The sequence below is a fragment of the Ovis canadensis genome, chromosome 15 (assembly GCF_042477335.2).
Source record: "Ovis canadensis isolate MfBH-ARS-UI-01 breed Bighorn chromosome 15, ARS-UI_OviCan_v2, whole genome shotgun sequence".
Taxonomy (NCBI): domain Eukaryota; kingdom Metazoa; phylum Chordata; class Mammalia; order Artiodactyla; family Bovidae; genus Ovis; species Ovis canadensis.
In genome coordinates, this window is record NC_091259.1 from 51,566,864 (window position 1) to 51,819,182 (window position 252,319).

The 252,319-nt window shown below is 46.3% G+C and overlaps 3 protein-coding genes, 1 long non-coding RNA gene, 2 other non-coding genes and 1 pseudogene across 26 annotated transcripts; 4 read left to right on the forward strand and 3 right to left on the reverse strand.

Annotated features, from left to right (window-relative positions):
- The first annotated feature begins 7,338 nt into the window (after positions 1 to 7,338).
- On the forward strand, positions 7,339 to 174,834 carry DENND2B (DENN domain containing 2B). 17 transcript variants are annotated; one of them, XM_069554462.1, is made up of 23 exons: positions 7,339 to 7,371; positions 7,618 to 7,751; positions 52,298 to 52,386; positions 114,732 to 114,836; positions 135,698 to 136,957; positions 140,714 to 140,850; positions 151,805 to 151,956; positions 153,271 to 153,486; positions 154,404 to 154,500; positions 155,138 to 155,182; positions 156,172 to 156,356; positions 157,561 to 157,670; positions 157,861 to 157,930; positions 160,829 to 160,906; positions 161,083 to 161,199; positions 161,424 to 161,564; positions 165,084 to 165,232; positions 168,865 to 169,042; positions 169,307 to 169,348; positions 170,895 to 171,006; positions 172,346 to 172,585; positions 173,404 to 173,490; positions 174,038 to 174,834. In XM_069554462.1, exons 4-23 carry the CDS (start codon positions 114,757 to 114,759, stop codon positions 174,070 to 174,072), a joined length of 3,531 nt encoding a protein of 1,176 aa, XP_069410563.1. In that variant the 5' UTR covers positions 7,339 to 7,371; positions 7,618 to 7,751; positions 52,298 to 52,386; positions 114,732 to 114,756; the 3' UTR covers positions 174,073 to 174,834. The 17 variants fall into 17 exon arrangements, with proteins under 17 accessions (XP_069410563.1, XP_069410574.1, XP_069410567.1 ...); XM_069554473.1 differs by lacking the exon at positions 161,083 to 161,199; XM_069554466.1 differs by lacking the exon at positions 52,298 to 52,386.
- On the forward strand, positions 41,827 to 43,524 carry LOC138420866 (elongation factor 1-alpha 1 pseudogene; annotated as a pseudogene).
- Positions 174,835 to 183,801: 8,967 nt separating the features above from the next.
- On the reverse strand, positions 183,802 to 187,200 carry RPL27A (ribosomal protein L27a). Of its 3 annotated transcripts, XM_069554482.1 has the most exons (6): positions 186,979 to 187,137; positions 186,571 to 186,839; positions 186,110 to 186,173; positions 185,617 to 185,692; positions 184,859 to 185,033; positions 183,802 to 183,977 (listed from the first exon to the last, which is right to left on the reverse strand). In XM_069554482.1, exons 2-6 carry the CDS (start codon positions 186,571 to 186,573, stop codon positions 183,849 to 183,851), a joined length of 447 nt encoding a protein of 148 aa, XP_069410583.1. In that variant the 5' UTR covers positions 186,574 to 186,839; positions 186,979 to 187,137; the 3' UTR covers positions 183,802 to 183,848. The 3 variants fall into 3 exon arrangements, with proteins under 3 accessions (XP_069410583.1, XP_069410582.1, XP_069410581.1); XM_069554481.1 differs by having other exon boundaries at positions 186,571 to 187,200; XM_069554480.1 differs by lacking the exon at positions 186,979 to 187,137 and having other exon boundaries at positions 186,455 to 186,589.
- LOC138421443 (small nucleolar RNA SNORA3/SNORA45 family) lies at positions 184,077 to 184,205 on the reverse strand. The gene has a single exon (XR_011249519.1). It is a non-coding gene; the product is annotated as a small nucleolar RNA SNORA3/SNORA45 family (small nucleolar RNA).
- Positions 185,319 to 185,448, reverse strand: LOC138421442 (small nucleolar RNA SNORA3/SNORA45 family). The gene has a single exon (XR_011249518.1). It is a non-coding gene; the product is annotated as a small nucleolar RNA SNORA3/SNORA45 family (small nucleolar RNA).
- A 9,592-nt stretch (positions 187,201 to 196,792) lies between the features above and the next one.
- LOC138420869 (uncharacterized) lies at positions 196,793 to 205,170 on the forward strand. Of its 2 annotated transcripts, XR_011249346.1 has the most exons (3): positions 196,793 to 196,913; positions 200,184 to 200,259; positions 200,661 to 205,170. It is a non-coding gene; the product is annotated as an uncharacterized lncRNA (long non-coding RNA). The 2 variants fall into 2 exon arrangements; XR_011249345.1 differs by lacking the exon at positions 196,793 to 196,913 and having other exon boundaries at positions 199,651 to 200,259.
- Positions 205,171 to 207,293: 2,123 nt separating this feature from the next.
- Positions 207,294 to 249,427, forward strand: TRIM66 (tripartite motif containing 66). 2 transcript variants are annotated; one of them, XM_069554483.1, is made up of 20 exons: positions 207,294 to 207,719; positions 213,970 to 214,073; positions 215,487 to 215,634; positions 216,581 to 216,713; positions 217,043 to 217,159; positions 218,824 to 218,938; positions 219,481 to 219,627; positions 222,314 to 222,431; positions 223,863 to 224,767; positions 226,407 to 226,565; positions 237,747 to 238,280; positions 238,440 to 238,632; positions 240,040 to 240,100; positions 240,538 to 240,712; positions 241,025 to 241,314; positions 241,793 to 241,919; positions 242,238 to 242,312; positions 242,669 to 242,821; positions 243,234 to 243,452; positions 244,151 to 249,427. In XM_069554483.1, exons 2-20 carry the CDS (start codon positions 214,065 to 214,067, stop codon positions 244,208 to 244,210), a joined length of 3,738 nt encoding a protein of 1,245 aa, XP_069410584.1. In that variant the 5' UTR covers positions 207,294 to 207,719; positions 213,970 to 214,064; the 3' UTR covers positions 244,211 to 249,427. The 2 variants fall into 2 exon arrangements, with proteins under 2 accessions (XP_069410584.1, XP_069410586.1); XM_069554485.1 differs by lacking the exon at positions 207,294 to 207,719 and adding an exon at positions 212,950 to 213,337.
- The last annotated feature ends 2,892 nt before the right edge of the window (positions 249,428 to 252,319 follow it).

Sequence of the window (252,319 nt, forward strand, 5' to 3'; positions counted from 1 at the left end):
CTGACCCAGGGATCGAACCCCATCTCCTGCACTGCAGGTGGATTCTTTACCGATTGAGCTACCAGGAAAGCCCCCTTAGATTTTAATATCTCCCAATCAAAAATTATCTTCAAGAACCCGAGAAAAGGAAAAAGGACCATTCAGCAAAGCAGACGAGTGTGGAGACCTTCTGGCTTAGTGAGCCTTTCTGAGCCTGCTCGTGTCTTTCATCCATCTAACGAGCACATGGCATCTCATCTTATTCTCTCTTAGCTCCAGCCCACCCAGCATCATCAGTCAAGCTATCCTAATACTTTCTTTAAATAAATACTAAATAGCCTGGTATTTGGAATAAAACCCCAAACAACATTACAGAACAAGTAAAGAAATGAACCGAGGTCTGAGTGCACCTATTTGTAAGCTGATTATAGAGAAAGAACCTTGCTTTTATGTACTTTATCTTTCATGTACTATGAAAGGTGAGAGTGAAAAGCATTATTCAGGCCAGGGAAATAGATTCTAGTATGAAAAAGGGGTAAGTGAAGTGATAAGTGAAGTAGGTCAGTTCCATTATCCTTTAAATATTTTAACAAACTAGTAACTTGTAATTTTATGTTAAAATCCTAGTTAAAACAAGAAAGTCATAATCACTGAAATCCAAATAAGCTTTATTATCTTGACAAAATTAATTTATATCTTAAAGGATAAGTTCTTAAGATCTTTATTAATAACTCAAAATGTAAAGTATGTTAATTATGAAAACTAAGTTAATTTTCCCCCTTAAATTCTATGTAGATTTAAATAAAACCTTTATTTTATCCCAGTTGAAAACTTTCAGGTTGTTAGAGAAAAATATCTATTGTCTTTGTGTATGTATGCCAGAAATTTTCTACAGATTTTCATTGTCATTCAACAGAAGGAACTATTTATTGGAGGGATTGTTTGAGAAAAACATAAAAATCAGGAGGTTATTTACAAACAGATGTGGTATTTTTTTCTTATTTTTTCATATTATTTCTTTCTTTTTTTTTTTAACTTTACAATATTGTATTGGTTTTGCCATACTTCAACATGAATCTGCCACGGATGTACATGTGTTCCCAATCCTGAACCCCCCTCCCACCTCCTTCCCCATACCATCCCTCTGGGTCATCCCACCTTCTCCCTCTCCCACAGAGTCCAAAAGACTGTTCTATACATCTGTGTCTCTTTTGCTGTCTCACATACAGTGTTATCGTTACCATCTTTCTAAATTCCATATATATGCATTAGTATACTGTATTGGTGTTTTTCTTTCTGGCTTACTTCACTCTGTATAATCGGCTCCAGTTTCATCCACCTCATTAGAACTGATTCAAATGTATTCTTTTTAATGGCTGAGTAATACTCCATTGTGTATATGTACCACAGCTTTCTTATCCATTCATCTGCTGATGGACATCTAGGTTGCTTCCATGTCCTGGCTATTATAAACAGTACTGCGATGAACATTGGGGTACATGTGTCTCTTTCAGTTCTGGTTTCCTCAGTGTGTATGCCCAGCAGTGGGATTGCTGGGTCATAAGGCAGTTCTATTTCCAGTTTTTTAAGGAATCTCCACACTGTTCTCCATAGTGGCTGTACTAGTTTGCATTCCCACCAACAGTGTAAGAGGGTTCCCTTTTCTCCACACCCTCTCCAGCATTTATTGCTTGTAGACTTTCGGATCGCAGCCATTCTGACTGGTGTGAAGTGGTACCTCATTGTGGTTTTGATTTGCATTTCTCTAATAATGAGTGATGTTGAACATCTTTTCATGTGTTTGTTAGCCTTCTGTCTGTCATCTTTGGAGAAGTGTCTATTTAGTTCTTTGGCCCATTTTTGATTGGGTGGTTTATTTTTCTGGAATTGAGCTGCAGGAGTTGCTTGTATATTTTTGAGATTAGTTGTTTGTCAGTTGCTTCATTTGCTATTATTTTCTCCCATTCCAAAGGCTGTCTTTTCACCTTGCTTATAGTTTCCTTTGTTGTGCAGAAGCTTTTAATTTTAATTAGGTCCCATTTGTTTATTTTTGCTTTTATTTCCAGTATTCTGGGAGCTGGGTCATAGAGGATCCTGCTGTGATTTATGTCGGAGAGTGTTTTGCCTATGTTCTCCTCTAGGAGTTTTATAGTTTCTGGTTTTACATTTAGATCTTTAATCCATTTTGAGTTTATTTTTGTGTATGGTGTTAGAAAGTGATCTAGTTTCATTCTTTTACAAGTGGCTGACCAGTTTTCCCAGCATCACTTGTTAAAGAGATTGTCTTTAATCTATTGTATATTCTTGCCTCCTTTGTCGAAGATAAGGTGTCTATAGGTGTGTGGATTTATATTTTTAAACCACATCTGTATGTTAACCAACATTGCTTGCTGAAGCTGTTTGGTACTCTGGAATTGTGCATAGTAATAGTCACAAACAGCCTGAAAGTTGAATTCTGCTAATCTTACCAACAGATGAGGATAGAGCTTAAACCCTTAGCCTTGTTGTAGAATGGTGATTTTTACCTTTTTTGAGATAATGAACCTCTTTGAAAATCTTAATACAGGATATCAAAATATTTTTGATACCTCTCCTATCAAAAATGTATTATGCACACGTAAATAATTTTGCATTCCTTTTGAACATTTCTGAAAAAATATATAAGAAATTACAGTGATTGCCTGAAGAGAGAGTAACTGGGAGACAAGAGTGGGAAGGAAGACTTTTTTATATATTACTTTATACTGCTTTGAAGTTTTTAACTCTGGTATATATCGTACCTATATATATATATAAGTGTGCTTTTTAGTTAAAAATTTTTGTACACAATTTTGGGATCTGTGATTCTTCTCCCCTACAATTTAAAAAATTAAGTAGCTTTTAATAGAATATGTAGTCAGTTATTATTGTGGAATATTTTACTCGATTACAAAAAATTAGAAATGTAAATAGTTTCAGTGGCCTATTGGTGCTATCAGTTCAGTTCAGTTCAGTCAGTCAGCAATTGGAATTGGTGCTATAATGTTTCTATAATAAAACACTGTGTTTCTCTATTTTAAATCTTCTTAAACTTTTAAAAACACTATATAGTAATAATAATTTTTTAAAGCATTCAGTTTAAGGATTTTTTTTTCTTTCAAAGGTAGGCAGTGAAGGTAGTTGTGCCCAAGTAAGTTGTTTACTGTGAAGAAAAGAATTATATTCTGTTTCTGTTCATACAATATCTTGCTTTATTCCTTTCTAAAAGTCTGTATGCATGTGTGGTGACAGAGGGGCTTTTCCTAAGGAAAAATTGCCCTTAGAAGTGATGAAGATAACTAGTGTAGCCTAGGGTCTCTTAACTTTGGAGGTTCTAATTCAGTGGATCTGGGACTGGAGCCAAAATCTCTTTTGGACAAGCTTCTTCTATGATTCTGAGTGTTAGGAGATGTAGGAATTAGTGATCCTGGGACACACTATTATGCTTTACTGATTGCCAAGACTAGTCATGAGGATCTCAGAATCATAGAATAAGCTTGTCCAAAATAGAGATTCTGTAAAAATTAAAAAAAAAAAAAAATAGAGATTCTGGCTCCAGTCCCAGATCCACTGAATTAGAATCTCCAAAGTTAAGAGACACTAGGCTAAACTAGTTATCTTCATCATTTCTTCCAAGGGCAGTTTTTCCTTAGGAAAAGCCCCTCTGTCACCACACATGCATACAGACTTTTAGAAAGGAATAAAGCAAGATATTGTATGAACTGAAATAGAATATAATTCTTTCCTTCACAGTAAACAACTTACTTGGGCACAACTACCTTCACTTGCCTACCTTTGAAAGAAAAAGGTACTGCTGACTTAGTTACCTAGTATGTTTGCCTTTTGAGGGCTTGGAAAAGAGGAAAGTAAGCTGAATATGGGTTGCTTTAGAAATGAGGCTCTACTTAAATTTAGGGAGAATGGAAAGCAGGATGGGATTAAGTAGTATGTATTGAGGTTATGGATTAGTGATTACTAATTATTTTCTTTAAAAGTGTTTTAGGATGATTCCATTTTTACCTTTTAAGTTTAGCTGTTTCAACAAAACGTACTATTTTTATTAAAAATAAAAAAAAATGTAAAGGAAGTGATATGTGGAAAAGCATGACCTAGAAAACTTAACGGTCATCTGGGCCAACCATCTTTCCGAGTTGCCTGCCTTAGAGAAACCTGGTTATTTGGATCATGTGGCATGAATAAGCCCCCCTTGCCTTTTTAATGACCACATACAATATTATAGGCAGAATACCTAGGAGGAAATAACTGCTTCCTGAGCAGTAGACTTGTCTGTACACCTGAAAGACTTCCTTGAAAATCTTATCCATTTTGTTCCTCAAAAGAAAAAAAAAAACAAAAAACACCACGCCGAGGCAAAATCCATGAACCAGAAAACCCAAATTATTCACCAGGCTCAAGTGGAGGATTTAAAATAGCAAAAGGAAGTAAAGCCCATCTCTGTGATGTCAAGCTCTATTTCGGTAGATAGCAAAATAGTTGAATTATAAGTCCCTCAAAGTTAAAATATTAACCAGACCCTTAGCTATAAGATGTGTTGCCAGGCATCTGTATGGAATATAACTATGTAATCAGACTGTATTGTACTTCTCCACACAAAGAGAACCAAAGCTACTGCTTCTAAAGATTAGCAAACTTTCAGTAGACTGACGGAAGACAGTGCAGAGGAAATGGCTGGGGGTGGAGGAGATGTATGAGAGAGGATGAAAGGAACAGCACTCATACTATCCAAATTAGAGCCAGGATGTTTATGCTCAAATCTTGTCTTGGCTCTGTGTCGAGGGGACTGAATAATGGGGACATGGGAAAGTGTATCTCTGAGATCCCTAAATTAGGCACAAAATATACCAAATTCCTCTTATAAATGCCTCTTATTTGCAGCAGTCTCTGCACATTTTTGAATATTGTGATTAGAATCCAAAGCCAGCTAATGCTAATTATCCCTACCTTTTTGTTGTTGCTGGTATCCCTTCTGAAGCTGTTCTTTCATTCTGTTGTTTAGAAGTCACATGCCTCCACAAGACTGTAAACTTATGAGGAGTGTTTTTATTTATCTTTCATTTGTTCAAACAGCATATATTTATTGTGCAGCTCTTTCATGCTGGGCGCTGTGCCAGGGACATAAGGGTATAGTTTTTCACAAGATAGACAGTCCCTGTCCTCATAGAGCTTTCACCTCCCTTAGCTTCTTATACATAGTTGGCTTTGCTTGTCAAGTGATGTGGACATTAGGTTAACAGAAATCACTAAATTAACACCATTTAAGATAGCATTTGGCGCCCCACTCCAGTACTCTTGCCTGGAAAATCCCATGGATGGAGGAGCCCAGTAGGCTGCAGTCCATGGGGTCGCAAAGAGTCGGACATGACTGAGCGACTTCCCTTTCACTTTTCACTTTCATGCATTGGAGAAGGAAATGGCAACCCACTCCAGTGTTCTTGCCTGGAGAGTCCCAGGGACGGGGGAGCCTGGTGGGCTGCCGTCTATGGGGTCACACAGTGTCGGACACAACTGAAGTGACTTAGCAGCAAGATAGCATTAAAACATTTCAGGTTCCAATGTCTGTAATAAATATCTGGCTATTATTAGGACAGACTGAGTAATATTGACATCAGTGGAGTTTAGACTCAAGACTATAATTAGAAAAGTTAAAAAAGGTTACTTTTCTTTCTGAAAGAGAATATCTAATTACGGTTTTTCTTTAGTAATTAAAAAAGTTTGATGCATAATTTGCAAAGTACTGGCAAAGGAAAAGAACAACTATTTGTATCTCATTATTGCTCTCAGAACATGAAAGAGGCAGCAGCAGCAACTGCCACAGGTGAAAACAATTACTGTTCTGGGCTTGAATAAAGAAAATCTTGTTGCTTTCCATTGAGTTGGCTTTCTTTACAGGTGTCATACACAAGAAGAATAAGACTTTAATACAAGTTTTTATAGTTTGGGAATTAGGAAACTTAAGAACCTCTGTATAGAGCTTGGGAGCTATGGGTGGAATTTGCCTAGCGCATTGTTAAATTTTGTGACTTGTGTTCTCTGAGGATTCTTCTGCCCGGCTTCTCTTGTTTGTAGAGGGGAGAACCACCCTAATTTGAAACTGGAGAAGCTTGGAGAAGGCTCTGTCTGCCCAGATAGCCTCAGTCTCCTGAAGAGTTCACACATGGCAGTGAACTACAGTGGAAACTCACTATAAGATTTTGAGTTTGGAGTTTTGATTTGCCTGATTTCCTGTTGTATCCTGTGTTTTCCAGTAGAAAAATGAAAATCTTGGGTTTTCCTAACGTAGAACCAATTCACTTTACCAAACACTGACATATTTTTCACACATGGACAACTGAGTCACACTGTATATAAGGCTTTCTGCTGGAAAGACCAGTTATACTCTGGCATCAATTTTATTGAGATAAAGCATAAATACTACTAGCTCATGTTAATATGTTTTTTTAAGCAAAGGAACAACAGACTATCAGTTTAGTGCTTCTATTTTTTCTATTCCATCAAGAACAAGTTATTTCCAATTTGCATCTTAAACTCCCCATTATTTTTTATGCTTGCTCTACAGCTGAGTAAAGACTTTTTTTGAGATTTGTGACAATTCTCTTGGCTTGGACTTTGAAGCATGTCTTGGCCTTAGAGACTGTTTATGGTCATTCATACATGTTTGTTCCTTCAAAATGTAACTAGGCTTGTGAGAGTCAATTTTGTGCATTTCAACATTAAGTTCTATTTATTATGATTTATGGGATGAGAAATTGGGTTACATGGCTTCCTAACATCCCACTAAGTAGTATGGCTTTTGATTTTAAGTGATTTACATTATTCTTTTCCAATTTGAACTGTCATACTGCATTAACAATTTCTTTCAGAATTCCATTAATAAATCACAGATTTTCACTGCTAGTATTCCATTGCTTATTCCTAATGACACCCCTTTCTAGTTGGTTTTGCAAGCTCATGGAGTATTTAAAAACAAATTCTCACAATGCTCTTAGAACATTCGGTTCCGACCAGATGCTTTGGAACTATAGCGCTTTCAGAGTTCTTCCGCCACTCCCGCAATGCCAAACGTAGCTTCCTTTAGTGTCTTTTAGGGCTTTCCAGGGCTCCCCTGGCCTCGGGCTGGGAGAGCGGGAAGAGCTCATCGGTTAGTTTGAAGGCAGGCAGGCTGTACAGACAGCTTTTCCCAGACTTTCCCAGCTCCGGTTTTTCATGCATACCAGCAGAGCCGCTTTTTTCCTCCAGTGATTGAAACCATCTGGACTGCAGGGGCGTCACGTGTGTATGAGAAAATGACATAAAGTTTCAGACCCTCTTGTGTTTTGCTCCAGACCCAGACAGTTCTTGGTTTGATGGTCCGAGGTGAGGGCCGGTCCAGTTTAAGGACCAACTCCTCATCCTGTTCTCCACCCCCATCTTCCCATCCCCAGCGCCCTCCCTCCCCAGCTTTGCGCACTCTCAGCGCGGTTTTCTTGTTCCCTCCAGAGCCTCCGAGCATACCCCTCCGCCGGGCTCCAGCAGCCCACCCTCCCTGTCTCGGGTGGAGGCACACCTCCTCCACGCCCCCTCCACTCAAATCTGTGCTCCCTCCCTTCTCTCTCGCTTCAGCCCGGCCGCAGCCCCGGGCGCGGATGCCCGCCCGACGACCGCCCTCTCTCCCCGAGCGGCTCCTCCTCCGGGCTGCGCGGCTGCAGGCAAGCCCCCATTCTTGCGAGCACCCAGCCCGGCTGGGGGGCTCAGAGGTAAGTGCGTCCCGGCCGCCGCCCAGGCTTTCCCTGCCCGCCTTCCCTCCAGGAGGTTGCTTGCTGGCCTGAGTGCCCTTGCTCCAGGCCGGGTGGCGGGCAGGAGGGGCGCCGGTTCCGGCTCTGCCGCGCCCTGCTCTGCGGCTGCAGTCTGAGCCCTTTCCCCGCTATTCACCACTCTGCCCCGGAGGTGTTCCAGTTCGGTGAGTATTAGCGATCCCCGGCCTCTGAAGGCGCAGAGGAGCAGGGTTGGTGGGGGCTGCCCTCCGGGCGGTCCTGGCAAACCTTGCTTCCCGGCTCCGCTGGGGCGCGCAGTTGGGGGTGGGGAACAAGGAGCCGAGGGTCTGGGGAAGCGCAGAGCTGGTGTGCGAGGAGGAGACCGAGGTCTGGGCGGTCCTGGTAGTGGGCTCTGTGCGAGCCCCTTGATGCGCCCTAGCTGCTCGGCCGCTCTTACCTGCAGCTGTGGTAGTTTGTGTGCAGGCTTCTTCCAGAACACACACACACACACGCACACACACACACACGCACGCACACACACGGAACTCAAACAAAGGAAAATTAATTTTGCTCTATCACTTTATGATTACCTTTACTTTTTTTTTTTTGCTGTTCTTTTGAAGTGCACTAAGTATTGAAACTGCATTTTTAAGTGACCCAAGACCAAAGGAACACACTTTAGCCAACGTTTATGCTCCCTGATTAAAGAATTTCGTAGTTTGTAAAATTCAAGAGACTGAACGTTTTCAAGTTTTATAAAGAGAGATTATTGCATTTTCCTGTGGTCTTTATGAGAATGTGGTTTACCTGTGTGAAACAGCTTCACTAAGTAAGAGAATTTTGCTTAATGCTGCCTCAGTCCACCTCTTGCTTTATCCTGATGAGGCTGTTTCTTCTGTTTGGACGGCAGGGTCTTGGGAATGGTGAAGGGGTCATTATTCCTTCTACAGGGCTGTTTTGAGCTAGTGCTTATGTTCAAGTTCCTCAGTTGGCCACTTAGGATAGGGCCACCAAGTTAAAACCCCAGTAACTGTATTACTGTTTTTTTTTTTTTCTTCCCAGGTAATATTTTCAGAAGGTGAATCCCTTTGTTGATGAGGTTTTTCAGAAATAGGAGTTTCTAAGGGATCAGATAGTCTAATTTCAGAAAGCTAATCAAAGATAGAGACCAGATTGCTCAGTCTGTCTCCCATGGTGAATTAGGGACAGCACAAAGCAAGAGCTAAATAGAACCTGTTGAACGCGTGGAGTGAATTAAAGCTTCTTGGACTCTGCCGGCTTGTCTGAGGGTTCCCTTGTGACTACATAGATTAAGGCTTCATTGTCATTTACCCAGTAAATATTACCCTTGGAAAAACTCCCCAAGATATGTGGGAGGTTTTCTGAAGCGTATATGGAAAGTGATATTATCCCCTAATTGGGCCAGAAGGGCTCCCATCATTGGTAGAGAACCCCAAGGCAACTGTTTCTTCGAAGTATTTTTTCTTGACCACTTAAATTGTTATTGGCTTGATGATTGACTAAAAACTTTGCTTTTGGGTTTGTTGACTTGTCGGGAAAAGAGGAGCAACATAGAAGAATGAAGAGTTTAAATCCATTGGCCTAAAATATAAGAAGCTCAGAGGAGAAAATGATCATGAGCCAGGGTAACTTTATAGAAAAGATTTCAGTTAGGCATTGAAGCAAAGCATGGTTCTGAAATCAGTGGAAAGTTGCTGGGGAGAATTTTCAAGAGGGAAGAGAGTAGACCTTTTGGACTGGAGCTAGGGAGAGAAGTGGTGCTTACTGAGCATCATCTCCTCTGTGCCATATGCCATGTTCTGTCTTCCACCCTCTAGGGCTATGGCATAGGTACTGCTCTTGTTTTAAAGAGACGTGGCTACACAGATAGGTCGCCTGTTCAGGATCGCATAAGTGGTAAGCGGTGGAGCTGGAATTCCTGCTCCCTGTGGTCTGACTCTAAAGGTTGTCCTTCCCCAGGGACAGTGGCAGGTTCAGCTAAAGCAGACCGGTCAGCTTGAATTCTGGCTTAGGAGCTGGGACTTCATCCTATTACTCTGTCTGGCTTTTAAAGATTTTTGAGAAAGGAAATGATGGGTAAAGCAGTGTTTTTAGAAGATTATTATGACATATGTGTATAGGAATGTAACGTGCTTATCTTAGGTAACCTCAAGATGTAGTTCTTAATTGGCAGCCTAAAGAGAGTGAGTGTGGTCAGGATATCTCGGTGTGTAAATTTCCACCTCGTTCCCCCTACCCTTTGATGGCTTCGTTCACTGGGTGAGAACCGATTGCACAGACTACAGGGCTGCCAGGGATCAGAGAAGCGCTGGGTCCGAGCAGGTGAGCGTTGGCATGGAATGTGTACGTGGAGCTCCACGACTGCTGGTTTGTCCTTTATGTTTCCACGTGGTTCACAGTGCTCTGGTGGAAAGGTTTTCCTTTCCTGGCTACCCTGGGGAATAGATCAATGTTGTAATTTGTTTGAGAGCCTAAGTGGCAAAGTTGAACCCCCAAACTAGGGCCTCTGCCCTAAAATGTTAAGTTGAGATGCCCTTTCCTTTCAACATTCCCTTGCTTCTTAAAAATGCCAAAATGTGAAACTTGGCACTAGCAAGGTGAAAATGAATTGAAATTACCTTTTTATTAATAAGACCAGTTAAGAAAAAAATGTAGATTTATTTCACTTTTTTGTTATGGAGGAGCAATAGGTTGCATTTGGGTAGTTACTGTGTAGGAATTTAGAAGGGATTGGAAAGCCAGGATTTTGAGATGTGCAAAGCTCTTTCTACTCTGCCACATTTCCTACCAGTTAATTGTGTTGTTCACTTGTCCAGCTCGGGAGCTTGCAGGGCCATCCACTACCCAAGTTTATAGCCAGGCCCTTTGATTCTCTGCAGATAATGGGCACAGGAAGGGCAGCAGTGGGTGGAGCCATTTTGCTAGAATTGTCTCCCACTTTGAATGCAATCTCGATTTCTTACTCTTCCTTGTCAACCTCTGGGCCTTTCCTCTGAATATGTCAGTGCTCTGAAGACTTGGTTCTTAGGCCGAGGGAGATCAGGTAACAGGCGATGAGACAGAAAAGGGCAGCTGACAGAAAAATCGCTTGTCAACTGGAGAAGTTTTGTTTTATTACTAAACTCATGTTAGAGTCAACCATGTTTTTTTGTAAAATAAAAAGATGCAAAATGGGCTTCCCTGGTGGCTCAGGGGTGAAGAATCTACCTGCAGATGTAGGAGACATGGGTTCGATCCTTGATCTGGGAAGATCCCACGTGCCACAGAGCAACTAAGCCTATGCATCACAACTGCTGAGCCTGTGCTCGAGAGTCCGGGAGTCACAGCTGCTGAAGGCCACACTCACTGAAGCCTGTGCTCCACAAGAGAGGCCGCCACAATGAGAGGCCCGTGTATTACAAGTAGAGACTAGTCCCTGCTCACTGCAACTAGAGAAAAGCCCTCGCAGCAATGAAGACCCAGTACAGCAAAAATTAAAAAAAAATGTTGCAAAACTAAAATTTCATCTCAGTTCTTCAAATTACCTTGATGAGCCTCTAACTGGAGAGCTTGCCCTATTGAATGAGGCTTTGGTTTGTGAAATTCTTACCAGCGGCTCTAAATGTGTCAGGATGTGACTCAGTTTGGGTTTGGACCTCCGAGGAATTTGTCCCCTTGAAGTAGGGAATTTAGAGTCCAAAGATATGGGGTAAGGTTCCAGCTTTGCCGTTTGTTCAGAAGTGTCTGGAATTCGATGTTTCTTAGCTCAGTTTATCTAGTTCTTCTAGATCAGAGTAATCTCCCAGGATGAACCCATAGTTCATGCCCTGAACTATGGGTCCTTGGCTCCTTCTCCCATTTCGTATCTTGTTATCACTTGAAACCCATTTTGTTTTATCTGTGGCCTGTGGTTATAGACGAGAAAGGAAAACTATCTAGGATTTTTCTCCAGAGAATGGCAGATCTTTTGGTATGAATTTCTGTGAGAATGCTCTTGAGGTTAGTTTTGAGAGTTGAGGGTCCCAAGAAGAGACTTTGGCAGTGCTCTTGTTTAAATGTCAGAGATGTTTTGGTTGCATTTTTGGCTCATTGCTTACACAATTGTTAGTGTTTTTATATTTGGTAAGCATCTATCATTTTTTTAATTTATTAAAGGAATGATTTACATTTTCCAAGATAGCTAAAAGCTTAGAAAAAGAAGACTAGAATATCCTTTTGATACTCAGATGTAATCTCCTAGAATAGTAGAACCATTAGACTATTTTAACCCACTCCAGCTCCACCTCTAATTATCCTTAAATCTCCACCTCCAAATATTCTTAAATCTTTCTCAAGAGATTTGCCCTTTCTCAAGAGACTTCACAATCTCTCCAGGAAATGTTTCCTGAGCTTTCCAGACTGATGATCATAGATTATCTCTTTGTAGTTAGCCTGAGCTTTTTTTTTTTTTCCTCTTAGTGTTTCTTGCTTTTACTCTTTTCTCATGCCTCTTATTGCACAATTGTTCACAGTGTGGGCGTATTGTCTTTCTTGGACCCTAATGTCAGCTACCAGAAATGTAGATTGCCCCTTCTGTACCCATCTTTTCATTCCCTTTCTCTGGCTAAACAAGCTGAGTTGCTTTCTAGACCTGTGCTTATACGTGTTGTTTTGTGTGTTGTTTTATGCAGTAAGTCAGTGTCAGATGTGTTGGCAATTAGAGCTTCCAGATTGAAGGATGCTTTTTGGAAGTAAAATGTGCTTTTTTCCTCCCTTATCAGCCTGAGTGGTTGTGGAACATATGTAAACACTGGAAAGGATCTTTAAAAAAAAAAAAAAAATTATCACCAAAAGAATTTTACCCAAGTCTTTTAAGGACTTAAAAAGAATCCAGCCTTTGTAAGATTGTAGTAAAAGTAACAGACTAACCCAATTAAGGCCTTTCTAGAAGTGTGGGAATCATTTGTTCAAACCAGAATCTAGGACCTCTGAGTAAATATGATAGAAATAATCTGCATAACCCTTTATAACAGCATAAGAAAGAAAACCTCTTTGAATGGGCCTCTTGTGATAAAGCGCCGTAGTGATGAGAGCATGCTGAGAGTCCTGGTGGTCAGTGTTCTGAAAACTGCTGTGAGTGGGCCAGTGACACTGTTGGTGACTTCCTTTGATATGAATTTGGGATTTTGGGTGTTAATTTGAATACAGTTTGAAGTTTGAATCTAGAATACTTGTGAATTTTTTATCCCTTCTCCCTGTTCTTTCCTTTCTTGAAGGCTAGATTGGAGTATTTCCTTTTAATGGAAATTAAAAGGAGTATTAAATGGAGTATTTCCTTCCTTTTAATGAAGGAGTCAATGTCTTAGGATATTTGGTCAGACACTAGTCTTCAGGAAGCAATGTTCATCCGCTCTGGTGTTCAGCATTACTGAATATCTGCCGTGGACATAGCACATTGGCGAGTGCTTGCAAGCATCTCTTTGTGCTCTTGTTGCTTTTCTTCAGTAAACATGCTTGATACAAGGAGTCTGATGAATTGAGGAGTGGGTAAAGAAGTTACATGGGAAGTAATTTTTGGATAACCCTGGTTGGAGTATTGCTGTGGGGATCTGATCTAGATGCTGAGATTACTCCTGATAAAGAGTTTCAACATGTGAGCATATATTTTCTAGTAAGTGAACAGGGTTCAGTCAGTTATTTTTGCTGCTAGTCATGTTAGGTTATGTTTACAGTTGCCGGGAGCGCCACTTAAATGTGGTAGCTCCTGTATTAGAAGGTACCCAATGGGTTAGTAGCAAGGATTGCCTGGAGAAGTTTTTCCTAAAACTCTGGTCTTGGCACTTGAACCAAGGATGGATGCTAGGTGCTTAGACCCAAGGGGCTTCTACACAACCAGCATGATCCTAACACTGGGATCCAAAGGGAATAGAAGCTCCCCTGAAACTTTGTACCACTATAGGAGGGGATCAAAGCTTTTTGCTTCTCAGTAGATGTTAGAATCTATACACACAGATCTTGGGATGAAGAAAACCAGCTTACAAATGACTATATAGTGCTATATAGGCTTAGGAAGAGGATGGAAAAACAGGATTTAAGGTCAAAGTGGAAAAACAGGATTTAAGGTCAAAGTGTTCATTTGAGTCTTTAATGTCCAATTTATCAGAGATAAACCACTGTGTGGGTTTTGTTTTGCTGTTTTTGTTTTTCTCTACATCTGTAGAGATGTTTTGGCGGATCATTGCCTTAAATTAGACCAGGATTTAGGACCAAAGTGTTTATACAGAAAGTGATAGCAGTCATGGGAGATGGACAGAGGCCACTTTGTATCTTAATTCAGGTGGACCATTTTTAAAACCCCCCATAAGCAGCTCAGCAGTCCAAATTAGTTAGCAGTAGCTTTGCTGAAAGGTATTGGTAAAATAACATCTAGCAGCCTTTTGTCTGTTCCAGGTTTAGATAAGAGTGAGAAAGCCAATTTGGGAGCAATTTCATATGCTCCACTCTGCCCACGTTCAAGTCGCCTACGTGGTTCCCATATCCTTGTCACTGGTACTGGTCCCTGGGGGGCCAGGGGCAGATCTCAGGATCTGAGGCTCAGACGTGGTTGAAACCACATCAACAGCTGGTCCTGATGGGTCAGCCTTATTTTCTGTGGTTATCATCAGGGCTGAGGGTGTGGGGAGGAAGGTGGGTGGGACAGGGAAGACAAACAGAAGGGCCATGTAGTTCCTTGGAAACTAAGCAAAGCAATAACCTCTTAGGACTTCTTTCCCCCTCATTGACTTGTACTTTTGTTCTGTTGGAAACTCTTGTCACTTGAGGTCATTCTGTAAATACTCATAGTCACTAGCTGAAAGCACTGTGACGCCTACACAGTGGTGGGAGGATCCCTCCTAGATGGTTCTCTGGATGTGTGTTTGGTCCATTTTCTTTCCCTCTTTTTCACCTCAGTTTTGATGCTTTTTTTGTTTGTTTGTTTGTTTTGTTTTTAAGGAATAAAATTTGGCTTCAATGTCCAGGTTTTTTTTTTTTTTTTTGTCTTTTTTTTGGCTTATGGAGACTAGGGGTAGGGGGCCAGAGTGTGACATGTTGCTGGATAGGAGAGGCTTTTACAACTAGACAAATCTCCAGGAAAGAAGAGACAGAAAAGTTTCCACATAGAGCACAAGGATTGGAAGTCAGAAGGGAAAATGGCCTGGCAGGTGCTTTGGCCGTTGTGACTATCGCAGCTAAGGTGGGCCTGATGGTTGGATGATGGGATAGTGCTAAAGATATCATGTAATCCACATCCTTCCTTGAAGATTTTTTTTTTTCCTTAAGAGAAAGTATAGTTCGTTGACTTTAAAATTTTTAGTTTATGTGATGTGTCCACAAGTAAGTTTCCAACACCCTGGTATGTGTCTGACCCTATGCCAGGCATGGTAGTGGGTATACGAGTATGTGAAAAAAAAAAAAGAAACCAAACCAGTCCTGAACTTAGAACATATAACGGTTGCCTCCAGGCAAGAGTACTGGAGTGGGTTACCCTTTCTTTCTCCAGGGGATCTTCCTGATGCAGAGATCGAACCCGGGTCTCCTGCATTCCAGGCAGACACATTAGCCTCTGAGCCACCAGGGAAGCCCCTGAAGATCTCTATAAAGTATTAAATTATCAAGCTTTAACTCATGAGTCACAAACAGGGGGTTTGTGGCCCTGGATGAGGCTTAGGACATGCAGGTTTATGGAAAACCCTTGGGTTGAATGGAGGACTTTGGAGATGTTGGAGAGCCCCAAGGGTCACTCCGGCCCCCTTTTCTTCTTTATCTGCCCTTTCCCCAGGTGATCCCATGGCTTTAAAGCACTGGCGTTCATAGAATGTTTACTTTGTACCAGATTCTGTTCCAAGGGCTTTACATGAATTAGTGTAATCTCCAGGTAGCTTTGTGATATAGGTACTGTCATCCTCACTTAAAGGTGTGGAAGCTGAGGTCAGAGATGAACTTCCTCGGGATCACACCGTTTATAGACTGAAGAGTCAAGATGTGAGCTTAGTTGGAGGCTGGATGCCAAGCCCTTGACCGGTTCTGTTTAACCTTCTAATAGGTCCTGAACTCCTCACCCCATCCCTTCTCCACATAGCAACCAAGCTATTACGTTTGTCCCCTACTTTAGCCTTCATAAGGATTCCTGCCCATTACACTTAGAATTCACGCTTATAACCAAGTCCTTATGTGCTCTAGCCTCTAGCCCTCCCACCTACTCTGTGTCTTCTGTCTCAGAGCCTTTGCCCTGCAGCTGAGGTGCTCTTCTTGAATACTGCCAGTTTGTACTCTCAGTTCATTCAGGTGATGGCTCAAACGTGCCACCTCTGGGAGACGTTCCCTGACCATATGAAGTAAGCTAATCTTAGTCAGTCTTTAATCTGTGCTTTGTTTTTATCCCTAAAATTGCATTACGTATTTGTGTGTTTTTCCTGTCTGCTTTTACAAAAATAAACAAATGCCATGAGGTTAGGGAGTTGGTCCATCTGTTTACTGGTATCTTTACTTTTCAAAACAGGACATGGAAAGTTTTCTATAAATATTTATTAAATGAATAAATGGTGTCATATGCATTTGATGTGCATGTTTAACATAACTTTACTTGGATAAAAAGTGAAGTAGAAAGGGGTATACAGGTGATATACACAGGTCTGGGTCTTACTTGGGAAACCTGGCGTGCTGCAGTCCATAGGGTCACAAAGGGTTGGACACGACTGAGTGACTGAACTGACTGGGTCTTACTTGACTTTATATTTATTGCCAAAGATTTGCCGTAATATCTGGCCCAAAAAATGCTCAGAAAATCTTAGCTGAATGAATGCACTGTTTGATTTGTTTTGAATTCCAGACATAGGAGTTCAGTGAAGGGAGAGAATAGTGTGGTCTGGAGTGCTTTAGGACTTACAGACTTTTGAAGAAGAGATGGATTTGGTTGGTCATATAGGAATCATAGAGTAATTTTTCTTAAACTAGAAGGATTGTTAAGATGATCTGGTTCAATCTTTCTGTTTATAGATAGAGAAACTGAGCCTACAGAGGCAAAGGACATGTCCAAAGGTACACAGCTAGTGTATGCCAAAAATGTCTGGAATCCAGATATTTTGATTGTTAGGTCAATTCTCTTTCCTCTACACAGTGATTTTGGCTTGTGTGGGATAGAAATTAGGATGGAAATTAGGCCTAATTGAATCAACAGGTTTGTACAAGAGATCCATGGGAGATATGATGAGCTGAATAAGGTGAAGACCAGATCCTGGAGGATCTTGAACGTTATCTTGAAGACTTTAAATTCAGAATGACAGGGAAGCATACGGAGTGCTTTAGGTCTTGTTCTGTCTTTTCTCTCCAATGAAGGTGATGTAGGTATGGAGAATAGATTGGAGTTGAGGAAGGAAGTGGAAGGAACCTTGAGGAGTTTGGAGGCCCTTGTAACAGTTCAGGTGTTAGTGCAGTTAGGGGCCTAGTTGCATTTCGGTTTGCTTTTAGAAATTTGTAGGAGGTTTTGAAGATGACACTCAATTCTTTGGTAAGATGCGTGTACGCAGAATTCTTAAGAGAGAGCATGGGAGTAAAAAGCCTAGAGAACTGGCTTTTTACCTTAATTCTGTATATGGTTGTAAATGACATTTTAGGATCTAAGTGATGATTCCTCTTCAGGCAGCTGAGCCTGGAAAGTAGAGGTAGAAGTTAACACTATACTAGTGTGAAAATAGTGATGGAGGGAGGGGGAAGGGCAGGAGGAGCAGATGGACAGTGAATGGGATCAGCTTCCAAGGAGGGCCTGGACATCTCTGTCGGAGGAGCTATGTTGTGGCTAGGGAGTCAGGCCTCCAGGGACCACAGCCTCACACTGTCGTTTTAGGACTCAAGAGGCCAGTGGAAGTAAGATCTGCCTGCTGGACCCACAAATGCTTTGGGTGAATGGGTTGTGCTAAAGCCTGGGCCCATACATGTATCCATGTAGATTTTCAGCCAGGGCTGATGAGAATAGATTGATACAGTCCTTACCAGGCCAGTGAATTGGCACAGGGTATGATACTTTAAAAGTTTATTCCATCCTCAGGAATCTTTTTCCATCTTTAAGGAAAAACTTTAAAAGTCAGCAAGAAAGTAAGAACACAGACCTTCAGATAATATCTCATACTGGATCTGAGAGTTTGGGTGGCAGGAAAAAATCTGGTCCTAGAGTATTCAACAATTACTTACTGAGCAAGACCTGTTAAATACCAGATGCTATGCTAAGTGTTGGAGCTTTACTCTTTTGATCATATTGCATCAAATGTTGTTGATACAGAATATTAACATTTGGTTCTATTTTGCATTAAGTTCTTTAAGCCCCTTGGGACTCTCCAGGCAAGAATACTGGAGTGGGTTGCATGCCCACCTCCAGGGGATCTTCCCAGCCCAGGGATCAAACCCAGTTCTCCTGCATTGCGGGTGGATTCTTTGCGGTCTGAGCCACCAGGGAAGCCCCAAAAGTTGTATAGCTCGGTCCATAAGCCCTCAGTTAGTTCAGACTACTCACTTAAGCTTGCATTCACTTGTTAAATGTGTACTGTGTAATAGGCAATATACTGAATGCTGAGGCAGTTTTGAAGAAAACAAAGAATTGGTAAGGGTCCTCAGCTGGTTGACTGGAATTTGTTGGGTAGATCTGGCAGCTTCCAGTTTGCTGGGATTGCTGGCCAGGAGGAGAGTGCTCTCAGCACCAGTGTACCCCTCCACTTGATCGGCCCGCACTGGGCCCTCCCCTCTCTCCCTGACCTCTGTGCCTGGCCTGACTTTAAATTTAAGAGAAATGAAAATTAGCTTCTTTGCATGAAGTGTGGGAAGTTCCACTGGGGCAGCACTTCCTGATGAAACCCTCTAAGTTTGAAGTCTTTCCAGAAGAATTTCTCCTGCTTGTGTTAAGCCCAGAGAAGAGCGTTCTCCACAGGGGCTTTTTCCCTTCCTCTGAAAACTCCTTTGCCTGCAGTGTGGGCACAGGGCACATGGCGTGTGTTGTTTCTCAGGCTCTTTACGTCTGCCTGCTTCCATGGCTCTTTGGGGGTGTTGTTTTCTGAGAACGAATGACAAAAATGAGAGGGAGGCAATCATGCTAATTTTTCCCATCGTTTGGAAAAAGCAGCTGCTCAGAACAAAAGAAGACAGATGTAGAAGAGGAGTGTTTTTTTGTTTTTCAAGAGGAGTGTTTTATTGAGCCCTTGGATTGCTATCCAGAGTGAGGTTGTTTTCCCCTCTGTTTCTTGGCATCTGGAGCCAGCTTGTATACTGTATGAGGTTTGCTCTTCTTTCTTCATGTCTGTGGACTTCTTTAATAGAAAACTACAAAATACGACATTGCCTTCAACTTTAAATTGGTTCTTTAAAAAATGTAATGTGTGCATTGTAGTACACTGTAAAAAATTAAGTTTCACTTTGCCGACACCCAGAGATCACCACTATTAATATCTTTGTGCACCCTCTTCTAGATCTTTCTCTATGCATATCTATGTACATGTTTGTATTCTTTGCTTTTTACCAAAGCAAGATCATACTAGACATACTATAATTCATTGTTTTATTTTTTTTTATTATCTCCACTTTTCATGTTCTGTGGATTTGTATTTTAACTAACACCCAGTCCATGGTTCAGATCCCCTTGTTGACCCCCAAGTATCCTATCATTTTTTTCCATACTGACATTGAACCAGTAACCTCACACTGTATCTGGTTGTTATATCCTTTAAGCTTCTCTGAATCTAACTGAGTCAGTCCTTTTGTATATTATCTTGTTGAAGAATTATCCTTAATAGGTTCCTGACTCTGACTTGCGTATCGCCAAGAGGCTGGCAAATATCGTTTAATTCTTGTGACAACACTAAGAAGCCTGTTTTATTATTGCTTGTTTTTGTATACTCTCTTCCTGTGAGATGCTATTCCCCAGGGATTCAACTATTTCCTTTATGTCAGAGACTATATCACCTATATCTCAGTAGTCACCTTAAGAGCCTGAACTCTTGAGCCAAATGGTCTGGGTTCAAATCCTGTTTCTACTGCTTATTGTATCTGGTCCTGGACAAGTCATTTAACTTCTTCATGCCTCAGTTTCCTCATCTGTAAAATGGGGTACTAACAGTGCCTACCTCATAAGGTTTTTGTGAAGTTAGATGAGTTAATATTGTAAAGTATTCAGAACTACCTGACATATAGTTAGTGTATGTAATTATTGCTTTTGGACAGCTGGGTGACCCACAAGTGCCTCAGACTTTGTTTTGAGAAATGGAGTATTTCCTGCCATATCAGTAAACAAGGATGTCACAGTCATCAGCAATTGCAGCCCTCCAAAGTGAGCTGTTAAGCCCTAAGGGCACTCAGGAAGGAGAAGAATGCCTGAGATTTAGCAGCCATCCCCTATGGTGAGCCCTAGGTGAAAAACACAGGATTCTGGCCCAGGAGAGTTGAAATGCATATGAAAGGAATGATTTCCGTGAGCCCAGACTCTTGCATCCTCCCATACAAAGAAGAGTGCTGAATTCCTTAATTTGGGATTTCTGGTTTTCTCTAATTAACAATAATCTTTTGCTGTTCAGACTGTCTTCACTGTGTTGCAAAACTTCTGTCTACCCTAGCTGCCCCCTCACCTCCTCAGAAGAGTTCTGTCAGGGTTACTTGAAATGCTGTCTTCCCTTCTCGAAAGTCCTAAAAATGCCCACCGAATAAAACTATTACTCTCAACTTTAAGGATGTGACTGTTTTTTAAGCTGACATTTCAATACTCATCTCCAGAAAGCTGCGCTTTGTTCTGTTTTCACTGGCTCCTTCACAGAGTTGTCTCTGATTTCTCCTCTCTCAATAATCACACTCATAAAGTCTTGTCAGTCCATTTCCCAAAAGTCCTCCTTGCTCTCTTGCTGCCTCCAATGCATTTAAAGTCTTGACCATCTTTTTCCTGGAATGCAGTTTTAATGTTTCAGAATGCCTGCCCCTGGATGTTCTTCAGTCAATCTCCCAAGCTGCTCCCAGAGTGAGCTTTCTGAAATACAGGTCAATTACCGTACTTCCTTGCTAAAAACTCTTCCTTTTTCATGAGAAATAACATACAGTAAAGTGCACAATGAATTTTAAGCCAGCTTTTTCACTCTCCTCTCTTATCCTCATCAAGAGGCTCTTTAGTTCCCCTTCACTTTCTGCCATTAGGGTGGTATCCTCTGCATATCTGAGGTTGTTGATATTTCTCCTGGCAATCTTGATTCCAGCTTGTGATTCATCCAGCCCAGCATTTCACATGATATACTCTGCATAAATGTTAAATTAACAGGGTGACATGGCTTGCTTCTTGGAAGTAAAGCTATGACAAACCTAGATAGTGTATTAAAAAGTGGGGACGTCACTTTGCCGACAGAGGTCTTTGTAGTCAAGTTATGGTTTTTCCAGTCTTGTACAGATTGGACCATAAAGAAGGCTGAGAGCTGAAGAATTGATGCTTTCAAATTGTGGTGCTGGAGAAGACTCTTGAGAATCGTTGGACAGCAAGGAGATCAAACCAGTCAGTCCTAAAGGAAATCATTTGGAAGGAATATGTGCTCAAGCTGAAGCTGCATTAATTTGGCCACCTGATGTGAAGAGCAGACTCACTGGAAAGGCCTTGATGCTGGGAAAGATTGAAGGCAAAAGAAGAAGAGGGTGGCAGAGATGACACGGTTAGGTAGCATTACTGACTCAATGGACATGAATTTGAGCAAACTCGAGGAGGTAGTCCAGGACAGGCGTTCTGTAGTTCATGGGATCGCAAAGAGTCAGACACAACTTAGCCAACAACAACAACAAAAAGTGCACAAATATTAAGTGTGCAGCTTAATGATCTTTAACATTTGTGTTTGCCCAAATAACTATTACTCAGAAAAGAACATTTTCAGGGAAGTTTGCTTTTTGTGTCTTCCCAGGGAGTATCTGCATCCTTAGCCCTAACCATTCTTCTGTGACCATTACAAAAAAATCTTTTCTTAATCTTCATGTAAGTGCATCACAAATGTTCTTTATTGAATCTTCTTTGACAGGATAATTCCAAACTCATTTAATGTGACATTAAAAAATCTTTGTCATCTGGCTTTTACTTCAGGTCCTCCGTGCCTGGCTTCCCCTTCCTGCCATGCTGAAATGGCCTGTGGTTTGCCAACACAGGCTCTTGCTGCCTTTCATTTCTGCACTTGATATTCTCCTGCTCTTCTGACTTAATTCCCTGGCAAATTCAGTTCTTACAAATGTAGATATCCTTATTTACATTTTTCCTAGGGTAGTAAAATGAGGCCCACCCAGGGTCTATTCCTCATACAAGTTTTGTACCTTAGTAGCAATGAGCAGGCAATGGCACCCCACTCCAGTACTCTTGCCTGGAAACTCCCATGGACGGAGGAGCCTGGTGGGCTGCAGTCCATGGGGTTGCTAAGAGTTGGACACGACTGAGCGACTTCACTTTCACTTTTCACTTTCATGCATTGGAGAAGGAAATGGCAACCCACTCCAGTGTTCTTGCCTGGAGAATCCCAGGGACGGTGAAGCCTGGTGGGCTGCCGTCTATGGGGTCGCACAGAGTCGGACACGACTGAAGTGACTTAGCAGTAGCAGCAGCAGCAATGGGCAGACTGAGATTAGTGCTGGGGTCTGAGGGTTCTTTTCCCCTCTTGAGAGGAAGTTCATTCAACTCCTAGGTTGAAGCCTTCAGCTTGTCACTTGAAAGGGTGACTCCAATTTTGGAATTAAATGTTGAGATCCTTGGGCCAATAAACAGTTTTTTTCCTTCTGGTTTGTGATTTGTTTATATGAAAAGCTTTTACAGATTTTTGCAAATTAAGTAAAACAACACATTTACACAATAACCCTTGTTATACAGAATTCAACTGTGTAAAATTCTATGGTCCTGGAAAAAGTAGCGTGTAAGGTCACTCTTCTGGCACATCTGGTACTGGGAATTCTTTTGCTTTCATGATGACAGGGCTTCTATTAATAGGGATCAAAATAGTACTATGAAATGAAATTGTATGTGGTCTTAAAAAAATTGATTACAGTTTTTTGTTGCTTGTTTGGAGCATTTGTTCAGCAAAGTGCTGTACTAGAGACCTGATTCAGTTTTGCTTAGAGCAGATTGAATAAACTCCAAAAGGGTTGATTCGACCCTCTACAGAAACACGAGGCCTTGAGATGAGTGGTTTTTCCACATTTTAATATTTTCCAGGATGACACTGAATGCCTTGCCCTTAGAGAACCCTGAGCCAGCTAATAATTCTTCTAGGCTCTCGAGAAGGAGAAGTGGGAGATTTATACTATTAAATAGGTGCCCAGACCTTTCCAAAAGAGCCTGGAAAGGAATTGTGGAAGAGATGGAATGTAACTAGCAAGGCAAGATAGGGAAAGCCTCATGACTTTTGAGTTCTTGTGGGAAAAGATTGGACTTGTCTTCATTTTTTCCAATTCTCTGTTTTCAAAATACTCTCTGAAAAGCCTTGCTCTCGGGGGATATTAAGAGGGAATGCTTCAAGGAAGAACTGAGTCAGTGCAAAGACCTACTCTGTGCCAGTCACTACTTGATATGTTCATAAATTCTGCTAATTGTCACAAAGACAAGGAAATGATGATGCAGAGAAATTAAGGAACTTTCCCAGGGTCCCGAATTTGAACCCAGGTTCATTAGATGCCAGAGCCCTTTCCGCTATACTGTGATGCTTCTTTGTGCTGAAATCATGGAAAATGAGCGATCTTCTGGACTGAATTAGGGAACTCATGGTATCCAGCTAACTGTTCTGAAAAACTCTGAGTATGTTTTATTTGGAGGTGTCTGGGGAGAGGAGTAATGCTGGTAAGGAGAGATGTGTTGAAGGGGAAGATGCTAGGAGTTCTTCAGACTGTCTGTGTTTCATGTGATGGGATCTTGGGCCATGCTGTGTGGCATCTCGTCCTTGGTGGTTGGAAAGAAATGGCTGCTGAATTCATTTGCAACCAGTTATCTTTGTGGAGGAAAATGGGAAAAGACTAGCATACTATAGCTTATAGAACTTCATAAAACACGTTTTCGTTTTGTCTTCATGAGGCCAACATAGAATTCCTAGATTTTAAGATTTTTTCCCAGGAAAGGAGGCCAAAAATAAAGCCCCCAAGTGTATCATCATCACGTCATATAAGAAGGGACATGTGAAATCCGGAATAATGAATAAATTAAAAAACCCATAAAATAGGATAATAGAACAGCTCTTTGTAAGAAAGTACCTTATAATAGTTTGTTAGATTTAAACTATTTTGAGGGCTTTCCAGGTGGCGCTGGTGGTAAAGAACCCGTGTGCCATTGCCGGAGACTTAAGAGACTTGATTCGATCCCTGGGTTAGGAGGAAGATCCTCTGGAGAAGAGCATGGCAACCCACTCCAGTATTCTTGCCTGGAGAATTCCATGCACAGAAAAGCCTGGTAGGCTGCAGTCCATAGGGTCGCACAGAGTCAGACACAACTGAAGCAACTTAGCACCTACACAAACTATTTTGAATCAAGAAAAAATGACAGCATAAACTTTATTGATATGTTTGTCAGCTTGGAAAGTTTTGTTTGATAGCAACCTCAAGAGAAGCTTGACGGTCCAGCTTGCTTCACACTTTATCACAGGTACAGTTGATAGTGCATTTCAACAGGCTTGTTGATGAGAGCAGCATCAACTGTCAATGGAATATTGAATATGGACTATTCTGAGGAATGGAGAGAAGGGGTAAGTCGTCAGGCTTTTAATCCTGTGGCCAGGCCAAGGAGAAGCAGAAGTCACAGCTCTGGTGTCTGACTGGCGAGGGCTCCCGGAAGATTGCTGCCAGCACCTGTCTGCCATGGCTCACATACCAGGTAAGGGACAGGGTTGCAAGGAGGAGCCTTGCTGCCCACTGTGGATCAGGTATGAATTTCAGATGGTTGCTGAACATGATAAAGACTTGCATCATGGCCTGGGCCAGTATTTAAGAGAACCACTCCTCTAAAGGAATAATCCTGTCTGGTTCTCCAAAATAATCTGAAGGCAGAGACACAGACAAAGGCCCATTGTTTTCTCCCAGGCAGCTGTTTATTGCATTGGTGCTAAGGAAGAGATGGGAGCCCGCCGGCCTGCAGCCTAGGTGCTCAGACTTGGAAGTGGTTCTGCTGTTCCCTCTGGTTATTTTCTCCTTACTGTCTCCTGTGGGAACTTTGGGCAGACTGCATTTTTCCTTCAAGCAGTTAAGTCTTGGCTTTACCTTCTCCTTGGTCCCTGTGCCCTGGGGGTTGGGTGGGGGTGGGGTGGCTTGTTAGTGAACTCTGAGTGCCTGGGAACTCAGAGGAAAAAAGCCTGAGCGCAGCCTGGGAATTCCCCAGTGCCCCTATGGAACACCTACCTTCTGCATTTCCAGGGCCATGCTGGGGAAGTGTGTGTTTTGGCCTCTCTGGAGAAGGGCACGTTAGCTTCCCTTGGCCTGTTTACATTAGTTTGGTCCTTTCTGCCTTTGATTTCACATGAAGCCTTGGGTGGGGGATTTCCCTGCTTCCGTGGAGCTCACTCCTTCCTTTTGTCTGCCTTCTCAATTTTTCCACCTGGGGAAGAGCTGCCCTTGACCTAACTCCTTGTTTCATAGACTTTGCCTAATGAGTGAATCAGTTCATAATCAGGAAGCAATTCCTCTGACTCCTAAAATTCTCTTTTGCTGTATTCTGTGACAATCAGACCTTTTCTCATTTGCCCATCACTGCCTTAGTTGTCAGTACTGTCCTCTAAGAAAGGGAGTAATGGTCTTTCATACCCAGAGGCTCAGCTGCTTATTGGAGCTTGCTGAGCTAAAATGTTGATGCAGTATTTTAGTTCTTTGGAATGTGTGTCTTGGCTGCTCAAATAGAGTGTAAACCTGTTAAGGTTAGGAGCTCCAGGATCTTTCTCTTTCTTCCAGCGGGGAGGGTAACCACCAGTGACTAAATTTGCTGGTGAGATTACTTCATCCTTGCTCCAGTGTCATCCTGCCTACTGAGCATGCCGGCACAGCGTCTCTGAGGTGGACCTCACTCTCTGCTAACATAATGGCTCACAGGACTTCCCTGGTGGTCCAGTGGTTAAGACTCATGTAGCCACTGCAGGGGGCATAGGTTCAATCCCTGGTCCCCTGGCTGGAGAAGTTCCACATGCCTCACAGTGTGACCAAAATAGTAATAATAATAATAAATAGGATAATGGCTCACAGAAAGAGTCCAACACTGTTAGTCAGTCGTGTTTGACTCTTTGCGACCCCATGGACTGTAGCCCGCCAGGCTCCTGTCCATGGAATTCTCCAGGCAAGAATACTGGAGTGGGTTGCCATTCCCTTCTCCAGGGGATCTTCCCAACCTAGAGATTGAAAGCAGCCCTCCTGTATTGCAGGTTGGTTCTTTACTGACTGAGCCACCTGGGAAACCCATGGCTCACAGAAGTGCTAGAGAAAACCTTTTTGCCCCAGGGGCAGTGGTAGAAAGCCTGAGTCAGGCCTCTTTATTCTTTTATGGAAGGTTCCCTTTTCTTTTTGTTCATTTGACACAGTTGAGTGATCCTATCTGCCCTTTAAAGCCTTTTCTTTGTTAGAGGTTCCTGGAAAGCTCACGGACGTTTCCTTGGGTAAAAATGTTCCCATTCCACAGCTTTCACACTCTTTGGAGAATTTCTCTTTTGGATGATCAGGTGGATTTCTTTTCTTTTTTTCTTTTTTTAAACCAGTGGCCCTAGTTCTGTATAGCGACTTCTTCAGTTTCTCCAGCCTTCCTTCAGCTGCTTGATCTTGGAAGAACCTTGCCTAGGTCCCCTGACCTCCCTTCCATGGTAGGAGCATCACCTACCTGTCTGTCCTCCCCTTGAGTTCTGAGGTGCCTCCAGGTTACTCCCCCAGATTCCTGTCTTTTTGACTCGATATTGTGATACATTTTCTTTTGACTTCCTTGTGGTCAGTTCTTCGATGACAGTCTATTTATATGCACATTTAGAACCCTACTGTTAAATCTCAACATTAAAGAAAAATAATCCCATTCCTTTGCTCCTAGCTTGTCCTCCACTCAAGACTGCATTTTCCCTCCTTTGTCACCCATCTGCTGGCCGTTGCAGTGGTTTTCTCTTCAGCTTCCCTGTATTCTGTGCCTACCTCACTCCCACAGTCTTCCCCTCCGGCACAGATCACAGAGGAAATATTTAGTTAGTCTCTGCCAAACATTCTGGCTGTGTTGTTTTGCTTAAGAAGACATGCAGATAAACTGTTTTGATTCTTGGTCCTGGTGCTCGGGGGCAGATGTTCCTCCTATAACGGAGGTATTGTGGTCAGTTGGAAAGAGCGCTGGACTAGAGTTTGGAGAATTGGATTCTAATCTCTGCTGTGCTACTAATTTGCGGTACAGACTTTTGCAAGCCACATTTCTATGTCTCAATTTTCTTTTGTCCAAAGGGACTTTATGATGAAGAAGACACAGAAATCTATGGCGATCGGGACCCAGAGAGTCATCCCAGGGAGCTAGTGGAGTGGACAGGCTAGAGGCAGAGAACCATGACCGTGACTGTCGTTAGTGGAACCAAGAGGAAACTCACGTCCAAACACAGATAAAATTAATATGTCTGGTTACTTTGAAAAAGTATAAACTGTGCTAAAGAAGTGGTGGAAATTCCGTGACAAGGCTGACTTCGGGAGGCGACTGTCTTGGCCACTGCTGGGCCTGTTCTAGGTGCACACCTGTTTGCTGTCAACCTTGGGACGTGGGAGGCTTGGCCTTTGGCGAGTTCATTCCAGAATTCTGCCTCCCACCTTCCACCTCCTTCATAAACCCAGACATATTTGAAACTCAGCCCAGATCTTCACCTGGCTTTGATTTCCCCATCATGGGGAGAATGGGCCTTGGAAGTTGTAGTTTCCAGAAACCTGAAATGTTTGCTAACATGTCCAACTTCTGCATTTGTTGATTACTCCTTCTGTGCATGGCTGCGTTCCAGGCCTTGTGCCCTGAAGGTTTCGTTCCAGCAAGGAAAGCGGGGGATATTTGGGGAATCCTATCACCAGAAACTGGGAAATAAAAGTAGACTAAAGAGCTGAGAGATACCCCCTTGGTGTCGGGAGACACAAGTCTTTGAAGAAGAACAAAGTGGTTTAACATCTGCCTGTGTAAAGCCTAGCCCTCGCACACATACTTGAATAGGCAGGACTGCGTTTCTTCCTGATCGCTCCCTTCTGAAATGACTCTGGGGGCTTACTCAGGTCTTGCCTCGTTTATGCTTTTTCTTTCTAGTTAAAGATGTGCATTGATTTCCTCCAATGCGGATTTGGAAGGCAGTCTCCAAAGTCTTTTCCTGCCCTGTGATCCTTTGTCAGGCATAGTCAGCAGAAAAGAAACTTTGGTGAAAGAGTGCAGAGGGATACCTGTCCCTGCGGGGTTAGTGATGAGGACCTGTGCTCACTGTCACCACACCCAACTTCTGGAGGCTCTCCCGCTGCTGAAAATTGCCAGAGAAAGTAATGGAACCGAGGCTAGTTCTGGGCAGAAGAGTTTCATAATTGACGCTGTGTACTTTCAACTGGGCCTTCTTTGTTATTCTGCAGTCCTTTAATTTATCTTAAGTCTCTGTGACATACACCACAGTGCTTTTCTTCCTTCCTCCCTCCTTTCCTTCTTTCTCTCTCTCTTTTATTTTGTACTCTGTAAGCTCTGACTCCATTCTCACCCTACATCAGCAATGAGCATGCCTTCTACTTTACTGGGACTCTTAGAGCTAGGTGACATGATACTCTGAGATAGTTCCTTTTCTTTCAAGAGCTGTTGCTGCTGCTAAGTTGCTTTAGTCATGTCAGACTCTGTGCGACCCCAGAGACAGCAGCCCACCAGGCTTCCCCGTCCCTGGGATTCTCCAGGCAAGAACACTGGAGTGGGTTGCCATTGCCTTCTTCAATGCATGAAAGTGAAAAGTGAAAGTGAAGTCGCTCAGTCATGTCCGACTTTTAGCGACCCCATGGACTGCAGCCTACCAGGCTCCTCCGTCCATGGGATTTTCCAGGCAAAAGTACTGGAGTGGGGTACCATTGCCTTCTCCATTCAAGAGCTAGGTACCGAAGTTCATCCTGCTCTAAGAGAACAGGCATAAGCATTTCCTGTCGGTGCTATGGATGTGTTTCTTGTGGATGCCAGTGGGTGAAAGGATGGTTTGATTAGGGACTCAGTAAGAGTTATGAGCCCATGTCTGGCTATTTGGTACTTTCCCCCATCCCACTTGTTCTATTTATTTTTTTTTAAAGTAAGTAAATGTTTATTTAAAAAAAGGTAAATGTCAAATGTTTATTGATTTCTTTTTTTAAATTATGAAAGTATAACACATTTACAGGAGACTTGGAAAATACAGGACGAAGTTACATGTAGTTCCACTATGTATTACAATTATTTTTTTAAGTAGATCAATTAAGATTTTTAGCACTATGAACCAATTCAACATAATTAAGATTTATACGATTTTCACACAACAGTAGGATACAAATTCTACTCAAGTTCCCATAAACTATAAATCCCTAGACACTGGAACATATCTAAGGACATAAAACAAGGTGCAAAAATTTCATGGTTTAGGGCTTCCCCGGTGGCTCAGTGGTAAAAGAATCTACCTGCCAGCACAAGAGACTCAGGTTTGATCCCTGGGTTGGGAAGATCCCTGGAGTAGTAAATGGCAACCCAGTCCAGTAATCTTGCCTGGAAAATTCCATGGACAGAGGAGCCTGGTGGGCTCCAGTCCATGGGGTCACAAAGAGTTGGACACGCCTGAGCATGCACACAAAGGCATTGAAATCATACAGAGTTTGTTCTCCTATCACTGCCATCCCACTTGTTCTTAAACCCAGTTGTTGAGGAAGATGACCCAACTGGGAGCGGTCACATAATGCCTGACGTGTTCTCCCTCACACTCCAGCCCTGGATAGTAACGAATGCTCTCCTGTCTGTGTCTCTCGTGAGTTCTCCCCCAGGCAGGTGTCTGTCAAATCCTGCTCACATCCCCTTTAACCTTCTTCCTCCGTTCTCATTCTTTTCTACCCACTTTTCTTAGATGTCTCAAGAAATATGCACCTTGTCTCCATCCCTCTTTTGATTGTGATGTGAAAGCTAGCCCCAGGCATAGCTGATGAGCATGACACCATGAATACTTCACTCATTTGGGAGTGAAATGAGGTGATGTGAAGAATCAGTGCTGTCTTTTCCTTGCTGAGTACCTTTTGAAATCCTTAAAAACACCTATCTTTGAACCAAGGACCACATTTTGGAATACATAAAAATTCTTTAATTTTACTTGTCTTATATTTTGTTTTATTGCAAGTAATTGTTTACCCTGGTAATTTTTTTTGGTGTCTTTATAGAAACAGTATTTTAGCCATGTTGTTCAGTAATGAACCTATTTGAACATAGCCACCATATCTAGTATTGTTTCTTCAGGAAAACGTCTTGAACTTATAAAGGTGACTGCCTGACAGAGGAGTGCTGCGTGCAAAAACAGCCTCACCTTGTGGCCCCCAGTGGTGATGTCGCTGTAGAAGGGACGACTCCTCTCCTGTCATATGGAGAGGAAGAGGAGTGCTTCCCAGGGATGACTGGAGCTCAATCGGGAAAGCTGGGTCCTTCCTTTGGTCTGAGTCTCTGAGTGGAGATGCTGGAGTGTGCCATGCCTGATTAAGCTCCTCTCTCCCTCCCTCTCCCCTCCCCTTACCCCCCCCCCCCCCGCCCCCGCCCCCCTCTGTGTTACTTCAGGAAATACTTTAGCTTAAAGCCTGGAGACATCCCCCACTTTGAAAGTCATGATCCAATTATGACAGGACCTCATTCTTTAAGCATGTTGTGTAGTGGAGTTAATTGAATTACCTCCTCCTATTTTTGAGTAGGAAATAATACATTCTTGTTGTGATGCTGTGTCAGGTCTTAAATGGAAAGCTGCTAGTTTGAAGCCATGTCTATTTCCAGTGGGAGCAATCTGCTGCCAATTTATGAAAACTGATGAGGTCTCTGTGCTCCATGTGTAAACTATAGCATCTTTTTGTGGAATGAACGATTCAGGAAAAATGGAACAATTTTTTTGAATAAAATTCCAAGCTGTACTAGGTTCCAAGTGCCTGAGAATTTCCTGTTAGAGTAGGAAAGTTTATCCGTATGTTTTTGCCTGGGGATAGTATGTGGCATGTAGTTCTGAAGAAGTACGTCCATAGTGGATTATCTCTTTGTCTTTCTTCCCATGGTGCCCAGAGACGGTCTGAGCTCATCTTTGGTCTCTTCTCTTTACAAAAAAGTAGCGTGTATTTTGATCAAGGTATGAGAGTAAATCCTATGGCCACAGGGCAGGGTGAAACTAATGGTTTGTGTAAGGGGCATATCTTTCACCTTTGTCTCTCTGGTACCAAGCTGTAAGTCACTGAACTAGCTAGCTCCAGACGCTTATTGTGCAGTTTTGAGGTGAGGATGGGCAAGAGCCCAGAGGCTGGGAGGCAGACATGTGGTGTCACCACTACCAGAGTGGTGACGTCAGCTGGTGTACTGGTGCTGAGGAGGAACGGCGGATTGCAGGTACTCAGCCTGCTTCCTACCTGTGGGGGTATCTGCAGCCCCCCCCAGGCCTACTGGCTGCCAGGATCTTCCCTGGGGAACAGCCTTTGTATAACTCTCGCCTCCTGCTGTCCCAGGGGGACCTGCAATTGGAAAGGGTCTCGTAACCTTGGCTCTGGGAACAAAGCTTTGAAGAATGGGCAGACATGTGTCTCTGTGTATCTGTGTGTATTCTGTGTTAATGCTGAAAACTGATGAGGGTTTCCAAACTGGGGGTTTTATATGAGAGGAGAAGGGGGAGTGTTGTCTGGGTTTTGGGGAGTCTGCATTACGAATTGCCCTTTTCTTGGAAGGGAAAGCAGTTTGATTTAACCCATTTTTAAAATTAAAATCATTTGATTCTTTTCTTTTGATATATTTCATGTGGATGCTTAGTGTACAAAAGGAAATTATGAATAATTTCCTGTGTTCTGCTCCTTCCTCTATGCTTGTCCTAGAGCAGAGGCTCACAAAGCCGTAACATGTGACACATTGGAGACAGAGCCGTAATGTGTGATAGTTGGAGAAAGCACTTGTGTATGGAACAGCTTCATTTTTGCTCAGCCGTGCCTTTGTATGGGCTTCTGCGAACTGTGGTAGGGCTCCTTGGGAAGCCCACACCTCACAGTAGGAATGAAAAAACTTTGTATCCTCTAGAGCATGACAGAGAGAACCAGAGCTGGGAGGCATTGGAGCCCACAGAGCCCATCTGCTTACAAGCTTTGTCTTCAGATGTTGGGGGACCTGCTCTGGTTCACCCTCCTTCCCCAAGATATGGGAAAAAATGAAGCCTCTGCATGGAAGGCAGGTGGTAAAGCCACCAGCAAAAGCTTATACTAAGTGGTTCAGACATTCCCCATCCTAGGCCTGCCTTGGGTTTCTTTGAGGCTGTCAGTAGCTTTGGGTCTCTCTAAGACTCTTGCTCACATTCAGCAGAGCCACAGCTTACTGGAAGCCATCTGGGGCCTGCCCAGGCTTGTTCTGTCCAGGTGTCTTCCCACCATGGTGCTTTTCTCTCCTTTTGGGCTCTCTGAGCTGCTGAAGTCCTTCTTCCGAGAGCCTCGTTCCTCCCCTCTGGACCCAGGAAACTGTGGGAAGCTCTGGGTTTCCTCTTCTGCTGGGCACTTCTGGGAAGCTGTCTGCATTCCTTTCTAGCCAGCTTTCTGCCTCTGGGGCTCCGTGGGGTGCGGTTGCGTCGTGCCTCTGTAATGCAGAATGTTAGGGCAGTTCCATGGATACCAGCCCTTGGAGATAACCAGGAGCTTGAATGTGGAGTTGCCCTTTCTTGCAATCCTGGGACCAGGAGTTAGCTTTCCGTGGGATGTGTTGTGGGATTGATTCTTCTTAAAACCTTCTCTGACTCGCTTCCCTATCTCCTTGCCACTCTGGAAGGAAGCGGGTGAGGAGGGAGATCAGGGCTCAGTTTCTTGTGATCTCTCTTTGGCTCTGGGGATGGATGCAGCCACTTGTGAAGAAGGAGCTTAGAGACAGAGGCTATCACCTGTCCTCTGGGTGTCTTTCTAGTCTGGCTGTGTTGACACTCTGGGTAGTGACAACACATGTTAGCATCCCCTGGCAGGGATGGCCAGTCAGAGTGCCCACCTCCAGTTTGCTGGCTCCCTGAGGATGTTTGCAGGCCTCAGTGGCATGGCCTGTAGAGGTGTCTATGCCCGGCCAGGTTTCAGAGCCTTCCCATGACTGTCCTGCCTCTCTGGGGCTTGAGAACAGATGGGGCTTAATTAGAAGCAGACCTCCCTCAAGGGCCCAAATCTGAAACGTATATTACAAAAATCACTGCTAGTTTTGGCTCTTCTTCCTTCTGCCTTTCTCTCTTGCCTTTGCATTCCCACTGTCAGGGATTGTAAGCAGCTGCTGCTATGATACGGGCTAATCAAGATGGATCAGGGTTAAGAATGGAGCTAAAGATAACTAAGTATTACAGAGCATACTGCTCTGATGTGCTCAGACTTGTCCTCAGGGAGGGAGGTTGATTTGAACCTGTGATAGAGAGAGCCTTTCCACGCCAAGCAGAACAGGTGAAAGTTGGGAGGAAAAGGTAAGAAGGTACTTTTGAAGTTGGGGGAGTATTGGTTCCACCTCTTCCCTTCTCCCCTTCCCCCACCATTTCCTGTGAATGGTCAAGAGCAAAAGATCTTGCTTTTCGGCCATCAGTCAGTCAATAGTACTAGCTAAAATTTTCAGCTAGTAACCAACATTGCAATTCAAATATTATGTAAAGCTTTTTTCCCCCTTAATGAGGGAATTTAATAATGGGAGACACAAATTTTGTTAAGCAAATAGAAAATGTGGATCTTAACTGTGTTTGGTTACTAACTGTGAATGTGTTTAGAGTTCAGAAATAGAAGGTTGTGTCTTAAAACTAGAGGAAAACGTTCTTGGAAGAGGCAGGATCTTTTCTGATCTCTGAAAGTTGGATGGACTTCATATAAGCACAGGAGAGGTGGGGAGTGTTCTGGTCGTGAGAACAGTAAGAACATAGGCAGAGTGTGAGTTTCCAGGGTCCCTGTGGTGATGGGCCTCAGGAGTGGTGGGTCTAGATTCTGCAGGTTCTGCCTTGGTGCTCAGGAGATGAGAAATGAAGCAGTGAAAGTGGCATTTTGTGAAAAGAACTCTTAGAGAAGAGAGTAGGCTAAGTTTGGAAAGGACAGAGATTGGCAGTAAGGAAACCCACCAAAGAGATACGAGTCGTCTGTGACTGAAATAGCGAGGAAGGGGGTGAATCCTAGAGAAGGTGCAAAAGTAGAATAAGCAGGACCTGGACGTAGAATACGAAGAGTGAAGTTGAGGGCTAAGATGGAGGATGCCAACATTTCTGCCCTGTGACAGCTGACCATTACGATGCTTTGCGTTTATGAGGTGCTTTTCAAAGCACTTCCCACCCGCCCCCGCCATTCAGTATCTCAGAGTTGTCTGGGCTCTTAGAGTTCATCTAAAAACTGGTTTAATGTTCCAGATGGGGAGAGTAGGATCAAGAAAGGAGTGGGTACTATCCCCAGCTCACACAACTATTTAATGTCAAGTAGGACCTCCCATCTTGGCCTTCTATCTCCTAGGGTAATTTTGAGGCCAGAGGAACACGGGAGAAGGAGTGTGGGGTCAGAGAAAAGTCCTGTCTTGTTGGGTGACTTTAGGTGATTACCAGTCTCTCTGAGCAAAATGAGGCTTCGTTCAAGAAGATTCAGACTAGCTGAGTGGCTCTACGACTAGAATTCTTCTAGGGGATCACTAGGTAAGGAAGATGGGTTCCTTTGGTCCTCCTAGGCTGAGGTACTTTAGAGTATACAAAAGTAATATATTTGAAAAATATTGAATTGGGTTTCCTCAGAGGCAATGGCTGGTTTCCAGTGTGGTGCCTCTCTAAGGGAATTTCTAGAGTAATTTGATTCCACCTGATTTTCACCTGATGTGCTGACCCCAGAACCTAACCACTGAGGAGGACACGCTCGGCTGTTAGTAGGCTGTGGCCAATATTTGAACTCAGTATTTGCAGTCAGTACACTCAAGGCTGTTTGTGTCTTCCATGTCGTCTCCTCACCTCGTCTTAAAATACACACACACACACACACACACACACAGTATTTGCAGAGTCATTACACTCAAGGCTGTCTGTGTCTTCCATGTTGTCCCTTCACCTCGTCTTAAAATACACACACACACGCACGCACACATGCACGACACACACACACACATTGAACTCAGTATTTGCAGTCAGTACACTCAAGGCTGTCTGTGTCTTCCATGTTGTCTCCTCACCTCGTCTTAAAATACACACAGACACACACGCACGCACGCACACACGCACGGACTTCACACACACACACGCACACGCACACACGCACGCACGCACCCACTTCTTCCGTCCCCTTTTTTCTTTCTCCTGCCTTTCATTTTTTATTGCCTCCTTCACTGTTTCTCTTGTCTCACTCACCTTCCTGTATCTCTGTTCTCTCCACTCTTGTCTGCCTTGTTGTCCTAATAGCTCCCTGTGTTGGAGCAGCTTCCTCAGTTAAGCACCTTGGGATATTCATTTTGTCTGTATTCCCTGATGTGGCGGCTAGTGCTCAGGGATCGAGCCAGAATCTGGGAGTCACTGGCCTGTCCTTCACTTCCACAGTCAGTCACCCCATTCAAAGAGCTCTTGCTCCCCCTTCCTCTGTTCATTCTCACTGCCCCACACAGCAGGAGACAGAGCACAGAGAGAGAGAGGTCATGGTTGAAAAAAGAAAACCAGAATGGAGGGTCACCTTCCTTGTCCTCGGGCTTCGCTGGTGGCTCAGAGGTTAAAGCGTCTGCCTCCAATGCGGGAGACCCAGGTTCGATCCCTGGGTCGGGAAGATCCCCTGGAGAAGGAAATGGTAACCCACTCCAGTACTCTTGCCTGGAGAATCCCATGGACGGAGAAGCCTGGTGGGCTACAGTCCATGGGGTCGCAAAGAGTCGGACACGACTGAGTGACTTCACTCACTCACTCACTTCATTATCCTCAAAAAGATTTTGTAAACCCTTAAAGCCCAATGTAGAGTCTCCGTCTCACAGCCCTCACAGCTGTCTCTGGGTCTCTGACCCTTGGTGATTGGCTGGTGGCTCTGTTTCTGCTGGCTTGTTTGGAGAAATCCCAAGTCTGAAGCAGAACACTGACTTAATAAGCAGTGGTTACTCTCTTGGAAGGGGCTTCCCTGATAGCTCAGTTGGTAAAGAATCTGCCTGCAACGCAGGAGACCCCGGTTCGATTCCTGGGTCGGGAAGATCCACTAGAGAAGGGATAGGCTACCCACTCCAGCATTCTTGGGCTTCCCTTGTGGCTCAGCTGGTAAAGAATACACCTGCCATGCGGGAGACCTGGGTTTGATCCTTTCACTCTCTTGGAAGCACATGGATGCAGCCATGCCTCATTTTCTTGGCGGATCTCCCCTAAGTAGACGTCCCCTCCTCACTCCTGCGGGCCTCTTCCTTGGAGGAGGTGTGTCCATGCGTTACTGACTGCAGGTGTTATCTGCATGGATGAGAAGTGGTGCAGTCTGTCATTACCTCGAGGACGCTCACGTGGTTGACTTCCTTTGCTTGCTCGGGTTTGAGGAGAGCCAGCATCTCCCAGTTACAGCTTCGGGAGTCCCACAGTGTGAGAAAATCTGCTGGCATCTGCTATGCTGGGAACAGTCATCCCTGCCCTTTTGTGTGTTTTTGTTTTGTTTATGTGTTTTACTCTGCCCTCCTCTCCCTAACAATGCCATCATTAGCAGTGTTATCTAACCCTTTATGCAAGGGGTATAGGCAATCAGATTCACCCATGTAAGGAAAATAGGCTTTCTGAATTTTTTTCTTTTCACAGGCTAAGTGATACTCAGATGTGTTCTTTGACATTCCGGCGAGTAATACTCAGGAATTCCCCAAAGATTTGCTATTCTCATACTTCCAAACAAGCTTTCTCCTGTTTCTGTCCTTCAGAATCTTAAACTGCACTCTCCTCTCCCTCCACATTGCTCTGTTTTTCCTCTCATCATCTCACCCGTCTTCCCTTTCTTGAAACCTGGGTCTGATTTTTTTCCCTATTGCATAGGTTTCTCTATGTTGATCTCTAAGTCAATGAACATTTATAAGCATCTCTTTTTATACAAAAGGCAAGCTAGCTCTATCTGTTTTACATAAAAAATGGGATATACCTAGTGCATGTATCATTAAGGAAAGAGCTAATCATTGCATAAGTTAGAAACTTCTAGGTTCCTATGTTTGGGGCAGAAGAGAAGGAAGGGTCCTTCTACTATAGGACATTGAAGTTTATTTAGTATGATAGTTATCCATGTACCAGGGCCACCATCCTTGTTTCTAGGATAAGAACTGAATTTTGTGGGGCCTCTGCTCTTCTCATTCTTCTTCGGTCCTTAGAAGCATCGTAGTTTCTCATTATGGGAGGTAACGCTGGTATGTATATATCCCAGCAGTGCCTGATGGAGCTGAGTTGCTGCGGTCCTGCTGTCTAATGTTTCAGTTACAACAGTTAGAGCCGAGTCCCTGCTCACAACAGCTTACTATGGCAGGTTAAAGATTCACAAAAATTCACACTGATAGTTAAAAATATCACTTTGTAATTTTGATCATGGTGAACCTTGGTTTGGGGAAACGACAGGTAAAATTGGATTCCTGAGTTTCTCTGTGTCCTCACTAGAGCCTGGATGGTCAGAGACCCAGATGAGAGGCTCTGATGCAAGTCGCGGAAGGGCCATAGGGCAGATGAGATAGGCCTCAGCTATCTTTTCTTTCTGTGAGTTTTTTAAATCTCATCTCGGACCGCTAGTTCCCAGAGATGACTGCATGAGGATAAGTCATGGCATAGTTTTGTATCTTCCTGTAGGAGGACTTAACAGCTTCATGAACCAGACATGTTATCTTATTTTTCAATTAAAGAGGCTCCACGGACTTGATTTTCTTTGTTCCCTTCAGCACAATTGCCTGTGATATTGTTGCTGCTACTGCTGCTAAGTCGCTTTGGTCGTGTCCGACTCTGTGCGACTCCATAGACGGCAGCCCACCACGCTCTGCCATCCCTGGGACTCTCCAGGCAAGAACACTGGAGTGGGTTGCCATTTCCTTCTCGTATGCATGAAAGGGAAAAGTGAAAGTGAAGTTGCTTAGTCAGGTCCGACTCTTAGTGACCCCATGGACTGCAGGCTACCAGGCTCCTCCACCCATGGGATTTTCCAGGCAAGAGGGCTGACTCTGTTTACCCATGTGTCTGCAAGTATAGGGCTTCCCAGGTGACTCAGAGGTAAAGAATCTGCCTGCTAATATAGGAGCTGCAGGATCCCCGAGTCGGGAAGATCCCTTGAAGAAGGGAATGGCAACCCACTCCAGTATTCTTGCCTATAACATCCCATGGACAGAGGAGCCTGGCAGGCTATAGTCCGTGAGGTTGCAAAGAGTCAGACACGACTGAGCAAGTGAGCAAGAAAGCGCGCACTACAAGTACAGTGTGTGTGTCCCCTGGATACACTACTTTTCTAACCAGAGTGAAGCAAACTAAGACATGGACTTCGTTTGACCTGGGGCTCTGTATTCCCGTCAGTAAACTCAAAATCATGTTGACTCATTGGTTGACTCATACTGAACCATTCCTTAAGAGTCTTTCATTTATACCATTTTCATCCTGTTGTCATGCAGGTTTTTTTTAATATAAACTTGTGTAAACATATCTTTTGTCCTTTTAAGATTTCATCTTGTCATACTTAACCTATAGTTCTAAGTTTGTGGAGGCCTTTAAAAAAATTACCTCTAAATATTAATTTTCTCTCCCAATTAGTTTGTCATATGCATTTTTTATTCTTGTGCCTCGTCTGAGTCCTTTGTAAAAAAGAATGACCAAGAGAGCATCTAGAACAGATGGGAATGTCCAGACTTCTCGGAGTTCCAGAACACGCCTTCTTCGTTGATACTGATCCATCTTGCACATCCATTTGGACCCAGCTCTCCTGAGTTATCAGATTGAGCTGCTGCTAGTGCCCATCTGTTTTATCTATCACATTAAGAGGCATTTTTCTGAAGTCCAAATAAATTGTGTCCCAGCATTCTTCCATATGTGCGTGTATTTGTATGTGTTTATTTATGTGATACATAATATATATACCATATACAAATAGTTATCATGTAAGTGTGTGTGCATATTATTTTTTAAACTCCCAGGCTATTTTTATAGAGCACTTGCTTTCTTTTGCTGAGGGTTTTCCATACATTATCTCCGTTACTCTCTATTATAAAGTGAAGTGAAAGTCGTTCAGTCCTGTCTGATTCTTTGCGACCCCATGAACCTGGCATGAATTCTTTGCCAGGCTTCTCTGTCCATGGAATTCTGCAGGCCGGAATACCGGAGTGGGTAGCCATTCTTTTCTCCAACCCATGGATTGAACCCAGGTCTCCCGCATTGCAGGCATATTCTTTACTCTTTGAGCCACCAGGGAAGCCCAAGAATACTGGAGTGGGTATCCTATCCCTTCTCTAGTGATCTTCCTGACCCATGGATGAAACCCGGGTCTCCTGCATTGCGGTGGATTCTTTGCCGTCTGAGCCTCCAGGCTCATAAGTCTGTGTTAACTCCACTTAGATAAAAGTAATACTCTTTTTTTAGCATGACCGTACTTAATCTCCAATGATCAGTGCTTCCATCTCTATGTCCTTGCTACTTTTCATGTTCCATATACTCTGTTCTGGAGTTTTACATATGATATTGCTTATTTATTAAATACTTATTAAGCATTTGCTGTGTGCAAAGAAAACACTGTATTACAGCCTGTTGGAAATTCGAAGATGAATAAGAAATGGCCCCTGGGCTCAGAAGAGCTTATATGTGATTAAAAATATGAAAGAACATACCAAAAAAGAGTCCTGAGTGTGAATGGAACACTGAAACCAGCCCACCTACAAAGTTCTAAATGCAAATCTTTCGAAGCCAGGTTCTAACATGTCACAACTTGTTTACAAAAATGGAAGGTATCCATTTGACTGATGGTTTTAAATCCTAGCCCAACACTTTGGGGAATGTCTTCTTGAATTTGAGGGTGAGGAGAGGCAGAGCTGAAGAGAGGGTCCACTTTTATTTAAAAAATGCGATTAAAAATATAGAGTATATGATTTTTATGTGTACACTTTAAATGTGAATATTCATGTATCTGCCCCTCAGCTTAATAAAGAAAACATTACTGTTAGCTTTGAAATCTCCTATGTGCCCTTTCCAGTAGTTGCATTAATTTAGAAAATAAATTTTTGTATTAAATTGTAGAATAGTAACAGTGTGGAGTATTTAGAACTTTGCTGTTGTTGTTTAGTTCCTAAGTCATGTCTGACTCTTTTGCAACCCCACAGACTGTAGCCCATCAGGCTCCTCTGTCCATGGGATTTCCCAGGCAAAAATACTGGAGTGGGTTGCCATTTCCTTCTGCAGGGGATCTTCCTGACCCAGGGATCAAACCTGCATCTCCTGCATTGGCAGGCTGTTCTTTACTAGTGAGCCACAAGGGAAGCCCATATTTAGAACTTTGTAAGAAGGAAAAAATTGCTAACATGTGATTATTGTTTTGGCATAATTTCCTCTTTTACTTGTAGGTGTTTTTGCATTTTAATGTGGTTATAGTTTTCTCATGCGTAATTAGCATTATCTGATACTGTTAAAGTCCTCACAGTCACTTTTTAAATAAGTAATACATGTATGTATTGCAAATTCAAAAGGTATACAGTGAAAAGCAAATCTTCTTCCTACCTTCTCTTCTCTTTTCTTTCTCTTGAGCTGCTTGCTTTTTATAGGTTTGTGGATTTTAGTCGTTCTTTTAATGGCTGCACAACTGTCCATCTAGTGCAATATTTTTCTGACTTCAGGTCATAACTGGTGAAATGCAAAATTAATTTAGTGGGGCTCCAGAAGCCTTGCTTGTTTTTTTTAATGAAGTAGATTAGGATAGAAAACAACAGAGAGCCTCACTCATAGTAAAGATAAATATTGTTTGAAGAAACTTTTTTGGTTCAGTTTTGTACAGGTACATATGTGCGCACACACTCTCATACATGCACATACTTTTTTACTATGTAAAATGTATTTTTTTTTTTATTATGGGTCATGGTAAAAAATGAAGCATGGCTTCCTGATGTGGAGGGCCAACTCACTGGAAAAGTCTGTGATTCTGGGAAAAATTGAGGGCAGGAGAAGACGCCGGCAGCAGAGAATGAGATGGTTAGGTGGCTTCACTGAATCAACAGACATGAGTTTGAGCAAACTCCAGGAGATAGTGAAGAACAGGGAAGCCTGGTGTGCTGTGGTCCGCGGGGTCACAGAGTTGGATACAACTTAGCCACTGAACAACAACAACAAATGGTCAAAAAACACTTGAAATTTACCAGTATGGTAATGGCTGATGTGGAATTTGTTTCTCATTTTAATTATTATATATAATTTGGGAACATGCATTTTTTTTTCTCATACTTAAAAATTTTTTTAAGACAGCTGGGCAGAAGTGAGGCCACTGAGTCAAAGGATATGAAGATTTTAATTGATCTAGCCAAGATGCTTTCCAAAAACCATATCCCATTTACTGTTTAATAAATGCCTTCTGTACTTGGTTCAGGATAAGATATTTTTATTTCAGTACAGACATTTTTTCCTGTGCAGCACATTTGTGATATATGTATGTATTTTTTTTAACAAAAATGGGATAATTACTTTTAATTTAAGTAATATAAACTGAATGCTTCCCAATTTTACTAAATATTCTTTTGCAGCCCTGATTTTTATTCTGGGGCAGCCTTCCTTGGATGAAGGTGTAAAGAGTGACTACTCTTGCTTTTCAGACTTGAGTCATTCTGAACCATCTTTATGATTTGTACCATATATACTTTTATTTCTTTATCTTTAAATTGACTTTTAAAAAACTTTTTATTTTAAAATAATTTTAGCTTTTTTCGCAACGGGTTTGCTGCCAGGACACAGGTGTCATGAAAACCACCGTTAAACCTAAGCCAAAATGGGAAAGAAGACCCACATCAACATCGTTGTCATTGGGCACGTAGATTCAGGGAAGTCTACCACGACTGGCCATCTGATCTACAAATGTGGTGTGATCGACAAGAGAACAATTGAAAAGTTCGAGAAGGAGGCTGCGGAGATGGGAAAGGGGTCCTTCAAATATGCCTGGGTCTTGGACAAACTCGAAAGCTGAATGTGAGCTTGGTATCACCATTGATATCTCCCTGTGGAAATTTGAGACCAGCAAGTACTATGTTACCATCACTGATGCCCCAGGACACAGAGACTTCATCAAAAACATGACTACAGGCACATCCCAGGCTGACTGTGCTGTCCTCATTGTTGCTGTTGGTGAATTTGAAGCCAGTATCTCCAAGAACGGGCAGACCCGTGAGCATGCCCTTCTGGCTTACACCCTGGGTGTGAAACAACTAATTGTTGGCGTTAACAAAGTGGATTCCACGGAGCCACCCCATAGCCAGAAGAGATACGAGGAAATTGTTAAGGAGTCAGACCTCCATTAAGAAAATTGGCCGCAACCCCAACACAGTAGCATTTGTGCCAATTTCTGGCTGGAATGGTGACAACATGCTGGAGCCAAGTGCTAATGTGCCATGGTTCAAGGGATGGAAAGTCACCCTTTAGGATGGCAATGCCAGTGGAACCACCCTGCTTGAAGCTCTGGATTGCATCCTGCCACCAACTCGCCCAACTGACAAACCCTTGCGTTTGTCTCTCCAGGATGTCTATAAAATTGGTGGTATTGGTGCTGTCCCTGTGGGTCGTGTGGAGACTGATGTTCTCAAACCTGGCATGGTGGTCACCTTTGCTCCAGTCAGTGTAACAACTGAAGTGAAGTCTGTAGAAATGCACCATGAAGCATTGAGTGAAGCCCTTCCTGGGGACAGTGTGGGCTTCAATGTCAAGAATGTGTCTGTCAAAGCTGTCCATTGTGGCAGTGTGGCTGGTGACGGCAAAAATGATCCACCCATGGAAGTTGCTGGCTTCACAGCTCAGGTGATTGTTTTGAACCATCCAGGCCAAATCAGTGCTGGATATGCACCTGTGCTGGACTGTCACACAGCTCACATTGCTTGCAAGTTTGCTGAGCTGAAGGAGAAGATTGATCGTCGTTCTGGGAAAAAGCTGGAAGATGGCCCTAAATTCTTGAAATCTGGTGACGCTGCCATTGTTGATATGGTTCCTGGCAAGCCCATGTGTGTTGAGAGCTTCTCTGACTATCCTCCCCAGGGCCGTTTTGCTGTGCGTGACGTGAGACAGCCAGTCGCTGTGGGTGTCTTCAAAGCAGTAGACAAGAAGGCAGCTGGAGCTGGCAAGGTCACCAAGTCTGCCCAGAAAGCTCAAAAGGCTAAATGAATATTATCCCCAATACCTGCCACCCCAGTCTTAATCAGTGGTGGAAGAATGGTCTCAGAACTGTTTTTCTCAATTGGCCATTTAAGTTTAATAGTAAAAGACTGGTTAATGATCACAATGCATCGTAAAACCTTCAGAAGGAAAGGAGAATGTTTTTGTGGACCATATGTTTTGTGTGTGGCAGTTTAAGTTATTAGTTTTTAAAATCAGTACTTTTTAATGAAAACAACTTGACCAAAAATCTGTCACAAAATTTGAGACCCATTAAAAAAAGTTAAATGAGAAAAAAAAAATTTAGATTTGCAGAAAAGCTGCAAAGATAATACAAGTTCTATAACTTAACATAGTTCTGGTACAATTATCACCTAAGAAATTAAAGTTGGTATAATGTACACTATAGACTTAATTTGGATTTCATTAGTCTTTCCCATTAAGGTCCTTTTTCTGTTCCATGGTGGAACGTAGGATACCACATTACATTTAGATGTTGTGTCTTAGTCTCCTCCAGTCTACGGCAGTCCTTCAGTTTGTCCTTGTCTTTTATGACCTTGAGATTTTTGAGGAGTACTGGGCACGTATTTTGTAGAATGTCCCTCCAGATGGTTTGTTTAGTGTTTTCTCAAAATCAGATTAAGCTTATGGATTTGTGGGAAGAACACTACAGAGGTGCAATGCCCTTCTTAATGCTTCATGTCAAGGATACATGATGCTGATGTGTTTAATTACTATAATGTTAACTTTGATCACTTGGTTAGATATGTCTCCCAGGTTTCTCCATTGACAAGTTCTTTGTAATCAGTACATATTTCTGAGAGAGATACTTTGAAATTGTGCAAGTATCCCATTTCTCTTTAAACTCTTACTAATTTCAGCAAAACAAAACTAAAAGCAAACAAAAAAACATATATACTTTCTTAAGCACTGGCCTAGTAATGAGATCAGTGAAAAGGGCGTTAATAGATGGCTAACTTTTTTTTTAAAATACACGTTATGATAAATATAAAAGCATTAAAAATTTAAAATATATATATATTCTTATACCACTTATAATCATCTTATAGTCACAAAAACCTTGTCTTATAATCACAAAAAGTTTGGACTGCTCTAAGGTGCTAATGACCAAGGGGTTTAGGTTGTATGGTGATATTGTTGATCCCTTAGTAGGATCATGTAGTTATAGCCATGTAGTTGCAGCATTGTCATTGGTTAGTTTAGCTGGTTGGTTTCTTTAGTTCATATGTTAACAATTTATTAATTGTACAATGTACGGAACCCTAAAGTAGGCTCAGGTTAAGACATAGGCTAGTAGGAGAAACGAGCTGAACAAGCCTTGGTGCACTAAAATACAAGGCAGTGAACACAGCAGGCACTGGAGGTGTAGGCTGTTCTGAGGAGTACAGTGGGTGGGAGTAGGGCATCCAGTTGGATCTGGGAAAATCAGGGGAGACAGCCTGGAGGAGGTGATATGGTCTGGACCCACATTTCCCACTGCTTTGCCCAGATCTTATTCTGAGGGCTACTCCTTTCTGAGGCTCAAAGTTTTTCCTTGGTTACATCGTGGAAAAGCTATTTGAGTCCACATTCCCCTTATTCCTCTATCTCCTTTTTCCTCACTTTGTACCCTGTCTCCCCCATCCTGATGGTTCAGTCATGACAGATAAGATCTGGTTGAGCTTGGAGTTCTGAGCCGAGTAAACACGAGAAGCCCGTTCTGGAAGGCAAATGTTTCTTCCAGAGGGAGTGAAGGGTACTGTCTCCTTGGTCCAGTCGCTTTTGGCCCCAAGACTGGGTTTATGTGGCCCAGTGTTAAAGTGCTTGGATTTAACAAGGCACAGTGTTCAGGGGCCTGTGAATTTGAGATTCCAGAAATTAGCCCATGTATAGTCTCTCCAAGAGACAAATAGATATTCCAAGAGACTGGATCAACGCACTTGAGTCTTTTGTGTCCTGGGGATCTGAACCTTGAGCTTCATGTTGAGGATTGTGAGCTGAGTGGAGATGGACGAGGGCTGGAAAGCTGGCGCGTGGAAGGAAAGCGTGCTCAATCCAGCATTAAGAGGTCCAGTAACCACTTCACCACAGGGTGGTGGGATCTAGGGTCACTATAGACTGCACCCACACTTTCCTAGTTCAGAGCCTTGGGGTTAGAGGGATGGGTAGGAAATGGGTCAGAGGCAGGTGGGATTAGAGCAGGAGTAAGGACCTTTATGGCAGAAAGTGAAGAGGAACTAAAAAGTCTCTTGATGAAAGTGAAAGAGGAGAGTGAAAAAGTTGGCTTAAAGCTCAACATTCAGAAAACGAAGATCATGGCATCTGGTCCTATCACTTCATGGGAAACAGATGGAGAAACAGTGGAAACAGTATCAGACTTTATTTTGGGGGGCTCCAAAATCACTGCAGATGGTGATTGCATCCATGAAATTAAAAGATGCTTACTCCTTGGAAGGAAAGTTATGACCAACCTAGATAGCATATTCAAAAGCAGAGACATTACTTTGCCAACAAAGGTCCATCTAGTCAAGGCTATGGTTTTTCCTGTGGTCATGTATGGATGTTGGACTGTGAAGAAAGCTGAGTGCCAAAGAATTGATGCTTTTGAACTGTGATGTTGGAGAAGACTCTTGAGAGTCCCTTGGACTGCAAGGAGATCCAACCAGTCCATCCTAAAGGAGATCAGTCCTGGGTGTTCATTGGAAGGACTGATGTTGAAGCTGAAACTCCAGTACTTTGGCCACCTCATGTGAAGAGTTGACTCATTGGAAAAGACTCTGATGCTGGGAGGGATTGGGGGCAGGAGGAGAAGGGGACGACAGAGGATGAGATGGCTGGATGGCATCACCGACTCAATGGACATGAGTTTGAGTGAACTCTGGGAGTTGATGATGGACAGGGAGGCCTGGCATACTGTGATTCATGGGGTCGCAAAGAGTCGGACATAACTGAGTGACTGAACTGAACTGAACTGAAGGACCTAGAAGAATTTCTTTACATAAAATTCAGGACTTGAGCAAAGAATGGATATTTCTGTTTCTCCAGGAAGGCTGTGAAGCAAAGTATGTGCAGCAGTGGCTAGCACACGAGACGTCCTGCCAGCTATGGTTCTTGAGCAGAGGAGGGCTGGGGTTGCCATCTGGAGGGAGACATTTGTTTTGTCAATTCAAAGCCCTGGTAGACCTCATGAACAGGCTGCTTGATTGGCAGTAAGCAGATTGCCTTCCAAGAGAACTTAGATATTGCCAGTTCTTCTGCTTTGTAAAGGCTGCTTTGTCTCAGACTGATGGCTAGGAGTGAGTCCCTGGCAGAGCTGCAGTTTTCCTCAAAGCACTTCCCGGGCCCTTTCCTAATTTCCCCATCTGATGTTTGGTGTCTTTCTTCTCTCTCCAGCTCTTTTTAGGGAGGAAGCCTGAATATCCCATCTTTCCCTCCAGGAAAGGTCGCCTTTTGTTGGTGGTGGTCTTCTGTCTGATCCCAGACAGATGACTCTGCTAAAAGGATTAGATGAAGACTTTGTAACCCCTGAAACAAGAAATCTTTCTGCTGCTTTGGACTCATTCAGGATCAAGGGGACTGGGTGACTAGGATAGAACCACAGGTCTGGGTGACTGCGAGAGAACAATACAATAGGACATTGACACTAGAAGGGCCCACTGGAGAACCGCTAGTTCAACAGCCCAACAGCCATCTCGCTATCTGCAGGAAAAGGCAGCGGTCCTACGGGGCACAAGGACTTGCTCACCATCTCGCCGCCCTGTAACCGGGACCTGATGACTCTCTCTCTGCTCCTGGATTTTTAGTTTTTCCCTTCTTAATCACATTGCCACTCAGAGTTAGAAAGGATAATTGTAAAGTCCTAAAGAGCTCTTGTGGAAACCTGCCTACTCACATGGCAGCCAGAGCCCAGTGTTGGAGAATGGGTAGGACGCATGGGTGGAACGGGGTGTCCTCGGCGGACATGCTGCTGGAGCTGTCTGGTGGGCATTGGGAGCTAGGCTCCCTAGAGGCATCTGAAGTTATACTGCATCTCTTAGGCATTCTAGGATCCAACTAGTAATGTTGAGATAGTTTAGTTGCCAAGTCGTGTCCGGCTCTTTTGTGACCCTGTGGATTATAGCCCGCCAGGTTCCTCTGTCCATGGGACTTCCTAGGCAAGAATAGTGGAGTAGGTTGCCATTCTCTTCTCCAGGGGATCTTCCCAACACAGTGATCGAACCCATGTCTCCTGCATTGGCAGGCAGATTCTTTACTACTGAGCCTCCAAGGAAAACCAATATTGAGATAACAGCAGCTTTCTTTTCTTGAATTCCGATGCTCCCAAAGTAAAGAGTGACTTTAAAAGATTTATTCTGCTCCTGTATTTTCACATTTGGCATTTCAGTTTATAAAGGGACAAGAATAGAATCTCATCTCTTATATATATATATATATATATATATATATATATATATATATATATTTTTTTTTTTTTTTTTTCCCTCCTCTCAAATTCTTCTCTCAAATTCTTTCATCTTATCGAGGGGATAGCTGTTTCTTCTTTTTTTTTTTTTTCTAAGCATCTTTTTAAATGATTTATTTGACACTTTAATTCATTGCCTACTCTGAATGAAATATGAAAGTGGGTAGATTTCAAGGGGCTCACAACTGGGGGAGACAGGAGTGCAAGTAACAGTGATAAAATTATATAAATACCATGATAAAGGCATCTTCAGACTGCTGTGGGCTTGCAGAGTAGACATAGACAAACAGATCCTGCCAGGAGATCAAGAACTGTTTCACAGAGGAGGTAGTAACTGAGTTGGGCCTTGAAAGTAGTTGGGCAATGAGAGGCACTCAGAAAAAAGGTAACAGTGTGAGTAGTCGGGGGAGGAAGAGAAAAAAAGTGCAGTTTCAGAGCAGCAGGCAGTGTGCTGCGCTTGTGCCTATCCTGGAGTGGTAGTGGTAGGGGAATATGGCAGATGAAGCCAAAGGGAGCTCAAATTTTGGTGGTGACGTCTGTCATGGGAGGGGTTTGGACTTAGTCACACCGCTGTTGCTGTTAGTTGGGTCTTAATTATTTTTCCCCCAGAGAGTAGTTTTCAGTTTCTTTTTAGTAATGGAAAAACATTTTTTTTTTTTTCAAAACAGTATTTATACCCATCTCCAAATTATATAAAACATAGGATGGCATTTTTAAGTAAATGTGTATTTTCAGTAAGCATAGTGACCTGCACAGTGGAGGTGAGAGAAAGCATTTTTGTGCTTGAATGGAGCTGACCCGAGAGAACCTTCTCATCTGTGGGCACTGGGCAGTTCCTGAATCCTGCACGGTTTGGCAGTGACTGTGCTGGTGGAGTGCCTGTGAGTGGGCTCTCTGGGAATGGGAAAGACTGTAAAACCCTGGAGTGCGTCCCCAGAAGAGTGACCTTACGAGAGAAGTTCTGGGAAACAAACCGCAGGGAGACTTTACAGGAATTTTTGGTTGAGCCCACAGGCAAGGCACATGAGGAAAAGAGATGTAATTATAGTTTGTAAGTCTATGAAAAGATGCAATGAGTGACATGAAATAGCCGTTCTAAGTTTCTTCTTCCTGTTGGACAGGAAGGAATGGGGGTTTATGCATTCATGCAGCAGATTTTTACTGCGTGCCAGCTGTAAGCTGGGCCCTATACTACATGCAGAGAATAAGGTGGCTAGCAAAGCATTCAAGGTTCCTGCTCCTAAGGAACCTGGGGGGAAGCACATTATGGCACAAGGGAGAAATTACAGATTATGGTGAGTGCCATGGAGGGTAAGTCCTCATTCAGACTGGAGGGTCGCAGACTTCTCTTAGGAAGTGAGAGGCAAGTTGAGCTGAGTAAGATTCAGCCAGGCAAAGACTATGGCGTAGGGGAGCATCTAAGGCAAAGGGGAACAGCCTGGAGAAACTCTGACACTTTAGGGAACTAAAAGGCCCACAGAGCTGGCACCCAGAGGTGGAGGGCAGGAGAGGAGGCTGGAGAAGAGTCATACAAGGCCTTAGAGGGACATGGGAAGATTTTAGATTTTACCCTGAATGTTGGGGAGCGACTGGAGTGTGTTAAGCAGGAAATGACATGATCTAGTGTAAAAGGGTGATTGAGACACCTCCGTGGAGAATGGAGCTATGAGGGTAAGAGTGAAAGCTGGGGCGGGCAGGAGGTTTTCGTCCCAGTTAAGGGGAGAGATTGGGGTGGCAATGAGGTGCAGAAAAATGGACAGATGAAAGATACATCTAGGAAGTAGCATTGTTTGGAGTCGGTAAGTGGATTGGCTGCAGACCAGAAAGAAGTAGGGATGCACAAAGGTACCTCCTTGTCAGTACAAGTCTGCATGGGGACTCCCAGCAGACCACACAGGTTACAGGTTCCTGTCTTTCCGGAAAGGTCAGGTAGGATTGGTCTGAATCCAGCCTTGCAGAGGCAGCAGGATTCAGCTGACCTCTTGCTCTGCCCAGTTCAAGGAACTTACACACAATAGCAGCACCCAGCAGAGATTGCGGTTCTCCCAGTAGTGGGCACTTACTGTGTCCCTGTCTGGGCCCCTCTCCCTCCGACCCAGGACAAGGCCCTAAGGAACCACTATAACCCCTGTGTGCCACTAGGGGGAGCATGGCCTGCATTCTGTGTCAGGTCTGGTCTGGAGGCTTTTTGAAGTTTGCATTACTTTAGAGAAGAGACTGACTCGTATCAGCTTTAGTAATCCGCCCTGACCCTTCATGCTCCTTAGAGGAATGCCTGGTATATGGTATTTGTTGTTTAGTTGCTAAGTCGTGTCTGACTCTTTGCCACTGTAGCCCGCCAGGCTCCTCTGTCCATGGGATTTCCCAGGCAAGAATACTGGAGTGGGTTGCCATTTCCTTCTCCAGGGGATCTTCCTGACTCAGAGATCAAACCCAAGTCTCCTGCATTGCAGGTGGATTGTTTACTGCTGAGCCACCAAGGAAGCCCACTCAATAAACATGAGTTGGTATCATAACTGTGATTAGCGTCTTATTGGAGAAATGAATGGGTATTGCCTCTTGTTTCTCAGTATGGAGACTGGGCAGGTGGAATGTGCATTTTAGGGATCAGGAGAAGAGCAGAGGACTGCCTGTTGGGAACGGGACAAGGGAGAAGGTGAGTGATTTGATGGTGTTGCCCTTGCCCTTTCATCCTGTCCTTCACGGATGGGGGATGCTAGGGCCTTTGAGGAATTCCTGAGTTGGTACTTGGGGTGGGGTATTGGATTGGGTATTTCTAGTGGCTGGTTGAGTGTGCCCTCTTTGACACTCCGGTTGCTCCACTGACGCAGCAGTGTCCCCCACTTAGGGTTGGTGCCACCCTGTTATTTCCTGCTGGATTTTGTGATGCTCCTCCTACCTTATCTCCTGCGTATATTTACCTTTTAAACTAGAGTGAATTAAAATCTTGTTTTAAGAAATTTGCTATAATACTGAAGGTTAGTCAAAAACACAAAGATTCTGCAAGGGGTCTCTGCATTAAAGATTCCATCAGGAAAAAGTATGGGACTTCCTTGGTGGTTTAGATGGTGAAGAGTTTGCTTGGAATACAGGAGACCCAGGCTCGATCCCCGGTTTGGGAAGATCCCCTGGAGAAGGAAATGGCAACCCACTCTAGTATTCCTGCCTGGAGAACCCCATGGACGGAGGAGCCTGGCAAGTTACAGCCCATGGGGTCACAAAGAGTCGGACATGACTGAGCAGCTAACACATATTGAAAAGTATCTTCCTTGAGCCTCTGTGTCCTTTTCTAGGGGCCATATCTACTGCCCCAGGTTTTTGTCTGTGGTGAAGAGCAGCTGAGATGAATGAAATTCTCAGCTCAGTGCCTGATTTAAGGAGAATGCTTTCACACACATCTTTTCATGCTTATCCCAGACCTGTCACTTGCTCAGGGGATGGGTTTTATGGGTAAAAGCTGGAAGGCTTGGTGACTTCCCAAGGGCATATGGCTGTCACAGAGCCCAGCACTGCCTGGTCTTCTGACCCTGGCTTTGTCTGGTGCCCTTGGAACTGCTCTACTTAGTACAGGAAAGAGAGCTGAAAGGCTTGGGTATTATTTCTAGATCAGCTGTCTTCTGGTTCTGTGGCCTGGGGCAAGTTATTTAACCTCTCTTTTAGATTTTTTTAAAAATCTGTTAAATTAGTATGATAACAGGAATCCTAACTTGGGGTCTATTGGGTTTGAGAGATGAGCCAAGATTGGGAGAGTTTTTTTGAAAATTGTAATGTATAGCTGTAGGGCAGGACTTTTTTTCTCTAATCTGTGCACCAGTATGTTTCACATCTCGTAGAGGCTATCTCAGAGCCTTCAAGGCTGAAAGGATGGTAATTGAGCCTGTCTTATCATGACTCAGAAGGAGTCTTTATCTTCCCCAGGGAATCCAGCCTTGATCTCATGACTGGCTGTCAAAAAAGTTGTTAGTTTGTAAGATCAGATGGCAGTGGACTTTAGAGGAAAGTACCAGGCTAGGGGGCAGCAGATTGGTCTCTACTGTTAGTACTTCGACTGCCAAACTAACTTTGTTACCGTGGACTAAACATTTGATCCCCTTGAGCCTCAGTTTTCCCATCTATAAAATGGTGATAATAATGGTGGCTCAGATGGTAAAGAATCTGCCCACAATGCGGGAGACCTGGCTTCAATCCCTGGATAGGGAAGATGCCCTGGAGAATGGAATGGAACCCACTCTGGTATTCGTGCCTGGAGAATTCCGTGGACAGAGGAGCCTGGTGGGCTACAGTCCACAGGGTCTCCAAAGAGTTGGACAAGACTGAGCAACTAACACAATATGACAATATGTTTCAAAAGGTTTTATGGATCAAACAAGATAGATCCTGTAAAAGACTATTACACAATAGAAATATGTACCAGGGAGTTAAACTTTGAGGACTTGCTGTGTTCCAGGCACTGTGCTAGCTCTCGGTCAGGACTGATGCCATTTCTGACTTGGACAGCAGCTCGCGGAAAGCCTGGGCTTTCTGCATCTGTGTCGTGTCTGATGCTCGGGCTGTGACTCTGGATTGCCCAGGATGCTTCCTGGTGCTGACTGAGTCTTTCCTCTCCATCGCAGGGAGATGAGAGGCTGCTTCGGCACCGGCGCTAGCAGCATGTGTCCCTGTGCTGGTTGACGTCGTCGCCCCAACCTGGGCAGGCAGCAAGGTAAGCAGAGAGGCCCGCCCAGGCGAGCTCCTGAGATGTGAGTGCATTTCCGCCTCAGCCCGCTGCCCGGAAAACCCCAAGTGCACAAACAAGTCAAGGCAGGGCATCTGGGTCCTCCCTACCCTCGCTCCAGGACCCAGAGGAAGGGCTGGCTTCCCCTCCAAGCGTTCCAGCTGACTCCTTCCCCCCCTCACCCCCCTCCCCAGCCGGGACTCTTCCAAGTTATAAAAAATGAGACACTGGAGGGGAACAAAACAAGTCCACTCACTGTCTTCTCCCTTCTCCCCTCTGAGCTGCTGAAGCGAGTTCCCAGGAGCAGCCCAGAGCCCTTGTCTGGCTGGAAGGGAGGTAGGAGGAGTGGAATGCGTGCGGAGCCCGAGCTGATCAAAAGACAGTGCTGTTCCGTGAAAGCCTCCCAGAACTGAGGGAGAGAGGGGGAGACTGTGGGGTGGGGGGAGGAGAGGGAGGGGGAAAGAGGGAAGGGGAGAGGGAGGGAGGGAGGGAGAGATCGGAGCGAGCGCTGGCGCTGGCGAGAACAGGGTCTCCATGACGACTGGCCTGGCCGGCCAGCAGTGCTCCGCTTATTTGGCTGGAAGGAGCGCCACGAAAGGTCAGAGGAAGGAGCTGTGGGAAGCTCGCAGCAGGTATCGGAGCCGGAGCGAGTGGATTTGGGGGCCGTGGGCTCCCTAACAGACTGTGGTGTGAGCCAGACTCTGCCGAGAATGGAGTGGGCAGGAAAGCACCGGGACTTTCAGGTAAGTCAGCTCTCGGCTGGGATTGTTTTTCCTCCTTTCCTGGCCGTAGTCTTGGGCTGTTTTCTGGGAGGCCGGCGAGTGTCTGTATGCTCTGCTCTGCTCAGGGTTTGGGGCTCAGAAATGATGTCATGCTCCAACAGTTGGATTCTATTAGCTTATAGAGGAGGGAGGCAGCCAGTTTTCTTGACTTTGCAAATCTAGCTGATCTCACTCTTGCTGAACCTGAGGTGTTTAGACTTCACTATAGGAATCATCATCTTACTTTTATTTAGCACAAAGGCTCAGGAAATTTTACGGGAAGAGTCTTTTATGTAGGGAAAAAAAAGAGAATTATCATCACTCCCGCAATGTGTTTGTAGTTCTTACATGGAAACTCCAGTGTCTTTTGAGTGGCTGGGTTTGTTCTAGTGAACACTGTTGTCTTTTGGTGCTGCTATGTCTGACCTAATGAAAAAAATAAAAGCTAATTAACTCAGCTGGGAGCTGCAGTGAGCTCCAAGTCTCTCTGGGGTAGTTATTAGGAGAGAGGGGCTGTCCTAGGGATGTCTAAACCAGGGCCAGTCTCTCCTCTCTCTCTGTCCCCCAGGTAGGCTGGTAAGAAGCAAGCTGTCCTCCTTTATTATTAATAAAATCCATCACAGGTTTTCCTAAACAAATGTATGGGGTGGAGGCAGGGGGCGTCAGGGGGTGTGGGACCTGTTAAGAGGTTCATTATCCCGATGTTTCTGAGTGGGTTGCTGCTAAGAGCTGGGTTACCTGAGGAGACCTGAAGTGCTGTGGTTGTGCTGAATGGATTTCCTGGTTAATGTTTGAATCAAGTCTCAGGGCATGTGGTGTCTCTGCCACGTACTCCTTCTACACTGTTTGTCCTGTGTTTCAGTAAAACTTATCCTGACCTGGAGGACCGGTGTGTGGTGAGCGCAGTGTGGCCTCGGGGAGAGGATCATTCCAGAAAGGCACTTGTATAGGTGATGGGATCGCCAGGGTTGTCAGTGATCTCAACAGGAGGTTTCATGCGGCGGACACTCCCTGCAGTGGAGACCCCTCAGGAGGCTTCAGCCGTGTTATATCTTAAACTTACTCCTGGGCCTCAGGAGGCTCGATGGCTGCTTTTGGTTTCCCTGTGGGATGAGGGAACAGCTGCGGTCCTAGCTCTTTGGTTTTTCTTCTTGAACTTTCTGAACAGAATGTCTTTTGTACTCCAGCACACAATGAGAGGCCTTCTGATTAACTTCGGGTCAGCTTGCCAATGAAAGCACTGGCCGTGTCTCGATTCGGGCTCCCAGAATGTGTACATGCATGCATCACTGTTGTGGCCCGAGGCTCCACAAGGGTGAACTCAATGGCCCTGCACCTCGGACGGGCCACTTATTAAGCGGTATTTCCTTTTATTCCATTCTAGGGCTCCTCTGCTTGGTTGACATCTCGATTAACTGGGGGGATGTGGCCTGGTGCTATTGGCTGGGACTCAAGTCAGGGGATATGAAGAGGAGTCGTTGGGCCTTTTAGTGGGCAACACAAATCCAGGATCTCAGTTCTCTATTTGTGTGGATGTAGTGGGGCAGCTCCTTCAATTTTATGTCCCTCGCTCATGTGAAGTGGAGAAGGCACTGGCGACCCACTCCAGTACTCTTGCCTGGAAAATCCCATGGATGGAGGAGCCTGGTAGGCTGCCGTCTATGGGGTCACATAGAGTTGGACACGATTGATGCAACTTAGCAGCAGCAGCAGCTCATGTGAAAAGGGCCAGCAGATGCTCTTTCTTCTGGTGTAGCAGAATGATAATAGCTTGGGGTTTAGAAGACTTGAATTGTGACTAGGTCATGCTACTCACCGTTCAGGTAGCCATTGGCAAGACTCTCAACTTCTACAACCTTCAGATTTATTGGCTGGTGAGATGGAGGTAATGATAATAGTTCCTCCACAGTACTGTTGGGAGGAGCAAATGAAACAGTTTCCACGGAAGAAGTTTAAACCAGTCAAGACCTATATAATGTAAGATGTTATGAGCTGACCCTTGAAGAATAGTCCCTCTGTCTTCTGGAAAGTCACTTTGCTCTCTGTTCTGGTTTTCCCATTTATAAAGGCCCCTCTTCTTTTTTGCATTTATAAATAAAAATGAGAAAAACCTTTGAAAACTTCAAGATGTTCAAGGAAACATACAGGCAAGTTTAGTAAGAGTGATGTTCACTGTAGGCTTGGAGCCTTGTAAATGATCCTTGAGAGATGGAGCTTTCCTTGGGTCCCCTGATTCACGTGTTTTCGTTCAGAGGAGAGGGATTTCAAGAGACCCCTTGGCTTTTCCAGTGTCCCACAGGTAGCTGCCTGGTATTTACAGAGTCATAGATTTTAGGAGCTGGAAGGGAAGCTACTAGTTGCTAGGGCCCGTTCCCTCATCCTGTTAGGTTGTGCTGGGAAAACTGTTCTGAGGGAGCCCAGAGGCCTTTCTCCTCTGTCCTGGGTTTTAAAGGCAGGGTTCTAACTGGCAGGAAGAGTTATTGCTCTGAAAGGTCCTTGGGGGGCTGAGCAGCTCTCTTAGGAACCTGTAGCTATAGTTTAGAGGGAAACAAGAAATAAAGAAAGAAATGAGGAAGTGGGAATTCCAAGGGCAGAGATACTCGATATGCCCTGGGACTGTGCCAGGGAACAGAATCGCAGGGGAGCGGGGAGCCTCTGGGCAAGGGCACGCCAGCTCTGTCCTCGGGGACACTGGGAGGCTCCTGGGTACTAGGCGGGAACACAGAGGCGGGGCTGGTACCCCACCTGCAGCCGCAGCTCTTGTAGGGCAGGGGCACACCTGGCAGCCAGGCCCTGGAGTGGTGCCTAGGAAGAAGCCCATGAACACATTAAAAAAAAATAACAAAAAACCAACAAAAACAACAGAGCCTTCTTTTCCAGGTGAGTCTTGTCACAGCAGCCTCGCTAGCCTGGGGGAAGCTGTCCACAGCTTAGCGCGGGTCTGCAGCTGTTTCCCGCTCCTTCAGTCCAGCTTCCCAGAGCTGAGTCACAAATTGGACCCCTCCATGTTCCTTAAGGATTAAAAAGTAACATTTCTGTTCTCACTCTCTCTCCCCCACTTCTTCTACTGCTCTTCCTGCACTCTCCGGCCCTGGGCTCCTTCTGTCTACAAAATTAGAATTATCAGTAACCCCGGGAAGCTGAAACTTTGAAATACCCTGGAGGACAAGCCAAGGCCATCCTCAGTTCTGCTGGCTCTGCCCCGTCCCTGGAACGAAGGGCTTGGGGGTACCGTTTGGAGCAGTGCCCTGACTCCAGATCTCATGGCCATCCTGCTGGCTGGGGACGAGGAGGGGTGTGCCCCAGTCCCCACCTCACTGGATTCAGTGAACTATTCCGGGAGACCCCCCGGTCACCGGAGTGAGGTGGAGGGTCTGAGTCCTGGGCCTTCCCAAGCCCCTCCCTGTGGGCTGGTGGGACTGAGAGGCTGAGAGCACGTGGTCTGTTGCTTCTCTTAGCTGTTACCTGTCAGTGCCCTGGAGGCTCCTGATGTTTTGTGTGGGGCCCAGGAGAGTTTGCTGAGACAGCCAAGCAGAGGGAAAGCCTGGAGCCTGGAGGAGGCGGAGGCCAGGCAGCAGCCCCCCAGGGCTTTGGCTTGTCTGCCTTCTGTGCCTCCACCTTCACTGGGGGAGGGCCCATCTGCTGACAGATGAGGGAGTTCTTTGATTTAGAGGAACCATGGAAAGTGGAGAAGGGGCCAGGAGGGCATGAGAGAAGGGAAACAATGACCATCTGGCGTGGTCTGCAGAGATCTCTCTCTCTGTGGGAACATGTGCTTTAGTGAGTGCCTTCTTCTAGGGGTGGGGAGGGAGGCCCTGTGCTCTGCTGGGGCGGAGGTGCTCTGTGCACCTGTCCCGGTAGGTGGGGGGTGGGGTGGTGAAATGCTGGGTAAGTCTGTCTTGGGAAAACATGCCATGTGATATTGTCTGATAGAAAATACCAGGGTTGGGATGGAGGTCCAAGAGGAAGGGGATATATGTAAACATATAGCTGATTCACTCCATTGTACAGCAGAAACTAACACAACATTGTAAAGCAACTCTATTCCAAAAAAAAAAAAAATCCAAGGTCTCTGTCTCTAGCCATAGGCCTAGAAAGACTGGCCTGGGTGTGTGTGTGTTGAGCAGAGAGGAGGATGCCGAATGAGTCCAGACTACCTTAGTGAAGGATTTCGCCAAGATCCATTCTCTTGTTTTTTCCTGACTCTGGTATACTGTTGTTGAGGGGGTGCTGAAATGATCACAGTACTCTTCTCATCTGAAAGCTGCACTGTCTATATAAAGGGTGAATTATATGCAATCAGGATATGAAGCCTTCGTAACCAAAGCTGACTTGTTCCTGAGAGTTTGTCATGAAACTACCTGTTTCTCAGAGATCCAGACTATATTTCTGTGTGACTTGTCACTGAAGGGGATTTGTATGTGAGTTGGCAATTGGCTAATAGGAAACGTCACAGTGAATGAAGGACCATTTGAACTTGGGTAAAATGAGATGAACACAGGGTTATGGAGACAAGCTCTGAAGCAGTAGGAAGACTACTGGAAGGAAACAGGAGAGAGGCCCTGGGAAGGGGACTGGGGGAAAGGTAGTTCTCAGGGATAGGAGGGGTGACAGAGGGGGTACCTGGACTAACCTAGAAGGCCCTCACGACTTAGCAGAAGGCTGGTTTGCCCCCAGGGGGCTCACGGAGACAGCTTTGTGTAGGTCCTAACAGGCATCGGGAGGGCAGGGGTGGGTGGGGGTGGCTGGCACTGGGGTCGACACCCCTGTTCATTTGCTCTTTGACTCGGAGACATCCCTGCTCTCCACATGTTCTGTTGGTCTGTTCACTCATTTAGTCAGTGAATCCAGAGGGTCTGGGCCAAGAACTGGGAAAGATTAAAAAAAAAATCAAGTGTGAGATTTATCATACACACACACACACACACACACACACACCCTGTATTACATGATTTATTATGCTTATTTCCTCCTCAGTGTGAGCCTCTGTCCATGTGACTGAGAAGGAGCACAGACCTACTGAAGTTTTAGGTTTTGATGGTAGGGTTAATGACTATTCATGCTTTAGACTGGGCGAAAGGAAGAGGGTCCAACTCTTAAACTCTGATTTGAAGCACTATTTGCGTGATGGAAGAGAGCCAACTAAGGACTGGAACTAGGAGGAGGGTGAGGGTTCTAGGCCTGGGTGGCAGCTTCTCTGGGAGTGTCGGGTGACGGGGTGTGTGTGCAGGGGGTGGGGAATGGGAAAAGGGAAATGGGAAAATTGGAAAGAAAACTACAAAGTCAGCTGGTTTCTAGAACTCTTTAGCTTTGTGTGCTCATTTGTGGCTTGGAACAGAGGCTCCCTTATTGAGTTCTGACAACTGAGTTTTATAGATTGCTTTTAAGGGAGTCAACCTGTAATGTGTGTGTTCAACTCTCAGTGACTATTAGATGCCCAGTGAGAGTGTATGGTGCTGCCTTTGAGCAGCTCTGATGAAACTATTTACATATGATACTAGAGTATCTTATAGGCAGTCTGGTGAAGTGATTAAGGGCTGGAACTCGGGATCTTAAATAAATCTAGATTTAGAACCTGATATTACTATTTGTTATCTGTGTGACCTTGGGTAATTTAACTAATCTCTCTGAGCCTCAGTTTTCTGTGAGGCATCTGTAAAATGGATATACAGTAAGTCCCCTGTATATGAATGAATTCAGTTCTGAGAGTGCATTTGTTAGCCCGATTTGTTCAAAGTCCAACAAAGTTAGCCTAGGTACTCAATTAACATAATCGGCTATATAGTACCGTATAAGTTTATATGTATATGCCTATATATATATATAGGTTTATAGTACTTTTCACACAAATAATACATAAAAGACAAACACAAAAAGTAAACATTTCAAATCTTACAGTATAGTGCCTTGAAAAGTACAGTAGTACAGTACGATAGCTGGAATCCAAGGGCTGGCCTACAATTCCATCAGGTCTTCACAAGGATCAGTGAAGTCATCCTCTTGTAGATCTAGCTTGAAATAAATATACTGTACTACTGTATTCAACACAGTACTGTAAAGTACACAAAAGTACACCCACTTGTAGAGGATGCACACACGTGACAATGAACACCAGACGTGTGAACAAACTTACATGACTGGACACGTGAACACACGTTCCCATCTTCGAAAGTTTGCAACTTGAAGGTTTGTACATAGGGGACTTCCTGTAATGATAGTTCTTAGCTGGTTAGCGTTGTGGTGAGGATTGAATGAAATGATGCATGTAAAGCTCTCAGCCCAGTGCCTGGCACACAGTAAATGTTCAACGCTTTCCATTATTGTCATCAACTTAGAGCAGCACTTTGAAGAGACTATGGCTGGCATCTCTTAATCAGGTTGGGGTTCCTGTGTTAGGAAAGTCAAATCAGATCCTTCTTTTAGAAGGAGTGTAGACTTTGCATTTTCTTCCTCTTTCTGTCAAGACCTCAGGAGAGTCGCTAAGTGGTCCTTCTTGACCCAGCTTCACAGGCTCAGCTTTATCCTTCTGAAGGAGGCTTACCTTCACAGTCAGGGGAGTCTAGAACGCTTTTTGCTTGCCCCTCTCCGACAGGCCAGCCCAGGTGGGACCTTGAGGTCCTCTTTAACCCAGCCCTGGAGGCCCTGTCCAAGCTGGCTGCCCCCAGTGCTCTGGACACTGGCTACCCTGGCACTGCTCACCTTTCTTCTGTGAATTCTCTGTGTCCTTCAAAACCCAGCTAACATGGGCTTTGAGGCTGGCTCTGGAGGTTCACAGTCTGGCTCTTCCTCTTACTACCTGTGGACCCCTGCAGTTAACCTCTATAAAACCTTAGTCTCTTCATCTGTAAATTGGGAGTAATATTACCCATCCCAACGATCTGTTGCAGGAGTTAATTTGTATAAAGCACTTAGCTTGGTTTCTGGCACACACATGCTCTCAGTAAGTGCTAACTGCTGCTGTTGTTGGAGATGTCTCCCTCCTAGGAACGTCTCTGCCTGCATGCAGCAGGAGAAGGAGCCCTGGCCTCGTAGTAAGCAGATCCGAGTGTTAGTCCTAGGCTTCAGCTTCCTTTTCTAGCAAGGGGGATTGGGATTGGGTGTTTTCGTTGACATTCTGACTCGGCACTTGAAATGCATCTTATCTTTCCAACTAGATTCCCTAAAGTCTTATGAAACTGAATATAGTAGTTGATACATTTTATTTCCTCAAATTGACCTACGTATGTAGTTTATGCTTTAAAACATATTTGAGTAACTTAAAAAAAAAACAAAAACCATCAGCTGGATTCTGGGAAACGTTCCGACTTGGTTCTTTTAACTTGGAGACTGGGAGCTTGTTCTCAGCTGCACAACAACTTGCAAAGAGGCTCTATCTCTTAGTAAGCTAGAAGGTCTCCCGGGTCAGTAAGAAATAGAGGTGGTGGTTTCACTTAGTGCCTCTGGAAAAATTTTGGTCAGTAGATGTTTGGAGTACTCATGTGCCGCAAAGACTTAGACCAGCTCTGGGAATAAATTCTGTCCACAGTTTCCCTCTCTCAGTGGAGAAAACTGGCAAGTGTTTTCTGATGGATCCTCTCTCCTGTAGATCCTAGAGTGAGCCGCTTGTGCTCAGAGACAAACCTGTGTGTTAGGGGAAGAGCCCTCCAATGAAAGAGTGATATCCAGACCCGGGTCAGGCTGTTGTGGTTCACATTCAGGCTCTGCTACATCCCAGCTCGGTCACCTTGGGTAAGGCACTTAGCCTCCTAGGACCCAGTCCCTCGTCTGTAGAATGGAGGTGGTAATAGTACTATTTTCATAGGGTCGTGGCGAGGTCTAAATGTCAAGTGCTGAGAATAGCACCTCATATCTAGCACTTCATGCAGTGTGAGCAATGATTGTTATATTTATTATTCTCTTCTAAGTCAAGCAGAGTTTGATTCTGAGTGGCTAGTCTGTCTGGTTTGTTCTGCTGAGAAATGTGAGGTGCTACCCACTTCCTCTATGTCTTGGACAGATATCTAGTATCAGCAGGGCAGTAATATGTGTCCCCTATCAGTGCATGGACTTCCCAGGTGGCGGTAGTGGTAAAGAACCCGCCTGCCAATGCAGGAGACTTAAGAGACATGAGTTCGATCCCTGGCTCAGGAAGATCCCCAGAAGGAGGGCATGGCAACCCACTCCAGTATTCTTGCCTGGAGAACCCTATGGGCAAAGTAGTCCATAGGGCTGCGAAGAGTCGGACACGCCGGAGGCGACTTAGCACATGTGCTCATTATCAGTGCACGGGTCGTAGCTCCTGTACCTTGTTTTTATAAAGAAATATATAGGCTAGAGGGGGAGTCTGGCCAAAAAAAGGAGCATCTAGGTTGAAAGGACCTTCTCTGATGAGTCATGCGTGTTCTGTAGCAGAGCCCTGGGTGAAAGAGTAAGGTGGGAAGTGGGCTGAGGGAGAATGTAAATTCAGGGGCAGAGAGAGCTTGTGAGTGGTGAATATCCCCAGGCAGGTGGTTGCAGTTCAGACAGTGAGTTGTAGGAGAGGCTCCTGGCACTTTGTCTTCCAGGAGACAGGTTGCCTCCCCAGCCCCAGGTGACATTTGTCTCCTCACTGGACTCTGAGACCAGTCTCAGAGGAGCGGTGGGTTGGGTCCAGGAGATTCTAACCTGTTCCTCAGAAGAATGAGTAGCTCCAGTAGCTTGGTGCATCTTATCTACAAGTGTAATTATAAAGAGATTGCCTTTTTCAACGGCAAGAAATGGGAACTTTAGCTGCCAAATTTAGCAGCACGTTTTAAGTCCCTCAAATCTCCTTTGAGTGCTACCAAAGCTCTCAGCTTTGTTGTTATCTCTTGTTGAAACAGTCTGGGAAGGTCACATCAACAGTGCCAATTTATGGGCCTGCCGAACCCAGGCTGGCCTGGGGCAGAATGGGGAGTTCCTGGGAGTAGGTGCTTCACAAATTTTCCCTTTGAGTGAGGCTGTTTATAATTTAAGGTTTCTTTTGCTTCAGAAGACCAAACTGCGGATTAGGGTCAAACGTCTTATTTCTTCCGCGGTCTTACTTCTGTAGGCTCCCAGAGGCAGGAACTCAAACCCTGCAGTAGCTCCCTATATACACTCAGGGGAAGCTCAGCCTTGATAGTATTTTCAGCTGCCTAAACTATGCCTGACTCTCCTTACCGGAGGTAAGTTTTCTTGGTGCAGATTTTGTGCCAGACTTCCCTACCTTTTTTAGTTTATTGGCAATTTTTGACCTCCCATGTGTTCTGAAGGAGTGATGAAAAGAAGTGAAGACCAGAGGGTGTAGAAACCACACGTGAGGTTTCGTACTCATTTGTAGAGATCTGAGAAGAAAGTCAGATCCACTTGTGCCTAGATTTTGTCTCTTGGCAAATGGATGCAAATAGGGAAAGGAAGTGAAAGAACCTGACTGACCCTGGCAGCTCTCAAGAAGTGTGGTGTTTGAATGCGAAAGGAGAATACCTGGGATAGCTCAGTTAACTTGGCAATGGCAGTGGCCTTTGTTTGCAGTCTGTGACTTGACTCGCTCAGAGAACTGAGAATTTGGAATCCAGAAAGAGGGCCCTGAAGTTTATTTTCTTTGTTCCTCTCTCACCTCCAGATTTATTCACCAGTTTGGCTTCAGACATAAATGGAAATGCCAGATAAATTGCTGTCTTTGAGATGGCTTGAGCAGCACTGTCCTCTCTGGGTCCCGGGCTCTTTGGGTGGGCATCATCACTGCCACTCAGGGAAGGGTCACTGCTCAGTTGTGCTGGGAGAGCCGGCTGTGAGGATGCTAGTGGTAAGAAGGACTGTGGGTTTTCTTAACGCTGAGTAAGTGCCCAAAGGGAAGTGGCAGGGGCCAAGCTAAAAAGAAAACAGTGAGGAACAGCTGGAAAATTGTGTTGTATTTAGACCTCATTGAATACAAACAGACAAGTTTCTTCTTGAAACCCACATCTGTTTGGTGAACCCAGGCAGGTTTTATATGCAATGCTACCCAGACTTCTTTTCACCTGAAAAATACCCAAGGTCAGATGTCTACATAGCTCTGCTAGAAAAAGTTGAGCCCTGGGAAGCTGCAGAAACTAAAGGATAAGACCGTGGAGTTGTGTGCATTCTACCATGATAAGAAAACTTAGTGGGGGGAGAAGGCAAGCTGTGGAGATTGCAATACCTGTGACATCATCCTGGCCAGCAATAGCAGTTAATGTCAGTAGGGGAACTGGGATGGCTTTATCTGTTTGTGTTCCCTTAGAGTTTATTTCTCCTCAGTCTTTTCTCTTTTTAATTTGCAGTCTTTCCCTGAGATCCCCTGGAGGGCAGGGAGAGTGTCCAAATCTGCCTCTTTTGTTTAGAAATGTTATTTATTTATTCATTCATTCAATATGTCTTTATTGAGTGTCCATCTTGTTCTTCGTTTCTTGGGCTGCCCTTGTGGCTCAGCAGGTAAAGAATTCACCTGCAATGTCAGAGACCTGGGTTTGATACCTGGGTTGGGAAGATCCCCTGGAGAAGGGAATGGCTACTCACTCCAGTATTCTGGCGTGGAGAATTCCATGGACTATTCCATGGGGTCGCAAAGAGTCAGACGCCACTGAGTGACTTTCACTTTCATCCTGTTCTAGGCACCATTTTCTATGCTGCAGAAAGTGAAAGTGAAGTCACTCAATCGTGTCTGACTCTTTGCGACCCCTACCAGGCTCCTCCGTTCATGGGATTCTCCAGGCAAGAATACTGGAGTGGGTTGCCATTTCCTTCTCCAGGGGATCTTCCCAACCTAGGGTCTCGCGAATTGCAGGCAGACACTTTAACCTCTGAGCCACCAGGGAAGTCCAAGAAGGTACCTTCCCTAAATCTGCACATTCACAGCTTTTTCTTGTCCTTGAAGCTTCAATGTCATCTTCTCCGAGAGGCCTTTTTGAAGTTCTTTTTTGAAAATAGTTCTCAAGTTCCTGTGCCTCTCTCTTTCACATCACCATTATTTCCTTCATCGCTCATATCACTGTCTTTATCTTATTTGTGATTTGTTTGCTTATTTACTGCCTGCCCCCATTTCTGCTCTACTTGGAGCTCCACCACACAAGGACTTTGATGTGTTAGTAGTTATCTCTGCAGCAAAGACAGGGACTTCCCTGGTGGCTCAGAGGTTAAAGTGTTTGCCTGCAATGCTGGAGACCAGGGTTCGATCCCTGGGTTGGGAAGATCCCCTGGAGAAGGAAATGGCAACCCACTCCAGTATTCTTACCTGAAGAATCCCATGAACGGAGGAGCCTGGTAGGCTACAACAGTTGAGTGACTTCACTTTCTTTCACCTTCCTGGAAGAGAGAACAGCAGTGCAAAGTCTTTGAGGGTAAAAAAAGAGGTCGGCTTGTTGAGAGAACAGAAAGTTGTCATTGTTAGAATACAGGGGGCAAGCAGATTAGGAGCAGAAGATGGTGGAGGCTACTTCAAGTGCAGCCTTTTGGCCGTGGTAAGGAGCTTGGAAAACCAGTATGAGGTGTTCATATTCTAGGTCTGTGGCACAACTAGGGCCAAGTTGTCAAAATTTGAGAGGGATGATTGTCTGAGAGGAAGATTGAATTTGAAAAGAAAAAAAGCAAGGGGAAAGAGAAGGGCTCTGGAGTAGGGGTTGGCACGTAGCTAATTAACTAAAGGAAGTTGAATAAATACAACTCAGTTCTGCGTAGTTCTTGGGATCAAGCAATATGTTTTAAAGATTTCTGTAGATTTTAGATTTGTGGTACATCATTAGCAGAATGCATGCTTACTCTCTTATACGTATTGTGTTTTACTAGGCATTTTCACTTGCATCATTTTAGCAAATTCTCACAGCAGCTGTGAGTGAATTTGTTGATGCTCTGGTGTCTACGGTTGAGGAACCTAGACTGGCTAACTTGCTTAAAATCCAGATCTAAGTCTGTACCATTCCAAAGGATGTGCTCTCTCTGACTGGTGCATTCCTCTTAATTATCTAAAATAGTTAATGAGCATTTTCCCCCTTGAATTGTTCTGTGTTGTTTACTGTCCTGTTCTCCTTTCTATCCGCTGGAAATTAGGATAAGATTCTGGATATTTGTGGATTTCATCTTTTTCTGAAAGGTGTATCTGGTTGAATGTTGAGAATACCAGTCCAAATCAAAAATTGGGCAGGGTAAGGGTGTGTGGCAAGACTTGGAAACAGATAGTCTGAATCACCTCTCTTTATCTGGGTAGGAGGAGTGATCATCTTTCTCATTAAACTCATGAACTACTTGTGGAGACAAGTAGTTAATTAAATGTTATATTATGATTCCCTCTCATTTTGCAGTAAGAAGATGGAATTTGTTTTTGGAAGATTTAAGCAATATGTCAGTAAATTAGCATTTGTAAGTAAATTCTGATGTTTTAGTCCACAGGTCTCTTTTGGAGTCTTCAAGTTTGTTGGCAATGTTTGAGGAAAGAAATTTATTAGGCCATAACTTTCGCTCGCTGGAAATTGAACATTGACTAGTTTCTATTGATAGATACTTCTTTTTTGTGGGACTGATCCTGTTTGGATTCTGTAAATCAGGGGTGAGGGTTCTGAAATGAAAATCTACAGGGTGTTGATAAACTTCCAGTCCTTGATGTTCATGAGATCTGTGTTCAGCCTTGGTCCGTCGGCTAGATGGAATGGTCTGTGAAGGGCAGAGAAGGTGAGATTGAATTTCAGGTTTAACATAGATTCCTGACACACAGAGGAATTTCTTTGGTAAGTAATGGGACTCTACTTTTCTGTTTGCCTACCACTGTCTGTTTTAGTAACTATTTGGCTTCTGAAGGAAAAGCTCTGTGATTAGTAAAGACTCCTTGAGAGGGTGCTTTCATCTCCAGTACCTCTTCACTGAGCCTGCAGTAGATGGTCACCCCCATGAGCCGGGACACACAGATGGTCTAGTGAATGATGGAAAAGAGCTTGGTTGAGGTCAGAACTTGAAGTGCTTGAACCCTCTGGAAATTGTCCTTCTGAAAGCAAGAAAGGAACATACCTGGATTTAGTTGGTAAAAAAGAAACCCCCATGTGGCGCTAATAAAGTGGTAAAGAACCTGCCTGCTAATACAGGAGATGTGAGAGATGAGGGTTCGATCCCTGGGTTGGGAAGATCCCCTGGAGGAGGGCATGGCAACCCACTCCAGTGTTCTTGCCTGGAGAATCTCATGGACAGAGGAGACCAGCGGGCTACAGTCCATAGGGTTGCAAAGAGTCAGACATGACTGAAGTGACTTAGCATGCATGCATGCACACAGGCAAAGAAACCTGTGAGACCACATGGAAGATAGAATTAGAGGGGGAAGAAGCATGTCTGTCTTATTGGGTGTAACTGGAGAGCCTGATGGGCTACAGTCTACGGGCTGTGAAGAGTCGGACATGACTGAGCACAGCACAGAGAGGTAATATTCTAGTCCCTCAAAATTCATTTAAAGGAGACTATAAGGGAGGTCTGGATGGTGGGGAGGGAGGGTCTGACCTCCAGATGACAGAGTTCTCTAGGGCCTTAAGCAGTGGTTTTCAGACTTGAGCTGCTCCCAAACTCACCTGGGAAGCTTGTTTCCAGTTCAGTAGGTCCGAAGTGGGGCCTGGGGATTTGCATTTTTAACAGGTTTCTAAATTGCTACTGCCACCACTGCTTGGAAAGCGTTGCTTCCCAGGCTTAGCAGCTGAGAGTCTGATGTTGGTGAGAGGGCCAGATCTAAATAGGTGAGCCTTCCTTTTTAAACTTGGGCTTCCCTGGTGGCTCAGATGATCTGGGTTCGAGCTCTGGATCAGGAAGATGCCCTGAAGAAATGAATGGCTACCCATTCCAGTATACGTGCCTGGAGAACACCATGGACAGAGGAGCCTAGTGGGCTGCAGTCCATGGGGGTGGCAAAGAGGCAGACATGACTGAATGGCTAACACTTCCACACTTCCACTTCCTTCATTTACTTGGAATTTCATGTCTATACAGTCTCCTGGGTGGCTAACTCCATAACATCAACAAAGCCTGGTCAAAGTTCTTGTCCTCAGTCTCTAGGATTCTTCTGGCAATATCCCTGTCACCTCCGCATGAGGTTTCCAGCTGTGTGCTTGTCTGTAAACAGCTGTTGGCTAATTTTTGGAAAATGCCCTTCTTGGGCACTGTTTTCGGAGAGGTGACCTTTATGCCAGGATAAAGTCTCCCCTGCCCTTCAGCACAGCCTACTGGCTGGCAGGACTGTTTTCAGGGACTGCGGGCAGGCTCTGCACTGCCTGCGTTCTGTTGATTAGTCAAGTTTACACAGGACATGCCTGGGAGATTATCTCTTTAGCCCAGGAGTTGAATTTCAAGGGCAAAGTCCACAGTTGGCACCTGATAGGCTGAGAACACCTGGACGGGAGGATTTCATGTGGCTTTCACTCAGCCAGGCCTCTGTGCCTCTTCCCACAGAGGTCAGGTTTTCTGCTTGTCTGCTGCCCAGGCAGGTGACTTTGGAATTCTTCTCCCAGAGCCTCATGGTTCCAGGCATTGCCCCTTGCTATCTCTTCAAGGGCCTGCGGCTCCAGGTGAGACACTCGATTTAGTAAATAAACACAAGCTGCCTTCTCTTCTGTGGAATTCTGTTTCCCCTTGATTCCTTGTCTGTGCTTGCCTCTCCCCTGAAGGGAGGATCTTCATCTCTCCTGCGTGGCCAGTGACTCTTTGATTTTCCCAGGACTCTTCTTTGTTTAGCTTCCCTCATTATTCCAGGATTCTGTTTCGGTATGGGAAGGGATGTTTAAAGGTTACCTGATTTTCCTCTGCCCAGCCTTTGTCATATCGCTGTACACATGGAAGATGATAAATTTTGTAAGACATGCTGGGATAGAAGAAGGCTGCTGGTAGCCCTGAGCCCTGGTGCTGCCCTGGGTTGAAGAGGTCTGCTGAGCTTACTGATGGGAACTCTGGTCCAGTCCTAGGTGCAATAGGGTAGAAGTGAGAAAACTGAGCGCCCGAGGTGGCCGAGCTAGGACTGGACTCAGATCTCCACTGCTGCTGATTCAGGGCATTGCTGTCTATACAAGACAAGAACTGTGAAGTGGTAACATTTCAGATTAGCAAGCATGCACGAAACTCTCTCTCAGCCTAATTTTTGTTTAAGATTTGTTTGTTCCCCTCTCTTCTTTTTTGGGAGCAGAAGTAATATATTTGTTCTAAAAACTTTTACAAAACAGAAAAATATATAAATCTGAATAGGAACCCATCCTTTAAACCCATGCACCAAAAAATATAATCATTGTTAACAGTTGAGTAACAATGGATTTTTTTCTACGTTTGCATATACACTTATTTCATCTTTCAAAAAATGGTGATACTGTAATAAAAAAAAAAAGCATTGATGACAGTGTGGAGAAAGTTAGAACCCTTATATATTACTGGTGAGAATGTAAATGGTGTAGTTGTCAAGGGACTAAATTCTTTTGGTTCCTCAAAAAGCAAAAACTTGCCTAATGACCTAGCAATTCCACTCCCAGGTATAAACCCAACAGAAGTGAAAACAGAAACTCAGGTGCTTTATGCCAGTGTTCGTATCAGCGTTATTCACTGCCTCAAAGGTGGAAACAACTGAGTTCATCCACACATGAATATGAACAGCATGTGGTAGGTCCATGTAGTAGAATATTAATCAGCGATGAGAGGGATGGAATTCTGATGCATGCCACAACATGGATGAATCTTTAAAACACTGTGCTAGGTGAAATAAATCAAGATATAATAGGACAGATATTGTATGAGTCTGTATATATAGTTCAATTCAGTTCAGTCACTCAGTCGTGTCTGACTCTTTCGACCCCATGAATCGCAGCACACCAGGCCTCCCTGTCCATCACCAACTCCCGGAGTTCACCCAAACTCACATCCATTGAGTCGGTGATGCCATCCAGCCATCTCATCCTCTGTTGTCCCCTTCTCCTCCTGCCCCCATCCCTCCCAGCATCAGAGTCTTCTCCAATGAGTCAACTCTTCGCATGAGGTGGCCAAAGTATTGGAGTTTCAGCTTTAGCATCATTCCTTCCAAAGAACACCCAGGGCTGATCTCCTTCAGAATGGACTGGTTGGATCTCCTTGCAGTCCAAGGGACTCTCAAGAGTCTTCTCCAACACCACAGTTCAAAAGCATCAATTGTTCATCGCTCAGCTTTCTTCACAGTCCCAACTCTCACATCCATACATGACCACTGGAAAAACCATAGCCTTGACTAGACGGACCTTTGTTGGTAAAGTGATGTCTCTGCTTTTGAATATGCTATCTAGGTTGGTCATAACTTTCCTTCAAATACCTATAATAGGCAAATTAATAGAGACCAAAAGCATATTGGAGGTTACTAGGAGCCTAGGAAGAAGGGAGAATTGGGAGGTGTTGCTTAGTGGTTACAGTGTTTCTGTTCGGGAGAGTTTCGAAAGAGTTTCGGAAATAGTGGTGATGGTTGCACAATGCTGTGGTTTAATTAATACCACTGAATTTTAAACTTCAAAAATACTTAAAATGGCAAATGTTACGTATATTTTAACCCAATAAAAATGGTTGAAATTTCCTCTCTTGATAATTTACCTAGGCTATTTTTTTTCCATGTCTGTACATTAATAGCAGTGCTGTGTTTCTTCTGGTGGATGTATCATAATTTATTTAACCAAACCTCTGTTGATGGACATTTATTTCCAGTTTTTCCTGTTATAAACAGTGCTGCAATAAACAGCTGAATATAGCTGACTTTGCCCCAGTGGTCTAGTATTTGTATTACCTTAAGCAAAATTCCTGGAAGGGAAGATTCACTGATCAAAGGTTATGCTCATTTATACTGTTAATAAGTATTGCCGCACTGCTTTCCAGACAAGTTGCATCAGTTTAGTTCTCATCAAAAGTATATCATGATGCCTGTTTCCACCATCCCTTTGCCAAGTGGCTATTGTAGAGTGTTTCAATCTTTGCCAATCTGATAGGTGAAAAAGTATTTCTTATTGTTGCTTTATGTAGGGTTTCTTTAATTTTTAGTGAAATTAGATACCTTTTATGCTCACTGGCAGTGGTACTTATTCTTATATAAATTTTCTTTTCAAATACTTGGTTCACTTTTGTGTTTGGTCATTATTTTTTCCTTATAGATTTGTAAGAACTTTTATATACATATTACATTAGAACTACTTGCTGTATGTATTGCTGATATTTTTCACCCTCAGTTTGTTTTATTTTAATTTTTGACTTTGTGCTAGTTATTTGCCTTTCACATGTTTTAAATTTTTATGTAGGTCAATGTATTATCTTTTCCTTCATGACTTTTTCCCCCCTTCATGGCTTTTGAGTTGAATTTTGTGTCATGCTTTGAAAATTTTTCTTCACTCATTAAAAGTATAAAAATAATTTATTCATCTTTTTCCTAGTGTTTTTATGGTTCCAGCTTTTACATTTAGATTGTAATTAAGTTTATAGTAAGGTATAATAGGAACTTTATTAATAAAAAACCTAAAATAAATTTTTCCCTATTATTTTTGTATACTTCTGTTCACTTTAGTGTGTTTAGTGAGTGGGGCTACCTATATTCAAATCTTGTATTTCTTATTTATTATGTACCATAGCCATTGAAAACGTTTTTCTGCAACATTTATAGAGGAACATTTCTGATTCAGTTTACCAAAAAATAGCCTTTAGTGGGAGACTCAGATCAATAAATTGTACCCAGGTCTTCTGATTCCGTGGTGACTCAGATGATCAAGAATCTGCCTGCAGTGCGGGAGACCTGGGTTCGATCCCTGGTTTGGGAAGATCCCCTGGAGGAGGGTATGACAACCCACTCCAGTATTCTTGCCTGGAGAATCCCCATGGACTGGAGGAGCCTGGTGGGCTACAGTCCATAAAGTCGCAGAGAGTCTGATGTGACTGAGCGGCGAAGCACTTCTGATTCTTAATCCTGTTTGTTTGTTTTCTATTATCCTTATATAAAATATCCAGATTCCTTGTCATTATGTTTTGAGATAATTGCCTCACCCCACTTCTGAACACTGGACAGTGAATCCTACATGCAATTGAATCTGACATGATAGACCAGGGTGGTGTGATGTGAAAGCCTCTCTCCTGAATTATAGCTTGTGTGATGAGCTTAGCCTGGTTGAGGTGGGGGCTGGGAGGCAATTGCCTGTTAAAGAAGTGCAGGTTGGCGCTGAGGAGATTCAGGGCCAAAGTCAGAAGGGATGGTGAGACCCAGGAACCATGTGACTGCTGGAGGGAAGCCGTAGGAAGAAGTGTGAAGAAACTTGGCTGCTTAGAAGACAGATTAAGGAAGAGTTTTAAAGTGAAAGAAGGAAGAGGAATAATGTTATTCCTCAATAAACTTATGTCCCAGATAGTCAACAAGTAGTTCCCCCCAATTGTGGTTTAAAAGCCAGCTTTTAGCAGTTTAGGCTTGCTGCTCCTCAAGGTCGTGAACCCAGGAAAGAAAGCCTTATTCAAAGGAAAATCCTGGGACGGGAAGTCAGAGTGCGATAGAGCGAGAGCAGCATTGACCCGGCATCATCTCTGCTCCTGTCAGCCAGAAGCTTAGATGGAAATGTTTTTAGTGAAGTAGACTAATAAGGAAGCAGAAGGATAAACTGCTTCAGACCAGCAAACACTCCTTAGCCCTGTAGGACCAGCTGCACACAGACATACACTCCCTACCCCTAAGAAACTTAATAGTTTACCGCATAAGATACATACAAGGTCCGTACACTACAGTGAGATTTACGCCACCATCCAAGTGGCTCTGGGAAGAAAGGATTAATTCAGTCACTGGTGGGAAGACAGTGAGGAATATACAGGTAAAGTTTCACAAAGGTTCACATTTTGAAGTATGAATATACACTTTTTAAAAAAAGTTTGTTGCTTTTTGACACTATGAATAGATTTTAAATGGCCAAGTCAAGGAGGGGCATTCCAGGTAAAGGGTTCAGTTCAGTTCAGTTCAGTCACTCAGTCGTGTCCGACTCTTTGCGACCCTGTGAATTGCAGCACGCCAGGCCTCCCTGTCCATCACCAACTCCCGGAGTTCACTCAGACTCACGTCCATCGAGTCAGTGATGCCATCCATCCATCTCATCCTCATGTGCAAAAACAGAAGAGTGAAGCAGTGTATACAGTCTGTGTGAGCAAAGCTACTAACTGGTCATTTTTCTGTACGCAGTAGGGAGAGTGAGCAACATTAAGATGAGACTATAGGGCAAGAGAATGGGTAAGTGAGCTAGAAGATAGAATGGTGGAAATAACTGCTGAAGAGCAGAATACATGGAAAAGAATTTAGGATAGTCTTAGAGACCTCTGGGACAGTATTAAACACACCAACATTTGAATTTTAGGGGTCCCAGAAGAAGAAGGGAAAACGAAAGGATTTGAGAAAATTTTTGAGGTGATTATAGTCGAAAACTTCCCCAACATGGGAAGGGAAATAGTCAATCAAGTCCAAGAAGTGCAGAGAGTCCCATACAGGATAAACCTAAGGAGAAACATGCCAAGACACATGCTACTCAGACTAGCAAAGACTGAACACAAAGAAAGAATATTAAAAGCAGCAAGAGAAAAACAACAAGTAACATACAAAGGAAACGCCATATGATCAACAGCTGATCTTTCAGCAGAAACTCTGCAGGCCAGAAGGGAATGGCTGGATATAGTTAACATACTGAAAGGAGAAGATGAAACTATAGGAACATAAAGGACTGAAAGGAAAAGATGAGACTATGGAGATAGGCCTTGGGGAACAGCTCTTAGAAGGCTAGATCTACCATTTTCCTGTGTACCAGATCACCCCAAAACATTGTGAATGTTTAAGCAATAATTTTATTATTCTCTCTCATGTTTTTAAGGGTCTTGCTTGGGGTCTTCTCATGTAATTTTTTTCAGAAGGTGGTTGGGCTGGACTTATTCAGAAGACTCAGTCACTCCTATGTGTGGTGTCTGAGAGGGGAACACTCAAACAGCTGCAGCCACTCAGCTCTCTGGCTCCTACCAGCCCATTTCCATTCCTGCTCCCTGTGGTCCCTCCAGCACGGTGGCTCGGGACTGGGAAGCAAGTGCCCTGAGAGACTGGTACGGGTCACTGGCCCCATCCAAACTAGCCTTAGGAGATCAGTACCTTCACGTGGGCCCATTCTGTTCCTTGAGGTAGTTACAGAGGCCCTTCTGGTTCAAGGAGAGAAATAGCAAACAATTGGTTAGCTTCTTTTGAAGTCACCACAATCATACAGATTAATTTGAATTTTACGCTGTAGGGCAGTTTTCCCCAGATTTAATTCATTGCTTACCATCTTCACAATATTAATCATGACCTCTCCAAACTATTATTTACATATTTAAGTCAGCTAACTTTCAAACTTAAATATATTTTAAGAGGAAAAGTTATCTCACTTTTGTGAAGTGGAAAATCAATATACCTTGCCATGCACAGCAGATAAGTTTTAAAGTAAATCCATGGAAGCAAAAAACAATGTTGAAAAAATTTTGCCAGATACTGCTGACTGTGAATGTCTCCTCTCCCTCCCCCGACCCCAACCCCACTTGCTGTTAAAGAAGCAAGTGGAGACTTGCTTCTTAATCTAGTGAGCTCTGAAAGACTTACAGGGTGAATGACTCGATCACGTTGTGATTTCATGCCATTTGCTTCCGTGTAATATGATGTTGAGTTCCTCCCATGCATTTCCTTACCACATTTTTGGAAGTACTGCTGTGAACAGTGGAGCTGCTAAAAGACTTTGAGCACTGGAGCAATATAGCTGCTAAATTTGCATTTTAGCAAGGTCACTTTGGCTGAATCATAGGAGATTTGAAGAAAGTAAAGCTGGGAGCAGGGAGATGGTTTTTAGAAAATTATTGCAGTAAGTCAAACAATCAGTAGTAAAATCTGAGTCAGAGTATGGTGGGGGAATAGAGGAGATGAATATAAGACATTAAGGAGATGGAATCTGCAGGACTTGGAGATAGATTGAACTAGAGTAAGAAGGAGAATGTAAAGTCAAGGATGACGTGTAGAAATGGGTGGCGTTGAGGAAAAGTACAGGAGGGGGAAGTGTTTTATTAGAGGTAGAGTGGGAAATGAGTTCAGTTTTAGGTATTCCTTTTTCTTAAGTATTTTTAACATGAATTTTCTTGCCACTTTATGGATTTGTCTCATTGTTTCTTTGGGGTATAATCTAGATTCTTCCTCTTTCCCCTGTATTTTCTGTAAACTGTAAATTAGATATAGAGGTTTGGTTAGATTTAGGGTAAGCATTTTGGGGGAAAAAACTATAAATGATGAAGCAAATCAGAGGCATGTAACATCTGGTTTCCTCACTATTATTGATGCTAAATTTGGTCACCACTTAAGGTAGGGGCAGCCAAATTTCTCCATTGTAAAATTATAGCTTTTATTTTATAACTAGCAGATAATCTGTGGGTGACCTTTGGCACTACTCCCCATCAATCTTCAACTTAAGTGGTTTTATTTTTTGAACTTTTTATAGAAAATGTCAAACATACCCAAAAGTGGAGAAAATAGAAGACAAACACCCATGTATCCATCATCCATCTTCAACTGTTATCAGCACTGGGGCTAAATTGTTTTTCCTCTGTCCTTGTCCACTACCCTTCTTTTTGCTCCTGTGGATTTTTGCAAGTGAATTCCAAGCATTATACCATTTCATCCATAAGCACGTCAGAACATACCTGTCTCAAGAGACCTTTCAGACATGTTTAGCTGTATTGATTTCTGGCCAGCAGTTTTTAGTTGCCTTCACCAAAGATCAAGGAATACTGATGATTGAATTGATCCAGAGTTAGGCTTTAAACTCAGTCCTTTGTATCCATGGGTTCTGGATCTATGGATTCATTCAACCACAGATGGAAAATATTAGGAAAAAAATTCTAGAAAGTTTCAAAAAGCAAAACTTGAATTTGCCACACACAGGCAGCTGTTTACATAGCATTCACATTGTATTTACAATTGTTTACACATCATTAATATAGTTCTGGGGTATTGTAAGTAATCTAGAGATGATTTAAAGTACACGGGAGGGTATGCATAGCTTATATGTAAGTGCTACATCGGCCACATGAGAGACTTGAGCATCTGTGGATTTTGTATCTGTGGTGGGTCCCTCTCTCACTGGGGCCAGAGTTTGTGGGTGTGACGGATCATGGATTCTTGCCTGGGAGGACAGAAAGGTAAAATCGGAAACAGGAGGTAAATTCAGAAACTCAAGGGAAGAGAGACCTGACCAAGGTCAAAGAGCAGTTGTTGAATAGTAGAAAGACCCAGAGATAGGCAGGAAGGGGATCTGTGGTCAGGGAGTAGGATTTTGGAGGACAAGATTGAGATGCATTGTCTCAGACGATGCCAGGGTCTGAGATTTGTCCATAGGCATGGGTAACGAAAATAAAAATCAAAGTCAGGGGGTTGGTCATGAGACAGGGGTTTTGAGTGGCTCCATCCACATCAGTATTGACGTTGCCAGGGTGAAGAGAGGGCCATTAGGGAGAGCCTGGTCTTTGTTAGGGTAGGAGATGGTGCATAGATCTATGATGAGTTGGAGGTTATGGGATAGTTGTTAGCTGAACAGCAGTCTATAGAGCAGATTGGAGGCACACTTAGCAGAAGGCAAAGTGGAAAAAGTGCAAAACCTCATTTTAAACAGCTTTTAAGTCTGTGTGCTCTAGTACAGGGGTCCCCAGTCCCCAGGGCTGTGGACTGGTACCAGTCCACAGCCTGTTAGGAACCAGGCTGTACTGCTGGTGGTGAGCAGCTGGCCAGCAGCAAAGCTTCATCTGCTGCTCCCCATTGCTCGCATTACTGCCTGAACCATCCTCCATGCCTCTTGACAAGGAGCTTGGGGACTGCTGCTCTAGTAGACTTTGCTGTCCACTGGTTGAGGTGGAAGGAAACTAATGGGGTGGGGAATTAATAATGAACAGGAAAAGAATTGTGGTATGTGGGTGGGGGTTGAAGCAGGAGCCCTCCAGAAGAGACACTCTTGATCACCGAAGCACTGCTGATATTAGGGCGATTGTCCACTGAGTCCCTACTCACTGGTTTATCTCTAACAGATCCCTTTGTGAAGTAGCCCTTGGTGCCTTTTGATTGAGTCTTACTTAGCTAGTCTTTGTGAAGATTTGTGCTTTTAGTTCAGTCGCTCAGTCGTGTCTGACTCTTTGCAACCCCACAAACTGCAGCACGCCAGGCTTCCCTATCCATCACCAACTCCCAGAGCTTGCTGAAACACATGTCCATTGACTCGGTGATGCCGTCCGTTACATTTTGCTTATAGAATTTGGGTGCGGCAGGTAGAGGGGGTGCGTTTTCTTGCTGCTGGTGACCACCAGCCTCTTAAACTTCTAGAAAGCTATTCATGCCTGAGGACTAGAGGTGAAGGGTCCTTTTTTCTGGCCTTGGCTATTCTGAACTTTGTCTCTGATATACCAGGGAGAGCACATTTATCTCCCCTAGGTCATGGCCATCAGGGTTATAGGAAAGAACCATATTGTGAGTTTCAGAGTTTTGAAGAACTTTGAGCTAAAGTCATGGACTTGTGGGGACCTCCCTGGCAGTACAGTGGTTAATACTGCACCTTCTAATGCAGGGGTGTGGGTTCGGTCCCTGGTTGGGGAGCCTTGTGGCCAAAAATCCAAAACATAAAACCGAAGCAGTATTGTAACCAATTCAATAAAGGCTTAAAAATAAAAAAAGAGTCATGGATTTGTGGAAGAGTCAGAAATGAAAACTCAACACCATGATTCCTCCTGGCAAAGAAATTGGGCTTTTAGGAAGGTCATCACAGGAGAGAAGTTTGGGAGAAATCAGAAGAAAAGAAGGCCTAACTGACTTAATACCAGCATCTCCTTAATTCCAAAACAAGCCGAGTGTGTCCCCAGGGGAGGCTAAAAGTGGGATGACTTCTCACTATCTTGCCAAACACCTATGTTTAAGGGAGTAATTGGACCACATGCTTTCATGGCTTAATGAATTTTAATGTCAAGAGAAAAGTTTTCCTGTTGGGCCGTTCTTGGAGTTCACTTCCTGCTGACTACTGGTGTGCGCGCGCGCGCGCGCGCGTGTGTGTGTGTGTGTGTGTGTGTGTGCGCACGCACGCACGTGTCAGCAGAGATGTCAGCCTGGCTTTCTACATCTTCTCCTGGAGGATAAGGATAGCCATTTACATTTGAATAATAACTTACAGCATATAAGATATTTTTATGTACTCTCTTTCATTGGTTTTATATTTTGTCTTTCACAAGAGGAATTGAGGTGGCTGGCTACAGAAGACATATTAAAAACAGCCCTTGACCGTACTTTCCATGAGATAGTGGGAGGAACAGGAACTTTAGTTAGACCTAGTTTGAATTCTGGGTTTTCCTTTTACTAGCTGTATGACCCTGGGCTGTAGTTTTCTTATTGGTAAAACAGAATTGATAACATTTACCTCCCAGGATTGTTTTGGCACCTTAAATTAATTAACATAGTTGACACTTGGGGACGGTGCTTGGCACACAGTGGATGATGGATGAAGGGAGGTTTCTATAACGTGGAAACAGATCATCAACATCAAAGAAAAGAAGAGCATCCTAATCTTGAGTGTCCTAATCTTCTTAATTAAGATCCTTGCTATGAATGGCCTTGCACTTTGACTCCTTGTTCTTTGGCAGTCTGGGAAACTGACCTTTTGACATCTTACCGTAAAGTAAGAGGAAACATGCCATGTCTCTCAAGGCAGACAAAGTCTTATATTTTAGTGAAAAATTTTTAAAAATTTATAGTGAAATTTTGTATTTGGATGTATTTGTTGGAGATGCTGAATGATACAAAAGATAATGATCCTTACCATTTTAAAATTGAGAGGTATGTTTTTATTTTTTTTCCTTGTTTTTACAACCACAGGCTATATATATATATATTTTTTCACTGTTTGTATAACAAATACTTACGTGATTTCAGTTTCCAATAATTCTCATACAGTGACTGCTGATAAAATACAAATGTGTTACATGAGATTGCAGCTCAGTGAAAACCACCCTGTAAGGAGCTGAGCTAATTGTGTCTGTATGTAGCTTTCCAGTGATCTGATAGAAACATGGAGCTTAAAATACCCAGGGGCATGGCTATTCATCACACCCCCTTAGATGGTCTTTAAATATCACTTTTTAAGAGTTTCTAAGAGTTGGACAGGAATCAATTCAAGCCCCTGACTTCTGTATTCTTGACTTACTTCCAAATGGAAGCAGATGTGTGGTGTTTGGAAAACAGATGCAAGGGTTGACTTCCTGTAAGAAAGAGCCATACAACTTACACTCTTGCCTGTATTAAAATATTATTTCGTTTAACTTTATAATAGCCCCGGGAGGGAGTGGGACTGACCCAATGTTTAATTCCCTCTGGAGCACCAGCTCTTGGGCTTTTCCTCTATTTACAGATGAGAGGCTGACTCAGGCTGGAGAGATCAGGTGAATGAGCCCATCGTCTTTTCCCTTCTCTTCCTCGTCTCCTGAGTCATAAATGCTAGACAGGGGATTGCCCTTTGCTTTATCTCTGTGACTATTGCTGATCTGGAAATGACTGTCATCACTTTTAGATAATGCCAGTACTGGGCAGTTGCGGAATGAAGCTCACATCACAACAAATCATGGGGTTATCGTGACCAGGGAGAGATTCTAGTTGGGAGTGGGTGACTTTTGCAGAAGCTGAGAAACAACACGAGGGCAGACAGGTGACTGCCTTCCACATGCAGGAAGTACCCCTTGCTCTGTGTCATTGTTGTTGGTCAGAGGTAGAAAGAGGGGAAGCTGAACCACAGAAGGTTTTCCATATGTGTTCTTTTATCCTTGTGTATCTTTTCCTCTTTGCAGCAGTGATCCTAGAAACCAGGAAAAACAGCTATGATCACCATCAATTATTTATTTATATATTTATTTTTACTGAAGTATAAGTGATTTACAATGTTGTGTTAGTTTCTGGGGTACAGAAAAGTGGTTGAATATATACATACTGAAAAGTAGTTCAGAGCGATTGAGACTTCATATATTATATAGTCTTTTTTTGTGTTCTTTTCCATTATGGTTTATTATAGGATGTTGAATGTAGTTCCCTGTGCTTCACAGTAGAACCTTGTTGTTTATCCATCCGGTGTATAATAGTTTGCCTCTGCTGGTCCCAACTCCTGATCCTTCCCTCCCCAGCCTCTCATGCTCCTTGGCAAACACACGCCTGTTCTCTATATATCTGTGAGTTTGTTCTGTTTTGTAGGTGTGTTGGTTTGTGCTGTATTTTAGATTCCACATGTCAGTGATATCACGCGGTATTTGTCTTTCTCTCTCTGACTCACTTCACTTAGTGTGATAATCTCTAGATCCATCCATACTGCAACAAATGGCATTGTTTCATTCTTTTTTATGACTGAGTAATATTCCATATATATATCACATCTTCTTTATCCATTTGTCTGTTGATGGACCCTTGGGTTGCTTCTATGTCTTCAGTTCATTTCAGTCGCTCAGTCGTGTCCGACTCTTTGCGACCCCATGGACTGCAGCACACCAGGCCTCCCTGTCCATCACCAACTCCCGGAGTTTACTCAAACTCAATGTCCATTGAGTCAGGGATGCCATCCAACCATCTCATCCTCTGTCGTCCCCTTCTCCTCTCGCCTTCAGTCTTTCCCTGCATCAGGGTCTTTTCCAGTGAGTCAGCTCTTCACATCAGGTGGCCAGAGTATTGGAGCTTCAGCTTCAGCATCAGTCCTTCTTACCTATTGTGTATAGTGCTGCTGTGAACATTGGGGTGCATGTATCTTTTTGAATTATAGTTTTCTCTGAATATATGCCCAGGAGTAGGATTGTTGGATCATATGGCAACTCTATTTTTAGTTTTTTAAGGAACCTCTATACTGTTCTCCATAGTGGCTGCACTAATTTACATTCTTACCAGTAGTGTAGGAGGATTTCCTTTCCTCCACATCCTTTCCAGCATTTTAATTTGTAGACTTTTAAATGATAGCCATTCTGATCGGTGTGAGTTGGTACCTCATTGTAGTAATATACAGTCAGCTCTTAATGGAAAGAAATACTGATGATAGTTTTTCACTGGCATAACCCAAATTCAGGATTTGGGGACGGGGTGGAAAGCTTGACTGCTGTGGAAATGCAGGCAGCAGACTCCTTGGATGAAACCCACAGCGTGTGAGCGCAGAGTGGCTTCGTTTCACAGTATACTCCTGGAGTCTCAGAGATTGTACCTTGCCATGCCATGGTTTCTTAACAGCGACTTAACCCTCTGGGAGCCTGTGTGGCGGAGGTACTGCACCCAGAAGGAAGATACACGTACCAAGAGAAGGTCTGTGTCAGTTCGCAGATGCTATGTGGCCAGTACCTTTTCGGTTGGTTTAGGGTGTAGGTGTTTTGCGTTCGCCTGTATGCAAGACTGGCTTGTGATTGCCGCCTTGCCCACCAGCCCGCTTTTCTCATTCTGTTCCTTGAGGCTTCCTTGCCTTTCTCACTAATTTTCGAGACATAGAATTGCTGGTTATGCAGACAAGACCAAAGTCAGGCCACTGTGAGGCCATTGCTTTTGTTGCCTCAGTCAACCTCCTCATCATGGATAATTCAGTCATGACTGGTATGTCCTTAAAGCTGAGGGGGGTATGAGGGGTGGGAGTGTAGGGTGAGTTGAATAAAGGAAAGATAGTTTGGGCTGAAAACTCCACTCCTTAGGGATCTGTTCTTTTTTTTTTTTTAATTATTATTTATTTAGCTGTGCTGTGTCTTGGTTGTTGTACGTGGGATCTAGTTCCCTGACCAGGAATCGAACCCAAGCCCTCTGCATTAAGAGCTCAGAGTCTTAGCCGCTGGACCATCAGGCAAGTCCCTGCGGATCTGTTCTTATGACGAACTTTATACCCAGGAAGCTTAGCCAAGAATCTTCTTTCCATTAATCGAGCCACACCAAAAGAAGCTAGTCTCTATACCAGATTCAGAAACTGTGAAATAGAGAATGAATAATTATCAACATTTTGGGTAGAATTTGGGAACTGTTAGTTTTCTTTGACCCACTCTCTCTGCCCTTCAGATACAAAGAGCTATCCCCAGCTGCCCACCTACCTCTTACCTTCTTCCTCTTCTTACTGAAGATTCTTACCCTGGATGAAAACATCTGAGCCCTGTTCTCTCAACCCATTCATTTTTGTAGAGCGCTTGTTACAATTCTGTCTTCAGTATCTCCTTTTTTTCTAGCCTCTTGAATTAGTCCAGGTAAAATACCCCTCCTATTGACAGACCCATCTCCTTCTTCCTTTTTCTATTCTTTCGTGCAAAATTAACTTTATTGATTTTTAAAAATAATAAAAGAAATGCATATTCATTGCAGAATATTTTACATAACAAAAAAATATTAGGAAGAAAGTAAAAATCACATATCATCCTTCTACCAGAGATAGCATAATTTGATTTTTTGGTATATATCCTTTTGGATCTTTTTTTCTTACGTGTTCTAGATATACTTTTTCAAAATATAAACATAGCATTGTTATTTGCTTCCTTCTTTGACTGATAATTGGAGAAGGAAATGGCAAGCCACTCCAGTATTCTTGCCTAGAGAATCTCATGGACAGAGCAGTCTGGCAGGGGATCGCAAAGAGTCGGACACAACTGAGCAACTAACATTTGACTAATAACATTACATGGGTATCTTCCAGGGACATAGATAGAGCTACTTAGTAATGTTTAATGCTCCATAGAGAATTCCATTGTATGGATGAATCAGTATTTATTTAATCTCCTGACAGTGGTCTTTTGGGTTATTTCTTTTATTTTGCTGTTCAAAGCTACGCTGGGGCTTCCCCTGTGGGTCAGTGGTAAAGAATTTGCAGGAGACATGGGTTCAATCCCTGGTTCGGGATGATCCCACATGTTTTGGAGCAACTAAGACTGTGCGCCACAACTACTGCGCCTGTGCTCTGGAGCCTGGGAACTGCAACTGAGCCCACGTGCCACCACTACCCAAGCCTGAGCGCCCTAGAGCCTGTACTACACGACAGCAGCAGCCACCACAACGAGGAACCCATGGACTGCAACTAGAGAGCCCGCATAGCGATGGAGACCCAGCACAGCCAGAAATAATACATAAGTGAACAGAATTAGTTTTAAAAAAGCTACGTGGTAGTAAATGTCTAACTATCTGTCCCCATTTGTAGAACGTCAGGATAAATATCTAGAAATGGAATTGCTATATCAAATAGTATGTAATGTACATGAACTATTTAATAATATCTTTAAAACTTTAAGTATATTTTAAGCAAAAGAAAAAAATTGATATAATAAAAACCTGTACACCCATCACCCAAATTTAATACATTTAACATTTTATCATATTTGCTTCAGGTCTCTTATTTAATATGACAGATACGATTAAGCTTTCCCCAGTCCTTTTCTCTCAGAAATTGATATGCCTCATTCCCATGCGTATCTTATCCTTTATATGTATACATGTGTTCATAATTAATGTATAGTATTGTGTATTTTAACATTTTATACACATGACACCATTCCAGCATGCAGCCTTTGGCAGCCTGGTTTATTTCACTTAGTATCGTTTTTGAAAAGCACGCATGTATAAAATGATTGTTTAATTGGTGTATGATGTGCCATTGCATGCTAGTGGGAGATGAGTTAAGTCTTTCCACTTTTTATGTGTTCCAAACAAGGCTATGACGAGCAGCCTTATACAGGGAATGCACAAGAGTTTATGTACACCAGCCACCTGTAGTGGGTATGTGATTCTTCAGCTTTGTTGGGTTGCACCAGATTGCTGTCGATAGTGATTGTATGCATTTCCGGCAATGTATACAGATTTTCATTTCCCTGAGTTTTTGCTAACACTCGGAGATTCTATACTTCTCAGTATTTTCCAATCTAATTAATATGAACATTGCTTGAATATGCATTTTCCTGATTGCAGAGAGATTGAGCATTGTTCCGTATTTTATTGGTTATTTGGGTTTCCTTTTCTTTGAATTGTCTATTCATATCTTTAATACCTGTTTTTCAGTTGGGTTATTTACCTTTTTCCTATTCATTTTCGAAGTTAATGTGTTCTCATTTTTAGTCTTTTGTATGCTTTGCAGTATTTTCTTCCTGGCTGTGGCTTGTCTTTTAACTTTATGTAGGGTATCATTGTGAGCATGTATTTATCAGAGTTTAAATAATCCTAAATTGTCCTCCAGAAAAGTTGTGCTGGTTTCCAGTACCTCCACCAGGTTCTGAGAGTGCTCCGTTCGCCACCCCCTGCCTGACTCTGGGATTAGTTTCATCATTTGATTGCCTAATCTGATAGACAAAAAGCGGTATTGCCTCTTGTTTTCTACGTTTTCTTTGAGCCTTCCTACTTGAAACCTGGCTTTTCCCTGAAGATTTCACTTCCCTTGTGACCCACTTTAATGAAGCAACTTCCTCTCCTCCACTGGCTTTCACTCTCTACTCCCTGACCTTGCTTCCAGCCCTGCCTGGCAACCTTTTCCACTGGAAGTCAGTCCCTCCCTTCACACACATCTCCTGTCCTCCTTCCTGGTGCTGACTGCCTCTTGCCTTCCACGTTAGTTGCTTACAGCCTTCTTCATAGGTCTCCTGTCTGCTATAATAGGACTTGGGATTTGATGCTGAGAATCCTTCAGTGCTCTGGCCTCAGAGTCCCTCAGTCTTTTCAACTCTAAAGACTGTATCTTCATTCCTCTTAAGGTGCTTGTAGCTCTGGCCTCATCACTTGGAGCTATTCCACCTTCAGGATCCTCAACTCTGAAATTCCTTTTCCTCCCCAAGCCCCTGAATGCTTACAGCTCTTTTGGGGCTCCCTCTGGCCCTTGCCCCACCCTTAGGACTGCCCACTTATTGTTCTGTCAGCCTGAACCTCAAAGACAAGAATTCCAGGCATGTAATTGATTACGAGTCTCCTCCCTCTTATCCTCACTACAGTCTTCAGTCCTGGTGGACTACAAAAACAGACTTCTGCTATAGCCTCTTGATTTCTTTTTTTTTTTTTTTTAACATTTTAGTTTATATTGGAGTATAATTGATTAGCAATATTGTGATAGTTTCAGGTTTATAGCAAAGTGATTCAGTTGTACATTTTCCCATTTAGTTTGTTACATAACATTGAGCAGAGTTTCCTATGCTATTCAGTAGGTCCTTCTTGGTTATCCATTTCAAATACACTGAGCCACAGGGGAAGCCCCAACATAGCTTTGAACAGCAAAATGAAAGAAATAACCCAAAACTCTAGGTCCATCCATGTTGCAGCAGATGTATATCCCTAGATTTCTGAGTGTGGCTTCATCTTTCAGAAGCAGTTCATGACCCATTATTCCTTTCTCAGAATAGTTCCTTCATTTCCCAGAGAAAAGATCCTTAATTTGGTTCTCAAAGGCCTCTAAGATCTGGGATTTCCCTCTTTCCAGCTCTCCTCCCTGGTATACTTGCCAATAAGTTCCCATCCGACTGAACGTCTTATTCTCCTTTGTATGTCTTCTACTTCCCTGCCTCTAAGACTTTGCTTATATAGTTCCATCTGCCCAGGGTCGCCCCTCTGTCCTTTTGCTGTTTGATCTTCCAGGACCAGTGCAAGGGCAGCCTTCTCTATGAACCCTTTCTGCTTCTTCCACTGGAAATGATCCCCCTCTACATTTCCGCGGCCTTTATATCCCCACTGGCACTTAAAATAGTCTTCCTGGCATTTGTTGTATTTATGTGTCTTTTGTATCCACCTTACTAGAATGTCAGCTCTTTGTGGATGGCCCCATGCTTGATGGATTTTGGTGTCCCAACCACCACTAAGTACATTAGTTAACACGTGGTTAGTCTTCAGTATATATTAGTTGAATGTACGAATGATTGTAAGTGTGAATGGAAAGAGGAGAGACTATTGTCCTGGCAAACCAGAGGTCGTACTTAAAATTTCATCCCCCTTCTCCTGCTCTCGAGTGAAGAGTCAGACTTTTAGCTTGACCTGGTCCAGAAGAACAGTAGACCCAGCTCCTGACCCACTTTGGTTGAAGTTTGTCCTATTGTGGAGGCAGGATCCTTGAGTACCAAGAATTCCACCTAGGTGTTTTCAGTTTTGGGGAGTTGGGCTGGCTGTGTTCTGTGTACTCTAGGCGGGAGGATTTCAGAGGAGTGCAGAAAAAGGAAGCACTGAGCGTGCTCTTGGCAGAGGCAGGAGCAGAGGGACAACAGGGTATCACGACCCTGAGGGGAGCATTTTATTTTTGTCATCAGGCTGTTCTCTTTCCTCCTTACCTCCCAGGGCTGCCATTCTTCCTGCCTTGGGACCTTGAGTCATAGTCTGACTCTAAATCTCAAACAACCTTTTGTCTCATTCTGTCCAATTACTCTTTGTCCTTTAAAACTTGTCTCTTTTTTCGTCTCCCACAGAAATCCTTTCATGAGCCCCTCCTCTCCCACCCACTGTGCTTTTGAGCACTTTTTAGTCTGGAACTCACATTTGAATTATTTCCTATTATGTCTTGCTTCCCCGAGTTAGACTGTGAGCTCCTTGAGTTCAGGAATCACATCTCATGTCTATTTGCTCTCTGCTAAAAACAAAGCAGTGATCAGTGACTACTGTTGATTTTATTGAGGAGGTTGATACTAGAACTTGGAAGATTCTCAGTAGCAGAAACACTGAAGATGGTAAAGGATATGAACGTAAAACAGCCTTGGGTCGCTTCTCTAGAGTCTCGATCAGGGAAGTCAATGCCTGTGCATCTTTACAGTCTACTGGTGTACAAGGGAGGAGGGTGGGCTTCCTGAATTCTGGCTTTTGAAGGTCTGCCTTCCAGCAGTAGTCAGCATAGAGGCAGGTCAAGTGTTCAGGGTATGGCTTCCAGGGAAGAAGAGAGAGGGCGGGTGGTTGGGGCCCCACACACCGCTGTGATTGACTTAGGGGTGAACAAGCTCCATGCCAGCCCCCCTGGTATGAGGGAGCTGTCAGCCCACATGGTCGATTGGAGCGCAAAGGATCCCTTGCAGCCTCTTCCCTGAGCTGGAAGCAGGATGGGGAGCAGCAGACCAGTTGGCTGGCTTGCCTTTTCTGCCTTAAAGTACTTTGTTTCTGTTGCTAACAACAGACATGGGTAGTGTAAATAAAGTGCAGACACATAGACACATATGTGGAGACTGAAAATTGGAGTTGTCAAGGGCAGGGGAGGGGCTGAGTGAAAGGAGACTGGAAATGTGTAGCTAAGTCTCTAAAGATGCATAGTGTGCCCTGGGCCCTCCCTTCAGCCTTTAGCAGTGGAGTGCCCTTAGACGGCAGGCTGGGAGGTCAAGAACTATATAAGCAACGGCTTAGAGGCAAGAAAGTAGAAGACATAATTCTGGATGCCACAGGTTTCAGAGACTTTCTTGTTTCGGTTGAATATAGCTTTGCTCAGGCACACACGCCCTTGAGCTAGGTGCTAGTGATCCTTGAGGGCTAATGGCGGCAGCTTCTTCCTTCTGTCCTGCCTCTTCTGAAAGGCTTTGCTCATTAATCCCTTGTTGCGCCCACAAGTGGTGTTCATGGGTCAGCAGCAGCTGTGGCCTTTCTGGCAGCCCTGACTGTCAGAGCCCCCTGAGGTTTGCACACCCAAACGCATGACTGGTGTTTTGAATGAGCTTCCTTAGAATGGTTCCTGATGCCAGTTCAGCCTGGCTAGGAAGAGTGACCTTACTAGCTGGAGCCTGAATCGTTAGCTGTTACAAGAAGTAAAAGTTGAGTCTCACGTGAGAGGAGCTTCTTTGGAGACATGAGGTGTAGACAGACTGTGATGAGGACGAGTGAAGAGGAAGTCTGAGTTTCTACCACTGGAACTGTAAATTGGGGTGGTTTGGTGTTCTCTTCTCCTTCCTCCTCAAGCCTAAGACGATGTCTGGAGAGCTTCTCCTGTTTCTGATTGGGGGGAAAGAGCTGCGGCGTTGACGTGATATGTTATGTGGAGTTACTGCATTTTTTACTGCAGAAGTTAAAGGGCCAGTGTACATGTGAATAGGTTACCTATTTTTACAATTGAGAAGGAATGCGGGATTATTCCTATAATGATAGCACTCTTACTCCCATTCAGTAACCTTTCTAGAACAGGAGAGAGAGGAGTGAAGTTATTATTAGGATCTGAGAATCGCACACCACCCTGGAGTGCCTAAGGGGTTGCCCCCCCACTGGCCCCCAGTAGCTATGTAGTCACAGTGGTGCAAAGTCTGGGAACTCCTAAGGAAAGGGTTGGTTGCTTTCTTTCTTTTTCCTGGGTTAGGGTAGGGCTATGAAGCTGAGTATCTGGTTCTTGGGAGGAGTAGTTAACTAAGGTTGTTACTGAATGAGATTGGACACTGATGCCCTCTGAAGCTGATAAAACTCCAAAGCAGGGCAGGAGACAGTACTCCCCAAGGTGGGCAGAGAGAATGATGGTTCTTGTACTAGAGTGTGTTCTAAACCACCATGCCTGGTGGAGGGGTGGGGGGTGCTTCTTAGAAAGGCTGAAGGAGAGGCAAGTCCACCTCACCCAACTGGACTTCCTCTCCCACCCCCACTTTTGCCCCTGAAAATGTTGCAACAAGCCACCTCTGAGATCTGGTTCTTGACTCCCCTACCTGCACAGTTCAGTTCAGTCGCTCAGTCGTGTCCGACTCTTGGTGACCCCATGAATCGCAGCACGCCAGGCCTCCCTGTTCATCACCATCTCCCGGAGTTCACTCAGACTCATGTCCATCGAGTCTGTGATGCCATCCAGCCATCTCATCCTCGGTCGTCCCCTTCTCCTCCTGCCCCCAATCCCTCCCAGCATCAGAGTTTTTTCAAATGAGTCAACTCTTCTCGTGAGGTGGCCAAAGTACTGGAGTTTCAGCTTTAGCATCATTCCTTCCAAAGAAATCCCAGGGTTGATCTCCTTCAGAATGGACTGGTTGGATCTCCTTGCAGTCCAAGGGACTCTCAAGAATCTTCTCCAACACCATAGTTCAAAAGCATCAATTCTTCGGCTCTCAGCCTTCTTCACAGTCCAACTCTCACATCCATACATGACCACAGGAAAAACCATAGCCTTGACTAGACGGACCTTAGTCAGCAAAGTAATGTCTCTGCTTTTGAATATGCTATCTAGGTTGGTCATAACTTTTCTTTCAAGGAGTAAGCGTCTTTTAATTTCATGGCTGCAGTCACCATCTGCAGTGATTCTGGAGCCCAAAAAAATAAAGTTTGACACTGTTTCCACTGTTTCCCCTTCTATTTCCGATGAAGTGATGGGACCGGATGCCATTATCTTCGTTTTCTGAATGTTGAGCTTTAAGCCAACTTTTTTGCTCTTCTCTTTCACTTTCATCAAGAGGCTTTTTAGTTCCTCTTCACTTTCTGCCATTAGGGTGGTGTCATCTGCATATCTGAGGTTATTGATATTTCTCCCAGCAATCTTGATTCCAGCTTGTGCTTCTTCCAGTCCAGCGTTTCTCATGATGTACTCTGCATATAAGTTAAATAAGCAGGGTGACAATATACAGCCTTGATGTACTCCTTTTCCTATTTGGAACCAGTCTGTTGTTCCATGTCCAGTTCTGACTGTTGCAGGTAGGGGCAACCTACCTGCACAGTTCAGGTGAAAAGGGAGGTTCGTGGTAAGGCCCCTCCCACCAGTTAGGAACATGGAGGGTTGTGTTGTTTTCTTTCCCCTGCCCTTAGTGAGCGGCCTAGTGCCTGACACAGAGGAGGTGCTTGCTCGTTGTTTGTGGGTCTGATGGTCTCCCAGCTGAAGTTTGGGAAGGACCTTATACTGGGCCATGGAGCATGGGTAAGATCTGGATAACAGGGAAGAAGGGGAGAACTCCAGGCTGGAAATGGTTTGAGCGTAAAAACACAGCTGCAGATGCAGAAATGGACATATATGGAGCAGGGAGGTGTCCTGCCTGGAGACAGAAGTGCATTTGTGTGTGTGTATGTGGAGGGGGTGTATGCAAGTCTGTGTGTCTTTGCATGGTAGGGGAGTGGTGGTGGTAGGGAAACAGGGTGGTTGAAAGAGCGGCAGGCAAGGAAGAAGAGGGAAGCGAGACTGGTTGGTAGCATTTGACAAGGTTCTGGAGGACCCAGAGAAGTCTGGATTTGGTGTGACTGACATTTGTGTCTGTGTGTGTGTATGTTAGTCACTCAGTTGTGTCCAACTCTTTGAGACTCCATGGACTATAGCTCACCAGGCTTTTTGATCCATGGATTTCTCCGGGTCAGAATACTAGAATGGGTTGTGATTCCCTTCTCCAGGGCGTCTTCCTGACCCAGGGATCGAACCTGGGTCTCCTGCATTGCAGGCAGATTCTTTACCATCTGAGCCACCAGAGAAGCCCGTGATTGGCAGTTCAGTTCAGTTCAGTCGCTCAGTCGTGTCCGACTTTGCGACCCCATGAATCGCAGCACTCCAGGCCTCCCTGTCCATCACCAACTCCCAGAGTTCACTCAAACTCACGTCCATCGAGTCGGTGATGCCATCCAGCTATCTCATCCTCTGTCGTCCCCTTCTCCTTCTGCCCTCAATCCCTGCCAGCATTAGAGTCTTTTCCAATGAGTCAGCTCTTCGCATGAGGTGGCCAAAGTACTGGAGTTTCAGCTTCAGCATCCTTCCTTCCAAAGAACACCCAGGGCAGTTAAGAAGACCCAAAGAGCAACATGATGATGATACTGAGATTCTAGAATACTTAGTTGTTTATGAGCAGGAGGAGGTGGAAGAAGAATGGGGAACTAGTAATGATACTGGTAACACTTCACATTTATATATTGCCTCCGTGGCTGGCACTCGGTAAAGTTCTCTTTATGTAATCAGAGACCATTGTAGTAAGCTTGGTACGAGGTGATTAGCTGGTGAAAAATTGCACAGCAGATGACATAGTTAGCGCCTTCATATTTGGCTATATTTGGCTCTTACTTGGTTAAATAAGAAATAGCTCCAAGGACATCTTCTTCCTGAACTCTGCTTCCCAAAATGTGTCCTTGAAGCCTCTGGAGCTGGGGCTGTTGTCTGGCTCAGCTGGGCTGCTCAGCGCTTGCACACTCGCTGCCAGGAACTAATGTCCTTGGGCCTCAGCTGGGGCGTGTCCCCAGTACAGCCATCTGGAAGGTCAGAGAAATTAGCCACTAGAATGTACCCATTAGTGTTTCAAGAGGTTACAACCTGTCAGTGGAATCCCAAGCCTGGGAACTGCTTCTCTCACAGGGCTTTTCAAAGTTGGAACAAGCTAACAGTTCTCTAGCACTGACTGCTCCCTTATTTGGACACTAAATTTTCAGGGTGAGATTAGACTTCTCCTTTGTTTTAGGAGAGTTTTTAAGGACCTGATATCCCTGTGAGTGATTTTCAGGGAGAGAATGTGACATCAGAGCCATACCTTTCCTCCCCTTTTTCTTTCCTTTGCCTCTAGCCCACCCATTTAGGAGAGTGGGAAGGGGCCCCTGTCCGCTCACCTCAGTCTTGAAGGAGGAAAATGGACAGCACATCCTGGAACCAAGAGTCCAGGATGGAGTGGCCTGGCTGCAGGGCTGGGGCAGCCCTGCCTGAGGGCTTGTCTCTTGGCTTTGGGGAACTTACTATGGCCATTAACTTGGCAGAAATGTAGTTTATCAGTCCAGCTTCATGTGAGGGGATGGTGGTGCTGCTGAGGGGTGAAGAGTCTTCTGCGGCAACTTTGAGAACATACTTCTTCCCCGCCAGCCTCCTAACATGGACGGCTGATTATACTGCAAGCCCAGCTCTGTCAGCTTCTGCCTTTCCCTCTGAAGCTTGACCCCCGTGAACCTCACAAAAGCAATTCAGCTCCTGGCAGTGACGTTGGATCCTATTGGAGGAAGGGAAAGCAGGAAGGAGAAGCACACGTTTCTGTCAACAAAGGTGTGCTCTAGTTGGAACGCGCTGTGAGGTGGCTTTCAGCCCTTGGGTGATTACTGTGGGCTTAAATTGTGATGCTGTGTGTGGAAAAGGCTGTAAATCATAGAGACTGTGGGGCTGTGGAGTGAAGGTAGGGCCTCCAACTGCAGTCGCCAAGAACCCAAGGTGAAGGCTGGCCGAACTGCTGCTGCCCAGAAAGAAAGCACTTTGGGCAGTGTTAAGTGCTTTGCTTGCAGTATCTTATTTAATCTGCACAAGAATACTTCGTGCTTGGAGCTGTCATCCCCACCTTAGAGTTAAGGAAGCTCAAGCCTCGAAAGCTTATTCACAGCTTGGTAGCTAGTAGAAGTCGAGTTGGAATTCATACCCCAGACTACTCTTTTCCCATTATTCCTTACAGAGGAAACAATGACTAACCACTAATTTTAATAAACATTCTATATCAGAAGAGTTACAGATTTGCAGAAAAGTTGCAAAGATAATATATAGAGTTCTTGTCGGCCCTGCAAGCCATTCATTTTTTTCTTCCTCTTTTGGTCCATTTTATGAGGATTCATGGGGGTGAAGTACAGATTTGGAATAAGGACATTTTTTTCCCAAAGCTTCCAGCTTAGTGATTTTCAGCCAGAATTTTTGAAAGTCCATTCGAACATATTATTTCTTCCCCAGTTCTACCCTGTCTCAGTCCTGCTGGAAAGGACTAGACCTGGCTTTGCCATCTGGTTTCAGAGTCAAACACCCTACTCTCTTGACTTTCTCAATAGAGGTGGACAGCAGCTGAGCTTCTCAGAGGTAGGGAAGGCAGGTGGGTGTGGGGAACATTTGCACCAGCTTGGCTTCTGGACCTTCTGCCTGACAGGGTTGTGACGGGGGTGTTAAGGAGTTTCAGCTGATGTTTCCTGGCCTGCAGCCAGAGCCTCCCAAGGGACATGGGGAGAGTCTAGGCAGTGAGGCTTGTTTGCTTGGATGCTCTCCTGAAAATCTGTCCTTGTACGGTGCAGAATGATTTGTGGTGGTCGCTGCTGTAGGCCCAGGCCTCGGGCTGCAAGCAGGCAGGCTGACTGTGGGCAGGATAATACCCGTGGGCAGCTGGTGTGCTTTGCTGGGTCCCAGGCATGTTGTCCATTTAAGGGAAAGGGGTCTGCGATCTTCTTGGCTCTGGGTGTGAATGGGCTGGCCTGAAATTTGCTCATGGCCTTTGCTGGATGTGCTTTTTCAATGAGATCATTCCAGAATTACATTCCTATGAAATTATATTTTGCTCAGGACGTGAAGCTGGATTTGTGTAAAAGCATTGGCACTAAAACTCTGGGCTCAGAGTGGGGCAGAAATGAGAATTGAGATAAACAGACCTTTAGAAGGAAGGGAAGACATAAGGAAAGAGAAAACAGTTGTTAAAGGATTTTGCATTTAAAATTGGTGCACTGTAAGCATACCAAGGAGTTGGGATTGCCACTCAGACCATGGAAAGGCAGAGGTGACGTGTGTTGTCCCAGCTGCCTGCCACCCTCAAGCAGTGTGGGCTCAGCCTCCTCCATCTCATTTTCTCTCTCTGCTTTTTCTCTTTCTCTTTGTCTCTGTCTCTCTCTCTTGCACACACATATACAAGTGTATACACACACAGCGCCTTCGTGCTGGCAGTGTGAGATAACCATATTCTGTATAATTCAGCCTTGAAATCCTGTCTAAATGCTGTTCTCTTGGCTCTGAATGTCCTTCCCTCCCTTTGCGCAGGTACGTCTAGTCACTCTCATTTGAGCATTGCTTTTCTAAAATTTATTGTACTGCTCTCAGACAGAGTTATTTTCTGGCACCTCTGTGCTCTCACTCCCCTTGTGTGTCCCACTCTTCCTGTGCTTCTCATCTGGTATTGGAGGGCAAGGAATATTACCCTCCCCGGTGCCTGGTAAAGAATCCGATACTCATTAACTGATTGTAGAAGAGAGGAACCAAATGAGTGAAAAGTTGGGAACTGCAGGGAGGGCAAGCCACAGAATGTTGGCTAACATAGCACACATGACCTTGGAGGCTGAGAGACTAGAGAGTTAGACTTGCAGAAAGGGTAATTACATGTGTGCATGCAACTGTGCACAAAAGCATGGGGAAGTTTGTGGAATGGTAAGATGGAAAGCCCAGTAAGTTCCAGATTCCATAGGCAGACTGCGTGGTTAGACTCACTCAGGTTAGATGAAGCTGCCCCCTGAGTAATCCTTGTGAAGTTGCACAAGGACAGAGAGGAAGGAGCTTTAGGTTTGGAATGGGAGGGGTCTGATGGTGATGGTAATAATATTCTTAATAACAACAACAACAGCACCAGTAATAACAGTCCTCACAGTGGACCAGACATTATTCTAAGTACTTTTTGTATTTTAGCCCTTTTATTCTTACAGTAAGCCAGATGAGGTAGTTAATTATTGACACAAGAAGAACTGCATAGTAGTTTTAGACCTGGTTCGGCACTTACAGGTTGAGTGACCTTGGGGGCAAGACAGCCTCCCTGAGCTAGTCTCCTTTGTTAAATGGAGAAAAAACCTTTTGCATTTAAGCACTGGGGTTTGTTTGGCAGACTCAAATGAGCTAGCAATGAATGTTGTTTTGATAAGTCTAAAACTTTTTAGACTCTGAAGGACTTGGAACTAGAGTTGGGGAAGAAGGGTAACTTGCATAGTAATTGTGGTGAGATATTGGGCTCATGCGTAAACTGCGTGCTGCTCCGATTGTGGGCCGTGGTTGTACTTAACAGCTGCTCTGTGCTGGCCAGTGGCGGTATCATTGATTATATTTAGAATCAAGACTTGAGCTTCCATTAAAGAATCAAGAAACTAGTTCTCAATGGAACTAAATATAAATGTGAAATATCATTAGGGACAGATCTTAAGGGCTAACCAGACCTTCCCTCCCAGCAAGGGAGGCAGTGGGGAAGCATGATGGTGGGTGTTTGCAAGGGGGAGAATTACTCTGTTGAGCCCTTGGGAGCAGCGAGGCCTCTGCAACTAGTGGCAGAGAGGCTGGCTCAGAGAGGTGGCCCATGTCGGCTCCCACCGCCCAGCCCCACAGCAGTGGACCGCAAGGTTCTGTGGGCTGGTGGATGTGACCCATTTTTCCTCAAGCGAGAGATCTGTAGGGAGTTTGAGAAGTTGCTTTAAATCACTACGGCCTTGGTAATGGAGAATATGTCCAGCAAAGTGGTCCATATTTGTGGATACTGGGTCCACAGAGATGCCAATCCTTGGGGTTGGGATTGCACTGTGCTGAGCTGGGCAGTGGATGAGGAAGATTGGTGAAGGGAACAGAGGGGATAGCGTCTCCATGTGCAGCCCAGGAAGAGCAATGTGGACCCTGGAGGCCTGTCACTAACTGTAGAGCTGAGCAACCTCCTCCGTGAGGTCTGAGCTCAGAGTGCCTCTAGCCTGACAGTTGCCTGGATGGGCTGTGATGCCTGTGTGAATAATTATAGGTCACGAAACAGAACCATAGTCAGCTACATCCCTCAGAAATGCCTAATTGTAGGCTACAAATGTGAAAATATACAAGAGCTTAGACACATGTCATACCTCATTACAGAGAGCTCTGGCATGAGTCAGATGTGACTTGGGTGGCTCTTTGTGTGTCAAGAACTGCTTGGTGGGCATGCTGGCTGGCCCAGAAGAAGGGAGGAGGCATCTTCCCCATGCATCCCTTAGGGAGACTGGGAGCTTAGGGAAGGGGGAGAAATATGTGCTGTGCCCACAGCTTGCTCTTCATTTGTGCACTTACATGGCTAAAAACCTGCAGTTACCCAAGGTAGGTTTGATTCCTCTTTAGGAATTGTCTTCAGCACCAGTTCACAAACCGCTTTAGAAAATGTCACATTTGAGTCTTGGGATCTTTGGCATTTGTGTCTGATGTTTTTGCATTCAACTATTCCTCTTTTTAGAAAACATTGGAGTGTAACTGCTTTACAATATTGTGTTACTTTCTGCTGTACAAATCGTGAACCAGCCATATGTATACATACACCCCCTGCCCCTGAGCCTCCCTCCCACCCCCCACCGCATCCCACCCCTCTAGGGCATCACAGAGCACTGAGCCGAGCTCCCTGTGCAGTACACCAGCTTCCGCTAGCCCTCTGTTTCACACGGGCTCGTGTATTTATGTCAGTGGCGTTCCCTCGATCTGTCTCGCCCTCTCCTTCCTCTGCTGTGACCTCAAGTCTCTTCTCTACGTCTGTGTTTCTATTCCTATTCCTGCAAATAGGTTTATCTGTGCCATTTTTCTAGATTCCATATATGGCAGGGTATAACTATTCCTCACTCCTGAAGGCCTGTGAGGCATGCTGCTGCTAAGTCGCTTCAGTCGTGTCTGACTCTGTGCGACCCCATAGACGGCAGCCCACCAGGCTACCCCGCCTCTGGGATTCTCCAGGCAAGAACACTGGAGTGGGTTGCCATTTCCTTCTCCAATGCATGCAAGTGAAAAGTGAAAGTGAAGTCACTGAGTCGTGTCCAACTCTCAGCGACCCCATGGACTGCAGCCTACCAGGCTCCTCCGTCCATGGGATTTTCCAGGCAAGAGTACTGGAGTGGGGTGCCATTGCCTTCTCCCCTGTGATGCGTAGCAGTTTGTAAATTGCTGGCATCCAAGTTTGAAGCAGTGGTTCAAGGACTCAGGGAAGCAGGGCACCTTGTTGGCACACTCTCAGTGCCCAGTGTTGGCATACCTGCTGAGTTCTATAGGCCTCCAGTCACAATTACCTGTGCACTTGCGGGGCAGGTAAAGTGGGTTAGCACAAGGATTCTTAAGAGTGAGTCTGTGAGGAACTTTGGGCACTTGTGAACCTCCTAAACTGGTAGACAGAAGTTTCTGTTCTTAGAAATTTTCTGTGGAGGTTCTTGGTGTTTATTAGATACTGGGAGGGGTCTGGGACCTCAAACAGTTGTACTCTTAAAAAGTAGAGATTTCAGGAATTCCTTGGCTGTTCAGTGGCTAGGGAACCTCCATGCTTTCACTGCTGAGGGTGCGGGTTCAGTCCCTGGTCGGGGAATCTAAGATCCCACAAGCCGTGTGGCATGGCCAAAAAAATAAATTAACCTAAATTAAATTATATTAAAAAATTGGAGATTTGGGACAGTCTCAGTATGCACCCCTTTTGATATCAAGGCTCCACAGGTTACTTGACAGTTGCTGCTGGTTTTGACCCAAGGTACTTTTCTCTGGTTTGCACCCTTTTTGTCCTATGGCTCTGAATGAGTTAGCATCCTTAATGGATGCAGATTTTCCTTCAGAGAAAATTCAGATAATGTTCCAAAGTTTCTGAGGGCAATTGCCAAATAGGAATTTTAGGAATGTTTTGAGAATGTATTGGAATAAACATTCAGGCCTCGAAGGACTACCCTGGAGAGGAGAATGTCTGTGTATATTGTGTATCTGGTATATTGCATATCAGAGTTGTTAAATCATCCGTTTTGTTACCTTTAGTTTCATTACCTTTAGTTCATACCCTCAGAAGTTGGAACCGAGTCTGTGTCCCCAGTACAGCCTGGAAGATCTTGGAATTCTTTCCTTGCAAGATAATAGTCTGAGGCCGATGGGGACATTTTAAGTTCCTTAGAGAAGTGAGGGTATCCGAGAGACCCCAGGTTACTGAACTGGACCGTACTGACTTATTGCTGGGCTGAGGGAGCCCTGGTTTACATAGGAGCCTACTTTGTCTTGTCTGGGGTGCTTGGGGGTCTTGGATAAAATGCCCAGCTGGGTTGGGCTGGTCTGGTCCAGCACTGGGCTATTTCTGCATGGGGCCCCTCCCTGGCTGAAGGTAGCCTTAGCTTGGTCCAGATTTCCAGGCTTGTGAACAGTAGCAGTAGTGGTGGGTGGGATTTATCTATTAGGGTCCTGTTTCCTCTCAGTTTAAAATATCTGAGTCATCTCTGAAAATGAAGGAATCTCAAGAGTGGAAGGGACCTTACATGCTGTCTGTGCCAATCTACAAAGCAGGGGGAGGGGAAGACTAACCTTATCTACTTCTGTCACCCTGTATCCCTAGCATCTTAACTGAGTGAGTGGCATGCGGTAGGGATTCAGAAATACTAATCGAGCGAATGAGTAAGCACCAGCTTCAAGCAGACCATTGTCCTTGCTTCATTAGTTCATTTATTTCACAAATATTAATAAGTTCTTACTATGTGCCACTGGGGTATGCCATAGTGGTGCCGACTGTCTTTGTCCTCAGGAGCCTAGTTTGTAATTTAGAAGTGAGGAATTAAAAAGAACTTATTGTCTGTAATTGAAATTTAAGAATAAAATGTTCTCATTTTGGCCATTCTGGATCTTCTCATTGTCTAAGATCTCTTTGGGGGACCACAGATAACATGTCTAATCCCTTTTTCACATGAGGGCCTTTCAGAATTCTCAAGGCAATTTTCAGCTTCACCCATCCTCAGTCTTCTCCAGGGTAAACATTCTCGGTTCTTTAGTTGTTTCTCCTGTGACATGCCTGTGAATGCCTTGTCCATCCTGGTTCTCAGGATGCATCCAAACTGAGTCTGTCCCTCGGACAGTGTGGAATCCAGAACCCAAGGCAGTTTCACAAACGTTAATTTCCAAGGAACTTTCCAGCCTGGAGCTTTTCCTGCATTTCAGCTTTGCTCTGCTCACCCTGGGCTCAGACAACGGATAATGGAAAGAGAAAGTTCTAAACTTGGCCAGACTGAGAAGATCTTCATATTTGGCTAATCCTGGAATTAAAAACTTTTGTCTCTGTTCTGTCCTAGCCCCACTACCCCATCCCACTCCCCTTGGTTTAGATGAATCTGCACACAGCCTTGCTGCCAGTGGCTTGCTTGCCTTTCATTTTCTGAGCCAGTGCCCTTCATTACCAGGGAAATTAGCATGAAAAAGCAAATTCCAGTTCTATGACTTTATGCAGTTTAAGCCCTTTATCACATTCTCTAACCCCACTCCCTACTGAAAATGATAAAAGTTGGAGTCTTGTGACATCACAACAGTTGGCTATTGTATCAACAGCTGTGATGTCACCAACGGAGGATTATGACTTCAAGGAAGAATAGAGGGAGGGAATGTATCAGACCAGAGACCCCCAGGGCGGTGGTGGGGCTGGGGGAGACTAGCAGGACACAAAGGCATAATTTTCATGTAAATCTTCACCCAAAAGCCCAGTTGGCCTTTCAGCGGCTGGGCTGCCTGTGGAATCCCTCTTCCAGATTCCCATCACTCCCTCCCTCTGTGGATTAATGGTTTGGTTTGTGGGCATTGCTCAAGTCTGAGCGTGTGTGGAAGTCCCCTGCTGGCCTGCTGGCTTCTGGGCTGGCTTGGGGTTTTATTCATGAGGTTCCTGCTGAGTATAACTTTTCAAGGAGGGAGTTCAGAGGGGAGCCCGGGAGCCTGGGGTAAAGCTGATGCAGATGTAGGCAGCTGAGAGGGAGCTGGTGCGCAGCCTCATCTCTCCAGGCAGAGGGGCAGCTGTTCTGTCAGCTGCGGGGGAAGCCTGAGCGTGCCGTCCACAGGCCTGAGTGCTAGCTGCCCACGTCCTGCTGGGGCAGGTTGGGTCCGCCCTGAGCTCCTCCGTGGCTCCTTGATGCAGAGACTTAAAAACACCTGCTGCAGAGGTTCCCAAACGCCCTCAGTTGGTGGGCCTTTTGTGCTGAAGTAATTTTTCACAATGCTCAGAGGTGGAATATTTTTATGCAATATTTAAGTGTAAACAGTTTAGTAAGTGCCTATACATCCTAATAACTGAGTAGCCATTTAAAAACATTATATATATAAATTGAAAGGAAAAATGTTTTTAGAGGAGGGTTGGGGGGATTGGTGAAATAGGTGCAGGGGATTAAGAGGTACAAATCTCCAGTTATCTGATAAGTAAGTCATGAGGATGTAATATACAGCACAAGGAATATTGTCAATAATATTGTAATAACTTGTATAGGACTGGATTTATCATGGTGATCATAACATATACAAATATCAAATCACTACCTAGTACGCCTGAACCTAGCATAATATTGTACATCTGTTTCAATTAAAAATATTTGTATTTCATTCTCAAATAGCCATAGTCACTAACTAATGGGATGTACTGGGCACTGCACATCTCACGTGTTGGAACTGCATTGGATATTGCCACCCCATTTCCTGTTCCACATTGCTTTTCACACCGTTACTGCTTTTTAATCACAGCAGCTGCTGAAAACCCAGCTTCACAAAGAAATGACATCATCGAAAAGAATGTAGTGCAATCTCATGTTAAAACTCACGGGATATCCGACAAATGTTGAATATTGCCCTTGTTTCCCTCAAAAATTTAAAATATCTTGCAGCACCCCCTGTGAGTTCCCTGTAGTACTCTCAGGCACCTCTGCACACAGTTTGAGAACCACAGAAGCCAAGTAGCACTTGCTTCATTTAAAGGAGGAAAAAGGCCAATTCTGTCCCCATCATAACCTTTAAAGCAGTTGGGTAGATGGATGGACGAATGCCCCTTATCTTCAGTCTCAGCTCCTGCTAGACTGTATAGGGGAAGGCTTTTATTTTACCAGGGTCTGTGTTTGTGAGTGCCTCTGTCCCTGGGTGGGGAAGAATGACAAAGAGAAATGACTTGAAGAACAGCAAAAGAGGAGCATCTCTTTCATTTATTTACCATTGCCACGACACACAGCATGTGGGATCTTACTAGTTCCCTGACCAGGGGTCGAACCCATGGCCCTATATTGGGAGCATGAAGTCTTAACCACTGGACCACCAGGAAAGTCCTTTTTATGTTTAGGTTTTGTTGATTCAGGGCCCTATGAACTAAATGGCTTAAAGAAAAATGGGATTTTAACACCAAAATTTGGGGGCCAGACATGAGACTATTGCCATTTCTAACTCTATCCAGATAGAGCTCGGCTGCAGGAGTGTACTCAGGATGGAGGATGGCTTCCTGCCACAAGATATGACAGAGACCAAGGGACTTACTGCTCTGGTTTCTGTTACAGAGCTTAGTGCCAAACTCTGCAGACTCTGGGGTCTACACTTACTATAAAACCCTGGGCAAATTACTTAGCCTGAGCCTCGGTTTCTTCCTCCATAAAATAGAGATAATGACAGCTAGATTAAATGAGATAAACGTGTACTTAGAACAACCAAGCCTGGTTGTGTACATACACTTTCTTCTACTGCCTTCTAAGACTGGGACTTTTATCCAAAGGGAGATTCAGCCCCAATGATCTGGCCAAGATCTGCAGTTTGAGAGTTACTCAACTTCTAGATAACTTTGCTTTGTGTACCTAATGTTCCCACTCTGCTGAGTTCTATAATCTGTGTACCCACTCTGAAGTTTCCTTTTTCGCTCTCTAAATGGCATTTTTTAACGAACAGAGCTCTTATTTAGTGTAATCTGATTGATCAAGGTTTTCCATTATGGTTATTGCTTTTTGTCCTGTTCTTGCTCCAAGGTCTCCTTGGCTTTTGCTCACAGTTTTCCTTCTGCTAGCAGCAACATTCTTCCTCTGTTTTCTTTGTCTTCAACAAGTCCTACAAGACTCAGCCCAGTGTCACTTCCTGTCTCCTCCGGAACCCTCTCCCGCATCTGTCCTGTCCACCTGGTTAGGTGTCTTTCTCCTTGCTCTCAGAGCTCTGTGTCCATACCTGTCAGAGCTCTTGTTACATTGTACCAGCATCTTTCCTTTACTTGACCATCTCAGGCAGGATGGAGAGCTGCTCAAGGGCAAGGACCAGGATATAGCACAGTGGCAGGGGGCCCTGGCCAGGAAGATGCCCTGGAAGGGTTCAAGTGGGTAAACAAATGAAAGTCTCAGATGCCACACCTGTCTCTCCGTCTGCTTCTCTTATGATATTTCCGCAGCCTTTCATGACCTGTGCCTGGATGAGCATAAAGATCTTCCAGGCAGATGGTAAAATGTTACCCCCAGAGAGCGTACTCCAGATTGAGAGTTAACTACATCACAGTGCTTCAGAGAGGGCTGATCAGTGGTGTCTCAAGCAGCAGACATCAGGATACGAAAGCCCTGTCATTCATTAAGCCCCAGAGAAAGGATCTTTGTGTTTTATAACAGGAAAATCATTGTAATCTTTGCAGAGAGCAACTTCAGTTCTGGGGCTGAAGCCATTCCTGATCTGAATCTGTTCAGAGGTGTTCAGAGAACATGATTCCCTTCTGAAAGTTTTGAGTGGACGTGTTTGCTATAGGTGGGTCAGAGTCTGAACTGGGAAGGCTGGTGGTGTTGGAAGATGGGCCTTCTTTCTGGAAGAAGGAAAACAGTGAGCAAAAGCCAAGGAGACCTTGGAGCAAGAACAGGGCAAAAAGCAATAACCATGATGGAAAACCTTGACCAAGCTTCTCACTCTGTCTGGTATGGCCACTCTGAGCTGGTGGCAAATGTTTTTTTCATTAAAATGTTTTTATTGATTGGATTTCCCTGGTGGTCCAGTGGTTAAGAATCTGCCTGCCGTTGCAGGGTAGATGGGTTCGATCCCTGGTCCGTGAAGATTCGACATGCCATGAAGCAGCTAAGCCCATGTGCCACTACTGAGGCCCTGGAGCCTGTGCTCCACAACAGGAGAGGTTAGCACAATGAGAAGCTGTTGTGTGGCAACTGCAGGGCAGCCCCCGCATGCCGCAACTAGAGAAAGCCTGCATGCAGCAATGAAGACCCAGCATAGCCATAAATAAATAATTCTAAAAGTATTTATTGAGAGCCTGTTGTGTGCTAGGGTCTGTCCTAGGCACTAAGGGTACAGCTATAAACAAAACCCCCAAATCCCTAGGCTCATGGAGCTTATACAGACATAATAAATAAATGGAAAAGAAGAGTAGTTGTGTTAGATGGTGATGAATGTTATGGAGAAGGGTAAAACAGGCGAAGGGAGAATAGGAGGGCTGAGGGGATAGTAGGGTGGAGGAAGGGTTTTTAATATAGTAATTTCTTAATACTAAATTTTATAGTGTGATCTAGAGGAATTTTCACTAAGAAGGTGATGTCTGTCCAAAGACCTGGGAGGTGAGGGAGGAACCTCTTTTGGGGGAGAATGTTCTAGTTACCGGGGACAGTGGGTGTGGAAGCCTGGAGTTGGAATGTGCCTGGTGTATTTGAGGAAATAGTAAGGAGGATGTGGCTGGTGGAGAAAGAGTAAAGGGCAAGAGTAGTTGGAATGAGATTGGAAGTATCATGGAGACCTAGAGGATGAGGACCTTATAGATCGTTGTGAACATTTTGGCTCTTACTTTGAATGATTGGGATCCATGTTAGGGTTTTGCCAGAGAAGTGGCAAGGTCTGCACTGTTGCTGGTGATGGGTGCATCTGATGATGGTAGCTTATTGAGGGTCTGTTCTCATTGTTTCTGTTTTTTCGATGAAATGGGAAACAAAAAAAGAGAGTGAGGACAAGGGAAGAGGTCTTGAGGCTGAGAGTCGGGGGAATGCCAGAGACTTCAAGTATGTTACCTCTTGGTTCTGAGTATGCTTTGTATTTTATATATGGCTTCTCGCTGGTTTTGATGTTCTCATGGTAGAGGCAGGGTATTCTCCCTATACTACAGATAGGAAAATGAAGGTGTTGAGACTTCCCCAGCCCCTTTAGCCCTTACCACTTTTGAGAAGGTTGACTTGTGGGTGGTGTGTTTTTCTGGAGTAGGGCAGGCATCTTGCCATCGGTCAGGTTGAGTTCAGCTAGGCTGGAGAGGATGGGAAGGGTGAGAATGAGGTCAAGATTTAGGATCAGGAAAGCTTCAGAAAGAAGTTGACATTTGAACTGGATATTTAAGAAAGAAGGGGGGTGGAGGACTTCACGATGGAAGGAATTGGTTGAATAAAAGCTTAGAGGCATAAACATTCCTGGCATGTGCAGGAAATGGCATTTAGTCTGCTGTGACTGGCAGAGGGAAGGCCCTGGTATGAGCTAGGTCTGTGGCCTTGGAATCCACAACATGTTTATAGGACCCACAAGGTTGTTCTTGCCAGGGAGGAAGAGGGCAGGCCTCCATTCTCCTGACGGAGCAGGCTCCATTGTCCTGGCAGAGCTGGGTTAAGGTCCTTGCTAAGAAGCTGAGTTTCCAGACTGGCAGAAACAGCTATGTCAAGGTTTATAAAACTGTCTTGGAAGCAACCAGATTTCCTTTGGCCTGGAATTGCCTAAGAAGCCCTCAGCCCATTTTAGGCTTTCAGGAAACATTTAAACCCAGCTTCAAACCTCCACAAAATCAGTACTGAAGTGGAGAAGGACCATCTGGCAGGAAAAGGGACTGAAAATGGTTGAGGTTGAAAACCCCAACTTAAAGGCCTCTTTGAGGAGGAGAGTTGGGAAAGAGGATGTGGGAGTGATAAGTGGACAGTGAGGGGATGGATAGAGAACTTGACTTTTTTTTTTTTTGGTTATTATTCAACAACAAAAATAATCTTTTTTGTGACTGGTTGAGGAGGATTTCAGCCTCACAGGACCTGTAAAAACACTCGGCAATTCTTCTGGTCTCCCAGCAAAACAAATCTTGGTCCCTCTCCACTTGACCAGGCTCATAATCCCCTTGACAGTTTTGCTCGAAGGGCTTTCTGGACCTAGAACCCCAGAATCTGGGGCTGGAATGGAAAAGATCCAAGGTACCAGGTATGTAGAGGTACTGATGGAGAAAAAGGGTCTGGCGTTTTGGAGAGAATTACGGGATCAGCTTGAGAAAAACCTTGCTGGCTTCCTTGTGATAGCTTTTGATGCCCAGCACCCAATCTCTGAGCCCACTTTCTCCCCTTTCCCTTGTAGCTGGTTGATTTTAGGTACAACAGAGCCGAAAACAAGGTTGTGGGCGGATAACCAGTGAGAAATGGGTCAGGAAAGGAAGGGAGGAAAAGAGGGGTGGAGGAGGAGAAAGCCAGCGTGAGTGAGATGAAGGCAGGTTTCCCAGGAAGAGTCTCTCTTCCTGGGTGTGTTGGATGAACTGTTACTGCAGGAGCGTCCTGGAAGGTACCAGGGGCGCTTGTGAGGAGACGGAAACTCCGGCGGGAGAGGGGCCTGGCTGAGGGGTGGGGCAGGGGGGAAGGCCTGCTGGTGACAGCCCAGCTGGGTGACAGCTACAGTTGGAAACCTCCCATTCATTGGTTGTACAGCCACCGGGCTGTGGGGAGTGAAGGAGTGCACCTCACAGGATAATGGCCAGTGCTTGAATTTCTCGCGCCCTTTGTCTTCCTGGCCTTTGACTCCTTGGGGGCCCACTTTTGCCATCAGTTAGCAAATCAGTTAACATTTGCAGGCCTTTTAGGCGAAGAACTCTCTGCTCGGTACTGAGGATTGTTCAAAACGTGAAGAACTCTCTAAGTACTGCCACCCTGCTTTCTCAACCGTGTGGGGTCAGAGGGGGCCCGGGTGTCAGGAGACCTGGGGGATGGCTGTGAATGTCCTAGGAGGGTCCGGGAACAAAGACTGTGGAGGTGAGCTGCTGCAACAAGGCCTGAGCTGTCAATCTGGGCAGAACTCTGAAAGGTAAATGAAGCACTCCCACCTTAGCCCAGTCCAGGGACACCTACAAAACCTCACGCTCTAGAGAGGTCTGGCTTGAGTAGGTAAAAGGAACTCTTTCTAACGATGACCCTTCCTGAAGCTTAAGTGCCAGTGTTGGTTGCTGAGACTCTTGGAGGAAGAAATTAAAGATGTAGGCCCTTCTCTGGGGGAGCTGCCAGTCTGATCCTTGTCTTCTTGGTCTGGAATGAAGAAGGACTTCAGGGGGGAGTCAGTAAGAAGGTGAGGGTGGTCTGGTGGGTGTTCCCTGGGCAGGGTGAGTAGCGGGTTGACCCCAGGGCAGTCGGACCACAACTGTCCAGATTGGGCTAAACCCAGGTTCTCAGGACACACAGAGCTCGGTTTCCTTGCCTGCCTTCTCCTTCCCTGTGGGCTGCTTCCTAAGCTATTACTTCCACATAAGAGTTTGCATAAGAGATTAGTGGAATGTCAACTCAGCAGAAATTCCCTCGTGGTTTAGAGGTTTCCTTTGTGGAGGCTCCGGACTTCTTACCTGGACCAGCAGAACAGAGTGCTGGGCGGTGTTTGTGTTTTCTCTCGATGGCGACTTGAACCCAGCAGATCGGGAGGCCTCCCTCCACACACGTGCATCTGTTCCTCAGTGCTCTTGGGGTTCAGACATCTCCTTCTCAGGGACAAGGCACCCAGTCATGTCCAAAACTAGGCCTGCGGAAAAGTACCATGCAGACATTTAGAAATGTCACCTAACCAGGGTGATCGGAAGGTTCATTCTTAGAGGCTGGTCACCCATCAGAAGGAGCCCCCTTCAGACACTGACCTCTAAGGGATTCCTCTCGGGCCGTGGGGAGAGCACCTGTGGGCCGGGTGGTGAGACTGGATTGTAGGGGAAGAGACACCTAAGGGAGCAGGAGAGAGAACTGCAGGATACAGGCTGGCCTGAGCCGCAGCAGGGAGCCCCGAGGCTGGCTCCTCCAGTGGAGTTCGGGGGATAGATGGCAGGCTTCCAGGGGCCAGAATCAGCTCCTCCCTGCCCTGCACAAGCCCTGCCCTCCGGGAGGCTTTGCATGGCTGCTCACAGGGCAGTGCCCCCAACCTTCCCTGCTGGGACGGGGGACGCAGCACTCAACTGCCGTCTGAGAGAGTCAGATCACCGAGCTGAGCAAAGCTGGCCACCTGTTACCGTTGGGTGGGGAGAGACAGCAGTAAATTGGAGAGGGCTTGCTACATCTAAATGGACTGCCAGCTGCTGCCATATAAAAATACAGAAATGATAGCAGATTTTTCAAGAGAATCCAGCATCTGAATTTTTATTTGCATTTTGTTTATATTCACCCAATTCAACTTAAAAAATAAATAAATCAAGGGAAGGCCAAATGAGACATACTTTTGTTGTTGCAAACCACCAGTTTATAAACCATCAGTTATAAACTCTTGTTCCCAGGAGTTCGAAAGGGAGGGGAAGTGAGGAAAACCGTTGTTAGCTACCAGGGGCGGGTGGCAGGAAGAGCTGCTTTGAGATACAGGAACTCAGAGCACACTGAAGACTGAGGACCCTGTTTAGGGCAGATGTTGATGATGCTTTTACTGGAACCCATCATGTGCCTGCTTCTCTGCTGAGGGTCAGTGGTTCTTTGCAGGTGGAAGAAGCTGGGGGTGGGAGGAGGAAAGGGTACCCAGTCACAGCTGGGCAGACTCTTGGGAAGATGGTCAGTAGTGACCCTTCAACCTTTACAAGCTCTCAGCATCTGGTAGGACACAGTTTTTCACACAGGTCCATAAGACCAGCCTGAAGTGCTTGCTGAACATGTAGATTCCTGGGTCCCATTCAAGAGGGAGAGATGGGGCCTGTGACTCTGCATCTTTTTTTGACACTCACCCCTGTCAATGTTAAGGAAAGTAAGTGGATGGTGGACTCAGAGCTGAGTCAGCGTTCCTGCCCTGTTCCTTCACCGGGTGAGTGACCTGCATTTCCTGATTGGAAAGTTACCACTGTTTCACAGAATGGTGAGAGCTGAACTAGAAGATGGGTGGAGGTCATGCATAGACCTGCCTCAGAGCTGTGATGCTGGTGCAGGCCACCTGGGCTCCAACTCTGCCTTGCCACTTCCTAGCTGTGTGACGTGGGACGAGCGATTTAACTGCTGTGTATCTTTGTTTCCGTGGTGGTGGTGGTGGTTTAGTCACTAAGTCTTGACCGACTCTTGTGACCCCATGGACCTCTGTCCATGGGATTCTCCAGGCAAGAACATTGGAGTGGGTTGCCATTTCCTTCTCCATTGGTTTCCTTGGTAACATGTAAATAATAATAGCACCCACTTTGTAGAGTTGCCACAGGGATTAAATTATTTAATCCTTTAAAATGCTTTTAAATTTAGCTATTCTATAAAGAATCTAGCAGCACCTTTCATAATAAATGCATCTTTTTTTTAGGTCACAAATAAGTTAAGGCTTACTTTCAAATGTCACCTCTCTATAAGGCCTTCCTGGAGTCCACTTTTTCCTTCGCTTTTCTCCCTTTACAGTTAGCTCCTCCAGGGTAAGGATTGTATCTGCTCGTTTTTATTTGTTTATGAAAAAATTTAATATTTCCTAATTTGGCTGTGCTGGGTCTTAGTTGCGGTGTGCAAAGTCTCAGTCGTGGTGTGTGGGGTCTAGTTCCCTGACCAGGGATTGAACCAGGCCCCCTGCTTGGGGACTTGGAGTCTTAGCCACTGAACCACCAGGAAAGCCCCCATTTTTATATCCTAGTACCTTGCACAGTGCCTGGCATAGAGTCACTGGATTGACTGGCAGTATCGGGGAGTCTGAAAAATGATGAATCTAGCTTGGGAATGGAGAAAGCGACTTCCAAATACCCAGAGAAGCATGATCTGGAAGAAAAGTGATTTATCAAGGTTCACTGTGTCTGGATTACAATTACATGAGGTAGGTCATGTTATTATTATTGCTCTTACAGTGAGAAAGTTGAGTCTTCAAAACTCAGGTGTGCAATGACCCTTGACTAGCATTAGCTAGACTCCGAGTCAGGTGTTCTTCCCACTACGCCTTGAGATCCCAGGACTGTGATTTCTGTCTCAGGGCAGAGACTGTAAAGAAGTTCCAGTGGAGCCTTGTTGTATTCCCGTCTTTGGGTTGTAGCTCTTCAGATGGTTGTCTATAACTTGTCAGAGCTGGGTTTTTGAGCAATTCGGGATTGGTGGTAGATCCTACTTGAACAATTTCATTTTCCAAACATGTAGTTTTTGGCTGAATTTTAGTGAAACAGCCTCTCATCCCCCTGGCTTCTCTGCTCTTATTCCCAGTGGCTGTTTCGTTTGCTTGGGAGTGTCTTCTCTCCTTGCACCCAGACCAGCCAAAGGAGTCAGGCAGAGAGCGTCGATGGGAGTCTGGGCTGGCTCTCAGGGCCTCGGCGGAAGGCCCCAGGAAGCCAGCCACGCAGAGTGTTCAAGTCTGTGCTTCACGTGTGAAGGGTTAGCCTGGTCCTCAGCGTCTCAAGCTGCTGGATTATTCCCTGAGCCTGAGAGACTTGGCTGGAGAGAGGTGGCGGGAGCACCGTGAGCAGGCACCTCTGCCTGAGTGGGCCCTGCCGGGTTTCCTCTCAGTGGTGCCTGCCCACGATGCCTCACCTGCTGGGCCACTGCTGGGAGCAGCAGCTGCGCTTCTGCAGGCATGTGGCCAAGGGGCGCTGCCACGGGCCTGGTGGCAGTTTTCATCCACTCCTTTCTTGGGTGCATCTTCATAGCATTTTTCCTTTTGGCTCCAGCAAATACCACCGTTATCTACATTTTCCCCTTTTTCTAGTTGGCGCTTGGTTTTCCTGTTGCAGCTTTTCAGAGCAGTGGGTCCACCCTTCTTAGATCAGAAATTCAGGGAAGGAAAGAATGTATTTTTCATCATGTTCTTTTAATGTATTTCAGTTTCTGTTCTTTCCACAAACCTTCTGGCCTCCCCCTGAGGGCCTGCCCTGAAGCTGGTAGAGCATGTCCGGCGCTGGTATGATGGGTTCTGATGATTATTGTGACCGTCGTTACCATGGGGACAGTTGAAAGCTGATGCTTAGCGGGTTGATTCCTTGCTTCACTGTGTTCCCTGAGGACCCCGAGAGCTGGCCTGAGAAAGCTTCCAGGGGCTGCCTCTCCTTTCCTTTCTTTCTTTTTTTTTTTTTTTTGATTTATAAACATTTATTGAAATAGAAAGCTGGAGAATTAAATGGTAGTCCAATGGTTAGGGCTGAGCTTCCCCTGTAGCAGCCACAGGTTTGATCCCTTGTCAGGAAGCTAGGATCCCAACAGCTCTGCAGGGCAGCAACCAATTAATAGTTGTTTGCTCTTCTATCCCATGTGCATCCATCTGGCTGACTGTTATGTCTGACTGGTATCATAAGTGCCCTCGAAATCTTCAGGACAAAACATCTGCCTTTGGTTAGAACTCCTGATTCCTTGCATTGTAGTCACTACCTCTCTTCACACCCCAAAGAAGTCAGCCACGTAACAAAACATGTAGCCGTCATCAAAAAGTCAGGCCAACTGCTTTGGACAGGTCAAGGATTCAAGTTCACCTCTTCAACTTCCAGTCAAGACTGCTTAATGGCTGTCTGCTCATAGACACAGCACCAAGCTTGAGCTTTAAGACCCCAGCAGTAGTTGTCATCCTTCTGGTACACAACTGCCCAACAGAAGCCATCAAAATCCACATTGGAGTCATGCCTGCCGCGGTTCAGGCACACCCAGCTCGCAGCCACGAAAGACGTTTCCTTTCTTTCTGTTTAACACACAGAGCCATCCACCAAGCTCTTAACTTGGCCCTGGGCTGGGACAGGTAAAGGACATCTCTTGAGCGCCAGTGTGCATGAAGGATAAAAGTGAGGCTCGGGGTTTTCCTTTTTCTGAAAGCTTCTGTAGTATTCACTGTGGGAGCGATGTTTCACCGCTGTCACCTACAGCTGCTTCCTCCCTTTCTAATTCCCACTTCACTCACTACCATCATCACCAGAACAACAGCCGTGAGAGCTTATGCGAAGGCAGTGCATTTCATGTTGAAACTAGGAAAGAATTATAAATGCTATCAAGAATGTGGGTTTGGCTTGTTTTTATCATTGAGACCAATCACTTATTTGCACCAAGGTAATGAATAAGATACTCTCCAGGATTAAGGTCATTCAGTTCAGTTCAGTTGCTCAGTCATGTCCGACTCTTTGTGACCCCATGAATCACAGCATGCCAGGCCTCCCTGTCCATCACCAACTCCTGGAGTTCACTCAGACTCACGTCCATCGAGTCAGTGATGCCATCCAGCCATCTCATCCTCAATCGTCCCCTTCTCCTCCTGCCCCCAATCCCTCCCAGCATCAGAGTCTTTTCCAATGAGTCAACTCTTTGCATGAAGTGGCCAAAGTACTGGAGTTTCAGCTTTAGCATCAGTCCTGCCAAAGAACACCCAGGACTGATCTCCTTTAGGATGGACTGGTTGGATCTCCTTGCAGTCCAAGGGACTCTCAAGAGTCTTCTCCAACACCACAGTTCAAAAGCATCAATTCTTCGGCACTCAGCCTTCTTCACAGTCCAACTCTCACATCCATACATGACTACTGGAAAAACGATAGCCTTGACTAGACGGACCTTAGTCAGCAAAGTAATGTCTCTGCTTTTGAATATGCCATCTAGGTTGGTCATAACTTTCCTTCCAAAGAGTAAGCGTCTTTTAATTTCATGGCTGCAGTCACCATTTGCAGTGATTTTGGAGCCCCCCAAAATAAAGTCTGACACTGTTTCCACTGTTTCCCCATCTATTTCCTTTGAAGTGATGGGACCAGATGCCATGATCTTCGTTTTCTGAATGTTGAGCTTTAAGCCAACTTTTTCACTCTCCTCTTTCACTTTCATCAAGAGACTTTTTAGTTCCTCTTCACTTTCTGCCATAAGGGTGGTGTCATCTGCATATCTGAGGTTATTGATATTTCTCCCAGCAATCTTGATTCCAGCTTGTGCTTCTTCCAGCCCAGCATTTCTCATGATGTACTCTGCATATAAGTTAAATAAGCAGCATGACAATATACAGCCTCGACGTGCTCCTTTTCCTATTTGGAACCAGTCTGTTGTTCCATGTCCACCTCTAACTGTTGCTTCCGGACCTGCATACAGGTTTCTCAAGAGGCAGGTCAGGTAGTCTGGTATTCCTATCTCTTTCAGAATTTTCCACAGTTTATTGTGATCCACACAGTCAAAGGCTTTGGCATAGTCAATAAAGCAGAAATAGATGTTTTTCTGGAACTCTCTTGCTTTTTCCATGATCCAGCGGATGTTGGCAATTTGATCTCTGGTTCCTCTGCCTTTTCTAAAACCAGCTTGAACATCTGGAAGTTCATGGTTCACGTATTGCTGAAGCCTGAATGTTTAACTTTCATATCCAAAGAGGCTTCATTTTTGTCAATGTGATGAGAATGCGAATCAGAGTGAGAGAACTGTGGTTTCTATTCACTTTCAACTTTTCCCTGAAGGTGATGTTAGCCCAGAACAGAGTGCACATTCATACTGAAAATATATTTGGTACATCAATTATTGCTGTGTCACGTCCACTCTCCAAGGCACTTAAAAATTTTTAAGTTTTTTTAAACACCTACATTGAGATGTAATTTACATGCTATAATATGCACCCCTGTAAAGTGTACAGTTCATTTGTTTTTTATGTATTTGTAGAGTTGTATAACCATCACCACTATCTAATTCCAGAACTTTTTTTCATACCCCAAAAGAGACACCATATTCATAGGAGTACTCCCCATTCTGCCACCCTAAACCCAACCCTGAGCCACCACTAATTTTATATCTCTGTAGACTTGTCTGTTCTGGACATTTCATAAAACTGGCATCAGGGTTCATCCATGAAGAATGTATCTTTTTATGTCTGAATAATGTTCCATTTTCTGGGTATACCACATTAAAAAGAATTTTCTGGCCACTCCATGTGGCATGTAGGGTCTTATGTCCCCCACCAGGGATGGAACCCCTGCCCCCTGTATTGGTAGCTTGGAATCTTAACTACTGGACCATAGGAAAGTCCCACATTTGCCAATGCAGTCATCCACTGATGGACATTTGGGTTTCCACTTTTTGGTTTTTATGAACATTAGTACAAGTATTTGTGTGGACATGATTTCCTTTCTCATGGCTATATATCCAGGATTGAGTCATGCTGGGTCATGTGGTAACTATATATCACTTTTTGAGGAACTGCCAACTGTTTTCCAAAGTGGCAGCACAATTTTACATTCCCACCAGCAGTGAATGAAGGTTCTAATTTCTCCACAATCTCACAGTCTAACGAATGCTTGTTTTTATCTGTCTTTCTTATTATAGTCATCCTGGTGGTGTGAAGTAATATTGGGTTGACCAAGAGGTTCATTTGGGGTTTCCCATAAGATGTTACAAAAAACCTGAATGAACTTTTTGGCCAACCCAATACCTTATTGTGGTTTTACTTTGTATTTCCCTAATGACTAATGATGTTGAGCTTTGCTTCATGTATTTATTAGCCAATTTTATGTCTTTGGAGAAATGTCTGTTTAAATCCTTTGCATACTTTTAAATTGGATTATGTGTCTTTTTTATTTTTGAGTTGTAAGAGTTCTTTATATATTCCAGATACAAGTAGCTTAGCCAATATATATCATTTGCAGACAATTCTCCCATTCTGTGGGTGTCTTTCTACTGTCTTATATTTTTATAGCATGAAATTTTTAATTTAATATAATATCATTTATATCTTTTTTTCTTTTTGTTGCTTGTGCTTTTTGGTGTCATACCTAAGAAACCGTTGCCTAATCCAGTGTTACAAAGATTTACCTCTGTGTTTTCTTCCAGGTTTTCCTTTTGTAATTTTAATTCTTAAATTTAGTTCTTGATCCATTTTTACTTTTTTTTTGTATAATATCAGGGTAAGTGTCCTGCTTTATTCTTTATATACAAATACACAGTTGTCTGAGCATCGTTTGTTGAAAAGACTCTTCTTCCCCTGTTCAACTATCTTCTTATCATCCTTGTTGAAATCAGCTGACCATTAGTGTATGAGTTTATTTCTCAATTCTGTTCTGTTGATTTCTATTTCTATTCTTACATCTGTGTACACTGTCTTGATTATTATGGCTTTGTAGTATTTTGAAATTGGGAAATCCGAGTCTTTTAAGTTTATTCTTCATTTCCATGGTTCTTTTGACTGCTCTAGGTCCCTGGCACTGCCATAAAATTTTAGAACCAGTGTCACTTTCTGCAGTTGATGGATATTCGATTCAATCTGTAGATCAATTTGGGGAATACTGCCATCTTAACAACTTTGAGTTTTCTGATTGTGAACATGGGATGTCTTTCTATTAATTTATGTCTTCTTTACTTTCTGTCAATGATGTTTTGCAGTTTGCAGTGTGTAAGTCTTGCACTTCTTTTGTTAAATCTCTTCCTAAGTATTTTAGTCTTTTTGCTGCTATTATTGTGCCGCATACTAAGTTGCTTCAGTTGTGTCTGACTCTTTGTGACCCCATGGACTGTAGCCTGCCAGGTTTCTCTGTCCATGGGATTCTCCAGGCAAGAATACTGGAGTGGGTTGCCATGCCCTCCTTCAGGGGATCTTTCTGACCCAGAGATTTAACTCGAGTCTCTTATGTCTACTTGCATTGGTAAAGTGAAAAGTGAAAGTGGAGTCACTCAGTTGTGTCCGGAATAAATGCACAGAAATGCTGGAGAGAGGGTAGACGTGCGAGGAGTGGTGGATGTTCTGATCATGTCATGAATGGAGTATGGAAGTAAGGCCATCATCTGAGAAGGCAATGTCAGAGACAGAAGAGAGGGGAGGGTGTGAATAACTCGGGAACATGGCCCATCAAATTAGAGTGAACTTGCTCAGTCTGACTCTGTGTGACCCCGAGGACTGTAGCCCACCAGGCTCCTCCCTCTATGGGATTCTCCAGGCAAGAGTACTGGAGTGGGTTGCCATTTCCTTCTCCGGGGGATCTTCCCGACCCACGGATCGAACTCCAGTCTCCAGCATTGCAGGCAGATGCTTTAACCTCTGAGCCACCAGGGAAGCCTTGCATTGTTAGGTGGGTTCTTTATCACTAGCACCACCTGGAAAGCTGCCATTATTAATGGAATTGTTTTTCTTGATTTTGTATTTAGATTGTTCATTGCTAGTGTGTAGAAAGAAATTGATTCTTTAAGTATTACCTTATATCCTACAAGCATGCTTGACATTATATATTAGTTTAACGGTGTTTTAGTGGAAATGTTATGATTTTCTACAAGCATGATTGTATCATCTGCAAATATGAGATAATTTTACTTTTTCTTTTCCCGTCTGGATGTACCCTTAAGTTTTAACCTTTTTCTTCATTATTTTAGCATAAAACAACTTTATATGATATTAGCTAATTGTATATGGTACATATACAACATTTTTCACTTTGTAGTTCTTAAATACTTTAAAGCATATTAATTTTATTTTAATGGGTGTTAAAAATATGATAGCTCGTAATTTTATGGTGTTGACTCAGGTGTCACTTTATTAGGATGTTCTTCCCTGACATTTGTTTAAAATGGCACATCTTCTTTCCTTTTCCTCTACCTTGCTTCATTTTTCCTTCCTACCACTTACCACTATACATATTACACACAGGCATACACTTACATATCACACATGTGAAATGTGGCTGCTTATTGTCTGTTTCCCTCTGCTAGGATGTAGCTCCCTGAGAGCAGAGACTTGGGTTTACTCTTTGCTGATGGCAGTGTCCAGGAAATTGGTACTCAGTAAATATTTGTCAGTGGTTAATTGTTTAGAATGGAGTTAAGACCAGTTCATCAGTTTCAAGTTGATTCAAGAAAAATACTGAATAAATGATTGTTCAGGAAGTATACAAATATGGCAAAATTCATAAGGGCTGTATGGCATGCCAGAAAGTTGGGAAACTCTAACTTCAGTAACGAGAAGAAGCTGGATGGGAATGGAGTTTTAAAAATCATTTTGTGTGAAGTGAGAAGTTATTTGTTAGCTCACAGACCTTTCCCCAACCCAGATCAGGGAAGCCTTGAGGCCCACAAGCTGTAACAGATGAAATTAAATATATGTGGGAAAGTGGTTCCCGCTCCCACCGCAGAAACCCTGCTGGCAGTTCTGGAGGTCATCTGGGAATGTTTGAGGTGCTTTGGGCTACCCATGGAAACTTGGCTGATTGGTCTTGTCTTCTTTGCAGGGCTCTGTGTTTGCAGAGAGCAGAAATGACCATGACTGCCAACAAGAATTCCAGCATCACCCACGGAGCTGGAGGCACTAAGGCCCCTCGGGGGACTCTGAGCAGGTGAGTCGGGGAACACTGCCTGGGGGAGTGGAGCTCAGTGGAGGGTAGAATCAAAGGACACCTAACACCCTGTGTCCTGGACAGGACTGCTGCCAAGTGTGTGTGGTTATCCTCATGATTCTGACAGTCATCCAGGTGAATCATCTGGGCCAAACTTTAACCACTGACCAAACAGTGAGATCTCAGGGCATTTTAGAATTTTGCTTCCTCATCTATAAAATAATAATAGTACTCTGTCTCCCAGAGTTTCCTTGAGGATTAAATGAGATGATAATGTCAGTGCTTAGCATAGTGCCTAGGAAAAAAAAAAAAACTTATTAAATATTAGCTCCGTCTCTGCAATGGGATAGAAGCTTCCAGAGCTGGCAATTAAAGGTACAACTGTCACCAGGGCTTCTCAGGTCTTGGCCTAGGCTAGATGCTGATTTCCTTGAAGAACTTCTTTTGCTAAAGCCACATACCTTTCATAGCCCCTTCATCTGAATCTCAGCTGGATGGGTCTGGCTTTGGAACCTCAGCTGCTGGAATGGGTAGCTGTGAGAAGGATGTTCCTCTTAGATGGGGATCGGGCTCGTGGCCTCCTGGAGGGCGGGACTGTGCAGTGCCAGACTGAGTCCGGTGGAGTGGCACATACTCAGGTCTACCCAGAGGTTGTGGTAGATGTTTGGTTCCTTCAGAGCTGGAATCCAGGTGTGGTTGGTAGAGAGGGGCACAGGCTGTAGCCCTGGGGAGTGGCTGGAGTTGAAGGAGGCAAGAAGAATTCTGTATACCATACGTGCAGAGTTTGGTCCCAGTGGAAATGGTCTGGATGGACTGTACCAACTAAATGGAAACTGGTTGGTTCTGACGTGTTAAATACGTAAGCGTTTGGGGCTCAGATAGACAAATTGACTTATCTGCTCTGTAGCAACAAGAGCGGTAAGGAGACCCTCTGCCCACCTACTCTCTCTAACCTGGACTACAGTTGCTGGTGTACTTGCTTTCCTGAACGGGGTGAGGCTGAGGATGGCAGGGACCAGCAACCTCATGGGTAAAGCCGATAGAAAAACCGAACTCTCCCAGGGCATGTTGGTGGCTGAGGCAGAAACAGGCCTGGGTCCTAGACTCTTTGTCCCCCGTGAACTGCTTCTTGGGAACAACTTGGCGGGCTCTGGCCAGTCAGGGCATTTTCTCCTTTGCAGTGTGAATGTGAGTTGGCAGGTGGAGACTGGCAGCGAAGGTCCCCGTCTTTTTTATATGAGACTGTAGGGGTGAAAGAAGCACTATTTGTGATTTTACTGTTTTATTCTTAAGTTAAAAGAAATAGTATACTTAGAACCTGAATTAAAAATTACCGTACCCAGCAGCCCTCAGCTCCTTTAAGTATTTGTTTCTTCTTCTGATTTCCGCTTCTTGGGTGGGTGGGATGGGAGATGCATTGTTTACATAAAGTCACAAAGCTGAATCAGAACTGCTGACAGGCACCCTAGTTTCTATTTGGAGTACAGCCCTACATGTTTTATACATTTTTAGAAATCCCTCTTCCTTTAGCTTCTCAGCATGCTTGCTGTCGTAACATGATGGATGGTACTTGTAAATATCTGAGTCTCTGATGTGCCTAAAAAAAGCCTTTCTCCCTTCTTAGCCTTCACTTCCCTTCCTTCCTGCCGCATTTCCACTTCCCTCCCTACTTTCCTCGGGTTTTGGCGTGGAGTCACAGGCCTGTCTCAGAGGCTACTGCTGGGCTGTAGTTGTTAGATCACAGTTGTCATCTGGCGGTGTCATCTGGTGGCTGCCTCCACCCGCAGTCGCATCTGGGGCTGTTCTTTGGGCCGAGTAGGGCAGTAAGTCACCAGTTCATCTAGGAATTTGACAGGCAACCCTGAGGGCTCTCCTTCTAGGTGCCAGGCTCTGTGGTGGACACTTTGTGTGAGGGACACAAAGGAAGGATCCATTTTCTTTTTTTCAAGGCATTTACAGTTTGGATCGATGACGTTGGCACCCAGATTTTTTAGTCGGACCTTCTAATAGACAGTTGCCTGGGACCTGGGGCCCTTTAATCATTGCCCATTCAGGAGTGCCAGTGAGAAAAGACTCTCAGGTGTGACTGGTTGGGGAGTGCAGGGGTGCTGGGGCCTTGGAGCCCTGGCGGCTTTAGGGATCTCTGTCCACATCATCCACATGGAGGCAAAGGAACCTGATGATATGGAGAAGCCTTTGTATCTAACTTTGGGGGCAGGGGTACTTTGGGGCATGGAAAACCGGTGGGGAAGGGCAGATGGTACCCTAAGGAAGTGCCGAGATAGGTATTTTCAAGGCTCTATCCTTAATTTGAATAAGACCTCACCTGGTGCCACCACTGAGCTAGTTTGGGTTAAAGATCCTAGATTCCATTGTATTATTAGCTTTTTATGGGTGTTTTGTTTATTATCTTCCTTTTCCTTTATAGCCCATTCTTGGTTTGGTAAGATATATAGGAGGAGGAAATCAACCTTTCATTTGACCACCAGAGTTCTGTTCTTTACTATGTTTGGGTCTCCTGGAGCAAGCTTCCCTTTCTCTTTGTTAGTGAGGCCAGAGGGGCATGATGCTTCACCCTTAGCTGCTTTCCCTTCCCACGGGCTGCTCCCCCTCCAGCTTATTTAGATTTGGCTGCATCCATTTCTGGGGGTGGGAGGTGAGATTCTCAAAGCTCCTCTGAATTCTAGAGGTCAGGCTTTATGATGTTGGTACTGATGACCTGGGTGAGACTAGAAGCAGCTCAGTGACTTGCAAACAAAAACTGTTGTATTGAGAGCTAGTTCAGCCATCTCGATGGGGTAAACTTTGCCACTTGGTGCTCTCAGGAGATTTCACTTGTGCTGTAAGACTTGTAAACCGCCCCTGAGGCAGCAGGGGCTGTTCTCAGAAGACTTGTCACGCCTGCTGATTTCCTCAACAGCTTCTTTACTGTGAAACTCCAGCGTGCAGGTCATTGTGACTGAAAAATACAAGCTATTGGTATTGTCTTTTAGGAACCTCACCTCTGGCTGTACGTGTGGGAAACTTGGGTGACTATAGAAGTATAGATTTCTTGGGGTCAAGGACTTTGACTTTTTTCTGTCTTTTCCAAGCCTGGAACGATACCCGGTATCCAGAAGACTGTTGACCAGTTGTCTAGATGGCTGTGAGATCAGCCTCATAGAGCATAGGCTATGTGCTATTTGAGTTCTTTTATAATAGGTCTTATTAACTTAGTTTTTAAAAATTTATTTATAATTGTTTTACATCATTGTGTTGATTTCTGCCTATATCAACATAAATCAGCCATAGGTATACGTATGTCCCCCCGCTTCTTGAAATTCCCTCCCACACCCCACCCTATTCCACCCACTAGGTCATCGCAGAGCACTGGATTTGAGCTCCCTACGTAATATAGCAAATTGCCACTGCTTATCTAATTTTACATGTGGTGATGTGCATGTTTCAATGCTACTCTCTCAATTCGTCCCACCCTCTCCTACCCTCTGTGTCCACAAGTGTGTTCTCTGTGTGTGTCTCCACTGCTGCCCTGCACATAGGTTCATCCGTACCATCTTTCTAGATTCCATATATATATGCGTTAATATACGATATTTGTTTTTCTCTTTCTGACTTAACGTCTCTCTGTAGAGTAGGCTCTAGGTTCATCTACCTTATTAGAACTGAGTCAAATGCATTCCTTTTATGGCCGGGTAATAGGGCTTCCCACTCCCCAGGTTGGTAGGTGCCCAGTATCCTACTGGAGACCAGTGGAGAAATAACTCCAGGAAGAATGAAGAGATGGAGCCAAAGCAAAACAACATGCAGTTGTGGATGTGACTGGTGATGAAAGTAAAGTATGATGCTGTAAAGAGCAATATTGCATAGGAACCTGGAATGTTAGGTCCATGAATCAAGGCAAATTGGAAATGGTCAAACAGGAGATGGTAGGAGTGAACATTGACATGCTGGGAATCAGCAAGCTAAAATGGACTGGAATGGGTGAATTTAACTCAGATGATCATTATATCTACTACTGTGGGCAGGAATCCCTTAGAAGAAATGGAGTAGCCATCATAGTCAACAAAAGAGTCTGAAATGCAGTACTTGGATGCAGTCTCAAAAATGACAGAATGATCTCTGTTTCCAAGGCAAACCATTCAATATCACAGTAATCCAAGTCTGTGTCCCAATCAGTAATGCTGAAGAAGTTGAAGTTAAACGATTCTATGAAGACCTACAAGACCTTCTAGAACTAACACCCAAAAAAGATGTCCTTTTCATTATAGGGGACTGGAATGTAAAAATAGGAAGTCAAGAAACACCTGGAATAACGGGCAAATTTGGCCTTGGAGTACAAAATGAAGCAGGGCAAAGGCTAACAGTTTTGCCAAGAGAACGCACTGATCGTAACAAACACCCTCTTCCAACAACACAAGAGAAGACTCTACACATGGACATCACCAGATGGTCAGTACCGAAATCAGATTGATTATAGTCTTTGCAGCCAAAGATGGAGAAGCTCTATACAGTCAGCAAAACCAAGACTTGGAGCTGACTATAGCTCAGATCATGAACTCCTTATTGCCAAATTCAGACTTAAATCGAAGAAAGTGGGGAAAACCACTAGACCATTCAGGTATGACCTAAATCAAATCCCTTATGATTATACAGTAGAAGTGACAAATAGATTCAAGGAATCAGTTCTGATAGACAGAGTGCCTGATGAACTGTGGATGGAGGTTTGTGACATTATACAGGAGGCAGTGATCAAGACCATTCTCAAGAAAAAGAAATGCAAAAAGGCAAAATGGTTGTCTGAGGAGGCCTTACAAATAGCTGTGAAAAGAAGAGAAGTGAAAGGCAAAGGAAAAAAGGAAAGATATACCCATTTGAATGCAGAGTTTCAAAGAATAGCAAGGAGAGATAAGAAAGCCTTCCTCAGTGATCAGTGCAAAGAAATAAGAGGAAAACAATAGAATGGGAAAGACTAGAGATCTCTTCAAGAAAATTAGAGATACAAGGGAACATTTCATGCAAAGATGAGCACAATAAAGGACAGAAATGGTATGGAACTAACAGAAGCAGAAGATATTAAAAGGTAGCAAGAATACAGAGAAGAACTATGCAAAAAAGATCTTCAAGATCCAGATAACCACAATGGTGTGATCACTCACCTAGAGCCAGGCATCCTGGAGTGTGAAGTCAAGTGGGCCTTAGGAAGCATCACTATGAACAAAGCTAGTGGATGTGATGGAATTCCAGTTGAGCTGTTTCAAATCCTAAAAGATGATGCTGTGAAAGTGCTGCACTCAATATGCCAGCAAATTTGGAAAACTCAGCAGTGGCCATGGGACTGGAAAAGTCAGTTTTCATTCCAATCCCAAAGAAAGGCAATGCCAAAGAATGTTCAAACTACCACACAATTGCATTCATCTCATATGCTGACAAAGTAATGCTCAAAATTCTCCAAGCCAGGCTTTAACAGTGTGTGAACCAGATTTTTAAGCTAGATTTAGAAAAGGCAGAGAAACCAGAGATGAAATCGGCAACATCTGTTGGATCACTGAAAAAGCAAGAGTTCCAGAAAAACATCTGCTTCTGCTTCATTGACTATGCCAAAGCCTTTGACTGTGTGGATCACAACAAACTATGGAAAATTCTGAAAGAGATGGGAATACCAGACCACCTGACCTGCCTCTGTATGCAGGTCAAGAAGCAACAGTTAGAACTGAACATGAAACAACAGACTGGTTCCAAATCAGGAAAGGAGTATGTCAAGGCTGTATATTGTCACCCTGCTTATTTAACTTATATGCAGCGTACATGTGAAATGCCAGGCTGGATGAAGCACAAGCTGGAATCAAGATTGTTGGGAGAAATATCAATAACCTCAGATATGCAGATGACATCACACTTATGGCAGAAAGCGAAGAACTAAAGAGCCTTTTGATGAAAGTGAAAGTGGAGAGTGAAAAAGTTGGCTTAAAACTCAATATTCAGAAAACTAAGATCATGGCATCTGGTCCCATCACTTCATGGCAAATAGATGGGGAAACAATGGAAACAGTGAGAGACTTTATTTTTGGGGGGCTCCAAGATCATTGCAGATGGTGACTATAGCCATGAAATTAAAATAAACTTGCTCCTTGGAAGAAAAGTTATGATCAACTTAGGATATTAAAAAGCAGAGACATTACTTTGCCAACAAAGGTCTGTCTAGTCAAAGCTTTGGTTTTTCCAGTAGTCATGTGTAGATGTGAGAGTTGGACTATAAAGAAATCTGAGCACTGAAGAATTGATGTTTTTGGACTGTGGTATTGGGGAAGACTCTTGAGAGTCCCTTGAGCTGCAAGGAAATCCAACCAGTCCATCCTAAAAGAAATCAGTCCTGAATATTCATTGGAAGGACTGATGCTGAAGCTGAAACTCCAACACTTTAGCCACCTGATGAGAAGAACTGGCTCATTTGAAAAGACCCTGATGCTGGGAAAGATTGAAGGCAGGAGGAGAAGGGGACAACAGAGGATGAGATGGTTGGATGGCATTACTGACTTGATGGACATGAGTTTGAGTCAGCTCCAGGAATTGGTGATGGACATGGAGGCCTGGTGTGCTGCAGTCCATGGGGTTGCAAAGAGTTGGACATGACTGAGTGACTGAACTAAACTGAATAGGGCTTCCCCAGTGGTGCTAGTGGTAAAGAACCTGCCTACAAATGCAGGAAACATAAGAGACTTGAGTTCAATCCCTGGGTCAGGAAGATCCCACGGAGGAGGGCATGGGAACGCACTCCAGTATTCTTGCCTGGAGAATCCCATGGACAGAGGAACCTGGCAACCTGCGGTCCATAGGGCCGTAAAGAGTCAGACCTGACCAAAGCAACTTAGCACACACACACCCACAGTATGAGTGGGAGAGCTAAGTGTGTGTTCTTGCCCCTATTAGTTTTGTATCCTTGGGGAGTACCTCCTCTTCTCTGTGTCTGCTTCCCAAACTATCAAACAAGTGGGTGACCAGTGCAGGTCTTGTTAACTTTGGATTCCCTTTCCATTTAGTCCACTAACTCTGAGAAAGAGAGAAGAAAAGGAACCTTAGAGCTCATTTGGTCTCAGCCACTTGTTTGATAGTTTGGGCAACAAACCCAGAGAAGAGGAGGTACTCCTCAAGGATACAAAGCTAATGGGAAGAATGCACGCCTAGCTCTCCTGCTCCTTCTGTTATTTTATTTTACCATCACATTCATCTCCCTGTAAATACAACTGGGCTCTCCCTGCTCAGAAACTACTGTCATCTATGACACCATCAAACTCGACCTGGTTGGAAAGGCTTTCCCTAGAAGCCCTGATGTTTGTTTCTGCTTTTATCCTTCACTGTGCTCGTACAAAACCTGACAGTTCTACCAGTCTGGATACAGATGTTATTTCCTGCAGGGCTTTTCCTGACCACTTAGCTCGGAAGGATTTCCCTCCCCATCTGTATTCATTCTTAGAACCCTTGGTTCAGAGTCTCCGAGTGGCACTTTTAGTACCTCCTCAGGTGAATAAGTGGATTTTTCCTGGTGAGATTGCTATGGGACAATGGTTCTTAAGAGTCTCGAAAGCTTTATTATTTAGAGGATCTGCATGGCTCATCCTTAAGATCCTTAGAAGGCCTTTTGCCTGTAAGAGTCAATGAGGCCAGGACTTCCCGGGCAGTCCAGTGGTTAAAACTTCACCTTCCAGTGCAGGAAGTATGGGTTTAGTCCCTGATCGGGGAGCTAAGACCCTACATGCCTCACCACCAAAAAGCCAAAACATTAAAAAAAAAAGAAACAATATTTTAACAAATTCAATGAAGAATTTAAAAATGTTCCACAGGGAAAAAAAAAAACAAAAAGATTCAATGACGCAGCACTTTAAATATTTTTTAGGTCTTGACAAAGCATCTTGCAGCCCCACTCTAGATTTTTTTCTGAAGATTTATTGAGGGATAATTAAAGCATTATAAACTATCCAATTTAAAGTTTTCGGTTTGATGAGTTTACAGACAGGCCCACAGAGTGTGACTGTTACCGCAGTCTGGAAGCCATTTCCTAATTTGAGAATTTTTTATTGCCTAGGAATAGAGACTGAAACAAGTTTTATTTTCTAACTCTGAAAGCCCTTTGTCATTTATGTTTCCTTTAAATTTTGCTGGAAAACTGAACACTTCTTGTTTGGCTCATCTCTTTTCTCTTTCCTTAGTGACAGTTAGAAGGAGTCAAATGGCACCTTCAGCACTCTGCCTGGAAATGCCTTTGGCTAGTTCATCTCATTTATTTTCCATGTTACCACAGGTGACGGAATTACCTAACTTTTCAATATTATGAGGTCCCCTCACCTCTAGCTTCTAACATTTTCTTTATTTTGTCTTAACCGCCACCCCCAGTAGCCATGCCTCAGTCGCACAGTCAGTGTTCCAGGTTTTCGTTTCAACAGCGCTCCACTTCTCGGTACCAAAATTAGTGCCCGTTGTCTATTGGCACATAACCACCGCAGATTTCATAGTGTCAAACAGCCGTGTTATTATGCCCATAGACTCTGTAGATGAGCTGGTTTCAGACAGAGACTGCACGCATGTCTGCTGCTGCTCATGATGTCTGGAACCTCAGCTGGAAAGACTTCAAGGCTTAGGACGACCCAGTGGCTAGGGGCTGGTGTCTCCTGGAGTCGTCTGATCTCACACGTCTGGGGGGTTGATGCTGCCTGTTGCTGGGACCCCAGCTGGGATTGTCAGTCAGAACACCCTCTCCACGTGACCTGGGCTTCCTCACAGCCTGGGCGACTGGAAGCAGAAGCTGTTGGTTTCCTGGGACCTGGGCCTGAAAAGTGGTGCACGTTCATCTCTACCATATTCTACTGGTCAAGCAATCTCAGAGCCCAGATTCAAGATTAGGGGTCATTTTGACAGCAGGCATGTCATTTGGGTACTGTGTTTTAAAGCCATCACAAATATCGTTAGCAGGTTTTCCTGGAACATTTTTCTCCCTCTTGGCTTTGGATGGTGCCTGGTTCTGCTTTATATGGCAGTTCCATTTTTGCTAGACTAGGGCATTAGGGACGTTCCCATAAGGCATCATTTTTCACCTGTCTCAGAGATGGCTTATGTCTGGTAAATACTCTCTATTCAGTGCTGCTACTTCACAGAGGGCTAGGGATTGATTCCCTCCCAGAGGAGAGCTCACCATTCCTCTTTGTGCTTCTGCAGAAATGAGCCAGGTGACAGGCAGATACATGTGCTTCCTGGAGGTGGAAAGGTGACTCAGTTTGTGCTCAGTTACTGGATTCCCTGGTGGCTCAGATGGTAAAGCATCTGCCTGCAATGCAGGAGACCCGGGTTTGATCCCTGGGTCGGGAAGATCCCCTGAAGAAGGAAATGGCAACCCACTCCAGTACTCTAGCCTAGAAAATCCCATGGATGGAGGAGCCTGGTGGGCTATAGTCCATGGGGTTGCAAAGAGTCGGACACAACTGAGCAACTTCACTTCACCGTTCTGCTTACCCCGACAAACCAAGGATGACTTAGGAGGCTCTGTGCATGGTGGTCCAGGTATAGCCCCACTTGGAGGATGAGGCTGTCCTGGACCCTTTGGAGGTCTTCCAGCCATTTGAGATGAAGCTACTTTGTGAGCAGGATGGTCAAGATGTGAGTGTCAGCCTCGTTCTGACTTCTGTCTCAGAATGGGATGTCAGTTACTGAGCTGAGCCCCTGCTCTGGCCTGGGGAACAAGCTTCCAGACTTGGAGATAGGACTCTGGCAGGCCTCCTCCCTATTCTCCTTCTGAGTACCCCAGAATATGTCCTGGGGGAGTGCAGTGAGCATGCCATCTCCAGAGCTGGGGTGGTCACATAGTGATGGGAGCACACCATTGCCCACTGAGCCAACAGGGCCCACTTTAGTTGAGCAGGCCTGGGATGGTGGTTGACCAACTCCAAGGCACTTTCATTTGGGAGCAGGTTAGACACCTGCTTAGTAGGTACTAGGCATAGTAGAAGCTGGGCCCTGAGTAACCTTCACCTGCAGACAGGCTCACGTCATGGTTCAGTTCAGTTCAGTTGCTCAGTCATGTCCGACTCTTTGTGACCCCATGAACTGCAGCATGCCAGGACTCCCTGTTCATCACCAACTCTCAGAGTTTACTCAGACTCATGTCCATTGAGTCGGTGATGCCATCCAACCATCTCATCCTCTGTCATCCCCTTCTCCTTCCAACTTCAATCTTTCCCAATATCAGGGTCTTTTCAAATGAGTCAGTTCTTTCCATCCGGTGGGCAAAGTATTGGAGTTTCAGCTTCAACATCAGTCCTTCCAATGAACACCCAGGACTGATCTCCTTTAGGATGGACTGGTTGGATCTCCTTGCAGTCCAAGGGACTCTCAAGAGTCTTCTCCAACACCACAGTTCAAAAGCATCAATTCTTCGGCACTCAGCCTTCACAGTCCAACTCTCACATCCATACATGACTACTGGAAAAACCATAGCCTTGACTAGACAGACCTTTGTTGGCAAAGTAATGTCTCTGCTTTTTAATATGCTGTCTAGGTTGGACATAACTTTTCTTCCAAGGAGTAAGCATCTTTTAATTTCATGGCTGCAGTCACCATCTGCAGTGATTTTGGAGCCAAAAAAGTAAAGTCAGCCACTGTTTCCACTGTTTCCCCATCTATTTGCCATGAAGTGATGGGACCATATGCCATGATCTTAGTTTTGTGAACGTAGAGCTTTAAGCCAGCTTTTTCACTCTCCTCTTTCACTTTCATCAAGAGGCTCTTTACCACGTCATGGTACCCACAGCCCATCTCAGTACCTCTGAGGCTATTTCCTGGACTCCAAGAACCTTCTCCAACTTATCCCAAGTTGGTCCTCTTCCTGATACTAATACTTCAGGAGCTCTGTGGCCAGAGCATGCTGAGTTGAGAACAGTCTTATCATCAAGGGCTAAAGACAGCCTTTCCTCCCAAAAAGTCCCTGGGTGACCTTGACAATATATACTGTGTACCTTGTCATGAATACTTCCTGCTATGTTACTGGAGAATGGCCCAGGTCACTAACCCAAGGGCTGGGTTATATTCTTGTGAAACAGTGCCAGAGGGAAGGGCATGTATTTTGCACTTTAACTCTCACTTTCTGCCTGTGCATGTGTGTCCGTGTACACACACACACACACACACACACACACACACCCTGCTTTCTCTTTACGTTTGTTTCTTATTCTCTACCTTAGTTGATGCCGTTTCTGTCCTACTCACTGGTCTTACACATTTGTGTGTGTGCGCTTATATTCCTCTGTTACATTTCCTTTGCCTCTCTCTCTCTTTCTTCTCTTTCCTTGTATCTGTCCCTCTCCCGTCATGTTGGTTTTGGCCAGTCCTGTGCCACAGTGTGGTGGCCACGTCTGTGCTGAGCAGCAGAGCTGGCCGCCTGCGGCTGGGGCAGTGGCACCAGGGCCCAGTTTCACCGTGTCTGCCTTCCTGGGAACGGGCTCCGAGATGTTAGCGTAAAGAGCAAGTGGTGGTAAGATCAGAGTCTTAAGTGTCCTTTAGCTGTTTTGTATTTACTTCTCTTTTATGTTTCTTCTGTCTTCATGGAACTGTTATTGGTGTTCAAACACTTTTAAAGTTTACATCACCTTAGTCACACAGCTAGTATGTGAGGATGCTCAAAGCAAGTGTTTCCCACTGTGTTATAGACAAAGAGCCCGAGGTTCAGACAATTTAGGTGACTTTGCTCATGAGCACATCCAGAAAGTGAGGGATCCAGGACAAGAGCAAAACCCAGGTCTCTGGACTCTTGGCCTCGGGTACGATTTTTACCTTGCAGGAGAAGGCTTTGGGGACTGACAGCCGTGCTTGGCTGCACTAAGTGCTTTGTGTATGTTTCTATGTTGTTCTTTGGGTCATGTGCCTCAAAGAGGGAGGTGAGGAAATTTGTGAACAATACCCTGGGGAGTCATAAGGTGACCTAGGTTTTAATCGTTTTTTTTTTTTAATTCATTCATTTAGTCATTCAGCACGGATGTATTAATTCCTACTAAATTCTAGATGCCATGCAAAGAGCTGGGGATATTGGGGTTAACAAGACACTGTCACCACCTTCAAGTAGGTTCACTGGTACATAGTCTAGTGAGGGAGGCAGGTGATGAAACCGTACAGTCCAATAAAATGTTACAAAGTCCCAAGTCAGACTTTTTCCAGGCTCAGTGGAGGCATCAAGTCTCACATCTCCACCTGGATGAGGGGGATAGTGTCAAGAGAGATACCATGGAGGGGCCACAGAGATGTGTAAGTGGACAAGCCAGCACCGCAGCAAAGCAGACAATGTGTGAAGGCCTAGAGTTGTGAAAAGCAAGGAGTTTGATGTGAGTAAGTGTGAGATGCAGATTTGTTTGGAGGAAAAGACAGTATGAGATGATAGAGGACACATGGGGACCGGATGATGCGGTCCCTGTGATTCATGCCCATGAATTTGCTTTTCATTCCTTGGAGAGTGGGGAGTTAGAAGCATGATGAGTTTTGTAGTTTAGAAAGATATCAGGAGGCAAGAGGATGGCCTTGGAACTGGATTAAGACCAAAAGCAGAGAGGGATGTTGAGAGCTTATTTTAATAGTCCCAGTGAAAGGTAAGATCTGAATCAAGGAGGCAGCAGGTAGCAGTGGAGATGGCACTGGGAGGGAAGATCTGAGGTCTTAGGCATCGAGTACATCGTTGAGTCTGGGGAGGAAGCTGGATCAGATGCTTCAGGGAGAGGGAAGAAAGAACAACTCTGACCTTGTCTGAGGAATGAATTGGGAATATATACAGGAGTCAAAGCCAGGGTGCAGAAAGCAGCCTAGGAATGAGATTGTGTGAGAAGACACTCAAGTCTGGGTGCCTGGGAATGAGAACAAGTGGGGTTCTTCAGTCCAAGCCCCCCACCCCGTAGGTAGGCGTGAGGTCCCTAGCCCTTCAAGCCCGCTCACTGCTCACTGTTCTCACAGGCTGCGCTTGCCCTACTTGAACAGCGTTTCACTCTCCGCTGGATTATTCTGGTCATGATACAAACATGCACTCTGTACCCAACATTCCCCTCCAATTACCACCTCATTTCCTTGTTCCTCCTTTAGGGAAACCTTTTAAAGAGTTGTCTGAGCTCCTTGTCTCCATTCCTTCTCTTTAATTTCTTGACTTCCTTCCAGTCAGTCTTCCCTTCCTACAACTCCACCAGAGTCTCTCTTCTTAAGGTTACAGTGACTACCTGAATTAGGGGTCACTCTGCAGTCTTTTCCTTGCTTAGTTGTTAGCAGATTTGGCTCAGCTGATCACTCCCTGTTTCTCAAAGGTCTCAGGACATCAGGAAAGCTCGTGGTTTCCTTCCTTCCTCACTACGTGCTCTTCCCAGTTTTCCTTCGCTAGCTGTTCCTCCTCTACCTGAGCTGGAAATGCTGGAATGCCCCAGGGTTCAACCCTTGGACTTCCCTAGATACCCTGACTCCCTAGATGGTCCATCTAGCCACGTCAGTCAGTTCAGTCGCTCAGTCGTGTCCGACTCTCTGTGACCCCAAGGATGGCAGCACACCAGGCTTCCCTGTCTATCACCAACTGCTGAAGCTTACTCAGACTCATATCCCTTGAATCGGTGATGCCATCCAACCATCTCATTCTCTGTCCTCCCCTTCTCCTCCCGCCTTCAGTCTTTCCCAGCATCAGGGCCTTTTCCAATGAGTCTGTTCTTTGCATCAGGTGGTCAAAGTATTGGAGCTTCAGCTTCAGCATCAGTCCTTCCAGTGAATATTGAGGACTGATTTGCTTTAGGATTGACTGGTTGGATTTCCTCTCTGTCCAAGGGACTCTCAAGAGTTTTCTCCAACACCACAGTTAAAAAACATCAATTCTTCAGCTCTCAGCTTTCTTTATAGTCCAACTCTCACATCCATACATGACTACTGGAAAAACCATAGCTTTGACTAGCAGACTTTTGTCGGCAAAGTAATGTCTCTGCTTTTTAATATGCTGTCTAGGTTTGTCATAGCTTTTCTTCCAAAGAGAAAGTTTCTTTTACTTTCATAGCTGCAGTCACCATCTGCAGTGATTTTGGAGCCCAAGAAAATAGTCTGTCATTGTTTCCCCATCTATTTGCCACGAGGTGATGGGACCGGATGCCGTGATCTTCTTTTCCTGAATGTTGAGTTTTAAGCCAGCTTTTTCACTCTCCTCTTTCACTTTCATCAAGAGGCTCTTTAGTTCCTCTTCTCATCTAGCCATGAGGTTTTAAAATAATATCTGTACACCACTGACAAATCCCGAATGGAAATTTATAACCCCAACTCCTTTCTACCAGGTGCTCAGGCCCAGAACTATGATTCATCCTTGACTTTCCTTTGTCTCTGTTACCTCTTATCCACTCTGTCAGCCAATCTGATTGGCATAGCCCTGGAGAAAAATCCATCCGTCCTGCTGTCGTTCTAGTTCACGCCACAGTAACTTCTTGCGTGGATTGTTCCAGTGGCCTTTACATGATCTCACTGTGGCCACCTTGCATCCCTAGAGTTCATTTTCTGATATGATCAGAGCATGTCATTCTTTAGCTCACACTCCTTTGAGAGCTTCCTTTCTCAGAGTAAAGCCCCAGCCTTCCTGTTGGTCTATGGGCTTCTCTGGTGCCTCTGACTGATCTCCAGCCCACTCCTCTTCTTCACACTCAACTCTGGCCACGCTGGCCCCTTGGTTACCCCCAGAATACAGTAAGTATGCAGTTGCCCCAAGCCTCTGCCTTCCTGCTCCTCTTGCCTGGAACATTCCTCCCCTGGATAAACACATTGCTCACTTCCTTAAGGTTCTGTTCTCATGGTCCCTGGCAGAGGGGCCTCCCCTGATCTCCTCCACTGTTAAGCTCTGCCTCTTTACCCTGCCTTATTCTCCTTCACTGGCCCCACAACCCTCTCACAGCATGGGTTTGCTTATTGTCTATTCACTCAAGACAAATAAAGCCATACTGTCCCTCTACCAGACTATAACCTGTAGAGAGAGACTGTCTAGTTTTAGTCTCTGCTGATCCTCGATGCCTAAAATAGTACCTGGTGTGTAGTGGGTGCTCAGCACATGCTGGCTGAATGGACGAAGAGCTGAGGTGTATCTCAAGCCTGTTACGGTTGGCACACTGTGGTCTGGCAACTAGGTGGCTTCCTTTGTCCGCCTGCTCAGGGTTCAGGGAAGGTTGGCCATGAGCTGCCCTGGGAGCCCTGAAGACCTGAAGCTGGAACCTGTCAATGGCAGAACGGGAGACCAGACCCCAGAAGAGGCTTTTCTCAGGTGCTTGGCTTCCTAAGGCAGCCTGGGTCCTGGCACTGTCATTCTCTTGACCGTAGTCTTTCCTTGTGCAACAAGGGGAGAGTGGCTTTTACTTCCAGCCTCAGTGTGAGGAATTGGGAAACAACTGGAGCGTGAAACTGAGGACCAGAGTGAGCACACTCTCCCATCCGTGCCTCGGAGGTGCCACCTGCTGTGTGCACTCACTGTCACAAGGACACACGCGTCCATCCTGTGCTCTAGGTGAAGATTCTCCCAAGCTGCCTCAACTGGGAAGCAAACCCTGATGGAAGCTGATTCTTGGGACTGCAGAGCTAGCTTCATTTCCAGGGAATGCTTGGGGGAGACCCCCAGAAGAGTGCCAGAGTCTTGAGCAGTGAGAGAAAGGGAGAGAGAGGTGCAGTCTGAACACGCAACCCTTGGCAGCTGGTCTCTAGGGAAGTGCAGGAGAGAGGCATGGGGATGGGAGGCCCAGGACAGCAGTCCTGCACTGGGGTGGGGATGGGGGCCACTTACACACAAGCCCAGCCTTTCCCACCACATCACTTTGCTATTGTATTGTAGCAAATCACCCTAAGACTTAGGGGCCTAGAACAATCAGTGATTTCTCACATTTCTTGTACATTCGCTGAGCAGTTCCTCTACTGGCTTCCCCCGGGCTTGCTCATGTAGCTGGTTCACTGGCTCCAAGATGACCTCACTGCGTGTCAGGCCCATGTGGTGGTTGGGGGGCCACAGTGACACTGTGCATGGCCTCCTCTGAAAAACCAGACTGGTTTTTCTTATGTGACAGACTCAGGGCAGAACCCCAAGTGTGTGAAGTTGGAAATGTCAAGGCTTCTTGAGGCCTCAGATTTTAAACTGAGATGGTTTATTTTCTACCATATTCTGTTCATCAAAGCAAATCACAGGGTCAGCCTAGAATCAAGGGGCAGAAGAGTAGACTCTACCTTTTGATAGCGTGAGCTGCAAAGAATTTATGACTGTATTTAATTTACTCCTTTCCTTTACCAGGCTCCCCTGGGGGCGTGTGTGTGTGTGTGTGTGTGCTCCCCTGGGTGTGTGGGTGTGGGTGTGTGTGTGTGGGTGTGTGTGTGTGTGTGTTAGTCGCTAAGTCATGTCTGACTCCTGGCTCAGACAGTAAAGAATGTGCCTGTATTGCAGGAGACCCAGGTTCGATCCCTAGGTTGGGAAGATCCCCTGGAGGAGGGCATGGCAACCCACTCCAGTATTCTTGCCGGGAGAATCCCATGAGCAGAGGAGCCTGGCGGGCTACAGTCCATGACGTTGTAAAGAGTTGGACATGACTGAGTGACTAGCCCTTTCACACTTCTCCCCTCCCACCCTGAATGTTTAGAATCAAAGGACAGAGGTAAACTGTTATAATTAGTTTATCAAGTGATTATTCTGAATAGGCAGCTCCTTGTTGATATTAGTTATTATCAAGCTAAGATTGAGTACTGTGTGTTAGCGACTGAGCTCGACACTTGATCCATATTGTCTTTATTCCTTACAACAGTCTGCTGAGATGTGTGTTCTTTTAACTTCCATTTTATTTATTTATTTAGTGTGATCTGCTTCTGGTCATTTTCCTTTCTAAAAAGAAATATTAATTTTTTAATTGAAGGATAGTTACTTTACAGAATTTTGTTGTTTTCTGCCAGAGATATGGAAACTGAGGCTTAGAGAAAGTTATCTGCGCCAGTCATGTAAGTTGTTAGTGGCTGTGCTGGAACTGAAACACTGCTACTCTGATGTTCTTACCCTCTACTGAGAACAACCAGCCTAGATAACCTGGTGAAAAACTTACTAATAATAAACTGTCATAATGAGCTACAATGTTCGACTCATTTCATATCCATAGTCGCATGTGCCCATTACAACAACTCTGATGTAGTTAGAACAACATTTTGAGGAATTGATACTGGCAGCTTATAGAGTCTGTGTGGCTTTGCCCATGGTCACAGTCCTGATACCAGGGGGAATCGGAAACGTGCAGAGAAATGCAGTGAGTTCTGTCCTCCGGTGAGCCTTGGAGCCCATGAGGGGCGGGGCCTTATGGATGACCGTGGTATGAGTGAACGCTGCTGCTTTGTGATGAACCTGGAGGTGGCTGGACTCCAGGTCAACGTAGTCAGGCCTCCTTTTGACCCCGAGTTGCCAGAGCACATTGGCTTGGCCTATATGTGGGTCTGGGCAAGGAGCACCTGTGGCTCTGGGCCCCAGATGAGCCAAGATCTGAAGACCAGGACCTTTAAAGGAAGGGCCTGTGTCTCTCTGTTTTATCCTTCACTAGGAGAGAAGAACTAAGCCTCAGTTAAAACAGACTAGGCACTGAGAGAATTTCTTAACTTGTGGGATTGCCTTCATGTTCAAACTACTGAGGGAACTTTCAGAGTCATCCTTTCTGAAAGCATCAGAAGTAGACTGGGATCTTAACAGACCAGAGGTTCTCACTGTTTTTCTGTCCCCCTGTGGGAGCCATTGCCCCCATTCCCCAGTGGCTTCATGGACTGGTGAATTTCACCTTGAAGGTTGAGGAGCTGCTTCGTAGGGGAGCATTTATCAAAATACCTAGAGAGATGAGGTATATATAGTTTGAAAGGGCTTCCTGAGAGATTCTGAGTCTCATTAAATACTGGCCACCACTGACTAGGATTCAAGCTTCATGAGGACATGAATTTTTGTCTCTTGTTTATTCTGATAGCTAGTGCCTAGCGCAGGGCCTGGCATGGAGTAGGTACTCACTAATTATTACTGAATGAATAAACACATGACAAAGTCATCTTCTGTTAAAGGCATCTTCTCCCGCCTCCAGTTGAGAGTAACTGAGACATAGAGTCCTTTGTGTAGCCCAGACGCTTGTTGCCTTACAGGGCTGGACTTTGACCTTTTGCGTCCGTGGTTCTGTGGAAGAAGTGAGGGACCTGGGCCTTTCATGATTGTGAGTAGGTCAGGCTCTCCCCAGGCTCCAGCTTGGCATGTTGCCCTAACCCTGCCCGCCCTGGGGAGTACTTGTTTCACACCTCCTTGCTGAGCAAAGTCTCTTTGGTCATCGGCTTGGCTGGGCACCGGATTTCTCTCATCTGTGCCCATGTACACGTGGGATGGCTCTTGTTTGACTTGCCCTTTTAAAAACAACTTAAGCATGTTGAGGTTTCCTGTTGACTGGGGGCAGCCAAAGGTTATGACCCAACAGGGAATTGTTGGCCAATCCCTGACTCACCCGAGCTGCAGTTTTCTGTGTGTGATCGAGCAGCGACAGCAGCCTGGCTCAGCGGCAGCTGGCTGCATTCCCCAGATGGCATGGTGCTCTGGAGCCTGTGAGTCTGGACCGCCCCACTCTGAAGGCCTGGGGATTAGGGTCAGGTAGGCCTTGGGAGCATGCAGTGTTGGCGAAGCCCTGCTGTCTTTGAACTAAAGCAGTTTGGGAACATTTCTGAAAGTTGACAGTGGTTGCCCTAGTAGACAACTAGAAAAGAATGCTGACGAGGAAGTATGCCCATGGTTCTCTTCAGTCAGCTCACTTGTACCTTTTCCTGTCTTTATTTGTTCATCATTCATGGCGCACCTTCTAGATACCGAGTAGGTGTCCCTCCACCTGGAAGAAATCATGGTCTCATAAGGAAGACCGAGAGGTTCCCTGATACTCACAAACACTACAGTGGAGACAGGATTGTGCCCAGAGCTGCGGGGGTCTCTGCTGTTCTATGTCTAGGGACCCGGGCAGTTCACAAGAATGGTGGAGGTCACTGCCTCCTCTTTAGAGCAGCAACATAGCGTAGTCCTGGCTTCACATACCAGCTGAGACCTTGAATGAGATGTTTAACCTTTCTATACCTCAGTGTTTTTCATTTGCAAAATGAGGATAATAATAAAGTTTAATAACATGACAGAGTTTTGTGAAGATTGAATGAATAAATATGTTGCTGCTGCTGCTGCTAAGTCACTTCAGTCGTGTCCGACTCTGTGTGACCCCATAGACGGCAGCCCACCAGGCTCCCCCGCCCCTGGGATTCTCCAAGGAAGAACACTGGAGTGGGTTGCCATTTCCTTCTCCAGTGCATGAAAGTGAAAAGTGAAAGTGAAGTCGCTCAGTCGTGTCTGACTTTTAGCGACCCCATGGACTGCAGCCCACCAGGCTCCTCCGTCCATGGGATTTTCCAGGCAAGAGTACTGGAGTGGGGTGCCATTGCCTTCTCCAAAATATATGTTAAGACCTATCATGAAGAAAATCAACCCTGAATATTCTTTGGAAGGACTGATGCTAAAGCTAAAGTTCCAATATTTTGGCCACCTGATGTGAAGAGCCGAGTCATTGGAAAAAACCCTGATGCTGGAAAGATTGAGGGCAGGAGGAAAAGGGGGAAACAGAGAATGAGATGGTTGGATGACATCACCTATTCAATGGACATGAGTTTGAGCAAGCTCCGGTAGATAGTGAAAGACAGCAAAGTCTGATGTGCTGCATTCCATGGGGTCGCGAAGAGTTGGACACATCTTGGTGACTGAACAACAATGTAAAAACATTTATTTAGAACTGTTGCCAATATTTGCTAAGATCTGTGTGTTGATCTGGAGCTAGGAGGTGGCTTATGTGATGTGATACCACTGCTGGGGGCTAGAGCTGTGAAGGAGCTGGTCTTCTCTCCCCATTAGCCTCCTTTGAGACAGTGGAAAGGATTCTTTCTTGAGGGGCCCTTCTGATCCTTTTGGGGGACTTCCTTGTAGCTCAAATGGTAAAGAATCTGTCTGTAATGCTGGAGACCAGGGTTTAATCCCTGGGTTGGGAAGATCCCCTGGAGAAGGGAATGGCAATCCACTCCAGTATTCTTGCCTGGAGAATCCCAAGGACAGAGAATCCTGGTGGGCTACAGTCCATGGGGTTGCAAAGAGTCCGACATGACTGGGCGACTAACACACACACCTCTGATCCTTTTGAGACCTTCAGGGATCTGAGTTCTGATCAAGACCCAAGCTGAGGTGGAGTGTCTTGTATCTGGTAGCAGAAGCCTGAGGGGAGATGGGGCTTGTCAAGGAAATAGATCACAGGGGTCAAGTACATATTTGGGACCACTTTAGGAAGTGGGTGCTGGAGATGCTTTGTAGCAGCTCATGAGAGTTGAACATGAGTGTTTCTTCCCAACTCCACATCCAGTGAGGTCACATGGGTTGTCTGAACTCAGCCATAGTAGGAATATTTATATTGTGGAAGTTGGCAGGTGTGACGAATCTATGCTTTTTCCCTGCAAGGAGCTGGTTATTAAACATTTAGCAGCACACCCCTGGTCTTACTGCTCTCTGATTGCCAGAGGTGGACTTTGGGGATGCTCTGGCCTGCCGAAGACCTGGCTTCTACGGCAGACGGTACCCAGGGCCTCTAGGTGAGACCCATGGAGTGTAGCCCACTCTGGATAAGATGTTTCCTCCTGAGGACAGCTTTGGAAGGTACATTATTGCATATAGTACTTTGAGCTTGAGAGTCCTGTAGGAAAGGGGTGAGCTGGGCTCTTTAAGAATAAAACAGTGTTCTCCGTCCACGCACTGCCATTTCTCTTTTCTTTTTTTCTCCTAGGTCTCAGTCAGTCTCTCCACCTCCGGTTCTCTCCCCACCGAGGAGTCCCATCTACCCGCTCAGTGACAGTGAGACATCCGCCTGCAGGTACCCAAGCCGCTCCGGTTCCCGGCTGCTCCTCAAGGACTGGCATCCCCGTGAGCCTTCACCTCAGCATCCTCAAGCCCCCTCCCCCGACACCTCACCACCCGTCTGTCCCCTCAAGGCCACCAGCTTCAGTTATCTGGACAGAAGCCCTGCCGTGTGCAAGAGAGAGGACCAGAAGGAGAACGTCCGGGGGGCAGCCCAAGATGTAGAGGGCATCATTGCTTCCCCACCCCTCGCCCAGAGCACTCCGTCCCTGGGGTCAGCAGTGGGCCCCCGGAGTGTCTTTCTGAACCGTGCTGGCCCCCGTGCCCACAGCCTGGGCATCCGGGAGAAGATTTCAGCATGGGAGGGTCGCCGAGAGGCTTCGCCCAGGATGAGCGTGTGTGGAGAGAAGCGGGAGGGCTCTGGGGGCGAGTGGGCGGCCAGTGAGGGCTGCCCCAGCGTGGGCTGCCCCAGCGTGGTGCCGTCCCCCTGCAGCTCGGACAAGACCTTTGACTTCAAGGGCCTCCGGAGAATGAGCAGGACCTTCTCTGAGTGTTCCTACCCTGAGACCGAGGAGGAGGGAGAGGCGCTCCCTGTGCGGGACTCTTTCTACCGGCTGGAGAAACGGCCAGGCCGGAGCGAGCCCAGTGCCTTACTCAGGGGGCACAGCAGCAGGAAGGAGAGCTCAGCGGTGCTGAGTCGGATCCAGAAAATTGAACAGGCCCTGAAGGAGCAGCCAGGCCGGGGGCTCCCCCAGCTCCCCAGCAGCTGCTACAGCGTAGACCGAGGGAGATGGAAGACTGGGACCTTGGGCCCCTTGGAGGAACCCACAGGGAACGCGAGTGTGAGCACGGACAGCCGGGCAGGAGGAGCGGCTGGAGTTGGGGGGGAGGCGGGCCCACCCCCGGAGAGGGAAGGCAGTGGTCCCGCTAAGCCAGGGACCCCTGGAAATAGCCCGACCTCCCAGCTGCTGCCGCCGAAGAGCTCCCCTGATCCCGCTGTGAACCCTGTCCCCAAACCCAAGCGCACCTTTGAATATGAGGCTGACAAGAACCCCAAGAGTAAGCCAAGCAATGGTCTACCTCCTTCTCCCACACCTGCTGCTCCACCCCCCCTGCCCTCCACCCCAGCCCCACCCGTCACCCGGAGACCCAAGAAGGACACACGAGGTCACCGCAAGTCCCAGAACAGGTAACGAATGCCCCTCCAGTGACGCAGAGCTGGGCACAGCGGCTTTGTTTTCAATGGAGGATGCAGGAGCAGACTATGGTTGCAGGTCACAGTTAGTAGTGCTTTGTAAATTCTGGAGCAGCAGATGATGTTAGGTGAAACACGAGCTAGGCAAAAAATGTTGATGGTTCTTCTGCTCTTACAGGGGATCTTCCCAACCCCAGGGATCGAATCCATGTCTCTTAGGTCTCCTGCGTTGGCAGGCAGGTTCTTTACCACTGGGGCCACCTGGGAAGCCCTGCTTAAAAGTGAGTGGGAGGGTGACATGACATTCCAAATGTCACGTCCTGAAGATGGTGGCTGGTTTGGCCTTGGGAGTAGAGCCCTACTGGAACTTCTTCTATGGCAGGGGTGAAAGTGAGAGTCACTCAGTCATGTCCAGATCTTTGTGACCCCATGAACTGTGTGGACTATACAATCCATGGAATTCTCCAGGCCGGAATACTGGAGTGGGTAGCCTCCTCCAGGGGATTTCCCCAACCCAGGGATCGAACCCAGGTCTCCCGCATTGCAGGCGGATTCTTTACCAGCTGAGACACAAGGGAATGGTAGGGCCATCTTACTTTTAGATCAATGGGGCAGTCCCTTGAGGACTAGTAGGATCTTAGCCTCATAACAGCAGCAGCAGCAGCCTCATAACTACCTGAAATGCCAGCTAGAGATTTATTTCCTTGGCTGAAACATTATCTAAATACTGCCTGTTACCATTAACACAGTAGGGTTGACATATGTAACGTGATTTGCTCTTTCCTGAGGGCTGCCTGGGTGTATAGGAACCCTGGGCTTATATGAAGAGGGGATCTTTGGATCCTAAAAGGGAGACTGATGGGAAACAGGGAGAACATTTCATCTACTTCCTGGCTGTGTCCAGAAGGACCTGTTCTTTCATTGACTTCCTGGTCCATCTCAGCATTCCTGACACTGGACTTCCCAGACTGTCTCCACAATTGTAGTGACTTGGGAGCTGGAGCAGCTGGAGTTGGTGCAGGTTGATAGGCATCTTGTTTTCTGAATAGGAGTATGCTGGGAACCAGCTTCCTGTGCACGGCCTGTCGTCCTGCCCCTCACTGCCTTTCTCTTCTAACCTAATGTCAGGTGGGCATTCAGGTTTCTTTGACTTCTGGGGTTTCTCCAACCTGACACTGTACTTCAGGCTTCCACCCAGCATATCCCAACTCATATAGAAACTTTCCCGCCATATGCAGAGAGGAAAACATCACAAAGGCTCAAACTCATGAGCTAGAAGAGACCTTGGCTAAATGTCATTCCATGTTCTGGCCCACCTCACCATGCTCACTGACTCTGTAAGTCTGTCACACCCTGCTGAAATGTTTGCTTTGTCTTGTGTGTGTGTTAGTCACTCAGTCATGTCCGACTCTTTGTGATCCCCTGGACTGTAGCCCACCAGACTTCTCTGTCCTTGGAATTCTCCAGGCAAGAATACTGGAGTGGATTGCCATTCCCTTCTCCAGAGGAACTTCGCAACTTTGTCTTTAGTCATTTATTTCTAGAAAAATCTGTCTAGAGCCTGCTGTGCACCAAGCCTTTGTGCTGGTCAGGGGGACACAAGGGTGCATAAGATGTGGCCGTTGCATTCCAGGTGTTGGTTACCTGGCACAGGAGATAGGTGCACAAATACATTATAGATGCTGTGCCCCGTACCTAGATCCGTAGGCACGCAGAATGCTCCCGAAACCCAGAGAAAGAGGCGTCTTAACTGGGGAGTGAGGGAACCCTCCTCAGAGAGGGAGCTGCTGAGCTAAATTTAGGAGAGCAGGAAGTACACAGCCAAGTGGAAAAAGGGGATAAGAGAAGAGAGTACTTCAGCCTGAAGGTTTTACACATACACACCCACATATTACATTCATAATGTATACATCCATCCATATATGGTGGAGTCACTTCAAATAAGAATTAACAGCAAAGTTAAATCTCTGTTCTTAGGGGAAAAAAAAAAGAATCTGTTTGAAAAGCACAGGCTGAGGATGAGTTAGTAAGTTTAAATCTGTTGTGCCAAAAAAAAAAAAAATCTGTTGTGCCTTGTACAATTCTCGTATTTAAAGTACCTTTTTATTTTAAAAAATATACAAGCCATATATTTCTGTCATTCAACCAAAAAAAATCTTTTTAAAAGTCTGGAGGAGAAACTGACTATATCCGTCATCATGAAAGACCCTGTGCTGGTCCTCGATATGGCACCTTCCAGAGGGATTTTCAAGGATAATTTGGCTGAACATGGCTTGTGTCATTTGCTGACCTGAGAACTGCCTGCAGGAGATGTTGACTCCACTGTATATGTTGCTGAAGGCTTGATCTCACACCAGCAGCGGCTTGCAGGCCAGCTTTCAGAAACCTCTGTGCTCAGCCATTGGGTATTTAGCTGGTTGAGAAGTCTGGGCCGGAGACAGAGATCGGGGAGTTATCATGGTAGCAGTGGTAGATACAGTGATGGTTGTCAGTATGGGGCTCCCAGAAAGTGCAGGGCGAGAAAGAGAGCCCTGAAGGCAGAGCTCTGAGACTGTGGCATTGGAAAGGCAAGTGGAAAAGGGGACCCCTCACAGGAGCTTGAGAAGCAATTGAAAACTAGGAGGGCCTGTGTCATGGAGGGCAGGGAGGACAGCCCTGTGTGAAGTGTTCAGCTGTGATGAAGGCTGCATAGTAACCACGCAGCCAAGGACACTTTTAGTCCTAGACTTGTACTCCAGGGCCCTCGGGGTGCTGTTTATTAAACATGAGAGAAAGGACTGCATCAGCTGAAAGATCCAAGGGTACTCAAAGATGAGGAAGGTGTTAGTGGGCCAGAGGAGGGATTCAGTCAGTGCCTGCACTTTTCTCCCTCCCGGGGAGGCACCCGCCTTGGAGAGCAAGAGCATGTAGCTCGGCCAAGCCTCCCTGTGAAGAAGAGGAGTAGAGGGTAGCATGGGCTCAGCATGTCTGAGAAGCTAGCTAGCTGTGGTTTGGGAACCCTGCGGGAGAGGGGAAGGTTATTTGGGGGGTGGAAAGGGAGCAGATCACTAACCGAAGGGAAGGTAGGTCTTGGAAATAGCTTCTGGGGGCAAATTGCCTTCCCAGTTCCTTTCAGAAGTGGTGTGATTTGTCTTGAGGGCTCAGGCCCTTCTCATTTCAACGAACCAGCTGCTTCTGTGACCCCTGAACAGCCCTGAGCATCACCCATCCAGTGTTGAGCCCTTCCTGCCTGCTCGGTGCCTGAGCAGGCCTCAGATGCAGACATGGTGTGAGTCTCTAGACCAGACGAGGTCATGGCAGATACTTCTCAAAAATTATGTTCTCCAGGGCTTGGAGGCCCAGGTCAAAACCTCAGACCCTGCAGTCTGACAGCCTGCGCGAGTCTTACCTCTGTCACTTTATCTCCTTGGGCCTCAGGCTAGTCCATCGTAAAGTGGCACGATACCTAGCAGCAGCAAGTGAAGATGAATGGGCGAACATGTGTAGAGCATCAGACACAGCGTCTGACACGTGACATCCTTTTCAGCTATGATAGTTGTTATTGGTGTTAGTTGCAGGCACCCAGGCTGGGGCCTTTCAGACCATTTATCTCTTCATTTGGATGGTAAGTTTGGATCCATCTTGATGCTTTGCTCAGTGGCTGGTTTAGTGAGGAGGACCTCCAGTCTTGGCTGTTGCTCTTGGCCATTCCCTTCCAGGGCAGTAGGGGTGTGGTTCAGCCAGAATGACTCATACTCTTGTCATCCACAGAAAATCCTTTGAGTTTGAGGATGCATCCAGTCTCCAGTCCCTGTACCCCTCTTCTCCCACTGAGAACGGTACTGAGAGCCAACCCAAGTTTGGATCCAAAAGCACTTTAGAAGAGAACGCCTATGAAGATATCGTGGGTAAGCAGGGGCCGAGTGGCGGGCTGGCTCATCTGTGGTGTGCACTGCTGCAGGACAGGCACTCCCAGGTCCCACTTCATTCTCTCTGGGCAGATGTGGCTCGACTTCTGGAACTTCTCAAGAAAAGGGGCATCAGAGAAAGAGGCTTACCAAAGACTGAGCCGCTGAGAGATTAAAGCCTGGCTTTGAATGAATTGGAACCCAAAGGACTCCTGGGACCACGAAAAGGGGGAACCACACTGTCCCTTTATTTTTGAAAGTCTCTGGAGTCCAATAGGTGCCCTTTCTTAGCTGTGTGTCCTTAAGCAAATCACTTTTAACTTTTCTGAGACCTTTTCTCTTATGAAATGATGATTTTTTAAATTTTTAATACTTAGTAAGTTTATATTAAAAAAAAAAGAGTCACTAACTAGCAAATGATGGAAACATACAGTTGACACTGGCAGAAATACTTGGGGAGGTGGGACAGAGGTTCAAGAGGGAGGGGACATAGGTAAGCCTATGGTTGATTCATGTTGATGTTTGACAGAAATGGTGATGATATTTTTATGGTAACAACAATAATAATAGTAGTAATATGCAAGATTACTGTTAGGATTAAATGAGATAAAATAGATATCAAAGTATCTAGCATGATACCTGGTCCTTAATATGTATCTCTCCTACTCTTCCCTTAAAGTAAGTATGAAAGTGTCCGAGATTTCTCTCTGCTTGCAAGTTGGCAAATCTAGTCTGTTCAGGTTCGCAGATAATGGCAGAAGACAGAGGTGCTTGGATCACAGAGGACTTTACTACTCGTGCACAATGGGCCACATGAGCTTGATGTTCACACAGGTTCCCCTTGCTCCGCAGTCCCATGGGGCAGTGTGGGGGAGGTCCAGGTAGAGGCTGTGCACATGATGGGTCTATTATGTCGCAGCCGAGGAACCTCAAGCTTAGGAAACCCCAAGCTTTTCCAGGGGCTGCTGGCAAACCTGGTCAACCTTTGCCCCATAAGCAGACATTGTCCTTATTATTCTGGTCAGGAAACAGATCTGCCTCTGCCCTGGAGGGAGACTCTATCCTCCCAAGGCTGATGCTCTATAAACATCTTTGAAAAATACTTGGGAACGATGAATTTCTCGTGCTCAGGTTGGAAATGTAGAACACCATGGAGAATTGTCCTCCAGGTACTGAGAGGATATTGTGTTGGCAAACTTGCATCTGAGCATCAACAAAAAGCAATAATAATAATAGTCAAGGCTCAGTCAGTTCAGTTCAGTTGCTCAGTTGTGTCTGACTCTGCAACCCCATGGACTGCAGCACGCCAGGCCTCCTTGTCCATCACCAGCTCCCGGAGCTTACTCAAATTCATGTCCATCATCGGTGATGCCATCCAACCATCTCATCTTCTGTCGTCCCCTTCTCCTCCCACCTTCAATCTTTCCCAGCATCAGGGTCTTTTCCAATGCATCAGTTCTTCACATCAGGTGGTCGAAATATTGGAGTTTCAGTTTTAGCATCAGTCCTTCCAATGAATATTCAGGACTGATTTCCTTTAGGATTAACTGGTTGGATCTTCTTGCTGTCCAAGGGGCTCAAGAGTCTTCTCCAACACCACAGTTCAAAAGCATCAGTTCTTCAGTGCTCAGATTTCTTTATAGTCCAACTCTCACATCCGTGCATGACTACCGGAAAAACCATGGCTTTGACTAGATGGACCTTTGTCAGCAAAGTAATGTCTCTGCTTTTTAATAGGCTGTCTAGGTTTGTCATAGCTTTTCTTCCAAGGAGCAAGCGTCTTTTAATTTCATGGCTACAGTTCCCATCTGCAGTGATTTTGGAGCCCAAGAAAATAAAGTCTCTCACTGTTTGCATTGTTTCCCCATCTTTTTGCCACGAAGTGACAGGACTGGATGCCATGATCTTCATTTTCTGAGTATTGGGTTTAAAGCCAACTTTTTTACTCTCCTCTTTCACTTTCATCAAGAGGCTCTTTAGTTCTTCTTCACTTTCTCCTTAAGGGTGGTGTTATCTGCATATCTGAGATTATTGATATTTTTCCCAGCAATCTTGATTCCAGCTTGTGCTTCATCCAGCCGAGCATTTCTCATAATGTACTCTGCATATAAGTTACATAAGCACAGTGACGATTTATAGCCTTCATGTACTCCGTTCCAGATTTTGAACCAGTCTGTTGTTCCATGTACAGTTCTAACTCTTGCTTCCTGATGCTTCTAACTGCTGCATATAGATTCTCAGGACGCAGGTCGGGTGGTCTTGTAGTCCCATTCTCTTCAAGAATTTTCCTCAGTTTGTTGTGATCCACACAGTCAAAGGCTTTGGCATAGTCAATAAAGCAGAAGTAGATGTTTTTCTGAAACTCTCTCACTTTTTCAGTGATCCAGCGGATGTTGGCAATTTGATCGTTGGTTCCTCTGCCTTTTCTAAATCCAGCTTAAACATCTGGAAGTTCATGGTTCGTGTACTGTTGAAGCCTGGTTGGAGAATTTTGAGCATTATTTTGCTAGCATGTGAGATAAATGCAATTGTGCAGTAGTTTGAGCATTCTTTGGCATTGCCTTTCTTTGGGATTGGAATGAAAACTGACTTTTTCCAGTCCTGTGGCCACTGCTGAGTTTTCCAAATTTGCTGGCATATTGAGTGCAGCACTTTCACAGCATCATCTTCCAGGATTTGAAATAGCTCAACTGAAATTCCATCACCTCCACTAACTTTGTTTGTAGTGATGCTTCTTCCTAAGGCCCACTTGACTTTGCACTCCAGGATGTCTGGCTCTAGGTGAGTGATCACACCATTGTGGTTGTCTGGGTCGTAAAGATCTTTTTTGTATAGTTCTTCTGTGTATTCTTAGCACTTCTTAATGTCTTCTGCTTCTGTCCATACCATTTTTGTCCTTTATTGTGCCCATCTTTGCATGAAATGTTCCCTTGGTATCTCTAATTTTCTTGAAGAGATCTCTAGTCTTTCCCATTCTGTTGTTTCCCTCTATTTCTTTGCATTGATCACTGAGGAAGGCTTTCTTATCTCTCCTTGCCGTTCTTTGGAACTCTGCATTCAAATGGGTATGTCTTTCCTTTTCTCCTTTGCTTTTAGCTTCTCTTCTTTTCACAGCTATTTGTAAGGCCTCCTCAGACAACCATTTTGCCTTTTTGCCTTTCTTTTTCTTGGGGATGGTCTTGATCACTGCCTCTTTTACAGTGTCTCAAACCTCCATCCATAGTTCTTCAGGCACTCTGTCTATCAGATCTAATCCTTTGAATCTATTTGTCATTTCCACTGTATAATCGTAGGGGATTTGATTTAGGTCATACCTGAATAGTCCAGTGGTTTTCTCTGCTTTCTTCAATTTAAGTCTGAATTTGGTAATAAGGAGTTCATGATCTGAGGACACAGTCAGCTTCCGGTCTTGTTTTTGCTGACTCTGTAGAGCTTCTTCATCTTTGGCTGCAAAGAATATAATCAATCTGATTTTGTATTGACAATCTCTACACATGTCCATGTGTAGAGTCTTCTCTTGTGTTGTTGGAAGAAGGTGTTTGCTATGACCAGTGCATTCTCTTGGCAAAACTCTGTTAGCCTTTGACCTGCTTCATTTTGTACTCCAAGGCCAAATTTGCCTATTACTCCAGGTGTTTTTTGACTTCCTACTTTTTGCATTCCAGTGCCCTATAATGAAAAAGACACCTTTTTTTTGGTGTCAGTTCTAGAAGGTCTTATAGGTCTTTATAGAACCATTCAACTTCAGCTTCTTCAGCATTACTGGTCAAGGCATAGACTTGGATTACTGTGATATTGAATGGTTTGCCTTGGAACGAACAGAGATCATTCTGTCATTTTTGAGATTGCATCCAAGTACTGCATTTCAGACTCTTTTGTTGACTATGATGGATACTCCATTTCTTCTAAGGGATTCTTGCCCACAGTAGTAGATATAATGGTCATCTGAGTTAAATTCACCCATTCCAGTCCATTTGAGTTCCCTGATTCCTAAAATGTCAAAGTTCAGTCTTGTCATCTCCTGTGTGATCACTTCCAATTTGCCTCGATTCATGGAGCTCACATTCCAGGTTTCTATGCAATATTGCCCTAGTCGAGGCTAGGTTGAGTTTATTTTGGGGTTTTATCTTAATTCTGGCCAAATTCTCCTCAGCGAGGGCTTCCGTTTTGTTCAAGTGAAGTGTGTGTCTCAGCACAGGTCCCCGAGAAGTCTGCGTCCATGCACTTGACCTCTCCTGCGCTCCTCCCTGTCTTGTTTCTGCCTTGGGCCTTGGGCTGAAGACCATAGTCCTAAGGAGTGTATTCATGCTAAGTTGCTTCAGTCATGTCTGACTCTTTTTGACCCCATGGACTCTAGCCCATCAGGCTCCTCGGTCCACAGGATTCTCCAGGCAAGAATACTGGAGTGGGCAGACATTCCCTTCTCCTGGGATCAAACCCTGGTCTTCTGCCTTGCAGGTGTATTCTTTACCTTCTGAGCCAATACATAGTTTCCCCAATTACTTTTGATAATGATCTTCTACCAGAGTGGTACAATTGTTTACAATTGATGAACCAAAATATCATTATCATCCAAAGTTCATAGTTTACGTTAGGTTTCACTCTTGGTGTTACACAGTATATGTGTGCACTAAGTCACTTCAGTCATGTCCAACTCTTTGCAACCCTATATACTACAGCTCTCCAGGCTCCTCGGTCCATGGGATTCTCTAGGCAAGAATACTGGAGTCGGTTGCATGCCCTCCTCTGGGGATCTTCCCCACTTGGGGATTGAACCCACGTCTCTTAGGCCTCTTGCATTGGCAAGCTAGTTCTTTACCACTAGTGTCACCTTGGAAGCCCAATGAGTGTGTTACAGAGAGGAATGGCCCGAGTGGAGAGCCCCCAGATAAGACCGTGGGACCCTAGGAAGAGAGTCATCTAATCCCCTGTTTGATCTGAGTCGCCAGGTTCCTGCTTTTCTCCTCACAGCCTGACTACTCCAGTGTGTCTGGGGAGCCAGCAGCAGTACTCGACCCACACAGGCACTGCTTTCCCAGGGTCGGGGTGTATTGGATGTGGCCGCCTGAGGCTCAGTCCTCTCTGAAGGTCTGTGGGAGCGAGATTCCCCAGAACAGCAAAAGGGCCTGGGGAAGGAGGCCCCTTCGGTTACCACCTGGGAGAAGCTTTGTATTTATGGCAACCCAGAGCTGAGCTCGGTCAGGAACTGTGGGGGACCGAGGCACAGCCCCATCTTCCTCCCCACTCCAGAGCAGGGTGCACTCCTGTCTCCTTTGTTCTGAGAGAAATCCTTATATGTCACTGCTGCCTGGGACCCTGGAAGCAGCCGGGGTGGCTGCTGCGGTGGGCAGGGCAGGCTCCAGCTTTCAGCTGTCCCCCTCAGGACCCACGTGCTGCCGGCACTGGGGCCTGAGCACTCTCTTCTGTGAGAATGCTCTGCAGCCCTCTTGGGACCTCACTGGGGAATGCTCTTGCATCATCTGAACTGGAATAAAAGAAAGGGATGCTCCGACTGTTTCTCCCTGTCCAGAGCTCCACAATCACAGGGTTCTGTTTGAGGTTATTGGGGGGCTGTGCATGTAGTGTTGGGGGATGGAGCGTGGTGTGAGGTGAGAATTTTGGAGGCACTGTTCTGGGCAACAGAAATGTTCTCAAGTGCTCCTTAGGTTAGAGGTTAGAAGGGGTAGAGGGAGACAAGTGTTGTGTTTGGGCCTTGGCCTCTTCACTCGGTGGAGGGGACTTCCTGCCACTTTGAGGTATTGCGTGAGAAGGCCAGAAAATAGCAGAGCAGTTTGGATGCCTCTTAGATGGACAAGCTAGAAGCCTGAGTAAGGGCTGGGCTGAGGTAAGGCTGGAGCCGGGACATGTTCCCTACCTGCTGAGCTCACTTCCGGATCTTTGGAGTGCTGTGTAGAGAGGACGGGGTAAGAGAGGATGGCAGGGAGGGCCCCCCTGGGGTTCTTGCTGCCCTGGTGCGGTGGGGATCAGGTGAGTTTCCAAATCTCTGGCTGTTCAGTGCCCTGGGTGCGTTTTCCTCCTTTCTGTCATCACAGTAGCCCTTGAACTTCTAGACCTGCCCAGGGAGACCAGAAGGAAATTCAAGGGAGGATGTCTGGTTGACTTACCCTTTCTCCTTCCCTGGAGACAGTCCAAGAATTAGGACCCCTCAGAGGCTTCCGAAGGGGGCCCTCGTTGCTGAACTTTGAGTGTGACTTTCACTTTTGCCTCGGACCGACCAGAGCCTGACTTCCCGGCAACCTTCTCTCTCTCTGTTTAGCCCAGCCTGTGCTCGGTGAGGCTGAGGGTGCTTTGGTTTGGATTATCCAGTTTTTGCCGCCTCCCTTGCCCGGGGACAGACAGAGCTTTGTTTCGGGTGTGTGATAATGGGGCTGTGGCAGGGAGGCGGGAGGTGGTCAGAGAGCACCCACGCTGAGTTTTTATCTTGGGGGCCAGCCCATCGGTCTGGAGTTCCTGGTCTATAAGAGGCCAAGTGCCAGTTGGTCCAGAGACTAATGCGTCTTCTCCATGAGCCCTGGACTTGCAGCGCCTCCCGCCTATACCCGGCCTGATGCCTTGGGAACCGGGGTGGGATACTCCAAACCAGGCTGACATTTACCCTTCTGATTTGCAACACAGTGGTCCCGAAATAAAGTTAGACTGCTGTGTCTCTTCTAGGGGCTGTTCCTTCTCGCCTGTCCAATTTGACATCTGCCTCTGGAAGATGCTGCTGTCCCACAAAGCCTTATAATCGTTGGCATTCTGAGCCTGACACTCAAAAATGCGCCCAAGGAAGCAGCTTGTTAGAGAGTTATGTGGAGTGGCCTCGGCGCCTGACCAGGGAGCCCAGGCTGCATTCCTGCAGAGATTCCCACTCCCATCAGCTCGCTGGGGCTGAGGGAGCGTTTCCAGGAACTTGAGTGGGGTGGGAGCTGGGGACAGAGCCAGTCAGCCTTACTGCAAAGCTTTTCGAGCGTCTGCTCTTTCTGCCTTCTTCTCTCTTGTGTCCCAAGGCTGGGGGACAGTGAGGATCAGAGGCACAAAACAACTTGTAGTCTGTCGCCCAGAGGTGTCATCCAGGGAACAGTGCCTGGGCAGTTGGGAAATGGTGTCCAGCCTTGGAGGGTGGGGAATGGCTGGACCCTGAGAGCTCCCCGTCTGTGCTGTGCATTGCTGGGGAGCTGGGCCCTTCATCTGGCCCTCTCTCCTCAGTGCAAGGGAGGAGAAGAGGCTGAGAACCAGAGAAACAGCTGGTTGGACACGGGAGAGGGTTGGGGAGGGAAGCTGCAGACCCAGAGCCCTTGCCATGGGTGTGGTCTGGGAAGCTTAAGATTTGGAGAAATTCTCAGTGTGTTGACACAGACACGCACCCCTTCTCTAACTGGTTCTTCCACTTGTGTGTGTGTTGGGGGCTGGGGTGTTTGGCATCCATGGTTAATGACCACAGGAGACATGGGGAGGCATGGGGGCAGGGCTCAGTGGGACTAGGTTCTTCCTTCAAGAGGATCCCCGTGATAGGTTTGGGCTCTGACCAAGCCCCTTATAAAAAAAAGTGCAAAGCAGAAATTCTTGGCGATGCCCCTGTCCTTTGTGTCATCAGCAAAGCTGGGAAAGGGTGAGACCTCTGGCTTCTGCAGCTGGGCTTGATGAGATGGGGCTGCTCTGGGCCAGGCCTCGGGGATGGAGGCCCCACCTCTTCTCCACCTCCCAGGGCGGCCTGGAGCATCCTTGAGGGAGCTGAGTGGGCAAGAGAGCGGGGGAAGGTCTTCAGGTCTGCCAGGTGTCCCGCCTCCCATCCAGGCCCTGCGGAGTCTTCTCCAGGTTTCTCCACTCAGCTGCAGCTTCTTCAGCCTCACTGGGGCTCTGTCCCGGAGGAGGGTTCTGAGCCAGATCCCCAGCCCTCCTGGTCTCCCAGCTCTGAGCCATCGCTTTGGGGCTGACTGGCTCTGGGCCTTGGGTGCTGCTTGGTCTCTGCACATCCCCATGCTCTTGTCACCCTTACTATCTGGACAGATGGCTGGGTGGGTTTCTATGTGGCAGCTCCAGGAGGGTCATCAGAACAGTCCAGAAAGTGGGGTGTCAGAGGTGCATGGGGCTGTGAAAGGCTCATGCTAAGGCTGGGGAGGTGGGGCTTGGGCCAGGGCCAACCTTCATTTCCTGCAGAAATGATTAGTGGCCTGGTTATATCTGAGAGGCTGTTGAACGTAGCTGGAGAAGAAAGAGGCTGTTTCTTTCTGTTAGGCTGGGCAGGCAGGAGGAGCAGGCGTTTGGAGCTTTCCTGAAGTTTAGTTTCCAGAGGCCATACCAGGCTTGAGACCCTGGTGTTCCCAACTGTTTTCAGTTCTCAGATGATCACTGATATGCATCTGTGACTGTCCCAGCCTCCGTCTCCTACTTCTGTTTCTTGGAGCTTTGGCTTTTGCACTGATGTTCAAAGGGAAAAGAAGGAAGGGAGAGAAGAGGAGTGAAGGAGGGAGGAAAAGAGAGTTTGCCTCAGGACTCGTATCATGGTGCTCAGAAGCCATTAGGAAGTTTAGGGACATCGTCTAAAACTGGTTCTTAATGGGGCAGACGCGGGTGGGGGTATAGTTTCATCCGTCCATCGATATCTACCCATCCATCATCCACTTTTCCTTTGTTCCTCCTTTTCTTCTTCTTTCCTTCCATCCATCATCCATCTGTCCAACTCATCGTCCATTTATCCACCTATCTGCCCAGGGGACATTTGACAGTGTCTGGAGATGTTTTTAGTTGTTTGGTTGAGGGGATACTACTGTCCTCTAGTGAATGGAGGCCAGGGGTGTCACTGAACACCCTATAAATGCGCAGTACAGTCCACCACAACAAGAATTATCCAGCTCCAACTGGAGCAACTCTGATCTAAAGCAGTTGAGACAGGGTCATCCTGTAGGCTGGGGAAAGATGATAAGGACTCTGGCTGGTCATCCAGCCCAAAGCAGTTTAGATTTGATGAGTCTGGAATACATGCTCTCCCTGCCCCCATCTGCTCTGTCCTGTCTCACAGGATAAGGAAGATTGTGTCCTGACTCAACAATCTTTGGTTCCCTAGCCTCACCACTACAGGACCTATGTTGGCGAGGGACCAGGAAATACAGTCTATCCTGATTCCTCCCTGAGTGCCCGCGATGGGGTGGGCTATAGAAAACATGCAAGGGATGTCAGGTTTCATATTTGGCTTCGTGAGGCAGGGCTGCTGGGTCAGCTCTGCTTAGTCAGGGCTCTGGAATGGAGAGAAGTCATTTTCATGGCATGACTGTTACGGGAAAATGTCTCTGCAGTTGCTGGGGGCTCTGCCTGGTGTTGAGAATCACTTAATCCAGTCCCAAATCCTTCCTTGACCCGTCTTTGACTCATTCGTTTACAGAGATCTGTACGGCTCCCATGGCAGTCTAATTAGCCGTGACTGAAATCCCCCCTTCACAGCCCCCCTGCCCCCACACCTCGGCAAAGACATTTCCTAAATTCATGGTGGTTTCTCATGATAGTGATAAAAATGAGATCTGGTGGAGCTCTTGGTTTTGGCGATTGAAAACTCTGAAGGCATAGAGGATTTGGTATCTCTCCTGTGTCCTATGCGAGGAAAGTTCACACTGCCAGGGGCCTTGTGTTGAGTCTGTTGCTTTTTCTTCTGTCTGCTCCCTGAGAAGTGGCACCTGAACTCCTCTATGGTGGGAGGCACAGGGAGGTGTCTGTGGGGGCCCAGTGGTCCCCCAGGCTCATCCTGCTGCTTAGACAGAGAAGTTGGGGCGAGCCCTGCTCTTGGTGTACAATACACCTCCAGCAAAACAGTATTCTGGCCACTAGCACCTACGTCCCAAGTAGTGGTGTTGGTATAGAGCAGAGGCTGGGGAAAGACAAGACAAGGGGAGTGGAAGGCTGTATTCACTCGCAGTCCCTATGAGCCTTGTCACCACTGTGATTCTGCCACATAACTGAGCCAGGACTCACCTTGCTCATGGTATTACTGCTTTTTAGAGAAGTCCAGGTGTATGTTGGCGGGAGGATAGGGCTTGTAGGAAGGGGTTGCCCTTCAAGGGCAGGAATGGACGGCGCTTTTTGGATTTTCTGTGGTTTCCTGGTAGTGCCAATGCAGTGCTCGTGAGGTTGGAAATGAATCCTGAGAAGAGAAGCAAGAATTCCCCCCAACCCCACCCCACCCCACCCCCAGCCCAAACTCCCTTCAGACCTTTCACATCTCTCGAGTGTCCCAGCAGAAGAGTTTATCACAAAAGGGGATTGATGACCAATTGCTTTTTGCTGAGGTCCGTGGTGGAGGAAGTGCAGTGACGCTATAGTCAGAGCAGTTCATTGAACAAGTAATACTGAGCGCTGGCTACCTGCTAGTCACTGCTCCAGTGCCGAGTTACCTTAGTGGACCAGACGAAAGCCATGTCCTGAGAGAGCTGTTGCACAGCGTGCCGGTGAAACGCAGGTCTGGTGCAGCCTGGTGCCGCCCGGCTCCCTGGAGTCCTCCACACCCACGCCCAGAGGTGGTCCTCAGGGAGCAGGGGGTGAAGAGACAGCTGCGTGACCTCTGAAAGCCTTTCCTGCCTTGAACTGTATATCTCCGGGGCTTTCGCAGAGGACGGACTGGAGCCAAGAAAAGACGCCTGCTGTTGGCTTTGTCCTCTGGCTGGGCACAGGCACGGGTGGCTGAGCCAGTCTTGTGCAATCTTTGAATTTATAAAGCAGAGGCCAGACAAGGCTGAGCTGAATTGGGGGTGGGGGATGGTGGTTCGGCTTCTGGACTCGGAACCAGGCTCTGTTTGTAGCCTTCCCACTGCAGACTGGCAGCTGTGTGACTCATGAGCTGAAGGGCCCGGCAGAAGCCACTGTCTTTGGCTCACAGGAATTCTGCTTGTTTATTTGTGTGTGTGTGTGTGTGTGTGTGTGTGTATTTCCTTCTTTCCTTCTCTTAACTTTTCCTCCTCTGCAGGAGATCTTCCCAAGGAGAATCCGTATGAGGATGTGGACTTAAAGAGCCGAAGAGCAGGACGAAAACCCCAGCAGCTGTCTGAGAACTCCTTGGACTCTTTGCACAGGATGTGGAGTCCTCAGGACAGGAAGTACAACAACCCACCCACTCAGGTAATGGCAGCCCTGACGCGCGCCTGTAGGGTCAGCTTAAGGCCAGGGCCAGCTTCTGCTCAGGCTTTTTCCCTCACTAGTGTTGGGCAGAGGTGACATCAGGGAAGAGCTCTGTGTTCAGGGACCTCTGGCATGTCGACATCCTTGTGGACAGTCGAGATGGGCTCTTAGGGGGCACCCAGTCCCACCTTCTTCCCTTTACTGCTGTAGCTCTAAGCTGTGAAACTAAGGTAGGAGCCCCTTTAGTCTCCTGTCTAATTATGATTTCTCCTCCTCTTCCTGGAAGCAGGAAGACAGGGCCTGAGTTGGTGTCTTAAAATTCTGAAGAGCTGATCTTAGCCCTGGCATTTAGGGGCCAGGGATAGGCCCAGTAACTGGATTTGGAGAGCCACATAGGTATCTCCAGGACCTGGAAGTGCTCCCATTGGATAAATGGCTGAGTGGATGAGTCTCTGAGGAATGGACTGATGGAGGCAGAATGGGGAGAAATATGGAGAGGCAAAGGAGCTCTGAGTCTGTAGCTTGTTCTGGCTTTGTCCACGACAGACAAGAGGCTGGAGGATGGAGATCCTATCTTGGACCTCCCAAAGCAATGCTGATTCTCCTAGAGATTTTAGAGCACTGGCCAGAGAATATAAAAATTATTTCTTCTGGCCTTGGAGTGACATGATTGTTTCTATAAAAGGTTTACCTTTCTAATGTGCTCTGTTCAAATAAACGTCCACTGAATGTGTGTTTCCCGACCAATTGGGTAGGAAGAGGAAATTGGGGGAGGGGAAGGAAGGAGGACTTGCTGAAGAGTGATGAGCAGCAATGCCAGATGCAGGTGGCAGGTGGAAGTCATGCCAGGTGTGCAGAGCTGCTCCCTTTTCAGCAGCAGCAATTCCACTCAGAGTAAGGTGCCCTGTGGCGAAGGGCGTCAGTCTAGATGGAGCGAGGCAGAACACAGATCTGAGCCACACCCAGTAATGAGCAGAGTCAGCCTTGTCCCAGAGCTCAGACGGCGCCCACAGCATTCTCACTTGGCCTTCTTTTCCCACTCAGATGACAGCCCAGTTTTCTTTGTCTCTGCTTTCTGTTTTTCTGTCAGAAGTCAAGCTTCCTTTGTGGAAGCAAGTATCTAATCTTGCCCTGACCTGCTGATTAGCAGCTGAGGTCTGAGAAGAGGAAACCCTGGTCAATGGAAATTCCAGGTGGAGTTTGGGGGAAGTCAGGGAGGCCAGCCTGTGGCTCCTGTGTCCAGCTCCCAGCAGACAGGTGCCGGCCACGGCATCCATGCTGAGGCCCTCTCCTCTGTCTCCTGCCCCACGCCAGCTCTCCCTGAAACCCGGCAGCCAGTCCCTGCGCAGCGGGAACTGGTCAGAAAGGAAGAGCCACCGGCTGCCACGGTTACCCAAGAGGCACAGCCATGATGACATGCTGCTGCTGGCTCAGCTGAGCCTGCCATCTTCGCCCTCCAGCCTCAACGAGGACAGCCTTAGCACCACCAGCGAGCTGCTGTCCAGCCGCCGGGCCCGTCGCGTCCCCAAGGTAGCTTCTGCAGGTGGAGCCGGCCGGGACTGGGTGGGTGGGCGGGCAGGCCGGCCGTGGCTCTTTTCTCCCTCCCTCCCTCCCTTCCCTAATCTGCGCCTGCTTCCTTAATTCTCCTTAAATCACTTTTGGGTCCAGGCACTGGCCTTTTCTTTTTCCATCTGGCTAATTCTTTTCTTATCAATAAAGATGCACTGAGTGATTAATATGCTAGCTGGCCCCCAGGGAGTGCTCCACGCCACTGGCTGGATGGAGGCAGTCTTTAGGAGGCTCCTCATTAGTGTGAGCGTGGGGTGTGCAAAGTCTCTGTGTACACAGAAACATCTGCATGCTGTGAGGGACCTAGGACTCAAAGGTGGGTCTTCCTTTCTGTACCACTCTGAGTTGAGAGTTTTCAGCAGTGATTTGCACACACACATAGCCAGCCAGGCCCAGATCCCCAGCCCAGAGCAGCAGGATTTAGCCAAGTGGTATTTTTAGCCTGCAAACAATGCTCTGGTATATTGGGAATTTAGCTCCTTCCTGCCGGGGCCCCAGGTGGTAGCCCAGAGGGGAAAGGCTCAGTCCTTGTTCCTGTTATTGCCTCTGAGCAGCTCTTTGTCTCAGCTGGTTCAGTGACTCCAGAGACCCAGGAGCTCCCATCCTGTCTGGTTTGATCACAGTTCCTTCCTCTGGGGAGCTAAGTGAGGAGACTTGTCTTAGGGGCAAGAGACCACTAAGTGGACAAATAGGTAGAGAGCTACGGCTTGCCCTTGGGACCAGTACAGTAGAGAGACAAGTACTGGGCCCCCGTGCGGGGGAGGGCGGGAGGCTTCTACCAGCAGGGGGACAGATGGTCTCTGTAAATCAGCAGCCTTCTTAGGAGCAGGGGCAGATGGCGTTAGGGTTACCTCACCCTCCCTGTTTTTCTCACCCAGCTTGTCCAAAGAATTAACTCCATCTACAATGCCAAGAGGGGAAAGAAGAGGTTAAAAAAGCTGTCTATGTCCAGCATTGAGACATCATCACTGAGAGGTAGGCCTGGACACCCTAGCTGGCTCATGTTCCTGGGGCCCCTGGACGTTAGAAGTGGGAAGATGCAAGGACTAGTCTCAGTTTCCCCTTCCATGGGCCAACTTACTTCTAGGAGGGTAGAGCCCTGCCAAAAAGTGGCCGCACAGGGGAGGACCAAAGGGAAAAGAAAGCCCTGGGAACAGTTAGTTGAGACTCTGGGCTGTGAGGCCTGAGTAGGGGGAAGGTGGGAGTGGGAATCTGTGTCCGGCCAAAGGAAAAGGCCAGACTTACTGAGCACTGTGGTCTGTTTCCCATTTCGAATCTTGGCCTCCTGGAGGCAGGACCCTTGTGTTCCAGGCCCACAGACCTCTCTGCTGGCTCAGCCTCCAGCTTCGGCCCTCAGCTTCCCCCAGATCAGGACTGGATGGATAGGAGTTTGTGTATAGATTAACACCTGCAGGCTGAGCTCTGAGGGACACTGGCCCTGGGCCATGCAGTGCCTGGCCGGGGGCCCATTGGAGCCCAGATGAGGTCCGTCCCTCATGAGCTGGGCCCGGGGTGAGTGGGGGGAGTAGGGAAGGGAAGGGGTGGGTGCACAGAAGACATTTACCATGGGGCAGCAGCTCAGCCAGCCTGCACTCTGCTCTGACTTTTCCAGATGAAAATAGCGAGAGCGAGAGCGACTCTGATGACAGGTTCAAAGGTGAGACGTGGCTCCTAGAGAGCAGGGACCCCTTCCCAGCCCTGGTGGAAGGGTATCTATCAGCCTTTGCTGTCCCAGCATCCCAAAGTGGCCCAGCTGGGAAGGGTATTGGCAGGCAGGATATGAGGCCAACAGAGCAAGGAGCTCTAGGGGAGTCCATTCCTTCTATCACGGAGCTTGGGCCTGCGAGCTTAAATTCAGACATCTCCCCTTTTCCAAATTTAAGGCTGGTGACCCTGCCCCTCCTTTCATAAGCCATTCATTGTCCATCTAAGTTTGCCTGGTAAGTGTTGTGAGTCTGGAGGGTCAGAGATGTATTCCAGGTTCCTCTTGTGCTTGTGAGAAATGTGCTGAAGTCTGAGGAACCTGGTGCTTGGGAGGCTCTCCCTGAGGCCACTCATCTTCCCTCTCCCTAAAGAGGAGAGCTGCTACCTCCCTGGAAAGTTTCAGGGACCTTCACATTCTAGGGGCCTTGGACAAATCTCTCTTCTTTCTCTACTGAGAAACCCTGCTTAGACCTTCCTAGGTGATTAAGTATCAATATTGGGAGCTCCCTCCTTCTCTTCTCCTTTCATCCCCAGGCATGTGGGCAGGTGGACTTTGGGCCTGGGGACAGGGGGAAGGGTCCCAGTCCACGAAGGTTGCTAGGGGCCCTAGGATGAAGGCTTCGTGGATGTTCGTATATTCTTGCCCTGTTGGCCCAGGGGTGTGTGGGTACCTTGACGCCTCCCTGGGTTTGCCTGGCTCAGGGAGTCTTATTGGTCCCAGCTCGGCCTCCAGAGGCTCTGGGAGGCCCAGACCAGTAGCTCCCTGTGTCAGGGCAGACAGACAGACATCTTGCTCCTGCCAAGTCTCGCCCAGAGCTCGGGGGGTCAGGCTGTCAGGCTAGGCTTCTGCACTTAGAAGTGACCCACTGGGATGGAGCCCTGAGTGTGAGGCGGGGCGGGGGCTGACGCGGGGTCTTGTCCTGATGTGTGGCCCGCCCCCAGCCCACACACAGCGCCTGGTCCACATCCAGTCCATGCTGAAGCGTGCGCCCAGCTACCGGACCCTGGAGCTGGAGCTGCTGGAGTGGCAGGAGCGGGAGCTGTTCGAGTACTTCGTGGTGGTGTCCCTCAAGAAGAAGCCCTCCCGGAACACCTACCTCCCCGAGGTCTCCTACCAGTTTCCCAAGGTGCGACCCCTCCCTCCTTCCTGGCCTCTGCCTTTCCGCCTGGCCCATCCTGTTCCTGCCATAGCGACCCACCTCACTGCCCCAGCCCTGAGTGTGGCTCCCTGGAGCCAGGAGGGAGGAGAAGTGGTGGGTTTGGGCCAGCGAGTATTTGGAAGGATGAGCGCGTAGAGAACAGCCCCTAGTGTGGCTAAAATTAGATCCACGCTGTGTACAGGACTTCAAGGGTCCTGAGGAAGGGCCCCCAGCTACTACTTCTATCTTCCTTCTCTTTTTGAACCACTTTTTGAAGAAGGAAATGGCAACCCACTCCAGTACTCTTGCCTGGAAAATCCCATGGATGGAAGAGCTTGGTAGGCTACAGTCCGTGGGGTCTCAAAGAGTCGGACACGGCTGAGCAACTTCACCTCACCTCATTGAGATACAATTTAATCTGTTAAATTAAAGAGAAACTATTTAATCCACCTGTTTAAAGCATACCATTCAATAACTTTTAGTATATCCACAGTTATCTGACCAATTTTAGAACATTTTCATCACTCCCCAAAGAAACCGTGCACCCATCAGCATCCTCTCTACGTTTCCCCGCCTCCCTGAGCTCTTACCAGTCCTTCCCTGCTCATCCCCAGCCAGCCCAGCTGCCTGGCCTCCTTTCAGTTCCTGTAACACTCAAGCCCTTTGTCTCTGTCATTGCCCGGAATCTTCTTTTTTCCCAGCTCTTCATTTGGTTACTGGCTCTTTCTTATTCTCTGCTCAAACGGTACCTCCTCCAAATCTTTCTAGATACTCTAAAGTAGCCCGCTCCACCCAGTTCTCCCTGTCGCATCACCCTGTTTATTTCCTGTGGCCCCTCTGAGACTGTGTTGTTGGTTACCTCACTCTGCTGGCCAGAATGCACAGGACAGGGACGCCATCCGCTTTGTGGTCTCTTGGTAGTCCAGCACATGGCACAGTGCCAGGTGCCACGTAGAAAGTGCTGGTTTGGCATATATTGAATGAATGAATGAATGATGACTCATCCCACACCCAGACTTCTCTGTAAGAATTGTGAGTGGGGTCAAGGGTGCTGAGAAGCACGCCAGTTGGTAGAACGCCACCTAGGACTCTCAAGGCTGGGGATGGGGGGTATATTTCTCAGCTACCCCCACCACCCCCAGCTTCCATGTCTTCTCTGATCTGTTTCTCCCCATATCCCTCTTCCTTGCAGCTGGACCGACCCACCAAGCAGATGCGGGAGGCAGAGGAGAGGCTCAAGGCCATTCCCCAGTTTTGCTTCCCTGATGCCAAGGACTGGCTCCCTGTGTCAGAGTACAGCAGGTGAGGCCCGACCTGGCAGAATCTCCTCCACCCCTGTCATAGCGGGTGGCTGGCTGGGCCCACTCGAGTCCCAGCCTCTTCTCCTGCAGCAGCCTGGTCCTTCACCCCCTCCCTGGGATGGCAGCCCTTCTTGGGGGCTGTTTCCTGGGTCCTGTGTACTTCCCTGATGCCAGACTTCTCCCTGTTCCAGCGAGACGTTCTCTTTCATGTTGACTGGGGAAGATGGCAGCAGACGCTTTGGCTACTGCAGGCGCTTACTGGTAAGTAGGGCCATTCGGTCCTGAGGGACTGGGCCACAGAGTTTGTATGTGTGTGCTCTTCTTTAACTTGAGCTTGTAGAAACTCTTCTGTTCTGCTGCCTTGTATGGTCCCGGAGGCCACTGTCACACAGACACACACACAGCCCTCCTGGGATGGCAGGACTTAAAGTGGCCACTTTGATCGGGCCTCAGGATCTGAGATATAACCTATAATAAGGGAAGAGATTAGATCACTTTCTACTGGGATGCCATATGTTTTTAGCTCTTCTATACTTTTTCTTTTCATTCATTTTCTTTGGGCTTTTGAGCTCAGATTGTTGATCCTGGGTTGCAGGATCACATCAGCCCAGCAGTGTGTGTGTGGGTGCATCAGACTGGGGTGGAGGACAATATTCCTCACCCCAACCCCTGGCCAGCCCGATGTGTGTCCTGCACTTGATCTGGTAGGACTGGAGGCCGAACAGGGACAGAGCGGTAACTTCCTATGGGATTCTAGGAGAGATGCCTTGAGCTCAAGGAAGGGTTTTAAAAACATAAGACATGTCGTAGAGAAGCACCACCCGGTCCCTCCTCCCATTAGTCCTGGGAAATAGACTGGGGCAAAGAAAGTCCTGTCACACGCTCCCCTGGGGCTCACCAGGGATATTGTTGGCTTGGGCTATTGACAGTGTTTCAAGGTTCCTGGGCCTTAGTGGGAGAAGGGGCAGATGATGGGGATCTTAGGCAAAGGTGGTATATAGCAGGGACCCCAAATGAAGGATTCAGGCTCATTCATTCGTTCATTCAAAAACATGTACCACACACCTACTGAGGGTTAGGCAACATGCTGAAGGTGCATAAAAATGAGTTAGACCTGGATCCTATTTTCAAGGAACTTCAGGGCTTCCCTGGTGGCTCAGATAGTAAAGAATCTGTCTGCAATGCAGGAAGACCGGGTTCGACCCCTGGGTTGGGAAGATCCCCTGGAGAAGGAAATGGCAACCTACTTCAGTTCTGCCTGGAGAATTCCATGGACAGAGGAGCCTGGTGGGGTATAGTCCATGGGGTTGCAAATAGTCGGACATGACTGAGCAACTGAGAGTGCTAGGGTGGGTTAGGTGCTTTAATAGAGAAGGTAGGATTTTCAATGTAGAAGCCTGGACAAGGGGAATGAACTATTATTTGGGATCCATTTTATGTTCCAGGCATGTCATTTTCTTTATTCCTCTTAATACCATGAGGCATTGTTATATCTGTTCTGTAGATTAGGAAACTGAGACTCAGATGTGGAATGACTTGCCCAGGGTCATACAGCCAGTGAGAGCTAGAGCCAGGTTGACTCCAAGCTCTAAAACCCCAAGTCTGGAGCTCCTAGATGACCCCACCGGGTAGTCCAGGGAGAGAAATACTTGGCTATAGAATGCCTGTGAGTGGGGCCAAGGGAACGTGGAGCAGTACAAAGGCCAGGTGCAGAGCCAGGCAGGTTCACCTGGACCTGGAGGGGCCCGTTGCGAAGGCTGCTTTAGCAGGAGCAGAGATGGAGCAGAGTTGCTCCTTTGCAGTGGGCCTGCCGCCCCCAGGGAAGAGCGTGTTTGTCCTGGCGCGCTCAGAGAGGGCCTGGGCTGGGCCCCTGCCAAGGGGGCTGGCACTCACTCGGCATTCCTACAGATTGGACACAACGATTCTAACCCAAATCCCACATACTTGATTTAATCACTTGGGGTTTTAGGGGAGGCGGGGGAGAGGGAAAAAGAGAGGAGTGAGTTTCAGGCCTAATATGGACAAAAACAGATTCTGCCTTCTCTTTAGATCTGTGACGTGTGGCCAGCAGGTTTGGAGACTGAAATAGCCCCATCTGCATTTGCTTAGCGGCCTGCATGAGGGGCCAGCACCTGCTGCTCTGCTCCCTCCCCACCCGGCCTGGCCAGGCCCTCCGGGCCTCTGAGCCAGAAACAGCCACAGAGCCCTGCCAGCCACTGGCTGGAGGAGCCGGCTCCTGTGGACTCCCTCCAGCCTGCACTGGGGGCTCCAGGCCTGGGGAGCTCTTGGCCCACCTCTCCTCCAGCTACCTACCTTTCAGATCCCCCTACAACTCTGTTCTCTGCTCTGTACAGGCCTCTGTCCAGTATCTTTGTGTTTCTTTTCTTTTCTTTCTGTCAGAAGCCAGCTTACTTCAGAGGTAACAGCAAAGAGGTTACACACGCAGAGGCAGAAATAGACTCCTGGTTCCATGACTTCTAAATATCTGACCTTGGGTGATGGTTTACTAATTTTGAACCCAGTTTCCTCATCCATAAAATGGGAATAATAATGCCTAGCTAACAAGTTTTTGGAAAGTTCCAGGCCCAGGACTCAGATACGGTAAACATTCAATAAATAGTAGTTTGCTTGCTTTATCCAGTGTCAGTTTGCTTTTCTAGAATGAGGATGATCCAGAAAGGGAGAGAAGTGCAACTGAGAAAAGGAGTGTGTTGCAGAATGTCTGCGGTGGGGGCAGCAGACCGCCTGGCTCATTCCTAAGAATGTACACAAGCCCCTGTCCTTCCCAGCAGGCTCCTAGGGACTTGGGGATGTAAATCCACAGATCACCCTATAGCCTCTGCCACACCTCTTCGTCTTTGCCAGCCCCCACCGGGGTCCTCTGGGAGGAAGGGCAGAGCCTGTGTAGCACTTGGCAGGAGCCTGGCACCTTGGGCTGGAAGGCCCAGAAGAGGCTGAAGCTGACCCCCAAAGAGTGGCCGCCTTTCCTTTGAGGGCCTGGTTGAGTAGGTGTTCAGAAGAGGCCTGGAGTCTTCTTTCACTAGAAGAGCGATCTTCACTAGAAGAGAGGTGCTTGGTCCTCAGACCCTAAGGAAAAGGAGCCAGGTGCAGTAACCACATGTTCTCTGTGTCTGTGTCTCCCTCCTTGTCCTGGCCCAGCCAAGCGGGAAAGGGCCTCGCTTGCCAGAGGTGTACTGTGTCATCAGCCGCCTTGGCTGCTTCGGCTTGTTTTCCAAGGTAAGAGGGCTCTGGCTTACTTCCTGCCCCCTTCCCCCATCTGACAGCTCCCACAGGAGTATCTACAGGCGGTTTAGATGAGAAAACCACATGTGTGTGTGTGAGAAAGGGTGAGAGATGGCGAGAATGCAAGGGCAAGTGCAGGCGGGCTGTCTGACTCCCTCCCCGTCCACCAGCTCCTGCACGGCAGCGTCTGCGCACGTCACTTCCCACCCTGGGCTGTGGGCAAGCCGAGTCCTCGGGGACAGAGACCCTGGGGGAAGCCAAGTGCCCAGGAACTCCACTCTCAAGAGGTGTTTCCTTTGCCCAGCTACTCACTCTTGGGGTCTGAAGCAAGAAATAGGGAGCACAGCCCTCACAGTGGCCAGGACCTGGGAAGGGTGGGGTGTGAAGCTCCCAGATCCCAGCTTTTGTCCCAGACCAGTCAGATGCCAGAGTGCCCTCTTCTTTGCCCAGGAGGTAGGGAAGGGCAGTGCCCTGACCGCCTTCCTCTTTGGGCTGCTGGCGGTGGGCACAGGTCCTCGATGAGGTGGAGCGCCGGCGTGGGATCTCCGCTGCTCTGGTCTATCCCTTCATGAGAAGTCTCATGGAATCACCCTTCCCCGCCCCAGGGAAGACCATCAAAGTGAAGACCTTCCTGCCAGGGGCTGGCAATGAGGTAGGGATTTCTGCTGCCTCCTCTCTCAGGTCACAGACTGAGGCTGGGGTGGGACCTGCGAGCCCATGGCTCAGGCTCCAGGGTGCGGAACATGGCCCCTGCCTCGCTCAGCACGTTTGCACACCTAACCCACAGGGACTGAGAAAGTGAGTGACGGAACTGTGATTGTCGCTCACCTCTCTGCAACTCCCAGGGCCTCCCCTAACCTGCTCGGACTAAACTGCAGGCCGCCTCTTCTTCACTCATCAGATGTTTATGGAATACGTGCTGTCTCACGGTCAGGGTTCCTGCGGACCTCGGGGCAGAGTCGTACAGTTAGAGCGGGGCACAGTTGAGTGCTTGTGGAGTTCACGGTCAAGTGGAAGAGACCAGTGTTAAAGAAATACTTGCCCATAGAAACAGATAACTCCCCAGAGTGTCAGGTGCCAAGTGACAGGACGGGGGAGAGTGTGTGGCAGGGCGTCTCCTTCAGACTAAGGGCCGGGGGAGGCCTCCTCTCAGGAAGGTGACCTTTGCTTAGGGACCCAGGGTGAGTGGAGTCAAGTGGATGAAGTGAGGAGAGGGAGGCTGAAAGAGAAGGATGTGTGTGGGAAAGGATTATGCCGGGTAGAGGGACAGCACCCAAAGGCAGAAGGTGGGAAACTGTGTATGCTTGTCAAGGAACTGGAGAAGGCCAAGATGGTTGAGAAAGGGAGTGAGCAGGGTGGAGAGACCGCAGGGCCCGGTCACAGTGTGCTGTAGGCCAAATTCAGGGTTTTGGAATGTATCTCAAGCTGGGTTCTAGGATCTGAGATAATGATTTTAAAAGCCCAGTCTGCCTGCTGTGTCGATAGTGGACTGGGATGAAAAGAGGGAGACCGGCTTGGGTATTGTTGCAGGCATATAGGCAAGAGATGAGTGGAGCTTGGATTAAGGTGTGGATGGAAAGATGGAGGAGGAAGATGGATTTGAGATGTACTTTAGAACCAGGATCAATAGCACTTTGCAGTGGCTGGAAATGGGGAATAGTGTTAAGGAAACTTTAAGGCTGATTTGCAGCTTTCTGGCTTGAGCAACAGGGTAGTCAGTGGAGCACCTGAGGGAGGGCAGGTCTGTGAGGAGGAAGAGCTGATTTTGTGCACATTAGCAGAGAGTGTAGACGGGGAGGAGGAGAAAGTCCTGAGGGCCTCCGGCACTTAGAGGACCTGCAGGAGGGCAGCCGCGACAGGAGCCAAGGAAGGGGCCTCTCAGGCAGGAAGGAGAGATGAAATGAGGTCCGGACCAGGTGTGGCGGGCTGCCTTGACAAGACAGAATTCCAGAAACTCAGGTGGTCAGGAGGCCGAGAAGCCTGACTGGACAGAGTTAAGAAGTGGATGGGGTTGAGAAGGGGACATGGCCTGCGGAGATAGCTTTCCAGAAGCTTGGCTGTGGGGAGGAATGGGCAGTGGTTGAACGGTAACGTGGAGCCAGTTTGTTGAAGGTAGTCGTCTGTGTGCTGGTGGGAAGGGCCCAGAGAAGGAGAGAGAGGTTAAGACAGCAGCAGAGGGAGGGGTCAGTGAGACTGGGGGTGGGCAGTGGGCTCTGTAGGGAGACAGGAGAGGGGGTCTTCTCTGGTGTGATGGCAGGAAAGGGCCATGACTTATAGATCCTGGATTCTCATCTGACGGCTTCAGTTTTCTCCAAATGGGAAAGAAGGTCGTCCTCTGAGAGTGAGAGGTGGGTGCTGGGTTTGAGGAGAGGGAGGAATAAATGTATTCATTGTTGTAGGCAGCGAAGAGGGTCTGACCAGAGAAGCACTGGTTTGCTGGGAGTGGCGAGTACTATTCAAGGCCGCTCTTGTGGCATCTTTTCTCCCACCCTCTCTTGAATGGACTTTCTGCTTCATGCATGTGGCCTAGGGGCAGGAACTCTGACCCTGCCCCGAGGGTCCAACAGCAGTACCAGGGAGTCAGTGCTTCAGGACAGGGCCCGGCCCACTCACCAGCCTCCTTTCATATCCATGAACTCTGCTTCCTTTTGCCTCCTTATCTCCTTGAGCAACCAAGTTAAGCATCCTATGCTCTGAGCCACTGCCCCTACCCTGCCCCCACCCCACCCCAGATGGGATGGGTACCCTTCTTCCCAGCCCTCTCGGCTCCTGTGTAGATGTAAGTTACACCTTTCCCCTGGCCTGTCACCAAGCTCATGGGCTGATCGTTCAGGCTCCTTTAGCCCCAGCAGACTATGATCTCCTTGAGGGGTGGTGAGTGAAAGGAAGCCCAGGTCCTCCAAGCTGCCCGTGTGAATGCTCACCACCCTGGAGAGTCCAGACTCTCGGATACCAGGCATGGAGCGCCAACTGCATGCAGGCTCTCAGGAGGGAGGCTTAGGGGAGCCTCGCTGTGACTCCGGGGCAGGAGTGGGAGTAGGAGGTGTGCCGAGGCCTCTGGGGTGGTGGCGGTGTGGGACTCCTTCAGCCTGCATCACTGACATTTCCGGTGCCCCCCGCATCCTGCTAATGCCGAACCTCTGGGACGTCAACGTCGGGTTGGAGAGACAGCGTGGAAACAGACCTCTGAAAAGAGACACATCCTCGGGGCAACCCGTGCCCCTTGTGCTGTTTCCCGGATGACCGCTGAGCTCGGAGTTAGGAGGAACAAATGGGATGATGGCTAAAGCCCTTGGGGGAGAGCTCTGACTCCACAGGGCTGAGAGAGGGAGTTCCTTTTCCCTCCTGGGTCTCTGGAGGCCTGTGTGTCCATGCTGCCCGAACCAGGCGAGGGCCAGGCAGGCCCCGGTGGGAGCCGCTTTGGCCTGGCCCGAGCGCCATCAGCTCCGCCTGCTCGCATTGCCAGGGTCATTGCCACCCTCCACCCTCATGCCCACCCCCAGGGAAGTGCTCTCTGTGCCACATCGCCGACCTTGGGAGTGCTCTTACCGCCCCACTGGAGGGAAGATGGCTGGGTCTGGTCCTAATCAAGGAAAGCCTCTTCCTGGCCAGGCTGTGGAATAGCCAGCCATTTCCCAGTGTTTTCCTTGTTCCTGGCACAGGGATGAGACTCGCTGAAAGAGGCCAGGACAGAGCCTCTGGAAGGAAACAGTTCTTTTGGGAAAGGGAGGGGGCATGGCAACAGGGACACTAGCATTGCCCTTCCAGAGACGGGTGAGGGGTGAGCAGAGCCGCCTAGGGGGCCGTGATCTGCTGTGGGGGTCCATCCGCGTGGGGCTGAGACAGGCAAAAGGTCAGGGAGGACCGTGCGGGGAGACTCCCCCACTCTCCTGGTTTGTAAGAGTGGTCAGCTGTCCTCCTCGCTCCCCAGAGCCTGGCCACCCCCTTCTCCTGGAGCCTCTGACTCATTCGCAATGAGCCCTCCTGCCCGCAGGCTGGGGCCTGAGGACTGCGGAGGAGGAGACTGGGTCTTATTCCATAGCGGGCGGGAGAGTGGAGGCCTCGGGAGAGAGACTGGGGAGGGAAGCGAGTGTCAGGTCGCTTTGTGCGGGACCCGGGAGTGGCACCCACCTGATGGCCTGGACCCCCTTCCCCCGCCGCTCTCCTGCAGGTGTTAGAGCTGCGGCGGCCCACGGACTCCCGGCTGGAGCATGTGGACTTCGAGTGCCTTTTTACCTGCCTCAGCGTGCGTCAGCTCATCCGAATCTTCGCCTCGCTGCTGTTGGAGCGTCGGGTCATTTTTGTGGCAGATAAGCTCAGGTAGGGCCCAGTAGGCGAGATGAAGAAGTGGGGAAGACATATCCACTAACTAATGCAGCATGTGTATGGGTCCTAGTATATGCCAGCCACTGTGTTAGTATGTGGAGTGTGTGTGTGTGGGGGGGTGCGACTGCGCGTGTGGTGAAACAAGGACCAAATGGAGAGCACAGGTTAGCAAACCTGGTCAGAGAGGATGACTGAGGGAGCAGGGCTTACACGCACACAGGGTGGCAGAGATGAGGGCCTGATGGAGGACTTGGCTGGAGGGAAAGACAGACGCTGCTTCTTTTGGAGCAGCCAAGATTATATAGGTACAAACCTGTTTGTGTAGCGAGGTAAGAAAGGAAGGAGACTCCTAGCAGACAGCCACATTTCCCCCGGAGGGGGACACAAGGCTGTCTCTGTGGGATGCTGCGTTTTAAGAGAGTGACGAGCTCTGGGGAGAGCCACCGTGAGAAAGGGGTGAGGGCACTGACTAGGGGTAGTATGAGGAGTGCTGAGCCGTCCAACGAGTGTCACCTGGAGAAGGCAGTTAAATGGAGTGACCCAGGGCGGGCACATGGCGATTTGCTGAGAAGGATGAGGTGAGGGCCTTGAGGGTGCTGGGGAGGAGGGTGCTTGTTGGGAGGCGGGCCAGACTAGGAAAGGGCAAAAGAAGTCCAGGGACCGGAGCTGCCACTGAGGCAGGGGAGCTGGTTGAAGAAGAACCAGAAAAGAGCTGAGTAAATCACACGTCTTGGTCTGAAGTGTTGGCATTTATGGTTTTGGAGGCAGAGGAATTCCAGATGCCAAGATCTGGTTGTGGTCAGGGAGGGGACGGAGGAAATGTCATGGGACATGAGGTGTTCTGGTAGAAGCTGAGTCCTTCTAGGCAGCCAAGGTGGGTTTTGTTTTGTTGTTTTCTTTAAAGATCATCTCAGTCCATTTGGGCTGCTATAAACAAAATACCACAGGCTAGATCTCTTATAAACAATAGAAATTTATTTCTCACGGTTCTGGAGGCTGAAAGTCCAGGATCCAGGTGCCGGCGTGGCCACACTGGTCAGGGCCCTCTCCCTCCTTCATAGCTGCTGGCCTCACATGTGTCCTCCCATGCAGAAGGGAGAGGGTGAGGGATCTCTCAGGGGTCTTTTTTTAACAGCACTGATCCCATTCATGAGGGCTCCACTCTCAGGACCTAAGAACCTCAGATATCACTGGGTGTTAGCGGGGACACAAACATTCAGACCATAGCAAAGGGTATATATAGTGGGTGGGACAAGCAGGGAGAGGATGAGATTTCAGCAACATACTGTGCATTTTTTTGTCATCAGAGGGGGGCAGTAGTTTCTTTAGAGTGGTGGATTAATTTAGTCTTTTAGAGCATTTATTAAGCCATCTGCTATGTGCCATAACATACGCTAGGTGCTGATATGAGGGGCAGAAAACTACCTCCTGGTTTTTCCCCCAGTAAGCCCAAGATCCCTGGGCACTTTCTTCTGCGTGTGAGAGGAGGTCATGAAGGAAGCAGGAGAAATGGCCTCCCGAAGGCTCTCACAGAGTGTTGGGGCAGAAACTTGGGCCCACCCTCAGCCCAGGAGAAGTGAGCAAGAAGAAAAACCAGAGCTTCTGGCTTTTTCAGAGAGCCACATTTAGAAATGAAGACTACCTCCCCCCACCCCGAACCCCGCTTCCCATCACAGCTCTGTGTTTCAGTACACCACAGTTATATGTATGTCCATTAGGCCTTGTGAGGGGACCGAGCCGGCTGCTGGAGCTAGCCAGCTATGGAAGCTCCCTGGGGCCCCGTCTCTGCCTCTCTGCCATCTGTGTTCACTGTCTGCCGGCAAAGCCCTTGCTGCCCATCTGTGCGGCTCTGGCCTGGTCAGGCCTCGATGCCCTTAGCAGAGCCTGGGCCCCGAGGCTTCTTTCCCTGAAGGTTTTGCTCCTTCGCCTCCTCTTCGCCACCGCCCCCCACCCCCAGCCTGGCTCCAGCAGGGCTGTGAATACAGTGATTGTTTCCTGTGGCTGCAGCTGCCTCTGAACACATTCCTGGACTGCTCCTGGAGGAAAATACCCCAGGGTCCTGTTCTGGCCTGGCTTGGTGTTCAAGTCCTGCCAATCCTGGGTCTAGAAAAGATGCCGTCCCTGCTCGGGGTCTGCCTCTGACTGGAGAGGGCAGGGTAGGCAGCCCAGTAAGGGCACACAGGGCTGGAGTCCAGCCAGCTCTTGTTCTGTTGCTCACATTTTAGGTCGTCCACAAGTCCTTGGTCCCTCTGGCCTAGTTCTGATGTCTGTGTTAGTGGGAGGGGGTGTGTGTGTGTGTGTGTGTGCCCGTGCACACACACAAGCTCTGCAGTGATCAAGCCTAAGGGTTGTACAAGCCTTCTGCCTTCCGAGCCCCAGGCCCCATTGGAAGGCATTGTGGAGATCAGTGTTTCCTTTGACCCTGCGATGGCCCTTTTTTAGATCTTTTTCAGGTGGCTCCGCTTGGGGTTCGGGGAGTGCTGTCCCCAAGGAAAACCTCTCAGGGCCAGGATACCTGTGTCTCTGCCTCAGGACCCAGCCGTGTTTTAGTTGTCCCTGGGGTGGCAGGACAGCCAAGCAAGTCACTGGCTGCCAAAAAACTTGTGAACATCCAGAGGTCCTTCTAGAAAAGAGGGTTTGTTTCTGTCATGGATTGGAACCATGTTCTCTGACTGGTGGTCATTAGTCATGAAAGGATGACAATCCCTGTTGGAGCCAGTCAGGTAGAGCCCAGGGCCTTCATAGCTAGTAGGTGGGACCAATAGATGCAGAGAGACAGGGTGGGAAAGGCAGGCTTGAGAAGGACTCTGGGCCACTGTCTCATTGGTGATATGGCCCTGAGGGGCGTGTTCCTGACTCCGCTCCTGACGGGTAGATGGTTCAGGCCAGGTGTGTCTCCTGTGGTTACTGGTGGCCATACTAGCCCTCAGCACTCACTTCTGTGCCTTCTGGCCAGCCCTGTCATACAGTGCTGGAGGCCTGGAGTCCCCTCTAGGCCAAGAGAGGGCTGACCCACTGAGAAGTCTGGCCTCTTTTTGGAGCCTGAGAGGAAAGACAGAAGCGGGTGAGAATGGTGCCAGCCTCACTCAGGCAGCCAGCTTTCTCCAGTTAGGGGAGTAGGGAACGGCAAGCGTGACACTGGACTGGGAGACGGGAAAACTGGCCGTGTCCCTCGTCTGCCACTTCTGACCAGACTGACCCTGGGTTATCAGTGAGCCCAGCTGTAAAATGTGGACTTGATAAGATGACCTCTGTTGGAGCTTCCAGCTTTCACACACTATGAATTTGTAATCATTCTTGCTCAGCTTACCTTTGTATTCCCTGGCCTGAGCTGATCCTCCCAAACTAGGTCAGGCCCACCTGTGTATTTGGGTGGCCCTCTGGGGGGGAGTGTATGTGTGTGTTCAGGTGTTACTATGTACCTGCACAACTGTTCTAGGTATAGCCAACAAGGAGGGCACCACTGCTGGCCCTGTGGCCCTGAGCAAGGGGGATGTAGCGTCTTTGTTGCCCTAGGAGGTTTAACATGAAAGGAGGTCATGAACCTAGCCCAGCAGGCACCAGCTTCCTTTCCCTGAAGGTGCTGGGCCTGGGCTCAGTGTTTTGTCTGTCTGTCTGTCTGCCAGTACCCTGTCCAGCTGCTCCCATGCGGTGGTGGCCTTGCTCTACCCCTTCTCCTGGCAGCACACCTTCATTCCTGTCCTCCCGGCCTCTATGATCGACATCGTCTGCTGCCCCACCCCTTTCCTGGTTGGCCTGCTCTCCAGCTCCCTCCCCAAACTGAAGGAGCTGCCTGTGGAAGAGGTGGGCCATCTGGGGAGCCCGCTGGGGGGAGGATGGGACAGAGGAACAGAAGCGCCCGGGAGGGAAGGGCAGAAGGGGAAGGGGTTGGGGGAGGCTGCTGGGATCTTCTTGTTTGTGTCTCCAGCTCTTCTCCTTGCTCCCTGGGAGGCCTCTCCCTGGCTGGAGTTCTTCCTGTTATCTGACCCTGGGAATCCAGGATATCTGCGCAGGGCATTGCAGGGATTCATATCCTGAATCACTGCCCCTCGTGACTCTTTTTCTCAGGCACTGATGGTGAATCTGGGGTCTGACCGATTCATCCGACAGGTAAGAGCGGGACGTTGCATGGCCTGCCCGAGGGTGGGTGCTTGTTTGATCAGAGCACCTAGCACCATCACGCACATACTCCACCCTCATAGCTGACTGCTGAGCTTTGGGTTCCACGTTCACAGAGCAGACAGTTGAAAAGTGGCTGGAGGATTATCCATGATGCAAAGAATGTGGAGGAATGTAAAGGCTTGTGATGGTTGTCAACTTCAAAAAGTCTCTGTGAGTGGTAGAAATTCTCCTGGGCACATAAAGGAACACAATCTTAATGCCGTAGACTTTGGGAATGTAGTCTGTTACATGCACCACTGACAGAGCTCTATCTCCTGGGTACCAAGCGTCAAGATATGGACACCGAATCAGAGTATAGAGATAGGCATGGCAGCCTAACCTTGTGCCTGAGACGTGTGATTTCCCCGCCCCCCCAGCCAACTGTGCTTCCTACCTGGTGCCAAAGATGGAGGAACTGGGGAGACTTTATCTTGGTGCTGGGGTGGGAACCCCTACTGGTCCTGAGCAGTGAATGCCACCTGCTCCACACTTTTTATCTTTGTGACCCTGGGCACGTTTCTTAAACTCTCTCTATGCCTTAGTTTCTCTTCTTAAAATGAAGTTGACAGGGACTTTTCCTGGTGCTCCAGTGTTAAGACCTCACCTTCCAAGGCAAGGGGTGTGGGTTTGATGCCGGGTGGTCGAGCTAAGATCTCACATGCCTTGTGGCCAAGAAGCCAAACATAAAATAAAAGCAATATTGTAACATGGCTTCCCAGGTGGTGTTTGTGGTAAAGAGCCCACCTGCCAATGCAGGAGACGTAAGAGATGCAGGTTCAGTCCCTGGGTCGGAAAGATCCCCTGGAGGAGGGCACAGCAGTTCACTCCAGTATTCTTGCCTGCGGGATCCCGTGGACAGAGTAGCCTGGTGGGCTGTAGTCCCTAAGGTCACATAGAGTCGGACAAGACCGAAGTGAGGGCTTCCCTCATAGTCTAGTGGTTAAGAATCTGCCTGCTAATGCAGGGGACACGGGTTTGATCTCTGGGTTGGGATGATCCCACATGCTTTGAGGCAGCTATGCCTGTCCACCACAACTACTGAGCCCTTGCTCTAGCGCCTGAGAGATGCAACTGTTGAGCCCATGCGCCACGACTGCGGAAGCTCAAGTGCCCTAGAGCCTGTGCTCTGCACCAAGAGAAGCCGCCACATGAGAGGCCCACGTGCCACAGCTAGAGAGCAGCCCCCACTCTCAACAAGACAATGCCCTCTTGCAGCCCCAAAGACCCAGCACAGCCAATGAATAAACAAAAAAAAGTTAAAAAATAAAAGACTAAAGCGACTGAGCTCACACACAGTATTGTAACAAATTCAATAAAGACTTTAAAAATGGTCCACATCAAAAAAAATCTTTAAAAAAATGAGGTTGGTAAAATTATCAGGGTTATTGGGAGGATGCAATGAGATTATATTATGTAATCAAGCTTATATATTCAAGCTCTTCAGACAGCACTGGCACAAAGTAAGTGCTTACTGTGTGGTTCCCTTCTTCCGCAGATGGATGATGAGGACACGTTGTTACCTAGGAAGTTACAGGCGGCTCTGGAGCAGGCTCTGGAGAGGAAGAACGAACTGATCTCCCAGGACTCAGACAGCGACTCCGATGATGGTGAGTGAGGCCTGCCCCATGCAGTGGTTGTGGGGAGTGGTGCTCTGGTCTTTGATTTCCATTTTCATTCATCCAGCAAGTATCTGCTAGCTTCCATGTTGAGAGCACAATTTCCAACCTCCTGGTTCATGAGCTGGTCCTAGACTTGCTCTACTCTGGGCCTGGGCCTCATGGGGCCTGGACCCTGCTTCTGTGCACCAGACCCACCTGGCTGATGAAACTCAGATATAGGACCTTGGTCTCACTTTAGCCTAGAATTCTCTAGCCCTACTCCTTTGCCGACAAAAGTCCATATAGTCCAAGCTCTGGTTCTTCTAGTAGTCATGTGTGGATGTATGAGAGTTAGACCATAAAGAAGGCTGAGCACTGAACAATTAATGCTTTCAAACTGTTGTGTTGGAGAAGACTCTTGAGAGTCCCTTGGACAGCAAGGAGATCAAACCAGTCAATCCTAAGGGAAATCAACCCTGAATACTCATTGGAAAGACTGATGCTGACGCTGAAGCTTTAGTACTTTGGCCATCCAATGAGAAGAGCCGACTCATTGGAAAAGACCCTGATGCTGGGAAAGATTGAGGGCAGGAAGAGAAGGGGGTGACAGAGAATGAGATGGTTGGATGGTATCACCAAATTGATGGACATAAGTTTGAGCAAACTCTGGGAGATAGCGAAAGACAGGGAAGCCTGGTGTGCTACAGTTCATGGGGTTGCAAAGAGTCAGATGCAACTTAGCAACTGGACAACAACTGCCAGTGTGGTTCAGGGAGTTACGGCTTGATTGGGTCTGAGGGGAGAGGAATAGTATAGTATTTTATCAGAAGGAGTTCAGAAACGTAGATAATATCAGAGCTGCTTCTAGGGTGGCCCAGGCTACAAAGCTCCCCTCTTGCCTCTAATTCTTCTCTTCCTCAGGAAGTTTGGGAAGAAAAACCCAACGACAGCTGGCAACCACAAAGACTCTTCTTGCTGATAGGATGCTAGTTATTCCTCTGTCTCAGGCCTTGCCTTGACCCACTGCAGGAGGTGGAGGGAACTTCTTCCTGTGAAGCCAGGGAAACCACCAGAGGGCAAGGTGTTTTGGTGGGGAGTGGGGCTCTGGTCTCTGATTTCCATTCTCACTCGTTCAGCAAGTATCCGTCAGCTTCCATGTTCAGAGCACAGTTTCTAACCTCCTGGCTCGTGAGCTAGTTACAAGCCTGGGAGCACAAAAGCTAAAGGTCCAAGAACAGATAAGTGGTTCTGGCTGCAGTTTAGTTGAGGAGATGGAGACAAGATCCCCAGGAGGCTGCGGTTGCAGGCTCTGGACCTGAACCTCAAAGGTTTTCTTTTTTTTTTCCAGAATGTAATACCCTCAATGGGCTGGTGTCGGAGGTGTTTATCCGGTTCTTTGTGGAGACTGTTGGGCATTACTCCCTCTTCCTGACCCAGAGCGAGAAGGGGGAGAGGGCCTTTCAACGGGAGGCCTTCCGCAAGTCTGTAGCCTCCAAAAGCATCCGCCGTTTTCTTGAAGTTTTTATGGAGTCTCAGATGTTTGCTGGTTTCATCCAAGACAGGGAGCTGAGAAAGTGCCGGGCAAAGGGTAAGGCCAGAAGAGCCTGGGGTGGGCGGTTCTGAGGGGTATCAGGTCTCCTCCTCTGGCTTTTCTGCTACCAGCAGGCTGAGTAGCCAGGCACAGTGAGCCTCCATCAGTATCAGCCAGGGCAGGCCTCCTAATATCCCTTTTCTTCTAAGAGGGACTGCCAAGGGCACTTTCTCCTCTGCCCCAGAAAGTGCCTTCACTAGGCTGGGCACAGGCTGGAGCCCTGTGGCAAAAGAGTGGGGCTTATCTCCACTTTGCCCCTCTTCACAGGTCCTTATTTAGAGAAAAAGGCCAGATTGTGCCATTTAGGGAGTCCTGAGAATCCAGGGTTGAAGAGAACTGAGCCAGCTCTCTGTCTTAAGTTGGTGGCAGTCTGCACTCAAAGCACAAAGGGTATCTCTGTTATTTCATCAGCTCTGCTCACTCTAGAGCTTTTTCTTCTCATCAGGCCCTTTCTAACCTCAGGATTGTTGTGTCTTCTGTCCACCAGTACTGTCCCTTTAGTGTGACCTTTTGAAACAACATGATAGAGAGTCTAAAAGGAGCTGGAGAAGATGCCCACTTGCGGGCAGCTCTGATACCACGTCACATCCTCACCATAATGCAGCTCAGGCCATCAGCAGTGGACACCAGTGAGGTGTCATTAATGATAGTTTTGATGAGCCGGTCTGAATTCTGACAGGATGCTCCTATAAATTATAATCCCAGGTCTTTGGTTCCCCCCTTTCTGGGATCTGTTCCCTTTGGTCCTCTCAAAAGGAGCCTTCCCTTCCCTTCCTCCAAGGACTGTTCTCTTCCCTGCTGCTCCTCTTCCACAGGCCTCTTTGAGCAGCGAGTGGAGCAGTATTTAGAGGAACTCCCAGACACTGAGCAGAGCGGAATGAACAAGTTTCTCCGTGGTTTGGGTAAGCAGCCTTGTCACTGATGAGACAAGTTCAGCAAGGAAGGGGTGGGGTGGCTGGGGGATCTGTACCCCAAACTACTCTAAATAAACCAGTGACAATGGGAATTTATATTAGGGCTGTACACAGAGCAGGAAATCTGACAGATCTTCACCTCAATCAGGTCTTTTGGGGTGCACTCCTTCCTGAGTGAACATGAGGGTCGTTAGAACCAGTGAGTTTTCCTCATGGCCATAAGGGGAGGGTCTGCGAAGAAGTAGCAGAGTGTCCTTCTCTGAAAAAGCTCCCCTCCCTTCAAAGAGCTCAGCCAACTGAACCATAGAATCATAGCTTGTCTCACTTTAAAGGAAAATTGAGACCAAAGAAGTTAAATGGCTTGCCCAAGGCCGTTCATGATTAATACCAGAGCCTAATTAGAGCTCTAGAGTGTTTTCACTATCATGGTCTAGCTGCAATCTAGTCTCTCTAATCCTCTCCTCTCACTGAGAGTTAGGACTGTTGGAAGCGATGATACTGAAAAATTCTCACTCTCACCTTCTCTGGCCCACAGGCAACAAAATGAAGTTCCTCCACAAGAAGAATTAAGCCCCTTCCCCAGACAGAGTCCAGTGCCTTGCAGAGCCTGGGGAGGGGGCCCAGCCTTGGACCCTTTGGGCTGCTGTGGCCGCTCTGCCTCCACAGACCCCACCCTCCAAGCCAGCCCACCTCTGCCTTCACGACATCCCAGGATACTGTTTGTAAATAATCTGCTGTAAGCTTTCTTATGTTTTTGTAACAAGCAAAGAGAATCTGGTAAATATTTGTATATTCCCAAGGGGCCGGGTGCTTTCCTGCCCTGCCCGAGCATGGATGACGTTTTGCTGGGTGCTGGTGACTGGCCAATTATGTGCAGCTGACTGTCTCAGCCGAACCACTGATCTTCCCCTGGAGGCTCCTGGCCTGCCTGCCTGCCTGCCTGCGGCCCCTGCTGCCAGTCTCGGGCCCTGGAGAGCACATGCTGTCTTGTCATGTATGAGACTTTTTTTTTTTTTTGAGACTTTTTTTTTTTTAATCTTAGAGTTTCTATTTTTTTCTAGTAGTCCCCCTCCCCTAACCGTCTGTTTTGAAAGGCAAAGGCCAATCAATCCCCATTTGCAGCATGGTACCAGGCTCTCGGGCCTGGCTTTCTCTTCTTTCTCCCACCTTTGTGATGGTCAGTGAGTCATGGGAAGCCCACCCTCCAGCTCTGCTAGTGTCCTCCAGGCCCAGCTCCCAGTCAGTGGTGGCCATGATGCGGTACAGGGCATCCCTCCTTCCCACCATCTACGGGTGTTCTCAATAAACAGTGTATAGTTGTTTGGGCCCAGAGCCCCATGTGTTTCTTGGCTTCATTATCTAGAGTTCTCTCTCCAGGGGAACAGGCTGAGGCAGGATGAAACACCTTCATGCAGGGAATTGAGTACTTGATTAAGAGTTTAGCTTTCGTGTGGCTCACTGACCTCCCCGGAAATTGAGTTCTCTGGCCTGAGCTGTGTGGCTGGTCTTGTGTGCGCTCAGTCACTCAGTTGTGTCTGACTCTTTGCAGCCTCATGGACTGTGGTCCTCCAGGCCCCTCTGTTCATGGAATTTTCCAATTACTAGAGTGGGTTGCCATTTCCTCCTCCAGGGGATCTTCCTGACCCATCTCTTGCGTCTCCTGCACTGGTAGACCACTAGTGACTTCACCACTAGTGCCACGTGGGAAGCCCCATAGGACTGGTCTTCAGTTCAGTTCAGTCACTCACTTGTGTTCGACTCTGCAACCCTGTGGACTGCAGCACGCCAGGCTTCCCTGTCCTTCACCAACTCCCAGAGCTTGCTCAAACTCATGTCCATTGAGTTGGTGATGACTGGTCTTAGAAGATGCCTAGTTATTGTTCTAGCTTAGCTTCCCTCTCCAATAGCCAAGTGTTCAGATTCTGGGTGTTTCCACTGATGGAAAGAATGCGTATTGCCTCTTGGTTCCCCTATTAGGTTAATCTTATCATTTTCCTATTCAGTATGAAGCCCTTATGACGTCACTGGGTACCCTAACATTGGTAGAGTCAAGCCCAGCTAAAGACAACCCAGGGCTTGCTTATAGCTTGGGCCCATTGTTTATGGCTCTTCCATGTCACGTTGTGAAGTTTTTTTCCACTGGAACTCTTAAAGGTGTGCATGCAGAAAGTTTTGCTATATTCTTTGGAAAAGCAAGGAGGGAAGTAAGGTGGGGAATATGGGTGGCTTAGGCTTTCTATTCACCCAAGGCCTTCACAGAGACAAGACCTTGAAAATTTCCAGGATGGGGCAATAAGCTGGACCTCTCTTCATTGGTATTGGCTTCGGATCTGGCAGAATTTGAACCATAGTTTTCCTGTCCTTCCACTCTATCCTACTTGTTAAAACAGGAGACCATGCCTTCTGCAGTCCCCTTTCCTCCTTCCCCCCATCTCCAGTGACTCCTGCCCAGGTCCCAGTCTGTGTGTGGTTTGGGGTTGCTGTCTGCCTTATAAAGCGGAGGTTTTGTCTTTTAGGAAGACAGATTGGTCTCTGAAAAAGCCTCTTATGTAGTTGGCTTTGGCATCTTCCAAGAATAGGAGGGCACACTCACTGAGGCCTCATGAGGCTGGTTTTACAGATGACGTAAAAAGAGAAGATAGCAGCTATAACCAGAAAGTCCAGAGTAGGGAGTTGTTACCTTCAGAACTTGTCACTTTTAACTTGGTTTCACAGAAGTGGAGTCCTTACTAAAATAGTAGTTTCCGAAGGTCCTATTTCTTCCCCCTTTCCTCTCCCTCCCTTTTTTAATATGTCTCCAAAGAATCCTCAGATATGTGATCAGATCACAAGATTCAGTTCAGTTCAGTCCCTCAGTCCTGTCCGACTCTTTGCGACCCCATGAATTGCAGCACGCCAGGCCTCCCTGTCCATCACCAACTCCCGGAGTTCACTCAAACTCAGTCCATCGAGTCAGTAATGCCATCCAGCCATCTCATCCTCTGTTGTCCCCTTCTCCTCCTGCCCCCAATCCCTCCCAGCATCAGTCTTTTGCAGTGAGTCAACTCTTCACATGAGGTGGCCAAAGTACTGGAGTTTCAGCTTTAGCATCAGTCCTCCCAAAGAACACCCAGGACTGATCTCCTTTAGAATGGACTGGTTGGATCTCCTTGCAGTCCAAGGGACTCTCAAGAGTCTTCTCCAACACCACAGTTCAAAAGCAGCGATTCTTCAGTGCTCAGCTTTCTTCACAGTCCAACTCTCACATCAATACATGACCACTGGAAAAACCATAGCCTTGACTAGATGGACCTTTGTTGGGCAAAGTAATGTCTCTGCTTTTGAATATGCTATCTAGGTTGGTCATAACTTTCCTTCCAAGGAGTAAGCATCTTTTAATTTCATGGCTGCAATCACCATTTGCGGTGATCTTGGAGCCCCCCAAAATAAAGACTGACACTGTTTCCACTGTTTCCCCAAAGATACATAGGTATAAATGACTATTTCTTAAAACCTGTACCTTTTATGTAGCTTTAAAATATAGTGTTATTTTAACCTTTGGGGTTTCTTCTCACTCCCCAACCTCCTCCTATGGCCACAGCTCTCATCCCAATCTGGGAAACTGATACTGGCACACAAGGGCTTGGAATGGGCTGCAAGGGCCTATACAGTGACTGCTATGGGCAAGGCACAGAGGTCTCATCTGAAAGGTAGAGGAGGGTGTGTCTGGGGGGCCTGGTCTGGGGGTGACAAAAAGTGTTCTGGGTTTCTTTCCAAGTTCTGTTTTCAGATGATCTCTGGACCTCTAAACTGATGGTTCTCAGTCCTAGCAGATCAATACTCCTTTTCTATAGCAAATACTGTAACTCCCCCCATTACTATCCAGAAATGAAATCCATAGATAATATAACCTACCTAAACATATTAACTGTGATACAGTCTTAACTGTAACATAAAAGGGGAGAAATGAAAGTTATTTTGTCATAAAATAACATGTGTTTACATATGTAAATACTTGGGCACAACCATATTAGAAGGTATAATAAAGTCAGATACTTAAACCTGTACATATAATTGCTGTGAATGCAACAGCTACCCATGCAGAAAGTGTTGAATTAGCAACTCAGATACTAGTAAGTAGGTGTTAACTACTGCTAAGAGTTTTCTGAAATGAAGTTTTAGGCAATATTCTGAACCAAATGCACTATGAGTTTCCTGGATTTAAACAATAGTTGGAATCCCAAAACACTGCTAAGCTTATGATAACTACAAAAAACAAAAACAAACATCTTTTTGATTGTGTGAAATGAAATTAGGTGGGTTCTAAGCTAGATTTTGTGTTTTGAACCAACCTATACATTGCATACCAAGGGAACATTTCATGCAAAGATGGGCTCGATAAAGGACAGAAATGGTATGGACCTAACAGAAGCAGAAGATATTAAGAAGAGGTGGCAAGAAGTCACAGAAGAACTGTACAAAAAAGATCTTCACGACCAAGATAATCACGATGGTGTGATCACTCATCTAGAGCCAAGCATCCTGGAATGTGAAGTCAAGTGGGCCTTAGAAAGCATCACTATGAACAAAGCTAGTGGAGGTGATGGAATTCCAGTTGAGCTATTTCAAATCCTGGAAGATGATGCTGTGAAAGTGCTGCACTCAATATGCCAGCAAATTTGGAAAACTCAGCAGTGGCCACAGGACTAGAAAAGGTCAGTTTTCATTCCAATCCCAAAGAAAGGCAATGCCAAAGAATGCTCAAATTACTGCACAATTGCACTCATCTCAAACATGCTAGTAAAGTAATGCTCAAAATTCTCCAAGCCAGGCTTCAGCTATACGTGAACTGTGAACTTCCAGATGTTCAAGCTGCTTTTTGAAAAGGCAGAGGAACCAGAGATCAAATTGCCAACATCTGCTGGATCATATTTCTGCTTTATTGACTATGCCAAAGCCTTTGACTGTGTGGATCACAATAAACTGTGGAAAATTCTTCAAGAGATGGGAATACCAGACCACCTGACCTGCCTCTTGAGAAACCTATATGCAGATCAGGAAGCAACAGTTAGAACTGGACATGGAACAACAGACTGGTTTCAAATAGGAAAAGGAGTATGTCAAGGCTGTATATTGTCACCCTGCTTATTTAACTTATATGCAGAGTACATCATGAGAAATGCTGTGCTGGAAGAAGCACAAGCTGGAATCAAGATTGCCGGGAGAACTATCAATAACCTCAGATAGGCAGATGACACCACCATTATGGCAGAAAATGAAGAGGAACTAAAAAGCCTCTTGATGAAAGAGGAAGAGGAGAGTGAAAAAGTTGGCTTAAAGCTCAACATTCAGATAACGAAGATCATGGCATCTGGTCCCATCACTTCATGGGAAACAGATGGGGAAACAGTGGAAATAGTGTCAGTCTTTATTTTGGGGGGCTCCAAGATCACCGCAAATGGTGACTGCAGCCATGAAATTAAAAGATGCTTACTCCTTGGAGGGAAAGTTATGACCAACCTAGATGGCATATTCAAAAGCAGAGACATTACTTTGCCCAACAAAGGTCCATCTAGTCAAGGCTATGGTTTTTCCAGTAGTCATGTATGGATGTGAGAGTTGGACTGTGAAGAAAGCTGAGCACCGAAGAATTGCTGCTTTTGAACTGTGGTGTTGGAGAAGACTCTTGAGAGTCCTTGGACTGCAAGGAGATCCAACCAGTCCATTCTAAAGGAGATCAGTCCTGGGTGTTCTTTGGGAGGACTGATGCTAAAGCTGAAACTCCAGTACTTTGGCCACCTCACGTGAAGAGTTGACTCACTGGAAAAGACTCTGATGCTGGAAGGATTGGGGGCAGGAAGAGAAGGGGACAACAGAGGATGAGATGGCTGGATGGCATCACCGACTCGATGGACATGAGTTTGGGTGAACTCCAGGAGTTGGTGATGGACAGGGAGGCCTGGCGTGCTGCAATTCATGGGGTCGCAAAGAGTCGGACACGACTGAGCGACTGAACTGAACTGGACCTATACGTTGCATGACATCAAGCATCTCTGATTGCTTCCTTTCCATGATTGTGACCACAAATGCTCCCAAACGTTTACAAAATGCCCTTGTAGAGGATGGTATCACCACTGCTGAAAACAAGTGTCCTTAGTGCCTTTCTGGGAGATTGCTCAGGGGCAGGGCAATGCTGCCTCCTCTACCAGAAGTCAAACTGTCAGCCCACCTCCATTCTGTAGTTAAGAAAGGCCCCTGGATTTTCTCCTGTAGTTAGGTAACTTTGAGAGCCAGGCAGGTTGCGCTATTACATCTTTCTAAATGCTCTTTTCAGTAAGTTACTATACATGCTTTGGTGAACAGTGTTGAAATGAAAAGGCTGGGCTTCTTTTTAAAGACAGTATTTTGGAATGCCCTTGGAAAGTAACTGTAGTTTACACTGGTTTGTGGAATTAGAACGCCAAGATAACTAATTATATCACAACTCAAGTTTAAATTTTGTTAAAAATAACATCCTTTATTTTGTAAATAGCCTTGTAATTCACCTTGTACCCCAAATGACTGACTTATAAAGATAGGTAAATAGTGTATTTTTTAAAGCCAACTTTAAGTGGAAATCAAAGGTAAACTGGGCTGCAAAACAGAACCAGAAATGAAACATACACTTTCCCCTCCCACAACTCATTAGGCAATCTCTATGTTCTTCCAGAACTTTTCTATGCGCATACAACCATTTTTTTTTAGCCGAATGTACCTCGAATACTCATCTTTTAATGGCAACTTAATTCTAAAAAAATCTGGAATTCTCATCTTGGAGGCGCACAGAAAGGCCACAATTCCCGTTCTGCACGGCCAAAGCGGAACCGCAGTGCAGCGAGGGTTGTGAACTCAGCTTTGACCCCAGGCCACAGGTCGTGCCAGGTCGAATTAAACCTCCCGCCTAGCCCGAGCGCCACGGGCCAGCCCCCCCCACTGCCGGAAATGGCGGAGCCGACTCTTGACGTACTTCCGGCCACGGTGTGGGAGGTCAAAGCGACGCCGAAACCGCAGCCTCCCACCCTGCGGAAGCGGCTCGGATCACCGCCGCTAGAGCGCGAAGCTCTGCCTGGGTCCAGTTCCCAGAACCGCGGTATTCCCCCGTCCGTGGTGCACGCTTTTGGTTGGTTTTCATCCCATGGGCTGGCTGCTACTGGGCTAGTAGCAATGTTTACTTGAATTGAGAATTTAAATCCTAAGGTTTTGACGAGAACTTTTACAAATTATGGTATATTTGTTAATGTAATACTTCCCACAATTATTTTAAAGGGCAAAAGGCTGACCACCGAGTTCGGGGGATATCTGATTAAAAAGCTCTGCTCCCAGTGTATTAGAACATCAGCGTGCACCTTCTGGCCATTGGAAGTAGTGGCAGTATGGGCCTGAGCCTATGGGACACGCTAATGCAAGTTTGGCAGGCTCGTCCAGGAACTTTTCCTATGCATTCCCTCTATTTTATGTTTTGGCACCTTTCACTTTGAAATCAAAACATACGGATTGCCTTTGGTGCTATACAACAAGCTAAGTGGTCGTTCTAGGTGTGAGAGTGCTCAGTCGTGTGGGAATCTGCGACCCCATGGACTGCAGCATGCCATGCTTCCCTGGAGTTGGACACATCACCAGCTCCCGGAGCCTACTCAAACTCATATACATCGAGTTGGTGATGCCATCCAACCATCTCATCCTCTGTCATCCCCTTCTCCTGTCTTCAGTCTTTCCCAGCATCAGGGTCTGTTCCAATGAGGCGGTTCTTCACATGAGGTGGCCAAAGTACTGGAGTTTCAGCTTCAGCATCAGTCCTTCCAATGAATTTTCAGGACTGATTTCCTTTAGAATGGACTGGTTGGATCTCCTTGCAGGGAGCACTAGGTCGCTCTTCATTGTCTTGGGGCATGTTTGTTTTTCCACCAGTCACACTACTTCCTTTGGCAGTATTACTAGCAATCAGAGGACCTCCTTGGTTACCTTAACTGTAGACAATGGCGAGCAAGAGGCACAGAGCAGCTCACACTCATCAGTAGCTGTATTCTCCAGGCCTGGAGATGGGATGGCATGGTATTTGAGGAAGTCTCCCTATTTAGAATGGCTGTACTGACTCATATTTAGTGTACCCAACAGGAGCACCTCTATAGAGGACTGGGATGAGCATGATCCCACCTAGTTTCAGGAGTTATGCTCCAAGATACTAGCAATGAAACTGGGAAAGAAGCTAGCCATAGACTACTGACAAATCTGTCCTCCCCAAACCGTATTTTGCTGCCAGCCCCACCCCTATCAGTCACAAGTCTTATCTATCTCCTTATGTCTTCTGAATCCGACTTGTCTTCCATCCTCATGGTCCTGCCTCCTACCTTCCACTGTACCCCTCAGCTAAGTCACAGCCTGGCCAGAGTACCTGTTTGCTCCAGGCTCATCTCCCACACAGCACCTCCCAACTTGCCTAACCTTCCCAAATTGGGTTTCCTAAATGCACATTTGCTCTTCTTTGTGGTTAAATCCCACTGACTCAATCACACCAAGGTTAACTGACTTGTCACTTGGGTGACAGTAACAGTTCACTTATATGTTCCGTACCAATAACTGAGCACAGAAGTTTAGTAAATGCTTTCTATTTTACTTAATCCACACAATACTCCAAGGTAGGTGCATGTGTGCTCAGTACCCTTTAAGAAGTCACACAGCTATTCAAATCCGGCCTGAATCTTAAGACACTTTTCTATACCTTCAGTGTCTAGCAGAAATCAAAGTTTCCATATTTTAAGGCCTCCACGACATTAAAACCCACTGTTACCTTTCCCCATCAGTACCAATATGTTATGTCAATAAGTTATTAGCTTGTCCAACCAAGTGCCTTCCTGACCATTAACTCTCCATTATATAAATCAATCACATTTCCTCCACTGTGCTTCTTTACACTTGATCATCCCCAATATCCTGTAAAGGCTGTCATGACAAACTAGTCCCACAGAAAGTCATGGTTCCCGGCCCATTTATGACCCCACAGAGCAATACAACCCTGTACCAGACTAAACCTTTAAGTACAGTTTTAGTAAGCTTAAGTGCCACCTTAACTATTCTTTTGGTCACGTTTCTACCCCATGTTTTATGACGGGTCAAAAACACCTTCAAAATCTTGGGAAACAAACTATAGCAAATTATAACATACTATAATATTAAGAGGGTCCTGTCGGCACACAAGCATTGGTAATCTTGGTTTTGCAGGAGATACAAAACTCTAGAAAACCTGATTCTGGTTTCTGTCTTAAGTGTTACTTGCTCAGGCGTGTCTGACTCTTTGTGACCCTATGGCTGTAGCCCGCCAGGCTCCTCTGTTCGTGGGATTCTCCAGACAAGATACTGGAGTGAGGTGCCGTTTCCTCCTACAGGGGATGTTCCCAACCCAGGGATCAAACCTGGTCTCCTGTATTGCAGTCAGATTGTCTGAGCCACCAGGGAAGCCCTTTAGCATCCCTCTAATTTCTCTACAAGACACACTTCAAACCAGAAGGAAAATTATTAGCATTTCATGATGTATCTCTTTAAAGTTTAAGATTCCTATGCACAAGGATCTTTGAGTTCTGACAACTGATTTCTAGAATCCAAACCATGGATGGGGTTCCCAGGTGGTGCAGTGGTAAAGAATCCACCTGCCAATGCAAGAGACATGAGTAACTTCCCTGGGTTGTACAGATCTCCTGGAGTAGGAACTGGCAACCCACTCCAGCATTCTTGCCTGGAAAATTCCACAGACAGAGGAGGGCCACAGTCCATGGGATCGCTAAATGTGGGATACGACTAAGCACACACAAACCACTCTTATAAAGCCCTGGCATGTTGCCCCATTCCAACAGTTTGGTTTGAGATAAATAAGTCAGGTGTAGAAAGTAAGTTCCCAAGAGCCACTCCCATCACCGTCACATGTTTCCAAGGTGACCCAGAGATCTTGTACGTAAAGAACGTTCCACATCATAACTGAGTTTCTGCTCCCTGAGCTCCATGGAACAGTTAAAGGCACATTCTCCCACTCACTGTAAATTCAGAACATACAATTCTAGGAGACCTTTCAACAATCAGATAAAGTTTCCTTATCAACAGGTATCCGCACTGAGTGAGAAGCTTCAAATTATGTAACCAGCCAAGGCCTGTAAGTGCTGGTGTTACCTCTTGGTACTTTGAGGGGAGTTGGCAGAGGAACCCAGGTCCTAATACCCGTACTCTAGAATCTACTAGGTGGGTTTATGTACAGGTAGGGAGATAGAAATGCGAAAGAACCTACACTCAAACCAGAAGAGAAAAGCACTTAACATTTAATAATTTCCCAGCATGTGGCTTCAAGCCACCAGGACACAAGCCCCACCTACACTCTTTATCTTCTCCTCAGCTCTTCTACTGAAGAATTTGGCCTTCACGATGACAGGCTGCTTTGGGAGCTTTCCTTTCCCCAGAACTTTGTAGTAACCCTAGAAAAACAGAGAAAAGGGTTTATAATGCACCACGGCAGTCACCAAGAATATAAAGAAAGAGTCCTGTCAATCCACTCCATCTAGGAGCCAGGGAAGGCATGTTTCTGATCTGGGCACTCACGGGGGCACCGATTGCCCTCGCCAGTGAATCAAGACCAGCAGGTTCTATCCGAGTACTCTAGCACACCAGGACAAAAGCTGTCGGGATGTGACTCTAGTCTCGGACAGAGCTCAAACCCCCTTTTCCTATTCAATTACCACTTGATAAGCAAAAAAGGAAAAAAATCACATTTCTAATAATGTCCCAAGAAGCCAGGGTCATCAGAACTGCTCAAAGAACAGGCTGAGAAAGGCAATTTTAACTTTACTCAAAGTCTCCTCAGGGTTCTGACTACCTCCATATCCATGGAGGGTAAGGAACACAAGGACCAGACTCCTAATAATATACAAAAATGCCTTTTTGGGGTGCAGGGTGGGATCTCTTCAGATAATGTTTGGCCTTAAATATCAACTGAACATATTAGGACTGTATTTTATTAGAACATGAAGGGTGAAGGGCTGTGCCTCATTGTAGTCTTGTGTAAAACAGACCAGAGCCAGCTAAAGTAAATTACTACTTATGTTCGGATGGGAAACCAGGGTATTGACAGTAGGAATAAGATATCTGATCAGATAAAAATTCAAGTGAAAAATGAAGTAAATGAAGCAGAGTAAAGTATCACTCTTCAAAGGTTTTACATGATCACAACTGAACAAGAGTTCAGTTCTGTTCAGTGCCTACCCATGGAAGTTCTACTGAATGGACTGTCTAGTAGGTAGCTGGGTGTGTATTATGCAGAATTTTGAAAGGCACATAAAAGGTAAAAATAGTCACTTACTGATCGAACCACATCGATGATAGGAGCAGCTCCTGTCTTGTTCTTGGCAGCATTTACTCGTGTCTGCTCACTAACCAAGGTCCACAATTTATCAAGATTGACAGTCGGGCAGAAACTCTGGTTCCTCTTTAAGTGGTAATGCCTCATACCAACTTTCCCAAAGTACCCTGGGTGACTGGGAAAACAAGGCAACCATTTTCATTACCTCACTCCAACTGAGCTATGTTTTCCATCTTCACAGTCCATTTCCCTCCATTACAGTGTACACTGTTCACTTGTGCAGAACACCAACCTAGCAGGAACTCCACTTGTCGAGTAAAACAAATCGTAACACTAGAATTCAGGTCACTTGAGAGCTTCTACACCCTCCTATCACACCAGACTCCTAACAAGTAGTTTTAATACCACCCCGATAACTGTGGGCATAAACAGATCTAAAGGCTGTGTAAGTCGACCTGATGCATGTCACTAACCTGGTGACTGACTATGCCATAAGGGCCACAGCCAGTGAATAAGGTCAGCAGTTACTCTTCGAGGACTCTAGCACACTAAGGCAACAGTGGATACCCAAGCGTGACTCTAGCCTCGACAAGTGATGACAAGTTCAGCTCACATCAAACATAAACTAGAGAAAAACCAGCAATAGACAAGGTTCGTGAGTAGTGAGACTTGCTTCCCGCTCAAGTCTTTCTTTACCTACCCTCTACCCCTAAATCCCAAACTAGTAGTGTCAGTAGGACAGTGTGAAAACCACTCACTATTTGTCGAAGTTGATCCTATGATGATGCATGCCACCAGCATTACCTCGGCCTCCCGGGTGTTTCCGGTGTTTGCCTGCAGGAACACATAGCTACATGGCTAAAATAGCCTTCTCCAACCCGTCAATATTATTGTAGTAAAAGCATTTCCCCATACTTCTGGGCCTTTGTTTAATATCTCTTCCAGCAATGTTGCTCATTCAAGACTCTTGGGATAAATATCACTTTGCAGTGTTCCACATAACACTAACACAGTACTTCATGCCTTCAACCAATTCAATACTGGGTCTCGTTCCATTTCCAACCCCCCAACTCATTCTCTGTAACAGGAGCACAGAAGATTCTCAAATAAAAAGCCAACAGCTAATGATCCAGTTCAATCCAACTCGACCGCATGAGCTCTGACAAACCCACTTCACTTAGCTACCTACTGACAAGCAAGCAGCCGGCAGGGACAGTCCAAGGTCGACCAGAATGGGGAAACAGCACTTACCGATGCGGCCGTGGCCGTGGCTCACGTGGCCCCTAAGTTTCCGGGTCTTCCTTAGTCTGGATGGCTGTATGGGAAAAGGTACTTAGTGAGAAGGCCGAAGAGAAGCGGGGCAGGGGGCGAAAGCTTGCCAGTCTGTGAGGGACCCGCAAGCCTAGGGGTTTGCTCCGTGGCGCCGTCAGCAAAACTGAGGTTACAGCCACGCCTGGAACCGTGCGGCCTCATCAGGGAAGAGCCCGGGCGCCCCGGCCCGCGTGTCTCGAGAATCCAAGTTCCTGGATGAACACGCGGCCCTCGCTTCCCCGCCCTGCTCCGGGCCCATGCCGGCCACTCCGCCCCGCGACTGGCCTTGCGCAGCCTTAGAAGACCAGGGCAAGCTCGGGAGTAGATGGCTGGAGTGCTTGGTGAGTAAAGCTCGCGGGTTGAGACTACGACTACGCGGACCATCCTCACGAACCACCTACCATGTCGGCGGCCTAGACGAAAGAGGAAAGCCTCCCCGAAGTCTCGCGATCTATCGAGCACGGGGGCGGAGTTATCGCCTCACTTCCTGTCTGGGAGGCAGGGTCGCAGGCGGGGCCTCTTTGGCGTCGCGGGTCTCGCGCGACTCCGGGTCTTGCGTTTTCTTTTTCCGGTGGCCTCCCTGTTAGTTACAGAGCTGTTCCGGAGGCTGCAGTGGGCCGTGTATCGTTTCTGTGATGTCCCGCGGGCGCTCGCGCTCAGAGGCTGATATCTGTCTCGGAAGGCGGGGTTTGGCGCCTTAAAGTGCATTCGGTTGCGGCTCTGTTGGGCCGGGCTTTTTTCCCAGCGCCAAGGCCCCGGAGTCGGCCGGGGCCACCGTGTTTCTCAGCTCCTCACCAACCGCCCCATACCTGAGCGACCCCGCGCTTCTCGCTGTGTTTCTGGAGGTCGTCTTGGCCCGGGCGGTAGCGGTTGCTTGCTGCATTGAGGGACTATTTGACCCTCAGTGTGCCCACCCGGTCTCTCTCTCTGCTCCCTTTCAAGTCTTCATAGATGTCTCTACCACCCTCTGGGACTTGCTCGGCCCACACTCCTGAGTGGGCTCAAGGTCTTCCTTTCTCCTTTGCCCTTGTGCCATTGTCCCTGGGCATTTCCGTTTAAACAAGCTCCTTTTAGGGACCTCTACACCAGGATGCTTTAGGGTCCTTTGTTCTCCAGACTGTAAATCTACCCGTCCATTTTAATTTTCACTGGAACCTGCTTAGCATGCTCATGACCTCGTCTTCTGGCCCGGAGAACCACTCCTTGATCTGGACTCTCTGCAAGAGTCTCCTCTTGTAGAACTCTGACTCATTCAGTTATAGTTGCTTACTTCTCCCCACTGTGCTTAAAATCTACCACCTTAAAATCTACCGCAAAACTCTTCTACTTGTTGATCCGTGTTTATCTTTCCTACCATACCAAATTCCTTAAAGGCTGGAGGATTGTTTTCTTTTACCCAGGCACTTCTAGCTCCCGGCATGAAGTACGTGTTCAACAAATGATCCTTAAGTGAATGAATGCACCTGTCCTCACCTCCCTTTGTAGACTAAAGTGGAAGAGGCGTATTTCCCGTTTTAAGTCTTAACCAGTGTTCAGGATCACCTTCCTCAGTTAACTCTAGTATGTGCTGTGTGTGCGAATTTTCTGTGCCTTGTTCCCTTCAGCTAAAATATAGTTTAGCTAAAGTATCCTAAATTCTCCTTGTTTCTGTTTATTACCTCTCCTCTTTCCTTTTCAGCCAGGCTCCCCGAAAGAATAGTTAACAAATCCTGTTAATGCTAGCTTCCCATTCATTGTTCAATCCACTGCAGTCTGGCTCTCAGCCCCATTTTAGTGAAATTGCTCTTACCAATGTCATCAATTAACCAGACACCAAACCGAATGGCCCCTTCCTCATACCACTTGTTTTTTCTGTTTTACTTTACCCATTTGACTTCTCTTTCTAGCTCATCTCTTGCCTTCCTCTGTCTTCCCTTCAGGTTCTTCTAATTTTATCCGCCATTTAAATATTGGTGTTCTTCAGCCTTCTGCCTGTCCCCTTCTTAACTTTTCATAGTACACAGTCTTGGGTGAATTTATCTTGAGTGGCTTCAATTCACATCTCTGTTGCTGAGCTCCATAATCATTCACTTATTATTAATTTCTGGTTAGTGTCTCAGCCATTCTAAGATAAACTAGATAGACAAGTCCAAAGACTTGACTCTTTTCCAGCTCACTGGTGCCTTCCTTATTCTATATCTTGGTGCACAGCCTTGGCAACCTATATAGTGATGTCAGGGAGACTTGAAAATTGTCCCCAAACATTCTTTTCCTCTAATACATTGTCATCATGTTGTTTTTTCTATACCTATCCTCCTTTTTTAGCCTTTGTGCTAAAAAGCACAGCTTTCATTAACACCCTTATCATATCTCTTATCTGGAGTTCAGCACCCTCTTGTGATCACCCTGTCTGCATTCTCATCCTCCTCCAATCCCTCCATCCTTCACACCTCTGTCAGGTTAATCTTTCCAAAATGACTTTCATGCTTTCACTTCATAAAAAAGTTTGGAACAGAACTCCCTATTAGCTACAGAATACAGCCCACTTGCTTTTCCAAACTAACCTGAGCTTTTTCCCTACACAAGCTTTCTGCTGCAGCCAAACTTAGTACATCCCTTCCACCTTTTTTCCTGTGCTAGTGTCATTTCTCATGCCTGGAGTACTTATCTTTTTCCTAACCAGATGCTCTGGAAGTTTCTTCAACCTTGAAATCCTACCTTACATTCTGCTTCTTCAAGAACATTCCAGTCCACTGTAAGAATAGCCAGATACACCTTGCAGTTTACAAAGTATGTCTGCCTGAGTGGGCAACTCTATTAGCCCCAATGTATGAATGAGAGAGTTGAGACACAGAAGGTTGACTGATTTGCCAGAGGCTACAGAGCAGCTGCTATTCAGAGCCTAGGCCTAGCCTTAGGTTTTTTTCTTCAGATCTGCTTTTACCTCAGTAATCACTCCCTCTGACCTCACAGCATTATGGTCTTCATCACTCCTTCAATCCTTATTCACACACTGTCTACCAGCAGAAAGAGCCTTGAGAGTTGGGGGCAAGGCGTAAGAGACATCATCCTCTGTTTGACATCAAAAGTGGCCTGTAAGTGCACAGGTAATGAGCTGAGCTACCTGGAAATGACCCTTGGTAAGATGGTCTGTGAATGGAGGTAAGCTGGGCAGAGTTTGGGGAATGAAAGGTCACCTTCAAGTGTCTAGTAAATAGGAATTGGAGCAAGGACCAAGATAGCCCAGGGCGTGGAGGTAGAGTGGTTGATGGGACACTGCTTCTGGATAGTTGTGTCAGGTTTCTTGGTTACAAACGGGCTACATCTTATCCCTCAGGCCATCTGTCTGAATGGAAGGCCTTCCTGAGCGGTCCAGCACTGGCTGGGTTCTGTGTTCACCTGACATTCTTCTTGTTGGTAATTTGATCTCCAGGGTAGGGAGAGTGCCCTGGACAGTTGTCTGCTTTTGGTTTTCTAGCCAGCTCCCTCTTCTTCCCAGGGTAATCATGTAACTTTAACATAAGGCTCCTGTGGGGTTTGTCAGCGTGGGTCAGTTTCCCTGGGTCAGCCGGCTCTGAGAGAGCTAACAAAGCTAAATTCTGTATATGCAAAGTTAAGTAGAAGCTAGACATGAGGTACTGGGTGACCTCATGTCACCAGGCACAGGGGGCATGATCGTGGACATGACCCCTGAGAGGCCTCTTTCTCTGTGACATCTCTTCTGAAGTAGAGCATGGCCTGTGACATCTCAGACATGTGGACTCTCCTCAGAGATTCAGGGCCTCAGAAAATGCCTGCGAAATGAGCAGAAGGGAGACAATGCTGGCAGCAGCCTGGTGAGGCAGGTGTTTGCGGTGCTGACCTTTTCACTCCCTCAGCCCTCTTTCCAGGCGGCCTTGTGAACACACTGCCACCCTGAAGAAGACCCTGGTGGTCCCTTTCTCTTCCTTTCCTCTCTGGGTTCCTGATTTCATCAGTGATCCTTCAGACAGCAACAACAGCCTGGGTGCATCCAGCCTTGCTTTCTTGCTCTCCATCTTTAGAGTCGTTCGTTTGGAAATATTATGTTGCCCTCCTTTTTCAAGAGGGGCTTCACTGGTGGCTCAGATGATAAAGAGTCTGCCTGCAGTGGAGGAGACCCAGGTTCAATTCCTGGGTCGGGAAGATCCCCTGGAGAAGGAAATGGCAATCCACTCCAATATCCTTGCCTGGAAAATTCCATGGGCGGAGGAGCCTGGCAGACTACAGTTCATGGGGTTGCGAAGAGTCGGACACAACTGAGTGACTTCGCTTTCTTTTCTTTCTCCTTTTTCAAGTAGAGGATTGTTAATTTAAGATGGGAGTCAGGATGTCTTTTCTAAGTGAGAATTTGAGAAAAACTCAGATCCAAATTTACTTCAGAAAGAATTTTAAAACTTACATGTCATAGAAAAGACAATAAAACATGAAAGAAAAATTTGAAAAAATATAAGTACAAACATCTCAAATTATAATACCTTACAATACTGTTTTCACGTCTGATTATTACCTTTCAGTTGTTATTCACATGGAGACATAGCTGTCTGCAAAGCTGATGATCATGGTACACAAATCTTTGTATTCTGTTTTGGTTTAATACTATTACATTTTTTCTCTATCACTACCCAGTATTCACGATTATTATTTTTAACAGTTAGTAGTTTATCTTCAGCCCATGCTATAATTTTCTCATGTGTTTTCCTTTTTTTTTTCCCCTTTCTTATTGTTCTCATTGTGGTCTTTGCTATTGGAGAAAATGATGCAATGAACACTGGTGTATATGTTGCTTTTTTCTTCTGTTGAATAACTTGTCTAGGATAAATTCCCAGGAGTGAGATTACTGTATTATAGGGTATGAACATTTTTATGATTCATTTTATGTTGCTATATGTATGTATATTTTTTCCAAATGGATTGTACCAATTTATGCACCATCAGCACGTGTGGTTTCCAGTTTAAACTACACCAGGTTCAGAGTTTTTGCTTGTTTTATTTTGCTTTTGCTTTTATCAGTAGTTTTTGATACACCCACAATATGGCATTTATGGGAAAATTCATAGGACCACACAAGGTTTTCTTCATTACAAAGTAAAAATAAATATAATTCGAGGACTAAGAGTCCTTCCTTTCTGTGTTGGATAGATTTTTTTTTTAATCTCATTGTTCTATGTGGCAAATGCATTCCTAACAGTTTTGTTGGAAGCTAGGATGGAAAACCCTGCTGCCATTAAACTTAGAATAGCAAAATGTAAAGGGAAGAATGCCAGGATCTTTGAGGGCAGTTCATCCAATAGCACAACGAATTCAATTGCTCTTGAGTTTTATTTTGGATGATAAAATTCATGGAAAGAACACAAAAGTTTTGGTTCATTTCCTACCCCTGTTTTCACTAGCTGAATGATTTTGAACAAGTAGCATTTTCTTTTTCAGTCTTAGTTTACTTGTCTGTATAATGAAAAAATACTGTGATTCATTCGTTCATTTTAGAAATATTTATTGAGCACATGCTGTGTATTCAGACACTGTGTGTAGGTGCCAGGCAGTGAGGGGAAGGTACCGTGGTGAACACAAAAGACAAAGTCCTGCCCTAGGATTGTATCTAAAACAGGCAGTGAACAAGTACACAAATAATGTGTCACATTCAAAACAGTCTAGCATAGAGTAGGTACTCTCTTTACTTGGTGTTTCTCCCTCCCATTTTCCCCCCTAAAATGTATACTATTTTGATGATAATCTGTTCTGTACTACCCATGCAAACAATCTTTGAAATTCTAACTCTCAATATGGTACAGAGTGACTTGCTTTGTTATTCCTTGGCCAGGTTACAGAAACCCAGTTAATCTCTCCCTTCTCTCACCCCTGGTGTGGCATCTTAAGGGAGATAGTTTGTAAGCAAGGTAACATACGTGAGGTTTCCCATCTCTCTTTCCAGTCTTTCACTTTAATTTAGTTCAATTCGCTTCATGACTTAAAGTGGAGGTCATAAGCTGATCGCTGGTATACTTTGTTTGACTCATGCTGTTTCCTTATGGGTTGTTTTTTTTTTTTTTTTTTTTAAATTTAGTTGGTTGCCAACATTTAAAAATTTTTTAAAAATTTGGATTTCTGGCGTTTTGAAAAAACTAAGACTTGGCAACACTGGACCCACATTCTTTTAGGTGAGGCTCTTTACTCTTTATATGACTAACCCCTGGAGGCATTTGAATTGGTTACCCCTGGCTTAAGTTCATTCTGCCAAGCAAGCCCCTTAATTTTCCCAGGTCAGGGGATATAGGAAGGAGAGAGAAGAGCTAAATAAAGGTGAAAAGGAAGAAGGGGATAGAAAAGGGATCATTTGGCCTTCCCTCACTTATCTTCAAATCAGAGACTCATTGCATGTGCATGCTCAGTCATGTCTGACTCTTTGCAGCCCCATAAACTATAGCCTGCCAGGCTCCTCTCTCCATGGAATTTTCCAGGCAAGAATACTGGAAGTATGAATACCATTTTGTACTTCAGGGGATCTTCCTGATCCAGGGATAGAACCCACGTCTACTGTGTCTCCCGCATTGGCAGGTGGATTCTTTACTATTGTGCCACCTGGGAAACCAGAGACTCATTGCTGTGCCTTTAATTTAACCATTACCCTTGTAGAGTTAATTCAATTGCTCTTCTAAGACAGAAATCAAATACTTTATATTCTTACCCTGATTTGTGCATACTGGTTTGGAAAGTCATGCCACTTCCTCAGATACCCAGAATGGTTATTCAGAGTCTATTGCAACTGTTCTCAAAGTGTAGTCTAAAGGCCCATGGAGGGGGTCCCTGAGACCCTTTCAGGTGTTCCACAAAGTCGAAACAATTTTCATAGTAATACTAAGATGTTATTTGGCCTTTTAAGACTGGGTTGACGTTTGCACTGATGGTGCCAAAGCCAAAGTCAAAGATGGTGTATAAAACTGCTGGTATGTGTATTCTTCACAGCCAGGCATTTGCTTGTAAAAGAAAAGAAGATAAAAAGAGAAGAGCCAGTTTCACTGAAGAATGTCCGTGTTTATTACTTGAATACAAGTTTCTTTAATATTCTGTGTGAAGAAATAAGCAGTATGCATAAAGCACCTCTGCTGTTTATCAAAGTGAGGAACTGTAGTTGTATCCCTGTTTGACTTGCATGCTGCACTAGCTTTATTATTTGTAGAATACTAGTTTTATTTGCACAACTGACAGACAAACTGTGATTATTCAGGCTTGGGAATTTGGCAGATATTTTCTTTAAAAATGAAGTGAGCCTATCACTTCAAGAAAGAAAACACTGTATTTGTTGCCAATGATAAAATTTGGGCTTGCAAGCAAAAATTAGAATTCGGGTAAAGTTATAGCTGCCTCCATGAATTTGACAACTTCATAACATTTACAGAATTTTCTGATGCAGTTAGAGGTGATATTAAAGAGTGACTTTTTTTCTGTAATGAAATATGTCAATATTTGGAATACTTGCATAAATCATTGAATCAGTATTTTCCAAGTTAATGCTTGGTGTTATAAAAATTGTGCCTGGGTTAAAGAGTGGTTCAAAGTGTTAACGTAGACCAGTGGATGGTAATGTAACAGGATAAGAAAAGTTCACTGATGGAGTATCAGATTCCACTAACCTTGAAGAAACTGCTGCTCTTGGATAGCCTCTGCCTGCAGTAGTTTGAAGCAGGATTTCCATTCCTGGCCAGAGATTGAAGTCAGGCTACGGCAGTGAGATCACTGAATCCTACCACTAGACCACCAGGGACCAGTGGCCGGTGACAAGGTTCTAGCCAGTCAGTTGTGTAGAAGTGAATTTCCATGTAGAGATGGAAAGTAGTGAAGCAAGTCAAGTGTTTGTTGCTGCTGCTGCTATGTCACTTCAGTCGTGTCTGACTCTGCGACCCCATAGACGGCAAGAACACTGGAGTGGGTTGCCATTTCCTTCTCCAATGCATGAAAGTGAAAAATGAAAAGTGAAGTTGCTTAGTTGTGTCCGACTCTTAGCGACCCCATGGACTACAGCCTACGAGGCTCCTCCATCCGTGGGATTTTCCAGGCAAGAGTACTGGAGTAGGTTGCCATTGCCTTCTCTGAGTAAAGTATTTATTAGGAGGCCAAAGGGTACGTGTGGATAGACACATGGGTGGGCTCAGAGAGAGAGCTTGCCCTCATGGCAATTTAAATCACTTTTATGAGGCATTTCTTCCGGATTTCCTTTGGCCAATCATCACTGCCTTATTCTGAGTCTATATTTAGTTTATCTCAGCGTCCTCTGATGTGTATACGTGCATGTCTTAGCCTAGATGGATTCCAGTGAAGAGGCCTATGAGGTAGCTTGACATTGCTTACTATAAATTGATCCCCTCCCTTTTGACCTCCAGAGAGCTTTCCTGTGTATGTATAATCAGGAAGGTCTCCTTGACTTCAAGAATGAGGAATAGGTGGTCTTTTATGTCTTATTTGGGCAGGGCTTAGCTTCTCCTCCCTCCTGCTCTTTTTGAGTATCTGTCCACAGCGGATGAACTCCATCTGCCCAGCCTGGGGCCCATCTATCTCCTGACTCACTACCGGTTGTTAAATTTTGGTGTACTATCAAAGAAGATTATCCACAATTATCTGATAAGGCTATTAAAATACTCCTATCGTTTCCAACTGTATAGCTGTTTGAGGCTGGATTTTCTTCATATACTATAAACAAAACAACATGTAACAGATTGAAGAAGCTGGTGTGGGAAGCCAGCTTCTATTAAGACTTCTGCTAAGCCAGACATTAGGAGGTTTGCAAAAAGGCAAAAACAATGTCACTCTTCTCACTAAATTTATTATTTGAAAGTTATTTTTCCTGAAACGTATGTTATTCATGTTGACTTGTAGTAGGTTTATTGTGTTTTAATTAATTAATATTTTAAAATTATCTCGCTTTTAACTTATAATATGGTAAATGGCAGTAGATATAACAACATAAGTAAAATCTCTTTGGGGTCCTCAACACTTAAAATAAGTAAAGTGGTTCTAAGACTAAAAGGTTTGATAGTCTCAAAGTCTGGCGAAGTAAACTTATCCACATTTAAATCTTTTAAGAGAGGTTGTCCTCACCTCCATCAGGGCTGCTACTGTGGCTGTGCTCTAGCAAGTAACTGCTCTTAGAGCCTCAGAATGAATTCAAGGTAAAAGCCCATCTGTTACTTTAGTGGCATCTTGCTGGGCTCCCAAGAAGCCTGGCCTTTCCTGCCTCCTCCTTTGTCCTTAATGGGCTTGGCTCCCAAAGACTGTAAATTGAAGTGACAGTTTTCTTAAATTTGGATAATTACCGAGCTCTGAATTTGAATTAAATGAATTCTGTTTTTTAATAAATAAGTACAAATATAAAACTAGGTGCACTCTTTCTGCTTTTATATAATTACAAAACCTAAAACAGTTGATAAATGATAAAAAATCCAAAACAAACTAACAATATTAATTTCATTTGCACATGATGTGTTGTTAAGCAAAATTGTCACCTCAGCTTAAGTGAGGTGCACCCTGTTGTGGCTAAGTTTAGCAAACTTGTGCCACGGTGATGGTGGTCCAGTTTCCCCACTACCTTCTCTATTCCAGTTTCTGTGGAACATTCATCATCATGTGCTGTGATTTCATATGGGCTTCCTGTGTCAAGAATCTGTCATTTACATGTTATCTGCTCCTTTTTCTTATTATCCTGAGACAAAGTAACACTGGTATTAACTAGATCCTAACTTTTTAACACTGCCTCTAAAATCCCATCATGGTGGATATATAGATGACCCAGAGTATTTATACTTTAAAAAGCTCATCAGAATGAAACACTAATTTACAAAAGTTGTTGGAGAGAACTCATGAGGACATGTGTGTGGACCGCAGCTTGAGGAACATTTGATTAAGAAAATGTAGTCTGAAATCAGACTGACCTGGATTAGAATTTGAACTCTGCTATTTATCGTCTGTCTTTGTGTCCAATTACCCAAATTTTCTGAACCTTAGTTTCCTCAGCCTGTCTCTGATGGTTTTATTTAATTTTTAAAAATACAATCCCTATCTCCAAGGGTAATTGGGAGGATGGAGATAAAGCATATAAAGCACCTGGCATAAACTTGGCATTTAGTAAATTTCCTTCTCTTTTCCAAAATGAAATGTTAGATCAAGCTTGTCCATTGATAAGAGAAGCACAGAAATATCTGGGACATTTTTGAAGGCCAACCAACCCTGTAGGACACACAACCTAGCAGACCCCTCCATGCTTTGTCTTCCCAGCAGAAATCCAGGACTGTCTTTTGGGCCCAAGTGAGAGTTCAGACTGTGTCCGTTGCGGGACATGAACCTCCAGTTCTAGGGACGGACACAGCCTGGACTTCTGAGGCCTTGGTTTCTGTGTCCTTTTCAGCCTTTTCCCCAAAGAAGTAAATCACTCTGCTTTGTGCTTCACTTGCAGGGAGTAGAGCTTGTTTGCTCTATACACCACTTCACACTTGAGAATATTAATGGAAAAGCCCCAGTTCTGGGTGCATGTATGGGTACAGATACAGGCATGAGTGTATGGGGCAGTCACTAATGGACCAGAAAAACAGAAGCAGACAGATGGAGGCGACACTGATCTGCTCATTGTGGAAGAGGACCTGCACAATGTTGGTGCCCGGCTTCTACCCTGTTAGCATTTGCTCTGTAAGAATTGCTTCCAGTGCTTGATCCAGGAGCTAGAGCAGGTTGCTGGGGTTCAATGGGACTGTCCCAGATGGTAAGTACAAAGGCACCAGAGGTTCACCTCCATCTCTGAAACAGTTCTTTTCCCATTTCATAGGAATTGAATTTCAGGCGTAGAAAGAATCAGAATTTAAAAGCCCACGGGATACTCATTGCTGAAAGCAACTCTTTGGGGGATCTGTGAGACAAAGCAAATCCTCTTGCTGCTTAATAGATCTGTTTTGTAGGCTAGGATTTTTCATGTTGGGATTTCCTTAAATTGGTGGCAGACTAAGAAACCTGGAGGGTTTGATTCAGGGTTTGGCTGCCTCCCCAGAAGGAGAGGATGTGTCCTGACCTACTAAACTTCTGAAGCAGGGGAAGAATAGCTGGGCCCCTCAGGTCAGTCAGGAAAAGATTTTGAACAGACTTGCACTGACTAATGAACCATTCACCATCTATGCTGAACCCCCCTCCTACTGCAGGGAGGAGCTTTTGCCTTTCTTCTGAACGTCAGGTTTCCTAGGAGACAATCTCATTGAGAACTGTGAAGTCCTTGGAGACAGCAGCCAGGTCCCTTCATTTCATTATTCTAGAACAAGGCATGTTGCATTGGTGCATTGAGTATCTGCTGAATGAACTTGTGCAATGAAAAAGCCAAACCAGTTGACAGCATTTAAAAACATCATCATTTTTGTTTGTTTCGTTGTCTGCAGTATTTTTAAAGTGATTTGTAGCACAGGTCTAAGTTATCTGAGGCATTAGACCATTGCAGATATTTTGAGATCTGAATTTTGAGATTTTTAAACCTTGGACAAGCTACCTAACCTCTGTTAGTTCTCTGTTGAGAGTTTGGAGTACAGAAAAGATATGGTCTACTTAGATTTTTTAAATTAATGTGATTTTTAAACTTAACCACTTAAACTTAGTTCTCCCCTAAGCTTTTAATTTTAACTTACAACTCTTATTCTATTTATTAATATAGAAAATTTAACAGTCACTTTAGAAGGACCTTTCATTAATATGTGAACATATTTACAGCTAATATTTGCTTTCATAAATTAATTTTTAAAAAAATAATTGTCTAGCAAATAAACATTCTAAATTACTTAAAGAACTCTTGGAAATACAGTAAGTTAAATTTATAAAAATGGAGAATCTTAAATATGTCTTATAAGTTCCAGCACTGTTGCATTATTATCCAGAATATGTAAAGAGCTCTTGCAACTCACCAATGTAAAAATGGGCAAAGAACTTGAATAGACATTTCTCCAAATAAGATACTATCACTAATATTTAGGGAAATACAAGTCAAAACCATGATGAGATACGACCTTACATTTGTTAGCATGGCTGCTATTAAAATGAACAAAAAATAAATAAAGAACAGAAAATAACAAGTGTTTGTGAGGATGTGGAGAAATTGCAATCCTGTGCTCTGTTGGTGGGAATATAAAATGGTGCAGATTCCATGGAAAACAGTATTGTGGTTCCTCAAAAATTTTTAAAATAGAATTACCAGCAATTCCACTTCTGGAATTAAAAGCAGGAACTAGAAGAGATATTTTTGTGCCCGTGTTCATAGCAGCATTCTTTGCAACAAATGTGGAAGGAACCTAAGTGTCCCTGGACAGATGAATGGATAAACACATGTGATATCTACATGAAATGAAATATTATTCAGCCTTAATAAGGAAGGAAATTCTGACAAATGCTACAACATGAATGACCTTTAAGAACATTATATTAAATAAGCCAGTCACAAAAAGACAAATATTCTATGATTCTGCTTACATGAGGTACGTAAAGTAGCTAAATTTACAGAGATAGAATGGGGATTGCCAAGGGTGCAGGGAGGAGGGGGTGGAGAATTGTTTAATGATATAGAGTTTCAGTTTTGTGTTTTTAAAAAATTTTAATTATCTTATTGGAGCATAGCTGATTTATAATGTTAGTTTCAAGTTTTGCCCATTTTTTAAATCAGTATTTTGTTGAGTTGTATGACAGCTTTATATATTCTGGACACTAGACCCTTATCACATAAATGACTTGCAAATACTTTTTTCCTTTCCATGGGTTGCCTTTTTGTTTTGTTGATAGTGTGCTACCAACACAGTGAAAGTTTAAAATTTTAAGGTCCCATGAACCTATCTTTTGTCATCTGTGCTTTTGGTGTCATACCCAGGAAATTATTGTCATAAAACTTCCCTCCTATGTTTTCTTCTAAGAGTTTTATAGTTTTAACTCTCATGTTTAGGTCTTTGGTCTCACTTAAGATTTCTACCATGAGATATGCAATTATGCATATCTCAAGACTTTGACTCTAAAATCAGAAACGTTCAGAAACTAAGATCATGACATCTGGCCCCATCAATTCATGGCAAATAGATGGGGAAACAATGGAAACAAGTGATAGACTTCATTTTCTTGGGCTTCAAAATCACTGCAGATGTTGACTGCAGCCGTGAAATTAAAAGATGCTTGCTCCTTGGAAGAAAAGCTATGACAAACCTAGACAACTTATTAAAAAGCAGAGACATTACTTTGCTGACAAAGTTCCATATAGTCAAAGCTATGGTTTTTCTAGTAGTCATGTATGGATGTGAGAGCTGGACTGTAAAGAAGGCTGAGTGCCTAAGAATTGATGCTTTTGAACTGTGGTGTTGAAGAAGACTCTTGAGTCCCTCGGACAGCAAGGAGATCAAACCAGTCAATCCTAAAGGAAATCAACCCTGAATATTCATTGAAAGGACTGGTGCTGAAACTGAAGCGCTAATACTTTGGCCACCTGATGAGAAGTGCCGACTCATTAGAAAAAACCCTGATGCTGGGAAAGATTGAAGACAGGAGGAGAAAGGGATGACAGAGGATGAGATAGATAGATGGCATCACCAACTCAATGGACATGAGGTTGAGCAAGCTTCAGGAGATGGTGAAGGACAGGGAAGCCTGGCGTGCAGTCCATGGGGTTTCAAAGAGTTGGACATGACTGAGCAATTGAACAGCAATAACAAAATCAGAAAACTAAATTCATACTAATGACAATTATTAGAATCATGGAGTTTGTTGCCAAGTTATTCTAAGTGCAAGGAAGAATGAAAATATAAGCTTTGGTGTCAGTATATCTGGGCATCTGAGTGTGAGTCCTAATCTGCGTGTGTGTTCAGTTGCTCTGTTGTGTCCCACTTTTTGTGACCCCATGGGTTGCAACCTGACAGGCTTCTCTGTCCATGGAATTTTCCAGGCAAGAATACTGGAGTGGGTTGTCATTTCTTTCTCCCGAGGATCTTCGAACCCACACCTCTTGTGTCTCCTACATTGGCAGGCGGATTCTTTACCATTGAGTCACCTGGGAAGACCCAAGTCCTAATCTGCCTACCACTTAATAGTTGCATAGTTTGGTAAGTTTTCCTGCCTGTAAAATGGAGACAATAATTGTAATTAATTTATAGGGATGTTATGCAGAGTAAGTGAGAACATACACAGAAAACATTCTGTACTATATGCCTCGGATATAGTAAAGAGACCAAGAAATGTGAAAAACAATGCCATTATTTAGAACTTGTGAAACTGAAGTGGAAAAATCTGTTAGATGTGAATATGCTTGATTTGGAGTCAGGCAGTTTCTTGAATATGCTATATCTTACATTATTTAGCATGTCCTATGGTCTGGCCAGGCTGTTGTTACCTTCCATGTTTGCATTTGTGGGTCAGAGTGGAATAAGCTTCCTCTGCTACTTGGAGGTTTTAGGATTCTCTGCTGTGTGCTATTTGTTGATTCATATGTCTATCTCCTTCACAGGTAGTTACTGACTTTGATGTACCAGGCCCTATGGTATTTAGGGCGCTGAGATGAAAAGACCAGGCCCTTGCCTTCAAGGAACTCATATTCTATTGAAGGGCAGATAATAATATAGTGTTGTAGGTATGTGAAGGAAAGACTCTTTAGTTTACGCAAAGGGGCAATAACTCTGGGAGGTTCTCAGTGTACAAGGACTGGTGGATATCAGTTGCTCAGTAAATGTTTTCTGAAGGATTAAAAGAATGGCACCCAAATGAGCTGACTGATGAAAAGCAGAGATGTCACCTAGTTCTGGCAAGTCCAATGAGATACCCGATACCTGAACTTAGATTTCTGATCCTTAATTTGAGAAGCCAGGCTTTGGGAGTCTCATTCTTTGGAAAGAGCTTTTAGCACCTCCACTTTATCCAGCAGAGTAGGATTACAGATTTGCTAAAAGGCTTATCCTACTTCTGCCAATCTGGGATTTTCAAATGTCACATATGGGAATAGGTAGAGGGTTAGCAAGGGAGATGGACAGAGGCTGAAGAATTAAAATAGGCCCTTAGCTTCAATGCCTCCAGACACATGGGGCCACATGGCATGGAGATGAGTCCATTTCCATAAATCTATTCCTCCTGGTTGTTGGGCACAGCCAAGCAGTTGCCATGTTGAATGGAAGCAGGACTGTGCCTGAGCTCAGGGTCTTTCCAGCTGATTTTCAACTCTAATCCCTCAGTGGAGCCTCCTCAGGCCTGCATGTTTGTAGTGGGGCTCAGCACAGGGGGAGAACATGAAGTGGGCATCTTCTCATTCATCTGGACTGTGCCTTGCATCTCTGCCATGCCATATCCAACACAGAACCTGACACCGGTTGAGGGCTTAAGTGAACAGATGATAAGCAGTGGGTCCACAAAAATGTCCCATGGCTCTTGTCTGAAAGGAAAACTTTTTCCAGTTATGACACTGCCCCTTTCTCTTCCTCAAGTTGTGAAGTGCAGATCATATCTGTCAAGCATCTTCTGGTTGGCAGAGGCTATATGAAGTATTTATGCCTGTATTATCTTTTCTAAACTTCACAGCAACCCTCTAACATAGGTATTATCCCCATTTTACAGATGAAAAGCCTGGGAATTGTGATTATGTAAGGTCTAACAACTACTAAGTGTCAGGTCAGGTCAAGTCAAACTCAGGTTCATCCACCTTTGGAGCTTGTGATCTGCACTGTGGCACTTTGCTCAGGGGGAGATTCCTCACTCACTGGAATCACTGCACTAATGGAGAGACTCAAGGGAGAATCTGAGGAAAGACCCAATCCTGCAGCCTGAGATATTGGGTACAGATCTTCCATTAATCCAGTCATAGCCTAGTTGAAATTCCCCCCAGCAACTCCATCATACTAGGAAGTGGATCTACATCAGGTCTTAGGCCCTGAGGAAACCAGCTGGACCAGGTCTTTGAAAGCTAGTGACGGGGACCAAAGCAAAGGCAGTAGTATGCTGGGCACACACTGTCTCAGCTGTGCTGTGAGATGGCTGGCATGGCGGGTTCCAGGAAGGCTGGATATTGGAAATGGGTCTACTCAGGCAATGAGACTATCTACTTGGGACTGTTTGCTTTTAAGTCTGTTTGAAAATGGTCCCAGATCAAATTCTACCTGGAAAGTTGGCCATTGAGTCCCCAAAGTGTTACTTTAAATAAATGTAGCAAGCTCTGAAGGAAGCCGGCATGCCTGAAACTGTTTACTATATGCTGGGTCTGTCTTCAAAATTTTCAGGGCTCCTGTGGTTCTGGGACTCCCTGGTGGCTCAGATGGTAAAGAATACACGTGCAATGCAGGAGACCTGGGTTCAATCCCTACGTCAGGAAGATCCCCTGGAGGAGGGCATGGCAATCCACTTCAGGATTCTTGCCTGGAGAATCCCCATGGATAGAGTAGGCTGGCAGGCTACAGTCCATGAGGTCACAAAGACTCAGATACAGCTGAGTGACTAGCATGTGTGTGTGCCTGCACACACACACACTTATGATTATATTTGTTATTTTAGGAGAGGAAGGCTATTAACTGGATATTTCCTTCCCAGTGTAAGTAAAAGAAACCTTAATCTTTCTCTTCAAATCTAATAAAAGACAAATTCTAGATGTGAGACCTTGATTCTGAGGTCTAGATTCCAGTCTCTCCTTGTTTGGTATCTTACTTTTCCCAGTATCAGTGTGGCTGATGCAGTCTAGGTATGGACAGAGACCCTGGTCTGGAAGTCATGGGCCCTGTAGCTTAGTCTAGACACTAGTTGACTGGGTGATCCTGGGTATTCTCTGGGGCTGGACTTAAAGAGCTCTAGGAACACCAAATAACCACCACAGCCTCCTGCTCCCTGAAGCTAGTGACAGGTAACAGCATACCCCTTGAAAACTGCAAATGCTGAAAGAGGGAGCAATCTCTGTCCCTTCATGGGTAGGCCTTGGGGCTTTGGGAAGATGCAAAGAGAGGGACCTGATGCAAGATGCTACAACCTCAGAGTCAGAGAGGGAAATGGTATTTATCTTAATGAGCTGGAGGGGCTCTAATGGCCTGGGGTGAGAGTGGGAGGTGGGAGTCGGGGGAGGGGTGAGGTCTCAGCAACAGAAGCTTGGCAGGTGAGATGACTGCTGCTTGCTCACTCCAGGTGATGAACAGTGTGTGCAACCATTGTGGGGTCTGGTGTGGGCAGTGACCCAAGTTTCCCAGGTGGAAGGCAGGCTGCTGAGCTGCGTGTGCAGCAGGTGCAGAACCCGGAGTGCTGGAGCCCTATCAGCAGGGTGGTTTTTTTAGTTCACGAGCAGTTTTCCTCACATTAATTGGCTCTCTAGGGCTCTGGGAGTAGCACTGGTACCGCAGAACAGTACCGTTACTGGGAGAGCAATTCCCCTGGTGACAGGAAGGAGGCAGGCTGTGTTTTGGGGGATGTATTTCTGCTGCCAGGACTACTTGGAAGGCTATAGCTACAGAGGGAGTTCAAGGTAGATGTGATTCATGGACAGGGTCTTGGAGGGGCCTCTTGTCTGCTGGAACTCTCTCATTTAAGAGAGACCAGTCATTGTTGACTGCTGTGATGGCTGGAGAGCAGGAAAGACCTATAAGAGTGTATCTCTAACCCCTCATTGAGTACATGGGACATCAGAATTCCAGAAAGTTCTAGAATTCTGCTGTCACATAATCGGTCACTTATAGAGCAAAGAAAAAAAATTCAGGTAGCTCTCTTGCTTGTCAGTCTAGGGCTTCTCTGGGCTTGAGGGACAGTAGGAACCACAGACCTAGAGTAGGGTGCTTCCCTTGGTTCCCCCAGCATCCTCAGTCCAGGCCCAGTTGGAAATTGCGACAGTGGCCTTGCATAGAGTGTGTTCGTGCATCGGTTCCTGGATTGACTCTTGAGATAGGAAGTGAAAAGAGATAGAGGTGCCACTCTGTGAGATGAGCTCAGTTTCATCCTACCTGTACTTTCTGCATTCTGCTACGGGTATTTTCTTGACACAAAAACCTTATTTCACAGTCAGGCAGTTCCTAGGAGCATGTGCTCATCCATCTCCAACCTGTATCTGTTACCTGGCTCTTAAGCCCAGGTTCTGCCTCTTGGCTCAGATCTGCTACCTAGCTCTGACTCACAGTCCCTGGATCCCCCTGCCTGACCTTTGTTCACATAGTGCCTCTCTGGGTTATGCTCCCAAATCCTCTGGCTTCGACTCTGACCACTCTCCTATCCTGGGCCTGAGTTTCTAGTACCTATTTCTAGTACATACAGGGCTCTTAATTGCTTGTAGTCCAGAACAGAAGCTTAGCCATGGCCTTTCAGGCTCTTCCCTATCTGACCCTGCACTAATTTTATTCAAAAACCTCATCTGTCATTCCTCTGCATGCGCTTTACATTCATTCCCCACAGGGTCTCACACTCTGTCATCTGTTATCCTCTGTTTATAGTGTCCCCCCCTTCTGAAATGCCCTTTCCTTGTTAAGTTACATCCTCCCAAAGTGAAAGTGCTAGCTTAGTCATCTCCAACTATCTGCGGCCCCAGAAGTCTGTAGCCCACCAGGCTCCTCTGTCCATGGAATTCTCCAGGCAAGAATGCTGGAGTGGGTAGCCATTCCCTTCTCCAGGGGATCTTCCTGACCCAGGGATTGAACCCCAGTGTCCTGCATTACAGGCAGATTCTTTACCATCTGAGCCAACACAGAAGCCCCCAAACTGAAGATCTAGCTGAAATGTGACCCAGCAGGACTAGAGCACACAGGGACGGCAATTGGCTTTGGAAGAAGTAGGTTCCCCATTATTGGAATTGAACCCCAAAGGGTGAGACTGAAACATGGTAGCTGTTGCTTTAGGTCAGGGATAAGCAAACCTTTTCTGTATAGATAGAAAGTAATTTGGGGCTTTGAACGTCATAGAGGCTCTGTTACAACTACTCAACTCTGCCACTGCAGCACAAAAGCAGTCATAGACAATATCAAAATAAATGGGCATGACTGTGTTCTAATAAAGGTTTATTTACAAAAACAGATGAATTAGTTTTGTGACCCTTGTTTTAGGCTCTGGTTGGGGAAATTGGGTGAATTTGAACCTGTGGGTGGCATCAAATAGAAATAGCTGCATAGGAGCCAGACAGGGCCAAAAGATATGGAAGGGAATCAATCACAGGCAAGGGATAGTGTTAGGATGAGGTGCAGGGAGGGGAGAGCAGGAGGACCAGAAGTGAGTTTGGCACATATATAAGACTACTTGAAGGAGAGAAGTAGGAACTCTGTTTGGAAAGGAAATTTAGGGCCAAATTTCCTTTCCAAACAAAAGGATCTTAACCAATTTAGGCTATTCGGTAGACAGTACAGAGACATTGAAGGTTTGGGGTCAGTGGAATATAATCAAATCTGTATTTTTGAAAAATCATTCAGGCTTACTGAGAAGAATGATTAGAGGAGACAAGACTGGATATAGAAAGACCTGTTAGGAGGCTTCTGTAGTTGTCCAGGCAATGGGTTCAAGATTTCTGGTCCCTTGAACCAGTGCTGGTCTGGATGTGTGTGCTAAGTCACTTCAGTCAGACTGTTTGTGGCCCTTTGGACTACAGGCTACCAAGCTCCTCTGTCCGTGGGATTCTCCAGGTAAGAATACTGAAGTTGGTTGCCATGCCCTCCTCCAAGGGATCTTCCCGACTCAGGGATCGAACCCTCGTCGTCCCTTATGTCTTCTGCATTGGCAGACAGGTCCTTTACCACTAGTGCCACCCGGGAGATATATAGATACAGATATCTATCTATCTGATCTGGATGCCTAAGAATTATTTTGGAAACTTGCTAAAAATATAGATTCCTGGTCTCGTACCCACACCCAGGAGATTTGGGTTTGGTCGATAGGGGGTTTCTAAAAACCCTCCACATCTGTAAATCATTGGTCCAGTGAGGCAGAATGAGGCCTGATCTTTTTAAGAGGCTATGGATGCCAGAGAAAGTAAAATGCAGGTCCTGCTTCCTCTTGCTGCTGCCTTTCTCTGTTCACGGCAGCCCGTCCGTGGTTTCTGCCACACACTCCGCTGCTCTGCTCAGCATCCCACTTTGGTCTTGTTCCATTGGTTCTCTTCGAAACAACTCTTGTGTCCCTTTCTTTCCATTTCTGTCCTCATTTAGGCTCCCATTAAACCTCTTCCCTACTCCCCACTCCCCTCTCCCATCTCCAGTCCATCAGTGTTACTCACCAGTCATGTCTGACTCTTTGCAACCCCATGGACTCTAGCCTACCAGGCTCCTCTGTCCATGGGATTCTCCAGGCAGCAATACTGGAGTGGGTAGCCATTACCTTCTCCAGGGGATCTTCCCCACCCAGGAATCGAACCCGGGTCTCCCGCCTTGCAGGCAGAGCCACCAGGGAAGCCCTAGGCCATCAGAGCAGTCATAAAGCCCAGTCTGTCTGTCTTCAGAACCTTTTTGGGTGGCCTCTGCTTTTAGGATAAAGGCTCCTTGGCTCAGCAGGCAGGGCTCTTCAGGAGCATACTCTCCTGCCAGTCTTTCCAAGCTCATTCCTGTCACTTTCCCTCTGTACTTCTGAAATTTTTCCTGTACTCTGGGCTTTTGCAGTTATCCCAGACTCGTAGTCTTGACCCATCCTCATATCTTTCCTCTAACTTGACCCTGTTTTTCCCTGCTGTTTCTCTCCCAGCTTGTGCGTGACTGTATCTCCCTGGGGGGAGGGGGAGGGTTGGCTGCCAGGGACACCTCTCAGGACCTTTGTGCGCTGCAAATGTGTGTCTTCTCCATCTGAAGTCCTAATCCTCTGCTGTGACGGACATTTGGTCACTATGGCAACTGACTGTGACGTCACAGGATAAGGACTTCAGGTGAAGTGGCAGGAGCAGGTGAGTGTGTAGGAGACAGATCTTAATGTCTGTCGAAGCCCCCTCACCCCCACCCTCCTTCTGCGCCGGGGGCATGGAGGGCTATCTTGGGCTCCTGCTGATTTTTAGAACGCTGCGGTGAGAGTGTGTGCCTGGCATCTGCACGCTGCAGTAGTGTGGGGCTGACAGAGTGTGTCAACTTGAGCTCTGGCTGTGCCGGCACCGCTGCTGCATGAGCCTGTTATTCCATTCTGGATTGCTATTTTGATACCCAGATTGCATCATTCTTCCTACGTATAAACAGGGGGTCCCCAGGGCCCTGCAGCTACTCACTTCTCCACCAACACTGTTGTTGTGATGAGCTCTATTTAAATGAGCTGCCGGATCGGGGCAGGTTCCAGCCACACATGAGCACTGTCATTTTGGGGAACATGGAGGGCTGAAGGATTTTTGGATCGAGTCCTAAAAAGCTGGGAGTGATGGCCTCCTGAGCTGTGCAGAGGGCGACAGAGCTAGTTCCTGAAAGTTGAAAATCTCGTTTTCTTCCTTCTGAGCTTCTGTTCCAAGGCACCCAGAGGATTAGGAAGGAGATGCAGCTAGGAAGAGAGTCTCCTCTCTGAGGTCTCCCTCTCGCTGTTCAGTTTGGGAAAAATACTGCAGAGCCTTCGAGATAAACAGGAACAGGAGGAGTCAACCAAGCCCTTTCTTGCAGAAGCGTCTCAGGTGAGCTGGAGAAACGCAGCCCTGGCTGAGGATGCATCAGGGAAAGGAGGAGAGGACTCAGGCTGCTCCCTTTTCCCCACCCAGTACCCAGCTCCCCGAGGCTTAGGCCCTGTAGCCCAGCTGGCTGCAGCGTGCAGGGTGGGTGTTCCTGGGCACTTGGTAAGCACCATCCTCTGGGACCTGTGGTGGGCTCACCTGTCGCTCTTCTGACTTCTCCCCCAGGTGTTGCTCTAGTCACAGGGCAGCAGGCGCCACAGGTAAGCCTGCTGGCAGCCAGGGGCAGGAGCAGAATCACCTTAGTATCGAAATCTGTTTTTCTAGCAGGGAGGGGGCATCTGGGGAGTGGGTGCAACATGTTTATTAAAGGTGATGCTGCTGCTCTGAGCTTTGGGGGGCTCATGTGGTGGGGGCCTTAGCTGATGCCCAGTAGCCTGGGGCTGCCTTGGGTGGGAGAGCAGGAATGGTTAGTGAGGAGGGCCAGCCTGCCAGAGGATATAACTGGAGAGTTTTTTCCTCCTTGTGTAACGTGATAGAGGTATAGAGAGGTAGAATGTCTTACTTGTGGCTACAGATGTAATCAGGGACTGCTCAATGGTTTACAGGGACCTGTGGTTTTTTTAGCTATGTCCCTCCCTCTCTCTGGGCCTCTGTGTCACTATCTTTATGGTGAAGGAATTGATTAGGTGAACAGTAGAAAAAGCTAGGTCTGGAAGCTAGGTTTGTGCAGCTTTGGTTCTACAGGTGAAAGCTGGCAGTAGAGCATCAGTCTTCTCCAGATGATGCCACTGCTCTGTTGGAGTCAGAGCGTGGGCCCCGGCTGCAAAGTTTCAGGGAGCCCTGGCCAAGAGCTTTAGAGTGACGGGCTTTTTTAACCCTCAGAGGGTTGCTTAGCACTGGGCTCAGGCTTATATGCGTGTGCCTGTTGGGCCGGGCTGACCCACTGCTAGTTTTCTGAGACCTCTTTGGGCGTACTCGCCCATCCTGGCCCCATGCCCAGGTTGCCTTGGCACTGCCCTTCATATCTGAGGGTAGATTACCCACTCTTGGTCCACCTTCCTTGCTGCCTTGCTAAGTTCTGGGCTTATCGCGCTCTCTAGGCAGCAGCAATGGTTGTAGTGCCAGATCTCAGGCTGCACCCTAAGTCTGCTCATGGGTCTTTCTGTGAAGCTAGGAGTTAGGGGAGGCAAATTGTGTCCTCCAGGGACCTGGGATCAGGACACCCTTCTGTCTGTTGGGCATCTGCCCTTTTCTCTTCTCTGCCAGAGGGGAAATACATAACAACTGCACTCAGAATCTTTCTTAACTTGTTGGAGCCTCTTTAAGACTGGTGAGCCTGCCTTTCTCAGCTGCTGAGATACAGAGACCGATCTGTCAGGCTCAGCCACAGTGGGAAGGGGTACTCACTCTATGGCACTGGTCCTCAAACTTGGTTGTACATTGTAATCAACCTGTAAAATTCCTGAGGAATTTTTAAAAATACTGCTGCCTGGCTCCCACCTCCTGAAACTGATTTAATTGACATGGGCTGTGAACTGGGCATCAGGATGTTTAAAAGTGTCTCATATGATTCAAATACGTAACAGAGTTTGAGAACCACTCATCTACAGAATGAAACTGCCCCCAGATTTATTTTTCCAGGCAGAAAAAACTCTGTTTCATTTGTCTTTTCTCAAATATCATATTTCTTAAAACTATAAGCATCTCTGGGGCTGTCTCCCAGCTCTTCCTGGATTTCAAATTCAAAGCTGGGTCCAGATCATCTTTAGAGTTCGATCATTATTATGGAATATTTTACTTATAATCAAATTATTTAGTTAATTAAAAAAATTAAAATTACCTTGTTTGTTTACACTTGAGTTGACAGTGAAAAGTGAAAGTGTGGTTGCTTTCTGTCCATGGAATTCTGTCCATGGAATTCTCTAGGCAAGAATACTGGATTGGATTGCCATTTCCTTCTCCAAACACTTGAATTAGAGAGGAGTATAGCGACATGGGCAGGGGTGAGTTTTAGAGGCAGACAGACTTGGGTTCCAGTTGTAGTTCTGTCTCTACTTTCTGGGATCTTCTGCAGGTGACAACTTCTTGAAGCCTCAGTCTATCCAACTCTTAAATGGGGATAGTGCCTACCTCTATGTGGTGAATTGACACTTAAATAAACCTGTAAAGTGCCGAATATAGGGAGTAGTGGAAAAAGAATAATCTACCTTACCCTCCCAGAGCCCAGAAGTGCTCACTCTTGTGACAGAGGGACTGAACAGCCTCAGTTTTCAGAGGGCCTCTGGTACCTGTGAGTTCTTCCTTCCGGAAGCAGAAACGCTGTCTCCTTTGGGGATGGTTGTGTGGCTTTTGGGCCCTGGTCCTCCATTTCTTAGAACGGAGGGTCCTCTGTATGAAATAAAAGCTCAATGCTGTCGCTTGAAAAATTCAAGTAGAAAAATAAAAGCAATATATCTAAACAATATTTTATGTAATTTGTGATTTAAATAACTAAATTAATATTAAATATTATAAACTGTATTAAAAACTTAATGTTAAATATTGTAAATTGATATTTGGTCATTTTATATATATGCACAGCTCTAGGAGTTCATGTATTCCAGTTGTCAAAAAAAGAACTTTGTTTTGGTATCCTCATTGAAAAATGGGGAATCTTTTTTAAAAAATAAGAAGCTCAAGGCTGACACAGCTTGATGGGGGTTAGGGAGGTTATAGACCTCCTGAGGGAAGATAAGAATTTCTGGGCAAAAGTTATGACGCAAAGAGAGCCCATGTCCTCCGTGTCTACTCTGGGCCCTACAGCTATCCTGGAACCTGGGTACCGCTGCCACTGCGGTTCTCCAGCTCTGCTATCAGCTGCAGCAGCCCCTCTTCAGACGGGAGGAGCTCTTCGGTCCAGGCCTCCCTCAGCCAGGCCTGACTTACTGGCAAGGGTGGTCTGTCTCTTCCTATCTTGCCCAGGGGAATTTATTTCTGAAGCGTAGTTGCAGAGGAGGAGGGTTGAGAAATCCGTGTGTGTGTGTGTGTGTGTGTGTGTGTGTGTGTGTGTGTGTTAGTCACACTCAGTCATGTCTGACTCTTTGTGCTTCTGTGGATTGTAGCCCATCAGGCTACTCTGTCTATGAGATTCTCCAGGCAAGAATACTGGAGTGGGTTGCCATTCTCTTCTCCAGAGGGATCTTCCCGATCTAGGGATTGAACCCAGGTCTCCTGCATTGCAGGCAGATTCTTTACTGTCTGATCTACCAGGGAAGCCTGGTAATCCATACTTCCCTGCTATTCCCATTTCTCTCACTTAAGGATGTAGAAAGTGTGATTCAGAGAAAAGGGGTCACTGATTTCAGGTTGCACAGTTAGTGACAGTCTTGAACCTGGAACCTACATCTCCCAGTTCGCAGCCTTTCCCAAGGCCCACACCTCTGCTCTGAATCAGACCTTGTTCCTTTATTTTCCTGGGCTGGTTTTTTCCACCACCCAGAAAACTTCCAGATGGCTCTTTTCTACTTTCATTGGCTGTGAGTGCAAGGAATACACATGGAATACTCAAACTGGAAAGAAACATAATTGTTGAATATGCTAAAAATCATGCAATATTTTTTAGTATCAATTGTGGATTATTTTTGTATGTAGACGTATGAACAGATAGTTAAAATGCAATGTGATATATGTTATAGTAGAAGGATGTTCAGGGTACTGTGGGAACCCTGAAGAGGGAATAATTAATTCTTCCTAAGGGAAATTAACCTTGCTTCTCAAAGCTAGAGCATTTGAACCAATTTGGAAGGATGAATAGGAAGGAGTTTATCTGAAAAGGAGTGGGGTAGCAAAGAAGAGTATTTTAGGGAGAAGGAACACACACTTTCACAAACACAAGAGTTTTGCAAAGATTTGGTGCATTTAGGGGATAGCAGAGGTATTTGGCATGGCAAGGACATAGGATGTGTGGCATGTGAAGCTAGAGATGAGACTAGAAAGAGTTGAAGCCAGTGTGGAAAGGGCCTTGAGCCACAAGCTAAGGATTTTGGCCTTTGGAGCCATGTGAGGTACAGGATGTGTGATGAGGCCTTGTCTCATCTATTCAGTTATTTCTCTTTTTCTCATCATGCTAATGAGACTGTGTTACTATGACTAATGTTTGAGCATCTGCTACCAGGGAGTTGAAAGCCTTATGGAAATTATTTTCAACAACTAGAACAGCATTTCTGACCTGGGGGGAAATGAGGAGGGTCTTCCCTGACCAGCCAAGTGGAAGGGAGGGACAGTTGCATGATGCCCCTGGATGATGCCCCCTGTGTCAAACGTCCTTCCCACGTCTGCTGACGGGCAGAAGAGTATCTAGGAGATTGCAGATCCAGCTCTGTCATTAAAGTCCGTGGCTCTGCAGAGGCTAAGGGAGGGTTTTTTGTTTTTTGTGGTTTTTTTTGGCAGGGAGGAGTGGTAGGTGAGGAGAAGAGTGGTAGTCAACTATTATTTTGCATGATTTTGTAGATTTAATTTTTCCAGGATATATCAGTTACCTTTTGCTGCATCGAAAGCCACTCCAGATCTTAGCGGTTAAGACAATAACAAAGCTTTATTTATGAATCTGCAGGCTGAGAGTTTGGGCTGGGATACTCTGGGTGGTTCTGCTGGGCTGTGCTGGGCCTGCTAATCTCTGCTGTGCTTACCCATGTCTGTGTTCAGTTGGCGGGTCAGTTGGGGCTCCCTGGCTTGTTTTGGCTTCAGGTGGCTTAACTGAGACAACTAAGGCCTCTCTGCATATGGTTTCTTATCTCCCAGCTATCTAACCTGTTGTTCGTGTGGCAGTATTCGAGTTCTGAGAGGGAGAGCAGAATCATATAAAGCCACTTGAGGTCTAGGCTTTGAACTTATTCACTGTCATTTTTGCTGCATTCTCATGGCCAAAGCAGGTCATGAGGGCAGCCTAGCTTCAAAGGAGAGAGAATAGACTACGCTTTTTTTTGAAAACTCCACTTTTAATGGGTAGGATTGCAAGGGCATGGACACAAGAAGGGGAAGAATTTGTGGCCACTTTTTCAGTCTCTCAGATTATCTGACTTTCATCACATGTGAGAGTTGATAATTAAGGTTATTGACTTACCATGAATGGGATATGAGAAATCTTTTGAATTCAAAGTCAGCATTCGTGGAGGATTATGTGAATTCTCAAGTATTGTTTAGTTCAGTCCTCACAGCAACTCTTGTTTTCCCTTTCTATTTTGCATATGAAGAAACTGGTGTACCGAGGAGTTAAATGAGATTAAGTGACTTGCCCAGCCAAGGTCACTGGGTGGTAAACCTGGTGTTTGGACTTGTTTGTCTGCCTGCAACTCTAGAGCAACTGCCATTGTGTCATTTTGGTGATATGAGACAGAGAAGACCGTGGTGTTATTGCTACATCACTGGCAGAGCCAGCCCCTTTCCAGGTTGTCCTCATCCCTGGGCACAGGCACCTGGCCCTCAGGAGCTCTCTCCTTGCCCTCAGTGGGCCAAGCACTTACGGAGTGGATCTGAAGTACTGCAGTCTTCAGGGTGGCAGTGTCATACTGCTTATATAGTTCAGGAACCCACCATGCTGACGAATGTGTTGGAGACGGCTGCATTTCTCTGGAGAGAGGGAGGTAGGACAAGATGTTCGTGTTCAGGGGTGAAAATACATATATGGGGTGCACCCAGCGTGGACTGTGTGGAGAAGGCGCAGCAAAAGCTGTTCGAGCTGCAGGAGCAGACCAGTTGGTCTTGGTTGTTACAAGAGAAGAGTATCTCCTAGATGAGCAGGCAGGCAGTCCTTGCCTTTCTCTGGCTAGAACTTTCTGAAAGCTCTAGTTTTGAAATCTCTAAAGAAATTCTCCTACACAGTTATATAATTGGCTGGAGCTGTGCCCTGGGCTAAACTGACCCCTTTGAACTTAGCCAGTAGTGGGAACTGGGCTCTCAGGGTGGGAGCAGCAGGAAGGCACCTGATTATCACAACTGGAGCAGGGTTGGGCCTCTATTTTGTAGGAAGGAAAGAGCTGTAGGATCAGGCAAAGTTGAGGATGTGGAGAGGTCTATAGGGCAGGCCCCTAATAGGTTGGCCATGTCCAGAGTACCCTGATGGTAAGTGCAGGCTGTGGCATCAAACATACTTCATTTTGGCACAGATGGTGTTGATACATACCTGGGTGTTGTATATTAGAAAGCCTTGTGTCTAGGTCTTATGTATAATCTGCCATGTTGCCCTGACTGTGCTATCTTTACCCTCTTCTCCCAGAGCTCATCTCCTGTCCTGGGTGTGAGTGAGTATACATCACCAGGGATGTAACTGAACATTTTCTGCTGCAGTGCTTTTCTTCTGGGCAATCCAAGATGGTGAGGGTAAGTCAGGACAAGCAAAGAAGCAGCTAATCCTTTTCAGAAATCTGTGCGACCCTGTCCGTAAGTCTGTCTATCCACCCATCACTCTATCTTACTTGTTACCTTCCACCAGTTTACCTAATCACCCATCCATCCTTCTATCCAGAAGAGAATCAAAATGTTTCAGTTGGGGAAGCAAAATGAGTGTGTTTTTTTTCTCTCTTACAGCTTTTACTGGAAATTATGACTACTAAGCTTTTATTCCCTCCACCGTCCCAATACTCGAGCTGAAACTCATTTACCAGCCTGGGTTAGATGGGTTCACCAGTTTTGCTTGTATTTAACAACTAATACCTTTTCCCTGATTTTCTGAAATTTCACACCACTTACTGACTAGTATCCCTTCTCATTCTTTCTCCACTGGGGTATCCTTGCCACTACATTTTATTCATTTGCCATTTTACTTACTTGCTCCTGTATTACATTCTTACTGAATGTCTGCCGTATATGCCAGGGCCTGTTCTGAGTACTAGGAAGACAGAGACCCATGTATCTACCCTCAAGGAGTTAATAGTTTAGTCAGTAAGACCTACATTTCTCCTCTTTCCTTTGTCTTGCTGTGGGTTTGTCAGATCCCAGGGTGAGGACAAAGCTGTCAGAATCCACGTCAGTTTGGTGGCCTGTGTTATTCAGCACAGATAGGCTAATTTTTTAGAAATCTTCTTTTCATCTCTCATATCAGCCCTCCATGATATTTCTGACCAAATGAATGAACATTTGTACCAGGAGAAGGCCAGAGATTCTAGGTCCTGGCAAGCCCCAGTAGTGGAAACACAGCTCTGAGAGCTGGTCTGTCGTACCGTTTCCTGGCTGTTTATCATCATCTTTCTGTGCGCTCATATAGTTATGGTGTCTTCTTCTCCGCAGCATGTTGGAATTTTTGCTTTTGCCTGTGCTTTACATTTTCCTCCCTTGTCTGCCTGGTGAACTTCTACTTATCTTTCAGTATCCAACTCAAATGTCACCTCGTTATGGAGGACCTTTCCTAGCCTTTCCTAGTTGGAACTCCTGGAAACCTTGCTTTGCTTCCTTAGCACTTGGTGCATCATTTCATCACAGCATAACCCACTGAGTATTTGCCACACTGTCCAGGCTGTGTACCTTGAGAGCAGAACCTTGCCTTATTTATCTGCATATCCTCAGCTGCAACACAGGATTTGTGTGAATAGGCCTTGAGGCCACTGCTCTTAGTCACATGCTTTCCTTCGCGTGTCCCTACGTGTCCCTCCCAGGCAGTTCTCCAGAATGGACTGCACTTCAAAATAGTGGAGGAACAGCTCTGTGGGTCCCCAGTCCCTAGCGTGTTTACCACTCATAAAAGCAGGTCCAAATGATGAAGACACTGTCAGTAATTCCAGAACTCTCTACTCCTAGAACTGCTCGGAGTGCAAGGAGAAGAGGGCAGCTCACATCCTCTGTACCTACTGCAACCGCTGGCTTTGCAGCTCCTGCACAGAGGAGCACCGGCATGGTCCAGCCCCTGGGGGCCCTCTCTTTTCCCGGACCCAGAAGGGATCTCCAGGTATCACTCTCTCCCCTCCACTAGCTCACATACCTCCCACCCCCATCCCCACCCCCCACCCCGTAAGTAGTACCAAACCACAAAATCTTTGGAGAAGAGCTCTCTGCCCTTGTTTCCCTGCTGGGGGTGAGAGTAGGGGTGGTCTCAGAGCCTTTCCGAAAGAAAAGCTGTTTCCTCCAGAGTCACAGCACGGTGTGCCTTCACTCCAGGCTCTCCCTGTTGCCAGGCCAGGGCAGGGGGCGCGTGGGGAGTAGGTGACTGTGAGTGAGATGGTGCAGGGAGGAAAAGTTTTAAATTACTGTGGCAGCTAATTGAGTTCCCTGTCTTTCACCTCTGTTTAGAGCAATCAGACCCTACTTCTGTTTAGTTACTTGATTTATTTAGCATCCAGGATCAGGGTTTGTCCATTTATCCATCCAGCACCGTCTGTTTTAAGTGACAATCTTCTTCAAAGTCTTTTCTCAAGGCCCTTGAACTGTGGGAAAGGTTTTACCTTTGTCAGACAGGAACCAAAGTTTATGATCCATGTAATTTGATCTGGGTAGCTGGTTTCAGCCTCAGTCTGGATTGGGCAGCTGTTTCAACCCCACCGTAGCAGAATCCTGGCAAATGAGGAGGTATAGGTTAAGTTCTGAAGGACTCACTATTCTGCAGGAGATCCATGTGCAGCAAGTAGCAGGCACCTTCCTCAGGCTCAGCAGATGGTGAGATGCCTGGGGCTTGGTGGTTATTTCTGGACGACTGTGCAGATCTGGCCAGTGTAAGCCCACCTTCCTCATTGTGTTCCTGGAACCTAATTGGCCCAGAGAGAGGGTCACTTTTGCACCACCTTCCCTCTAGCTCGGGGTCTTCCCTGTGTCCATAGAAGGCTGAGGGTGCTCAGTGGAGCTAACTTAAGAGGTCTTCCTGAGCAAGACATGCCCACTTTCTCCGTCTTCTCTGGCAGGAGTGAATGGTGGTTCTGGAGACTTCGCATTGTACTGTCCTCTACACACGCAGGAAATTCTCAAGCTGTTTTGCGAGACCTGTGATGTGCTTACTTGCCATAGCTGCCTCATGGTGGAACACAAAGAGCACAGGTCAGGCAGGGTGGCTGCCCAAGGGGACTTGGGAGGGCTCTGGACTCTCTACCTGTGAGAGTGCTGGGTTCCCAGTGCATGGAAATCCTCTCCCTGCTTAAGCCAGCCGTCAGTCCCCAGGCTGGGCTGAAGGTTTTCTCTGTTCTGTTGTGTGGGGCTTCTCTGGAGAAGCCCTGAAGGGCTAAGAGTCTCTGACTCTCTAGATGTAACCCCAGCCTCCCTGCACTGGGCCTGACTGAGGCAGTGCATTGTGGGGATTCTTGCTTAGCAGGCATGCTCAGAATAAGACTCAGTCTTCCTCATTTTTTTTCCTATGCCTCCTCCTCTAGGTGCAGACATCTTGAAGAAGTTTTGCAAAACCAGAGGATGCTTCTGGAAAGTGTGACTACGCAGGTGGCCCATAAGAAATCCAGTCTACAGACATCTGCAAAGCAAATTGAGGACAGGTAGCATCAGCGAGCCCCTTGCCTACACTGGAAATGCTCTGCTCCCTCTCACCCTGGGTCCCAGGACCAGGATGGAGTGGACATGCAGATACTGGCATACGTCCCAGAAGGCACATGTCCTGGTCTTAGAGGTCTCAGGGCCAGGGAGGGGGTTTCGGGGTATCTCTTGGTGAATGGATCCAAGCTAGGTGAGGATGATCACAGTGGACCTGGGCTAAAGTGCCTGCCTTCTGAACATGACCATGAACTGACCAAAGGTAGGTGCTTAAGAACAAGGGCACAGAGCAGATACTGGAGAAGAGAGGGCTGTTTATTATGTGAGTACAGGTCAGTGGCAATCTATCCTTTATCACTCCTTTCCAAATGTTTTTCTTATACATCTATACATGATATGAAATCATCAATATTTTGTGTAGAAAGAGAAATAAGCAGGTACAGAGAGAGGATCACATGGCAGGCATTGGATTGGGCATCATGCATGTATCATTTTGATCAGTTCTTTCTTTGAGTCAGGGGTCATCTCCATTCTACTGATGAGGAGGGTAAGATTCAGAGAGATTAGGTGACTTATCTGAGATCACATAGCTAGTCAGAGACTGAGCTGGGTTTGGAAGCTAGGTCTGTGTGGCTTCAAAGCCTCTTTTTTAATTTTTAAAAAATGGTTTTATTGAGATATAATTTATATACCATAAAATTGCCCTTTTAAAATGTACAATTCAGTGGGGGTTTTTTTTAGCATATTCATAGAGTTGTACAACCATTATTATGATGTGAAAGTCACTCAGTTGTGTCTACCTCTTTGTGATCCCATGGACTATAGTCCTCCAGGCTTCTCTGTCCATGGGATTCTCCAGGCAAGAATACTGGAGTGGGTTGCCATTCCCTTCTCCAGGGGATCTTCCCAATTCAAGGATCGAACCTGAGTCCCCTGCATTGCAGGTGGATATTTTACCAACTGAGCCATCAGGGAAGCCCTGGTGAATTGTACATTTTAAAAGGGCAATTTTATATTTTTTATACAATTTTTATATATAGATATAAAAAATATGATTTTTATACCATAAAATTTCCTTTATAAAATGTACAGTTCAGTGGGGTTTTTTTAGCATATTCATAGAGTTGTGCAACGATTATAACTGTCTACTTTTAAAATATCATTTTTATCACCCTAAAAAGAAACCCATACACATTAGCAGCGACTCCCTATTCACCCTGCAGCATCCCCAGCCCTTGACAACCAGTAGTCTACTTTCTGTCTCTACCTAGGCTCTTTTCACCGCATGACGCTGTTTAGTAGAGCATTCCCCCTTTTAATAAAATAAGAAATTACATGAAGTCGTACCTGTGTTCACTCTCTCTGTCCTGCCTCTGGTGCTGTGTGAACTGATGAGCTATTGACTTGACCTGGGGATGGACCTGTAGTTTGTTGAGAGAAAAATGAGTTGAACTTCGGGCCATTGGCCCACTTAGATCAAGTGGGCTGGATTGTACAAATGGCAGGATGGATGGTGGAAGAAGGTTCTTATTTCTTTACATTTGGTGCCTGCTGGTCCCTGATTTCAGTAGAAAGCATCCACATTGTAGGCTCTTACATTTGCTGTCTGAAGGCTGTTGTAGGCCTGGAGGGAAAGGCTCACCATGCTGTTTCCTCCTGTTGTTTGCAGGATTTTTGAGGTGAAGCACCAGCACAGGAAGGTGGAAAACCAGATCAAAATGGCCAAGATGGTTCTGATGAATGAACTGAACAAACAGGCCAATGGACTCATAGAGGAGTTGGAGGTATATGTGCACAGACGGTTAGGTTCTGTACTCTCCTTGGGGCAGAAACCAGGCACATATCAAATATGTCTCATGGCTCAGAGATGCCTGGGCTAGAATTCAGATGTGCAATTTCCATAGCTCTCTGCTACTCCCTGTATCTTAAAATGTCCTGTCTAATTTTGGGAAGTTGGCTCATTAAGGGCTTAGAAAATCAGATCAAACTCCCATTAATGCTGTGGCAGTAAGGCAACTGCCTTCCTGGCCTTTGCAGGTTTATGGCCTTGAAAGAGTCATGAAACGAGCTATGCCCAAGAAATCTAAACATTCATTTCCTCAGTCATTTATCACTTATTCCTCTTTGCACTGTAAAATCTACCTTCCCTTTCTCTCTTCCTCCCTCCATCCCTCAGCAGCCATGTCCTCCTCTCCTCTCAGGGGTGCAGTTTCATCTGATTCCATTTGTGTTAACACTGATGCACACAGGCCACTAGATTTCTCAAGCATGTGGTCTGCAGTCCAAGAATAGGATCAGGGACTCTGTCTTCTCTCTCTGTACCCAGGGCATCACTAATGAGAGGAAGCGGAAGCTGGAACAGCAGTTACAGAGCATCATGGTTCTCAACCGCCAGTTTGAGCATGTGCAGAATTTCATTAACTGGGCTGTCTGCAGCAAAACCAGCATCCCTTTCCTTTTCAGCAAAGAGCTGGTAAGAAGAACTCCAACTCCTCAATCACTGACTTTGTGTTAGTAAGTGAAAACCATCTTTTACCAAACCTCACCGTGCAAAGGACCCAGGTGCTGGAATAGACCTACCTTCCTCCAGGCAACTCAGCTAGGAAATTCTGTAGTTCTGTCTCAGGTCATGGATCCAGACATTAATACTAGAAGTGTGTTGGACCTTCCCTAGGAAGTTGGGTTTAAATGGGGCCTAAGAGGAAAGGAGGAGTGGAGGATGACATTGAGGTGTTGGGCTTAAGAGATTGGTGATGCCCAGGAAAAGGAACAGAACTTTTGAAAGAGTTGATGAGGTTTGAATTTGGATATGTTGAATCTAAGGGGCCTGTAGAGCATCTAAAGGGAGCTGTCCCAAATCTGTTTTGATAGATGGGTCTGGAAGTCAGAAGAAAAGTCAGGGTTAGAGAGGGAGAGAGAAAAAGATGTGTGAGTCTTTGGGATTTGGGTGGTATTGGAAAAGTGTGTGAAGAAAGAAGAAAATAACAGATCTGGAACCCCGGGAAATGTCCTAGTTCTCAGCACAGTCAGAGGAGGGAAATGAGTGAAGGAGATGAGAGGCAACCATCAGAAGTCAGCAGAGAATAAGAGTGTGGTACACAAAACTTAACAGAGAGCTTCAAATTTTTAAGTGATCAATGTTATCATTGCTAAATAGGTGATAGAGGATGAGTAGTGAAGAGAAATCTCAGAATCAGGAGGCCCATGGTATAACCTTTGAAAGACACCCCAACAGCTTTTCTCTCCAGCAAAGTAGAAAGGTCAAAAGCTAGAATGAGGGATTGAGGATGGGAGGTGAGGAAGTAGAGGAATTAGTGAAAAGCAGAGAAATAAGGTAACTTGAGAAGGAGACAGGGTTGGGGATACTTTTTTAAAATAAGGAAAACATTCGCACATGTTTATTTGGGAGAAGAAGTTGAAGATAGAAGCAATGTGTGGTAGAGGGAGCATACTGGGAAAGCAGGAGGAAGTGGGATCTAGAGTGAAATGGTTGACTTTAAACAAGAGGTGCTCCTTTTCTCTGGGATTGAAGGATGGGAAGATGTCAGTATAATATAGTTAAGTCTGGAGATAGGAGGGATACAAGTTTGAGGGAATTTGCCTTCACCCTCTATGAAGTAAGCAGTGATAATCAGAGGATTAGACATTGGGTAAATGACGTTCAGGAGAGAAATAAAGATTTTAAATAGTCATTAAGGACCATGGAGGGACTTCCCTGTTGGCTCAGATGGTAAAGCGTCTGCCTACAATGTGGGAGACCCAGGTTCAATCCCTAGGTTGGGAAGATCTCCTGGAGAAGGAAATGACAACCCACTCCAGTATTCTTGCCTGGAAAATCCCATGGACGGTGGAACCTGGTAGGCTACAGTCCAAGGGGTCGCAAAGAGTCGGACCTGACTGAGCAACTTCACTTTCACTTTCAAGGACCACGGAAGAGGAAACTGACAAGAAAGGAAGGGACTGAGGGGGGCCCTGAGCATGATGATCAGTGAGGCAACCCCACGTAACATAGCTTTGGGGTGGCTGGTTTGATGCAAGGGCAGGCACTGATGGGAAGGGAATTAGGGCACTAGTGATATTGTTACTTAAAGCAATGGAAAACTAGGATGGCCAGCTGGGCTGAGGGAGCAGGGCTTGGAGATCAATGAGGTGGAAGAGCATGCTCAGGAAGAGCAAGAGCTATTGTGATCAGGGAGTAGGTTGTTGGAGTTTAAGGTCTCATAGGTAGAATGGCTCTAGATGGTGAAAATGGTCTAGGTCTGTTGACTGAACTGAAAAGAGAAGTGGAGGTGGTTTACATTAAAGAGCTCAAGGAAGTAAGAGGCTAAAACATTGATTAGGACATCAGTTAATTAGATGTTAGCAGGGTAGTTGGATACTAGCCAAAGTCCTAGATAAATAGGAGAGTTTTATTAATAGGAGACGGAGAAGGCAATGGCAACCCACTCCAGTACTCTTGCCTAGAAAATCCCATGGATGGAGGAGCCTGGTAGGCTGTAGTCCATGGGGTCGCTACTAGTCGGACACGACTGAGCAACTTCACTTTCACTTTTCACTTTCATGCGTTGGAGAAGGAAATGGCAACCCACTCCAGTGTTCTTGCCTGGAGAATCCCAGGGACAGGGGAGCCTGGTGGGCTGCCGTCTATGGGGTCGCACAGAGTCAGACACGACTGAAGCGACTTAGCAGCAGCAGCAGTAATAGGAGATAGATGAAAAGGATGAGGGAAGAAGAGGGCAGTTAACTAGGATGGAAGGGAGTTTTACAAGTGGGTGGAAGGACAGCTCTGGGGAACTCAGAGAGTGTCTGCCCCCATGGACTTTCCAGTTGATTATGGTAGAATGAAGGGAGCATTCTTGAGAGGGTGCTGTCAGATGATATCCTGAGGAAGAATTAAAATCATCTGAGGCCTGGAAGAGATAAGAATGTAGGTGTTCCAAAAGCCTCAATAAGAGGAAGGGGATCAGTAGGGGCAGAGGGAAGGGGAGGAATGTCAAGATACTAAGGTGTAAGGAAATGAGGGAGCACACTGGGGAGGACCACAGGCTAAATAGCCCTGGCTCTGGGCCCTTCAGCCTGTCCAATGAGTGAGGGAGAGGGAGTCCTCACTCTGGCACAAAATGCCCAAAGAAATGACCTTTGGTCATTGCTGTTGTCAGATTGTGTTTCAGATGCAGCGATTGCTGGAGACAAATTGTAACACAGACCCTGGCTCCCCTTGGAGCATCAGATTCACTTGGGAGCCTAACTTCTGGACCAAGCAGCTGGCTTCCCTAGGTGAGCCCAGGGCCTACTCTATGGGCCTTTGCATGATTGCTAAGAACACATTTAGACCATCTGCTTAACTCACTGGGTAGATCAGCATATGCCCAAGAGAAAGTGCACCCTGAGACTGCCAGTGGTCATGGAGTCATTCAGCAAACCTTTTCCTGGAGGTGATGATGGTGGGGTTGGGGTGGGGGTGGGGAGAGCTGACAGCTTAAATAGCAGTGGCAGTATAGGACTTTTGTAAGAGGATCAGTTGAAATCTGAGTTTCCTATTTCACATGAACATCCCTGTTCTGCTGGTTTCATTGCTAGAAGAGGAGACAAGACAGTGGTCCTGCTCTCCAGAATGCTATATGCCAGTGTAGGTGGACCTATGTCTCCGAGTACAAGGGCATACATGTGTGTGGGCACAGAGATACTTCAGCGACACAGAGAGAGAGGCAGACAGGCAATGGCACACACGTCTTTTGGAGTTGAGATGTTAGAAGATAATTCATGACCTTGCACATTTTTCTTCCCTGCTGCAATAACTTGCTGGCATTCAATATTTAGGCAGAAGGTAGACAATTTGAAGTTGTGCCTGTGTTGACAACCTAATGGTAGGTTTGTTAAACTAATGGCCAACTGCTGCGTTTATCTGGACTGATACTCTCACTGAAAGTGTTTTGAACTTGACAAAATAATAAATGGATATTTAGGTTTATTTTCTGCTTCCCTTTCCCTTTTGATACAATTCCACAGACCTTTGGTGAGCACCTGCTCTGAGTCAGGCCCTCCACTAAGTGACCAAAGGTGACCACCTGCCCTCAGGACACTTGGTTTTCCCCTACATAAGCCTCAGAGGACCTGAAGAAGCCATTAGACTGAAACAGCAATAGCATCATCTTCTCATGTATGAGGGCCTAGGGTCCTCAGACATCAGCACTGATGCTTGGCACTGACCTGGGGATGGAGCTTCTCCACTCTCCTCCACCCTGCTTGCCCAACACCTAGTTCTCCAGAACTGTATTTGAGGACTTACCCATTTGTCCTGGGGATGAATCTCCTTTGCTACTTTTTAGTACACTCCCTCTTCTCCCCCCAGTGTTGACAGTTTTGGTCTGAGTCTTCCTTGGGCTATTCTGTTAAAAAAGCAGTAGGTACTCTGTGAGGGAGCCCATGGTTTCCCTAGTGGGATACAAACAGAGTCAGGACTGAGCCTCTGGTAAGAGCTGAGCTGATTCCTCAAATGTCCCAGGCCCCCAGCACAGGTCTGTATAGTTTCTATTGCTGATATCATTCTAGACTGAGTCTTGGGGGTTAGGGATTGAATTTCTTAATCTCTGCCTTTGGTACAAGGTTGTTGAACGATACCCTTTGGCCCTGGAAGAGGGAGGTAGCAGGAGTAGGGGGAACAACTGCAGATCACCTTTGGAAACACTCTCTATTCTGAATTTTTAGGCTGTATAACTACTGAGGGTGGACAGCTGTCCCGGGCAGATACTCCTGCTTATGGAGGCTTACAGGGACCATCATCTTTTTACCAAAGCCACCAGTCCCCAGTGGCTCAGCAAGAGACTCTCAGCCATCCCTCGCACAAGTTCCAGTCTCCAGCAATCTGTTCCTCCTCCGTGTGCTGCTCCCACTGCTCCCCAGTCTCACCCTCCCTCAAAGGCCAGGTCCCCCCACCCAGCATACACCCAGTGCACAGCTTTAGGCAGCCCTCCGAGATGGTACCCCATCAGCTGGGCTCCCTGCAGTGCTCCACGCTGCTGCCCAGGGAGAAGGAACTGCCCTGCAATCCTCACCCGCCAAAGCTGCTTCAGCCCTGGCTGGAAACCCAGCCCCCTGCCGAGCCGGAGAGCACACCCCAGCGGCTGGGGCAGCAGCTGACTTCACAGCCCGTGTGCATCGTTCCCCCACAGGATGTTCAGCAAGGAGCCCATGCCCTGCCCACCCTGCAGACACCCTCCATCCAGGTGCAGTTTGGCCACCACCAGAAGCTGAAGCTCAGCCACTTTCAGCCACCGCCACAGCAGCAGCTGCCACTTCCGCCCCCTCCGCCCCCTCCACCCCAACAGCAGCCACCCCCGCCTCTCCCTCCATCCCAGCATCTAGCCTCTAGTCAGCACGAGAGCCCCCCGGGGCCCGCCTGTTCCCAGAACATGGACATAATGCACCACAAGTTTGAGCTGGAGGAAATGCAGAAGGACCTGGAGCTTCTCCTTCAGGCTCAACAGCCCAGCCTGCAGCTGAGTCAGACCAAATCACCTCAGCATCTACAGCAAACCATCGTGGGGCAGATCAATTACATTGTGAGGCAGCCGGCGCCCGTCCAGTCCCAGAGCCAAGAGGACACTGTGCAGGTGAGGTCAGAGTGGTACCACCTCCCTAGATTCTCCCTAAAGAGCATCAGGGACACAGCCTCCCCCTCACAGGGTGGCACAGGAACAGTTTCTTCATCTTAAGCTGGCCTTGAACTCAGCCCTCCCAATTCAAGACTGCCCTGGACTCCGCCTTCCGTCTCAGGAAGGCTCCAGAGAACACAGTACTTAGCTCCAACACAGATCCAGGCTCAATCCTGTCCAGAGTGGCCTGGCTTAGTCCTGTCCTTCTGGGTGACACTAGGGACTATGTCCGTTAATGGAACTTCCTGAGCTGTGCTGGACTCCAGTCAGTGCAGGGCAGAAGGGAGGCTGTCTCTTACCTTTGTAACCTCACTTCCTTTACTGTAACTTATGAATTCCAGCTGGGGGAAGGGGAGAGCTTAAGCAGATCATTTGCCTAGAAATCATACAACACTGGGGGCTTCCCAGGTGGCACTAGTGGTAAAGAGCCCTCCTGCCAATGCAGGAGGCAAAAGAGACAAGAGTTCGATCCCTGAGTTGGGAAGATACCCTGGAGGAGGGCATGACAAACCACTCCAATGTTCTTGACTGGAGAATCACGTGGACAGAGGAGCCTGGCAGTCCGTGGTTCACAGGGTCACAAAGAGTCAGACATGACCGAAGCGCACATGGATGCTCATAAAACGTCGAGTGGTAGTGCCAAGACTTGCGTCCATGCCAGCTGACTCTGAATTGCCACAGAGGAGGCCTTGTTCTCTCCCTAGGAGGATGACTAAGGCTGCTCTTCTCTTTTCTCAGCTAAAAGCCAATTGGAGAGGTGCAGTTTGTACCTCTGGGATCTTTGCAGTACTCCACATCTTCATTCTTAATTCTTGCTTTTCTTGGTTTCCAACAGCTTCCTGTTCCAGACCCTTCCTCCTCCCCTTTCACTTTTTTCATAGTGAAATATATGTAACCACATTTATACCTTCAAAGCAGCTCTATAGAGTTTTACTTTATTACAAAATATAAGGCTTCACATTTATGCTTCTGCACTGACAACTTCAATTTTATTTTTATTTATTTATTTATTTGGCTGTGCTGCATAGCATGTAGGATCTTAGTTCCCCAACCAGGGATGGAACCCGTGTCTCCTGCAATGGAAGGGCAATTTCTAAACCACTGGACCACCAGGGAAGTCCCTAAGCACTGACTTCAGATCATGCTTTGAATGTCTGCCTCTGAGGCTCAGTTCCTTATATAGAATAACTCTTATGATGGCAGAGAAGGGTCTAGGGTTTATAGAGGACCACAGCTCTATAAATGTAAGTCAAAACTGTTGTGATTGCTTAGGTAACTATGACAAAGTTAGCTCATGATTCTTGGTTTGACTTCTATTCTAAGATGTCATATTAGGAACAGCTTAGATAAGAATATCTTCCTGAAAAGATTTCAGGCCATCTGCAGTGTGTAGGTGGTGGGCAGTGCAGGTGGGCCTCAGCCTTTACCACTGCTGCTACTCTTTGCGGGAAATGAAAGTCACTCAGTTGTGTCCGACTCTTGTGACCCCATGGACTGTAACCCGCCCAGGGTCCTCTTTGTATGGAATTTTCCAGGCAAGAATACTGGAGTGGGTTGCCATTTCAGGACGCACCCAAGTTCTTATTTTCTCCTCCAGGCTGCGGATGAGCCCCCAGCATCTGAAGGCCCAAAGCTGCCGACTCTCCCCCTTGACAAGAATACTGCTGCTAACTTGCCATCTGGGGAGGAAACCCCTCACAGTGTCCCCGCATTGGACAGCTCCGTCCAGCACTCCTCTCCGAATGTGGTGAGAAAGGTACAGTTGGAGCCTGCTTTCCCTGATCATATGGGACCCACTGCCAGTCAAGACCCCGGGGACCTGGCTGAGGATGTCTGGGCTGGGGGAGGAGTGTCCCTGTTCCATCCCTGGATGTTACACAGCCCTGACTCATGCCTTTTGTCCTAGTGAGTGAGCAAGGTCCTCCTCCACCCCTTTGGCACTCCCCCACACTTAAATTGGGAGCAGCTGGGCTTCATTTCGAGAGGAAGGGGAAAGGGAAGGAAAGCCAGTTTGTTGAACACTGACTGTGTACCTAGAACCGTGCTTGGTGCTCCGCAGGGTGACTTCACTTAACCTTCCCAATAGTTCTGTGAGGTGGGGATCCCGATTTTATAGCTAAGGAAACTCAGATCCAGGGGCCTACAGCTAATAGAGAAAAGGGGCTAAGGTTTATGTAAAATGAGAATCACAGCCTGAGCTTTTTCCTCTCTGCAATGAATGACAATGGGGAAAGTATTTTATGTGGTCCCACAATCCAGAGTTGGCTGGCTTTAGAATTTGAATTAATGGAATTCTGTGGGTGAGTGGTCTACAGAGATGACCTGCAGAGGTGGCTGACCATCTGAGGGCACTGGGATGTTTTGAAGATAAGCTAGCAAAGCTGTTCCTGTCTGTCCACCTGTCTGCTTGGTGGACGGTTCATGGCAATAAACCCAGAATCTTACAGCTCCTGGTTGTCCTACTCTCACTCCTGTCTTTCATCTCTGCCCCGGTCATCCTCCTAGCTGGAACCTCAGTGCTGTGCCTTCCCACCAGCCCTCCATGTGTCCCTTGGCCCTGTTCCCCTTATCCTGTCCCTTTTCTGGTCTCGTCCCCTCAACCCTCCTGGTACTTCCTCTCAGCCCTGCGCCAGGAGCTCTGCCAGCTATTTTGTACCTTTCTAGCCTGCACTCTCAGCCCTTCAGCATCCCTTGGGCTCTACAGTCCCAGTTTCGCTAGTGGCAGCACCATTGCCATAGATCAGTCTACCTCAGTGATGCCTAAGAAGAGAATTTTGAAAAGTAAGAGACGGCAAATTTGCACTGTTACCTTAGAAATCCCTTGAAGTCTGGTACTAAAGGTCTTTAGTTTGTGCCTAGCCTGCCCTATCCTTTTGAACATGGTTTGGCTTAGAGGCCCAAAAGATGCTGTGCATTGGACCTGTGTGCTCTTAGCAGTTTACATTCTTACACCTGAGGTAGATACCTGTCTGTTCAACCATCCGTCTATCCATCCATTTACTTATTCACTCAGTGATCAAAAAATATGTTAACCTCCTGTCGTGTGCCTCCTACTTTTATAGGTGTCAGGAACACATTGGTGAATAAGTAGTCTTACTTTGTACCTTATAGTCTAGTGGGAGAGAGAGTTAAACAAGCAGCAACAATGAAGTATGATAAAGTGCTGTGATAGTCAGTGGGGTGTATATAAAGAGCATTGAACTCTTGGAGATGACTTCCTAGAGAACATGGTTTTTAGCTGAGATTTGTTTGAAAAATTAGGCTGGTGAAGGAGACATGGAGGGGGAAGGCCAGGATAAATAGAGGGAATGGCTACTAGGAAGGTCCAGGAGTGAAAGAAAGCCTGGGCTACTTAGGGGGTTTCAGATAATTTGACTTGGTAGGAACATGTGATGAACTAGAGAATGGGAATGATGGAAACCAGAGCAGTTAGAAAGCTTTGTGAATCATGCTCTGAATTTGGGATTCAGTCTTGGCGGTTACGAGGTGTGAGTGAAGGATTACTAGCAAGGAGGATTACTAACATGGCTTGAATTAAAGTATAGAGAGATCACTTTAGTTATAGTAAGGGAGACCAAACTAGTACAGAGGAGAAATAGGAGAAGATGAATGAAATCAGGTAATGATGGGAAAGAAGAGGCCGCAAGGACTTCAAGAGATGAGATCCTGGGAGATTTTTGGACTTGGAGTCTGATTGGCAGTGAGAAGTGGGGTAAAGGACATCCAAGGTGTGTCTTGGTCCACTGAGTTGCCATTCATCTGAGATGGGAGCATGGGAAGAAAAGTACACTTGAGGGGAGGAAAAAGTCAAGTTTTGAATTGGTGGTGGTCTCCTCTGTAGGCTACGTTATAAGATGACTGGAAGACAGCTAGCTCTAGAGGGCAGTTGGGAGTGTGGGCATTACCAGTGCCCAGCTGGTAGTGGGAGCCATGCTGAAAATGCTTCTGCTTATTTGATGGGTCTCAGTTCTGCTCCTCCACCCAGTAGAGAGGAAAGGAGGCCAGCCACATGCAAGCATGGAGTCTGTGCTACCTGGGTGGGTGGCCCGTAGGGTGCTCGGAATGGCGAAGGGAGGGGCCGCTTCACTCCTGCATGGCTGCAGGGTGGCATTGGGGTTAATGAAGATCCTAGGATATCTAACTTTTCATCTGGAGCTGCCTCTGGCTGTTACCGGGGACTCATGCAGAGGTGTGGAGGGGCCAAGTGACCTGACGTTTTTCAGACATTTCATAGGCTTCTTTAAGGCTTGTACTCCCAGAAAAAGGAACCTCAAGGTTGCCATCCAGGGGAACCTGGTCCAGAGGAACCTCTGGCTCTACTTGACTGAGTGAGGTACTGGTTATACACAAAACTCCTGAAATAAGGAAAGGGGCTTTCTTTTCGAGGGAATTCATTGTCTTGAATCTGGGATTGGGAAGGATGGGGGATATGAAGGTCAAGGTTACCCAACAACATTCTGAGCATCTTATCATTGATTTATAGCATTTTCTACTTTTTTTCATAGATTTTTATATGTATTTTTCTATTTTATTTCTTTGTTTATCCTAGCAATACTATGAGGAAGCCACTTTCTTATTCCCCTTTGAAAGATGTGGAAACTGAGACACAGAGAGATTAAGTGACTGCCTAAAAGTTAAACAGCCAGCTGTTGGCAAGGTTAGGCCCAGAGCACAGTTCCTGCCTCAGCCCTGGGTTCAATGACTAGGTTAAATGGCCTCTCTCTATGCACTGCAGTGGGAGAAGCAGGACTCCATGTGGCCTCTCACTGCTGGATTTTCCTACCTTTATACTCTCTGAAGTAGCCTGAGGCCTTGCTGGGGAGAAGTCTTAGGACCCATCCTAGCTGGGTCTTGGCTGTCTTTATCTGGTAACGGCACTTAGCCCCCAGCCTACTCCTCGGTCTGTACTGGCTGGCAAGCGCCAGGGGAAGTCAGAAGTCTATCTGAGTCCACAGACGAGAGGAAACTGTGGCAGCAGGCACAGCTCTGTGTGTTCCACAGAGACGTACTCCTGCTTGGAGCTGCTTCGTGTCACTACAAGGGGGACTTTTGTTACAGCCGAGCAGCTGTGCACACGTACCTAGGAGATGGTACTAAATGAGCTGATGGTGAAAACAGATTGCTGCTGCAAATGAGATGTGAAAGTTCTAGAATGGGTTTTCTAGTGGCTTGAGCTCTGCAGTCTCTGGAGCATTTTACCCCACCACCTTCTGTGCCACCAGCAGAATGTTTTTGTATGAACTTGGACATTTGTTTGTCAGCTGCTGTTGCCTAAGCGTTCTAATCTTGGTTCAGCCACTTTGGAAAAAGGTGATGAAGAAAGACAACTTTACAACAGAACCCCTTTAAATACCAGGTGAAACTGGAAGATATTTCGATGGCTTCGTTTCATACTTCTGAACTAGTCGACTGCTGAAAAATACACACACTCGTTTTGTCAGCGCTCATGGAATCGAGGCTGTAGACATCACAGAGAGCTCTAGCTGAACCCCAGTTCACCTGCAAAAAGGACCTCTCTTCTGCTCATAGTGGGGCCCCAGATCTTCAGAGGACTTTGAGGCCACTAAGTTACTGCTTACGGCTTCAGTGGAGTCTGGGATATATTGTCAGCAAATGATGCAGAAGTAGTTGACATTCCTGTGGTCTGGATTATTAAGAGTGAAGCAGAAGAGTGGAGGATCATGGACCTGACGAATAGCATTTATGCCTTTATCAAAGCATTTTGATGCCTGCGCTCTTGATTCTTAAAACTCAGTGAGATTTACATTCACCTGTAGAGGAGGAAGTTCAAGCCCAGAGATGGAAAATAATTTGCTTAAATGCATATTCTAAAGCTTGACATAAGTGAGGAAAAACTAGGCACCCTGCCTTAACAGTCTCCAAATACATGGCTATAGACCAGATCATGGGTTCTCATCCATGTCTTTTCCAAAAGCAGCTGTCTTTTCCTTGCAGCCTGGCACTGACAGCTTCTGCTCAGAATGCTTCCAGGGCCTGATAAGGCTTTCTTCTGGCCTAGGCTGTGACCCGGTTAGCAGTGCAGAACTGTATAGAGATGTGCACACTGTCCTACATAGGAATCGAGCCAAACACCCCCCAGGTCTGGCTGCCTGAATTTTATACTCTGTGGGAAGCCTATCTGCTTCCTTCTGGCCTGATTTCATTCACAGACCAAACCTAAGATCTTTGTCTAGGTCTCCTGGTTCATGAGAAAGTAGGTTCTTGCTCCCAGACCTTTAGATTTCCTTAAGCTAGCCCAAGAAAAATACCTCTGGCCTAGTTCTTCCACATCTCCAAAATTTGGGTTTTAAAGGTTCCACCCATTGTAGCCTTCACTGCAGATTCACTGGACTCCACCTTTTCCTTTGCTCTTCCTTCTGCCTCAGACCCTGATCCTTTTTTTTTTCCATCTTCTTGGATCATCAGGGCACTGGGTTCTCTTCAGTTCTCTCTTCACCAGTCATCATGGTTTTCCCATTCGACTCCCATTGGTTAGCAGATATCAACATAGTTACATCTATAGCAACAACCTTACTTCATAAAAGAATTTTTCATTGAGCTGGCAGGACACTTACTATCAGCAAGAGCAACTTTCCTGTTAAAAATCAACTTGTGAAACCACTGGCAGGAAAAGTTAGTTCCCCGCTCAGCTATCTGATTCAGTTGTGTCAAGATCTACTACTTAATCTGAAAGCTACTTAATCTGTCTACTTAATCTGAAGCTGTTGAAACACTCAAATATTCCAAAGATTTAGTTCACAAATCTATTTACATGCATCCTTGTCTCCTTATCTATTTCCTTCAGCCAAGGCGAAGGCCTTCAATGTGTTTCCAAAAGACAACTCACAAGTCATTGGTCTCTTCTCCTACTGTACCTGTATATGGTGGTCAGTCTTTGACAAGTTTGACTCCTAGAATCAAAACCTGAAGCCAGAAGTAAGCAGGCAAAGCTTCAGAGCAGCAACAAGAATAGCTGTTACAAACCTCACACATTATATTCTGTATGAGACTATAAGCCCAATTTAGTCAACTTGATCTAGCAAGCTTAGTTATATGGTTTTCTTTGGAAATTTTTAGTTTTTCTGTATTATAGCAGTAAGCAGAGTAGAAGCAGGGAGTTGGGACTTCTATAATGGCAGCTAACAAGAGGAGAGAAGACAAGAAACTTCACCTGGAAAAGTGCCATGATGTGATGTCATTCGCAGAAAGGACTAGCTAAACCCTACTACATTCTTAGAACTTCTCTAAAGCACCGATGAACTACAGGATATCCCAGCAATAGAGGTTCATCAGAATTCTTTTACGTCACTAAGAAATGGTCTCATTCAGCCTCAGATACTCTGTTTAGTAAGACAGGGTAGTGTGCAAAGCATTTTAGAAGTACTATCCTTCAAAATAATATTTTAAAGTCAATTGCGTTTTGTTATTGAAAGAGGTATGTTTCAGATATCTGGCAAATTGATTCCTGTGAAACACCACTCTATCTGTGCTGCTTTATCCCCAGCAATATTATCTTGCTGTACAAACTTGAAATTTATATTAAACTCAGGGTATGTGCACCAGGTGTCTGCTTATTGACTTCTCAATCACGTCGTACTGGAGCACTAGCTTTCTACCTAATGGCACAAAACCAAGACCAGCCAGCAGGTTTCTATGGCTAGGCCCAGTCTTGGATTCCTTTATGAGCTTGGAAAATTTGGGTACTCACTCTGTGTCTCAATTTCCCTTCCTGTTAAAATGAAAGAACAATATCTTCCCTGAATTTTGACAGCATCTTATGGCAATCATTAGAATGGCAATGTAGGCACTCCAGATCTTCAGAAAAAGAAATTGAACTCAGCAAAAAAAAAAAAAGAAAAAAAAATTGAACTGCAGAAAAAGATCTGAGTGGTGAGAAAGGGAAGAGGAAGGCAGCAGGTGACAGAGCACAGGTGAACAGGATTGGACAGGTGAAGGACTGCAAAGGTGACCGGGAGCAGAAGTTGAAATTTCAGGCAGTTTAGATAGGTCACAGGTCAGGCAGGTGGCAAACAGAGATAAAGAGATTAAGAGACAAGGAGAGCGAAGGGATGGGGACGTATGATTTGGGAGGAGACCAAATTAGGGGCAAGTAAGGAGATACTGGGTCATGGAGGTAAGAGAGAGCGCCCTTCATATGTCAGAGGTGACCTGAGCTGATTCCCAGAGGTTGTTTGTTTTTGTTTTTGCATTTTTAACTTTTCTCCTTGAGCTAGAAAATAGCTTATTTTTACTTGCAAACCTCAAAATCCATATGCTCACCGATGAAGTCTGAGGTTGTATAGGTGAAGATGAATTCAAGGTGTCAGTTAATCTGGGAGGTGTCAGTGATTGCCCTGCACAGACATTCCAGCTGGCCATATACTTTCACCTTCTCTCATTTGACCTCTGAACAATCCCAGGTGCTAGAGAGGGCAGATAGCACCTTCTCCACTGACATATAAGCTTCTCCTGTGTGTGAGACACCAAGTGTCGGACAACTTGGCCATACTCACAAGCCCTTCTCCAGCTGTAGCACATTCCTGAGAAGACCTTTCCTTCCTTCCTTACAGCCCCCAGCGACTCAGCCTGCTTTCCTGGCCCTGAAAGTTGGCCCTCCCCTTGCCCCTACTCACCTTGTAGCAGAGTAGGATAGAGGATCTCAACTCCCTTCTTTCTTCCCGTACATGACATAAGGACCTTCTGTGTTAATATTTTGTAGTTATTCACTCCAGAGAGCCAAATGAAGTATCAAAAAATAAGTAACATACAAGATAATAGGTTCCAGAAGTGCCACTGTATTTGCATAGCCTATAGAATAGGATTGAGGCCAACTTCCGCAGAGCACTTTTTCTGAGTCTCTTCTTAGAATTTCCCCATATACGTTCCCCAGGTCCTTGTTACTGTTGCCAGAGCTTCACACCACTCCTGATATCCTTGGCCTTCTTGAGATTGGTTATAGATATGAACAGGAAAGAGATCAGTCTAGTGTTCAGCATCAGGACAAGTTACTAACCTCAGGCTGTCTGCTAGGTGTTGGGGGAGCAAGTCCAGCAGGCCCAGCTCAAAATCAACCACAACAGAGTTTCCACAGTTCTTCCATGGCTCAAGCTGCATGCCCTCTCTCCTTTGTCATTATATTAACTCACATTTCATGGTGTGTAAGAAGGGGAATTGATATCCTACAAAAGTGATCTCTACTCCTAATCTGGAAGGTTTTGTCTTTGGGAATTTAATCTCTTGTATATCTTATGACATATAGCCCCTGACCGTCTGGGACCTGGAATGGTTCCAGATGGATTTTGGTGCTCTTGAGGCTTGGCCCCAAGGATTTCACTAAGTTATCTGTGTCATTGGTAGATGAGATGACTGCATTAAATACGCATGTCAAAAAGGGAGACAGTCAAAGTATCCAGCTCAAAGAATTAGACAATCATGTATAAAAGGAAATATAATGATCGTTGGATATTCCTATCCAAAGATAAGAAAATACAGAATATCAGAGAGCTGTATGAGTGCATAACCAGGACAACAAGGGGACACCAAGGGATGCAGGCCTGGGTATGTCTGAGATATCCCTTGGCCTCTGGCCTCAGTCCCTTAAGCTGGGCTCTATACCTAGTTTATCCCATTTCGTTTGCGCATTCCCCCCATCCCTCCTCCTCCTCACCTTTCTGATCTTGAGACTTAGACTATACAGCAAATTGAAGTCTTTTTATTGAAGACCATTGAACTATGAAGAAACATATTAAAAGTAAACTTCTGTAGAGAAACGAAGGGTATTTAGCTCATCTGCTTTCAAAACTGAAAATTAAGAATAGGAATTATAAGCTTTACTAAAGCAGTTAAGTAATAAGGAAAAAGGGTTGGGGGAGAAGAAAAGAGAAGAGAAAATCAAGAGAGACTAAGGGTAGGTGATGGAAAGACAAAGAGATGGAAGAACAGAGTGTGGGAGAGATCAGGGAAGAGGGTGAGCAGAGAGAAGGGCAGAGGCAGGCAGGCCAGAAAAACGAGTGTGGCTTCGGTACCAGAGAGCTGGATTCTAAAGCCATAAAAATCCTATGACAAATATACTGGTGAGTGAAAGGATCCCCCTGAGATTAGGAATGTAAGATGGCTACTGTCACTACTTCTGTTCAGCTTCATACTGGAGGTCTTAACTCGTGGAGTAAGGCAAGAGAAACAAATGTAAGCAAAGGGAGAAAATAAAACTCACTAGTCCTAGGGAACATGATTTGTATGCACAGAAGATCTCAATGTGACTTTAGTAAGATCGCTGGGTACAAGTTCAATATATAAACAGCAATTGTATTTCTACATGTGAACACAAATAGAAATTGAGATTTATAAAATTATGTTTTCAATTACATAAAAAACCTCAGATGCCTCTCTGAGCTTCATTTTTCTCAATTATAAAATTAGGGCCACAATAATAATAACATTAACAGTAATAGCAACAGCAGCAGCTAGGGTTTGTTGAGTACCACTGCCAGATATTGCTCTAAATGTTTACATGGATTATTTCTTTTAAACTTCACAACCCTTTAATGTTTGCTGTGAGAATTAAATGAGGAAATATATGTAAAACACTTAGCAAATTGCATTGTATATAATAAATTCTCAACAAGTTTTAGCTACATAAAAATGGGCATTATTTTAGAGAAACTCATAGACTTAGTTGTTAGTAGAACTGAGCTTCTATTCATTGGGCATGCAATTTGTAGAATAAACAGTCATGCATTATTGTTTTTAAAAAATTGTGAATAGCTCATTAATTCATTTGTTCGGCCAGGCACTGCTCTTGGGTCTAGGAAAACACTAGACAAGCAAAATAGAAAAAAATCCATACTCTAATAGGGTGGGACTTCCCAGGTGGTGCAGTTGGTAAAGAATCCACCTGCCTGCTAATGCAGGAGACACAAGAGTTGAGGGTTCCATCCCTGGGTTAGGAAGATTCCCTGGAGGAGGAAATGGCAACCCACTCCAGCATTCTTGCCTGGAAAACTCCATGGTCAGAGAAGCCTGGAGGGCTACAGTCTATGGGATCACAGTCAGATACAACCGAGTGACTGCACACACATACTCTAATGGAGTTTATAGTTTGGTAGGGGACATGTGTGTTAAGCAAATGGTATCACAGATTGTGCTATGAGACTGAAGTACAGGAGTTATGAGAATGTAAAAGAGGGGAGTGAAAATTCACAGGTGAGCTGAATTCAGAAGGTAAGTGGAACAAGGGCAGGGCTAGGAAAATGTTCCAGAGGAAGCAGTCTGTCTGAAGTGGGTAAGGGAGAGGATGTCATGATTCTGGACCTAAAAATATTGAGTGACTGGAGCTCAAAGGCTGAGGAGAGGGCCACTATATGAACTCTGGCTGCAGAGAGGAACAGAGAACAGAGCATCAAGGCCTTGGAAACTTTGTTAGGGATTTTCACAGTGGGGAGCAGTATGGTTTTATGCAGAGCGCTGATGTGGTCAGATTTGTGCTGTCAAAGTATTTCTCCACTGCAGAGGGTACTACTGTAGTCTGGGAAAATATGAAGTGTAACCTGGGCTCAGGCACCAGCAGCAGAGAGAGGAAGAGTGGGAATAGCTGAGAGGTGTTCAAGTGGTGTAGTTGATGAGGTTTGGTGTTAGCTTGGGTGAGGGAGGAAGGGTGCCCACTGATGCCTCCCTCCTAGGAGCCGACTCAAAGAACTGGGTGACTAGGGTGACATTCACTGAGGTGAGGACAGTCTTTGTTGGTTAGCTTTACTAATATAATATGGAAACTTGAGAGGGTATTTGAACGTATTTCTTTTCCTATGGAAATTTAAATGTCTTACTCAGGGAAAAGAATGATAGGTTTAAGATACTAACTTGGAAGCTTTGAGATATTAACTCCTTGTTTCCCCTTTGATTTTCAAAAGGTGTCAAATGGTTATGTCTTTTGTCTTAAAAAAGGCTTGGGTATTAAACAGAAGTTACTGAAGGTTGCATTTAGAACCAGTCTTCCCACCACTTGCCCTCCGTCTGTTTCTCCAACCTGAAAAGCTGCAGTGGGTTCAGTATAGTAATCTGTATGTCTGTCTTCTGCCTAGGTCACCAAGTGGTTAGAACTGAGCAAAGAACTATGGGGGGTTGGGATATCATTGCTGCATCCATTAATTGTCCAAGTTGTCCATATTAAGGTTTAGCTGCTCTGATGTTCTCTGCCTCTGGTTTAGAATGGCTTTGGCAGGTATAGTAGGGCTAGAAAAGACCTTCACATCTCTTGGTCAGAGTCTTCAGTCTAATGCTGGTGGTGCTGGAGTTGATCTGAACAAGCCTGTGAGAAGGCTGTGGGGTTGACGTTCCCCAGGACTGAGGGGGCTCCCCAAGCCTTGGCATTATCCCAGAGAATGTCTGCGGCAGATCAGGGTTTGAGCCTTCTGAACTTCCTGCCATTCTTATGTAGCAGAAAGTATCCTGTAGGACTCCCAGAAGGGAGAGGAGGCCACTAGTGGCTTGTAGGGGACATGTGATGTGGGAAGGTATTCCTACAGTCTGACTCTTTGCTTAGGTACTAGAGGGGAGTGAGGGATGTGGCTGATAATGTGTGTGTGTAAGTTTGTACCACCCTCAGGTCAAGTGGTAGGCTGTCTCTCTCCCTCTCTCAGTCTGTGTCTCTCTCACTCTCACACACACATGCACGCACGCACACACGCACGCACACACACACACACGCACGCACGCACACCAGTGTCCTCGGCTGTGCCCACCTCTCTGGGTCATAGCCCAGCAACCTCCATGGTATAGGGGAATGGGAACAGGACTTCATGGTCTGTCTGAGTTCCCTGAAGCTACTAGACTCTGAGGCAGAGTGAAATCTGAGCATGGGACTCTTACGGGCTGCCTCCCTCCTTTCCCTCCCACCATTCCTAGCTAACAGCCAGACTCTCCCCTGTTTTTGCTCCTGTAGCACTCCACTTCTCTGAGCATCATGGGCTTTTCCAACACACTGGAGATGGAGCTGTCATCTACCAGGCTGGCGAGGACCCTTGAGCCACAGATGCAGAGCACAAGCAGCCTGACAGCTGCCCCACCCCAAGTGATGCCCCAAGTGGTACCAAGCCTGCTGAGTGGCCCCCCACCAACCATGTCCAGCCTAGCGAGCGGTCAAAACCAGGCTGTGCCCAGCCTGACAGCCAGTCACCTGCCAGCCATGCCCAGCCTTGTGCGTGGCCCACCCCAGTCCACGCCCAGCCTAATGAGTGATCCCTCCCCAGCCATTGCAAGCCTGGCAAGTGATCGCTCTCAGGCTGGACCCAACCTGATGTCTGGTCCCACCCACACTGTGCCAAGCCTGGCAACCTGTCCTCTGCAAAGTGTGCTTCCAGCTTCTGATGTGCAGCCAGAGACTGGGTCTGGCTCCAGTCCCGGTTCTGGCCGAACTGCAGGGGGCCTGTGCCCTGGGGATGGAACTGACCCCTCCCTGGGGAATGCCTTGTGTAAGGTAGGTCTTGGAGAAATGCCATTTAATGTCCTCTGCTTAATTCTGGGCAAAAGGGTGGCTCCTGAGGCCTCATTCTGGCCTTAGCTTAATAGCTCTGTGACCAGTGACAGGGAAAATGTCTGATTTCTTTGATTCTTGTTGGCCTTTCACTTTGGAAAGATGGAAAGTGAGGAATCTACCCGCTTCACTGACTCTCTGGGACAAGGCCCTACAGCCGCTGCTCTGGATGCTTCCAAGGACTTGTCTATCCCCTCAGACCTGGAGGAGCCAATTAACCTCTCTGTGAAAAAACCCGCACTGGTGCCAGTGGTCAACACATCTGTGGCCCTGCAGCAGCACCGGAGCCCAAGAGGTGAGACTCAGCAGCCTGCCCTTCATGCTGACCACACACTCGAGCAGGCGGACTCAGCACCGCAGGTGAAACGGAGGTCGGCAGAGCCGTCTGAGACTGAGGAAACAGTGTCTTTCTCTCAGGCTAAACTCACTTCTCTGTCCAGAACTGACCTTTTGATGCCTGTTCTGTTTCCCTCTCTGTGGCCAGGAATTAACATCCTTGTAAAATTACCCAGGCAGAAGTTTGGGGATCTGGGTTATAGGAAGGGGGACACAGGAAGAGCACCGCCCCAGAAGGGCTGGGCTTGGCACAACATCTTGGGGACAAGACCGCGTCTGACTTGGTTAGCTGATCTGCTCTATCTCTTTATGTTTGAATGTGTGCAAGATATCTAACATTTCTGACTTAGTTTTCCCCCCTGTAAATGGAGCTAATCATAGCTACTTCATAGGCTTCTGGGAAGAATACCTACAGTGAAATCATCTGATGACTTATTCTGTAGTAACAAGAATTTGCCTTGCACTTGGCCTTGATGTGCATTTTTGTCTCACAGAAAAGGGAATTTGGACTGGCTGGACTTGGCTCTGATTGTCTTCTCAGCTCCCCACACACATTCTCAAATGTGGCTAGGCAAGGCACCTTCCTTCCAGGGAAGGAGAGGGCTGGTTGGGAAGTTAGACAGCAACTGCCTAGTGAGTCCTGGGGGCCTTCTTAGCTCAGTGTATGATGCACGTGTAGTTTGTGACGATCGATGTTACCTACGTATTTAATAGATGAAGAAATTTTTCTCCTTGTCCCCTCACATTAGCTCTTCCTAACTGCACAATAACACAACCCTGAATTGTAAGCAGTTAAATATTTTGAACCCTGCTTGTCCATGGATGGTGCCTCGGCCAGTGCCTGGTGCTGAGTGGGCGCCTGGTACATGCTGGAGTCCTCCTCTCTCCCCACTGCCCCCTGCCTATCTGCGCAGACTGCACTTCTCTGGGGAGGGCTCCTGGGAGCCTCTTGCCCCTGGAAGGTGAGCTGGATTCTCAGGCTGTGCTGAAATCCTAGCACTTGGCTGATAAGGAAGGGGCTGCACAGAATGACTCCTAAGAGCAGGTGACACCAGTATATACATGGGGAACGAGTGACTTCTGAGCTCATTTTGAAGGTGAGATGCTGGCTCCTTAGCACCTAACCCAACACTCACTCCTGGGTAGCCTCTGAGTGTTACCTGTGTTATCTTTGGAAAAGAAAGTAGCCTTCTTCCCCCCTCAGGAAGGGAGCTGGGTAGGATTGTCACCATGATGAGTGATTACAGTGTGAGTAATGACGGTATGACAGGCGTGTGACCGCAGTATGAGTAGCGGATAAGAGTAGAAGGTGTGGGTGATGGGGTGTGTTATTATAAATGTATTATGAATTTGTCTTTTGTCTTAGAGTATGAGAATTTTGAACAAGGAGCCCTCGGGCTGAACACAAAAGGGAACCAGAGTATCAGGTAACAGACCCTTGGCCCAACATCCCTCTCCCACCATCCAACTTCATGTCCTGGGAGACTGGCACAGGAAGTGAGTCTCCTTGAGGACTTAATCTGGAACTTGCCTGCCTCTGTCTTCAGCCCTCAGACCCTGGAGTGGGTGTGTGGTTGTGTGTCTGGGATGGTTGTGGGAGGATGTCCTGACTCCAGTGCTGTGAGGCAGGCACTCTGGGTGCAGTTCCCCCTCTACAGGGGTCCCCCTTTGACCAGAGGGCTCCCAGGGGCCAATGGGAACTGACCAGGCAGAGCTGGTGGCGGGCTGGAACAGGGGCCTGTGGAGGGTTGGACTGAGGAGCTCCTGAGCAGTTCAGTTGTGGGATCATGGATGAGCTTGACTGAGCAGTCGGGCCAAAGGGATATGGCCTGTCCGAGACCCAGAGATGTGGTTCTTGCCCTAGACCCTTCAGTAATGAGCCCAAGATTCCCTATGTGCGCCTGGAGCGGCTCAAGATCTGTGCCGCCTCCTCGGGCGAGATGCCGGTGTTCAAGCTGAAGCCACAGAAGAATGATCAGGATGGGAGCTTCCTGCTGATCATCGAATGTGGTGCTGAGTCCTCCAGCATGTCCATTAAGGTACCGCTTTTCTCTGCCTTCCCCTTGAAACTTGGCCCAGTCCAGGAGCCTCTCTTTCTCTCTGCTCCTGGCAGAATCCTGGCTCCAGCCTTGTTCTGAGTCTCTGAGTGGGGCTGCTGCTCGGCCACACCTTGTCCCCTGCTGCCTGGGGTCTGTTAGGGGCACACTAGGACTGAGCTGTCCTGGTGTTCCTAGGGCTGGCTGGTTTGGGGTCCTGAAATAAGTTGGTGCCCAGGGCTGGTCATCTTTCCTCTCCCTCCCTCAACAATGTGGTGCCTTGCTCTAACCGCTCAGACTCACTTCTTCCCCAAGGTCAGCGAGGACCACCTGCCTGATGCCATCCAGGCCCCAAATCTGGGGGGAAGAAAGGTCACTGTCACATCTCTGGCTGGGCAGCAGCCTCCAGAGGTGGAGAGTGCATCTCCTGAAGAACACAGGCTCATTCCTCGAACCCCTGGAGCCAAGAAGGGGCCCCCAGTACCCATAGAGAATGAGGATTTCTGTGCTGTCTGCCTCAACGGCGGGGAGCTGCTGTGCTGTGACCGCTGCCCCAAAGTGTACCACCTTTCCTGCCACTTGCCAGCCCTGCTCAGTTTCCCAGGGTGAGTCATGCAACCCAGGCCCTGACCTGGATGGCACAGTGGTCTTCTAAGGGAGGTTATTCCAGGCCAGCCCACAGGGCTCCCTTGGGGGGGACTTCCTCCCCTCTCTGGCCTGCATAAACTGCAGGTCTGTGACTTAGTGGCTCTCTCTGTGCTTCTTCTGCACACAGACAGGCGGATGCTTCCCTTTCTCCTCTGTTCCCAGCTTCCTCCTCTGTTCCCAGCTTCCTCTTGTGCAGATTTATCCCTTGATGTCTCTCCCAGCCCCTTGCTAACTCCTGTTTTTCTGGATTCTCTAATCCTGAGTTAACTGAGTTTCTTTCAAGCCTGTTGCTAGGAAGCCATTCTCTGTAGGGCAGGGCTGGGGACTTAAGTTTCTCATGCCACCCCCACCCCAAGCCTGTCTCGGGGTAGAGGGACAAGGGAGGGGGCTGTGGACACGTGCTGAGGCCTCACATGGCCTCACTTGCCTCTGCAGGGGAGACTGGGTGTGTACTTTGTGCCGCAGCCTGACCCAGCCTGAGATGGAGTATGACTGTGAGAATGCCCGCTTTAGCCAGCCTGGAGTGCGGGCCCCTCCTGGCCTGAGCATATATGACCAGAAGGTAGGCAGGGGTCTCTGGGAACAAGGTTCCCACCTGGGGTAGCCTGCCTGTGCCTATGGGGGCTGAGACTTTTCTGAGGGGGATGAGAAGCCTCTCTGGTACCTCTCTTTTGCGCTATGCCTGGACTTTGGCCCATGGAGGTTCGCTATGATTTTCCTTCTGCCAGCTGTCTTCCTCTGGCCTGGGAGGCTGGACTGTGCCCTGGTATGGCTGGCGGCTCATACCCTGTGGGCCAGAGCCACCAGGGTCACCATGGTCAATTCTTACTGAGGTGGGGCCAGAGCGGACTGACACGGCTGCCCGTTCTGGTTTCTGCAGAAGTGTGAGAAGCTGGTGCTGTCCTTGTGCTGCAACAGCCTCAGCCTGCCCTTCCACGAACCTGTCAGCCCGCTGGTAAGGAAGCGCTTGCTGGTTCTGCAGAAGGCCTGGGCCTCGAGCGGATTGCGGTAGGGCCCAGGGTGGGCTCGGAGCGTGGCCACTGGAAGTAGGGGTAATTTGTGCATGGTCTCGGGACCTGGGGGGCCTGGCCACCACAGCCCCCAGCTGCTGTTGCGTCAGACCTGCTTGACATGTAAAGCACTCCTCGCTTCCCTTCCTTCCCTCCACCTGTTGCTTCTTGCTGCCTTTCTCTTCCTTGGGTTCTTTTCCTTCTACTCCAACTCATTCTCTCTCTCTTTTTCCTTCTTATCCTTCACTTTTCTCCTCCACTTCTCTCTTCCTATTTGCTTCCCCTCCTCTCCTCCCCCAAGGCCCGACATTACTACCAGATTATTAAGAGGCCCATGGACCTGTCCATCATCCGGAGGAAGCTGCAAAAGAAGGACCCAGCTCACTACACCACCCCGGAGGAGGTGGTATCAGACGTCCGCCTCATGTTCTGGAACTGTGCGAAGTTCAATTACGTATGTCTTCCCTGTTTTCCCTCTCCTCTATTTCCGGTGACCCCAGGAGTGTCATGGCTGGATAGGGGTGTCTGGTTTGGGCCTGGGCTGCCATGAGGACCTGGGAGCAGACCTTCGGAGGCCTACTGTAGCGACTGTGTATAAACTCCTCCCACATTTGGGCCTCAGCATGAACTCAGGAGGAAGATGGGGGTTGTTAGTGACTCGTTATCTGTGGGTAACTGTCAGGGTCACTTCTGCTTGGAGAGTTGATGACACTAAACGGATTATCCTGGGTCCTGAGAAAATGTAGAGTTTGAGCCATCCAGGAGACCCAGCGGGGCTTTGTGCTCTTTGTGCAGCTCTTGAGCAGCCTGGAAGGGATGGTCTGGTGGATCAGGGACAGGTCATCACTGCTCTCCTCCCCCTTCAGCCCGACTCTGAGGTTGCAGAGGCAGGCCGCTGCCTGGAAGTGTTCTTTGAGGGCTGGTTGAAGGAGATCTACCCCGAGAAACGGTTCGCTCAGCCACAGCAGGAGGACTCAGACTCTGAGGAGGTGTCTAGTGAGAGTGGGTATTCCACTCCCCAGGGCTTTCCGTGGCCCCACTACATGCAGGAGGGCATCCAACCCAAGAGGCGGCGGCGACATATGGTAAGAAGCTGCTGCCAGCTGGCAGGCGGGTGGGTGATTAGGCAGGTGGAGGGCACCCAGGCAGCAGGTACAGGGTAACCCGAAGTGAGGCTTTTCAGCTCAGGTGGCACAAGAGAGTAGGGACAAGGAGCCGTCACTTCCCACCCTTCAGCCTAAGTGGAAGGCAAGGCAGTGTGGGGCTCTTCAACTCCAGTGACCCCTGAGGCTTGGAACTCAGAGAGGTGGATGTATCTGCCTGGGTCACCCTGAAAATTTGCAACAGGACCAGGTCTCCTGACTCCTGCTGGTTATTCCACACTGTGATGCCCTGGTCTCAATCCTGATCTCCACTTGGGTTGGGAGAAAGGGAGAGTCTTCTTGGCCCCTTGATGTAGAGAAGGAAGGAGAGGTGTTGCTTGCAGGAAAGAGATCTCCTCTGACCTTTCGTCTGGTCTCACTCATGCAGACCTGAAACGTCAGTTCCATGCCGTTTCATTCCACTGACGTGTACTGCCTGCCCACTGTGTGCCAGGGTCCCCCTAGCCACCCCCATTGCCTGTGACACGTGGCACACAGTGCTTGGTGGCTTCATGAGTTTTGAAGTTGCATCCCTGGGGTGGAATAAAACGCTTTGGCCCTGGGGAATCCTAGTCTAGACTTTTCACACTAATGAACCCTACATTTGGGCATTCTGATTCTAAATTTTTTTTTTCTTTCAGGAGAATGAAAGAGCAAAACGAGTGTCGTTTCGCCTGGCTAACAGCATCTCCCAGGTGTGAGGGCTGGAAGGAGACCAAGCACTCTGGCAGCTGGTGCCTCCTCCTGTTGACCCCTCCTCCCCACCTTTCAGCGCATTCTCCTTGGATCGTGGACGTGAGACGCTTCTTGTCGAGCCTGTACTGCCCTTCTTTGCCTTTTGCATCTTACAGCATTTATTTGGGAGCCATAGTGCATCCACTACAGAGAAGATTTCAGAAATAAACAGCAAAGAGGGGGTGTTCCCTGTGAGCAGAACGGTCAGATGTGTAGGGTCCACTTGACAAGACCAAGCCTGGTCGGGCTCAGGAGGACCATCCTTCCTTGGTGAATTCTTCCTGCTGACGAAGGCAGACATTTCTCACCTTTCAGTGTGCAGGGCTCAGGAGCAGCGTATGTATCTGAATTCCTCTTGGGCCCAGAAGAGGGTAAAAGAAGGGAGAGAGGTTCTGATATATCTACTGCAGGCCTGTGATCCTTGGCCTAGCACAGCCAAAGACTGTCACTATTTGCCTTTGTTTGGCCTGCTCGGACAGAGGCACCTGCCCTGGGTGTGGTAATGAGGCTTCTAGAGGCCATAGGTCTCAGCTGGTGCCTATTCGGGTTCTCACGGTTTTCAGGGTATTTGTTCTTCACGTCCCCTCTCCTGATGCTGATGCAGGTGGCCGCTGTGGAGCTCTGGATAGTGTGGCATTCTTGATGGGGCTGGGGAGCCGTGCAGACACCACTTAGGTCTTCAGGCTCAGATCCTACTTAACAGGCTTAAGAGGATTTTAACCTCAGAGCGTGCCCTCTGTGCCACTTCCTTGGATTGCGAGCTCTTCTTTGGTGTCAGAACTGGCTTTCTAGAAGTGATTATCGGTGGCCACCTCTTCATTATGCCCATTCAGAGGTCCAGACCCTGAGTTCTGCTTGGGAGAACTGTGAGGAAGCTGCTGTCTGCTTCACATATGGAAGTTCTGGGCCAAGGAGAATGACCCACAACCAGCTCCCTCTGCTGGGTCTCTCCTCCGGCTTAGAGATCCTAGCTCTCAACTCCTCCACTTCAAAGAGCCAAAGATCAGTGTGAGTCCTCTGACTCGCCTGCCCTCAGGCTGTCCATAGCCAAGAAAAAGTTAAGACTCTGCTGATAGCCCCCCACCCCCTTTTGTTTGTTGGAGGTTGGAGAAGGTCAGAGGGACTGGCAGGAGCAAGGCCTAAGCATTCATGGAAGTTCTGTCAGGGATGTAAAACTGATAGAAGCCTCTTCAGTGTCCTTTGGTGACCCTGAAGCAACTTCAGAATATTATTTCTCCAGGAATTCAGAGAGAAGTGTTCTGGGGGTCACGGGCACAGGAGCAGAGCTCCAGGGTACATCTCAGATAGACGGTCATGGTCCATGCAAGGAGTTTGGGAGGAAAAGGCATACACAGATGCTGGGGGTCAGGCCACCTCATTGGTAAGGGCTTGGTTGAGAAGGAACCTGTTACTGATGTTGGCTTGGCCTGGAGACAGCTCTCCCTGGTCCTGTAATGGCTTAGCTAATTTCAAGGGAGCTGCAGGTCATGGCTTTGTTTTTGCCAAGAGATGAAGTTTAAGGAAACTCTTGGCTGTAGGCCCCTTGTTAATGGGGACATTTTGATCAGAGAAAACATTTCTTCTCTCCTTGTGCGTGGATGGAACTGCTCATTTCCTTTCCACCCAGGCTGAAAGAGCACCTTCACTTCAAAGCAGACTATGCCCACTGACTTACCATTCTCTCACCAGCACATGCCAAGCTCTCCTAAGCAGATGGGTTTCCATAACCATGTTTTCTGGTTTGGGGTAACTAAGTCTTGAATACTCCAGTAGCCAGGCAATCTTTGGGCATAACCCTCTGCTCTTTGGAGCTCATATGACTTTATGGTTTGGGCTCTGGCCGTTTCCCTTTCAATTTTTGAATCTTTTTCTCTATTTAGTTGGCTTGGCAAGGTTCTCTCTGTAATTACCTCATTAATTCCTCCTCTCGGTCATTTTTCCTTTGTGTGGGTCACCTTTCCACCTTCTCTGGATCACCTTCACCGTGCTTTGTGTTGGGCAGCTGGGTGAGGGCTGTGACAGTCTCAAACCTGATTGACATCTTTCCCCAAGACCAGAGGGAAACCACAAATATGAAGCAGAAATATAGTTTAGTGCTTGGCTTCCCTTGTATCAGTGTTGTTCCCACTTGTAGCCTGCTGGGCCAGGGGACCTTAGTGATGTGGTAGAGAGTCACATGCTCCCTTCCCACTGCTGAGAACCCTGCATGCCAAGAAGCTCCCTTTAGGCACCTGAGCAGGGAGGGTGGGAAGGAGGGTGTCCTTTCCACCAGGAGTGTGTGGCTCCCCCGTTCCTCCACTGGTTACCCCACAGCACTGCCCTCTCCTGGCTTTTCCTGTGTACTTAACACCAGTGTTTGAAGTCATAGTTTTGTTTTGTTTTTGCATGCAGAAAACAACATGGTGTTTTAGAAATTAAACAAAAGGCTACTGGCTGCGTGACCGTCTTTAATGGCTCTTTGTTAACATTTGAGCTGATCTTGTTTTTGAGTTACTCCTATAGTGGTCCCATTTTGGAATCAGTTAAGTCCTTTGGTCATTGACAAAGTCATGAAGTGAAAATGCAATGAGTTCTGGTAAGGTACAGAATGCAGTCCTAGAAGAGAAATTGGGTTTCTTGGATATGCTGAGAAATAGAAGAACGGGCTAGCTTCAGCTGATGCAGAGGAGATTGTAGTGCACTCTTCTAGAACCTAGGTAGGTTGACTCTGCCTAACTTCCAGCAGTTGCCAGCTATGCATCTTGCCTGTCTGTGCAAGTGGCAGCCACCAGATCCTCTGTAGGCTCTGTAGGTCTTCACAGAGAACCCTGCCGTCAACCCTGGTGCACTCTGGCTCCCTGTACCCGATTCTGGCAACAGGTCTTTGCCTTGCTCCTAAGACCTAGACCCCTCCCTATATGTTCCTGGGCTCTGCTCTGCTTTCTCTTTCACTCCATGGTGTCACCTACAATCTTCTCTTCTGAACTCCTTAATGAGACTCTGCCCTTTCTGGATTAACATCCCCTGTGTTTCCTCTTCTCCCACTGTTCCATTGCTGTTAATTAAACTGCCTGCTCCTTCAACCCGTTTCCAAGACCTTAGCTCTCTGTTCTCCCAATTTTTCAGTCTTCTCCTGGACTTCCTCCTCTCCTGAGCCTAAACCCATGTCCCACGACACACTGATGCTTTTTTCAGCATCCTGAACTTCCTCATCCTCTCCAGCTTTTGCTGGAACTATCAACCCTCTTCCACTTTCTGCATCAACCTGTGTTTAGCTCCCTCTTTCTGGGCTCCTAAGCATGACAGATTTCAGAGTTGAGAGCCTCAGTTGGGCTCTCAGTATTGATTGGTGTATCTTTGACTTGTTATTACTCTGCTTTCCATGCGTGCCCTTTATCTTTTCTCTTAGCAAATGACTGGCCTCATTGCCTACTTCACAGAAGAGAGACCCTAAAACAAGACTTTTGCTGTCCACGTGCTCCTCTTGCCTCCCATGCCTCTGTGTATCCATCCTTAGCTCCCTGCCAGTTATTCCTGTGTGGTGCTCTACTTATCTAATCCTGCTCTGCATCTTCCAAGACTGTGCTTTATCGCTTATCTCACTGCTCCCATTTTCCAGGGTCTTCAGCCACACTCTCCACTGGTTACCTCCACATAGATAACAAATTAACTAAAGTCTCCCCAAGATTAAAATAAAATTTCTTAGAGTCTGTTACACTTACATTTTCCCCTTGTCAGCCAAATTTCTCTTAACAAAATATTTTTTATTGATTCTTCCTAGTCACTCTTTCATCCTCTATATAGTTTTTCATAAAAGTCACCAGTGACTGCCCAGTTGCCAAATCAAGCGAATACATTTCAGCCCTCAACAGTCATGAACTCCCTACAGCATTTCACATCATCTACCGCTTCCTCTTTGAAAAACCCTCTTTACTCGGCTTTGGTGACACCGCAGCTATCTGGGTTATCCTCTTTACCTCTCAGCCACACAGGCTGAGCCTTTCTGGAGATACGGACAGGAAGCGCCATCGGTAGCATCCTGTGGTCTCCCGTCTTCAGGACCGATGCACAGGAGGAAGCATGGCTGCTCCTTCCCCCACCCTTCGTGCCTGCCCGTTTTCTTTGACTTCATTTCTTCTCCTGGACTCAGATCTCCTCATGCCAAGCAAGTGTGTGAGCTCTGCTGGGAGGACAGCATCTGTGATTCTTTCTGTCTCTCCCAGCACAGACACAGAGATTTTAGCCAGATTTTAGTGTGCTAAGAGGCCCTATATAAATCAGCCCAGGAATGTGGATTAGGTCTTACCAAGAAGAAATTTGGTAAACTGTATTACCCAGCTGGTGGGCAGCTCATCACCAGGATCTTCACACCAATTAGAGCCTGCCTTAGCCGGGAAGGAGCATGGGATCATGGTAAGCATGTTTTCATGCAGGGATCAGTGCTCTAGCCAGGAGGAAGATCCCATCTGGGGTGGGTATCTGCCACTGATAACATTCTGTTGGAGGGAAATCAGGAAGCTCTGTGATTCATTGCTTGCTTGGGGTTCAACTAGGGTCAGCCTGGCCCCTTGAGCCAGGTCGTCCCCATCTGTACTGATCACCACCACCTGCTTGCTCCAGTTGTTCCTTGAGCTGGAGGCAGATGCTGGTTGTTTTCTTGGAGGCAAGGAGGTATGACAGAAAGATGTATTATTTGAGATGCTAGATACCTAAGTTTTGACTCTGCCAGTTATGAACTGTGTGACCTTGGGTACAGTTTCCCCATCTATAGAGTCATGGGGAGGAAGTAGAGTGGAAGATGTGAAAACAGTGATCTCTCAGAGGCTCTCCAGCTCTAAAGGTGGTAATGGTGATTCTAATTCTAAAGCTCAGGTCACACAGGGAACAAGGGAACACTGCAGTGGGACATGGCTAGGGAGTCTTGACCAAGCCAGGGCAAAGGGCGTCACAGGCCAGACTGAGCTGCCTTGAGGAAAGTCTTCAGTAGCTGGTGCTGCTTCTGGAGCCATGTGCTCATTCCTCAAGCTGCACCCCTCTGTTGGTTGTGTAGGGTAAGTTCCTGCTAGGCCTCTTCTAGAAGTGGCCATCGGATCCAAGGTGGTTGGGGGCATGAGGAAGGAACATTATAAGGGGAAGTGTCACTGATCTTAACAGAACCTACACATTCAAGAACAAATTAAAAAAAGAGCACTTTTCTTTACCAGTAATTGTGTCCTGGAGTGTTTTTTCAGTGGAGATGGTTGAACCGACTTCATGGTCTTCTCACCCCCAGACTCCACCATCCTTAAGACACAAGGTGGGGAAGAGCAGACTGGGGAGCTTTCTCACTAGGAAAGAACTCCACTCTCTGCTTCTTACTGGGTGAACACAGCCTGTTCTTTGAAACAGAGGCAGCAAGTTTGAGGCGAGGTCTGGGGGAAAAGTGCCCACCACTTCTAGACCCTCACCACTTCAGGAATATCCTTTATATAGCGATATTCCCCAGTCACTTAACCTGAGCATTCCTCTCTGCCCAGTGGCTTCCAGTCATCGTGCAGGGCAAAGACATTGTAGCGAATATTTGTCATTCGTTCTGACTGAATGGAACCTGAACCTCTTTCCTATTTTTGGAGAATTCCCCACCCCAGGAGTCTTGGGAGGCAGAGCTCACTTCTCACTATTGAGTCTGAATACAATAAAACTTGATTTCCCAGCATCCCTTGCAGCCTGGGTACTGGTCCAGTGGTAGTTATTTTTTAAAAAGAGAGAGAAAGAAAAGAAAGGCAAAGCAAAGCAGGGACTGCAGAGACCCCTCTGGTGCCAGCACTGGCTGCAGCGAGGTGGGGTTCCCATGGCGGCAGCAGCAGCAGCACAAGCTGAAGGGCCTGGTGCTTGACGGCAGTGGCAGTTTCTTCAGCACTCCAGTTAGCTCTTAGCTCAGTTCCCTGGCCTTCCCACTAATTCTGCAAAATGCTTTAAAAATCTTTTAATAAACTCATTTCTGCTTAAATTAGCCAAAATCGATCCTTTTACCTGCAACTAAGCATCCTAACAGATGCAGAAATCTTGAGGAATCTGATAAAGTCATGGGCCCACTCTCAGAGCTCCAGACCCACAAACGTTGTGGTCTGTGGACACTTTCACTTGGGTGTCTCAGCATCACCTTACACACAGGCCATCCATCACTCGGTGCCCTTAACATTCTTCCTCAAAGCAGCCAGGGACATGGAAAGAAAACTGGGTAATGTGGTGTCTGGGGAGCTAAGGAAGTTTGTGTTTCAAGAAAGGATGACCATCAATTTAATGCTGACAATGAGACCTGGAAATTTTGTCTAACCCACCTTCCCCCACCCCTCCTCAGACTGGCCCAAGTACCTGACACCTTTCCCCACACCTGCTCTGAGCTTTCTGCTCTGCTTTTTCCTTCCTAATTCTATTAATACCAGCCTTCTCTAAGTCCCAGGGGGGCCTCTCTGCTTCCCATTCTTCAGGTTCTCTGGCACCTGCTAGAGCATGCCCTGTCCTGGCAGGTAGGTCTGTAGCATGTTTTCTGCACAGGTGGCCTGTGGACTGCTTTATCCACGAGAAAGTAGAGCCAGGGTATCGAGGGCCTGAGAGCTTTTCAGGGACCTACACAAATATGTCAGAAACACATTAGAATTAAAAATGACAAAATTTAAATAAATATCTAGTTAAATGTCTATAAACTATGCCATTATGTTAAACTCTTAATTTTATAACAATTTCATTAAAATTTTATTACACTTAGAAACAATTTGCTGGATAGAGCTCTTCACTTTATAAGAAATTCTATTTACTGAATGTTACTGTGTTCTTAACAATCATGTGTGTCATCTTTGTTAGCAAGATGAAGAAAGCCAAGCCAATTGTAGATTAAATGAATTACTCTTGGCCAAATAATTCAAAAAGAAAAACTGAAAACAATTTCAAGATTTTGCAGAAAAAACTCTCTTTACTGTAGGCTGTGAATACATTTTAACATTTGATGTGTGTTGTAGGGCCTCCTAGAATAAGAATGCCTGGGCTCTGGGAAGGGCTGTCAGATGTCAGCTCCTGGAGGCTTTGCCCACAATACGGTTTGAGGACTGAGAGGCTGTAATCAATCCCTAGAGGCCATTATCAAACTGGGGCAGAGGCTGCTAATTGTTGCCAGTATCTATTTTCTCCTTAATTTTAGTAATAATCCACTTCTCCACCTTCCCTGGCTTCCTCTGTAGCTGGATGCTATCTTATGAATAAATTCTTGACAATCAATTATGAAAGGCAATAATGTATAAAACTTCCAAGACAGGTTTTAAATGAAATTGCTTGTCCTCCACTTCCTCTGTCTTTACCCTTCCTCCGCACAGGAACACAGGTAAGCCTACTGGTTATCCACTTTAATCTTGCTGATGGATATGACATCCTAGAGAATGGTGAAACAGGAAGTACAAAGAACCTAGGTGATTTGACAAGCTCATGGAGCACAGTCTCCATCTACCTTGATCTACCTGCTTACCTCATTGGACTGTTGCTTTCTTTGAGGAAGAAATACATTTCACTTTTTAAGCCCCTTTATTTTTTTGTTGTTATAGCAGCTGAGCCTATACTCTAATATGCCAAAACCAGAGCTTTCTTTGCTCCTTGGGCTGAGATGATATCCCTCAACTTCCTGGAAGCTGCTGTAGCCCTGGCCTCCAGAGGTATAAAACCTATTGAGGCCAAGCTCAGCATTCATGAAGAAAACAAGGATCTCTCCGTGCTTGGAAACAACCACCACAGCCTCAGCCCTGCCCCAGCCTAAGGGCGAAGGCCTGGTCCTGCTGAAAGCAGCTGTGTTATCTAGGACTCTGCTCCCCACTTGTTCTGGTGGGTCCCAGGTATGATGGGGCCCACTGACAACGTCACTTTATGGCAAAGCCTGTGCCAGGCAGTGCCTCTGTGACTTTTTAATAAATGTAATGAAGAATTCTCTTCCCTATATGAAGTGCTTCTGTGGGCAACCAGATAGTTGATGGGAGTATCACCTTAAGGAAAAATGCACAACATAAGAGCTGCAAATTTAAGTATGTTTTTCAGGGACTCCACTGAGGACTGTAACTCAGGGGACAGCCTCT

What these genes read in the sequence shown, in the direction of transcription:
- DENND2B (XM_069554479.1), top strand. Translation starts at nt 103,605, where the DNA reads ATGGAAAAGATCCAAGGTACCAG. An exon ending in GCTTCGGCTTGTTTTCCAAG is followed by an intron (nt 160,907 to 161,082) that starts GTAAGAGGGCTC and finishes CCCGTCCACCAG; the next exon opens with CTCCTGCACGGCAGCGTCTG. An exon ending in AGACAGCGACTCCGATGATG is followed by an intron (nt 171,007 to 172,345) that starts GTGAGTGAGGCC and finishes TTTTTTTTCCAG; the next exon opens with AATGTAATACCCTCAATGGG.
- RPL27A (XM_069554480.1), bottom strand. Translation starts at nt 186,553, where the DNA reads ATGGTCCGCGTAGTCGTAGTCTCAACCCGCGAGCTTTACTCACCAAGC. An exon ending in GTCTTCTAAGGCTGCGCAAG is followed by an intron (nt 186,174 to 186,454) that starts GCCAGTCGCGGG and finishes TTTCCCATACAG; the next exon opens with CCATCCAGACTAAGGAAGAC. An exon ending in TCATCGATGTGGTTCGATCA is followed by an intron (nt 183,978 to 184,858) that starts GTAAGTGACTAT and finishes CTGTTTTTCTAG; the next exon opens with GGTTACTACAAAGTTCTGGG.
- TRIM66 (XM_069554483.1), top strand. An exon ending in TCCTTTTCAGCAAAGAGCTG is followed by an intron (nt 219,628 to 222,313) that starts GTAAGAAGAACT and finishes TGCTGTTGTCAG; the next exon opens with ATTGTGTTTCAGATGCAGCG. An exon ending in GCAGCACCGGAGCCCAAGAG is followed by an intron (nt 238,633 to 240,039) that starts GTGAGACTCAGC and finishes CTTTTGTCTTAG; the next exon opens with AGTATGAGAATTTTGAACAA.